General features: G+C 36.2%; 12 protein-coding genes and 1 long non-coding RNA gene across 16 annotated transcripts; 7 read left to right on the forward strand and 6 right to left on the reverse strand.

Moving 5' to 3' along the window:
• Nucleotides 1–5193: 5193 nt before the first annotated feature.
• LOC117339575 (fumarylacetoacetate hydrolase domain-containing protein 2-like) lies at nt 5194–12516 on the forward strand. The gene is given in 8 exon segments (XM_033901259.1): nt 5194–5458; nt 6727–6925; nt 6927–6944; nt 7586–7645; nt 8345–8513; nt 10030–10138; nt 10610–10697; nt 11140–12516. Coding segments are annotated over 8 exon segments (939 nt in total). The 5' UTR covers nt 5194–5225; the 3' UTR covers nt 11203–12516.
• A 1016-nt stretch (nt 12517–13532) lies between these two features.
• On the forward strand, nt 13533–19145 carry LOC117339787. Its single transcript, XM_033901497.1, has 6 exons — nt 13533–13794; nt 14516–14601; nt 15629–15688; nt 15938–16042; nt 16779–16846; nt 17493–19145. The coding sequence occupies exons 2-6, from the start codon at nt 14517–14519 to the stop codon at nt 17592–17594; spliced, it is 420 nt and encodes a 139-aa protein (XP_033757388.1). The 5' UTR covers nt 13533–13794; nt 14516; the 3' UTR covers nt 17595–19145.
• Nucleotides 19146–40030: 20885 nt separating this feature from the next.
• Nucleotides 40031–45344, reverse strand: LOC117338865 (neuroblast differentiation-associated protein AHNAK-like). The gene is made up of 10 exons (XM_033900228.1): nt 45278–45344; nt 44774–45046; nt 44270–44434; nt 43737–43930; nt 43094–43304; nt 41876–42652; nt 41091–41728; nt 40826–41036; nt 40377–40510; nt 40031–40090 (listed from the first exon to the last, which is right to left on the reverse strand). Exons 1-10 carry the CDS (start codon nt 45342–45344, stop codon nt 40031–40033), a joined length of 2730 nt encoding a protein of 909 aa, XP_033756119.1.
• A 40-nt stretch (nt 45345–45384) lies between these two features.
• On the forward strand, nt 45385–46669 carry LOC117338866 (uncharacterized protein PB18E9.04c-like). The gene is made up of 2 exons (XM_033900230.1): nt 45385–46258; nt 46638–46669. Exons 1-2 carry the CDS (start codon nt 45385–45387, stop codon nt 46667–46669), a joined length of 906 nt encoding a protein of 301 aa, XP_033756121.1.
• A 6798-nt stretch (nt 46670–53467) lies between these two features.
• On the reverse strand, nt 53468–63341 carry LOC117340009 (protease-associated domain-containing protein 1-like). 2 transcript variants are annotated; one of them, XR_004535351.1, is made up of 6 exons: nt 63236–63341; nt 62656–62798; nt 61487–61596; nt 59881–60048; nt 55092–59564; nt 53468–55013 (listed from the first exon to the last, which is right to left on the reverse strand). XR_004535351.1 is itself a non-coding variant. In XM_033901753.1 (5 exons), the coding sequence occupies exons 1-5, from the start codon at nt 63300–63302 to the stop codon at nt 59444–59446; spliced, it is 609 nt and encodes a 202-aa protein (XP_033757644.1). In that variant the 5' UTR covers nt 63303–63341; the 3' UTR covers nt 53468–59443. The 2 variants fall into 2 exon arrangements, 1 of the variants encoding a protein (XP_033757644.1); XM_033901753.1 differs by having other exon boundaries at nt 53468–59564.
• Nucleotides 63342–63378: 37 nt separating this feature from the next.
• LOC117340008 (protein O-mannose kinase-like) lies at nt 63379–66031 on the forward strand. Of its 2 annotated transcripts, none has more exons than XM_033901752.1 (3): nt 63379–63604; nt 64778–65063; nt 65216–66031. In XM_033901752.1, exons 2-3 carry the CDS (start codon nt 64803–64805, stop codon nt 65954–65956), a joined length of 1002 nt encoding a protein of 333 aa, XP_033757643.1. In that variant the 5' UTR covers nt 63379–63604; nt 64778–64802; the 3' UTR covers nt 65957–66031. The 2 variants fall into 2 exon arrangements, with proteins under 2 accessions (XP_033757643.1, XP_033757642.1); XM_033901751.1 differs by having other exon boundaries at nt 63420–63630.
• A 242-nt stretch (nt 66032–66273) lies between these two features.
• Nucleotides 66274–150435, reverse strand: LOC117338867 (VPS10 domain-containing receptor SorCS1-like). Its single transcript, XM_033900231.1, has 27 exons — nt 150109–150435; nt 133593–133657; nt 127553–127646; nt 118090–118245; nt 112647–112717; nt 106687–106748; nt 94091–94215; nt 93866–93955; nt 93278–93448; nt 92733–92885; nt 92324–92500; nt 91675–91772; nt 91178–91285; nt 90052–90169; nt 88871–89010; nt 88307–88420; nt 87513–87684; nt 85122–85308; nt 84499–84638; nt 83461–83599; nt 82965–83077; nt 82486–82596; nt 81930–82032; nt 81538–81718; nt 79169–79326; nt 67343–73327; nt 66274–67008 (listed from the first exon to the last, which is right to left on the reverse strand). The coding sequence occupies exons 1-26, from the start codon at nt 150433–150435 to the stop codon at nt 73266–73268; spliced, it is 3435 nt and encodes a 1144-aa protein (XP_033756122.1). The 3' UTR covers nt 66274–67008; nt 67343–73265.
• A 24379-nt stretch (nt 150436–174814) lies between these two features.
• On the forward strand, nt 174815–178806 carry LOC117339728 (apolipoprotein D-like). Its single transcript, XM_033901444.1, has 5 exons — nt 174815–175151; nt 175441–175571; nt 176317–176399; nt 177684–177779; nt 178520–178806. The coding sequence occupies exons 1-5, from the start codon at nt 175050–175052 to the stop codon at nt 178654–178656; spliced, it is 549 nt and encodes a 182-aa protein (XP_033757335.1). The 5' UTR covers nt 174815–175049; the 3' UTR covers nt 178657–178806.
• Nucleotides 178807–181163: 2357 nt separating this feature from the next.
• On the forward strand, nt 181164–185426 carry LOC117338868 (cell surface glycoprotein 1-like). The gene is made up of 2 exons (XM_033900232.1): nt 181164–181249; nt 183662–185426. The coding sequence occupies exons 1-2, from the start codon at nt 181164–181166 to the stop codon at nt 185424–185426; spliced, it is 1851 nt and encodes a 616-aa protein (XP_033756123.1).
• Nucleotides 185427–202103: 16677 nt separating this feature from the next.
• On the reverse strand, nt 202104–206311 carry LOC117339729. Its single transcript, XR_004535300.1, has 3 exons — nt 205695–206311; nt 204158–204307; nt 202104–202739 (listed from the first exon to the last, which is right to left on the reverse strand). It is a non-coding gene; the product is annotated as an uncharacterized LOC117339729 (long non-coding RNA).
• A 17456-nt stretch (nt 206312–223767) lies between these two features.
• On the reverse strand, nt 223768–227804 carry LOC117339428 (protein-lysine methyltransferase METTL21D-like). Of its 2 annotated transcripts, XM_033900999.1 has the most exons (4): nt 227455–227719; nt 226280–226457; nt 225095–225214; nt 223768–224000 (listed from the first exon to the last, which is right to left on the reverse strand). In XM_033900999.1, exons 1-4 carry the CDS (start codon nt 227691–227693, stop codon nt 223881–223883), a joined length of 657 nt encoding a protein of 218 aa, XP_033756890.1. In that variant the 5' UTR covers nt 227694–227719; the 3' UTR covers nt 223768–223880. The 2 variants fall into 2 exon arrangements, with proteins under 2 accessions (XP_033756890.1, XP_033756891.1); XM_033901000.1 differs by lacking the exon at nt 225095–225214 and having other exon boundaries at nt 227455–227804.
• A 30-nt stretch (nt 227805–227834) lies between these two features.
• Nucleotides 227835–237803, forward strand: LOC117339427 (RAD52 motif-containing protein 1-like). Its single transcript, XM_033900998.1, has 6 exons — nt 227835–228080; nt 228503–228775; nt 229250–229366; nt 230079–230214; nt 234101–234288; nt 235415–237803. Exons 1-6 carry the CDS (start codon nt 227976–227978, stop codon nt 235517–235519), a joined length of 924 nt encoding a protein of 307 aa, XP_033756889.1. The 5' UTR covers nt 227835–227975; the 3' UTR covers nt 235520–237803.
• A 3555-nt stretch (nt 237804–241358) lies between these two features.
• On the reverse strand, nt 241359–253172 carry LOC117339172 (chitinase domain-containing protein 1-like). Its single transcript, XM_033900611.1, has 12 exons — nt 253100–253172; nt 251275–251402; nt 250731–250889; nt 250023–250155; nt 248902–248943; nt 247343–247449; nt 246833–246894; nt 245324–245416; nt 244713–244811; nt 244065–244229; nt 242905–242982; nt 241359–242122 (listed from the first exon to the last, which is right to left on the reverse strand). Exons 2-12 carry the CDS (start codon nt 251377–251379, stop codon nt 241981–241983), a joined length of 1185 nt encoding a protein of 394 aa, XP_033756502.1. The 5' UTR covers nt 251380–251402; nt 253100–253172; the 3' UTR covers nt 241359–241980.
• Between the last annotated feature and the right edge of the window lie 881 nt (nt 253173–254053).

Raw genomic sequence — 254053 nt, forward strand, 5'->3', positions numbered from 1 at the left:
AATGTTACCACATGTTTCTACACGTATGGCATTTATTAAGTACAGGAAATACCACAATGTACAAATCAAAGCGTGGAACGTAATTTCTGTGGAATTCAATTTAATAATGTGCTACTCAGTGGCACCAAACTACGAAAACAATTTGAGGCGATGCATCAACTCCCTCTAGACAGACGAAAACGACTGAAATATTTTAAAAATCTACAACGTCCATCATGACTGGAGTCGTATTCTTTGGAAGCGAACTTCTCGGTTCCCCGTTGAATGTCCAAAAACTCTCATTTTGCCTTTGACGCTGTGTTACGCCACTTTGTTTTTCGACAATTCATATGTCCTTTCGCACTTTGTCACTGCCCTAATATCTTCAATATGTTTCCACGCATTTTTCTTGTACTTGTTAGATTTTGTGTTGGTTAATTTTAATTACCTCCCTTTCCTGCCCACACAACTGCTGGTGTTCTGTGTTCAGCCATCTTGATTAAGAATGAATTGTGGGATCGGGAATGCCTGGGAATCCCTCATGTAATCGAATTGTAATTTAAGGTCCATATTTGTTTACCTTTAATGAAACGTTTTAACAAATTTAATGGATATTTGAACAACCGGCGCGTGGTTGTGATAATTCCAGACGCCAGCTTTCCCTTTCTGGGTGATGGTCCATGTAACCCAGCTGCTTTCTCTTCTGACAATGACAATGTAACTTTACAGTTACAGATTCAATTTCAAATACATGTATCACGCTTCCGTGAAACAGTTCGGTGTAAACTCTGTGTGTTGCCGATAAAAGCATTACAAAGTTTTAAGTTGTTAAAGGGAAAATAAATTTTGTATAAAAGACATTTTTTTTAATTTTATTTTAGAAAATTGGTGTTTTACGATATAATACATATCTGTTACATTAAGTCTTAAGATTGTCCCAAACTTCATGATATATTCGTGACAATGCAGTTTATGGTACCTCGCAGTACCGTAACAATTTAACGGAAATATGTCTGCTATTTGTTAAGGGGGTGAGAGTCCCTTAACTAATGATGCTTAACACAAATGAATTCTTTGTACACTAATAGTATACCGCTAACAAAATCACGTCATCTGGACGGCGAGTCTGTTGATGGAAGTAACTTCACGTTAATTCCAAATGTGTCCTTATCATATCTGCAATGTTGGTTTAAGATTCATTTCGTTCGCTTAAATAGTTTACCTTTCACAATATGTATGATAAAGTACGGAGACAGGTACAGAGACAAACGACGCACGTTTATATAGATTGTGCCCCTTATCCTAATATGTCAAAGATAGATCACATTGAAGTAGCGTTAAAGGAAAATGTCAATGGCGATTAAAATGTATACATAGATACAATGGAATGTAGAAGAATTGAAACCTATATATAATGATTTGTGTTTCATTTATAAAGATCTGGCTTGTTTGCATCCTTTTGTAGTTGTACCGTTGTTTAAATTTCCTTCAAAACTATGTTGTTGTTTGTTGGCATGTTATTTTTGTCTCTTTCGTCAAAAAAAATCATATATTAACCAATCAAATAATCTACATACGAGAATCAACACATGAGAAACTCCAAGCACGTGTGTTAAAAGCATAAGACACCACACGTGTGTCAAAATCATGGCATACACCACACACGTGTGTCAAAGCATGACATTCACCACACACGTGTGTCAAAAGCATGACATACACCACGTACATGTACGTGTAAATAGCATGACATACACCACATACAGTACGTGTGTCACACCACGTACATGTACGTGTTAATAGAATGACATACACCACGTACGTGTGTAAATAGCATGACATACACCACACGTGTGTCAAAATCATGACATACACCGCACACGTGTGTCAAAAGCATGACATACACCACACACGTGTCAGAATCATGACATTCACCACACACGTGTGTCAAAAGCATGACATTCACCACACACGTGTCAAAAGCATGACATACACCACACGTGTCTATAGAATGACATACAGTTAGTGTAAGCTAATATAACCTTTACATCCTTCGTAGTGCACTACATTTAAGGCTACAGGTAAACTAGTAGTGCACTACGTCCAGTCAGATTTGACCACAAATCCCCCTATACAGGTAATGGACAGTGCCACTGGACACCTGTGTTAGATACCTGTAGTTGTAAATTGACTGCCTTATATCTGTCATCCTGACTTTACCAGGTATATTTAAATGTCGATAAAATTTTATCTAATATTAATTCAAAATACAATTGGCTACGGTTCTTATATTGCACAAGAGGAATTAAAACTCTATCAATTGGATTTGTAGTGGGTTTTTTATCATTTTTTTTTAAATTTCATTATAGTGTAAAATTAAGGTTCATCTTCCTGATTTCAAAATTTTGATGCTTTTCATTTATTTTTTAGATGTAATTAATATACATTTCATATTAATGATTAATTCTACCTTAGGCCCTGGTGACTGTTTGTAGAATTTTTTTCTCAAGTACACTGTATATGTACATATATTTTGATATTTATTATTTTATCAGACAAAAATATTTATAAATTCAATGTATTTTTACTTCACTATAATGTCTGATAATTCAACCTTGAAATCATTTCATAGTACATAATCAAGAATCAAAAATCAGAAGTTCCGTATATTCTTATTTATGTTCTGTAAGAGACATATAATATCTACACAACAAGTTATGTACCTGTACCTGTATGTATAATTGGTACTCTCAGGACATGCCTGTTGTCATGGCCACCTGGGCCCCAGGGCCCAAACCCTACCTTACCACCACCTTATGGACCTATATATACATGTATGTATCAGATGAGGATCAGTCTTAAGGTGTGCCTATTTTAACACCTGGTTATAGTTTTGTCAAGTCCCCAATTACCCCCCAGGGGTCCATTTATAGCATGCTGTGCCAGGCTCCTCTGCCTTACCTACCTGTAATTTGCATCTAACACTGCCCATATATAATAAATACATGTGGATAATTTTCAAAAATTTATAGGTTTTTTTTTTGCGAATCATCAAAATATAATTAATTTTTATACGCATTTTTCTTCACAATAAAGATATTCAATACATATAGTTTATATACAGATTTTCTTTAATTACAAGAAGAGGTAAAATCCCCAACCGTTATACATTTTAAGGTAAAGAATAATGAATCATTTTCTTAATGCAATAGGGAAACACTTAAATGCTTATCAAAATTTATCCCAAAATTTTGTTTTTAAACAATATTGCAAAAAACATGTTAGCGTAAACTGTAAAAAAAACTTTGGCTTAAGGTCCGCATGTTCCAAAAGTGTATGTAATATATTTGTTAGCATGTAACATTATAGAAGAAAATTATGAAATTACAAATACAAGCGTTATATAATTCAAGTGTTGTATGGCAAGTACAGCTCCAGATACATGAACATGTACATGCATGTGTTTTATATAAGCTTAAAACTGTTGCTCTCCCCCTCCCCACGTTTGCCAGTATATGTATTTCATAACAAAATTGACATCAATTGTTCCCTCAGGCCATTATCTCATTCTGTGTTACCTGTAACTGATACATGTACCTGGAATCAGATCCAATATGTTAGATCTTCAAAGTATTAGATACCTGTACACGGGTTCATTCACAGAAAATCCAACTATTTCAGTAGAGAAGATGGAAGGTGAATTACAAGTAACATATACCTTTTATCAACTTAAAAATTTGAAATGTAGAACTGTTATGATCAATTGATTACCAGTACATGCAAAGAATCTCTTTCTTTACTGTTAAATCAATGTTTAATTGATTTCTTTATATGTTCAGGTTTCTGACTTTAAGCATTGGATGTATACACATAGAATCTGCAAAATATATTATGGGTTGAATTAGGTTTTAATAAGCATAATATCACATCAAAAATGAAATTATGAATATGCTGCTTAATTCAATATGAAATTAAACTCCAATATAAATTAAATGTATCAAATTGAAAATGTTCAAGTAACGATAATTGCTTTCAAATGTTTTATTATATACTTTCATGTGATGAAAACAAAATTACTGGAATTAAACATGTGAAATATATAACTGATCAATCAATATTTAAAATATAAAGTATCAAAAGATAAATGAAACATGGCTTGAACAACTTAACTTAGTTAAAGGATTTATAAAGTAAATTTGTCTTAACTTCGTTACAGTGTATAATTAACAAGAATAGAAAGGTTGAAGTATAACATCAAACTAAACTTCCAAACCCATTTTAATAACTCTTTGAATATAACTGGTTGGTTACAGCAGAGACCTATATATCAATACCTCCTCCTGAACATTGGATATATTTGATGATATTCCAATAGAACACTGTTATGTTAATGTATGAAAATCAGTGAAGCATGTCTTGTTATCTGGAATACCTCATCTTAGAATATTAAATATAGTATATAGGTCTCTGGTTACAGGTTTAACGTCTCTTTCCACTGCGTGAGCTTTGTTCAGGCGACATGAGGGGGCCGGTGGTCGGTGGTCGAGTACATGTACCTCCGGTGCCTGTGTCATCCTCAGGTGAGTCTTGTCCTATCCATCCGGTACGTCCACAGGGCCAGACATCTCCCTGGGAAGGACATGGACGCAGCTAGGTGGTCCTTCTCAGTCCTATGTCGAACTCCATGCGTATACAGTACAGGTAAAAATCACAGGTAGCCTTGGGTACTGCCCATTACCTGTATGGGGGTTTTGCTGTTCATCACCTCTTAGGGTGTAGTGCACTACTAGTTTACCTGTAGTTTAAATGTAGTGCACTACTAGTTTAAACCTAGTGCACTAGATGTAAAGGTTAATTAGCTTACATTAAACTGTACAGATGTACGTATTAATAGCATGACATACACCACGTACGTGTGCAAATAGAATGACATACAATGTACACCACACGTGTGTTTATAGAATGACATATCATGGTACGCGTGTTCAGTAATAGCATGAGCGACACCGCGCGTGTCATTAGCATGACATAAATTTATACACTAAGCACGTCTATCGATAGAATGACATACACCACGCACGTCTGTACAGTTCGGGTGGTAGATAAATATATGTGTGTGTATGGTATGGTACATTCCCACGTTGTTCGGTATCAAAATGAAAGTAGCAATCACATGACACATTTCATTCGGGAGTACTTTAGAGTCTTTCATCAATCATTATAAACAGCCCAGAAATGTTCCGAGAGAGATGATCTGTAGAGGTGTGAGGGCTGGGGTCAAAGTCTTGAATCGTTGTTACTGCACCAAAAATACTCCAGCGATGAGGTTGTTACAATTTATGCGTGGTGACAAATCCTCCGTTGGGGTGGAGACCGCTCCTGGTGGCGACATTGTCGACCTGTCACAGGTAAAACCACCCTTGCCTACCGACATGAGAAGCTTTATTGAAGGCGGACAAGCGAGCATTCAGGCAGCCAAAAGGTGAGAGAATTACCTCCCTTTAACCACTAATGCCAAAACACATTGTTTGAGATGTAGATAAAAGATACAAAAAGAATTAGACTATATTTATGGTGATGCAGTTGCTAATAAAATTGCATGTTTTGAAAGAAAACAGATAATAGCATAGCCCACAAGAAAATTACAGTCACTTTTCAAATAATGATAGGATTTTGGTGGGATCAGATAGCCATTTTTTGGGGTATAGAGACAGTAACCCAGGGGTATTATATATAGAGACTATATAGATAATTCCTTAGATTTCAATTATCGTTGAACTTGGTAAGTTTTAAGGTTAAGATAAGGATGTATTGATAAGTATCTTTATCAATCAGGGTGTATTTTAAGATATCTTTGTGGAAAGGAAGAAATGTACTTTTCTAAAGAAAAGTGAAAATTTGAACATGCAATTAAACTTATTCCTCATAGAAATTTAAATAAATTTAGCAAGTATAAAAGTTTATGTATATATACATGTGTTACAAATTGTGGAGACCCAGTGCAAAGCATTTTGTTTGCCTTTGGCTCAATTAATAGATTGACAGACTTGAGCTTCCAAGTTGGCGGTCATGGGCTCGATCCCTGATGGAAACATATAATTTGAAGTTATCTTCATATTTTGTGTCACCAGAGCTTGAGACGTACGTATGTACATGTGTATCACATATGTGATATATATGTCTCGTGTCACTGACCCTTTTTTTAGATTTAAATCTTTATTGCTATATAAGATGGTATATATATATGCTAGAACTGAAATAATTTTTTATTTCAATTGCATGATAGATATTGTAACTATGTTGAAGTGATGGTTGGATAGGGATTACATCTTTGATCCTAATGTCAGTACAAATGTAATAGGAGAGGAAAAATTCATGGCTAGACTAGGGGTCGAACCTGGGACCTCTGAACTCCAGACAGATGCTCTACCAATGGAGAGTGTCCTGTTCTGCTACATTACTCCCTCCTTCAACAAAGTCTTCGACTCCAAAGACTCGCAGGAGACCCTATACCACCTCTGTGGTATTTAGTTTGGGCCATATGTAATAGGAGAGGGAAAATGCACGGCCAGAACGGGATTTGAACCCAAGACCTCCAAACACTATCCAGATGCTCTACCAAATGAGCTACCTCCAGCGTTCATCCCAGCTAGTTCAGTTCCGCTTCACAAATATACTATATATTCTTTATTTGCCTATAATTACAAATGAGCAAAAAGGTTAATATAAAATATGTCTCTATGATTACAGTGCTGTAGACAGTGGTCAGTACAAAGTGCCAAGGTCAGAGGTCAAGGTCATTGCCCCGATCTACAACCCCGACAAAGTGTTATGTATCGGGATGAATTATAAAGATCATTGTGAGGAGCAGGGTGCACCAGTACCTGAGGTGCCAGTCATCTTCAACAAATTCCCGAGTTGTATCATCGGTCCAACAGACGACTTACACTTTCCCTGAGGAGACACAGGTAAATATAGCACAGTGTTATGCCTGTCAACCTTCCCTATCTTGAGAAAATCTCCTTTTTCTTCGTCATAACATTTGACATAATAAATAAGGAAGGTAAAGCCAATGTCAGTTCAGGTGGGTGGGTCCTTCAGCGGGGTGCTTCACTTGAACTTGGATACACAAGGTATGCAGGGCGATTAACAGAGTATATAAATATAAAGAGGGGGGGAGGTTAACCGCAACAAGGACAAGTGTCACCAGGTAAGTGGGTTACTTATAATTTATTTGTCGACTAGTTTCGCCTCTATATATGCGAGGCTTCATCAGGACCTGATGAAGCCTCGCATATATAGAGGCGAAACTAGTCGACAAATAAATTATAAGTAACCCACTTACCTGGTGACACTTGTCCTTGTTGCTGTTAACCTCCCCCCCTCTTTAACATTTGACATAAGTAACAAGTAAGTTTATGATCCAGATTTTTGTACAAGCATAACTTATATATGTTATAGCATATTTTTTAGGTATAATACAATACATGTACAACAAAGTTTGACTGTAAATCAATCAGATATACATTGTGAGATACTTAAATCTAAACAAGATTGTCAGTCGACATTGCTAATAACAATGTAATAATGTGTAATTTTCTCTCCACAGAAACTAGATTGGGAGGTTGAACTGACCATTGTCATCGGAAAGGAGGCAAAGAGAGTTCCTGTAAGTCATATGTACTAATTACATGAATAATTCAAGGTCACATCAGATTTTAGGTTAAAACATGGTGCAAGGTCACAACAGGGGGTCAAGGTCACAGAAAGTTTCTAGGTGATAATTGATATAGGTAAAAAGTCAACTTGGTAATGCAGGGTCAATTTGCCTGGGTCAAGGTCACAACAGGGGTCAAGGCCACAACTTGGTCATGGACACAACTTGTCAAGATCACAACTGGTCGGGTCAAGCTCACAAAATGGTGCAAGGTCACAACTAGAGTCAAGGTCATAATAGGTCTTTAAGTGAAGGCCGTGGTCAAGTTCAATACAAAAGACATTTCATAAACATTATGCATAGAATAATGTCACAACACTTTCTTGTAAAATGTTTCAGGTTGTTTCAGGCATTCAAAAGATATGTCTTATAAATCGAGATTTAAAAAAAAACAAAAAACCTCTACTAGTTGTATATGTTTACCTGTGAATATATGAATAGAGATATGTAAAACATTATTTGGACCCATAGAGACAACATTTATAATTACAGATATACCTAGAGGGTAAAAAGAATTTTAAGCAAAAGGGGATTAGGCAATCTTGTGTCTAAATATCCACAAGGAAATGATCGATGACCAGGGGAGAATGGTGTGTAGTTGAAATTATAAAAACTTCAATTAATCACCAGCTTTGGATATGTGTTTTACAGGAGTCTGAAGGCATGGACTACATATATGGATATACAGTGGCTCACGATGTCAGCGCTCGGGACTGGCAGCTAGAGGCAGGATGCAATGGTGGTCAGTGGGTTATCGGGAAGGCAATGGATGACTTTTGTCCCCTCGGACCAGTCATTGTGACAAAAGAGGCCATCAAAGGTGAGTAATAAAGGAATTATCACGAAAAAAGCCAAATTGGCTTCTCTGAGATTATGTCAGATCAGGCTTATGAGAATATATATGAGATACATTTTTGAATACATGTGCCAGCTGTTATCCACATACATGGAAGTGTTATAATTTACACCTGTACATTTGTGCCACAGGTAGACTATTGTCACTTTTTCCACATTTCAACTCTCCTCAAAATTTGCATCTTTTATGAGAACTTGGTTTACCACTAGGTGGTTCAACACTCCCTACCCTGTTGGTTTGTGTTTCTCAGGAAGCTGAGGGAGAAACCGGTCTGTGCTGTTATGGTTGTATCCATGGGCAAGACACTTTACCCTAATTGCTCAGGATGGCATGTGACTGGCCTCTTGTATGTTGTTCAGTGATGTAGTCACCAACTACTACAAGGAGAGCCTGCCTCAAAATGACCCTTGCTGTTCACAGGCTGATAAATCCAGCAAACAAACAAAAACCACTAGGTATCCTCCTGAAATCTAGTAGAAGAACATATATATATATATTGATGTATTGGATGAGAGTTGCCTCAGATGGCAGGGGAGTGGACGCTGACAGATTTAAGCTTCATAGCTTGGATATTCTCCTGACTTGGAACTTAATCTATACCTGATCAAAACATTAAAAATGATCATATTGTTTTCTAATCCATCTGAATTATTTGTCTGTACTGAAATAGCTAACGAAGTGAGTTTATAAGTCTTGAAATTTTAGGAGAGAAATTGGAAACCATGAAGAAAAAATATTTCTTTGGAATTATCTTAGTTATAATTCTCGTTTAATGTCCCATCATTTTCAGCCATTAAAACTGACAGCATCATGTTGCCACTGCTGTTGGCCTTAAATGCTAATTGCCAGAGGCTCAGTGTTATAGAGAGTCTGTTGCTGAACTGTACATAATAATACTATGTAGTTAACATTCATCATGATCTTGAGGCCATGTACAATTTGTAGATCATCAGACTACTGCGACCTTGGTTGAAGGTCATCCATGGTGTTGTTCGGTCTATACCCTTGTACCTAGGGTGGTTTGTGTTTTTCAAGAAGCTTAGATCAGTGATCATCATGTGCTGACATGGATGTGTCATTTGGCAAAACACTATCTCCAACCGCTCTGTATAGTATGCAACTGGCCTCCTGTATAATGTTCAGTGAGGTAGCCACCAGCTACTACATTGATACCCCACCTCAAAATCACCCTGGCTATATAAATCTTGTACCTGAACTACAATCTCAAACTGCTCTGTATATCATGCAACTGGCCGCTGGTATAACGTTCCTTGAGGTAGCCACCATCAACTACTTCAAGGGGACAACCACCTCAAAATGACACTGGCTTTAAGCAAGGCAATAAACCCAGCAAAAAAAAAAAATTGATCCAGATCTCTGAATCTAATTGCAGTTAACATGAAAACCTGTGTTCTGTAGGTATACTATCATGATATTTAGCTGTTGGCTAAATTGTAATTTCTATGTTTGTGTATTTCAGATCCTCACAACCTGGCCCTGAGATGTTTGGTCAATGGTGTGGTCAAACAGGATAGTAATACAAACCAGCTTGTCCATAGATCTGCTGCAATGGTGTCCTTTATTTCAAGGTTAGAAGTGTTATGTGGTCTAGTTCATTGTACCATTGAAAGGAAAAAATGGAAACCCACGTAGGACAGTTGCCTGGTACTGATTGTAGGCTGATGGGTTTTCTCCGGGTACTCCAAATTTCCTCCTACTCCAAAATAAGGAATGTCCTTAAATGACCTGTGCTATTAATAGAATTTTAACAAAATAAATTAAACCCATAAACCATCTTGTAGCTACCATTGCTTAACCTAAAATACATCTTATATGTACATTACATAAACATTTGTGGCTTCCATTGTTGTTAGAAACTTAATGTACATGTACTTCAGGCTGCTGTTTGTTTTCTATTGTCATTCACCATTTTACCAAGAAAATATCTTAAATTACTTCGATCTACAAAAGAGAATGTGGACCACCTAACATAGCAGTCTGTATTTACCCATCAATTCTCTGGCTTTGTTTATATTCCTATCTACATATACTTTATACAGGTTCATGACCTTAAAACCAGGAGACCTCATCCTGACTGGGACGCCCCCTGGTGTTGGAGTATTTAGAAAGCCACCAGAATTTCTTAAGGTATAATATGCTTTACTCTAAAGATGTTACTACATATACAATGTACATGGATTGTGTAAACTTGCTGAATTTTATTGTTAAGCTGACATAACATGTATATCTGTGATAAGAATAGCTCTCATGGACTGGAGAAATTGATTCAATTACAACTATACTATATTTTACCAAGAATAAGTCCATGCTGAGCCCATCCCCTATTTTTCACATTTTACTGCATATATAGGTCCATATTCAGAATACAGAAGCCAACCCTACTTTTGAATGTCTAATCTACCCAGGGGAAAAAAAAGACAAATTACATTGATTACAAAATAATAAAGAAAGATCAGTGATCAAATGGGGAAAAAAAATATGAAAAGAGAGATATTGTTTGCAGTTGTCTAATATAAAAGAAAAGTGCTTAATTTTGCATTGATTTCAACAATGGATATTTGTTTTTCAGAGAGGTGATGTTGTAGAATGTGAAATTGAGGGAATTGGAAGTGTCATCAACAAGGTTGTTTAGCTGATGTAGGAACTGTATAGCCAACATCATCAACTCTTCCCCAGCATGATGGCTCCATCAGGAAATCCTTCATACTTGTTATTATTTTGATGTGATACTCTGATTATTTTATGTAGTATGGTGATTATTCCAGTATATTTTGATAACTTCTTGATGTCAGCTTTTATTTCATACATACATGTACAATATACGATTATCACTGTATGGTAAATTAAAGCTGTTATTTATGTATGTAAGGGTTAAATTGTCTTTCTGGTGGTTTTATCAAAAGATAAAGCTTTGCAGTCCATTCCCTTGTAAGACACTTGCGTTGGTTATTAATGAACTGTACATGGTACATTGTATATTAGCATATAATCTGAATTAATAGGCTGAACTCTTAACGGATTTCTTTTTCTGATATCTGCAGTCCAAAAAATTGTATAGCTTGAAAGCCACATGAAAGCATACTGAACTCTTTAATATTTTCAACATGAAGTACTGTAGCTTGTAGCTAGCATCTTAACATTGGTGGTTTCCTGATGGCTTTCATATATTTAAAGTATTAAAAGCATTTTAAATTTTGATGGTCATTTCGTTACAAGTGGCTGTGAGTACTTTCCTGTTTAGAACAATATAAATCAAATATTTAGGAAATGATTTGTTAATTATACAACACAACAATGGAGGGGGTTTCTAAATTTATCAAACTTACATCATGGTTGAGAAAGAGTTGATGTCATTTAATCCACTGTCAGACTGATAATGCATTTACAATGTTGAATGATAGAGATATTATTACATATCCAAGATGCAATATTTTTACATAATATCCAAGATTTAAATTTATTTTATTTTAATCATAAACTAATCATTAATGATCCATAAAATCACTGGTTATGATATTCTATATATGTTTATTGTTATAAAATTAGTTATGTACATGTATGTGAATGTCTGTATATTTGCAGTACATATTTTTGTGTGGATGTAAATTTAAAGTAAAGGATGAAGAATTTGAATCATGTTATGAGTTTACATAGATATAGATTGTAATTTCCGTATGTTTGAGGTATGGGTGTAAAGTAGAGAATGGAAATTTGAAACTTTTTATGAGTTTACATGCATAGATTGTAATTTCTGAAGAGACTTACTGATGTAAGCAGATACTTGTATATCAGATATACACGTCTCTGATGTAAGTAACTTGCTCTTGTTTTGAATCCTGTATTTTAATTGATGCATTGAATGACCACTGCCATAATTTGATGTCAATTAGATCAAGCTTCAACCAGAATTGAAATTTTCAGTTTATGAATAAATGAATTGTTAATATTTTAAAAACATGGTTTATTTATTAATATTAAAAATGTCTCTTTTTTCCACAACGACTTGCCATAAACGTTATGTATAGGGAATTATCAAAGTTGGGGATTTTTTTTTCGGGATTACACAATTTAGACCAGCATGCTGTATGTGTGTCTCTGGTAACCTAAGACCTTGAATCAAGTAAGCAAGCATACTATTCTGGAGGATACACTTGTTACATAGAGGACAATAGGTTTTACTTAGAATTATCGCAAGAAGCTGTCATTTGCATATGTGTGATAATGCACATTTTAAGTTTCTTGATGGAAGTTGTGCCTTTAACAATACACATACAGTAAGTGTTATCTTAGTCTGTGCTTCATCGTTAGTTACACATTTGAATGAAACCATGTATATAATGTAGCATTCATTGTCTAAGTTTTTGGAGACAGAATACCATGGACGGTCGATCACATCAAACCGAGAAAAACTATATAATGGATTAGTATTTAATGCCTTGATATGGCAAGTCAATTCAACAGTTATGCAAAAAGATTGTCAACCCTGTTTTTTTCTTTAATTTAAATGAGTTATCCTTGTATATAAACCTCGGGGATTGAAATAATCACCAGCAGTATATATACCATCTGCAATCTCCAAGTACATGTACATGTATTGTACAAAGGACACTCAAGCTAAATTTTAGCACGTTTCAAAACAATTTGAGGGTTAGATAAATTCGAGCAGGTGTAAAAATAGATATAAATTTGTAGATGGGTTCTCAAAAATGTGACATTGGACAAACGGCTAATGTCGACTTGTGGGGTGCACCCCGCAAATCAATCAGAATTTCAAAATTTTTTCTTATTTCCGTTCATTTCCTCGCCAAAAAGCACATCCGCAGTGAGATTTAATTAATTCTGAATTATGGGGCGACGAAAATACTTTAAAATCCGACAAGGGTAACACTACATGTACATTTGTACATATGCGCACATTACATAGCGGTTGCATATAACCAATAAGCTGTTTAACACCAAACAGACGCTTGAAGTTACACGGACAGGAGCGTTTCATCCTTCTAAGCAGGGGTTTACTTGATTTAACATTGAAATTTACAATCAACTGGATTATGACGTCATATCATAGTTATTGTGTTATCACGTGCTCTTTGGCATTATGACGTCATCGTTGATATGCCTCACGACCATTCTAGATCTGTGTAGCCGTGTCTACAGGTGAATTGTCAAGCTTAAGTTTCTACAGGACATCAGAAAAACAAACACCGTTTTACAAGTTAATCAGGTAAGTATCTTATCCATACAAAATTCTTTTATTATCAAAATTACTGCCATCACAGGTAAATTAAATGTATTCTACTGTAGCGGGACTGGACTGGGTCGATCATCGGTGACCAGGTAGCTCAATTGCTAGAGCATCCGGCTAGTGTTCGGAGGTCCCGGGTTCGAACCCCGGTCTGGCCGCTACATTTTCTCCTCTCCTGTTACACTACGATCTGCTGGCTATCATTTTAGCCTGGGCTCAATTCTTCAAACGTTGCTTAGTAAAATTCCATTTCCCCTTTACTTCAAAACCTGTGATTGTGTATTCCTTTAAATAGGACGGTAGCAAGACACAGACGAGTGTCTCCCTGTAGTTTCATAAACTTTTGTCAAATAAGTTTTACCAGAAAAGTTTTCATCGATGTTTTATAATTGTTGTTAAATTGCGATTATCCTAATCACCTTTTGAACACAAGGGCCATATGGAGTCTTTATTTCTTGAACTGTTAATTTCTTCGGTAACAACGAAATTACCACAACGTATGTTCCGTGTCTGATGTATATGATGTAGACAATCTTTTGTTTACTTTGTACCTACTTATCCATTTGGTTTTGCCATTGTCTATACACAGTTGTCAGTTTTTCATAGAGCAAAAGCAAGATGCGGGCTCCATTAAAAAATCCCTCCCGCTGAACCGTCTGACATTCATCAACAACCCCATATATGTTCTTCTTTTATTCAGCATGGATCAATTGTCGGAGAAATGGAAAGAAACACAAGATATTTTGGATAAAGCAGCAGAATCGTTGGAAACAATGATGAATGTCGGTAAGTTGGACGACTCTCGACATTTGTAATCTGAAAATGGTTCCATCTATCTTGTTTGATTTGGTTTATATTTACCTGTGGCAGTTTTGTCACTTTTTTATTATCTTTATTTTCCTTCACTTTTTGTGATCTTGTTTTTAGCCTATTCTCTCGATTGCATTTTCCAAAACGTTTTCTAAACGAAAGTTGGCAGTATATATTACATGTATGTCATTGAACGATGTTTTTAATCGAGTGTTTCTTCATAAACTTAACCATAACGGTTGGATGTGGTCAGATTATTTTATGTACCTGGCTTGTCTATGTCATGATAATTACGAAAATGTTTGTACTGTTCCCTTTATGCTTGTTTTGCATTTGGATGAAATAAAAACTATAAATCCCGCAAATGTTTTGCCGAGCGACATAGCGACAAAGCGACAAATATACGTAGAAAGTCAAAACGAGAAACCCCATAACTAACGACAAAAATCGCACCGCTGTGAGAATGTTTTTGACAGCAAACGACTGTTACCTTTTTTTCACTCTTCTAGAATGCTTTGTTTTTTGGGTGTGTGTTTTTTTTTACTATTGTTATAGACTAATTGCTTTTAATAATTTGTGATAAGTTTCTGATTTTTAATTACTTGTGTGTGATAAATTAAGCTTCCTGGTTGTTGTAAATACATGCCTGTTGCTATTATTTTTGCATGTTATTGTTGTTTATGTCACAGCGTGTATATTTAACTGTCTTTTTGTCGCAATAATATCTCTAACGTTACAGACCTAACGTTTATTGGCTTATCTTTATAAAATGCGACATCGCTCCACGGCAGTCCGAGTTTCCTCTGACCCTCCGCCGCCTGATAATGGTAAATCTTAAACGTCCAAAAGTCAATAGCGATAATAAGATTATGAGAATCATTCGGACGGTGGCTACAGAGGATCAGTATTCGAGTCCACACCAGATCAGATTAATTAAGATGGTTCATGTATCGATATTCACATATTGATATGTTTGTTTAGATATCTATGTTTAAATTTGTAGCTGAATGTCTTCAGAGAGCCGGAGAAGAGTGCGTTAGACGCAATGAACTCATAGCAACTGGTAATTACAAAATTAACTACACTTATATATTGAACAATGGAGATTCATTATTATGCTATAACAATAGAAATGCTATTCAGATATACATGTACATGTAGATTATATTATGACTTAGATAAGACAAGGCAGCAACAAAAGATTATAACTTATGTATAACTACCAGCTTATATATTTATCAATGTATGGAATCTTAATCAGTCGGAATAGATAAAAAGTTTTCATTCTATTTTATATAACATTATCTCGCAGCACTGATCGGACCAGCCTCCAGGGAATGTCAGGAAAGGGATATCAAGTCTGAAAAATGGAGAAAATTTCTCTTCGAGAGGAATTATCCGGTAGAGTTTGTAACTGGTGAGTAAATCACACTTTTTTGGTGTAGACGGTTGTTTAAAGTCACATTTAACGTTACATATTTAGAAATTATTATATGAAAATGAGTTTGATTGTTAGGCAATACACTTGTAAACAGTAACTTATATGTTAAAAAAATGATTTTGTAGCGATATTTTCTTCATCTCTGACAAGAAGTATCATTATGCCATATTATATACAGAGTTACGACCCATTAATCTTTTCGAGATAGCATGTCTCTCAGAAGATACTTTTTTTACCTTTTTTATTTATTTATTTTATCAGGGACATACAATATATACGTCCCTGATTTTACAACAACTTTGAAACAAGTTATATATTAACTTATATTAATCACGCTTATTGCCTGGATGGAAGAGCGCGAGGAGTCTTGGGCCTTTCTATGGGAAGAAACCGATATATACCCATGATGGTGTTCTGGCCCAGAGAATGGGGAGGGGGGGGGGGGAGCTTTACAGGATAAATACTGTTATAAAAACCTATATAATTAGTGATACAACAAAAGTTCCAAAGATCTTGAAGTTTGTGCGTTTTTAACCTATCGTGAGAAAAATATAAATCTTGTGACAGTTAAGGCACTGGACTTTTGTTAATTACTTGTTTCCATTAACAGTTGTTTCGTTTGCTGTATCGAAGTAAAACTCTTCAGAACTTATGTTAATTGCTCAACGAATTAACGACATTAATTAATAGATCATTTTCATTATCATTCCAGAGCCCCGCTGGTACCAGATTTTAAAGAGCTATAGGCCCAGCAGGTCCATGTACGACGGACTGGGAATGGTAACGTTTTCTTTATTAACTTTACTCCTAGGGAGGAATATATTATTTTGGACAATGTTTATGTCATTTTTTTTTATTTGCAACAACATTTACTCATTTTAACAAAAATCATCCAACTCCAAGGTAAGATATTTAAACAAAAAAATATATCAAGAACTGTTTTGCTTAAACCAAATGCGATTTAAAATAATAATAATAATTTGGAGTTTATTATACCCCTATATATAAGTTTTAAAAAACTTATTTCCGGGTCCTATTCCTGTATACTTTGTCTGTAACAGTTGTAATCATTTGTAATATACATATTGGAATGAAATAAAGTTTAAATTAACATTACCGTCTCTGTGCGGTGCGCAAACAATATAATATATGCAATCTAAGGCACAGGGCTTGGTACAAAATTCCAATCAACAGTCCATACGTATATTTGTGTGTATTGGTTTGACTCAAATTACTTATCCCACGGCTATATATGGTATTGGATTGAAGGCGAAGGTACATGTACCGTGCCTGAAATCACGGGGACTTGGCACAACCTACGAGCAATGTACATGTATATGTACAAATTGGATAGACCGTGGGTTAGAAATTGTATCACGCCCCTGTGCATGGAATCGTCATCAAGAGATTTACTTCCTTTTTTCAGCACACACGTCAGAAAATCACAATGGTAGATGTAGCTGTACAGACCGATTCCACTTCTGTCAACATGTTTTGGTGTGGGGAAGTTGGCGCCTGTCAAAAATGAGAAAAAGTCGGCTACAAGGGCCTGGAAAATGTGCTGCTGCGGACGGCAGTAGGAACTATTGATACCATGTGTGACATTTATGTATTGGTCGATAACTATATACCTAAAACATATATATGGAATACTCAATATGTAACTTGAGTAGATGATATTTAGATGTAAAATTTCATCATATGAATAAAAAAAAAAACAGAATAATAGTTAGTAGATAAAATATCATAACAGTAAACAAATGTATAAACAAATAGTAAATAATAATCAATATTTAATATAGAATAACAGTAATAAACAAACAGGATAACAATGAATAAAATACATAAACAATGACTTGTACACCAGAATGTGTAAACAACATTTTTGTTTTGTTAACAACATTTATGCATCTTGGTGGACTTTTGTGTCAGCAAGACTAGAAATTAAATAGGAAATATTGATCGTTCAAAGATTTTTTCTAAACTTATATAAACGTTTGGGGCAGATTGTAAAAATAGACAAACAATGTGGTTAGTTTCATTATTAATATCATTTAGGGTTGAATGAATGAAATGTTTCAGATTGTTTGAATTTATATTAAGAATTCCAGTCGGGATAATCATAGCAATGAGTATTAGATGGTATCAGGCAGAGCTGAGACCGAGTAAGATGCGTTACACGTATTAAACGAGATCAAATTTATTTATTATTTTTATGAGAAATTATTTTCGGCAGGTCCAACAAAAACATAGCACCTATTTCATCTTGTGCTTTTCGGCATTAGTGAAAGTTATGGCTGAAGTTGCGACAGAGCTCGGAGGTTGTAACTTTCGGTGGAACTGCGTCGGTTACTGGAACGGGGAGCGACAGAGCACTACCCCCGGGAAGGTAGCTGATAGGTTTCGCCTAGGGATAATGATAAACGTATTTAGTTTTTATTGGCTTTAGGTTGTTAATTAAATATTATGATTAAGAACACGTCAATTTAATTGTCCTAGTCATATGTGATAAATTCGTGTTCGATGTTAAATTACCAAAATTGATGAAATGATCTCGTTCACTACTGTAGATCTTGTTTGTAGGGAGATATGTTTGGCGCTCTGACTTACTGTTTATCGTAAATATTTGGTTGAGATTCAGTTATGTGTAAAACAATGTTTGAAAACCACATTTGAGTCATTTTTATTTTCTGTTTTATCGTTTTGATTGATTCCCTTTGGTTATAAAATAAAATATCTTTTTAACATTTCGAATTTTCTGGTTGTTCTAGCGAATTCTGTTGTATAAACATTTCTTCTTATTGCTGGTAATATCTGTATACACCTACTGGTATATTTTTGTGACCAACTATACACATTTTATTTAGAATTTTCGATGTCAAGTTATATCGTTTTGTATCAAACATATTGAATATCAATTATATTATACTAATGTACATTTATGAACTGTATTTTGATATAGGTGCATACTGATGTTTTTATATTATATCTCGATATACTAGTATCTGACTATCCTTTGCAGTGTTCTATTGTACAATCTACAATTTACAATTATAATTCTTTATTTTAAATGCCATATCTGCATACTGATATATTTATTTTACTCGATGATATAACTGCCTTTTCTGTTTCGATTCTTATTCTCACAAATATTTAAATGAAGTGTAAATTAAACTTCATATTGTTTCCAGTCAATGATATTGTGTTATCTTTATCCAAACGATATCTTCTACAGTTTTCATCCACATTGCGGACACTGAACACAGGCACACGTTACGATGTATAGAATTGTCTTGGGTGGAACATTCCATCATTTTATGGGAGTTATGCCCCCTATCGTATCTTTGAGGACAAAATGTTGTCCGGAAAAATCTTAAGTTTTGAGCCAAACAATACGACACCTCGGTGGACGTCACACAGGGACTTGGCACGGATTTTTAACACATTGCCCATATTAACAGTGTACATTACAGATACTATAAAACATAATATATAGATCGTGGGTTGGGAATTCGAGCCGAGTCCCTGTGACTCATCATAACAATTTCCATTCACACATCTTTATGGCAGTAATGTTCCTTTACCTATTTCTAACGAAAAGAATCTTGCTAATAAATAAGTGGGAGTGGCAGATTGAAAACCAAGGTGTGTACTGTGAAGCGGATACCACCACAAAATACTGCCATAACAATAGAGTGAATATAAACACTACAATAACCTCTCTATAAAGAACGCTCTACAATACTGTACCTACAACTAGCCTCTCTATAAAGGACACTCTACAATACCTACAACTAACCTCTCTATAAAGGACGCTCTACAATACCTACAACTAACCTCTCCATAAAGGACGCTCTACAATATGTACAACTAACCTCTCCATAAAGTACGCTCTACAATAACTACAACTAACCTCTCTATAAAGGACACTCTACAATACCTACAACTAACCTCTCTATAAAGGACGCTCTACAATACCTACAACTAACCTCTCTATAAAGGACGCTCTACAATACCTACAACTAACCTCTCTATAAAGGACACTCTACAATGCATACAACTAACCTCTCCATAAAGGACGCTCTACAATGCCTACAACTAACCCCTCCATAAAGGACACTCTACAATACATACAACTAACCTCTCTATAAAGGACGCTCTACAATACCTACAACTAACCTCTCTATAAAGGACACTCTACAATACATACAACTAACCACTCCATAAAGGGCACTCTACAATACATACAACTAACCTCTCTATAAAGGACACTCTACAATACCTACAACTAACCTCTCTATAAAGGACACTCTACAATACATACAACTAACCTCTCCATAAAGGACGCTCTACAATACATACAACTAACCTCTCCATAAAGGACGCTTTACAATACCTACAACTAACCTCTCTATAAACGACGCTCTACAATATGTACAACTAACCTCTCTATAAAGGACACTCTACAATACTTACAACTAACCTCTCTATAAAGGACACTCTACAATACCTACAACTAACCTCTCTATAAAGGACACTCTACAATACATACAACTAACCTCTCCATAAAGGACGCTCTACAATACATACAACTAACCTCTCCATAAAGGACGCTTTACAATACCTACAACTAACCTCTCTATAAAGGACACTCTACAATATGTACAACTAACCTCTCTATAAAGGACGCTCTACAATACCTACAACTAACCTCTCTATAAAGGACACTCTACAATACCTACAACTAACCTCTCTATAAAGGACGCTCTACAGTACCTACAACTGACCTCTCTATAAAGGACGCTCTACAATGCCAACAACTTACCTCTCCATAAAGGACACTCTACAATGCCTACAACTAACCTCTCCATAAAGGACACTCTACAATACCTACAACTAACCTCTCTATAAAGGACACTCTACAATATGTACAACTAACCTCTCCATAGAGACACTCTATACTTCCTACAACTAACCTCTCCATAAAGGACACTCTACAATGCATACAACTAACCTCTCCATAAAGGACACTCTACAATATGTCAACTAACCTCTCTATAAAGGACGCTCTACAATATGTACAACTAACCTCTCTATAAAGGACGCTCTACAATATGTACAACTAACCTCTCTATAAAGGACGCTCTACAGTACCTACAACTAACCTCTCTATAAAGGACGCTCTACAATACCTACAACTAACCTCTCTATAAAGGACGCTCTACAATATGTACAACTAACCTCTCTATAAAGGACGCTCTACAATACCTACAACTAACCTCTCTATAAAGGACGCTCTACAATATGTACAACTAACCTCTCTATAAAGGACGCCCTACAATATGTACAACTATCCTCTCTATAAAGGACACTCTACAATACCTACAACTAACCTCTCTATAAAGGACACTCTACAATATGTACAACTAACCTCTCTATAAAGGACGCTCTGCAATATGTACAACTAACCTCTCTATAAAGGACGCTCTACAATATGGACAACTATCCTCTCTATAAAGGACACTCTACAATACCTACAACTAACCTCTCTATAAGGACACTCTACAATATGTACAACTAACCTCTCTATAAAGGACGCTCTACAATATGTACAACTAACCTCTCTATAAAGGACGCTCTACAATACCTACAACTAACCTCTCTATAAAGGACGCTCTACAATATGTACAACTATCCTCTCTATAAAGGACACTCTACAATACCTACAACTAACCTCTCTATAAAGGACACTCTACAATATGTACAACTAACCTCTCTATAAAGGACGCTCTACAATATGTACAACTAACCTCTCTATAAAGGACACTCTACAATACATACAACTAACCTCTCTATAAAGGACACTCTACGATACCTACAACTAACCTCTCCACAAAGGACACTCTACAATACCTACAACTAACCTCTCTATAAAGGACACTCTACAATACATACAACTAACCTCTCTATAAAGGACACTCTACAATACCTACAACTAACCTCTCTATTAAGGACACTCTACAATACCTACAACTAACCTCTCTATAAAGGACGCTCTACACTACCTACAACAAACCTCTCCATAAAGGACACTCTACAATATGTACAACTAACCTCTCTATAAAGGACGGTTGGTGCAATGGTCATACACTAGCTTTATACATAGCCGACCAGGGTTTTATTCCCGATCTTAAAGGAAAAATTACGAATTGCTAATAACTAATGAAATAAACCTAAATGGAACACACTTTTCCAGTGTATGTAACATAGATGGCGACAGTTTAAGGTTTAATAGTCGATAAAGGCTAGTCATACATGTTTTTCAGGAGTTTGTAAGCTCCAAATATCTCCTGCGGATGCTTTCTCCCTCCGACAACATGTTCGAAAATCATGGTGAAATTAACAACCAGCGAAATAAATTCTGTTAAACAAATAAATGAATCAATTTGATCAACAAATCGCAGTGAGGTGGAAGCTCTAGCATTTGACTTCACGACGGTCTAAACCCAGCTCGCAGTCCCTGTCAGGGTTGAAACAAACCTTTGGAATGTAACAACTTTAAAGGGACTATATCTTGAGATCCAACACGTAGGTAGAGTACATAAACATGCATGGCTTAATCATATAGACAACCTGTAACTCTGCAGTCGAGCTGGAACTGTGATGGTTATGGACAATTTCTGTGGCATGTACTGAAGTTAGACAACGTTGAGCAGGGTCAGTACTTCGATGGTCGGCCGCTCATTTGTACCCCCGATGTATATTACAGATCCACTTTCAGTTTCCCGTATTTCGCCAAATCAAACCGACTTCCGGGTTTCTACCATCATTTCACTTTCTTGTAGTCAACTATCTTCCTTTTCTGTGTATCTTCCCGTGACTGGTGACATTGGCGATAGTTTGAATCTGCCGCCCCTATCGTAACAGTTTCGATCTTCATTTCGTCCTCATCTTTCTTCCCTCTCTGTCCTATCTTCGTGTAATTTATTTTCTTCTATAGATGTCTCCTTGTCCCCCATCCTCATATGACCCTGACTGTTGGTGTCTCCTTGACACCCGTCCTCATATGACCCTGTCTGTTGGTGTCTCCTTGACACCCGTCCTCATATGACCCTGTATGTTGGTGTCTCCTTGACACCCGTCCTCATATGACCCTGGATTTTGGTGTCTCCTTGACCTCCATCCTCATATGACACTGGCTGTTGGCGTATCCTTGACACCCGTCCTCATATGACCCTGACTGTTGGTGTCTCCTTGACATCCGTCCTCATATGACCCTGGATGTTGGTGTCTCCTTGACCTCCATCCTCATATGACACTGGCTGTTGGCGTATCCTTGACACCCGTCCTCATATGACACTGGCTGTTGGCGTATCCTTGACACCCGTCCTCATATGACACTGGCTGTTGGTGTATCCTTGACACCCGTCCTCATATGACACTGGCTGTTGGTGTATCCTTCACACCCGTCCTCATATGACACTGGATGTTGGTGTCTCCTTGACACCCGTCCTCATATGACACTGGCTGTTGGTGTCTCCTTCACACCCGTCCCCGTATGATCCTAACAGTTGTTTTTTCTCCTTCACACCCTCCCAATATGACCCTGCCTTTGGGTGTCTCCTTCAAACCCTCCCAATATGACCCTGCCTGTTGGTGTCTCCTTCAAACCCTCCCCATATGACCCTGCCTGTTGGTGTCTCCTTGTCACCCTCCCCATATGACCCTGCCTGTTGGTATCTCCTTGTCACGTTCCCAATATGACCCTGCCTTTTGGTGTCTCCTTCACACCCTCCCCATATAACCCTGCCTGTTGGTGTTTTCTTGTCACCCTTCCAATATGACCCTGCCTGTTGTTGTCTCCTTGACACCCGTCCCCATATGACCCTGCCTTTGGTGTCTCATTGTCACCCTCCCAATATGACCCTGGCTGTTGGTGTCTCCTTGTCACCCTCCCAATACGACCCTGTCTTTTGGTGTGTCCTTCAAACCCTCCCCATATGACCCTGCCTGTTGGTGTCTCCTTCAAACCCTCCCAATATGACCCTGCCTGTTGGTGTCTCCTTGTCACCCTCCCCATATGACCCTGCCTGTTGGTGTCTCCTTGTCACCCTCCCAATATGACCCTGCCTTTTGGTGTCTCATTGTCACCCTCCCAATATGACCCTGCCTGTTGGTGTTTCCTTGTCACCCTCCCAATATGACCCTGCCTTTTGGTGTCTCATTGTCACCCTCCCAATATGACCCTGCCTGTTGGTGTCTCATTGTCACCCTCCCAATATGACCCTGGCTGTTATAAGGACGTAAACCCCCTAACAAATATACATAGGGTAAGGCACACAATTGTGCGCTATATAGGCAAGTGGTAGGTAATGGTTAACAAAGATTTGTCACAAAAATCAATACACATCATTTAAATTTACACTAATCTGATTCGTTTATATGTACAAAAAGTTGGGTCCAATGTCATGCTGATTTTTAATGTATATTGATCGAATTACTTTTCAATATGGTTGATAGTCATCTGATTCTCAAAGCCTTTTAATCAATCACCACGGGTCGAAACACTACATGCCATTAAAGGGCTGTGGAACATACTGACCCTTCCCTGGTCCTTCACAATGTATGACAGAATTAATCAGGCTGTGCTGTATTAAAGGAATCATTCAGTTAACTGGTTTACAGAGGTGTTAGTTGACATTTGTGTCATGGTAACAACTATATTTTACTAACCGTGACGTCATACCGTAAAGAATGCTGGTCAAACCATCAACCGCCAATGGGCGGCTGTCCTGTTTAAACAAAACACCTTCCGCGTAGAACTGGTTACGATTTTATAACATACCATTGTCAGCTTGAGGGAATATTCCACGCGAATACATTTTGCGTTTCTTTTAACAGATTATCGATTAATATGAGGTTTCATTGTTAACGGAAGGTCTCCGCGTCCGTGCTGGCCACGTATTGAACGCAGGTGCATGTTACTGTACAATGGTATTTTCTCGGTGTGATACAAATGTGACCAGTCGCTGTGATATTCTGTCGCTCACCTGGAGTGTCACGTCATTTTCCACACCAATGTATTGTTATGGTATACACATATTTAACAAGTTGTTCAAATGTTATTGAAGATTTTTCTACATTAAGTTTTCAATATTTTGTTTGGAAATGATACAGAACGATTCGCTGTAGGAACAACTGCTGCTAGTATGGCTGTCGGGCTTACAGTTTCTGTATACGGATATCAGGCTTACATTTTCTGTATACGGATATCGGGCCTACATTTTCTGTATACGAATATCGGGTCTTCAGGTTCTGTAAACGGATATAAGGCCTACAGTTTCTGTATCCGGATATTGGGGCTACATTTTCTGTATCCGGATATCGGGCTTACAGTTTCTGTATCCGGATATCGGGCTTACAGTTTCTGTATATGGATATTGGGCCTACAGTTTCTGTATCCGGATATTGGGCCTATAGTTTCTGTATCCGGATATTAGGCCTACAGTTTCTGTATACGGATATCGGGCTTACAGTTTCTGTATCCGGATATCGGGCTTATAGTTTCTGTATCCGGATATCGGGCTTATAGTTTCTGTATCCGGATATCGGGCTTACAGTTTCTGTATCCGGATATCGGGCTTACAGTTTCTGCATCCGGATATCGGGCTTACAGTTTCTGTATCCGGATATCGGGCTAACAGTTTCTGTATCCGGATATCGGGCCTTCAGATTCTGTATCCGGATATTGGGCCTACCGTTTCTGTATCCGAATATTCTATATTCTGCTCCTCTTAGTAAATTGAAATATATTAAATTAAATTGGTGCAAATCATTCACACAGAAGAAGAAGGATTTCAAAGACCTTGCTTTCCTTCCCCTACTGAGCCATGTCCCTTAGGCCGCTGGGGAAATGAGCGCCTTCAGTTTACTTATACAAAATTTCGCTTACCACAAGGATGCCTCAGATCAAATTTGGTCCAAATCCTCTTACAATACATGTAGCTGCATATTGGGAATTTTCCATACTAAAAGCAGTCGGCCTTTCCATGTCGCTTAACTGTCACTCAACAGGATTAGTTGTGAGATTGGTCGGATCGGGAAAATGCCATATGCATTATGGGGTATCATTTTATAAATTTATATATTTGGTATTAGCACAAAGCTCATAACTTAGGCAATCCATGATTTTTTTTTAATTGCATATTATGCCCGTGACTGGCACGTAAGACCCAACCTGTCTCTATCTCTGACAACGGCCCTTGCTGATGCCCAATCACTCCACCTCAGCTCTGACCGTTTCTGCTCGGCAGTCCTCCTCCATTTTGTTTTGGCAGGCCTACATTTGTATGTTCTGTTCCTTCTGGGCGCCATGTCAGTACGGTGGTACAGATCCTGGTTGTATCCATTCTTAGAACATAGTCAATCCCTTCCATTTCCTATGGGATACAGCTTCCCTAACCCTTGGTATTCCTGTTCTACGATAAAGCTCTTCATTAGATAGCTTACTCTCTTTGTCTCAGGTTTCCGTTCTAGAAGAAGTAGGTGCCAAGCCTTTTGTCTCGTTCCGACAAGACCAAGGTGTTGAACAATTTCATTTTAGTTTGGATAGGAGTAGAAGAAGTCCAGAGTTTTTCTGAGCCTCATGAATTGAGTTTTTGCTTTTCCTAATATACAATATGTTGTAACGTCCTCATTACAGCCTCTCTCTGAGGTAAAAACATCTCCAAAGTATATACATGTAGATGTTTATATGTCTTCTATATCTCATCTTACTGGCACTCTAATGTCGGAGTTGAACCTCGTCACTTTGGTTTTCTTGGTGTTTATTCTGACACTAAATTGACCTGCATTCTCATATAATATTTGTATCTTGTTTGGATTGACTTATAACCAACACGAGAACGTTTCTGTAAAAGTGTTACAAGTCTAAAACTTCTTTTCAAAACTGTTAAAATTTACAAAAAGAATCATATTATTGGTTCATACTATTGTACATTAATTAAAAAAAAAACATATGTTTGAAGAAACGTATTTTAATTTGGTCGTATCATAACTGAATAAGGCGTTGATAATAAAGAGTAAATACATTATTTACAGTCTCTGGAGTTCATTTCAGAAATTATTTTTTAAAAGCATCTAAATGTTTGATGCAAGGCTAAATTTTGAGGCGGTGTGCAAAGCGTTGACGTAACGCTGGCGCACAAAATGCCATTACATAATGATGTAGAATATATTTTTAACCTGTGAATAATCTACATGAATAGATAAAATGGGGTATTTGGTGTGGTTTTGCATTTTTTAACGTCCTATCATCAGCTTGGTTAAAGACGGTAAAATTGGGGCCGCAACGCAGAATGTAAATATGTCGTAAATTACACAGACATGGTAAACTGACTCCGAAATTCGGACCACTGTGCCTTTAATAGTGTCCCGTTAGCTAGTATTGATGATGGTGATGTTTAGCTATATGGTCGCTATTTGATTTTCAGACCAAAATTAAATGTCTGTATTATAATCAATAAGAAATGTAATCATCTCTGAATACAGGGCCAGAGTATTTAATTGTACGTTACTAATCGACTTACTGACCCACTTTTACACTTATAACTGATTTATAACAATGTAAAATGATGATTTACCAAGTTATAGAGATAATAACCTAAACGAAAAGTTGTTCTCGTTATAGAGACCGTTATTCAGTTATAACGATGATCTATACCCCCTGACAACCCCTAACAACCCCTACACCAACCCAAACACACACACACACACACACACACACACACCCTCACACACACCATCCCCAACCAAGAATCCCCTACAACATAATTAGATTAATTGCTTAATTAATGTATGAATAGAAACTTTGGATACCACAGATTTTTATATCACATGACAGAATACCGACTTCCCATTGGCTACACAGATGGGTACATATACATGTAGTTCCCTATGCTCATCCGGGCACTACTAAATTTAAATTTTGCGCGAGATTAAACGTGAATCTATTGTGACGTCACAATTACTGTTACGGCAGTGGCTGACGCAGGCGGCGAAAATGGCTCACGCTGACAGACACACCGATGTTGAAATATTCAGTTCAATATTGAAATAAGCAAAGCAAATGAAAGAGTGACGTACTTAAAAAAAATATTGCTGTCTTTTGGGATCACGGTGGTCTGATAGTGTTGTCTCGATATGGAATAGTGCCCTCGTCGATAATGTATTAATGTTAGATATCCAAGTACAAACTTATTAAATGTCATAATTAAATTATGGAAAGTTACTCAGGAAATTAATGATTCATTTATCTAATTAAGTATTTATTTATTTTATTCTAAATCATTTTGTGTCTGTTATATTATTTAAAACTCTTAAGCATCTTTTTTTATAATTGGTACATTTTTATAACACATGCCCACTATAACTTAACAATTATTTTATATTTAGATTTTAATTGCCCATTCATACAAACGCATGTGTGTTACAAGAATCTAATGCACTCTTTAGAGTTTTTTCAAATCTTTAACATACTTACTAACATTTGAGAGCACACGAACAATACATAGAGAAACTTAACCTTTCATTTTTGTCATATTCGGATATGGTTAGGCTATGTACCAAAAATAGTTTGAAATGTATAGATTTATAATTTAGCATACTTATTCATAATTACAAACATATAAATAATGATACTCTTCATCAACACCATTAGAACACAAAAAACAAATTCGATCATTACGAGGTACACCAGCCCATCGACCCGTTTCTATGGACAAATGTAAATTTGATGTACGGAATTTTACATCTTTTTATTCTCTTACATTCAATTTAGTTTAATAATCTTCAACCTGAAATTTAGACTTAAACATGGAGTACATCTGTCCTCTACATGACACATCCACATCATTAAACAATTTCTGAATAAATTGTTCATGAAGTCTCTGCTTTAGAATAAACTTTAAATTATCTTTAGTTAATGTACAAGTTTCCTGTAAATTCCATACAAAGTTTTAAAAAAAAAAATATATATATAGTTTTCACATAATTTATCCATTTAAAACTCGTATTTCCATTTCAGGTAAGTGGTACATTTATCTAGAAATATTGCTACAGACAAGGAAAAGGATAATCATATATAGCCTTTGAACTATAAAATTGATTTAAGATATATAACTATAATTTCAACACAGATTATATTGGCTTGGCCTTATAATGACTCTACCGCTGTACCTAATCGCGGACACAGGTGATGTGGTTATATAGCCATTAATTGTACTGGCGCTTAACGCCAGATAAGGCGCTAACTGGTTAATTGAAGATGTTTCATTCTCGTTGTCTGTTGTGGCTATTACTTTCACTTGGTAAGTATATATATATATATTATGTTTATTTGATTGATTGGTTGATAAATCATTTCAGTAAAAAAAAAAAACTTGATGAACGTTTTAATTTTCTTATTTTACCGGTTATGGAGTTTAAGTGGAAGCATTTATGTTTATTGAGAATTAATACAATTCTTGAGAACCTTTCCGATTTAGTTTAAACATGTTTTATGTCCTCAAAATCAAGCAAGAGGATTGGGCACAAGTTTTATACTTACGGCAGCTTATAGACGCCCTCTCCTCCACAATTTAATTCAGCAATGTGACAGCAACAATATACATACATATGTACAATTTATACAATAAAACGAATTTGGAATTCTGGAAAGTGAAAGAAGAAAAAGATTAAAAGTACAGGGAAATGGTAAAATCATAAAACAATTCTAATAATTCACAACAATATATGGTTTGATAGTGTATGATATTGTAATAATGTATAACATTGTATAAAAAATGTGATAATGTATGATATTATATAATAATGTATAACATTGTAATATAATATCATATAATAATGTATAATAGTATATAATAATGTATAGTATTGTATAATAATTTTTAATATTGTATAAAAATTTATGATAATGTCTGAAATTATAATATTGTATAATAATGTATTTTATTTATAATAATGTATTATATTGTATCATATTGTATCATGCTTTATAAAATTGTATCATAGTGCTCCTCCTAGATATCGTTTTATTATGCCGGACAGAAAAGAATACACATTCTATCTAGTATATATGGCTTGTGACACGATGTTTCAGAGAAGGTAGTTAGTCAAGGAATAAGAGGATAGTATATATGATAATCTCACCCGCTCTTAAAGACCATATTTAACTTTACAGATAAATCATACTTTAGTTTAAACTGTGTTTTATTTGTCAATTTCCATATAACATTATGTATACAATATATGAATTATACAAAAAGGAATCAGAAACAAATGTCAAGTCACCTATATAAATCTGACACCTATATATATAGAGTGACGTTACATAACAGTATAGACATGATAAAATACAACATCGTATCATACTGACAGTAGAGTCTAATGTGAAAATATCTGATTAAATTTGATCAAATAATTAAATATATTGTAGTTAATATAAACGGAGAGAAAAGTCATAGTGGGGTTTGTTGCTTCCATCTGGTTGTAGATAACTTATGGCAAAACATATTTACCGAAAATGTTTTGTGTTTTTTAATGAGTATGATTTAAAACAATTTTACTAAATCTGTAGTCCGATAATCTATATGGTGTTTTGATACAGACGTCTTTTTTAACATTGACGATGTACAGTATGTGTGTACTAAAACAAAAGTTTGAAATGTAGACGAAGAAACACAAAAATATCGTGAAATCTCATTAGCAAGTTGAACTCCATTTGGCCGATGATTTTGTAAACAGGACGAAAATATTGTTATTAGACATCTATAACAAATCAATTAATGGCTGCTACATTATATATCAGCTTTGTATTTCAACGAATTTGAAATGATTCACTTAGAACTGGGAAAACGATCAAGACCTTATAATTCACTTGACACCTGGAGATTGATGTACATGATATGTGTGTTAATACTGAAATATTAATGACACATATACGGAATGATTCGGTCACGCATATATCGCTAATTTCACAGAGACTTTGCACGAATTTCCAACCTCCGTTCTATATATACAATACATTGCGATCCAGGTATTCATTTCATCTAATAGACGACTTCTACTATGATCATGTCAGGGTATCGGGCCAACTATCACTGCGCCATTGAAACGTTCTTTTTTAAGAACGCCGATGTCGGCGTAGCGGTATAAGATTCGGGTATTTCTGGCTAGGCGATTGGTTGCCGTAGATCGTGAGTACGAGGCCCGGTCAGGGCACGAGTCATAGATTTGTCTTCCTTCGTCAATTGTGTCACTATGTAATATATATATATATTATACTGTATAAATAGAACGTTTTCTGGGAATTCGTGTCCAGTCCCATTGCCTCATTTGTGGCTACCATAGAACGCGCAGACGGCAGGTGATGATGTCTGTTTGGTTATCTGTTTCCCCAACAACAGTACGTGGGTTTTTCTCCAATATTCAAAACAATATGTTTTCTCTTTTCGGAGTCGTCATAAAAACTCTAAAGTGCTTAAAGTCTGTTTGTTGAACTTGAAAACGACGATAGGTGTATCATCGTTGGATACCCACGGCTATCCACGATTACCCACGGTTATCCACGATTACCCACGGTTATCCACGGGTACCCACGGTTATCCACGATTACCCACAGTTATCAACGGGTACCTACGGTTATCAACGGGTACCTACGGTTATCCACGGCTATCCACGGTTATCCACGGGTACCTACGGTTATCCACGATTACCCACAGTTATCAACGGGTACCTACTGTTATCCACGGGTACCCACGGTTATCCACGGGTACCCACGGTTATCCACGATTACCCACGGTTATCCACGCGTACCCACGGTTATCCACGGTACCCACGGTTATCCACGGGTACCCACGGTTATCCACGGTTATCCACGGGTACCCATGGTTACCCACGGTTATCCACGGTTATCCACGGTTATCCACGGTTACCCACTGCTACCCACGGGTACCCACGGTTATCCAAGGTTATCCACGGTTATCCACGGGTACTCACGGTTATCCACGGTTATCCACGGGTACCCACGGTTATCCACGGGTACCCACGGTTATCCACGGTTACTCATCGTTACCAACGGTTACCCATGTTATCCACGATTATCCATGGTTATCCACGGTTACCCACGGTTAACCACGGTAAGGGCATTGTTGGTATTCAACGATGGTTGAGCACTTTCAGTTTCATAACTGTTAAATATCAATCATCATTATTATCAATACTGGCAATATCTGACTCATTTTTAAATTGCTAAACTGTTCCGAATAAAACAATGTAACTGTCGTTTATGTGAACTATATAAGATTCACGGAATAAGGAGTGGCCAGAGCCTAATACATTTGAGTTAATCTGAAATTGTTTGATTCAGACTAACAAATATATTTTACTCTTCGATATGTGTGCACACAGCGGATGTTCTAAATGTAGGCAAAGTGGAATGTAAATATGTCATTAACAGTGGAAACACAGGCATTTATTGAATCGCGTCAATCGATTTCAATTTCAAGCTCGAGCGCTACCGGACACTTAGCACGTGCCACGAATGATAGAGGTAAAACAGTATGTACATAACTAAAAAGTCCGCGTAATTCAGGAAAACAAAACATAAAAAAAAAATTTCAATGTTTCAGACTGATCTTCACGATGATCGATACCAATACATGAAGATATAACATTGTATAAAAAGTAATCCATTTGATTATTGTTGATATTATTTTAATGTTTATGCCAAATTACACGTATATCCACCTCCTACAGTAAATACCCAATACACACAAAAATAGATCCATATACGCCTGCGCTGTAAGAAATGTTCAGGCCCCTATGATTAAGATACTGTAAACGTACGTATTTTAGCGGTAGTTTAATTTTAGCGCTTTTCGCTTTTTTAATTTTGAATTTAAAACTGAATATTTACACAAGTGTACTTAGGTATAACGGTAGTCAATGCAAGTAGTTCCAAATACACATACACTGTAAGAAATTCTCGTGTCCCTGTGACTAGCATAGTTCCAAATACGCCTACACCGCAAGCAATTCCCAGGTCCCTGTGACTAGTAAACAAAAATCTTAGGTTATGTGACTTGGATTGTACTTAAGCGAGGGTGGGGAGGGGGTAGTATACAATTTATATCGTAACTTGAGGGGTATCATGTGTGGAAGGGGAGGGGGTGGTATACAATGCATATCGTAACTTGATTAAAAACATCAAGTTAAAAGATTTATTTTTCTTTTTCAGGATGCACTTTTTATATCGCAAGTTCTTCAACGATGTAAGTAATATCTAATACAATGTAATATCGATATTTCATGGTACGCCAGAATTACATTATAATGGATTAGTTCCACACAATGAATGAATTCCGCATACATTCTTCTCTTAACAGCGAAAAACAAAGTATTACCTTCATTCATAATTGCATGTACCATGGTTTGCTGGTATACATTTGGGTTATCAGAATTTTCTATTATCTTATTTAACACTATTTAAATGGTAAATGACCTGTAGTGACATTACAGGTGTAAAACTGCAATTTTCTTATGAAACATTTCTCGAACGCAGGTTTTTCATACAATGTAGATTTCGGCGTTAAACTTATCAACTTACACACAAGACGGCACTGATCGGACTGCCTTCCGCGAAATTTTGCTTAAAAATCTATTTTGTCGCAACAGAACCTCTGCAGACTACGTACTCTCTGTAAAGTTTTCATTGTGTATGTAAATGTGTGTTCGTGGCGATTATACATAATTGTATTCTAGGTAAATACACTAATATAACATTTTGTCTAGTTTAATTTCTTTATGTCAGACCATTGTCCTGTAAATTATCACATTAATCGTTCATTTCAAATCAAAACCTAAATCGAGTTTACACTTCAGTGAAGACATTGTTTGTACTTCTTTTCCACACAGACACCCAACAACTACATCTGAAGCTCATACGACAACTGTTTCAAGTACAGAAACATCTCAGACGATAACCGCAGAACTCAGCGCAACAACATTACAAACTATATCTTCTGAACCAAGTTCTGGTCTCAATGTATCTAGCTTAGCAACACCTCTAGGGACGAACTTAACTACAACTGAAATACACGTCACCACCGCAGGAACATCTATAACAGCTGGTGACGTCACTACAGAAGGAACATCAAAAACAACTGGTGACGTCACTACAGAAGGAACATCAATATCAACTGGTGACGTCACTAAAGAAGGAACATCTATACCAACTGGAAACGTCACTACAGCTGGATCATCTACAACAAATAGTGACGTCACAACAGCTGGATCATCTACAACAAGTAGTGACGTCACTACAGCTGGACCATCTATAACGACTTATCACGTTAATACTGGTGAATCATCAATAATGACTATGGCGGGATCATCTATGTCCACAACAGGAACACCCATAACAACTAATGGTTCATCCATGTCAACATCAGGAACGCCAATTACAACTACTGGTTCAGCCATGTCGGCATCAGGAACTCCTATAACAACTACTGGTTCATCCATGTCGACAACGGGAACACCCATAACAACTACTGGTTCATCCATGTCGACAACGGAAACACTAATTACAAGTACTGGTATATCCATGTCGACAACAGAAACACTAATAACAACTACGGGTTCATCCATGTCGACAACGGGAACACCCATAACAACTAGTGGTTTATCCATGTCGACAACAGGAACACCAATAACAACTAGTGGTTCATCCATGTCGACAACAGGAACACCTATAACAAATACTGGTTCATCCATGTCGACAACGGGAACACCCATAACAACTACTGGTTCATCCATGTCGACAACGGGAACACCCATAACAACTACTGGTTCATCCATGTCGACAACGGAAACACTAATTACAAGTACTGGTTCATCCATGTCGACAACGGGAACACCACCAATAACAACTATGGGTTCATCCATGTCGACAACGGGACCACCCATAACAACTACGGGTTCATCTGTGTCGACAACGGGAACACCAATAACAAATACTGGTTCATCTATGTCGACAACGGGAACACCCTTAACAAATACTGGTTCATCCATGTCGACAACAGGAACACCCATAACAACTACTGGTTCATCTATGTCGACAACGGGAACACCAATAACAAATACTGGTTCATTTATGTCGACAACGGGAACACCCTTAACAACCACTGGCTCATTTATTTCCACAACAGGAACACCCATCACAATTACGGGTTCATCTGTGTCGACAACGGGAACACCTATAACAACTACTGGTTCATTCATATCGACAACGGGCACACCATTGACAACTTCAGGATCATCTATGTCCACAACAGGAACACCCTTAACAACTACTGGTTCATCCATGTCGACAACAGGAACGCACATAACAACTACTGGTTCATCTATGTCGACAACAGGAACACCGATAACAAATACTGGTTCATCTATGTCGACAACAGGAACACCCTTAACAACTACTGGTTCATCCATGTCGACAACAGGAACACCGATAACAACTACTGCTTCATCCATGTCGACAACGGGAACACCAATTACAACTACTGGTTCATCCATGTCAACAACGGGAACACCTATAACAACTACTGGTTCATCTATGTCGACAACAGGAACACCTATAACAACTACTGCTTCATCCATGTCGACAACGGGAACACCAATTACAACTACTGGTTCACCCATGTCAACAACGGGAACACCTATAACAACTACTGGTTCATCCATGTCGACAACGGGAACACTCTTAACAAATACTGGTTCATCCATGTCGACAACGGGACCACCCATAACAACTACTGGTTCATCTATGTCGACAACAGGAACACCCTTAACAACTACTGGTTCATCCATGTCGACAACAGGAACGCCCATAACAACTACGGGCTCATCCATGTCGACAACGGGATCACCAATTACAACTACTGGTTCATCTATGTCGAGAACGGGAACACCCATAACAACTTCTGGTTCATCTATGTCGAGAACGGGAACACCTATAACAACTTCTGGTTCATCTATGTCGACAACGGGAACACCCTTAACAAATACTGGTCCATCCATGTCGTCAACAGGACCACCAATAACAACAACTAGTTCATCCATGTCGACAACGGGAACACCTAAAGCAACTACTGGTTCATCCATGTCGACAACGGGAACACCAATTGCAACAACTGGTTCATCCATATCGACAACGGGCACACAATTGACAACTTCAGGATCATCTATGTCCACAACAGGAACACCCATAACAATTACGGGTTCATCTGTGTCGACAACGGGAACACATATAACAACTACTGGTTCATCCATATCGACAACGGGCACACCATTGACAACTTCAGGATCATCTATGTCCACAACAGGAACACCCATAACAACTTCTGGTTCATCCATGTCGACAACAGGAACGCCCATACCAACTACGGGCTCATCCATGTCGACTACGGGAACACCCATAACAACTACTGGTTCATCTATGTCGACAACAGGAACACCTATAACAACTACTGGTTCATCCATGTCGACAACAGGACCACCGATAACAAATACTGGTTCATCTATGTCGACAACAGGAACACCCCTTAACAACTACTGGTTCATCCATGTCGACAACAGGAACGCCCATAACAACTACGGGCTCATCCATGTCGACAACGGGATCACCAATTACAACTACTGGTTCATCTATGTCGAGAACGGGAACACCCATAACAACTTCTGGTTCATCTATGTCGACAACAGGAACACCTATAACAACTTCTGGTTCATCCATGTCGACAACGGGAACACCCTTAACAACTACTGGTTCATCCATGTCGACATCAGGAACATCCATAGCAACTACTGGTCCATCCATGTCGACAACGGAAACACCAATTACAACTACTGGTTCATCCATGTCGACAACGGGAACACCAATTACAACTACTGGTTCATCTATGTCGACAACAGGAACACCAATAACAAGTACTGGTTCATCTATGTCGACAACGGGAACACCAATAACAACTACTGGTTCATCTATGTCGACAACAGGAACACCAATAACAAGTACTGGTTCATCTATGTCGACAACAGGAACACCCATAACAACTAGAGGTTCATCCATGTCGACAACAGGAACACCAATAACAACTACTGGTTCATCTATGTCGACAACAGGAACACCTCTAACAACTACTGGTTCATCTATGTCGACAGCAGGAACACTTATAACAACTACTGGTTCATTTATGTCGACAACAGGAACACCCATAACAACTAGTGGTTCATCCATGTCGACAACAGGAACACCCATAACAACAACGGGGTCATCTATGTCGACAACAGGAACACCATAACAACTACTGGTTCATTCATGTCGACAACAGGAACACCCATAACAACTACGGTCATCCATGTCGACACGGACACTATACAATACTGTTTCATGTCGACAACGGAACACCATAACAATACTTGGTTCATCATGTCGACAACGGAACCCCCTAACAACTACTGGTTCATCCTATGTCGACAACAGGAACACCAATTACAACTACTGGTTCATCCATGTCGACAACGGGAACACCATAACAACTACTGGTTCATCCATGTCGACAACGGAAACACCAATTACAACTACTGGTTCATCCATGTCGACAACGGGAACACCAATTACAACTACTGGTTCATCCATGTCGACAATAGAAACACCCATAACAAATACTGGTTCATCCATGTCGACAACAGGAACACCGATAACAACTACGGGGTCATCTGTGTCGACAACAGGAACACCTCTAACAACTACAGAATCATCCATGTCGACAACAGGAACACCAATAACAACTTCGGGCTCATCTATGTCGACAACAGGAACACCCATAGCAACTACAGAATCATCCATGTCGACAACAGGAACACCGATAACAACTACGGGCTCATCCATGTCGACAACGGGAACACCCATAACAACTTCTGGACCATCTATGTCGACAACGGGAACACCAATTACAACTACTGGTTCATCCATGTCTCCAACGGGAACATCCATTACAACTACAGAATCATCCATGTCGACAACAGGAATACCCATAGCAATGACTGGTTCATCTATGTCGACAACAGGAACACCAATAACAACTACTGGTTCATCCATGTTGACAACAGGTACACCCATAACAATTACGGGTTCATCCATGTCGACAACGGGCACACCATTGACAACTTTAGCATCATCTATGTCGACAACAGGAACACCAATAACAATTACTGGTTCATCCATGTCGACAACAGGAACACCCATAACAATTACGGGTTCATCAGTGTCGACAACGGGAACACCAATTACAACTTCGGGCTCATCCATGTCGACATCAGGAACACCCTTAACAACTACTGGTTCATCCATGTCGACAACAGGAACACCCATAACAACTACTGGTTCATCCATGTCAACAACAGGAACACCCATAACAAATACTGGTTCATCCATGTCGACAACGGGCACACCATTGACAACTTCAGGATTATCTATGTCGACAACAGGAACACCTATAACAACTACGGGTTCATCCATGTCGACAACAGGATCACCTATAACAACTACTAGTTCATCCATGTCAACAACGGGAACTACAATTACAACTAATGGTTCGTCTATGTCGACAACAGGAACACCCTTAACAACTACTGGTTCATCCATGTCGACAACGGGAACACCAATTACAACTACGGGGTCATCTATGTCGACATCAGAAACACCTATAACAACTACTGGTTCATCCATGTCGACAACAGGAACACCCATAACAACTACTGGTTCATCCATGTCGACAACAGGAACACCCATAACAACTACTGGTTCATCCATGTCGACAACAGGAACACCCATAACAACTACTGGTTCATCCATGTCGACAACAGGAACACCCATAACAACTACTGGTTCATCCATGTCGACAACGGGAACACCCACAACAACTTCTGGATCATCCATGTCGACAACAGGAACACCTATAACAACTACTAGTTCATCCATGTCGACAACAGGAACACCGATAACAACTACGGGTTCATCCATGTCGACAACAGGATCACCTATAACAACTACTGGTTCATCCATGTCAACAACGGGAACTACAATTACAACTAATGGTTCGTCTATGTCGACAACAGGAACACCCTTAACAACTACTGGTTCATCCATGTCGATAACGGGAACACCAATTACAACTACGGGGTCATCTATGTCGACATCAGAAACACCTATAACAACTACTGGTTCATCCATGTCGACAACAGGAACACCCATAACAACTACTGGTTCATCCATGTCGACAACAGGAACACCCATAACAACTACTGGTTCATCCATGTCGACAACAGGAACACCCATAACAACTACTGGTTCATCCATGTCGACAACGGGAACACCCACAACAACTTCTGGATCATCCATGTCGACAACAGGAACACCTATAACAACTACTAGTTCATCCATGTCGACAACGGGAACACCAATTACAACAACTGGTTCATCCATGTCGACAACAGGAACTACATTTACAACTTTGGGCTCATCCATGTCGACAACAGGAACACCCTTAACAACTACTGGTTCATCCATGTCGACAACAGGAACGCCCATACCAACTACGGGTTCATCCATGTCGACAACGGGAACACCAATTACAACAAGTGGTTCATCCATGTCGACAACGGGAACACCCATAACAACTACTGGTTCATCCATGTCGACAACAGGAACACCGATAACAACTTCTGGTTCATCCATGTCGACAACAGGACCACCCATAACAACTACTGGTTCATCCATGTCGACAACAGGAACACCGATAACAACTACGGGCTCATCCATGTCGACAACGGGGACACCAATTACAACAACTGGTTCATCCATGTCGACAACAGGAACACCAATAACAAATACTGGTTCATCTATGTCGACAACAGGAATACTCTTAACAAATACTGGTTCATCCATGTCGACAACAGGAACACCCATAACAACTACTGGTTCATCCATGTCAACAACAGGAGCACCCATAACAAATACTGGTTCATCCATGTCGACAACGGGCACACCATTGACAACTTCAGGATCATCTATGTCGACAACAGGAACACCTATAACAACTACTGGTTCATCTATGTCGACAACAGGAACACCCAAAACAACTAGTGGTTCATCCATGTCGACAACAGGATCACCTATAACAACTACTGGTTCATCCATGTCGACAACAGGAACACCGATAACAACTACGGGCTCATCCATGTCGACAACGGGGACACCAATTACAACAACTGGTTCATCCATGTCGACAACAGGAACACCAATAACAAATACTGGTTCATCTATGTCGACAACAGGAACACCCATAACAATGACTGGTTCATCCATGTCGACAACAGGAACACCCATAACAACTACTGGTTCATCCATGTCGACAACAGAAACACCAATTACAACAACTGGTTCATCCATGTCGACAACAGGAACACCCATAACAACTACTGGTTCATCAATGTCGACAACAGGAACACCGATAACAACTTCTGGTTCATCCATGTCGACAACAGGAACACCTATAACAACTACGGGCTCATCCATGTCGACAACGGGAACACCCATAACAACTACTGGTTCATCCATGTCGACAACAGGAACACCGATAACAACTTCTGGTTCATCCATGTCGACAACAGGAACACCTATAACAACTACTAGTTCATCCATGTCGACAACAGGAACACCGATAACAACTACGGGCTCATCCATGTCGACAACGGGAACACCAATTACAACAACTGGTTCATCCATGTCGACAACAGGAACATCAATAACAATTACTGGTTCATCTATGTCGACAACAGGAACACTCTTAACAAATACTGGTTCATCCATGTCGACAACAGGAACACCCATAACAACTACTGGTTCATCCATGTCAACAACAGGAGAACCCATAACAATGACTGGTTCATCCATGTCGACAACGGGCACACCCTTGACAACTTCAGGATCATCTATGTCGACAACAGGAACACCTATAACAACTACGGGCTCATCCATGTCGACAACGGGATCACCAATTACAACTACTGGTTCATCTATGTCGAGAACGGGAACACCCATAACAACTTCTGGTTCATCTATGTCGACAACGGGAACACCCATAACAACTAGTGGTCCATCCATGTCGTCAACAGGACCACCAATAACAACAACTAGTTCATCCATGTCGACAACGGGAACACCTAAAGCAACTACTGGTTCATCCATATCGACAACGGGCACACAATTGACAACTTCAGGATCATCTATGTCCACAACAGGAACACCCATAACAATTACGGGTTCATCTGTGTCGACAACGGGAACACATATAACAACTACTGGTTCATCCATATCGACAACGGGCACACCATTGACAACTTCAGGATCATCTATGTCCAAAACAGGAACACCCATAACAACTTCTGGTTCATCCATGTCGACAACAGGAACGTCCATACCAACTACGGGGTCATCCATGTCGACTACGGGAACACCCATAACAACTACTGGTTCATCTATGTCGACAACAGGAACACCTATAACAACTACTAGTTCATCCATGTCGACAACAGGAACACCGATAACAACTACTGGTTCATCTATGTCGACAACAGGAACACCCTTAACAACTACTGGTTCATCCATGTCGACAACAGGACCACCGATAACAACTACTGGTTCATCCATGTCGACAACAGGAACGCCCATAACAACTACGGGCTCATCCATGTCGACAACGGGATCACCAATTACAACTACTGGTTCATCTATGTCGAGAACGGGAACACCCATAACAACTTCTGGTTCATCTATGTCGACAACGGGAACACCCTTAACAAATACTGGTCCATCCATGTCGTCAACAGGACCACCAATAACAACAACTAGTTCATCCATGTCGACAACGGGAACACCTAAAGCAACTACTGGTTCATCCATGTCGACAACGGGAACACCAATTGCAACAACTGGTTCATCCATATCGACAACGGGCACACAATTGACAACTTCAGGATCATCTATGTCCACAACAGGAACACCCATAACAATTACGGGTTCATCTGTGTCGACAACGGGAACACATATAACAACTACTGGTTCATCCATATCGACAACGGGCACACCATTGACAACTTCAGGATCATCTATATCCACAACAGGAACACCCATAACAACTTCTGGTTCATCTATGTCGACAACAGGAACGCCCATACCAACTACGGGCTCATCCATGTCGACAACGGGAACACCAATTACAACTACTGGTTCATCCATGTCGACAACAGGAACACCTATAACAACTACTACTTCATCCATGTCGACAACAGGAACACCGATAACAACTACGGGCTCATCAATGTCGACAACGGGAACACCAATTACAACAACTGTTTCATCCATATCGACAACAGGAACACCCTTAACAATTACGGGTTCATCTGTGTCGACAACGGGAACACCTGTAACAACTACTGGTTCATCCATGTCGACAACAGGAACGCCCATAACAACTACTGGTTCATCCATGTCGACAACAGGAACACCTATAACAAATACTGGTTCATCTATGTCGACAACAGGAACACCCATAACAATGACTGGTTCATCCATGTCGACAACAGGAATACCCATAACAACTACTGGTTCATCCATGTCGACAACAGAAACACCAATTACAACAACTGGTTCATCCATGTCGACAACAGGAACACCCATAACAACTACTGGTTCATCAATGTCGACAACAGGAACACCGATAACAACTTCTGGTTCATCCATGTCGACAACAGGAACACCTATAACAACTACGGGCTCATCCATGTCGACAACGGGAACACCCATAACAACTACTGGTTCATCCATGTCGACAACAGGAACACCGATAACAACTTCTGGTTCATCCATGTCGACAACAGGAACACCTATAACAACTACTAGTTCATCCATGTCGACAACAGGAACACCGATAACAACTACGGGCTCATCTATGTCGACAACGGGAACACCCATAACAACTACTGGTTCATCCATGTCGACAACAGGAACATCAATAACAATTACTGGTTCATCTATGTCGACAACAGGAACACTCTTAACAAATACTGGTTCATCCATGTCGACAACAGGAACACCCATAACAACTACTGGTTCATCCATGTCAACAACAGGAGCACCCATAACAATGACTGGTTCATCCATGTCGACAACGGGCACACCCTTGACAACTTCAGGATCATTTATGTCGACAACAGGAACACCTATAACAACTACTGGTTCATCTATGTCGACAACAGGAACCCCCATAACAACTAGTGGTTCATCCATGTCGACAACAGGAACGCCCATAACAACTACGGACTCATCCATGTCGACAACGGGAACACCAATAACAAATACTGGTTCATCTATGTCGACAACAGGAACACCCTTAACAACTACTGCTTCATCTATGTCGACAACAGAAACACCCATAACAAATACTGGTTCATCCATGTCGACAACAGGAACACCCATAACAACTACTGGTTCATCCATGTCAACAACAGGAACACCCATAACAAATACTGGTTCATCCATGTCGACAACGGGCACACCATTGACAACTTCAGGATTATCTATGTCGACAACAGGAACACCTATAACAACTACGGGTTCATCCATGTCGACAACAGGATCACCTATAACAACCACTGGTTCATCCATGTCAACAACGGGAACTACAATTACAACTAATGGTTCGTCTATGTCGACAACAGGAACACCCTTAACAACTACTGGTTCATCCATGTCGACAACGGGAACACCAATTACAACTACGGGGTCATCTATGTCGACATCAGAAACACCTATAACAACTACTGGTTCATCCATGTCGACAACAGGAACACCCATAACAACTACTGGTTCATCCATGTCGACAACAGGAACACCCATAACAACTACTGGTTCATCCATGTCGACAACAGGAACACCCATAACAACTACTGGTTCATCCATGTCGACAACAGGAACACCCATAACAACTACTGGTTCATCCATGTCGACAACGGGAACACCCATAACAACTTCTGGATCATCCATGTCGACAACAGGAACACCTATAACAACTACTAGTTCATCCATGTCGACAACAGGAACACCGATAACAACTACGGGCTCATCCATGTCCACAACGGGAACACCAATTACAACAACTGGTTCATCCATGTCGACAACAGGAACTACATTTACAACTATGGGTTCATCCATGTCGACAACAGGAACACCCTTAACAACTACTGGTTCATCCATGTCGACAACAGGAACGCCGATAACAACTTCTGGTTCATCCATGTCGACAACAGGAACACCAATTAAAACAAGTGGTTCATCCATGTCGACAACGGGAACACCCATAACAACTACTGGTTCATCCATGTCGACAACAGGAACACCCATAACAACTTCTGGTTCATCCATGTCGACAACAGGACCACCCATAACAACTAGTGGTTCATCCATGTCGACAACAGGAACACCCATAACAACTACTGGTTCATCCATGTCGACAACAGGAACACCGATAACAACTACGGGCTCATCCATGTCGACAACGGGGACACCAATTACAACAACTGGTTCATCCATGTCGACAACAGGAACACCAATAACAAATACTGGTTCATCTATGTCGACAACAGGAATACTCTTAACAAATACTGGTTCATCCATGTCGACAACAGGAACACCCATAACAACTACAGGTTCATCCATGTCAACAACAGGAGCACCCATAACAAATACTGGATCATCCATGTCGACAACGGGCACACCATTGACAACTTCAGGATCATCTATGTCGACAACAGGAACACTTATAACAACTACTGGTTCATCTATGTCGACAACAGGAACACCCATAACAATGACTGGTTCATCCATGTCGACAACAGGAATACCCATAACAACTACTGGTTCATCCATGTCGACAACAGAAACACCAATTACAACAACTGGTTCATCCATGTCGACAACAGGAACACCCATAACAACTACTGGTTCATCAATGTCGACAACAGGAACACCGATAACAACTTCTGGTTCATCCATGTCGACAACAGGAACACCTATAACAACTACGGGCTCATCCATGTCGACAACGGGAACACCCATAACAACTACTGGTTCATCCATGTCGACAACAGGAACACCGATAACAACTTCTGGTTCATCCATGTCGACAACAGGAACACCTATAACAACTACTAGTTCATCCATGTCGACAACAGGAACACCGATAACAACTACGGGCTCATCTATGTCGACAACGGGAACACCAATTACAACAACTGGTTCATCCATGTCGACAACAGGAACATCAATAACAATTACTGGTTCATCTATGTCGACAACAGGAACACTCTTAACAAATACTGGTTCATCCATGTCGACAACAGGAACACCCATAACAACTACTGGTTCATCCATGTCAACAACAGGAGCACCCATAACAATGACTGGTTCATCCATGTCGACAACGGGCACACCCTTGACAACTTCAGGATCATCTATGTCGACAACAGGAACACCTATAACAACTACTGGTTCATCTATGTCGACAACAGGAACCCCCATAACAACTAGTGGTTCATCCATGTCGACAACAGGAACGCCCATAACAACTACGGACTCATCCATGTCGACAACGGGAACACCAATAACAAATACTGGTTCATCTATGTCGACAACAGGAACACCCTTAACAACTACTGCTTCATCTATGTCGACAACAGAAACACCCATAACAAATACTGGTTCATCCATGTCGACAACAGGAACACCCATAACAACTACTGGTTCATCCATGTCAACAACAGGAACACCCATAACAAATACTGGTTCATCCATGTCGACAACGGGCACACCATTGACAACTTCAGGATTATCTATGTCGACAAGAGGAACACCTATAACAACTACGGGTTCATCCATGTCGACAACAGGATCACCTATAACATCTACTGGTTCATCCATGTCAACAACGGGAACTACAATTACAACTAATGGTTCGTCTATGTCGACAACAGGAACACCCTTAACAACTACTGGTTCATCCATGTCGACAACGGGAACACCAATTACAACTACGGGGTCATCTATGTCGACATCAGAAACACCTATAACAACTACTGGTTCATCCATGTCGACAACAGGAACACCCATAACAACTACTGGTTCATCCATGTCGACAACAGGAACACCCATAACAACTACTGGTTCATCCATGTCGACAACAGGAACACCCATAACAACTACTGGTTCATCCATGTCGACAACAGGAACACCCATAACAACTACTGGTTCATCCATGTCGACAACGGGAACACCCATAACAACTTCTGGATCATCCATGTCGACAACAGGAACACCTATAACAACTACTAGTTCATCCATGTCGACAACAGGAACACCGATAACAACTACGGGCTCATCCATGTCCACAACGGGAACACCAATTTCAACAACTGGTTCATCCATGTCGACAACAGGAACTACATTTACAACTATGGGTTCATCCATGTCGACAACAGGAACACCCTTAACAACTACTGGTTCATCCATGTCGACAACAGGAACGCCCATACCAACTACGGGTTCATCCATGTCGACAACGGGAACACCAATTACAACAAGTGGTTCATCCATGTCGACAACGGGAACACCCATAACAACTACTGGTTCATCCATGTCGACAACAGGAACACCCATAACAACTTCTGGTTCATCCATGTCGACAACAGGAACACCCATAACAACTAGTGGTTCATCCATGTCGACAACAGGAACACCCATAACAACTACTGGTTCATCCATGTCGACAACAGGAACACCGATAACAACTACGGGCTCATCCATGTCGACAACGGGGACACCAATTACAACAACTGGTTCATCCATGTCGACAACAGGAACACCAATAACAAATACTGGTTCATCTATGTCGACAACAGGAATACTCTTAACAAATACTGGTTCATCCATGTCGACAACAGGAACACCCATAACAACTACTGGTTCATCCATGTCAACAACAGGAGCACCCATAACAAATACTGGTTCATCCATGTCGACAACGGGCACACCATTGACAACTTCAGGATCATCTATGTCGACAACAGGAACACTTATAACAACTACTGGTTCATCTATGTCGACAACAGGAACACCCAAAACAACTAGTGGTTCATCCATGTCGACAACAGGATCACCTATAACAACTACTGGTTCATCCATGTCGACAACAGGAACACCGATAACAACTACGGGCTCATCCATGTCGACAACGGGGACACCAATTACAACAACTGGTTCATCCATGTCGACAACAGGAACACCAATAACAAATACTGGTTCATCTATGTCGACAACAGGAACACCCATAACAATGACTGGTTCATCCATGTCGACAACAGGAACACCCATAACAACTACTGGTTCATCCATGTCGACAACAGAAACACCAATTACAACAACTGGTTCATCCATGTCGACAACAGGAACACCCATAACAACTACTGGTTCATCAATATCGACAACAGGAACACCGATAACAACTTCTGGTTCATCCATGTCGACAACAGGAACACCTATAACAACTACGGGCTCATCCATGTCGACAACGGGAACACCCATAACAACTACTGGTTCATCCATGTCGACAACAGGAACACCCATAACAACTTCTGGTTCATCCATGTCGACAACAGGAACACCTATAACAACTACTAGTTCATCCATGTCGACAACAGGAACACCGATAACAACTACGGGCTCATCCATGTCGACAACGGGAACACCAATTACAACAACTGGTTCATCCATGTCGACAACAGGAACATCAATAACAATTACTGGTTCATCTATGTCGACAACAGGAACACTCTTAACAAATACTGGTTCATCCATGTCGACAACAGGAACACCCATAACAACTACTGGTTCATCCATGTCAACAACAGGAGCACCCATAACAATGACTGGTTCATCCATGTCGACAACGGGCACACCCTTGACAACTTCAGGATCATCTATGTCGACAACAGGAACACCTATAACAACTACTGGTTCATCTATGTCGACAACAGGAACACCCATAACAACTAGTGGTTCATCCATGTCGACAACAGGATTACCTATAACAACTACTGGTTCATCCATGTCGACAACAGGAACGCCCATAACAACTACGGACTCATCCATGTCGACAACGGGAACACCAATAACAAATACTGGTTCATCTATGTCAACAACAGGAACACCCTTAACAACTACTGCTTCATCTATGTCGACAACAGAAACACCCATAACAAATACTGGTTCATCCATGTCGACAACAGGAACACCCATAACAACTACTGGTTCATCCATGTCAACAACAGGAACACCCATAACAAATACTGGTTCATCCATGTCGACAACGGGCACACCATTGACAACTTCAGGATTATCTATGTCGACAACAGGAACACCTATAACAACTACGGGTTCATCCATGTCGACAACAGGAACACCAATAACAAATACTGGTTCATCTATGTCAACAACAGGAACACCCTTAACAACTACTGGTTCATCTATGTCGACAACAGAAACACCCATAACAAATACTGGTTCATCCATGTCGACAACAGGAACACCCATAACAACTACTGGTTCATCCATGTCAACAACAGGAACACCCATAACAAATACTGGTTCATCCATGTCGACAACGGGCACACCATTGACAACTTCAGGATTATCTATGTCGACAACAGGAACACCTATAACAACTACGGGTTCATCCATGTCGACAACAGGAACACCCTTAACAACTACTGGTTCATCCATGTCGACAACGGGAACACCAATTACAACTACGGGGTCATCTATGTCGACATCAGAAACACCTATAACAACTACTGGTTCATCCATGTCGACAACAGGAACACCTATAACAACTACTGGTTCATCCATGTCGACAACAGGAACACCCATAACAACTACGGGTCAATCCATGTCGACAACGGGAACACCAATTACAACAAATGGTTCATCCATGTCGACAACAGGAACACCCATAACAACTACTGGTTCATCCATGTCGACAACAGGAACACCCATAACAACTACTGGTTCATCCATGTCGACAACAGGAACACCCATAACAAATACTGGTTCATCCATGTCGACAACGGGCACACCATTGACAACTTCAGGATCATCTATGTCGACAACAGGAACACCCGTAGGAACTACAGGGTTATCTTTGTCGACAAGCACACAAACATCTGTGACGTCAGATGGAGCACAAATCACAATCGAGCAAACATCTGTAACGTCTCTGGGTACGCCTACTTCTGAATCTAGTAATCCCAAGCTACTTACGGTCAATTTTGACAGTGGCGTGACGTCACTACACAGACAGACGCACGTGTACGTTTTTTCTATAAGTCTTTGGATGCTCTTGTTATACCGAAATGTATTTGTAATTATTATTTAAGCATTGATGTCATTTTTTTTAGCTTCATCGGGGTATGAAACAAATTTTGTTTGCAAACTGTATGAATCCGCGTAGCGGATTCTTACAGAAGTTTGCAAACAATATTTGTTTCATACCCCGATGAAACTAAAAAAAAATTGACATCAACGCTTATAATTAATTTTTGAAAATTATTTTCTAATTTAAAACATGTTTTATGTACAATTTTACTGGTTTTAAATGGGATTCTTTTTCTCAAATCAGTACGCAACGTCAATTGTCGTATTGTGACGTCACATTTTTCGCGCCATTCTCGGAATTTCTTTCATAGAAGAATGAAAAGAATTTTTCGACCAATCACATTTGAGTATTTACCATGAAAACAAAGAAAAATTAATTATATAAATAACTTGATTATATATTGTATATAATGATGATAATAAAAACACAAACCAAAAAATCAAACGCGCTTTCACTTGCTTTCAGAGATAGCTCTTCAGGTGAAAAATCTGTGATAATGTTATGATCTATAAACTGATATTTTATTGTAAATTATCCTTAATCATTGTGTTTGTGTTATCCGATTATGTTAATGAGATCTCGCTTGGCCTGATTATATAGTCCGGATTTATAATAGCGATATCCCCATAGTCCGGTTCATTTTAATCTAGGATAACCTCAATCAGTGGATTTAGTGGCCGATCAGGGTCATTTGATGAGGCGCCATTTTTGGTAACAGAACATTGTTTTGATATGAAGAAATCGATTTTCTGATATCATGAAATGATTTTTTTAATATCTAGATTTTCTGGTGAATTTTCTGTTATCAGAAAATTGTAGGACGCATGCCTTTATTTCACAAGTGCCTGTCCATTTTTTTTATATCAATTATTCGATTTCTTGATATCAGAAAATATTTTTGATAGAAACAGTAAAACGGCGTCTCGTTAAGATTTCTTACATCAAGTGAAATATCGAGTAAAAATATGCTTGAAATTTTGATGTCAGAATTTTTGTTATATTAAAAAATAAGATTTTTTTTTATTGAAGAAAATACTGAATGATAGTAAAACGGCGCCACACATGCTTTTGTCTTTTTAAACATTTGGCTTTTTCACGGCAACAAAGCGAAAATGTGCCTTTTTATATTTTCAAATAACGCCTTGTTGCAGTGAAGACGAAAATGGTACACTTTTGTTTGAAAAAATCATTATAAATTATATTATTTAAAAAAAAAATACATTGACATTCGGAAACATTTTCTCATCTCTCTAAAGAGCTTCGTGATTGTTAAGGAGTATTTGGTGAATATTACAGAATATATTTTGATTATATTAATGTGTTTAATGATGTAAAAAGGGGGTTTGTAGAGCAGTATGGGTTTTCGGCAAACACTCGGAAAAGCAATCGAAACATCCATCGGCAAATTACGTCAAGCCATTGACTGAATAGGTCGAGATGTTTAATGGGGGGTGGGGACAATTCACTAGAAACCAGGTGCAGGTCACTACTACATTTTTGTACTTGAAATAAGAAATCGAACCACCAAATACTTCCGTGTTATTTTCTAAACACTGCCGCACTTATAAAGTGTAATACGCTGTGGAGAAAATGTGTGTTTTTCTTTGTTTGTTTTGTTGTTTTTAAAGGGTTTCTTTATAACAAACCCGACTACGTCTGGCTCCGACACCAGACAGTCCGCTATATGTTACATCATCGTTATTTATAATTAGTTATTTACCTAAACAATAAGGTATTGTGTATAGGTGTTATTGTTTCGCTTAGAAAATATAATATTTCTGAATTTATATACATATGTACTTTTCCGAGCACATAGGTGCTTCGTAATGACCAACCTGATTGTACAATATACGATACAATACACTAAGCGAATAATGTATTGTGCTGGAAACAATAATTCTGATACATTATTATACCTTTGCTATTTTTATATATATTTGATAAATAAAAATATTTCAAATGAACGTAAATGCTAATCTTGTTTTTTCTATCACAATAAGCAGGAACGTGTTACGAGTCTAGTGGTTCTCCAGCATTTCAACTCAATCGGGAACCGTCGGCACTTTCCGTAAACGAGAAAGTGCCGAAGGTTCCCGCTGTGGCAAAGGTTATCCCCGAGCAGCAGCAGGATCCTGGCGCCCATCCTTGCATGATATTTATTGATTCTGAATATTTCTCCCTTCCTTTTAATCATTATCTGATCTATAGACACCTTGCATTAAAAATATGACTACTTTTCTTCTGATCAGCCCGGAAATTGAGCATGTGTAATAAGACAAACTAAGAGAATACTGTGAACAAGTAAAATTCAATTATTTTTAAGATCCAAAGAGAAATTGCATTAATAATTTTCAACAAGTACTTGTTCTCTAGAAATTGTTATATTATTTACGATCGACATATGGACGAACGCAATGACGATAGGACGTGGATGATGGACGATGGACGATTCTGATGATGATGATGATGATTGACCCAAATAGCCTACATGTCTACGTGTATGGAAATATCATGTATTAGCTAAATTCAATTCAATTCAATTCAATTTCCGAAAAAAAAAATACGAAATTCGTTGACGCCTGGTTCATGCAAATTACAGTAAAGGGAATGAAAACCTGGTTTAGCGGTCAAGAACCTCTAAACAACAAGAGGCCCAAGGGCCTTAACAGTCATCTGACTCCAAATTAAAGACCCGTATGCATTCTCTGTAGCGAATATAGTGGCAGTGTTTGTCATGGTGGCCATCTTGGAATTTAGACCAACCCGAAAAATAACAACACTTGATCACGACTATCTCGGGATCATTCCTGGTAAGTAAGAGCTGAATCCCACAGGTAGAATTTGAGAAGTTGTTAAGGAAAACCATGATTGCGCAATCATGTTACAAAATGGCCGCCATGGCTGTCATGTCAAAGTTTTTACGAGGCCGAAAAATAACACTTTGTTGGCTCTCCTTCCTTAACATCCTCACCAATTTCCAGCTCAATGGCACCTGTGGAACTGGAGAAGAAGCTTTAAATGTGTCTTTCAAGATGGCTGCCATGGCGGCCATCTTGGATTTCTGACCGACCTGAAAAGTAATAACACTTGGTCAGGACCTTCTCAGGATCATTTGTGGTAAGTTAGAGCTGAATCCAAGTGGTGGAATTTGAGAAGAAGTTTGAAATAGGTGTTGTTCAGGAAAACCATGATTGTGCAATCATGTTTCAAAATGGCCACCATTGCTGCCATGTCAAAGTTTTTAAAAGGCCGAAAAAATAACAACACTTTGTTGGCTCTCCTTCCTTAACATCCTCACCAATTTCCAGCTCAATGGCACATGTGGAACTGGAGAAGAAGTTTAAAATGTGTTTTTTCAAGATGGTTGCCATGGCGGCCATCTTGGATTTCTGACCAACCTGAAAAATAACAACACTTCCTCAAGATCATCCCAGGATCATTTCAGGCAAGTTTCAGCTCAATCTCACCAGTGGAACTTGAGAAGTTTCAAATGTGTTTTCAAAATGGCGGCTGTGGCGGCAATCATGGATTTCAGACTGAACCGAAAAATAACAACACTTGGTCAGGACCATCCCAGCATCATTTCAGGCCAGTTTCAGCTTAATCCCACTATTGTAATTTGAGAAGTTTAAAATGTGAAAAGTTTACGCACGACGCAAGGCGCACGGAGCACGACGACGGACGAAGCATGATGACTATAGGGTCAGATGACCTAAAAAGCAAACAGAAAACATTTAACAGTTTCTGTAATGATTTTAATTCAACAAGATCAGACTTTCCGTCCAGGTGCATAGATAAATTTCAACAAGAACTTGTAATCATCGGACACAAACTTTCTGGATAAAATCAAACATTCTCAAAAACATGCAAATGATGACACACAGGTACTGTCAATCAATGTCTCTTTTTTTTACGGATGATTTCACGAAATTACAAAAACATTGTTTTTAAATAAAGATTGACAGAAGTAAATTGATCAACGCATCAACAAATATGTAGTACTTGTACATTTGTATTTGAGTTATATATTTATATGAGACTGCTTTAATTGTTAATCTTAATCAAATCCAAAACCTGTCAATTTGCCAGGGATGTATAAAGTATTGCCATACATCCCTTGAATTAGAAATAGGAAAACAGAATTTATAAATTTTAAGACTGCACCATGCGAAAAGCAAACCAATTTTATGGCTACAAATTAAAAGCATGGCTGTCGGCATCTTTTTATCTGAAGGAAAAAAATCTTAAGTCTTGATACAGTATTGGAATCAGCCATAGATTTTAAAATCATAATCATAAATATTCAATTTATTTTTTGTATTTAAACATGTTTAAATGGGACATCATCGATTTGGCAAAAAAACATTCCTATCTTAGTTTATGTTATTCTGTGTTATGACCTGGAAAGAAACGCGCAGGAAAAATCCAGATAATTCCGAAAAGAAAATTCTCTACATTTTATTATTTGGGAATTCAAACCTTGCATAGCCATCTTGATCACAGATGATAGCATTAACCATTGTCAAGGAGTCAAACAACTTTTTTTTTTTTTTTTTGGCTTGATGAGTTTCAAGAATTTATGAAGTTCATTATGGTAACTTTTTAAAACATTCAGTAATCTCAGGATGATAAGATATAATACACAAATCTATAGCCTTCATCAGTGGTTATATTACTCACATCTACAAATTACAATTTAAATTTTTAATACAATTTTTTTTTAATTCTCATGAAAACTGTTTTACAGTAATATACACGTAAGAACCATGATCACATGTTGGAGGTATTCTGGCATTGTAGCATTTTGCTATTTTGGAGTACTGTAAAAAATGCTGTAATACAGGAAAACATGAAATATCAAAATAACCAAAGGAAGACAATGGTCACTGGCGTGGCACACTTTCATCTAGGTACAATTTATATCCAGGTAATATAATTTCAAAATTAATTAAAACAATACATATATTTTTTCCCCAAACCGATAAAAAATCTATACTACATTTCCCTGATACTCAGTAAACACCAGTGCTGTCAGACATGTAATGGATCTACAAATGGATTTCATTTTTAAGCAACAATCATACATAATGCTTTACAAGTTAAAGATTTGGTGGTCACTGATGGAAAAAAAATAAGGAACTTCTTCCACACCCAGACTAACACAATACATATGGACTCTTGGTTGGGAATTTTAGTCAGGTCCCTCCCTGTGCTTTGACTTATCAAAGCAATGCTAACCGTGCTTTGACTTATCAAAGCAATGCTAACCAGTCACCTACCTACTGTCCACCACAAAACTGACCAAGGTGAAGAGTAGTCGTGGACAGTCTAAATTCTCTTATGTCACCTACTGGTACCTACTGTCCACCACAAAACTGACCAAGGTGGAGAGTAGTCATGGACAGTCTAAATTCTCTTGTAAAGTTGAGCAATCTAAATTTCACCACCATAATAAATCTACAAAAAACATATAAATTCACAAATTCTAAACTAACATAAATGTTTGATATCTATGATATTAGTATTTGCACTACCACAGCCATTGTTGGAAACCCACGAATCTTTGCATTCATTTGAAGCAAACAAATGGAAAGAGCAGTCTCGTGGGTTTCCGACAATGTAGAAGTGTTACATTATTGCAAGTTTTCTTGTCCTTCACTAGCTTATGTGGAGTGAAAGCAAACCTTTATGTAATAATATAACATTTCTTTTCCTGATCCTACATTTGTACTTTGCTACTCTATAAACTTTTTCTATATATTTGTGTTAATAATTTAAGAATCTCATTACGTGTTATTTATCCAAATATCAATCTACGTCAAATTGGTATAAAATTGTATATGAATATATTGCATAAACTTTTAACTGGCGTGACATTTATAAGAACTTGACTAGTTACTGTAGGCCTCATGGGAACAGGTCTAGCTTGATGAATTGTTGTAAATATCGGTAAATTTTCTTGGGACTATATAATATGATTTATTCAAAGTATAAGCTGTATTACCGGTAATCGGAAATGTTTGATTGAACAAGAATTAATCATTTGTGATGTCATATTTAAATGGTGATTTTTAAGTTAATATAATTGTTTTCATATACAGTCAAACTTGTCTATAAAGGCCACTTTAGGGTCAGGGATCAACACTAACAGTAGCCCGGCAGTCCTGGGCTGCCTGGAATCTGGTCGGGCTGCGAGAATATCCAGATCAGCCCTGTGGTCTGCCAACATTTTCTGCCAAATGTAAAATATTCAGTTTAAATTGTCTTCATTTACAGTGACAATAATTTTAGCTTCCAAAACTTATTTAGAAGTCCCTTGAAAGCCCCATGGAGTAATAGTTCATGCTCAGAATGCACCAGAAGGCAGGAAACTGTAGACATGCAGAATTTCCCCCAGGGTTGAGGTTTGGGGTTTGAGGGAGCACCCCCCCCCTTCCACCCCCCAACCCCTGTTTTAAGGAGCAAAAAACAAAAGGCCATTATTTGCAGGTGACCTTATATACAGGTTCATTCACAGTGACTTGTGTTACATTGGGAACCAAACCATTAATGCAGGTTTGACTGTACATGAATCTAACCTCCTCTGAGATTTTCACTTTGACATATTCTAAAACGTATCTATAATCATTACCATATGTATCACATAGTAAGCCCTTGCCTGGTAATAAACCAATCCAAGTTAAGTTTAATAAAAATCCAAATCAATGCTATTTATTTGATTGTCCATCAATGCTATTTGATTGTCCAGTGACAATCTCACCTGATAATTTGAATCAAAGTTGATATTTGGCCCGTGGACTTATTACAGTATAAAAATGGCAAATTCATAGTCTCCAGTCATTTTACAACAAGGGCAAATACACAATGATGATTAAGTATGAATTGATAAAAACCAATAAATAATGATTACTTTACAGAGGCGAGATAGACAATATACTAGGTCACATCATTATTTGATACAAGTTTAGGTCATTATTCACCCATTTTTCCTACCACAAATAGGAAATTGATACTACACAATTATGGCACTTTATTTCTATCTATATGATGATTAATGGAAGGAAGTTAACAAATATCGACCAAGGCTGGAGGCCAAGATTGATATTGGTTATCTGAGCTCCATAAGTCATCATATCGGTTGAGCTCCATAGGTCATCATAACGGTTGAGCTCCATAGGTCATCTTATCGGTTGAGCTCCATAGGTCATCTTATCGGTTGAGCTCCATAGGTCATCTTATCGGTTGAGCTCCATAGGTCATCATATCAGTTGAGCTCAATAGGTCATCTTATCGGTTGAGCTCCATAGGTCATCATATCAGTTGAGCTCCATAGGTCATCATATCGGTTGAGCTCCATAGGTCATCATATCGGTTGAGCTCAATAGGTCATCATATCGGTTGAGCTCCATAGGTCATCATATCGGTTGAGCTCAATAGGTCATCATATCGGTTGAGCTCCATAGGTCATCATATCGGTTGAGCTCCATAGGTCATCATATCGGTAGAAACAAAGTGTCATAACTGTTTTATTACATTTTGGTATAAAAGACAGAGTACAGAGTAATAAAGGTATGATCCCAGGCCATTTAAACTACATCTTATTCTATAATATTCGCCACAACATCATAAATACTGCCAATATATTGATAAAACATCATATTGCAGTCTCGCACAACTCAACAGAATGTACATGTCTGATAAAATCCGATTGGCTGAAATTATGTGACATAACAGGACACTAGCACGAGCTCGCAATACTACCGGTATGTTTTATCACTGTCGCAGAGCATAATTCAATATTCAATGGAATAACATGTGATCAGATGTAAACCAATCAGCAGCGGCTACAATACTGATAATGTAATAATAAAAAATAACATTCCAAATGTAGTTTCATTACTTAGAAATGTAAAATCATATTGCATTTCAATAATTTTGACAATTGTGCTACAAATGAGTCAGGTAGATATTGATGTTAAAAGTTTTCGTCATCAAAGTCAATGCAGATATATAATGTATTGTATTCTATCCCTTGGATTGATAAAGTACAATCCATGAACTTATCATTTAGAGTAGAGCTATTGTATGATAATATCCGCATCAAAATTGATAATGAAACTGGCAAAACAGTACTACGACATAGTTAATTCAATGGCCAATTGTAGAGAGAACATTTTAATATAATTAAAATGAAATTGATATTCTGTTTCTCTGAGAAAATAAAGCACATTTATCATAAAATTACTCATTTGAATATATTATTTAGCTATACACCATGTCCAATAGCCTCAGCAACATTTTATCTATCAAGGTAATTAATATAATCTGTCATCTGTGGAAAATGTAAATAACTGTTCAGCGCCATTATAAAATAAAAAATTTTAACTTTTATATACAACACATACCACTATGATACCAGTATTTGTTAAATCTCAACAGATTTTAGTAATAAGAGTTCAAACTCAATCACATAAAATCAAACTAAATTATATATAATATCATATATGAAATAAAAAATAACTTCAAAATGAATATGTTGATATCCAAAAAGGTCTCGGAATATCAACAGATTTATTTTGATTTTTTTTTTTTTTATTCTTAAGCTCCTTCACAAAGACTTTCCAACTTTTTTTTTATGTATGTATTAATAATATTTCACCATTAGATTTTGACAAAGATGTTCCATGCACATGTGAAGACACATCCACTGCTCATATTTAGGAAGTAAAATTACATTTAATGTAATATATGAAAAAAAAAATATCATAAAAAATAATATATTACAGAACCATATTATAAAAAATATTATATTACAGAACCATATCCACAAAAGAAAAAAACACTTCTACATTAAAATGGCTCAAATCAAATAAAACTGCCACCGTCACTTCATATTCTAATTGACTTCAACATCTTGTGTGAAAGCTAACACAAATCTTACATGTATATAAGAAATGATCAAAAAATCACATTTTGCACTTTTTTAAGACATCTTAAATCGATATGATTAGAAATATAGCAGAGATGCTTGATTAATATATTTTTCAATGGTTGCTGGGACTCAGTATATGGGAGTCCTGGGCTTGTGTTTTCCCTGTGGGACTCATGAAAATTACAATATCCACTACTATGTTTATCTGTTAGTATTGGGATTTATCAAAATTTTGGAAATGGAGTTCTGGACTCGTCTGAAAATTTTCTACAAAATATAGTGCTTTTAAGCAAACTTATATTTGAAATAACACATTTGATCATTTTTTGCTAAGTTTTTCAACATCTGGCAATTATTTATGAAAAATAACAAGTTACTTCATATAATAGTGAAAATTTTAAATTTTAGCATAAGAACTTAGGTAGAAATGTATATTAGGTACATTTTAACAAACAGTTAATCAATTTGACTTTTTTTAGTTCCAATACCAAGCCTCTTTCTAGAACTTGATTCAGAGTGAAAATATGTTTTACAAATGGTACAATACCGGTTATAAAAATCACATAAAAATCATTTCATTTCAACTGTTAATTAAACAAATATATATATGCCTTTTCATCAATTTCAACTATTGCTACTTAGAGAAAGAATTACTTCCCTCACCATTATTTGATGATATACCGGGTAACATGCATAGCTTCCAATTCAATACCTTATTGAAATCTTACACAACCAGCACTTTTATATTGATAACATTGGACATCCACATACAAATTATCACCATAACGTCCATGGGGGCTTGTTAACTGTATTGATTGGGACTCCTGTCAAGTTTACAGGAATATTAATGATGGCTCCCATAACGCTGTATCTCTCTATGGACCGCTGTATCATGTACCTGTACCAACATCACAAAATGACAATTACATTGTAAACAACAACAATGACATCAACAACACCACAACAGGAAAACAACAATGCATCAATACCCTACACATATAGTCAAACCAGTCTGATGACTTTCCAAGGGACAGATAAAAATAAGTCACATATGAATGTAAACCTTTGTCCTTCAAAATCTAATCAGCTTCTGATTTATCTGGATATTAATGGATCAAAGGCATCTGCTCCTAGTTAGTATTTATAGAAAAAAATAGTAGCCCTACTTCTACTATATAGTAAAGAAATAATCTTCAATAAAGTTGGAAACTTACCCATCTTTTCCAAGTAGAAACAAAGCTGGTATATCAATTTCTCGGTCGGTTTCATCTTTTATCATATCTATCGTACTATCGTCATTATTTTTATCACTATCTGTAATAATCGTGGCTACAGCACCGGCATTTTGAGCATTAAAAGTTTTGGTGACAAATGAGCATTCTCTGCAACAAAACAAAAACAAATAAAAAAACTTAAGCAAACAATGAGAATTGTTTACAGATTCTTGGGGCCAATATCATCAAAATTCCTTAACTTAAAAGTTCCCATAACAAAGCATTACAGATTTTAAGGGAGGTTCCTGAATTAAGACATTTTTATCATTTTGTAACCATTGATAATTCCATAAATCAATTAGCTATGGAAAAAAATAAGCTAAAGATTTCCCTTAAGCTAAGGAACATTGATGAAATCTCGCCTAGATATGTTCAAACTTTCAGTAAAATAGATACTGTATACCTGGTATTTTTCGCCCCAGGTTACTTTCGCCCTTGAGCAACACAAAAGATATTCGCCCCTTTTTAATTTCGCCCTAAACGACTTTTAAGAAATGTCTTTTCCTCGTTTACAATCGAAAAATTTTGTTCGGAATTCTCGATACAATTGCACTCGGAACACTCGGGATTTATCAAGTTCCCCCATTTTCTTTTCTTTGAATATCCAGCTGAAGTGTGAAATATACAACGTTTACCTGTGTTCAGATTTACTTTTGGCCTCTATTGAATCAAATAGTATCAGGCATGCATGGTCAATTTTAAGCAAACACGATGAGTGGTGAGTTCATCGTGCCATGACTAATTACTGACCAGTGTTTTCTCTTGTTCATTTGTCATTGATGGAAGCCACAAGCGACGCAGAACTCATAAAATCAGTCTTCACAATGGCAAGAATTTGATACTATTTTGTGTGCATCATTTTAAAAAATGACTGGATTTTGAAAGGTACTTAGCATTTATAGCTTGTTTTTAATCAAATATACTAAACCTAGTACGCTGTCTTAGCCCATATACTCGATTTAACTCACCGTGATATTGCAAATTTGCTAGGCCTAGATTTAGATCTAGTTTTTTATTTCACATGCGTAGATTGGAATAAAACAATAAATTATTTTATAAATTTAGTGTAAATATATAACACGTGCTGCTTGTAATCGTAAAGAATAAAACACACTTGGATCCGACTACAATTAGCCTATGTACGATAACTTGTAAATCCTGCAATTGAGCTTGAAATTTTCGCCGCCATTTTAAATTTGCCCTATCATCAAAGGGCGAAAATTAAACTGGGGTTAAAATTACCAGGTATACAGTAGTCCCACTGGTTAAACTAAGGGGACATAACTACGAGTTAAGTCCCAATAAACATATTTAATATGACATAATGTGTATGTTAGACCTTAATTGATCCTGTCTAATTGGTGACGGAAGAGGTAGATCTTCCAGAAACAGAAGAGCTACAAATCGAGTGACCGGAAGATATATTCTAGAAGAAGAAGAGTGCAAATCGAGTGGGGGCTCAGGGTTAATAACTAGGGGAGATAACTTTATTCTCATTTGTCACACTAAGGGGACATAATTTGTAGAATGTGAGTAGGATACCTACCCTCTTTGAAGCATCACAATTCTATCCTTCACAATCTCATAATTTTGTAATGGACTACATCCACTGTATGGATTTCCTAATATCAAAGGCATCCTTGTGTACTTTCTTTCCTGTAAAAAAAAAAATCAAAATCAAAATTAAATGCAACGACCAGACAGGAACTCGAACCTGGGACCTCCGAACACACGATGGGCACTCTAACCATTTGAGCTACCTGGCCATCAGTGTTTAGCCTTAGTTCTCCTACATTCCTCCCTCCTACAGCAAAGTCTTCGATCCTGATGACACACAAGAGTCATTATGACACCTCTGTGGGCATTAAGTCAGGCACCAAATGAAACAAGAAGACAAATGCAAACAAGAGATCCAGCCTCGAACCCAGGACCTCCTAACTCTAGACAGTCACTCTAACCATTTGAGCTTGGTGGCCACCGGCAAACAGTCCATTCTAGTTCCGCTACACAAATAAACCTTGTTTCTCCTCATTTTTTGTTTATCAGTATATCGATTCTTTGGTCATCTTCATTGGTTGAGATCTCCATAACAACCAGTCTCAGTGATCAAATCACACAGAAACATTGCGACAAAATGGAAACAAGTTTCTCCTTTCCATACGATTCAAATAGATTAGGACAATGAGGTGACAGATCTAGAATGATTTATATATATTTAGGTGAAGTGACCTGAATGTTGACTCCCAAAAAGACAAATAACCTGACCAATCACTGGGTTCACTTCAATATTAGAATAAGAAACCTCTAATAATTATCCTGAATTAATTTATCTTGGGCCTAATTATAAATGGATCCAAATATAAAGTGCACAATATATGCAGGTTGATGAATCAAACACTCTGGTCCAACAAAATATATTGATCAATCTATATTGCTAATTTACACCTTGTTGTAATAACCCTATATACATATAAATATGTAATTTACTTTCAATGATTTCGGATACAGGTAGATTGATACACAGCCATTACTTTTATTTTAGATCATTTAAATAAAGCTACACTTACAAACAATTCAATCTATACCTGAAGATGAGCATTAGATTACACTAGCCCATATATATTGAAGAAATCAACCTGACATATATATTTTTAATTAATTTTATTAATATATCTTAATATTTTTAAAATATTTTGTTTACCTATATATACTTACAAAAACACCTCCAAAATTTTTGGCAGGTCTTATTTTGAATAAAAATCTTATGTCTTCTGGTTCTAAAACTTCCATGAAAAGTGAATTTCCAAATATAAGATTGGTGTCAGAAGTTGTTGCTACACGTATCTGTTCATCAGCATCTGCAACATAAAACGGTAATATATGGTTTCTTGATGAAAGCACTTTAGATTTTCTCCTGTCATATAAAACAGCACAGTGTATGTTAATCCGAAGGGTTCTGATGTTAATAACGAATTAAAATCGTCAGAACATCATGTATGTAGTCTCCTCTGTTTCCTCTGGCCCGACACGATTACACCTCGTCAGTGCTAGATGTACTCATACGTATATGAGGTCGTATTCCACGTGATTACATTGGTGGGTTACATGAGTCTGTCAAAAGATTACTGTCGCGTTAACCTCTAATATATTGGAGTAGGCTAGAGGAAACTCGGGCTACGTCGACGTCTGTCAGTGACTGTCAGTGTCATATCATGTTTTCATTTCATCTTTTACGATCTAGTAGACTAGTTCAATCTTATGTAATTTTCCAGAATCAGTTAGATACAATACCTACCTGTCAAATTTAAAACGGCGACAACAACAACAGTAAGCAGATGATACACCTTCTCTTTACAAGACATGTTTGAATCAGACACATGTACATCACCCCAGTCAATCCTCTATTGATGAACAGAGTTATCTTCCCCTATTTGCCGGAACTTTCTATGGCCAACTTTCTATATGTCGGTTCAAATATATACCCCCAATATAATGGACCCTAAACCGGAAATGTAACTCACTTTTCGAATGAAGCGAAATTGTTGTCTTCGTGTGATCAGTGAGACTATTGCAAGCTCAGTAATTGTGAAGGATGTGACATTAACAGTAGTATATAGCAAGCAGATGTATGATCTGTAATAACCTTTTGAAGAGTCATAACACGGTATTTACGAGGCGCATTTTCGTCCTGTAAGCATTGTCAGCTTAAGCAGCATGCATTGCTCCTTTTAGCCTATAATTATGATTTATCGTACTTTGGGTATATGTATGGGTAAACATCCGTACACAAGTTATACTTTAATCGTATATTTTTCATAAATGCTTTAAAGGTTACATCGATACTTTGCAAAAAATAGTGTATAAATCAAAAAATAGTCAGCTTACATTGACCAGAGACCTACATTGTATATACAATGTAGGTCTCTGCATTGACATTTCACTGTCTCCAAATTTCCCTCTTTATATATATGAAGGTCTTTTGAGTCTTATTACATGAAGTAAGAGGAAAGGCCTACATTGTTTACAATTCTGTATATTAATCTTGTGCCAGCAAATGACAAAATATATAAATTTGTACATTATACATTCCTAAATTCTTATAGGGAATATTGTCAGATTCCAGAACCACAGCACATTATGCATGTTTTGATATAGTACATATGGATAATGGGGTGAAAATGTGTACATATATGATCAGACTGTCAATATTAAATTGATAGTAGTTTTCTATTTTATCATCGAATATACTGTATATGCAGGTCTTGAGTCACATTTCATACAGAGTTATAGCCCTTTGCTTATAGACATGCTGATTTGTTGGAGACACTATATTGTCATTCTACATAGAAATGCTATTTTCTTATATGAGCTGTACCCTGATCTGTGACTGGCAGTCTAGACAAGCCACCAGACCCTAAGTTATTTCTATTATTAAGAATTGCCAAGCTAAATTCTAATACTAGATTATCTGCCCCTAGTTCTAGAATCAGACATACATACATATCTAGGGACCAAAATCATGAAACTCAATTTTATTTATAATTTTGATATTCTTGAGACAGGGCGCCAGTCTACTGGCATTCAAGTGCGATGTGTACTTGTATTACTGTTGGGCTTCATCCCGATTGCCATTATGTTTATATACAGAGCTACATCCCTTGTGTGTCAATTTAGAATGTCTTTAAAAATTGAATCATGAATTCACATATTTTTAATGATTATACAAATTAACTTGTGTTTTAATTCAACATCATTAGGTTCATAACAAATAATGATGCATCCTTGATTTTTCAGTATAGATTCCACAAGTTTAATTTTCTTTTTTTTTAAACCACAGGTTTTCTGATAATTTCTGGAATGGAATGTGGTTGAAGGTCCTTGTTTGTGTGGCAATCCCTTCCATCATAGCATGGGTAACAACAGTCTCTTGGCCTAGAATTTGGAATGTGGAACCAGGTCAATTATTTTGTGACAAATATGGAAAATCATGTCATCGCATCTGTCCAGCAGGCTTTTTCCATTTACCATCAATGTCCAATCAGTGTCATCCATTGCTCACATGCCATGACCTTCAGAATGGCATTGTAAAGGTCAATGTCATTGGAGCTGGAGCAGTTAAACAGGTAAACTAAATATTTCAATAAATCATATCTGAAGATATATCAAAAATGAAAGTTTTGACAGCTAGGTTTCTGAATAATTCTATATCTCTTTAAAAGTAAATATCGAAACTAGATTATTTCCTCACCTTTGTTTTTAATTCTCTCACAAACAGGTGTCCTTAGCATCATGGAAAGGTCACATGATAGCAATGAATGAACCAATCACAGAACTGTATTTAAAAGATTACAGATATGGACTGGATATGCTCCAACATCTTCAAGGTCATCCAGAGGTCATCCAGTTTCTTGGATCGTGTAATGATGTTTACTTCACACAATACCACAAATTTGGTTCAGCTGACCAGCTGGAAAATATTCTCAGTGACCTTGACTCTGGACATCCAGATACCATGGCAACAAGATTTAATCTTTGTCTGAATTACATAAAGATTCTCAACTTCCTACATACAAATAAACTCGGGACCTTGGTCATGTGCGATTCCAGTGACCTTGACAAAACCTTAAAACAGTATCTTATTACTGATGACCTGGCATTGGTACTCAATGATGTAGATTCCTTGGCAATGGTCCATCACTCAGCAGGTCAACTAATTAAATGTGGTCATCGTCAACTTGGAGGAGAATTTGTAGCTCCAGAACAATTATGGCCCCATGATACAGAGTTCAGAGATGAGGCGATGCAGCCATATGATGAGAAATCAGACATCTGGAAAATTCCTGATGTCTGTAACAATTTTATCGATAGAGGCAGTGATGCTGTGAAAGTTAAACTGGATTTGTTTAGTATTCATTCTGCTTGCAAGGAAGAACAAGCATCATTTAGGCCCACTACAGCTGATGTTTTACAGGAATATGAAAGAGTATGGAATAGTATAGATAAATCTAATGTCTGACTCTATTCAGCTGTTTAGCCCATAATCATCACCTTTCATCTGATGATCATATTTAATAAAGGTTTAAAAATGGAATTTCCTTGACATTTTTTTCCATTTCACTGCATGTTTACATGCATTTCAGAATGAGCTTTTCCTGTGCATGTACCTAAAACATCACAGAAATATTCAGGTCTATTCACTCTATATAGATAGTCACTTGTTAGGATATATGTGGTTGTTATGATGAAATTTCCTTGTTTTGAGAAGTATTCATGTTACTTTATCTGAGAAATGATGTTCAAATAATTACAATAATACAAACAAAACAAAGAATATGCAATTGCAGAGTTATTTATTGAGATTCTAGGTTGTACAAAGCTGCCAATGTTTTGTCTACATTAACACAGGGCAGTGCACACAACAGACACACAACCATCACACTTAGTATACAATAATATATTCTGTCCTCGTAACACATACACACACGCACCCACCCACACATGAATTTAGTCCTGCACATCTGAGAAAAATGCTGTAAGGACCAGGCTGGGACTCGAACCTGGGACCTCCGAAGTTTAGACTGACACCATTTCAGTTTGTATACCTCCATGGCCAAAGGCATTCACCCTAGTCCAGTTCCACTATTTATCAAATAAACCATTTCACGTATGTATTCTTCCCTTTGTCAATCTGTCCTTATATCAGTATCTTATCATCAATGTAACCTCACTTAACCTATTTGTCCGTCTGTCAATCTGTCTATCCTATCATCAGTGTAACATAACATGACCTATTTGTCCGTCTATCTATCAATCTGTCTATCCTATCAGTGTAACATAACATGACCTATTTGTCCGTCTGTCAATCTGTCTATCCTATCAGTGTAACATAACATGACCTATTTGTCCGTCTATCTATCAATCTGTCTATCCTATCATCAGTGTAACACAACATGACCTATTTGTCCGTCTATCTATCAATCTGTCTATCCTATCATCAGTGTAACATAACATGACCTATTTGTCCGTCTGTCTATCAATCTGTCTATCCTATCATCAGTGTAACATAACCTATTTGTCCGTCTATCTATCAATCTGTCTATCCTATCATCAGTGTAACATAACATGACCTATTTGTCCAACTGTCTATCAATCTGTCTATCCTATCATCAGTGTAACATAACATGACCTATTTGTCCGTCTATCAATCTGTCTATCCTATCATCAGTGTAACATAACATGACCTATTTGTCCGTCTATCAATCTGTCTATCCTATCATCAGTGTAACACAACATGACCTATTTGTCCGTCTATCTATCAATCTGTCTATCCTATCAGTGTAACATAACATGACCTATTTGTCCGTCTATCAATCCATCTATCCTATCATCTGTGTAACACAACATGACCTATTTGTCTGTCTATCAATCAGTCTATCCTATCATCAGTGTAACATAACATGACCTATTTGTCCGTCTATCTATCTATCAATCTGTCTATCCTATCATCAGTGTAACACAACATGACCTATTTGTCCGTCTATCTATCTATCAATCTGTCTATCCTATCATCAGTGTACCACAACATGACCTATTTGTCCGTCTATCAATCTCTATCCTATCATCAGTGTAACATAACATGACCTATTTGTCCGTCTATCAATCTGTCTATCCTATCATCAGTGTAACATAACCTATTTGTCCGTCTATCAATCTGTCTATCCTACCATCAGTGTAACACAACATGACCTATTTGTCCGTCTATCAATCTATCAATCTGTCTATCCTATCATCAGTGTAACATAACATGACCTATTTGTCCGTCTATCAATCTGTCTATCCTATCATCTGTGTAACACAACATGACCTATTTGTCCGTCTATCAATCTGTCTATCCTATCATCAGTGTAACACAACATGACCTATTTGTCCGTCTATCAATCTGTCTATCCTATCATCTGTGTAACACAACATGACCTATTTGTCCGTCTATCAATCTGTCTATCCTATCATCAGTGTAACAGAACATGACCTATTTGTCTATCTATCAATCTGTCTATCCTATCATCAGTGTAACATAACATGACCTATTTGTCCGTCTATCAATCTGTCTATCCTATCATCAGTGTAACATATAACAAGACCTATTTCTCCGTCTGTCTGCCAATATGTCTATCCTATCATCAGTGTAACATAACATGACCTATTTGTCTGTCAATACCTCACTAGATCTATTTGTCAATCTGTCATTTCATCAGTACCTCATTTAATTCATTGTCTCTTCTAATATTTGTACCTTACTAGATATATTTGTCCATTTGTCTGTCAGTCTTCCAACTGAGATTACATTGGCCTAAATTTTCAGAGTATCACAATCACTGTCCATGCAAATGTGTTTTTTTCGCAACAAAATCTTTTTAACTTTAAGTATTTTTCAGATCATTTTCCCCAACCAATGTTAAAATGTCATTTAAATAAGATTTCTGTTACAACATGTTCTGAAAGTCTACAACAACTAGGTAGGACAATGAAACTAAATTAAAATGACAGCAAAGTTTTCTAAAATGTATGAGGCTTTAATATATGGCCAAAAATTACAATTATCTGTAAAATCTGTTAAAACTAAACATTTATAACAAGATTTTATAAATCTGAAGTGCTGAACTATGAACGTTTGCCATGCTGATGCAATAGTCAGCACCACCATTTTAAAGGCATGTTTTATATCTTTGACCTGCCAGAAACTATTGAGCAAATATAACAACATCACACTTTCTTTTACCTCTGTCATTATGACTGAATCCAAACTTCATTCTACATGTAATTCTAAAACATTTTCAGGGAAACAACATCAGATTTAAATGAACCTACACTCTGGGAAATCCTACATATTTTAGCTTAATACTACACATAAAATTACCTTCGTAATTATCATTGATTTTTGTTATTCATAATTTCCAAACTCCCAATTAGTCCTACAGTTATAACAGCTTACACTATGTCCTTTTAGGGTGCAAGTTTGTCTCAAAGTATTTTTCTGGGGCTTTAAATATTAACTTACCAAATATCCCCTATAGGAATTCCTCCAAAAAAATGGCAACTATGAGACTCAATCTAGGGATTGAAAAAAATGAACTGATGAAATTACATGAATTATTTCTGATCCTTGTAACAAGAATTATGTTGTTGATCATTAATAAAGAACGAAAGTGATAATAACTAACATGTACACACATTTTAACAAAACAAGCCTATAATATAAAGCTACTACAGAGAGAACTGAATGCACAGCTGACTGTACAAACAAACATAACAGTAACTTATCAAACTTAACAAGAAAAAGCTCACAAGCATTTAGGTATGTCTTGACATACAGCACTATGTATCTATACCATTCAAACCCCCAGAACCGTTTAATAATAAAATCAACAATGAATTCAAACTGACATTGCAATTGCCGGTAATAAAGTAAGCCGACAAGAGCCATAATTTGGATTTCATTAGAGTTACACTCGAAAATTGTCCTTACAGTATACGGACAGTAATTTGGTCCTACAATTCTGTGAAAGTGGCAAGCAACATTTGCGAGATAGGAATTTAAATTGCTCCAAGATAGCGCTTAAAACCAGATTAAGACCAGAAATCACATTAAATGACGTGATTCAGAGACCAAACTACTGTATTAGTTTGTGGGATATGGGGGAGTACATGTACAGTTACCTTAAACATTTTCCATTTCGCAGTTTGAATTTTCCAAATCTTGTCAAGAATTTGAATCAAAATGTACATGCTATTGCATTTATCAAAGAAATTATAAAATCTCTACCATTATTTTTTTAAGGTACAAGTGTGTATACTATTTTTCTGATTTATTTCCCCATGCTGGCCGGGGTTCAATTCCAAGATCAGATATGACCATCAGGGTTTTCACTGGATATTCTGGATTCCTTCTACAGTAAGACCCCACACTTCTATCCCGCCCAACAAGAGTGATGAAACTTGTTTCACAATTGTTGTAGAATAAACATAGTTTCTATTTTGATATAAGAACTAAAGATCATTAAATCTATTACTGAATGCAGTGCACAATGTAACCCATGCTCAATAGGATTAGTTATAATCTTAATGACAACACAAGTTAAAAATTCTGAATCATAACCCTAAAAGAAATTGATTTATTTTGCTGTTTTGAGAAATTTTAATGAAAGGTAATATGGACATTTTCAGTAACAACAGAGCCAATATATTATCTAAGCTACATATATCTTTCCTCATTATCACAGTCCCTGTGATACGAACCTAAAAAAATGTGTAGACCTGTTTTAAATCAAATTAACATTTTTATGTTCTCCTCTCACAAACATGCATACTTTCATTTGCATAGAACCAAAAGCTATATATATACCATAATCAGAACAATAAAGCACATACAATGTTATTGTTTGGTCACTCTCAAGATTAATCAATTTATAAACAAAAACAATCTCCATGATATGATGAACAACAGAGTTTAACTCCAAGGTGTGAAACAAGCAAATGTATGGAGCTGAACATTTATAACAACAACAGCCACCAATATTTAAAATGATAAAAAAATGAGAAATAATTTGTGTATTTTATTAACACAACTTTAACTGTATATAAAATCACTGTTGGAAAATAATTCTTTTAAGAATATTTAATATATTTCACTTTTTACAAAAATCAAAAGTGTCTGCAACCATGGTTTGTAAATACTGGTAAATTGGCGCGAAACAATAAAATTACAATTTGGTAGGTCCTACAAGAAATGTTACCACTCGTAAACAGAATGCTGCATGGTCTCATCACTTGGACCAATAAAACTCCATTCGGCTTTGTCCATGTAGTATTGTTTTAACATTTATGTATTTATAGAACATTTTCTTACAGTATAGGCTCAGGTGTCGCTACCGACGCTATTTCCTAGAGCCTTAGAGCCTTTTAATGAGCATGAAATCTATAAGTTACTTTGAATTCAGATTCAATTGCAATATCAATTATTAGCTTTGAACATTCAAAGATACCAATTCTTGCATCAAATGAATGAACTTTTTAAATTTAATGAATATATAAAGTTTATTGTAATATTTTCCTTCTCCATAGAATTTGGACAATCTGTAATAAATTCCATTCTATATAATGACAAAATTATACTTTAAATTATAAACAATCCTTTTTACTGATGAACATTGATCTTATTGTGTTAGAATTTTTTTTCTGAAACATTAAAGCAACTTAAAATATGTTGCTGAATAAAATCAATTGAACAATTTAATATTAATAATACAATTAAATAAAATCTTATTCTCTACATAAAATTCACTTTTACACTAAAAATGAGATTCAATTTCAAAATGCCCACTTTCAAATGTGAAATTATTATCATGGAAAAAATATTTCCAAAATGCCCATATGTTGGGGGAAAAACTAGCCTTTTTAAAAGGAATTAATATAATGAAAGATTAAATCAACAATTTATATTTTATTCTACAATGCCACTGATATAAAAATAGTTTGGTAGTTCACAAAAAAAATCAATATGGTCACCAGTTTTTGATGTTAACTGACAAAATTTCTATGCAAACTTACTGTAAATCACTTAGATTTTGCGAATGATTTATTTCACGATCTTACCTCTTCAGACATTCGAGAATACATGACTTTGCAAATTCTGATCTAGAACTTAAGTTAAATTAATGATAAACTATTAGAGTAATTGTCTCTGCAAGGCTCCTATATCGTTAACTGATAGCTTGGTTGCCATCCATAGGTGAAATTTCTGCACAAATAATCACAAAGGATTTGAATTTGTAATAAACACTCTTTTATGTGAAAATAAATTTCACACAAAATATAAGTGATTTACAGTAAACATTCTTGATAATATAACATTAACAAACATTATTTGATATTGAAATTTATTTACTTTTCATTACTGCCTACTTTTCATTATTTTTCATTGTCTTTTAAGACTAATGGCATTTATCCACTAATTACCTCCCTTTTCAAAGCAGAATGTCCTATTTTTTTCAGTATAATGAAACATACAATGTAGACAGATACAAAACTGTCATGCATTGTTCAAGAATTAAGACAAATCTTATCATCATATGGTGACATACAACAGTGTTAATCATAAAAGAATATCATTCTTTTAATACAATTGTAGCAACAAAATATTCATACAATGTTGAATACAAACATTCGTAAAAAAAAAACCATACATATATACAATGTTTTTATTGTATACTTTTCTTATAAAAGATATACATGTATATACATTTAAAACCCAAATCCTTTCTAGAAAGACCAGTATAGCTACACCCTGTCTATAAAGACTGCAATTATCACAGTTTGAATCACAAACTTTTCGTCTTAACATCTGTACAAGATGTTGGAAAACCAGGTGGTCAGACAAATCAGTTTCTGCGAAATAATTACCCTTCTGTCCTTTCACATGAAAATAAATAACAAGTACTTCATATAAAGCTGACCACTTACAATTCAACTTGGATGTAAATATCAGAATTTAAAATCCTTAAACATAGTGTTCCAAGCATCTTTTGGACTTAGTTCTTGAATTCAAAATTTGTTCAAATTATTTTTTTAGCCACGTTAATTTGATGGCATGGATTTGAATCGTTCAAGAACATAAGTTTAAATTGAACAGCATGTACACACTTTGATGTACAGTAATAACAATATAGATACAGGCATGAGAAAATAAATATCCATGAATATAAGTTGATGTACAGTAACTGTACTCAAAGCTTCTTAAAGATCATGATCAGGATGGGAATGAAAGAACAAAACTTGAAATTTATCAAATATCATAATAAAGAAATTGACATAAATATATCCAAAAAATACACAGGGAATAAGTTTAGAAATAATCAAATTAAATTTATTTAAATGAATTTGGTTCAAATAAATAATTAATCCAGTTGACTACTGATAACTAAAATAGGTATCAGTTTAAATTAAAAAGAAAAAAATACTTTGATAAAATTAAAACTGCAAAAACTACATTTATTGAGTATGGAGTAAAACACTATGAACACAAGCAAAATCTCTTACTGAATAATATGTCCCAGTTATCTCCCCTAGCAGAAATAACCCTAACAATTTTGTACATTTCAATCTCGGATTTGTTTTATAAACATGTTTTACTGTACAAGTGTCACATATATGGATGGATGTATGGAAGGAATTTTTTTTGTCGCACCAACTAAAAACAATGGAAGGATATAGAGGTTTTTATTGCATAGGCAAGCTAATACATTATCATACACTAAAGTAAGCTAGCATCAACAGTTGACTGTGTTGGAAGGCTGTGATGGCGTCATCATCACCAATGTGGGATTGTGCACTGCAACAGATAAAGCATGATCACATGTATTACATAAGATGTACTGAGTACTCTAAAGCCAGATTAACCATCAAACTTAACAAGATATTTAAGGTGGCCATTGCCACTGTAAACAAAAATATGGTGAAAATATCATTTTTCACACAGATACAATTTGCATTCAGATGTCCTTTCCTTAAATCTTTCATTGACTTGATTGGACATTTTGGTGTTCAGCTTGACCAGGAAAATACCTTTGAATATATCATTTTAGGCATGAAGTGTCTAGCGATAGGTGTAATTATCTTAGTTTGGTTAGCTACCAGGACACGAGGATATTATGGATTCATTAAGGAATAAATGTACAATCAATTATTATCATTATCAGGTGCTAAGGGGATATGGACTCCGGCAAAATTTTGCTTGTTGTGTTGTGCTTTGATTGGTTGGTTGAAAGCTTAAGGTCATCTGAACTTGACCCCTTAGATCTTCATACCGTAGCATATACTGATGATCCGTATTTTAATCCTGATTGAAGGAGGAGTAGTAAATTCTGAATTATAGTCTGTATTTTCAATAATAGGAGACAGCTCACAAATCTAATACAAAATATCATAATGGGTTATGTATATTCTTATATACAACTGAAGAAAGCTACAAGCAGAAATTCAATTTAAAAGCTGTATAAAAAATTCATGTATGATATTAAATTACAAAGTGCACATGTAATAGGCCAGTTTCACAATCGCAAAATGTAAAGAGTTATTTCCCCTGAATTTCGCGAAAACGAGGCTCAGCCTGCTGACAAGTTGACAGTCACAAGTCTCAAGGGGTGTGCCTAATGAGTGTGCTGTGAGGGTTTCTGCACGCCTCGCAATTCGTTAAGTGATATTTTTAAATAAATTATTTTTCTGTATCATACAGATGAATATCTAACCTATGAATAAGTCTAATTTGACCTCGATATAACGAGTGCATATTATACAAATGTACTGGCGAACACGAAGTTACGGTGCCATAAACATACGAGTGTCCTGTGAGGAATTAGTGTCCTGTGATTGTTTTTGCATGCCCCGCAACTCATTAAATAATATTTTAAAATTATTTTTTGCTGTATCATACAGATAAACATTGAGCCTGTTACCATGCAAAAGTTGACTTTGATTGCACGAGTGCATATTATTTAAATGTACTGTCGAAGTTACATTGCAGGGTGTCCCGCGAGGTGTTCGCACGCCCCGTGATTTTGTTTACCTTTCGATTACAGTGTGTACTGTACTAACTAGTGAGTGTCCTGTGGTGCCGTGCCAACCTCGGGTACTTTGCCACAGGCATGGTCACTGGTGATCGAACTGCTCAAACTTTAAAACTGTGTCCATTATATAAGAATTACAAATACACGTAACATACGTATTTTCTCCCAAAGTCCGTTTATAAGAATTATACAAGAAATAACTTTATTACGCCTGAAATATACGTATTTTCTCCCTAAGTCCGTATATTAAAATTATACAAGAAATAACTTGTGATATGCATTACCTTCCCATGTATAGAAAATAGTGTTGTTATTACTATATGACCAACACACACATCTGTACATTTATGCACATGTATATAAAACATACATATGATATATAGGATATCTGTGATACTTATTAGAGTATACACTGTATATATATATACACCTCTTTCATTTAATCACTCGAAAATATGCATCACATAAAATAAAAAGCAAACAGAAAATTAATAAAAGGTTTAATAATTGTCCTGTTACACTTGCATTCGTTACTGGCTTTTGTTGCGATAATAATGTCCATGACCCGTACATTGACATCGACACAGCATGGGGCTGAATTGAATAGTCGCGAAACAAAACTGGTCATTGACAAGTCATCAATCACTTCACATAATTGAGGCAAAAATTTACAGTGAGTTAGTAGTTGGCATCACTAATCAATTCATATACTGTTAATCACCTTTTGAAAAAGGAACGATGTCTACAAATAACAAGGCATCGCAAACGATACAAATCCCCTCGCGTGCTAACACATGAACTCTGACGCAAAATGGGGGGTGGGGTTATTGCAGGACATTGAAATAACATCAGTTGTCATTTGCACTGAACTGCAATAGACATGACCTTAACTTTGACCTTGGCACCCTGAAACACGAACTCGTTCGAGGTATTCCCATGCTGGACCAATATATGAAGTTTGGTCAGGATCCGTTCAAAAATGAAGTCGCAAGAGCGCTGACAAAGATTTTCTATAAATAGTAACGCTGACCTTGACCTTGACCTTGGCACCCTGAAACAAGAACTCGTTCAAGGTATTCCCATGCTGGACCCATATATGAAGTTTGGTCAGGATTCGTTCAGAAATGAAGTTGTAAGAGTGCTGACAAAGATTTTCTATAAATAGTAACAGTGACCTTGACCTTGACCTTGGCACCCTGAAACACGAACTCGTTCGAGGTATTCCCATGCTGAACCCATATATGAAGTTTGGTCAGGATCCCTTCAAAAATGAAGTCGCAAGAGCACTGACAAAGATTTTCTATAAATAGTAATGCTGACCTTGACCTTGACCTTGGCACCCTGAAACACGAACTCGTTCAAGGTATTCCCATGCTGGACCCATATATGAAGTTTGGTCAGGATTCGTTCAGAAATTAAGTTGTAAGAGTGCTGACAAAGATTTTCTATAAATAGTAATGGTGACCTTGACCTTGGCACCCTGAAACACAAACTCGTTCGAGGTATTCCCATGCTGGACCAATATATGAAGTTTGGTCAGGATCTGTTCAAAAATGAAGTTGCAAGAGTGCTGACAAAGATTTTCTATAAATAGTAACAGTGACCTTGACCTTGACCTTGGCACCCTGAAACACGAACTCGTTCGAGGTATTCCCATGCTGGACCCATATACATTGTATGAAGTTTGGTCAGGATCCGTTCAGAAATGAAGTCGCAAGAGCGCTGACAAAGATTTTCTATAAATAGTAACAGTGACCTTGACCTTGACCTTGGCACCCTGAAACACGAACTCGTTCGAGGTATTCCCATGCTGGACCCATATATGAAGTTTGGTCAGGATCAGTTCAGAAATGAAGTCGCAAGAGCGCTGACAAAGATTTTCTATAAATAGTAACAGTGACCTTCACCTTGATCTTGGCACCCTGAAACACGAACTCGTTCGAGGTATTCCCATGCTGGACCCATATATGAAGTTTGGTCAGAATCCGTTCAAAAATGAAGTCGCAAGAGCGCTGACAAAAAGTGAACATACGTACGTACGTACGTACGTACTTACGTACTTACGTACGTACGAACGGAACGCTATATCCCCTCCCCGACTTTCGTCGCGAGGGGATAATTATGGTTAATAAAATATAATGAAAAGTAAAATCCTTCAATATTTAACTAACGCTCACGATCAACATGTACACCAAGAAAATGCACAGTTTTAACTTTTAATGTAATTTCTTATTACACGTATTTATTAAAAGTGCAAATACACTGTCTACATAGTTAACGCACTTATAAAGTTTAAATACATTTAAATTTATAATTGACGGCAGTACTGCTTTTTCGTACATTACCGATAACAGTTGTTTTTAACATTTAATTAATGGCCTTTATTTCGTAAAGTAGCGCAAAAATCTTAACCTATTTACCCTTTACTCAGCAATGACTTCAACGTAAGTTATACTATAAGTTAATATTCATTTCTATTACACGCCTATCAATTTAACAAAACGTGCAAAAAACAGACAGGACACTCATCTTACACTTACTGTAAATTCGTCGTAGCATTTCCTAAAATGTACTTGTTCTATCAAAGTCAAATTTTGCACATGTACGAATTGTGGGGTGTGCAAATACCGCACAGGACACTGCACCGAAAATGAATGAATTATTATGCTTTCTTCGCATCAAACTCGAATGTCCATTTTTGCATGTTAATAGGTTCGATGTTCATCCGTATGATGCAGAAGGAATTAACAGAAAATACTATTTAACGAATTGCGGAGCAAAAACTCTCACAGGACACTCATTCCTCACAGGTCACTCATTCCTCACAGGACCCTCGCATATATATTGCACTGTAATTTCGCCAGTACATTTGCATATTATGCACTAGTCCAATCAGAGTCAAATTTTCCATATTAATAGATTAGATGTCCATCTATATGATACAGCAACTATAATTTTGAAATATCATTTAATGAATTACGGGGCGTGAAAAAACCGCTCAGGACACGCATTCACTTTAACAAATTTTATTGACGAACCATGACGTTATTCACCTGTCAACCTGTTTGTACAGGACAAGTTTTCAGAAATTGACAATTTTTATGTATTAATTACATATTACCAGCACGCTAGCTTATATATAATGTATACGTTACTTTACCCTATTAATCATTGCTATATATTGTTCAATTATATATTAAAACCTCTAATTCAAGTATCTTATAGCAATTCATTGATTTATCATAAATGTGTCAATTACATGTAAAAGGAGCAGCACAAACCGGCTATTTTCGGAGTCAAACATCAATGAAAAAAGTGTTATAAAGCACTTTAAAAAAAAAAGGTTTCAGTAGTTTAATTAATTACCAGTGATCCATGCCTACGAGATAATTATGGAGTTGGTGAAAATTAAATTCGACCATTTTCCTCAAGTCTCCACTCCATATGCGATCTTGTGCTGACATTTGCAATTGCTCATAGGAAATTTCTTTCTCTACTTCAAGCGCCTTAAATAGGTCAATCCCGGCGGTAGAGTCCGATACATCACTGGCATCTATATTATCCGCGGCATTTAACTTGATTTTAAGAGAAATACGTCTCGCTATTAGAGCAGATTTGTTTCCTGTTACATTCTCATTGCTGTATTTTTAAAATCTCTTTCAACTCAGCAACCTTCAGTTTGTTTAAATCTTCCGTATTGTTCAACTTAAAATTCAAAGCCGACATTGTTGACATTGGAGCCAACACGTAAGTGTCTCTCAGCAGGCTGAGCCTCGTTTTCAGAAATATTCAAGGGAAATAACTCTAAATTGTAGTCGATTGCGGGGATTGTGAAAGGGGTCTATTACAAATAAGAATGAAAACAAAGATGCAACTCATATTTCCCTTTTGAAAGCATCAAAGGATATGTAATTTTTCTTAATGAAAAAATCTGCTGATCTTTTTCTTTGTCAATTTTAAACAGAGTAAAATTGCAATTTTTTCCTGGGCAGGTGAAGACGTCCCACCTTGCATGTCCAAAAGTATTCTTTATTAAATACGGTTAGTACATACTGTTGCATTCAAAATGGGAGATAAAGAGTCACCAGGTGGTTCTAGCTAGACCTAACAGGTTAGCTCTATATAAACCCAACCATTTATTACTTACCATGATGATAATAAGGGACTACCGGATTACCTCCCCCTTACCAATAAGCTGCCCACTGGTTTTCACTTGGAAGGTCTAGTAGTATAATAATTTGATAAAATACATTAAAAACAGGGGTTTTTCTGTAAGATTTAAGGTATAGCAAAAACCAATTTAATACCAATAAACATCTCAAGTTAATAAAATTGAAAGAAATTATCATAACTCTACAAGTTAAAATATTAGATAATTTAATTCTTATTCTTTTAGTTCATGCTTGGTTTGGATCAATTTTTATAATTTTTGGGTTCATCATTTATATCTCTGTGCCTGAACCTGCAAAAGTCTATGTGAACTTTTATTCACACAGAACATAAAAACCACATGTAAATTGTATAGATAGGGTTTTTAGTGTACTTAATTGTCTATATATACTGTCAAGGGAGGTAATCCAGCAGTATTACCTTGTAAACTCACATACCTGAACTTATCATGATATTATTGTCCCCATCAGGGCTTTCAAATATATTTTCTCCACCACCCATGAAATCTTCATCATCATCATCGTCAACCTCCAATACTGTTGCTCCTTGCTGACGATTCATGATCAGAGAGTAGCGAGCATCCTGTTTGTGTTTTCTGGAAATATCAAAATATTGTATGATTGCTTATAGTTATATAATTATCAAAGTTTAGCCATTTCAAAATTCATCCTGCAATAAGTCCATGCAGGAGCCAACCCACCTTAATCTCTTACTATGAGCCAGATTGGGTTATTGCAAGACAAATAAAATCACATTTGCTGGTGGTAATACATTGCCCGTCACCAAGGCGATTTCCTCTCGCAATAAAATCTTTCATTACAAGTGCTTTTATCCAGATATGGGTGGGCTTATCACTAGGCATGCTCTTATAGCAGAGATTCACCTCTTATTTTAAAACTTAAAATCCTTGGGACTGCCAGCCAAGAATTTTGAGGGTCCATGAAGAAATAAGAGGCCCATAGGGCCAGTATCGTTCACCTGGTTGGATTTGACCAAACATCAAAATAATGTTCATGTTCTATTTGTTAATACCTATATATGTTGATGTCAATCAATGGTATATATGGTTATAGGGTAGGGAAAGACCCCAGGGCCTATTTTTAAATCACGATTGTGTTTATCTCTTTATGCCCAACAATGCTATACATGGTTGTAGGGTGGGGATATCAATGGTTTCAAAGATATATCAAAGAAACTAAGTCCCTAGGGGTGGGGAAAGACCCCAGGGCCTATATCTATAACAGGATTGTGTTTATCTCTTGATGTCCAGCAATGCTACATATGGTTATGGTGTGGGGATCTCAAGAGTTTAAACTAGTAGCAATTTAAAAGATTCACTTCAATTTCCCCTATTGGGCCCCATACCCTCCGGCCCCAGGGGAGCCACATCCTTCATTTATACAACATTTGATCCCCTTTGCCCAATAATGCTCCAGACTAAATTTCATCAAAATCAATTCAAGCGTTCAGGACTAGTAGGGATTTAAAGGAGTTAACTCAATTTCCCCTATTGGGCCCAGCCCCTCCAGCCCCAGGGGAACCACACCCTCCGTTTATACAACATTTGATCCCCTTCGCCCAATAATGCTCCAGACCAAACTTCATCAAAATCCATAGGCGTTCAGCACTAGTAGGTTATTTAAAGCAAATGTTGACGGATGTCGGATGTCGGACGCCGGACGCTGCACCATGGCATAAGCTCACTGGCCCTTCGGTCCAGGTGAGCTAACAAGAGGCCCAGGGGCCTTAACGGTCATCTGACTCTAAATTAAAAACCTTATATTATTGTAGTATGTATTCTCTGTAGCAAGTATATAGTGGCACTGTTGGCCATGGTGGCCATCTTGGATTTCTGACCGACCCAATAAATAACAACACTTGGTAAGGACCATCTCAGGATCATTTCTGGTAAGTTAGAGCTGAATCCCACTGGTGGAATTTGAGAAGAAGTTTAAAATAGGCATTGTTCAGGAAAACCATGATTGCACAATCATGTTACAAAATGGCCACCATGGCTGCCAAGTCAATGATTTTACGAGGCCGAAAAAATAACAACACTATGTTGGCTCGCCCTCCTTGACATCCTCACCCATTTCCAGCTCAATGGCACCAATGGAACTGGAGAAGAAGTTTAAAATGTGTTTTTCAAGATTGCTGTCATGGCGGCCATCTTGGATTTCAGACCAACCCGAAAAATAACAACACTTGGTCGGGATCATATCAGGATCATTTCAGGCAAGTTTCAGCTCAATACCACTGGTGGAACTTGAGAACAAGTTTAAAATGTGTTTTTCAAGATGGCGGTTATGGCGGCCATCTTGGATTTCGGACCGACCCGAAAAATAACAACACTTGGTCAGGACCATCTCAGGATCATTTCTGGCAAGTTTCAGCTCAATCCCACTGGTGGAACATGAGAAGAAGTTTAAAATGTGTTTTCAAAATGGCGGCTATGGCGGCCATCTTTCTTGGATTTCGGACCGACCCGAAAAATAACAACACTTGGTCAGGACCATCTCAGGATCATTTCAGGCAAGTTTCAGCTCAATCCCACTGGTGGAACTTGAGAAGAATATTGAAATGTGAAAAGTTTACGCATGGCGAACGGCGCACGGCGCACGACGACGAACGAAGCATGATGACTATCTGGGAGTCCATATTTAATATTGCAGTTTTTGCTAATATCTCTGCTTATTATAGGACAGCTTTTGGCATAACAAATCTGTTCATGTATTTATTTCTATGAATGAAATAAAGTTTATAATAATTAATAATTTCCTAATATTTGTTTAAATAAAGTGCTTACCTTTTCACATACACAATGAGGACAGCCACCAAGGCCCCAACGGCAATCACTATAAGAGGTACAATTATATACACGGAAACTGGAACCGAGGCTGGGGATGTAACATCTGTGGAATGTACATGTGACAAAGTGGAAACTGGAACTGTTGGTAACGATGCAGGAACCCACGATGTTACATTACCTGTTCAGGTGAGAGAAAGAAAAGTTAAGTCACCAGGGATATACAATGTATGTATGTAGACTTCCTGGTCTCCAGTGAACAAAGAATTCATGTATTTGAAGCAGCATTATAAACTTTACAAAGCAGACCTTGTTCATCTTAATACACAGGGATAGCATAATATTCTGACAAACTGGATATAATAGAGATATGTAAATTCAACTTTCCATACCTTTTATAATTTCCACATTTTTAATGCCAATAGCATCATCTGCTGTAATTAATTGGAATCGGATCTGGCTTAGACTAACTTTCTGCTGAAGTTCTTTCACAACCTGAAACATATAAATATCAATCAACATTCAAGTTGATATATTATGTGAATAAAATTGAAGGTATAGTCTGAGAGAGGTGTTGTGAAAATGCAGGGTCCTGATTCGATAGCAAATTCAGACAATTTTCTCCCTGTTGATCTACTTTTTAACAGTTCAAAAATATCAAACAGTTAGCCTACCTTTTATGAGTAAGACCTACCTGATCTACAGTATATTCAGTTAGCCTTCATTTTGTAGGTAAGACCTACCTGTTCTATTGTAGAATCAGTTAGCCTACTTTTTGTGAGTAAGACCTACCTATTCTACAGAATATTCAGATAGCCTTCTTTTTGTAATTAAGACCTACAAAAGTGTACATACCTATTCTACAGAATATTCAGTTAGCTTGCTTTTTGTAGACAAGACCTATCTATTCTACAGTATAATTAGCCTAATTTTGCAGGTAAGACCTACCTGTTCGACAGAGAGACCACCATGTTGGTTAGGTAAAATGGTGAGATCTGCAATTGTAGGTCGAATCTGAGGGATGGAAACCATCAGCCTATTGGATTGTACATACAGAAGCTAAATTAAAAGAAAAAAAAAGTGATTATTACATTATCAAGTTTATGTACAGTGTATTGTACCTAGTTTGCCTTGGATACATAATATTTATCAAAAGTACATGCTATGTTCTATGAAATTTCAATTTTCATAATTTAAAAGTTTTTTTTTCTTCAACGTTAACACTTCATTAAAACATGAGGCATTTTCCACATGTCTTTAAATATCTCAGATGACTGCAGTGACCACTAAACTTCATCAGTTATCAAAATCCCTGACCCTCTTTCCACCCATATACAGTACAGAGTATTGATCTAATTCATGTACATAGAAAATAACAAGACATGGGCTTAATCTCAGTGTAATGAAAACGTGTATAAATTGAATACCTCGGACAGCTTGAGACAGATGAGCTGTGATGTGGTATACCGCCAGTCAAAGCTCCCAGCACTGAAGTGGTCAATGTTTGGGGTAAAATGGAGACGGACTATCGTAATGTTGTCTGCAAGGAAAAAACAGTGGTAGCTTTTATATTGTTTGGTATATGCAGGTAACGTTTATAGACAGGTGTTTGATATATGCAGGTGACCTTTAGACAGGTGCTTGATAAATGCAGGTGACCTTTATAGACAGGTGTTTGATATATGAAGGTGACCTTTATAGACAGGTCTTTGTTATATAGAAGATCAACCTTTATAGACAGATGTTTGGTATATAGAAGTGACCCTTTAGACAGGTATTTGTGATCTTTACAGACAGGTTTTTTGTGATATAGAGTTGGCTTTTATAGACAAGTTTATGTTAAATATATAGGTGGCCTTTAGTACAGGTTAACTGTACCTACTGTATAATATATAATATTGATAATATATTAAGTGTACTTACTGTAGACGTTGATAGGGTAGGTTGTTAGTACAGAACTGACCGAGTTGACCGCCTGGACTGTAACATTGTACTGGCCAGTCTTGTTGAACCGATGACTGACCGTGGTACCCCAGGTTAGATAAGGATGGGCTCCTTCAGGCTGTAACATAACAATCATTCATATCACATTAAATATGTGATATTTCAAATACTAAATCTTAAAATTTAATATCATAATATCAAATATTTTGATGATTTTGATTGACTTATAATTTGTTCTTGGTATTATATCTAAAATACATAGTTATGTTCAAATTTTTTTATCTATATATTGTTGTTTGATGATATGATGACAAGGACACTTATTTAGTAGAATGAGCACTGAACTTACATTGGGACTTTACACCATTACACATAAAATAAACTAAAACTAGAAAATGTCTGTATTAGATAAATGCCCCCGTTGCCACTTGACACAGTTTGGTGAGTATCACATCATCAGTTCCTGAGATTAGCTAGTTACATTGCATCAGGACAGGACAGGATGGGACAGGACAGGACAGGATGGGACAGGACGAACATGGGTATCACTATTTGCCCCCAATTTCATGGCAGGGGCATAACAACACAGGATATTTCTGAAGATCTCCCCAAAACAATTGAATGGAAAATACAGTGACAAGTCACTGTTGGAAATAAGGAGAACACAACTAACTTGGTTGGTAATTAAATTAAACCTCTATCTAGTTAGGGAGTCCAGAAGAAGGATGGAGATATTGACAGAACACACCCAAGTTGCCTCTTATAATCATATTTCGGGACATAGATGGTCAAGTATGTTCTGATGCTGACGTCTTTGACTTTACAGCTACAATATCGGATGTGAAACCTGTGCACCATGATATTGTTGTTTTATTTCCTTCTACAAATTTTTTTTATAAAAAAATAATGTTTCCCTGGCAAAAAGTTGTCTTAAAAACATCAAATTATTCTTAGGCCCCCTAGGAGTCATTTTAAACATATTTTTTTTTTTTTTTTTTTTTTTCATGCTGTACTGACTTCGTCTCCATATCGCCACACAAAATGTGTAGGTCCAAAGTCTGTCTGGTTCCCACTACAACACAGTGTCACATTGAACTGGGTCAACCTTCCAACCTCGGCTCCCCAGGGAGCTAAGGCCAGCACAGCTGTTATATTTGCTGCAAAAAAATACATTAACAGATATATTGAAAATTCCATAATCTGGATTTTTGATATTTCCAAAAGAAATTTCTGTTATATGCATATTACACAAAGAATAAAATTCCTGTGTAAGGAAGAATGAATACTGATTAAGAAATCCCTTTAAATATTTACCATACTTATCCTGTAATAAGCCCAGGGGGCCCCACATATAAATGTATCACTTGTTAACATATTATAACTATATATATATATATATATGCTTAGTAAGATATGGGCGTACTGCCAGACATGAGCTTATTGCCAGCTAAATACTGTATTATAATAAAAATATTTCTAAGTTCTTATTAAAATCATTGTCAGATACAAAGGTTATGAGTGTATTAAAATTTTCTACACAATACACTGTATACTTTCTGAATTTTCTAATATTATTAATAAACAGCATGAAATATCTATTGATAGATCTTACTGGACCATGCAGATATAACAAGCCTTACCTTCTACGGAAATTAAAACTCGACAAACAGCACTACCGTTGCTGTTCATGGCGATCACAGTCACATTGAAATCTCCAGCCTTGTTGAAGCGATGATACTTTCTTGTAGCATTTGCTAGTCCAGTATTTACCTCATGACGTCCATTATTACTAAATGACCAAGTATAAGTTGTTCCTAACTTTGATCCCTGGAAATCAAATGTAACCATATATAAACTTCAATATAAGCAATAATAGAAAATGCCCCTTATTTTTTTTTTTTTTTTGTGTTGGGTATTCAATTCAAAACTTTAACTGTGAGAATTTGTGGATCAATGGCATGAAGCACAATAACTGTGTTGAATATCAACAACGAATTCAATAAAGTCCTGTATGATGAAGCCCAATGTCCAGGCACACCTGGTAAGTCCTTAGGTCCTGTATGATGAAGCTAAAATCCTTACATTCTGTATGGTGAAGCTAAAATCCTTACATCCTGTATGATGAAGCTAAAATCCTTAGGTCCTGTATGATGAAGCTAAAATCCTTAGGTCCTGTATGATGAAGCTAAAATCCTTAGGTTCTGTATGATGAAGCTAAAATCCTTACATTCTGTATGGTGAAGCTAAAATCCTTACGTCCTGTATGATGAAGCTAAAATCCTTAAGGCCTGTATGATGAAGCTAAAATCCTTACATCCTGTATGAAGAAGCTAAGATCCTTACGTCCTGTATGATGAAGCTAAAATCCTTAGGTTCTGTATGATGAAGCTAAAATTCTTACATCCTGTATGATGATGCTAAAATCCTTAGGTCCTGTATGATGAAGCTAAAATCCTTAGGTCCTGTATGATGAAGCTAAAATCCTTAGGTCCTGTATGATGAAGCTAAAATCCCTATATCCTGTATGATGAAGCTAAAATATTTACATCATGTATGATGAAGCTAAAATCCTTAGGTTCTGTATGATGAAGCTAAAATTCTTACATCCTGTATGATGATGCTAAAATCCTTAGGTCCTGTATGATGAAGCTAAAATCCTTAGGTCCTGTATGATGAAGCTAAAATCCCTATATCCTGTATGATGAAGCTAAAATATTTACATTATGTATGATGAAGCTAAAATCCTTAGGTCCTGTATGATGAAGCTACAATCCATACGTCCTGTATGAAGCTAAAATCCTTATGTCCTGTATGATGAAGCTAAAATCCTTACATTCTGTATGATGAAGCTAAAATCCTTATGTCCTGTATGATGAAGCTAAAATCCTTAGGTCCTGTATGATGAAGCTAAAATCCTGAGGTCCTGTATGATGAAGCTAAAATCCTTACGTCATGTATGATGAAGCTAAAATCCTTACATCCTATATGATGAAGCTAAAATCCTTAGGTCCTGTATGATGAAGCTAAAATCCTTAGGTTCTGTATGATGAAGCTAAAATCCTTAGGTCCTGTATGATGAAGCTAAAATCCTTAGGTCCTGTATGATGAAGCTAAAATCCTTAGGTTCTGTATGATGAAGCTAAAATCCTTAGGTTCTGTATGATGAAGCTAAAATCCTTAGGTCTTGTATGATGAAGCTAAAATCCCTATATCCTGTATGATGAAGCTAAAATCCTTAGGTCCTGTATGATGAAGCTAAAATCCTAACATCCTGTATGATGAAGCTAAAATCCTTACATCCTGTATGATGAAGCTAAAATCCTTACATCCTGTATGATGAAGCTAAGATCCTTAGGTCCTGTATGATGGAGCTAAAATCCTTAGGTTCTGTATGATGAAGCTAAAATTCTTACATCCTGTATGATGATGCTAAAATCCTTAGGTCCTGTATGATGAAGCTAAAATCCTTAGGTCCTGTATGATGAAGCTAAAATCCTTAGGTCCTGTATGATGAAGCTAAAATCCCTATATCCTGTATGATGAAGCTAAAATATTTACATCATGTATGATGAAGCTAAAATCCTTAGGTCCTGTATGATGAAGCTAAAATCCTTAGGTCCTGTATGATGAAGCTAAAATCCTTAGGTCCTGTATGATGAAGCTAAAATCCTTAAGTCCTGTATGATGAAGCTAAAATCCTTATGTCCTGTATGATGAAGCTAAAATCCTTATGTCCTGTATGATGAAGCTAAAATCCTTATGTCCTGTATGATGAAGCCCAATGTCCGGGCAAACTTTGTAGACCGCACCAATAAGGTCAAGTCCCTAGTTTGTTGTAATTGATAAACTACTTTAATAGATCAGAATTCGAGATTCAACACCCACCCCCTTCCCTCTCATTCTTTTAAGTTAACTCAAAAGTGTTACAATACAAACTATGGTGGACAATAATCTTTTCTGATCAACTTTCAGAAAATATTTATCTCACAACAAAATAGTAGTTCGCAGTAACATGAAGAATAATTCCTTACTGATTTCTGAGTGAGGGTGAAGGTTGCTGTGGTTCCCAAGGCGACAGTAGTTTTTGGTGTGGAGAGCATTAGGCCCCTGGGTGCCGCGACTGGACACGGGGTAGGGATCGGCTGGTACATACTGGATGTGGACAGGCCTCCAGTACACTTGTCAGACGCAATCAACCGGTACCTGGAGATACAAATCATAAACTGTTAAACAACATAATGTTGTGTCAATTAAAGCTGAACTGTAAAACCTAGTGGACCTCTGAATTTAGAATGTTGTGGTTTTATTGTTTATTATATATACCATTTCAACCATTTGATTTCAATGTACATTATGTATACCCTCTGGTTTTATTGTACAGTATACACACCCTCTGGTTTTATTGTACATTATACACACCCTCTGGTTTTATTGTACAATATACACACCCTCTGGTTTTATTGTACAATATACACACCCTCTGGTTTTATTGTACAGTATACACACCCTCTAGTTTTATTGTACAATATACACACCCTCTGGTTTTATTGTACAATATACACACCCTCTGGTTTTATTTCACAGTATACAAACCCTCTGGTTTTATTGTACAATATACACACCCTCTGGTTTTATTGTACAATATACAAACCCTCTGGTTTTATTGTACAATATACACACCCTCTGGTTTTATTGTACAGTATACACACCCTCTAGTTTTATTGTACAATATACACACCCTCTGGTTTTATTTTACAGTATACAAACCCTCTGGATTTATTGTACAATATACACACCCTCTAGTTTTATTTTACAGTATACACACCCTCTGGTTTTGTTGTACATCTCTCCCTCATGACAGTGCCAGTGTATATTGGAATGGTCGTACCAGTTTGTCGGGGAACAGCCACCAGTGATAGTCTTCTCATAACCATAGTCACTGTAAAACAAGTGTCAATGATTTTCTGATAAATTATACAAGTTTTCATCCGAGTCCAACAGAGTATAATAGTTTACACACAGATCTACATACAACCAAATACAAATACTGTTTAGTGCAGATTATACAAGGTTTATTGCCCAAAATCTGTTTCAAAATGGGTTTTAATCTTCTAGTTTCTTGTAATAAGCAGTTCCTAATGGTTACATGTGCCTGTCGATACAGCAATACAGTTTTCTGTAGCTGATGACAGTGATGGTGTGGTAGTGGTGTCAGAGGTAGTCCCTTTGGGGACAGGTACATATGTATCTCTGTATGTGATATTCAACATAATTCAATTTAGAATTCTAACAAACCAATAATAAATCAGCTACTTTTTAAATTCCATTAATGTACACAATAAGGTCATGAATATGTTTAAAAAAAACTTTAAAATACTTCAGAATTTACCATTCAAAGTCAGACGGTCTACAGAGACAAATGGACGCTGGTTTCTTTCTGATATAGTCTGGGCCATTGTAACATCTTGAGAATTGATTCCGTCTTTCATATGTTACTGCCTGCCCCAGGATGCAATTGTCCTGAGAAATCTGTAAACTCAACATTCAGATTTGAGGGTAAAATGCCAGCTTTCGTATTACATTATATTGTAACTCCAACAGATGTATACAAACTCTTTCAAATGGTAATGTAATCATCCACAAAATGATTACTTTAAATGACAATAGCACCATCCACAAAATGTGTTAATTCCATACTTCTCTCACACTTTCTAAATCAGCCTAAGTGTTGGTTAATTCATACAAAATAATTACCTGACCACTGATTTAAATATGTTTGCCCGAGTAATGATTAATCACATCTTAGTAAGACAAGCTGGAATTTTTTTTTCACAAAAGCCACTTTAATGTATACCGTAATACACAGGTTTTATCTCTATTTCCTCATTTTGGTGGTCGCAGGTGAAGGTCAAAATATTGCTAAATGATCCCACGAATCCCAAAATCAGTTCATCATCCTTTTGATCGAAAAGAAATCTTAAACAAGCAATCCTAATAAGGAACCAGTATGTGAAGTATGAGTTTGATTTGGCCACTTGAGCTAGAGTTATTGTCTGAAAATCAATTTTCTTCTTGGTGACCTTGACCTTTGATCTAGCACTCATGATGAAAGCAGTGTGTGTAGTTTGAGATAGATAGGTCCACTTGAACTGGTCAGGGTAAATGATATTGTATGGAAAACACATTTCTATTTATAGTAAGTGACCTTGACCTTTGACAAAAAAGGAAAGCAGTCTTGATGAGGAAGCACGATTGTGCAAACCTGTCTAGATCCACTATAACTTCACTCATTGTCTGGAAACCAAATTTCTTTTTAAAATGACAAAGACCTTGACCTTTGACCTTTTCACACACACAAAAATTACCCCCAGATCAAGTTTGACCTTGACTGATCCATTTGAACATGAGCTATTTCTGGAAATGGTGATGTGTATGAACAACAGCCTACAATATCACCTTCCCATCTCAGATCAGGGGAGGATAAGATTACTTTTTTACCCAAATACTGTAGACTTATCACTAAAAGGGACTGTAAATTAATACTGCAGTCTATACAAATTGACAACATACATTTGATCCAGGGCTCCAGTCTAGGTAGTCCATCTGAGTACACTGCCTGGTCAAAACCTGGGAGAAGTCCAGCTTGACCATGAGTCGTCCCTTCTCGTCTCCCAATCTTCCAAACACGCTGTATAACACAATATTTGTTCATTTAAATGTACATTAACCTGTATAATTAATTTGTCAAGATATTACACATTATAAGGAATGATTCCCAATGATGAGAGTTTCTGTTGGCTACTTTACATTAAGGAAGACAAAGCCCAGGGCCACTAGATTTGGTCTTTGGACAAGTAAATATTTATGACAGTTTGTCCTGCAAAAGGCAAGTGCAAATTTTCTTTTAATCTTTATACATGTTCCTTTGAATAATTAAATATGCTACAAATTAAGTTAAATTGGACTCTGTTTGATCTCAGGGCTAATCATTTCAAAGACCAAAAGACAAGTGGTGCTGAAATCTTCATTGTTCTCCTGGAAATAATAACACACTAGGAAAGCTGAATATGTGTATGGGTGGCAACATTATCTGACCAAGTCACAATGGTAAGTGATGCTGGGATAACAAATCCTTAATATCACTCAAAGGAATGTGAAGAATCAGTACAGTCAATGGACAGAACACTGGTCATGCAGACAGTGTGTCTTATAATCACAGACTTCATTTATTTTAAAATTAGATGTGAAACAAAACTTAAATCATTATGAAATATTTATTTACTCTTGTTGGTACAACTTGAAACTGACCAGGTGGAGGTGGGGTCTTAATAATTCCATTGTACATTCTCATAATTTTCTTAATCAAGGAGTACTTGGTATTGCTAAAGTAATACATGTCCACTACCAGCCCCACTAAAAATAGTAAGTGACCTTGACCTTGACCAAAAAACCCTAAAACTCGAATATGATCTGTCAATACTCATACTGAAGTTACATACCAACTTTCACCAACATTCCTGGAAGCATGACTGAGAAAAGTGTGGAAAACTGAGTGGAAGGACTGAGTGGAAGGACTGACAGACGGACGGACAGCGGAGGGGAGGCAACCTATTAGTTCACCAGTAGGGGACTAATAAAGTCTAGAACAACACCTTTTTTAAGTTGACAAATTTCCAGGATGAGAAATTTTGTGTACCTTACAACCAGTGTTGTGATGTCCGGACTGTTGAGAATACCATCAACGTAAATTTCTTTGTCTGCAAACTGATGTTTCTGCCAGCTATCCCCTTCATCACTTGAGAAACTATAAAAACACATAAAACCTAGAAATGTTAGACACTGGTATACCTTTATATGTACCTTATATTTGAGGCTCACCAAATTTATTGTTTTCCATCCTTTACATGATTATGTACTATCTATTTCAGTTTTTACCTGTTTTTAATTGATACATTAACCCAATGCCAATGATATTCTCAAATGTAAGCAAATTTTCCAACAATAAAAATCCAACTTTGTAGAGATTATTTTCTATAATTTATCTAACATACCGGGTATGTGTTCCATTTTACGTGTTTCAGTGTTCAATTAAAATTAATTTATCATTAAACTGGCGAAGCCTCGTACAACATGGATCCCACACAGTAATTAATGAACGAAGAATACCGGACTGAAGTAGTAGAACACACTCACTGTATAACGTTGGTCAGTTCCTTGTTACTGTACTGGATAGCTGTGATGGCCCCACCATGGTCAATGATGTTAACCCTGTACTGACCGTCCAGTGATGGCTACAAAAACCAAGTATAGAACCATCAGAGTCTAATCCTTAATTCAGAGATTTTTTTTCTATTATTATCCTATAATCTAACACCATAACACTCCCTTTTTTTCCTCAATACCAAAATTATCATTTGTCTTCGGTATGGTAGCTCAAACTCATAAAATCTGATTTTTTAATTGTTTGCTTATTTTTTCAAAAAACAATACTACCATATCTAATAAGAAATAAGCTTATGTCTAACATAATAAGCCCAACCATTCATTATTGCAATTTGATCTTTAAAAATAGAAAAAACAAAAAAACAAAAAAAACAAAAAAAAAAACAATTTGACTGATCTGTGATAAACTCTCTCTCTCTTACTTTGAGTTGGTATACTGGTATGGTTGTGATAAATTGTTGGCTATCTAAAAGAGTGGGGGGGTATGTATAACTAGAGTTTTTTCTAAACAGATTTTATACTTTGACAAACACTTTAATTTCATAACTTTCCTATCTCTGTTAATTCATTTAATGCCAAATGCCATGTATGTTAACTGTGTCCTATAACATGTGATTACCTTGGACCAGGTGAGGCCAGCATCCCTGCTGACATACAGCTCGGCCTGGTCTGGTTTGAGGCTGTTTCCGATCGAGCCATGAGCAAAGATTAGCCAGGGGGCGCCCTCCTCAGTCTCAATCTCTGGTGTCAGGTAGTATTCATGACTGTACGCAAGATGGATGTGCAGACTGCAGAACTGTTGTGAGAATCAGTACAGAAATGGACCTATTATATTTAAATGGTATCTTATCTTCTAAGAGCTCATACAATCAATTAAAATGTGTATAAACAATTTGCAATTCAGTTTTTGTGTGCTAAACGAAAATGATGGCATCAACATTGTAACTCTTAAAATATCGAAAAATACGAATACCAGGTATTTATTGGTGTGGATTACTCCTGATAAAGTGAGTACTATCACCACTTACATTTGGGTCGACACATTTGGATTTCTGATCCTTTGAAACTTCAATTGGTACCCACTTTCCTCCTTTGTCATAGGAAATAAACGTCTTCATGACTGTGGAATTTCCTATGGTCCCGTATTGGTTTGCTATGTATCGACCTTTGATTCCTTTAACCTGAGAAGCATAATTTTTTTTTTTTAAATGATTTTCTTTTCAATTCCATGTTACAGCATGAGTCAATAATGTCATTGATACAATCAGGCTTAACACCAGGAAAATACAAAGGTAGAGTCAATCTATATTACTACATTATAATCTGAAAAGTACATTATCACCTCTTACAAGAGGCCCAGAGGGCCTGTATCGCACACCTGGTTATCTCCTCTAAAAACTTGCTATTAATTATGATATCTAATGATTCATAAACATTTATATCGAAGTCATAAATAGACAACCATCTGCAATCTTTGAATATACATTTACTAAGGAAAGCAAAAAAAATCTTAATACAAAATGTATGTCTGGATTAATTTTTCATTATCTTTTTAAGTTCAAATAGTCATTACCTTATAAATATCCACTTCAAGGTACCCAGGCTCAACATCAGCTACCACCCGCTCAAGGGACGGTACATAAAACTGGCCGGTGACATCCGAGAGGTACAAGGTCACCATGTTTTCTTTGTGATCGGCAGCTATAAATACCTGGTTTTCCGATGTCTCAATAATGTCAAAATCCTGTCAGCAAAAATATTACCATTACCAGATTTCAAAGAATGTCAAAGAGATTATTCTACGATGACAGAAAGTGGCTGCTAGTTTGTCTATCTACTGTTCCTTGAAGATCAAAACATTTTACATTATCATAAAATGATATTATTCACTAATTCTGATTGGCTGAATTAAAGTCACTTGGCTTCTGTGTTAGGAAAAGATAATTGACTGGGTGTTTCCAAAAATAAAATTTATTTTTCCCTGTGATCGGGGGAAGGGGCAGATTTCTGAAAAAAGAATCTGCATCATGTATGGAGTTTGTCTTCATGAAATTAGATATTGCTGAGAATAACACTCCTAACAAACCAAAAATCTTCTAATACGAAGCTATAATGTGATCATATTCTTTTGTTTGATTAATATCGGCCATAGTTTAATTACCTTTGGATGTACATTTAATGGAAAGTAAGCTTTCCGGAATGGTCCTCTCTTATAGGAGACATACAGGTCGTGACTGGTATAACTGGATTTCTGAAAATATACCACACACATACATGTATTACTCATTAAAATTTGATAGAGATGCAGCATTTGATTGGTCAATGAAAATAAATTGCAAAAGAAAAACTTACAGGACTTCTGTACACATTTATACACACAACTCACCTGTACAAATATATACTCATTGAGTACTCGGAGGGAATTGAAGTTGATTTTTCCCACACTTTTGTCCGGAGTATTATCAATACATGTTGGGGCAATGCAGGACAAGTATTCGGAGTTCATGTCCTCTGAAAATAAAATTAGCAAAGATATTATACATTGATTCTATTCAAAATACATGTATCTTTATATTTTTCAAGCAATCAGACTTGTCAGATTTATTTTCATTTTAATTTAAGAACAAATGAACTATGACCCCGGCATCACTCACCTATCATTCTTATTTTATAGCCATAATCAGCAAAGACCTATATTTAAATCAGCTTAATTTCTAGCTAGCTAATACTACAGATAAAATATACGATAACTTCTTCACAACAGATTGATTCCTGTTTCAAGTTTTTTTTTTTTTAATTTTCTACAGATTTAACCAAGAACTCTATGGAATCAATTTTGATCCCAGGTGTGACATAATTTGACTATAGATAACTTTGTTTTGCTTTTTTATTCAGCAGCTATATAACACACCATTACACATTTCAGAGAGTATAACATCCCATCACACATTTCAGTGAGTATAGTACCCCATTACACATTTCAGTAAGTATAGCACCCCATTACACATTTCAGTGAGTATAACACCCCATTACACATTTCAGTGAGTATAACACCCCATTACACATTTCAGTGAGTATAACACCCCATTACACATTTCAGTGAGTATAACACCCCATTACACATTTCAGTAAGTATAACACCCCATTACACATTTCAGTGAGTATAACACCCCATTACACATTTCAGTAAGTATAACATCCCATTACACATTTCAGTGAGTATAACACTCCATTACACATTTCAGTAAGTATAGCACTCCATTACACATTTCAGTAAGTATAACATCCCATTACACATTTCAGTAAGTATAACACCCCAATACACATTTCAGTAAGTATAGCACCCCATTACACATTTCAGTAAGTATAACACCCCATTACACATTTCAGTATAGCACCCCATTACACATTTCAGTAAGTATAACATCCCATTACACATTTCAGTAAGTATAACACCCCATTACACATTTCAGTAAGTATAACACCCCATTACACATTTCAGTATAGCACCCCATTACACATTTCAGTAAGTATAACACCCCATTACACATTTCAGTGAGTATAACACTCCATTACACATTTCAGTAAGTATAACACCCCATTACACATTTCAGTATAGCACCCCAATACACATTTCAGTGAGTATAACATCCCATTACACATTTCAGTGAGTATAACATCCCATTACACATTTCAGTGAGTATAACACCCCATTACACATTTCAGTAAGTATAGCACTCCATTACACATTTCAGTAAGTATAGCACCCCATTACACATTTCAGTCAGTATAACACCCCATTACACATTTCAGTGAGTATAACATCCCATTACACATTTCAGTCAGTATAGCACCCCATTACACATTTCAGTAAGTATAACACCCCATTACACATTTCAGTCAGTATAACACCCCATTACACATTTCAGTATATAACCCCATTACACATTTCAGTAAGTATAACACCCCATTACACATTTCAGTGAGTATAACACTCCATTACACATTTCAGTAAGTATAACACTCCATTACACATTTCAGTAAGTATAACACCCCATTACACATTTCAGTAAGTATAACACCCCAATACACATTTCAGTAAGTATAGTACCCCATTACACATTTCAGTGAGTATAGCACCCCATTACACATTTCAGTAAGTATAACACCCCATTACACATTTCAGTAAGTATAGTACCCCATTACACATTTCAGTGAGTATAACATCCCATTACACATTTCAGTGAGTATAGCACCCCATTACACATTTCAGTAAGTATAACACCCCAATACACATTTCAGTAAGTATAACACCCCATTACACATTTCAGTAAGTATAGCACTCCAATACACATTTCAGTAAGTATAACACCCCATTACACATTTCAGTAAGTATAACACCCCATTACACATTTCAGTAAGTATAGCACTCCAATACACATTTCAGTAAGTATAGCATCTCATTACACATTTCAGTACGTATAGCACCCCATTACACATTTCAGTAAGTATAGCACCCCAATACACATTTCAGTCAGTATAGCACCCCATTACACATTTCAGTAAGTATAACACCCCAATACACATTTCAGTAAGTATAACACCCCATTACACATTTCAGTGAGTATAACACCCCAATACACATTTCAGTGAGTATAACACCCCATTACACATTTCAGTAAGTATAACAGCCCATTACACATTTCAGTGAGTATAACACCCCATTACACATTTCAGTGAGTATAACACCCCATTACACATTTCAGTGAGTATAACACCCCATTACACATTTCAGTAAGTATAACATCTCATTACACATTTCAGTAAGTATAACACCCCATTACACATTTTAGTAAGTATAGCACCCCATTACACATTTCAGTAAGTATAACACCCCATTACACATTTCAGTAAGTATAACATCCCATTACACATTTCAGTAAGTATAACACCCCATTACACATTTCAGTGAGTATAACACCCCATTACATATTTCAGTGAGTATAGCACCCCATTACACATTTCAGTGAGTATAACATCCCATTACACATTTCAGTCAGTATAGCACCCCATTACACATTTCAGTAAGTATAGCACCCCATTACACATTTCAGTGAGTATAGCACCCCATTACACATTTCAGTAAGTATAGCACCCCATTACACATTTCAGTAAGTATAACACCCCATTACACATTTCAGTAAGTATAACATCCAATTACACATTTCAGTGAGTATAACACCCCATTACACATTTCAGTGAGTATAACACCCCATTACACATTTCAGTGAGTATAACACCCCATTACACATTTCAGTGAGTATAACACCCCATTACACATTTCAATGAGTATAACATCCCATTACACATTTCAGTGAGTATAGCACCCCATTACACATTTCAGTGAGTATAACATCCCATTACACATTTCAGTCAGTATAGCACCCCATTACACATTTCAGTAAGTATAGCACCCCATTACACATTTCAGTAAGTATATCACCCCATTACACATTTCAGAGAGTATAGCACCCCATTACACATTACAGTAAGTATAGCACCCCATTACACATTTCAGTAAGTATATCACCCCATTACACATTTCAGAGAGTATAACACCCCATTACACATTTCAGTAAGTATAACACCCCATTACACATTTCAGTAAGTATAGCACCCCATTACACATTTCAGTGAGTATAACATCCCATTACACATTTCAGTAAGTATAGCACCCCATTACACATTTCAGTGAGTATAACATCCCATTACACATTTCAGTAAGTATAGCACCCCATTACACATTTCCGTGAGTATAACATCCCATTACACATTTCAGTGAGTATAACATCCCATTACACATTTCAGAGAGTATAACACCCCATTACACATTTCAGTAAGTATAACACCCCATTACACATTTCAGTAAGTATATCACCCCATTACACATTTCAGTCAGTATAGCACCCCATTACACATTTCAGTGAGTATAACACCCCATTACACATTTCAGTAAGTATAGCACCCCTTTACACATTTCAGTAAGTATAGCACCCCATTACACATTTCAGTAAGTATAACATCCCATTACACATTTCAGTCAGTATAGCACCCCATTACACATTTCAGTGAGTATAGCACCCCATTACACATTTCAGTGAGTATAACATCCCATTACACATTTCAGTGAGTATAACATCCCATTACACATTTCAGTGAGTATAACACCCCATTACACATTTCAGTAAGTATAACACCCCATTACACATTTCAGTAAGTATAACATCCAATTACACATTTCAGTGAGTATAGCACCGCATTACACATTTCAGTAAGTATATCACCCCATTACACATTTCAGTGAGTATAGCACCCCATTACACATTTCAGTCAGTATAGCACCCCATTACACATTTCAGTAAGTATAACACCCCATTACACATTTCAGTAAGTATATCACCCCATTACACATTTCAGTAAGTGTAACATCCCATTACACATTTCAGTAAGTATAACACCCCATTACACATTTCAGTCAGTATAACATCCCATTACACATTTCAGTCAGTATAGCACCCCATTACACATTTCAGTAAGTATAACATCCCATTACACATTTCAGTAAGTATAACACCCCATTACACATTTCAGTGAGTATAACATCCCCATTACACATTTCAGTAAGTATAACACCCCATTACACATTTCAGTGAGTATAACATCCCCATTACACATTTCAGTAAGTAACACATCCCATTACACATTTCAGTAAGTATAACATCCCATTACACATTTCAGTAAGTATAGTACCCCATTACACATTTCAGTAAGTATAACACCCCAATACACATTTCAGTCAGTATAGCACTCCATTACACATTTCAGTAAGTATAACATCCCATTACACATTTCAGTAAGTATAGCACTCCATTACACATTTCAGTCAGTATAACATCCCATTACACATTTCAGTGAGTATAACATCCCATTACAAATTCAGTCAGTATAGCACCCCATTACACATTTCAGTAAGTATAACACCCCATTACACATTTCAGTAAGTATAGCACTCCATTACACATTTCAGTCAGTATAGCACCCCATTACACATTTCAGTCAGTATAGCACTCCATTACACATTTCAGTCAGTATAACATCCCATTACACATTTCAGTAAGTATAACATCCCATTACAAATTTCAGTAAGTATAGCACTCCATTACACATTTCAGTCAGTATAGCACCCCATTACACATTTCAGTCAGTATAGCACTCCATTACACATTTCAGTCAGTATAACATCCCATTACACATTTCAGTAAGTATAACACCCCATTACACATTTCAGTCAGTATAACATCCCATTACACATTTCAGTCAGTATAGCACCCCATTACACATTTCAGTAAGTATAACATCCCATTACACATTTCAGTAAGTATAACACCCCATTACACATTTCAGTGAGTATAACATCCCCATTACACATTTCAGTAAGTATAACACCCCATTACACATTTCAGTGAGTATAACATCCCCATTACACATTTCAGTAAGTAACACATCCCATTACACATTTCAGTAAGTAACACACCCCATTACACATTTTAGTGAGTATAGCACCCCATTACACATTTCAGTAAGTATAACATCCCCATTACACATTTCAGTAAGTATAACATCCCATTACACAGTTCAGTAAGTATAACATCCCATTACACATTTCAGTAAGTATAACACCCCATTACACATTTCAGTAAGTATAACATCCCATTACACAGTTCAGTGAGTATAACACCCCATTACACATTTCAGTAAGTATAACATCCCATTACACATTTCAGTAAGTATAGCACTCCATTACACATTTCAGTCAGTATAGCACCCCATTACACATTTCAGTCAGTATAGCACTCCATTACACATTTCAGTCAGTATAACATCCCATTACACATTTCAGTCAGTATATCACCCCATTACACATTTCAGTAAGTATAGTACCCCATTACACATTTCAGTCAGTATAACACCCCATTACACATTTCAGTAAGTATAACATCCCATTACACATTTCAGTCAGTATAACACCCCATTACACATTTCAGTAAGTATAACACCCCATTACACATTTCAGTCAGTATAACATCCCATTACACATTTCAGTGAGTATAACATCCCATTACAAATTCAGTCAGTATAGCACCCCATTACACATTTCAGTAAGTATAACATCCCATTACACATTTCAGTAAGTATAGCACCCCATTACACATTTCAGTAAGTACAGCACCCCATTACACATTTCAGTAAGTATAACATCCCATTGCACATTTCAGTCAGTATATCACCCCATTACACATTTCAGTAAGTATAGTACCCCATTACACATTTCAGTCAGTATAACACCCCATTACACATTTCAGTGAGTATAACACTTCAGTGAGTATAACATCCCATAACACATTTCAGTGAGTATAACATCCCATAACACATTTCAGTAAGTATAACATCCCATTACACATTTCAGTAAGTATAGCACCCCATTACACATTTCAGTAAGTACAGCACCCCATTACACATTTCAGTAAGTATAGCACCCCATTACACATTTCAGTGAGTATAGCATCCCATTACACATTTCAGTAAGTATAACATCCCATTACACATTTCAGTAAGTATAACATCCCATTACACATTTCCTTAAGTATAGCACCCCATTACACATTTCAGTAAGTATAACATCCCATTACACATTTCAGTAAGTATAGCACCCCATTACATATTTCAGTAAGTATAACATCCCATTACACATTTCAGTAAGTATAGCACCCCATTACACATTTCAGTGACTATAGTACCCCATTACACATTTCAGTGAGTATAGCACCCCATTACACATTTCAGTAAGTATAACATCCCATTACACATTTCAGTAAGTATAACACCCCATTACACATTTCAGTAAGTATAGCACCCCATTACACATTTCAGTAAGTATAACATCCCATTACACATTTCAGTAAGTATAACATCCCATTACACATTTCAGTCAGTATAGCACCCCATTACACATTTCAGTCAGTATAGCACCCCATTACATATTTCAGTCAGTATAGCACCCCATTACATATTTCAGTCAGTATAGCACCCCATTACACATTTCAGTCAGTATAACACCCCATTACACATTTCAGTAAGTATAACATCCTATTACACATTTCAGTCAGTATAACACCCCATTACACATTTCAGTAAGTATAACACCCCATTACACATTTCAGTGAGTATAGCACCCCATTACACATTTCAGTGAGTATAACATCCCATTACACATTTCAGTGAGTATAGCACCCCATTACACATTTCAGTGAGTATAACACCCCATTACACATTTCAGTCAGTATAGCACCCCATTACACATTTCAGTAAGTATAGCACCCCATTACACATTTCAGTGAGTATATCACCCCACTAACATTTCAGTGAGTATAACATCCCATTACACATTTCAGTGAGTATAATACCCCATTACACATTTCAGTAAGTATAACATCCCATTACACATTTCAGTAAGTATATCACCCCATTACACATTTCAGTGAGTATAACATCCCATTACACATTTCAGTGAGTATAGCACCCCATTACACATTTCAGTAAGTATATCACCCCATTAAACATTTCAGTAAGTATAACATCCCATTACACATTTCAGTAAGTATATCACCCCATTACACATTTCAGTGAGTATAACACCCCATTACACATTTCAGTAAGTATAGTACCCCATTACACATTTCAGTAAGTATAGCACCCCATTACACATTTCAGTAAGTATAGCACCCCATTACACATTTCAGTGAGTATAGTACCCCATTACACATTTCAGTAAGTATAACATCCCATTACACATTTCAGTCAGTATAACACCCCATTACACATTTCAGTAAGTATAGCACCCCATTACACATTTCAGTGAGTATAGTACCCCATTACACATTTCAGTAAGTATAGCACCCCATTACACATTTCAGTAAGTATAGCACCCCATTACACATTTCAGTAAGTATAACATCCCATTACACATTTCAGTGAGTATAGTACCCCATTACACATTTCAGTAAGTATAGCACCCCATTACACATTTCAGTAAGTATAACATCCCATTACACATTTCAGTGAGTATAACATCCCATTACACATTTCAGTAAGTATAACATCCCATTACACATTTCAGTAAGTATAGCACCCCATTACACATTTCAGTGAGTATAACATCCCATTACACATTTCAGTGAGTATAGTACCCCATTACACATTTCAGTAAGTATAGCACCCCATTACACATTTCAGTGAGTATAGTACATGTACCCCATTACACATTTCAGTGAGTATAACATCCCATTACACATTTCAGTAAGTATAACACCCCATTACACATTTCAGTAAGTATAACACCCCATTACACATTTCAGTAAGTATAACATCCCATTACACATTTCAGTAAGTATAACATCCCATTACACATTTCAGTGAGTATAGTACCCCATTACACATTTCAGAAAGTATAGCACCCCATTACACATTTCAGTGAGTATAGTACATGTACCCCATTACACATTTCAGTGAGTATAACATCCCATTACACATTTCAGTAAGTATAACATCCCATTACACATTTCAGTAAGTATAGCACTCCATTACACATTTCAGTAAGTATAACATCCCATTACACATTTCAGTGAGTATAGCACCCCATTACACATTTCAGTGAGTATAGTACATGTACCCCATTACACATTTCAGTAAGTATAGCACCCCATTACACATTTCAGTCAGTATAGCACCCCATTACACATTTCAGTCAGTATAGCACCCCATTACACATTTCAGTGAGTATAACATCCCATTACACATTTCAGTAAGTATAGCACCCCATTACACATTTCAGTGAGTATAGCACCCCATTACACATTTCAGTCAGTATAGCACCCCATTACACATTTCAGTGAGTATAGCACCCCATTACACATTTCAGTGAGTATAGCACCCCATTACACATTTCAGTAAGTATAGCACCCCATTACACATTTCAGTAAGTATAACACCCCATTACACATTTCAGTAAGTATAACACCCCATTACACATTTCAGTAAGTATAACACCCCATTACACATTTTAGTAAGTATAGCACCCCATTACACATTTCAGTAAGTATAACACCCCATTACACATTTCAGTAAGTATAACACCCCATTACACATTTCAGTAAGTATAACACCCCATTACACATTTCAGTAAGTATAACACCCCCTTACACATTTTAGTAAGTATAACACCCCCTTACACATTTCAGTAAGTATAGCACCCCATTACACATTTCAGTAAGTATAGCACCCCATTACACATTTTAGTAAGTATAGCACCCCATTACACATTTCAGTAAGTATAGCACCCCCTTACACATTTTAGTAAGTATAACACCCCCTTACACATTTCAGTAAGTATAGCACCCCATTACACATTTCAGTAAGTATAGCACCCCATTACACATGTCTGTAAGTATAACATCCCATTACACATTTCAGTGAGTATAACATCCCATTACACATTTCAGTGAGTATAACATCCCATTACACATTTCAGTGAGTATAGTACCCCATTACACATTTCAGTAAGTATAGCACCCCATTACACATTTCAGTGAGTATAGTACATGTACCCCATTACACATTTCAGTGAGTATAACATCCCATTACACATTTCAGTAAGTATAACACCCCATTACACATTTCAGTAAGTATAACACCCCATTACACATTTCAGTAAGTATAACATCCCATTACACATTTCAGTAAGTATAACATCCCATTACACATTTCAGTGAGTATAGTACCCCATTACACATTTCAGTAAGTATAGCACCCCATTACACATTTCAGTGAGTATAGTACATGTACCCCATTACACATTTCAGTGAGTATAACATCCCATTACACATTTCAGTAAGTATAACATCCCATTACACATTTCAGTAAGTATAGCACTCCATTACACATTTCAGTAAGTATAACATCCCATTACACATTTCAGTGAGTATAGCACCCCATTACACATTTCAGTGAGTATAGTACATGTACCCCATTACACATTTCAGTAAGTATAGCACCCCATTACACATTTCAGTCAGTATAGCACCCCATTACACATTTCAGTCAGTATAGCACCCCATTACACATTTCAGTGAGTATAACATCCCATTACACATTTCAGTAAGTATAGCACCCCATTACACATTTCAGTGAGTATAGCACCCCATTACACATTTCAGTCAGTATAGCACCCCATTACACATTTCAGTGAGTATAGCACCCCATTACACATTTCAGTGAGTATAGTACCCCATTACACATTTCAGTAAGTATAGCACCCCATTACACATTTCAGTAAGTATAACACCCCATTACACATTTCAGTAAGTATAACACCCCATTACACATTTCAGTAAGTATAACACCCCATTACACATTTCAGTAAGTATAGCACCCCATTACACATTTCAGTAAGTATAACACCCCATTACACATTTCAGTAAGTATAACACCCCATTACACATTTCAGTAAGTATAACACCCCATTACACATTTCAGTAAGTATAACACCCCCTTACACATTTTAGTAAGTATAACACCCCCTTACACATTTCAGTAAGTATAGCACCCCATTACACATTTCAGTAAGTATAGCACCCCATTACACATTTTAGTAAGTATAGCACCCCATTACACATTTCAGTAAGTATAGCACCCCCTTACACATTTTAGTAAGTATAACACCCCCTTACACATTTCAGTAAGTATAGCACCCCATTACACATTTCAGTAAGTATAGCACCCCATTACACATGTCTGTAAGTATAACATCCCATTACACATTTCAGTGAGTATAACATCCCATTACACATTTCAGTAAGTATAACATCCCATTACACATTTCAGTAAGTATAGCACCCCATTACACATTTCAGTAAGTATAACATCCCATTACACATTTCAGTGAGTATAGCACCCCATTACACATTTCAGTGAGTATAGTACATGTACCCCATTACACATTTCAGTAAGTATAGCACCCCATTACACATTTTAGTAAGTATAGCACCCCATTACACATTTCAGTAAGTATAGCACCCCATTACACATTTCAGTAAGTATAGCACCCCATTACACATTTCAGTAAGTATAACACCCCCTTACACATTTTAGTAAGTATAACACCCCCTTACACATTTCAGTAAGTATAGCACCCCATTACACATTTCAGTAAGTATAGCACCCCATTACACATGTCTGTAAGTATAACATCCCATTACACATTTCAGTGGGTATAGCACCCCATTACACATGTCTGTAAGTATAACATCCCATTACACATTTCAGTAAGTATAGCACCCCATTACACATGTCTGTAAGTATAACACCCCATTACACATTTCAGTGAGTATAGCACCCCATTACACATTTCAGTGAGTATAACATCCCATTACACATTTCAGTAAGTATAACATCCCATTACACATTTCAGTAAGTATAGCACCCCATTACACATTTCAGTAAGTATAACATCCCATTACACATTTCAGTGAGTATAGCACCCCATTACACATTTCAGTGAGTATAGTACATGTACCCCATTACACATTTCAGTAAGTATAGCACCCCATTACACATTTCAGTCAGTATAGCACCCCATTACACATTTCAGTCAGTATAGCACCCCATTACACATTTCAGTGAGTATAACATCCCATTACACATTTCAGTAAGTATAGCACCCCATTACACATTTCAGTGAGTATAGCACCCCATTACACATTTCAGTCAGTATAGCACCCCATTACACATTTCAGTCAGTATAGCACCCCATTACACATTTCAGTGAGTATAGTACCCCATTACACATTTCAGTAAGTATAGCACCCCATTACACATTTCAGTAAGTATAACACCCCATTACACATTTCAGTAAGTATAACACCCCATTACACATTTCAGTAAGTATAACACCCCATTAAACATTTTAGTAAGTATAGCACCCCATTACACATTTCAGTAAGTATAACACCCCATTACACATTTCAGTAAGTATAACACCCCATTACACATTTCAGTAAGTATAACACCCCATTACACATTTCAGTAAGTATAACACCCCATTACACATTTTAGTAAGTATAACACCCCCTTACACATTTCAGTAAGTATAGCACCCCATTACACATTTCAGTAAGTATAGCACCCCATTACACATGTCTGTAAGTATAGCACCCCATTACACATTTCAGTCAGTATTGCACCCCAATACATTATCAAAACTACTTTGACCATTTTGATATTGATAATGGCCAATAATTTTACCTATGTTGTTGCTTTTAACAAACCTTATACATAGCATTTGATACCAGCAAGCTACTGCTTATACTAGTATGGATAATATGAATCAATATCTGTTCTAAAGCTACCATCAAATATCACTTTGGGTCTTTTAGTTTATCAGACAAATTTTACCACTCTGTACTAATGAAGCTACTGCAGGCTAAGTACATTAATTATGCTAATTCATAAAGAAAGTTGTTAAAATGTTTTAGCAAATTTGACCCTTTGTCCTCCAATAAAGGTTGATTGCAAAGTCAGTTCTTTTCCATACACTAAATAGCAGCAGATTCTAAAAATATTATCGGACTTACATTTAGAGTACTGTATAGCCCTTTTGTAATCTTCCAATGCCAGATATACCAGATATAAGGTTCTGTCTATTTGGTCAGATTTTCATACTAAGAGCTTTAAAACTTTCCTAACATATTCCAAAGATTTAGAAAAGACAGGTATTATTAGTAGAAACTTTGGATTTTGAAGATGCCCCTCCGTCCCATCTCTTGCCCCTTCCTGAGTTGATATCCCACAGGTGTACCCAGGACTCACCCATAAGGTTCTGATACTCTACGTGTACTGTTAACGGGTTGTCATCCTCTCCTTCCACTGCCCTTCAAATACACACAAACACCATCACTTTTCTACATCATTATGTAAATCATAAAATTTTGTTGTAATAACAAATACCATATATGACCTATTTAGCAAACCTGTACATATAAGAAATAATGTTTCACACGTTTGAATGAAATGAATTAGTGTGAAATTACTTTCTCCCGTGGGTAGTCCGCTAGGTGGCAGTGTGCAATCAAGTACGTGTACCCGAGTATAGTCGGGTGCACGTGCTGTATGATCAGTTCAGGCAGCGCACCGGGCGAGGACAGACTTTATACCATGTTCGGACCGTTCTGGGCTTATATATACACATGGCAATGAGCGTGAGTGAGGAGGAAAACGTTTCACGTACGACAGAACCTAAGACGGTTTCAGAACCGTCTATGTTAGAACTGTTTGAAGCTATTAATAGTAGCCAGAAGGTATTTGAGAACCAAATTGCTAATTTACACACAGAAATTTCGGCCAAGAGTACCATAAAAGATATAGAATTTAAGAGACTTAAAGAAGGTACAGAATTGGACTGGAAGAGGAACGGCAATAAGGACCAATTCAAGTTTAATTCTGATGTGGTGGATACTCTCAAACAGGCTGTGTGGGGGCTACAAAACGAAAAGTTTGAATATTGTGAGGAGTTATTATCCAAGGTTATAGCAGATATAGAGGAGCGCAGTAGACATATTAGACTGGCTGACCGCTCAGAGTTTGGGTGGGATACCGTTAAGCACTATATTGCTGACCCTATTGCTAAGGACGCAGATGATTTAAAGAAGATTTACAAAGCAGAATCCGACACAAAAAAGGAGAAAAACAAAAAAGAACTCTTGTCTAAACGTCAGCAGCGTCGTTCCGGAGATGTTAGACCGGTGCCCTATCCGAGTTTTGCTGTGGGGGCTCCTACTTCCGGTGGTGGTCACCTCGGTGTTCACGGAGGAGGAAATCAGCTTTTTCGTGGGCAAAGGAAAACATGGGCATACGGGACATGTTACGGATGTGGACAACCGGGGCATTTCAGGAGGGATTGTCCGGTCCTTGTTGGAACAGACGGAAAAATCAACCCACAACCGAAGTAGCTGTGACGCAGTATCTTCGACGAATCTTGGTACTACCGCTGGGAAACAGGACAAGGCACAGAATTTGATGCTAGATAAGTATCTCAATTTAAACATAGAAAGTAGAAATGACAATTTGTTGGGTGATCATGAAATAGAGTTCACTGATGATTATTTTGAGTATGAGCAAGGGGAAAAGGAGATTATTGTGAAAGGGAGGTTGAGAAAGTGAATAGATTTTTGGAGAACGTTTTGTAGTAACGAGTTTGTGTTGGATGTTATCAAGAATGGTTACAAAATTCCATTTTTCTCGACTCCATGTAAGTCTGTATTGCCAAATAACAAATCTGCGTTATGTCATTCTGAGTTTGTGATAGAGGCTATAACTCAGCTATTGAGTAAGGGGTTAGTTGTGGTATGTGATGAGGCTCCCCTGGTTGTCAATCCTCTCACAGTGTCTGTTCAGTCTAATGGTAAGAAAAGGTTGATATTAGATTTAAGAGCAGTCAATGTACATCTTTGGAAAGAGAAGGTCAAATTTGATGATATTAGAACCGCTTTGAATTATATTTCTAATGGGGTATGGATGTACAAGTTTGATATTCACTCAGCCTATCACCACATCGATATCTTCCCAGATCATACCAAGTTTTTAGGGTTCTCATGGGTTATTGAAGGAAAGGTTAGGTATTTCAAAATTTTGGTTCTTCCTTTTGGAATCCGTACAGCACCTTATCTATTCACAAAGATTACTAGGGCTTTGATAGGTAAGTGGAGAGGAGACGGGCTGAAGATTTTGATGTATTTAGATGATGGTCTAGGGGCTCATAGTGATAGACAAGAATGTATCGTGCAGAGTGAACAGGTTAAATCAGATTTAATTTTGTCCGGATTTGTTCCTAAGGCAGAAAAATCATTGTGGATGCCAGTTCAGTGTCTTATTTTTTTGGGGAACAAGATTGATACTGAGGAGGGTTCATTATCTATTCCAGATCATAGGATTGTTAGGGCTAAGTCTTGTATAGCAGATTTAATTAAGGTTTCGGAGCAAGGTCGTTCAGTACATGTGAAGAAAGTGGCAAAATGTGTAGGTCATCTTATTTCGATATCCCTTGTATTTGGGAGTATAACACAGTTAATGACTCGGAGTATGAACATGCAGATAGCGAGTACATTTTCATAGAATGACCAGGTGCTTGTCAATGAACAATCTAAGGAAGAGATTAAGTTTTGGGACAAAAACATTTGTGTTCGAAATAGTTGTCCATTAAAAGTTGAGTCTAAATGTCATCGACTTGTTTATTCAGATGCAAGTTCAACAGGATATGGTGGTTATTGTGTTGAGTCTTCAGCAGTTGTATCCCAAGGTTTATGGAGGGAATGTGATATGAGTTGTAGCTCTACATGGAGGGAGCTAACAGCTGTTTCCCAAGTGTTGAAATCACTCGTTCAGTTTTTGGAAGGGAAGTGAGTAAAATGGTTTTCAGATAATCAAGGTGTTGTTTCTATTGTTGAAAAGGGCAGTATGAAGCCAGAGTTACAGTCTATAGCACTTGGTATATTTGAAGTATGTTGTACTAATAATATTAGGTTAGAGATGGCATGGGTACCTCGTTTAGAAAATGAACGAGCTGATTATTTGAGTAGAATTGATGATCCGGATGATAGGGCGATCAGCTCCCAAGATATTCAATCAGCTTGATAAGCTTTGGGGTCCTTTCGAAGTTGATTGGTTTGCATCTTATTATAACTAGAAGCATGAGGTTTTTTACTCCAGGTTTTGGAATCCAGGATCAGCAGGTATGGATGCTTTTGCAGTGGATTGGGCCGGTAGGAATGGGTGGTTTGTACCACCTGTGTATTTGATTACCAGAGTACTGTTTTATATGGAACAATGTCAGGCTTATGGTACTTTGATTGTTCCTGATTGGAAATCAGGGAGGTTTTGGCCGATTTTGTGCCCAAAGGGAGATGGTTTTGTGTCAGCAGTGAAGGATGCAAGGTTTTTGCCTCAAACAGAAAATGTTTGTTTACGTGGAAGGGGAAGTAACTCTGTGTTTAGTGAGAGAAAGCTTCCTTTTCGGTTGTTAGCTCTGTATATAGATTTTCGTTAGTTGGAGAAAACTTTACTGTTTTTTGTAATTGTAATAATAGAATTACAAGCATACATGGAATTTGTTCAGTGACATTATGGTGCTTTCCACGACGATGGAAGTGAATAGAGTCTGTATGACTAGTGCAATATTATTATTGGTTGAGTTTGTATAACTCATGATCATGAAGCCTTTCTGCTTGATTGGTTTGTATAACCATGTTGCTAGCTGTATGCTAGTTTGGAGATTACTGTCAAAGTGATATTTGATAATTTTGCGTTGTTTGACAACGTTGGATTTACGATTATATATACATTTATGAGTTAGATTATTATTATTATTTTTTTTTTTTAAGTACTGTGTTTACGAATGAAGCATTTGTGCTTGATTGGTTTGTATAACCACATATTGCTAGCTGGAGGCTAGTTTGGACTCCTTTGTTTTGGTTATCAATTATTTTATATTATTTTGATTAAAGTTAAAACCTGGATATTTATTGGTTTTTTTTTTTATTATAAATTTATTTTTTCAGAATAATCAAAAAGAGATTATACAACTGCCACCATGTTTGAGAAGTTTGGCGAAAGGATTACCAGAACTGTTATTAAATGCAAAAGCGGACAAAACTGTGCAAAAATATTATTATGGTTTTCAAAAATGGAGTAATCGGGCTAAAGCTAATAATTTAGTTGTGTTTCCTGTGAAGCCACTACAACTTTGTTTGTTTTGTAAATTTTTGGTTTTGAATGGTACTAAGCAAAGTGTATTGACAGAAATTTTTTACAGTGTTCGATGGGCACATCAGTCAGTTGGTGTGGGTTCTCCCACGGATAACAGTCTTGTAAAAAATGTTTTTGAAGGAGCGAAAAGGAAGGTTGCAAGACCGATTGTTAAAAAAGATGTTATCACTGTGGAAATTCTGGAGAAGTTGTATAACAAATATTTTGATCCCAATGATTTGTTGTCGCAGAGAATTATTACAATCTCTTTATTATGTTATTCAGGGTTTTTGAGGAGTGCAGAAGTGCTATTTCTGATGAGGTGCGATGTGAAGCTGTCCTCCACCCACATGGAAATTTTCATAGAGAAATCCAAAACCGATATTTATCGTGATGGAGCTTGGGTAGTTATAGCTAGGACAGGAACTAAATTGTGTCCTGTGAGCAACCTGGAATTATATTTCAAGCTGGCCATGTTGGATGAGGGTAAACCTGAATTTATTTTTAGGAATGTGACTAAGTGCCAAGACAAATATGTGTTGAGAGATGGCAATAAACCTATTCTTTATAATAGGCTCCGTGAACAATTTATTGAATTTTATCAGCCTATTGTGCCAGATATTTCCAGATATGGATTGCACAGTTTCAGAGCAGGGGGAGCAACTGCTGCAGCTTGTAATGGTGTTCCCGACAGACTTTTCAAAAGGCATGGTCGTTGGCGGTCTGAGACTGCTAAAGACGGTTATGTGAAAGATAGTTTATCGGAAAAGGCTCACAGTATCATAAAGATTAAGTTTATAATTGACATTAACTCATTGTTTTGGTGAAGTTCGGTTAATTTGATAAAGATTTAGTTGCTTAGTGGGTGGAGGATAGTGGTAGTATGTACAATTTGTACAAATTGTTTAAGCTGTTTTTTTCCCGTTCTTTTAGTTAATCGTACGGTGCATTGTGGACAGTCTGTCTGTGTTTGTTGTTCATTGCCACCTGGACGTTGGCCTACGGGAGAAATAATGTTTCACACGTTTGAATGAAATGAATTAGTGTGAAATTACTTTCTCCCGTGGGTAGTCCGCTAGGTGGCAGTGTGCAATCAAGTACGTGTACCCGAGTATAGTCGGGTGCACGTGCTGTATGATCAGTTCAGGCAGCGCACCGGGCGAGGACAGACGTTAATTTTGTCTTGTTTAATTTTTTGTGTAATTGAAATGTAAGAATCTATAAGGTTAGGTTAGGCTATCAGTTACCATTTCATATATAATTGAATAGCTTGGGGTTGCGATTTGGTACATGGATAATTTGATTACACAATTGTAAATTGTATTTGTAAATATCATGTGATTATTATTTAGTATTAATGAATTGTTCATTAAATTCATCGCACGGTGCGTTGTGGACAGTCTGTCTGTGTTTGTTGTTCATTGCCACCTGGACGGTGGCCTACGGGAGAAATAACAATCTCCCATCCATCATGACTGTTAATTGAGTCATTCCCTATTTCAAAGTTGCTTGCCTGCTTACTTATTTATCAAGAAAAAATTCTCTATTTTTAAGAAAGTTTACAATCAACTTAAATTTCCATGTTTTCTGATGTCATGACAGTGTTGTTCTTCTTCTTCTCAAATTTGGACATAGAATATCTTCCCCAAATTTCTTTAATAGATTCCTCTTTCATACAATTTTAATGTTATATATAGAACAAAAACTACTATTTCCAAACAGTTACAAGGTGTTTACCAATCATCTACACTTTATATGACAAAAGTAAACTGTACCTACTCTTTATAATTTGAATAATGAAGCACTCCCATAGAAAAAAAACAGATCAATTAAATTGTGCATAAAAATAAACTTCAAAACTAAATTTTTCAGTCAAATATATTGCAATTATTTAAATCCTGTTCACAGGTAAATCTAATAGCTGATTCACACAACAACAATTCCTTGGGCTAAATACACAAATGTGGTTTTTTGGCATAATTGATAACACTATAAACTTAACTATAACTGTAAAAATCTTAATATATTACCAGTAAATTTGCATTGCCACATCTTCCTTCAAAAGTGTCCATGTTTTTCCAAAGTCTGATGAAACGTATAGCTATAAATCAAAACAGAATGAAATCTTATGCATATCAATTGAAAGAAATGTGGTTTAAGAAGAACAAAAAATATTTGATTGATATGTTTGAATGTTTGAAATGTAAGAGGATTTTAAGATGGTTACAAACTAGGTGATGGTTTGCCACCAAAGTTGGGTACTGTTTATGAACAATAACTTAACTACATTGATCAAAAAGTTCTATGACCTGAGTTAAATGAGTGTGGATTTAAACATGATTATTTTGTAACATGAGTTTACATCAGTTATCTCCCCTATTCAGTTTTTCTAGTGATATGAGTTATCTCCCTTATTTATTTCCTTTCTGGTGATATGAGTTATCTCCCATAATTTTTTTTCTAGTGATTTGAGTTATCTCCCCTAATTATTTTTTTCTAGTGATATGAGTTATCTCCCATAATTATTTTTTTCTAGTGATATGAGTTATCTCCCTTATTTATTTCCTTTCTGGTGATATGAGTTATCTCCCCTAAATTTTTTTCTGATGATTTGAGTTATCTCCCCAAATTTTTTTCTAGTGATATGAGTTATCTCCCCTAATTATTTTTTTCTAGTGATATGAGTTATCTCCCTTCTCTATTTCCTTTCTGGTGATATGAGTTATCTTCCCTAATTTGTTTCTGATGATATGAGTTATCTCCCTATTTTTTTTTATTTTTTTTTGTGATATGAGTTATCTCTCATTTTATTTTTGCTGGTAATATGAGTTGTCACTCCTAATTATTACACATTATTTTATGGTGATATCAGCCATGTTCCTTATTTATTTTTGTTCTTCCTTGAAGATCAGGATATTGACTAGTTATATAATCAACAAGAGTTTTTTATTTACAGTTAATAATAATGGTTTGCAGAACTGATTATATGCCAATGATAAGGAAATTGAAAGAGAATATAATTTATTTCAAAACTAATTCTATTAACACAAGTTAGAAATTCTATACAAAATCCTACTTTGAAAGAACAAAAAACTTCATAAAAGCAATTATGGGTAATATCTGTTGTCCTAAGATTTTTAAATGTCAGATTTCAACATTATAAAGATATCATATCATCATTAAATAATGATATGTTGCAAGATATTGTTTTACCAGTAATAACTGACAGATGACTGATGTATGTACATAATAACACACACACCTACATTACAAATCAATCCTTATGAATTAATGTCATTATTCTGTCTAGAGAGCCGTCATTACACTCAGTCATTAAAGCATTGTAACTATTGCAACCTCGGGTGATATTTTAGGTCTGTCTTAATACCTGGTGCCTCAGGTGCATTTTACATATCTCTTGAAGCTGAGGTTTGGGACTATCTATTTTACATATCTCTTGAAGCTGAGGTTTGGGACTATCTATTTTACATATCTCTTGAAGCTGAGGTTTGGGACTATCTATTTTACATATCTCTTGAAGCTGAGGTTTGGGACTATCTATTTTACATATCTCTTGAAGCTGAGATCTGAGACTATCTATTTTACATATCTCTTGAAGCTGAGGTTTGGGACTATCTATTTTACATATCTCTTGAAGCTGAGATCTGAGACTATCTATTTTACATATCTCTTGAAGCTGAGATCTGAGACTATCTATTTTACATATCTCTTGAAGCTGAGATCTGGGACTGTCTATTCTACATATCTCTTGAAGCTGAGGTTTGGGACTATCTATTTTACATATCTCTTGAAGCTGAGGTTTGGGACTATCTATTTTACATATCTCTTGAAGCTGAGATCTGGGACTGTTTATTTCATGTATCTCTTGAAGCTGAGATCTTAAACTATCTTGTTTTGCCATGGTTGCATCTGGGACTATATTCCAAATGCTCTGGATATCATTCCACTGGCCTGCAGTATTTTGTGCTAGCTGTTTAGTTAGGTAGCCACTTGCTACTTCAAGGAGATCAACCTTGCCTCAAAATGACCCTGGCTGTGGATAGGGCAATAAACCAAGTAAACAAATGGTAGTTAATAAGTAGATTATCTTTAACTACTAAAGAGAGGATAAAACTTATATAAGATCATTTTATACTTTTTTAGCCATTCTTCTATCTTGTTCACCTGTCCTTCTGAAACCTATAGATTAATGCAAATTAAGAACTGTCATTTTCAGATAAAACTTTGCAAAACAATGTAGTTTCTGGCTCTACTGAGATATTTGAACTGACAACTTTTTTTCCCATCTGTTGACTTTGAATTAAACTTTTGTTGTTACAATTATAATTCCATTACTTTGGGATAAACTTTTGTTGTTATGGTTATAAATATAGCTTGTTTTTTTCAATTGTCCTTCACCTTTTTATAATCTTTTCTTACCTACCCTGTAAGTCATGATTGTGTACCCAAGGACCCAGTTTTCCAGAGTGGGATGCATGTACAATTTTTCCGGTTCAAATCCGATTTGTGATGTGATCCAAGTCTTCCCTTCATCCTCTGAGATGTATAGGCACGGATTAATCTGGTCTGTTAATATAATCTGAAATGAGCAAAACATCAGAGATTAATTCTTAATACTTTCTAAAAAATATATTACAGTGCAGTTATTGCCATCACTAAATGATGATATACATAAGACTATTTTAGATTATGGTACAGATACTGTGTCCTTCTATTCATTTTCATCCAAGGTTTAAATATATATATATTTAATCTTTTAATTGAAATCTTTCAATACACATACATCTGAACAGTAACCATTTGAAACCCAAAATTTGAAAAATAAAAAAATAGAATATTTATCTAAATAGGCTTCACGTAATTTTTAAAATTATCAGGGGACCAAATTATAATGCTGAAATACCAAACTATCATCTGACTATATAAATCATTTCTAGAATTTTCAAAAAAAAAGTTCATGTAACCTACCAGAACACACATAATATTATAGCCTATCAATAATCGTGTACATCAACAGATATCTACACAACTCCCCCAGCTAAAGAATACTACAACCGACATTTAATAATTAAGATGGCTGATGGGTTCACTGAGTGCATGCCCTGCTAATCCCTTCTCATCAGATCAGGTGATCGTGCATAAAGTTACTGAACAGGTGATCGAAAGATTATCACGTGAACATCATATTGGTAAAATGTCAACACAACAAAATGTCAATCCAATTTGTCATTAAACCCTGGTACCTGGTAGTTTATCTAGGGTTTAAAATTCGATAAAATCTCAATTCTGTACTTTTTCTGAAACATTATTTACAGCTAGCATCTGTATCATCCATGCTCTATTGATCAACATTGATTGATAAGAAAGGTATGCCTCTATTGAGATATTTGAACTGAAAAATAATGTTTCCCATCTGTTGCCTTTAAACAGTATAAGCCGCATGCACAACCTAGTACAGGTGTGCATGTATACTTACAAAGAATCTGACAAAACAACACCACAGACTCAGATGTTCAAATCATTATCTTTCAGAGTTTTCCTTAAACCTAAATGTCTTCTAACAACTGAAATTTTCTAAAATAATAAGGAATGTTTAAATTTCTTATTTCCAAATAAAGTATTTATCCTGTAATAAGACTTGGGGTCCAGCACATGACCTAATTAAAGTCAATGGGTGGACTTATTACATCACTTGACCTAATTAAAGGATAGGGAAAGGCCTATTACATCACATGGTCTAATCAAAGTCTAAGATAGGCTTATTACATCACATATGACCTAATTAAAGTCAACAGGTGGACTTATTACATCACATGACCTAATTAAAGTCAACAGGTGGACTTATTACATCACATGACCTAGTTGAAGTCAACACATGACCTAATCAAAGTCTATGGGAAGGGAAGGCTTGTTTCCCCCATATATGACCTAGTTAAAGTCAAAAGATGGACTTATTATAGGACAACAACGTCACATAGCAGGCATGTTGGTAAGTATTAGCCATGTTCCTTATTTATTTTTGTTCTTCCTTGAAGATCAGGATATTGACTATTTATATAATCAACAAGAGTTTTTTTATTTACAGTTAATAATAATGGTTTGCAGAACTGATTATATGCCAATGATAAGGAAATTGAAAGAGAATATAATTTATTTCAAAACTAATTCTATTAACACAAGTTAGAAATTCTATACAAAATCCTACTTTGAAAGAACAAAAAACTTCATAAAAGCAATTATGGGAAATATCTGTTGTCCTAAGATTTTTAAATGTCAGATTTCATTATTATAAAGAGATCATATCATCATTAAATAATGATATGTTGCAGGATATTGTTTTACCAGTAATAACTGACAGATGACTGATGTATGTACATAATAGCACACACACCTACATTACAAATCAATCCTGATGAATTAATGTCATTATTCTGTCTAGAGAGCCGTCATTACACTCAGTCATTAAAGCATTGTAACTATTGCAACCTCAGGTGATATTTTAGGTCTGTCTTAATACCTGGTGCCTCAGGTGCATTTTACATATTTCTTGAAGCTGAGATCTGGGACTGTCTATTTTACATATCTCTTGAAGCTGAGGTTTGGGACTATCTATTTTACATATCTCTTGAAGCTGAGGTTTGGGACTATCTATTTTACATATCTCTTGAAGCTGAGATCTGGGACTGTCTATTTTACATATCTCTTGAAGCTGAGATCTGGGACTGTCTATTTTACATATCTCTTGAAGCTGAGGTTTGGGACTATCTATTTTACATATCTCTTGAAGCTGAGGTTTGGGACTATCTATTTTACATATCTCTTGAAGCTGAGGTTTGGGACGATTTTACATATCTCTTTAAGCCGAGATCTGGGACTGTTTATTTCATGTATCTCTTGAAGCTGAGATCTTAAACTATCTTGTTTTGCCATGGTTGCATCTGGGACTATATTCCAAATGCTCTGGATATCATTCCACTGGCCTGCAGTATTTTGTGCTAGCTGTTTAGTTAGGTAGCCACTTGCTACTTCAAGGAGATCAACCTTGCCTCAAAATGACCCTGGCTGTGGATAGGGCAATAAACCAAGTAAACAAATGGTAGTTAATAAGTAGATTATCTTTAACTACTAAAGAGAGGATAAAACTTATATAAGATCATTTTATACTTTTTTAGCCATTCTTCTATCTTGTTCACCTGTCCTTCTGAAACCTATAGATTAATGCAAATTAAGAACTGTCATTTTCAGATAAAACTTTGCAAAACAATGTAGTTTCTGGCTCTACTGAGATATTTGAACTGACAACTTTTTTTCCCATCTGTTGACTTTGAATTAAACTTTTGTTGTTACAATTATAATTCCATTACTTTGGGATAAACTTTTGTTGTTATGGTTATAAATATAGCTTGTTTTTTTCAATTGTCCTTCACCTTTTTATAATCTTTTCTTACCTACCCTGTAAGTCATGATTGTGTACCCAAGGACCCAGTTTTCCAGAGTGGGATGCATGTACAATTTTTCCGGTTCAAATCCGATTTGTGATGTGATCCAAGTCTTCCCTTCATCCTCTGAGATGTATAGGCACGGATTAATCTGGTCTGTTAATATAATCTGAAATGAGCAAAACATCAGAGATTAATTCTTAATACTTTCTAAAAAATATATTACAGTGCAGTTATTGCCATCACTAAACGATGATATACATAAGACTATTTTAGATTATGGTACAGATACTGTGTCCTTCTATTCATTTTCATCCAAGGTTTAAATATATATATATTTAATCTTTTAATTGAAATCTTTCAATACACATACATCTGAACAGTAACCATTTGAAACCCAAAATTTGAAAAATAAAAAAATAGAATATTTATCTAAATAGGCTTCACGTAATTTTTAAAATTATCAGGGGACCAAATTATAATGCTGAAATACCAAACTATCATCTGACTATATAAATTATTTCTAGAATTTTCAAAAAAAAAGTTCATGTAACCTACCAGAACACACATAATATTATAGCCTATCAATAATCGTGTACATCAACAGATATCTACACAACTCCCCCAGCTAAAGAATACTACAACCGACATTTAATAATTAAGATGGCTGATGGGTTCACTGAGTGCATGCCCTGCTAATCCCTTCTCATCAGATCAGGTGATCGTGCATAAAGTTACTGAACAGGTGATCGAAAGATTATCACGTGAACATCATATTGGTAAAATGTCAACACAACAAAATGTCAATCCAATTTGTCATTAAACCCTGGTACCTGGTAGTTTATCTAGGGTTTAAAATTCGATAAAATCTCAATTCTGTACTTTTTCTGAAACATTATTTACAGCTAGCATCTGTATCATCCATGCTCTATTGATCAACATTGATTGATAAGAAAGGTATGCCTCTATTGAGATATTTGAACTGAAAAATAATGTTTCCCATCTGTTGCCTTTAAACAGTATAAGCCGCATGCACAACCTAGTACAGGTGTGCATGTATACTTACAAAGAATCTGACAAAACAACACCACAGACTCAGATGTTCAAATCATTATCTTTCAGAGTTTTCCTTAAACCTAAATGTCTTCTAACAACTGAAATTTTCTAAAATAATAAGGAATGTTTAAATTTCTTATTTCCAAATAAAGTATTTATCCTGTAATAAGACTTGGGGTCCAGCACATGACCTAATTAAAGTCAATGGGTGGACTTATTACATCACTTGACCTAATTAAAGGATAGGGAAAGGCCTATTACATCACATGGTCTAATCAAAGTCTAAGATAGGCTTATTACATCACATATGACCTAATTAAAGTCAACAGGTGGACTTATTACATCACATGACCTAATTAAAGTCAACAGGTGGACTTATTACATCACATGACCTAGTTGAAGTCAACACATGACCTAATCAAAGTCTATGGGAAGGCTTGTTTCCCCCATATATGACCTAGTTAAAGTCAAAAGATGGACTTATTATAGGACAACAACGTCACATAGCAGGCATGTTGGTAAGTCCCCAGGTAGCACACCACAGTAAGACAGCCTGGCCATGGGCAATTTTTTTGTTAAGCAAATAACTCCTGTATTATGATATGTATAAAAAATGAAAAAATAAATGTACACTATAATTGGTATATCCAGTATGAAGTAGTACATACAGGCTTCACATTTATTAAAACAAAAATCAATAAATTGGTTCCGGATTTTAAATATCCGGATTTTCCGAACGTGTGTTTACACAGGAAATTTAGTTTGGCCTACAGCGCAAAATGGAAGCCCACAGAAAAGGTAAGATAGCGGAAAAACTTAATTTACAACATATGTCCAAACAAGATTAATTCTGTCTTTGGGATAGAGATATTTAATTTTAAATAGGTTTCAGAAAAAAAATTGTGTAGAGAATTGTGCCATTTTGGGTCAAATATCATAATATTTTGCAATTTTTGAGAATTTTTTAAGCTGTTACCATGGTATTCACAGCTCTAAAAATCACAGAAAATATCAGTTTACTTATCCTTCAGAGCTCTATTAAAATTGCAAATGTTGTACAGATTTCAAATATATATACTTTATTAGAGGTTATATGTAAGGTTAACTGGCAATGTTTACATATCTAAAGCATGTGCCATATTTTTCAGAATTTGGCATTTTTACTGTACACTGCTACCTTATAAGGGCTGAAAAATGTTATTTTTTGGAAATTGTGCTTAATTATGCTTGATTAAGCTTCATTTTAGTTCATTATTGCTCAAAAATGCATAAAAACAATTTAAAACTTGTTTATTATCAGGCTTGTCATATTAGAGGAATCAAGGGAGGTAACTCGCATATTTACCCATTTTAAGGGTGGGTTAATTAAGCATAATGTTAATGAGTCAGTGTAAATTGAAAAGATATTCTATGTTTTATAACAAACCCAAAATAACTTATTGGGTATCTAACAAACCATATAGACTGAATTCTGGTTTGTTTTACCTGATTTATTACCCCGTATCCATGGAAACTATTACAGTAAGTGTTATTTTTTGAAATATTTGGTGAAACCATTATTTTCAATTTATTTATACATTGGTAAGCATGTAATTTCAATTGATGGAGTGTACGGTTGATACAATATTGTCAATTATTGTCACTTCCTTCGGTAAAGCAGAAAAAATAGCATTTTCCGCATAAAATGGGATCAGCGGACACTTTCATATGATCATTGGTACATATCTGAATTACCGGGGTGGAAACAGATGACTGTGATGTCATAGGCATGACATTTTGAAATCTTGGATGTCATGTCATGATTTATCAGTTAGAATATTGCATGTGTTGCTAAGCTGAGGTTTGGAAAGGAATTTGGTTATTTATTATGACACATTGAGTATTTATGACGTCATAGATACCATCTGATGACGTCATAGTTACTGATGACGTCATGGTAACTATGACGTCATATTACAAGGCTAAATTTGATAGTTGTATAGTATTTTTTGCTTGATTACATGCACAGAGACTCAAAGTACCACATTCAACTCAAAACACAACTTTATTCAAGAGATATACAGAATTATGGGAGTTTTCATCTTTAAAATTACCTCCCCTTATTACTGGATTGGGAGAAAAAGTTGTCAAAATACACCTCTCAGGGAAATCAGCAATACTCGGTGACTATTAAAGATACACAGTAACCCGATATGTCATTTTGTTCGTCGGAACATATTCTAGACATTCATGGGGTTTTTAGTAAAATTAGAATTAACAAAAGTGATGTATAAGGTAGCACACCACAGTAAGACAGCCTGGCCATGGGCAATTTTTTGTTAAGCAAATAACTCCTGTATTATGATATGTATAAAAAATGAAAAAATAAATGTACACTATAATTGGTATATCCAGTATGAAGTAGTACATACAGGCTTCACATTTATTAAAACAAAAATCAATAAATTGGTTCCGGATTTTAAATATCCGGATTTTCCGAACGTGTGTTTACACAGGAAATTTAGTTTGGCCTACAGCGCAAAATGGAAGCCCACAGAAAAGGTAAGATAGCGGAAAAACTTAATTTACAACATATGTCCAAACAAGATTAATTCTGTCTTTGGGATAGAGATATTTAATTTTAAATAGGTTTCAGAAAAAAAATTGTGTAGAGAATTGTGCCATTTTGGGTCAAATATCATAATATTTTGCAATTTTTGAGAATTTTTTAAGCTGTTACCATGGTATTCACAGCTCTAAAAATCACAGAAAATATCAGTTTACTTATCCTTCAGAGCTCTATTAAAATTGCAAATGTTGTACAGATTTCAAATATATATACTTTATTAGAGGTTATATGTAAGGTTAACTGGCAATGTTTACATATCTAAAGCATGTGCCATATTTTTCAGAATTTGGCATTTTTACTGTACACTGCTACCCCAGAACAGCTATATATAAATAGGTCACCTTATTACTACAGGTATGGACTTATCACTAAATCAGATTACCATATATCTATATATATCAGGTACCCATGCACATGCACAAATGGTTTTTATCAGATATCAAAGTTTTCAGCTGAGTTTGCTGTGCTTGGAAAAGTTTATATGTTATTTAACTAATTGCCTTGACCTACAATTATATAAGTATTTACTAGAAGTTACATAGGATATCATCCACCACCTCGGGCATGTTCAGCTTTTTGGGGCAGAAAGGTAATTCAATGACAAGACAAATATGACAGCTCAGTTTTTACTTCAGCATCGTCAGTTTAGATTAAAGTTGTACCTCTATGTTAATGACTTGGGAGGTGTTAGTCAAGCCCTAAGGTGACAAGGTCAATAACTAGCCCAAGTAAACAAATTGTTTGCCTACTTATTATTACACCATCTTTCCTAAAAGTATATACATGTTTGTACCTACATGTTCTAGGTGCATGATGTAACAATCTAATTTTCTGGGAACACAACCTTATACTTTACAGTTTAATAACTGATCTGATATCAGGTATCATAAAGTCATTAGGATCTGTAATATTCATATGACAAATGGTTACTTATATATATTAGGGCAGCTACAATGCAGGGCGCTATAATAGAAGGTATCCAGCAAATGCCTCAACAAGAGGCCCATGGGCCTTAACGGTCACCTGAGTTATGATATATTTTAGTATATTTGGCCACTGTGACCTTCAAATGAAGGTCAAGGTCATCCATTTGAACAAACTTGGTAGCCCTTCATCCCCAGCATGCTACAGACCTAATATTGCGTCTCTGGGCCTTCTGGTCAACAAGAAGAAGTCATTTAAAGATTTAAGCATATTTGACCCCTGTGACCTTGAATGAAGCTCAAGGTCATCCATTTGAACAAAATTGGTAGCCCTTCATCCAAGCATGCTACAGACCTATAAAAATGTAATATTGGTTCTCTGGGCCTTCAGGTAATCAAGAAGAAGTCGTTTAAAGATTTAAGCATATTTGACCCCTGTGACCTTGAATGAAGGTCAAGGTCATAAATTTTAACAAACTTGTAGCCCTTCATCCCAACATTGTACAAGTCAAATATTGGGTCTCTTGGCCTTTTGGTTATCAAGAAGAAGTCATTTAAAGATTTAAGCATATTTGAAGTTATCAAGAAGAAGTCATTTAAAGATTTAAGCATATTTGAACCCTGTGACCTTGAATGAAGGTCAAGGTCATCCATTTGCACAAACTTTGTAGCCCTTCATCCAAGCATGGTACAGGTCAAATATTGGGTCTCTGGGCCTTTTGGTTATCAAGAAGAAGTCATTGAAAGATTTAAGTATATTTGACCCCTGAAGGAAGGTCAAGGTTATCCATTCGAACAAATTTGGTAGTCATTCATCATAGCATGCTACAGACCTAATATTGGGTATCTGGGCCTTTTGGTTAACAAAAAGAAGTTGTTTAAAGATTTAAGCATATTTTACCCCTGTAACCTTGAATGGAGGTCAAGGTAATCCATTTCAACAAACTTGGTAGCCCTTAGGCCCAGCATGCAACAGACCCAATATTGAGTCTCTTGGCCTTTTGTTTATAAGGAAGAAGCCGTTTAATGATTTTAGCATATTTGGCCCCTGTGACCTCAAATGAAGGTCAAGGTCATCCACTTAAACAAACTTTGTAGCACTATGTCCCAGCATGCCACTGACCTAATATTGGGTTTCTGGGCCTTTTGGTTAACAAAAAGAAGTTGTTTAAAGATTTTAGCATATTTGACCCCTGTGACCTTGAATGAAAGTAAAGGTCATCCACTTAAACAAACTTTGTAGCCCTTTGTCCCAGCATGCGACTGACCCAATATTGGGTTTCTTGGCCTTATGGTTATCAAGAAGAAGTTGTTTTAAGATTTTAGCATATTTGACCCCTGTGACCTTGAATGAAGGTCATCCATTTGAACAAACTTTGTAGCCCTTCATCCCAGCATGCTACACGTCAAATATTAGGTCTCTGGACTTGTTGGTTATTGAGAAGAAGTTGAAAATGTAAATTGTTTACGACGTACGACGCACAATGGACGACGCCGGACAAAAGGCGATCGCAATAGGTCAACTGAGACAAAGTCTCATGTGACCTAAAAACAGATGCATGGACGGACAGACAAACTCAGATTCAACTTCAACCTCCTTCAACTTCCTCTAAGGCTGTTGCAGGATTATGACAAAATTTTCTGAATATCATAAATAGGTAAAACAAATATTACTTTGACTTAATGCATGACATGCACTGTTTTCCCCTAGATCTGCCAACAGAGGGGAAGCCATCTGCCATAATGAAAGTCAGTTTCAACAGAATCTGATGTGCGAAAGTAATTACACAAGTATATAAGCATGTCATGTTTTGATTTATAGTAAAGATGACACATACACAACAAATGCAGCTGTTACAATTGAAATAGGTTTTTTTAAATAAGCATCCACGAAAACACAGCTACTGGCCCCTATGAACATGTACTTATTTTATGACTAATATCAAAAATTTGATCACACTTAACACTTATTAAAGCTAATTAGCTAGATATGGCAAATTATCACGCAGGTGTCTTATATCTTCCGAAAGTTTAATTTCATCCATCAATGCAGAATGCTTTTTTCATGATTTACATGATATGACAAGTGATTTATACTTTGAAAGGCATTTTGTCAACATGATTTGAAATGCCTGTTTTTGCATGTTCTTCTTGTACCTGTCCCTTAATACTTAGGTCAGCATAGAAATATCTTGCAGGGATTACTCTGGGGCAAGATTCAGGGACTTTCTTTTACAGTTTGCTGAAAATCTCAATGAAATTCGCAAAATATCCTATATATCATTCATGTATAGGAAAATCCTAGCTACATTCTCCGTCCCTCCGTAAAATGTTTGACCCAGAATTATACCTATAATCCCATTATCAAAACATAACTACAGTTTGTAATTATTGGAAAATTTCAAGATGTGGCAAACTACTAAATATTTCACCATACATACATCTTTTTTTTTAATAGTCATTTTTCTGAGATATATATCATGTGTAACAGGCCTACATCAGTTCATCTATACAATATACCATATTTGACTAAATACAAATTCCCTATCCCTTATATGTTTATCAGTGTGTCTTTCTGGTTGGAATGCAAACACTTTCTCTTATATATGGTCTGGTTTTGTATTGTTAACATCTAATTAACACAATATGATCATTTAATGAAATTATGACGAGACCAAAGCCATTAGTGACTTTTTTGTTTGTTGAGTTTATCGCCCGTGAACATTTTGAGATGCAGTCTCCTTGTAGTAGTTGGTGACTACCTCACTGAGAAACATACAGGAGACCAACACATGCCATCCAGAACAATAGAGATAAAGTGTCGTACCCAAGGAAACAACCACAACACCACAGAATGGCATGTTTCTCACAGAAACACAACCACAACACCACAGAATGGCACGTTTCGCAGAGAAACACAACCACAATACCACAGAATGGCACGTTTCTTAGAGAAACACAACCACAACACCACAGAATGGCACGTTTCTCAGCTTCAGAGAAACACAAACCAACACAGGTAGGGAGTGTAAAATATGCATCTCAGATCTTCATCTGAGATTACATGGCTGGCACTCCAACAGACTGAGCTATCGCTGTCTCGAAAAGTGACAGACATTTTATAGTGCCATCACAACGTAATGCCACACCCCGAAACAGTACACTGTAGTGTGAGACCTATCAAGTCCAGCAACTTTCTCTCTACCAGGGGACAGAACAGGTAACTTTAATTGGTTTCTCTCCTCCAGGGGACAGAACTGGTAACTTTGGTTTCTCTCCACCAGGGGACAGAACAGGTAACTTTGGTTTCTCTCTACCAGGGGACAGAACAGGTAACTTTGGTTTCTCTCTACCAGGGGACAGAACAGGTAATTTTGGTTTCTCTCTACCAGGGGACAGAACAGGTAACTTTGGTTTCTCTCTACCAGGGGACAGAACAGGTAACTTTGGTTTCTCTCTACCTGGGGACAGAACAGGTAACTTTGGTTTCTCTCTACCAGGGGACAGAACAGGTAACTTTGGTTTCTCTCTACCTGGGGACAGAACAGGTAACTTTGGTTTCTCTCCACCTGGGGACAGAACAGGTAACTTTGGTTTTCTCTCCGCCAGGGGACAGAACAGGTAACTTTAGTTTCTCTCCACCAGGGAACAGAACAGGTAACTTTCCTCACAGGAGCAACCACTCAACTAAAGGCCAAAAGCGAGGCAGTGTCAGGAGAGACATTAGGAAGAAGGAAATTCTACTTTAACTAAAAATCACCATTATCTTAAGCATTTGAAGCTTTTCTGACCATTCTCTCATTTCCAAATTTCTCAGGAATTAAATACACATTGTGGCTGGGCGATTATTAGGTTAGATTAAAAATCTGTGAACAATTAATTCAGAAACGTGTGTCATATATCTGCAGGTAAAGCAATAAATTGATAATTTACATATATACTTCATAAATTACCATGACTAATACTGCATAGAATAAAAGTGCACCTTGCAAATTAAAGAATTTAACTGAAATAGAGACTTCTACGTCTTAATGTTAAAACCCTTCAGCACTATACAGGTATACAGATTTGACAAAATCAGTCTCTATAAGGTTGTAGCCAAATTCACATTTCCTTGACACTTTTTGTTCAATCCTGAGACTAGTATCCCAAAACCACAGACAAATTATTTTGGAGAAAGAAATATCACATCTCTCGACTACTACATTTGGGAAACAAAAAACCCAACTGATTTGTATAAATTCTCATCTATACATTAAACTGATCAAAGCAAGGTACTCTCATGGAGAGGATCAATACCATTTTGATGTGGTGACTACGGAACTTAAGGGTTACAGGTACAGGATTACAAACCTTTCCTGATAGCAGGATATTGTTTGTCTCTGCATGTCCAGCAATTGTATTTATAAATGTTATTGTGTAAGAGAAGAATTGTGGTATGTTAACACCCCGTAAGAATTAATTATATTCAAAAGTAGAGACTGTGGTATATATATATTAACTGATCTGTTTCTTTCAAAAGTGAAGAATTCATCTAAGATACTACTGCAGCTGGCAGAAACAAACCAATGTACGTTCATTGATACTCAAATTTTAGCACAAGACCAAATTAAAAAGATTAGCTGAATAATATATTAGAGCATCAACAATGATTGCCAAAAAAATCAATGAAGATAAAACTACAATTAGCGCAGTCACAATTAGGGGAAAGCTTCCAGCGTGAAAATCCGCTAAAATAAGGTTACCACTAAAATATGTATGTTTACAGTATGTATAGTGATATTGGCACAATGTCAATCATGAATCTCTAGGAAGTAATTATATCTTATATAGCATTACCAACAACTTATGTGAGTACTAAAATTCTGTTAAATGAATATAGTCCTTACCTTATCTTTATTTACTGGAGATTTGTAAATAAATTGAACAACAGCATTTGATGAAAAGTTTATACGGGTGAAACTTGTTCCATAATCTTCTGACCTGTAAATGGCAAAAGTAGTCAGGGTTTAATAACAATAGTGCAGAGGTGTACAAACACCCCCATCCCATATATATTTTAATTGATTCGTGATGTAAGGCTGCATTTGATTGGTCAATTGAATTGAATTTGCATAGCATAAACATGACATAAAGCTTGCAATTTCCGTATTCCTATATCAATCATTTAAGTCAATTGTTTATGACCTCAATGACCCAAATTCACCATGAAATGAAAAGACAATGACATCAGGAACAATAGCCTAACCTAAAAGTTCAATTAAACTTATATAACTAGCATCAGAAATCCTGGACAGCTTCAAAGTAAAGAGTTCTGAACACATTCAGAAATAGTCATAAATAATCATGTTTTTGGTTGTAAAAAGCTTAAATAAATCAAAACAATACAGTACTGTGTTTTGAAATTACAGCAGTTTATTGTCATTTCAAACAGTGAAACTGCCAAAAAAACACAGTAGGGTTATGATTACCAATTTTCTGTATGATATATAAAAAAGATTGGAATATTAATTGATAGGTTATCGGAGAAATTTTAACAAATTGAATGCATCAAAAGTGTTAATACCATGCTCGTTACAAATTTACAATCAATTATGACATATGATGCATTTAAATGACTGATTGATAATTAACAAGAATGCTAAACATGTTTGGCTACATCAAAGGGTCATGTATTTCCTGTAATTGGAAAAAAGGAAATAACCCCTGAAATTGATGTTGGATATATCAGAGCTAATATACAAACATTATTAAATTATCTATCATTAGTAGATGATAAATTACTTAAATTATAAAGTGGATATTGTGATTCAAGGGGCCTCAATAAAATACAATGTATTTAGTAGGTAAGGTATACAAGATTGGGCATATTTGTCCAAATTTTCAAAATTAGACATAATTAGCACTGTTTGTATTAATCCTAAAGGGCCATAACTTATTACAATAATGGTAGTAAAATAATTGCAATGAGCTTACTCTTGCAGTTGTTACTAATATAATATACTTTAATTCTGATAAAGACTGAAGTTACTCTTATCAATAATTTATCCAGATATTAAAAAGACACTGAAGCCAGATCTAACAAGGGCCATAACTCCAACAATGAAACATAATTATATGGTGATAATATCCAATCATACGATATATATTTCTGGGATTTTGTTTTGGTGTTATGAACTTATTTATAAAGTTTGATAGCATATCTTTCTATTGAATTACTTGAGATCATTAACAGACACTGCAACCAATTTTATTAAAGGATATAACTCTAAAACTGAAGATCAGATAAAAATGGCTATTGCACTTTTATGAGCTGTCAAGGTAATTAAGCATATTACAAAGTTACTTTCACTAATTATTCAACACTAAGGGCACTGTAAAACTAAAGGCAATATATAAGAGGCAGTAACTCTAAAAATGATGGTTACTGAATTTGTCCAATCTGAACTCTAAAAATGATGGTTACTGAATTTGTCCAATCTGCCATGGTTAAACAGTTTTCCATTAAAGGTGTGACTATCTTGTGAATTACTATCTAGTTATCAAAGGGACATTTTCAGACAGACAGCCAGACAACCAAACCAACAGCACGCATGAAAATAATTCCCAGGCAGATAAATACTTAAGTTATGATTTGAGTAACAAACTTCTATAACGTACAAGATAAACTCTATAGTCCAACATTACAACTGTCATCAAGCTCTTCAGGTTAGGCTTCTCTGAGCCATGTGCTTATAAAGATACCAATTATGATTCCAGATAATTTTTTGACAAAACCATGAATTTAATTCTTGGTTGTACATTTCAAACTTCAAATATCTTATATTTATACACTTATATTATCCAACTCATCATTTTCTCCTGAACATAGTGCAATAATTGAACAATATAATAACTGCTATATTTTGACATATAATACTTAATTTGTGTTTAACTATGTAATTTCTGTATGCATACACATTTATGCATATGATTTGATAGAGCTCTATAATTCCTTTGTAAACCACCCCCTCCCTTCCCCAAACAACTGTTCATGTCTGCAATGTAATCTAAAACACTATATCAGATTCTTGTACAATCATCATAGAAGTCACCACCCTACTGATTTGACATGCATTTCAACAAGAAACAGGAATTTTAACATCCATTTTACAACGTCAGTCCATTTTCATAATCTACAGAGTAACATGTTACGATTACACTATCTGATAAATCTACCGCACTGATACCACACACATGTACAAATAACCATAAAATAACTGTGAAGGTTTTTCCTTAAGCATGTGCAATTTCGAAATTTTTTACATGCATAAATTCTTTTCATTGCAGTGTTATAGACTCTGCAAGTTGCTTTGAGCAGTCATAGTAATTGTGTACTGTTTGTATATGTAATTTCAATAATTTTACAATAATAGGATACTTTCAGCATACTTATTGTATAGCCAATTTCAACAAGAGGCCCATGGGCCTTAAAGGTCAACTGAGTTTTGAAGTATTTAAGTTAATTTAATGGACCCTTTTTGGCCCTGCCCATCAGTCCCTGGGGGTCAGTCAGGGCAAACATGTGCATATGCTACAACCAAATTGTCATCCCATGCTAATAAATAATATTAACCAAGTTAGAATGAATTCCAATACAAATCCAACAAATCATACTCAAAAATTATTATTTCTCTATATGAACTATAGTAAAGTTTACCCCCTCCCCAGGGGCAAATATCCCCCAGGGACATGAAATTCACAATTTTGGTGAAGCACAAGTTTTAGTCAATTTGACCCTTTTTGGCCCCACCACTCAGGCCCTTTGGGGTGGCAACTATGAGACTTTGTCTCAGGTAACTTAAAAATTTTGTAAATTGTTTTTGTATTTGTTTGCAGATATTAAAAATCATTGGTGTAGATCTTATATGATTTTTTTTTTTTTTTTTGCAAACATGAATTGCAAATTCGCAGATCAATAAAGAAATTGTATGGGTTTTTTTTCTTTTCTTTCCAGGCAGTACAATTGTTTTTCTTTTCATTATTTTATTCTGTTAGACACTACAAATGATAACAAGAGGCCCATGGGGCCTGTATCGCTAACCTGGTTGGATTTGACCAAATGTCAAAATAGTGTTCATGTTGAATTTGCTTTATTTGTCAACCTCAAACAATGCTTTATATGCTTAAAGTATGGGGATCCCAACTGCTTTAAAGAAATAAGGAAGTTCAGACTCTCTAAGTTTACAACATGCAATCATAACTCTATCACTAGTAGCGATTTAAAGGGATTACCTTTTCCCCTATGGGGCCCCACAACTTTGGCAAAAGTCATCATTAAATGCAAAATCTGTTTCATTTTCTCCAAGGATGTTTCTGACCACATTGGGTTCAAATCCATTCATAACTTTCATAACTTCCCCTATTGGGCCCCACTCTTTTGGCCCCTCTGGAGTCAGAGTCACCATTTATGCAAAATCTGTTCCCCTTCCCCAAGGATGTTTCCGACTAAATTGGGTTCAAATCCATTCATAACTGAAGACTATAGTAGCGATTTAAAGGCATTATCTCTATTTCCCCTATTTGGCCCCGCCCCTTTGGCCCCTCAAGGGTCAGAATCACCATTTATGCAATATCTGTTCCCCTTCTCCATGGATGTTCCTGACTAAAATTGGGTTCAAATCCATTCATAACTTTATGACAAGTAGCAATTTAAAGGAATTACCTCTATTTCCCTTATTGGGCCCCGCCCCTTTTGGCCCCATGGGGGTCAGAGTCACCATTTATGCAAAATCTGTTCCCCTTCTCCCAAGGATGTTTCTGACCAAATCGGGATCAAATCAATTCATAACTTTATGACTAGTAGCGATTTTAAGGCATTACCTCTATTTCCCCTATTGGGCCCGCCCCATTGGCCCCTCGGGGGTCAGAGTCACCATTTATGCAAAATCTGTTCCCCTTCCCCCAAGGATGTTCCTGACTAAATTGGGTTCAAATCCATTCATAACTTTATGACAAGTAGCGATTTAAAGGAATTGCCTCAATTTCCCCTATTTGGCCACGCCCCTCCGGCCCCTTAGGGGTCAGAGTCACCATTAATGCAAAATCTGATCCCCTTCTGCCAAGGATGTTTCTGGCCAAATTTGGTCAAAATCCAATTAGAACTTTTGACTAGTAGCGATTTGAAGCAAATGTTGACGGACGACAGACGGACGGACGGACGGACGAAGGACGACGGACGAAGGACGACGGACGGACGGACGGACGACAGACACTGCGCCATGACATAAGCTCATCGGTCCAGGTGAGCTAAAAATACTAAATAAATGATTGCTTACAGACTCTAATCAAAGGTAAACACTTCTGTCTGTACTGAAACCAACCTACAGGTCATAACCAGTACAAATCCTGTATCTATATTTAGTCCAAAATGACATTACATGTCATAGGACAGACAGGATAATCGGTTTACTGTATTTATAGACCTAAACACTCACAAATAGCTTCTTCATGTGTATTATCATAAGTATAGTGACCTTGTGTTATTAATGGATTGGATAGAGAGGGTTGGCAAGTACTTATCACTATATAAATGAATAATAGCCAGATTATTTGAAAACTAATAAGAAACTCTTCCTCAACCATTTTTCTTTAAGTGAAGGAAATCCACTTATAGTTAATGGGGCATTAAAAATCTTTATATTTACTGTTTTCTTGCATGTCATCAACCCTAATGTATGTAAATTACATTGTAATTATATTAATCCTCTATGTTTCCTATATTTGGCGCCGCAGTCTTCCATTAGCCCAATGTTAATCTTGGCTGCATTTATGAGCACAAAGATGCAGTCTAGATCACATGTCGTAATTGTTGAACGTCATTTCTTAACTAACTTGATCAATGGCACGGCAAGGCTTTGTACTGTGTGTCAGCTAGATTGCTTGCAAATCAATCACAGAAATGAATTTGATTTAAAGATGTCGTTCTTTCATACTTTCCATGAACATACAGGGAAATTGGTGAAAATAAAGCATGTATATGTATTTATAAACAGAGTTAAACATAAGTAAATGTAAATATAACAATTAAATGCTTGTAAGATAATGTAATTTCATAGTCAATATAATTTAATGCAATCTTGGTGATATAGATATTCATTGCTCCCTAAATAAATACAATCTTATATACAGGACATCTATTTATACAATAGGAAATACAGTACAAATATGTTTAACTCCTATCAACTGACAGTAGGTATACATAAACTGTACACATCAGGAATCATAATAAGGACTGGCTTTATTTTACTTCAAATCCTAGATGAGATCTATTTTTAGATCTAATCTTGGGGTCATTAGAACAGTAGAGTACACCATTGGAAGAGCTCCCCTATGTAGGTCACTAGGCTAAATCATTAACATTATAATTCAAACACCACTAGAGGAGATTTACTATCAGGCTACATGTATATGGGTTTCCAAGTCCTCTATAGCCTATCTTAGTACTAAGGTACTGAAATTTGGATCTTAGTTTCCAAGTTCTCTGTAGCCTTTATTAGTACTAAGGTACTGAAATTAATGGATCTTGGTTTTCAAGTTCTCTGTAGCCTTTATTAGTACTAAGGTACTGAAATTAATGGATCTTGGTTTTCAAGTCCTCTGTAGCCTTTTTTGTACTAAGGTACTGAAATCTATAGGTCTTTTTAGTACTAAGGTGCTGTAATTTTGATCTCTAAATCTACGTAAGTGTTATTATGTTCACTTAATCAATCAGTATGTACATACAGTATCTATTTGAATAGATTTGAGTCTTGTCCAAAAACGGAGATCTATGAGCCTAAAAGACCTATACAGTCATGGGACATACAGGGAAATTTCATGTTCATATAGCGTTATCCAGCAATTATATAAAATTTTGAAAACAAAAAACAAAAAAATATTAACTCTTACCTCCAAAGTGTTGAGTTTTCCACAAAACCATACAGGTGTGTGTCTCTTGTCAGTAAAAACACAACCTGTAAAAAAAAAAATTAAAATCTGTCAGTGAACTAGGAAATGGTTATCGCAACAGGTCTTCAATTTTATGGAAATTTAAGACTCAACATGCAATAACATGTAAAACTGTTAAATATATATATGCACATGTAGGTAATGTTACACAGCAGTACAGTGCTGGTTGAATACAAGAAGCTAGGTTCAAACCATGAAGGTCGCTATTAGTAAATTAACTGTTACAATTTTAAACATGATACTAACATGATAACAAAACAATTTGGCAGATTACAGTGTCCCTCCCAATGTAGGTCAAAGGTCTAAATGTAGGTCAAAGTGACCTATTTTTGGTACCTGACATACTGCCTCACCTAGCTGAACTCATACCCGAAGTATGGAATTCCAGTAAAAGTAGTTAAGGAGATAGAGCCCAAACAAGCTTTTTCTTTGGTGCTTGTAAAAGGTCAAAAAGTAGGTCAGAGTGACTTACTTTTGGTACATGACATACCACCTCACCTAGATGAACTAATGTCCCAAGTATGGAGTTCCAATGATAGAGATAGGGCACAGACAATAGATTTCTTTGATTTAGGTCAAAGGTCAAAATGTAGGACAGTGGCTTTTTCTATGATGAAGGTCAGAGGTCAAAAATTAGGTCAAAGTGACTTACTTTTGGTACATGACACACCATGGCCACCTCACTAAGTTGAACTTGTGCCCCCAGCATGAAGTTTCAGTGACAAATAGTGTATGGAAAAGCTGCCCTAACAAACTATAGTGCTATTGTGTACATCTTTTGATGACATGGTGTGCACCTTTTGATGACATGGTGTGCACATTTTGATGACATGGTGTACATATTTTGATGACATGCTGTGCACCTTTTGATGACATGGTGTACACCTTTTGATGATATGGTGTACACCTTGTTGATGACATGCTGTGCACCTTTTGATGACATGCTGTGCACCTTTTACAGGAATGAGAGCAGCTGAATGTAAAAATAGTCGGAGATCCCAATTTGTAGTGTATTTTCTATGATGAAATATTATAATCAACATTACAACCAACATGAGAAAAAAGTCTGAAATCAGATTTTTATCTGAAAATTCTCATGCCTGCTTTTAATGACATGGTGTACACCTTTTGATGATATGGTGTACACCTTTTGATGACATGGTGTACACCTTTTGATGACATGGTGTACACCTTTTGATGACATGGTGTACACCTTTTGATGACATGGTGTACACCTTTTGATGACATGGTGTACACCTTTTGATGATATGGTGTACACCTTTTGATGACATGGTGTACACCTTTTGATGATATGGTGTACATATTTTGAGGACATGGTGTACAACTTTAATTACTACACATTTTTATGACTTTGTGTACATGCAATATAGTGACTAAACGACGTCTTGTCCTGATTAGATACAGCAGCTTGAAACTGTGTCCCTGTGTGTACATGTACATGTGAAGCGACTGCACTACTAGTCTCCAACAGAATATATAGCAGAATAATCATGTTAACATACCATGTACAGGTGTACATCATATTATGATAATAGGTACTTTTTAACATTTGTACTACACTAGTACATATGTTGGCTTAAATTAACAAAAATAGCCAATGTTTCTCAAATAGCATATGCATGTAATTGTCACTCCATATATATATATAGAGACAAATGTATATTACACAATGGTATATATATAAACATACAGTGCACCTGTTTACATGACGGATACCATATTTGACTTCTTGTATGTATTCTTGCCACACATGAAATTTTATCTCAAAATGACTAAAGGACAATTTAATTAGAATTCCCTAACAGCCCAAAGGAAACACCTGAGTGTGCCCTTTTCAAGTTTATGACTCACTTGACGTATTACGGGATTAATACGGTAATCAAAAAGTCAGTAATAGTGGTGGGATATAGAATGGCTGTAACAGGAAACATGACAGGGCTACTTAATAAGTTAAATATGACACATACCATTGTTTCATAAACATGTTTGTTCCTATGTTTATATGACAAAGGTCACGACCTTCGTGTTCCCAGGTCAAACTTCAGCCTTATTTCAGAAGCAATATTTTTTCTATCCATAGCCAGCTGTACACACAAAAAAGAGGGTAAACTTTGAGGTCCTGATGCCTATACCATATTTTACCCCACAACTTCATATATGTAGGCTATAAGATGTCAATATGTAAGTTAAGAACTTGGCTAGAGCCATCAATAATAGCGATAAAGTGTATGTTAGTGAATTAATTATATAGCAAGGATCACACCAAGACAAATACTTTCTAAAAATACATTGTATTTGAATTTTCATGCATATCTTCAAAGAACCCTTTTATATTATTGTTTTGAGATAGTGGCAGTAACACAATTAACAAAAGACAATCTTGCATGCTCACTCATTCTAAAATCTACTAAGTTGTCAACATCAACACTAGTGAGAACCACAGGGGCCGCGGTTACCGAGTGGTTAAGGTGTTCCTGACACTTTAACACTAGCCCTCCACCTCTGGGTGGCGAGTTCGAAACCTACGCGGGGCAGTTGCCAGGTACTGACTGTAGGCCGGTGGTTTTTCTCTGGGTACTCCGACTTTCCTCCACCTCCAAAATCTGGCACGTCCTTAAATGACCCTGGCTGTTAATAGGACGTTAAACAAAAACAAACCAAACAAACCAAACCACAGGGGCTTGACACATTCCTAATGACCCAAAATCAATGATTAACCCATATATAACCAATTATGTAGGAGAGATAGCTACAGAAGAGAATTATAAGCAGATATTTGTGACATTAGTTTCAAGACCATTAGTATAATATCAACACTTATGATCATGAATCAGCACAGGCTCTGGTGTTAAATAGGTGAGGATGGTGGAAGAGAGGCTCGCGGATCAGGTATATCAAACACAGGTAGAGGTGAGGATGGTGGGAAAGAGGCTCAGGTATATCAAACACAGGTAGAGGTGATGATGGTGGAAGAGAGGCTCAGGTATATCAAACACAGGCAGAGGTTAGGATGGTGGAAGAGAGGCTCAGATATATCAAACATAGGTAAAGGTGAGGATGGTGGAAGAGAGGCTCAGGTATATCAAACACAGGTAGAGGTTAGGATGGTGGAAGAGAGGTTCAGGTATATATCAAACATAGGTAAAGGTGAGGATGGTGGAAGAGAGGCTCAGGTATATCAAACACAGGTAGAGGTGAGGATGGTGGAAGAGAGGCTCAGGTATATCAAACACAGGTAGAGGTGAGGATGGTGGAAGAGAGGCTCAGGTATATCAAACACAGGTAGAGGTGAGGATGGTGGAAGAGAGGCTCAGGTATATCAAACACAGGTAGAGGTGAGGATGGTGGAAGAGAGGCTCAGGTATATCAAACATAGGTAGAGGTGAGGATGGTGGAAGAGAGGCTCAGGTATATCAAACACAGGTAGAGGTGAGGATGGTGGAAGAGAGGCTCAGGTATATCAAACATAGGTAAAGGTGAGGATGGTGGAAGAGAGGCTCAGGTATATCAAACACAGGTAGAGGTGAGGATGGTGGAAGAGAGGCTCAGGTATATCAAACATAGGTTAGAGGTGAGGATGGTGGAAGAGAGCTAGGTGTGAATTTTTAATTTGTTTGATAAGACAGGAGTATGTGTAGTGTGAAAAGTACTTCCCACATTACACATACCCCTGCCTAATTATCAACAAAAATTAAAGCTCACTTTTTCTATGCAAATGAGAACAAGAGCCTGTGAGATTTCATTTCAAGCAATTGCCGCTCTCGATTGTTTTTTTCCACACAAACAATCATTAAACCTAGCCTGTCTATAACCTCAATATGGTCAGTACATATTTTTGTCACTCCCCCTCCCCTGCCTTACTGACCGAATTATTACTCACTACCGTTAGAACTCCCCCCTCCCCGGCCTTACTGACCGAATTATTACTCAATACCAATTGTCTAACACAAACATCAGACTACTACATGCATAAACATGGTTTATTTATGGAAATGTACACAGTATTTGTACTGGAGGATTTCTATCAATGTGACTTCATATACTGTAACACATGGAATATTGTGTGTACATTCTTTTGTGGTTTGGTGCTTTCAGATGTTTTCATGGATACAAACTTTCATGGCTGGCTCATGCGATGTTAATATAACACATACAATAATATTTGGTTTAAACATAGTTTTGATTTCATTTCTGTGTCAACATGAAACACAAGGACAAGGATTCAGAAAAATAAAGTACAAAAAATGTATTAAATACTTATATAAATCTCTCTTCACAATAGTATTTGCTGTATTTATATTCAACAGTTGCATAGCAACAACGAAAACAACAAAAGTTTATACACAACGAGCATTTCATGTTATGCAATAACTAGGTACATTATGTGTGTAAACTATTTATTTTTTTAAATTTTCACAATTACCAACCCCATGATCTTTGTCACAAAGAGGTCATATCCGGCACACTTATAATGTCATAGAGTTTATTTTTCATGTAAAATTTTTTCACATATATATATACTGAAAAACAAATTTGAGTAACCAGATATGTCTTTTTAACTTAAGTGAATAGTTGAATTGTTGCTCTGAAAATGCTCGCTGTATTAGAATAAATTGTACACATGTACCAATGTAGTATGTGTGAATCGAAGCAACTGTGTTATGCATCTCTGTGACATAGTTTGCTTTGTTTTTGATATATATAAACAAGATATAATCCAATCTTTTTATGTTTCAATGATTGTTCTGCATATCATTAGATATTTCATGAATTTATAGAACTGAAATTAAAATTCAAAAGAATTATTTCATGAATATATACATTACAAACTGTACTATGATGTGTGCAAAACCCATGCATATTTATCATTTCCAAATGTTAATGTAAAATTAATTAAATCTTAATTAAATGAGCTGTCACTCAGGGCATCATGAAAACAAGTGTAATGCAGGAATCGTACTATATTAACCCATTAGATGTTAAATACGTTTGCAAAATTCAACATTTTACAATGAAATAATGCTAATTTTGAATCTTCATAATGCATTCTTGTTTAAGAGTGTATGAAAATAATGTGAAAAGAAGAAATTATGTATAAAAAGCAATCTATGAAGTTGAACTTGACTTCAGGAATGATTTATATTGAATGTGGTTTACATGTAAACTTTATTAATTTTGAACAATTGCAAAGCAAATCAATACCAGGGTTGGAGACACAACGTCGCAGAACGTAGAGAATTGTAGCAATCCAGACAAATCTGCCGTGGATACAGGTGTACACACAAGGTCTCACCAAAAATCCAGGTAATGTGTGTGTAAAAACGGTGAGCCCAACATGGAGATACATTCTATGGTCCAATTTGTTGGAGATGACGGGGACAGGGGCCGCCATGGCAGAGTGGTGAAGGTGTCCCGACACTTATCACTAGCCCTCCACCTCTGGGTTGCGAGTCGAAACCTACGTGGGGCAGTTGCCAGGTACTGACTGTAGGCCGGTGGTTTTTATCCGGGTTCTCCGGCTTTTCTCCACCTCCAAAACCTGGCACGTTCTTAAATGACCCTGGCTGTTAATAGGACGTTAAACAAAAACAAACCAAACCAAATGGAGATGACGGCTACCCTATAGTCGAAACATGTAACAAATGACCATTGATCGAAGGAATCTCCATGTTGGGCTCACCGTTTTTATGCATAAATTGAAAAGCAAGTTATAATAGCTTTTGTAACATAATGCATTTGATTCTCCCAAGCTACATCTATAAACATAAGGTATATTTAGAACTATTGCACAGCTAAAATGACTATTGCATGGTCACTTGCGAACTATTGATTACCTGTGACGCTTTGGAATTTGGTCACGTGCAAACTATTGAACACGTCCTGTGACGTTTCGAAATGTCGTCCTACCCTTTCAAGCGTCTAAGTCACTCAGATGTCAACACTGCTGTCAACAGTCATGGTGACTTCTAGACGATTCTAAGTGTGTTTTAATGATTATGTAATAAAACAAGTATATCATGGGTGCCTGTGCAATAGTCCAGAATATTTGACACAAGGTACTGGTAATCAACCAATGTTCTATTGCATGAGGCCGAAGGCCAAGCAGTACCTCGTGTCAAATATTCTGGATTATTATACCTTTCCTTATTATATACTATATAAAAAGTAGACAATAGAAATGCTATTTGAACCACATACTCCAAAAATGCTATTAACCAGGTTAATAGTCAAAAGTGCTATTTACCCATAATGTGCGCATTCATATTTTCGCAGTTTTTTTTGCTTCGTTCATTCTGATTGGACAATGCATACGCCTTTTTGACACCAAGACGAAGCACAGTAATCGTTCAAGGGAATGCTACAGGAAAATTTCGGAAAATGGCTTCATCTACAAGTTTCGATAATCTGGATGACGAAATGCTAGAGAGGATTTTTTCTGAAAATGACAGTGCTAACTCACCATAAAAATGCTATTTCCCTTACACCCATACAATAACTGTATACTATTGCACAGACTCCCATGATATATTAGTAAAATATAGTGTGCAAGGGGTCATACTGTTGGGAGCAAACCAGAGCACCCCGAGAAAACCTACATAACCAGGCACTGGTGACCCCATATTATCTCACGTCCAATTGGGGTTAAACTGCGACCACCTAGGGGGCTTAATAGTGTGATCATTGTTCCACCCAACCACCTATGTGTAATTTACTTCCATAACTGAAGGGATACATTGTCATACAAATAAATGATTTATTTGTTCAAAACATTATTCATAAAAGACTACCTTATAAAGAATCAAGTTTCCCTTTTGTAGCCCAGCGAGATCATAAGTATTCATGACTTCATGAATATTCTTCATGAAAAAATTAATTTCCAAAGTTCCTGAACATACAAAATTAAAAGTTCTTCTAAGCTTCAGCACATGTTATAGGACACTATGTCATTGCAGCTAAATGAAAATATTAACAAAGGATATTTCATTGTTCTGTATAGGACTTTCCATACTTTAAGTAAAAATTTAGGTGTTATGGACCATGGGCTTCTAATAGGATAAAATTATATGGTAAGTTTATTCAGGAAAACTGAACATTTTATTAACAATTGTTCAAGTTTAACATACAAACATGCATACATATTGTCTCTTAGCACATGCATGCTGTATGGTTTATTATAAGTAGAGCGAGTCTATATACACACATTGATACATATATCTAAGACAATACACAAAAGTCTATTGTGTGCTGGTTTTTCATTATTATATTTTACCTATTCCTTGACCTACTGAAAATCTAGTAGACTGAATCTTCAATTGAAATATTTTTAAAGTGTGGAGTTTTGCCAATTAACTCCAGAGGAATTTCTTATAAACATCCATGTAAACTTGATTAAATCAATTAGCTGTCACAGGGACAATATTTTTGTGTTTCCGTCAACATTCAGCCACAAGGCCTTTCTCTGATTTATTAGTTGTCCGTTTTATAAGTGTGGGGGGTCGTCAAACAATGACATGGAGAGGTGAACAGAGGTTAACCTCACTGTATAAATCAAATGTATCTCAGCTTCTTAAAAACAAATTTCTTGTTAATCACACTATCATGTCATGCAACGTATGATAACAGGGAGTTTATCGGCCACTGTGTTACCAGATCAGTCACATTCTGTTCATTTTCAGTGGAATAGAAATTAAATAACTGTCTTTACTGAAAATATTATTATCATGTCAGTCCTTTAAAAGCTTTTCTTGAAATTGTGTAAATAGATAATGGGACTGTTGCACAAAAAAGTCCATACACTAGTGTAGAAAACAGATGGACAATACTAGTTTAAATGTGATGTTTGCTATTGTTAACATATTAGCAAAAGTCTTTTTTAATTCGCCCATGTGTTTAGTCACTTATTCATCAAAGATTGATTATGACTGACATAAGATGTACATTGTACATCTTGAACAATCTTTGATGAATGAGCCTGTTAAACACCTTTAGTATTACAGTAGAATCAGTTATATGTGTCGGATTCTATAATTAAGAATTCTAAAATTTATTCATAAAACTGTTTCGAAAATGCCTCAAATTTTTCCCAGCAGGCCCGAGGGGAAAAGACTATACCAAACAGAAATGTTTCATAGTGGATAGTGTAAACACTGGCCTCAATATTTTCTGTGTACATGTTTACATCATGGGTGGAAGAATTAAGAATTAATACTGAATTTGTGTAATCTGTAAAATCATTCTGAATTAATTAGTATTCATACTTTTCCCCATACATGATACTGTATGCCTTATTGCATCAATGTGTCACAATCAAATTCAAATTACACTTGTAATTTCAACTCTGCTGATACTTCATAATGCACTGCAATACGTTGTAGAGTATTGTAGAAGTCAGAAATTATAAGTCTGATTTAAATAAGATCGCAATGTGTCATTACACCATAACAAATAATGCTAATATGTTAATTGTTTTCAATAAGAAAATTCAGAACACCTCCAGAGACTGTCAGATTTTTTTTTTGCGATAATCAGTCATACCTTTATGAATGACAGAACTAAGTCTGACACTGAACTAAAGTGTGTTTAGGTGTGTGTTGGACAAATTCCAGAATCACACATAATGCTATTAATTGAATAATTATATAACACAAAACAAATTATTGTGGCTGACTGAAATATTTTATTTACATATTTTTTTCTTCTGTATAATACTATGTGGAATGTATTTACCGGTATACAGTAGAAATATTTTGGTTAGATATTGGGAACACATGTATCACATACACTGTACAAATTTAAACAAGGGGGACTGTAACAACACCGATTCGTAATTGGGAAAATCAGATACCAACTCAACAGAGGGCCGGGCTGAATCCTACCAATTCAACATATTGGGCCAAAAATATAGGGGGGCCACCATTTCTAGATAATGGGGCAGTAGGGCCTGCATACTAATTCAACATACTACAGTAGGGCTTCCATACCAATTCAACATACTACAGTAGGGATTCCATACTAATTCAACATACTACAGTAGGGCTTCCATACAAATTCAACATACTACAGTAGGGCCTGCATACCAATTCAACATACTACAGTAGGGATTCCATACTAATTCAACATACTACAGTAGGACTTCCATACTAATTCAACATACTACAGTAGGGATTCCATACCAATTCAACATACTACAGTAGGGCTTCCATACCAATTCAACATACTACAGTAGGGATTCCATACATCCATACCAATTCAACATACTACAGTAGGGATTCCATACCAATTCAACATACTACAGTAGGGATTCCATACCAATTCAACATACTACAGTAGGGATTCCATACCAATTCAACATACTACAGTAGGGCTTCCATACAAATTCAACATACTACAGTAGGGCTTCCATACTAATTCAACATACTACAGTAGGGCCTGCATACTAATTCAACATACTACAGTAGGGCTTCCATACAACTTCAACTTACTACAGTAGGGCTTCCATACAAATTCAACATACTACAGTAGGGCCTGCATACTAATTCAACATACTACAGTAGGGCTTCCATACTAATTGAACATACTACAGTAGGCCTTCCATACTAATTCAACATACTACAGTAGGGCTTCCATACAAATTAAACATACTACAGTAGGGCTTCCATACCAATTCAACATACTACTAATTTGAACCATACTACAGTAGGGATTCCATACAAATTCAACATACTACAGTAGGGATTCCATACTAATTCAACATACTACAGTAGGGATTCCATACTAATTCAACATACTACAGTAGGGCTTCCATACAAATTAAACATACTACATTAGCGCTTCCATACCAATTCAACATACTACAGTAGGGCCTGCATACTAATTCAACATACTACAGTAGGGCTTCCATACAAATTCAACTTACTACAGTAGGGCTTCCATACAAATTCAACATACTACAGTAGGGCCTGCATACTAATTCAACATACTACAGTAGGGCTTCCATACAAATTCAACATACTACAGTAGGGATTCCATACCAATTCAACATACTACAGTAGGGCTTCCATACAAATTCAACATACTACAGTAGGGCTTCCATACTAATTAAAAATATTGAGCAATCTAATTAAAATCTAGATGGTCATTCTAACTATGTTACATGAACATCTAATGACATTGCATAAGAGGTCACATCAGGATGACCTTTTGGATTAACCAATCAAATTAGTACTAACAGAATCTTGGAAGTGAATTTCCTATGTGCAAAATAGCAAGAATGAGTGCATAGCTTGCATAATCTGTCAATCTGTTTCTAGTCATTTCGTCCAACGAAGCATATAGCTTTATACATGCTGTACCAAAATGGTTAGCTTCAGATGCATGATGTGACGAATAGGTGTAGATCGATGCCATCGAAAAATTGACAATTCACCCTGAAAGTGAAGCATTGTGATAGCAAAGGTCACCAGAATGTGACCCCTTCTGTGATGTTGTTAGATGTTCATGTAATATAATGTAGTGACAATCAGCATCTATATTTTGATTAGATTGCATATTGATAGACATCACATATTTGCTTATAATACAAATATTAATTCAACAAATTCAAAATACAATAACAGTTGAACAGTCAAAACAGGATCAAGAAACAAAATAAATTAAACACAGTATTTCATCAGGATATACATTATATAGCATTCGAAACCTTTTACTTCAAAACATGTTTAACGTTGTGGTGAGAAAGAGCTGACCTTCGGATTCTATCAAATTATTTTTCTAACTGTGTTATGATGAAGTTACTTTGTTATGTTTAAAGTCTTACCAATCTCTGTAAGCGTGGGATGATAAATATCACCAGAGTTAACTAGCCGTCTTGTGTGAGTGTCCGTGAAACAAAAATAATCACAGTCCTACTATTTCTGCAGCTGTTGAGTAGGGATTAGTTCAAGGCTAAAGGTGTCAATCAAAGTCAGTCCATGTTAGATTCTGAGTTTTGTTTGTTTCTTACTGGGTTTATCCCTGTAAAACAGCCATTTTGAGGGAATTTCTCCCTGCAGTATTCATTCGGTGGTCAAGTGACACATACAGTAGTAACACAATCACCATTCACCAAGGTGACCGGCTTCGATTTTCCCAATCAACATGAAAAGGTGTGACAGTCACCTGTCTGACCAAGAGGGTCTCCCCACCCCCACCCAGAGTACTCTGGTTTCTTCCCACAGTAAGACCCCCAAGCTCTTCCACCCAGAGTGATTAAACACTTGTAAGTTGTTTAGCAAAATAAATAAAGTTTCTAATTATGTAAGAAGTGGGTGGTTACTTCACTTCAGAGCTAGTGGGAGGTAAATTGTCTTGCCCAAGGACACAACCACAGCAATACAGGAAAATCTGTGATCTCACCTTTCTGAGACTTAGGAAAATGTCTGTAACAGCTCCTATAAAACAATGTGTCCCTTGCAGAAGGAGTAAAAGATAACCTTTGACCTTCTAGCCTTGACCAATGACTACTAGAATAGATACATCACTGATCAGGCATGGGACAGGGCTCAACAGATGGACATCAATATAGCACTCTATCCCCCTCCATAAAAACACAAACCATCATGAGTAGGGACTGAACCAAAAACCAAGATCATGACCTTCACCTAAGTTTACATAAGTACAATGCTCTACCAGCTCAGCTACATACGTATGGCAGCCCCATATTGACTTTCTGAACAGTGACACTGCAATGATAGCCCAGATCTTTATGAAAATGAAATTTTCTAAAAAAGTTGTTTTCTGTCAAAGTTGCACAATTCTATTGTGGATTTTTTTTTCATAATCCAATCCATGTATCAAATTTTAACGACCAAACCAAATGTTTATATATATTTCAGTTTTTCTGCTGAAATGATGGATTATAATTGTTATAAATCTTGTTCCAAATTATGTACTCCAAGGGAACATAAATGTAGGCTGATGGATAGATAATTGATAAAAAAACAACAGTATTTAACTTTCAGCTATTACTTGGAATAAATTATGTTGTATATGTTAATAACATATATGATGTCATATTTTTAACCAAGAACAACAAAGAGTTTCCCCAAGTAGTAACTGCTTAAAATTCTGTCCCATATATCCACAACACAGTTAATTATGCTAAATTATTTTTATTGATTGGCTATAAGATAAAATTCTACAAGAAAATTGATCACACTAATTATATTTTCTGTCAAGGAATTAGCAAATTTAGAGTGTAGATCTATTAAACTAAATTATGGACCTTTAGAGTGTTGATCTTTTAAACTAAATTATGGACCTTCAAACTGATAAATGCTTATCACTATATCCAAGTGATTCTGTTTTAAAAGTTCAATTATCAAAAGTTAGCATTAGTACATGCTATCAGAACCATACATTTTGTTGCTTTTTAACTTCAAACTATTCTTATTGAATATGAGGCAATGAGGCAACATTGCTAAAAATAGACAATAATTTTTCTCTGTTCATAATTCCATTTAATATCTAATAAAACTTTCCTATTTATTAATAGTGTAAAATCAATTGTGTATGTACATTATATTTATGTTCTATTTTTAGATGTTAAATTTGTAAGAAGATCCTAAACAGTAATACTTTATCCCAGTAATACACACACACCCCTTAAACGTCTGTTTTTATCGTTACCACTTGCTACCATAACAGTAGCCAATATGATTTAACTCCACCCTGGTGACCCGCTGGTTCACAAATGACAGATGAGGCTGGGAAAGGTACATTTGCGAACAGCTGGCCAGCACATGTACAAATCTCTCTTGTGTCATTGCACTGGGTACCGTAGGTATCATAATAAGTAACCTCCTAACTAGTCACTGTATCAGATGTTCAACAGTCTCAGAACTTCATCAATATACCATGTACGCCTCAGTAAGGTCAACAGTCTCCAACATTCATCATTAGTACTGTATACTCCTCAATAAGACCAACAGTCTCCGAACTTCATCAATATACTGTATACTCGTCACAGACCGACAGTCTCCAAACTTCATCAATATACTGTATACGCCTCAATAAGACCAACAGTCTCCAAACTTCATCAATATACTGTATACTCGTCAATAAGACCAACAGTCTCCAAACTTCATCAATATACTGTATACGCCTCAATAAGACCAACAGTCTCCAAACTTCATCAATATACTGTATACTCGTCAATAAGACAAACAGTCTCCAAACTTCATCAATATACTGTATACTCCTCAATAAGACCAACAGTCTCCAAACTTCATCAATATACTGTATACGCCTCAATAAGACCAACAGTCTCCAAACTTCATCAATATTATACTGTATACTCCTCAATAAGACAGACAGTCTCCAAACTTCACCAATATACTGTTTACTCCTCAATAAGACCAACAGTCTCCAAACTTCATCAATATACTGTATACTCCTCAATAAGACCAACAGTCTCCAAACTTCATCAATATACTGTATACTCCTCAATAAGACCAACAGTCTCCAAACTTCATCAATATTATACTGTATACTCCTCAATAAGACAAACAGTCCCAAACTTCATCAATATACTGTTTACTCCTCAATAAGACCAACAGTCTCCAAACTTCATCAATATTATACTGTATACTCCTCAATAAGACAAACAGTCCCAAACTTCATCAATATACTGTATACTCCTCAATAAGACCAACAGTCTCCAAACTTCATCAATATTATACTGTATACTCCTCAATAAGACAAACAGTCTCCAAACTTCATCAATATACTGTGTACTCGTCACTGAGACCGACAGTCTCCAAACTTCATCAATATACTGTATACTCCTCAATAAGACAAACAGTCTCCAAACTTCATCAATATACTGTATACTCCTCAATAAGACCAACAGTCTCCAAACTTCATCAATATACTGTATACTCGTCAATAAGACCAACAGTCTCCAAACTTCATCAATATACTGTATACTCGTCAATAAGACCAACAGTCTTCAAACTTCATCAATATACTGTATACTACTCAATAAGACAAACAGTCTCCAAACTTCATCAATATACTGTATACGCCTCAATAAGACCAACAGTCTCCAAACTTCATCAATATACTGTATACTCGTCAATAAGACCAACAGTCTCCAAACTTCATCAATATACTGTATACTCCTCAATAAGACAAACAGTCTCCAAACTTCATCAATACACTGTATATGCCTCAATGAGACAAACAGTCTCCAAACTTAATCAATACACTGTATACTCCTTAATAAAACCAATAGTTTTCAAACCTGCATTTTCACTGCACCAGGATACTGATTACTGAACTAACAATCATGACCACTTTCATTCAGCACTCTTTATACATTAACAAAAGTTCCAATGATAATTCATTATCATAATAACTCAGCTTCACTTACTGCTTTGTGAAAATGAGGGAAAAACGAAAAACAGCAACAAATTAACTTGTCATTTATCTTAAATTTCTTTTCCAAAAGTTATTTATTTCTTCAGTGGGACTTACCGCAATCTCTAGATATCAACTTAATGGCCTATAACCCAACTGTTTTGGTTCAAGTTTCTTATTGTAGACACACTCGTAATATCATGATGATGATTCAAAGATAGTTGTCTCCCCTTCACTGGAAACTTTTGGCTGATTACACCACATCTACATTTTAAATATCTACACTATGATGTTAATTTCTCAATGTCTATTATTTTGGACAATAGGTCCAGGGATGGTCATTCAATTTTTACATATTTTCATCCCAATGAGCAAATTCAAAGTGTGCCATCAGTAATTTAGTTGAACAAGGCAAGAAATATTGGAAAAGACAACATTTTGATAGAATAAGAGTAACCCAGCATAAAGATTTGGTTAAATTCTGCTCAGTAGTTTTAGAGGAGATGCCATATTGGCAAAAGACATGCTGTGCGTAATATTAATGCTGTTAACAGTTAAATTGCAATACCTGCACATAAGTTCATTCTCCTACTGTTTTTTAATTTTCAAAATATGCACATATATGGAAATAATTATACATGTAGGTTCCTATATAAAGCTATTCAACATCTGTGAAAGAACACCACACCATGATTTATTGCCTTCATCAGTAGACAACAATAATATCTACTACTGCCTATCCCACATGGCTCCTTTGTTATGCATTGTTAGTTTCACAAGATGGCAAAAGATGTATTTATATTCAGTGGTAAATTGTAACAAGTTATTATATATATATATATATATATATATATTACGTATGGTGATTACCATAGATTGTGTTTAAACCACCTATCCCATGTTAATTCAGCTGATTTTATCAACTAAACTTGTTTTAGTCTTAGTTTAGAATGCCTGCCATGTTTTAAAACTGCTTTCTATGATAATAAAGCATTGTTAGCTTTGAATTCAGATAGATATCTTTGACATTAGTAAACTGACATTGAGCCCATTTTCTTCTTTTACATTACTATATTACAAAATTGTACTTTTTCGTTTTTTTCATGTTAATTAAAATAAATAAAAATAATGTTCTTAATTCATTTTATTATAAAAATCCTAAAACTAAGAGTGCTTTAAATTAATTATATCAAACCCAAAACTAGTGGATTTGATTTATATTATTACATAAAAACCTAAAACAAAGATTTTTTTTTAATTTCAAAATATGAATAGATTCTATATCAATCAACAACAAAAATTCCTTACTTTTGAATATCCATTGTGCTTTAATGTAAATTTCAATAATTTATGAAATTTAAAAAAGACTTACATTTTGGTGAAATAATAAAAAAATGTCTTGATTGTAAATATCTGTCTTGGATGTTTTATTAGATCTGGGTGCGTTTTTTATTTTTTTCTTTAAATCAACTTGTGAAAAAAAATCGTATACTAGCTACAATTCAAATAGCATACACAATGTACAACACAAATCCCTATTTAAGGCTTATGTGTAGATCTTTAATCGGAGTATAAACTGGTTACATACGGACGGAAACAAACAAAAACATTTATATTAAAGTAGCTTCAGGCTTTGGGGGTGAATTATGTGTGTTTAGGGACAACCCCATTCTACCGTGCATACATTCCTGTCTGACGTAGACAGCTCTGGTACTTTTCCATGCGGCATGCGTGAACTTTAATAACACACGAGAACTGACTATAAGGCGATAATCCAAAACATACCACATGTGGATAAAAAAAATCTGAACTCATGGGAAAATGAACATTTGAATTACGTATGAAGGATTCGCAATTTTAAAACACACATTTGGAATAAATTAACACCTGTATAGTACAGAAATATTGCTCCGTGCGTAATCAATGTTTACATAAAACTCATACAATGTACTACAAATAGTAACAAAGTAGGTAGCATGTTTTGTGAATTATTTTGTCAACAGGGCATTGACAATAACTACAAATGACGTCTACTTACACTACTGTTTCTTCCTGACCACGACACAACAGCTTGGGAATGAGTTTCATCCGGAATGTAAAATGTTGACGAAATTAGTGTATTGGACTCGTCGCCAGTTGATCTCCCGTTACGTGTGTCACTCCGCCGATGTCTATTCGCAATGTTGATGTTTCGTTTAAATCTGCCAAGATTCAAATCGGAGATCGGTTTCCAATCCAAAACTGTAAAGTATTCATCTTTATCTTGTAATTTGTGTAAACTTATTTTCGCATGTACAATATTATTAACACATTCACCTAAAACAAGGAGCAAAGCCACAAACACGAGTGTGTTTTGGTCGTCCATATCTGGAATAGTACTCTGTTTCGCGGCAAAGACCGAGAGTCCTCACGATTGGTTACATTTGATATGCAAAAATTTGGATTCACGTCATGTGATCGAAATTGCATCATACGTCTCCATTCATAACTTCTAGATTTTTTTCCCTACGTCCCATTAAGGCAACTTGCTAATGATTGGAACTCAACTACAATTTCTCTGTAAGGCTCATCCGTAGAAGATTATTATTTTACATTATCCAAGCAGTACGTTTGGTTTTATTTCGTATTTAAGCGATTAAAATTCATTTCAGTTACCCCTTTTTCGGCCTCACAAACTGCTAGGTCAGTGGGCCGAACTGCCAGCCAAAATATTTCGTCATCATTGTATGTATACAAGTATTGTTATATGAAAGAAAACGTCAAGGACATGATAGCGCATTAACATAGTCACACGTGTATGGACTTTAATGTTTATATGTACATGTAGATTAGTATATATAATATATTTTACATTTTATGTACAGCTAGGTTTCTGTACATGTAACATATATAGGGTCACGCTTAGCTTACGTATATTGGGGGAATGTATAACGAATTTGCTATTTTAAACCCGATATTCATAAAATATATATTTGTATTAAATATATATGTTACCACCGATGACTTTGGGACGTCTTAATCTATATAAGGCGCGATCGAGCGGTTCCATGTTTTATTGGATTTGGATCAAACACGTTGATTAAATGTACGTTCATATTGGTTTAGGTCATATACGATTTAAAAAGATAGACAAACGAATAATTTACAAGCAGTAACTTAAAAAAAATAAACAAACAAACAAAACCACACAGTTGGGTCCACAATTTTGAAGAGGCGAAAAAAAACCTCAATATTTTCTTTCAATAAAACGTTTCATTTTCCGCTTTTTAAAGCGCGCGCTCTTAATTAAAATATATAACGTAGGGATTTTTTTTTCTAATATGCATATTAATATACCCGAGGAATCAACCGATATTTACATACGTATTCTAAATACAAAATGCCTATCAATTTAGAAACATTATCAACAATTCACAATATATAATTACTGACAAGAATATAATATCTGTTTCATTATTAGAGTAGAATATTTGTTCCACTTTTGCTACCGAATTATTCTCGTAAATTTGTCATCTTCGTTATAAACATACGTTTTGCCGACCTGGTTCCTCACACTAAGTTGTAATAATAATACACGACTCGGGAACGAAATGCAGGACGATCCCGAACGATCCCTTCCTAAGCCCCGATATATGGGAGTATTGCGAAGATAATGGTTGATACACAATTAAGTTAGCAGGTGGGCCAGGGTCAGATTGTAGACGATAAGGGGAGGCAATCGTCTACAGCCTGTCTGTACCATGGAAAACAAATCACCGGCATTTCGCGTGTAGCAGTTTGCCGTGTGCGTTACATGTGCATGGTATATGTTTTCAAAAACACACCAGATGTAAACAAACCCGAATTAGAAGAGAGTTGTGGGCGAGCCAGGTGCGTGTTTTGTTATATTTCTTTCGTCATCATATGCAAACCAGACATATTTGCACTGCGTGGTATTTGACAAGCATAGAAGAATGGAATCAGAAATGTATTCTGGATGATTGGCATGCACAACACCGAGATTGATGTATAATAGAGAGTGGGTAGATGGAAGAATGAATGGCTTTATTACATATTTCATACGTCAGAGAAGAATACCATCAAAAGCATACTCATTTATAACTCACATTTGCATTGAAGTGTGGTAGGGGGTTTATTTTCTTTATAAACTTTTACTTATTGATTAAAACCTGTAATATTATGTTCAATACGAACCAACTCGGTCTTAAAACTCGCAAAGTCATTATAAATATTATGTATTTCGTAATACAAGTGCACTATAATATGCGTTCTGCTTCCTGAACTTGTTGGAATGTCCAGAAATAGGCACGTGTCCAAGACATCGACTCTTGCCAAACTCGAACGGCAAGACATTGAGGGAATACCACAGCAAATGTATTTCATGTGTTTGTTTTTGCATTGTTTTATTAATAGAAGGCTCAGACTATTAACAGTCAAATGTACTCTGTCTATTGAATGAAGAGAAGACTTAAAAATATCACGGTGCTGCTCAACCGCTGGAATGTGAAGGTCGATGACGAACTATAAAATTTACATTCATTCGTATGAATTTTAATGTTGATTAAGCTAAGAAATAGTTTTTCCTCAATATCACTGATTTATATTAAATAAATCTTTATTTCATGTAGCCTATTTGGCAGTGATTATACCTTAATGTATATCACATTTCCAGATAAACGGAATTCCATTCATATATAGCTATGAGTACAATTGATCATTGTCAGTTCTAGCGCTTCTTCTCTTTCACAGAATATAAGAAGATCATCGTAAGGACCAAGCGTTTATATGACATTAGAACATTCTAAAAATATAAAATTGTTTTTCCTGGCGTATGACGCTTTACATTTATCGTGACGACATCATTTAGAATATGACTATCTAGCGTTATAATGTGACGTTGAATGGAAAACATAAAATCTAGTCTCGTTAAACGAAGTTGTCATCTTCTAAACATAACATCAAGTTCCTATGTTTTGTAATTTATCTATTTTACAACACTTGAGAAATAATTAAGTTATAACAACTTATATCTATCATGTTTATTCGCCGGGATTGAAGCGAGCGTGGAAGGAAGCCGGAAAACCCGAGTAAAATCCACGTGGTCGGACAGGTGACCTTTTCACGTCCGATCGGGGAATCGAACCCCGACTGCCTAAGTTAAAGGCAAGTGTGACCACGTTTATACTGAACTCTGATGTCGAGTCCCTATGACAACCGACAAATCTTTTACTGTATACTCCACATTATAATGAGTCCAATTTCCTCTCCGGAAAATGTAAATAAGGGAAGTTGGTTTATAGGATTTACAATTGTCCGTGAACTAGACACACATTGTTTCTATCTGTTTAAGTATATATTGCCATTGCGTGCCTCTTCTTTGATGCGTGGAGATTTATAAAAAGTTTAAGACATGTAGAGATTGTCTGTGGCGTCACGAGGTTATGACATCACAATTGAAACACTGGGGACCTACATCTGGTAACAGCACCACTAGGTGTTCCTGTGTGTTGTTATAAACACAAATTTAATTCTGACGAAAAGACTACTTTAGGTTGTATGTTGCATTTTTACCTCATACAAGATCCTTATCTTAAGTTTTCAAATTTGTCGATTATTTTATTCATTTTCGTCTTGTTATTTGGAGCCATCTCACGGAATTTAGACACTTTTACTTTGAAGGTGTACCTTGAAGTCTGATTTTTGTAGAATGAAAAAACACAAGGACAGCCACTCCCCTCCGTTCTGAAAATGGTGAGGTACATCAACAGATCCTCTACTTGTAGACTAAGGGTACTGGAACATCAGTTGTTAGAATAACAGTGCTGAAAATTCACTAACGGCACTGAAATCTCTGTACTTTGCTGGAATATTAAATCAGATAATCTCCAAACTTAGACTAATTAAACTGAAACTTCCGTACTTAGACTAACGGTACTGAAAGCTCCACCGAACGGAGCTTGTTTTCGTACTTTGACTTACAGTACTGAAATCTCCAAACATATACTAATGGAGCTGAAATTTCCGTACTTTGACTTGCAGTACTGAAATCTCCAAACAGATACTAACGGAGCTGAAATCACCGTACTTTGACTTGCAGTACTGAAATCTCCAAACAGATACTAACGGAGCTGAAATCACCGTACTTTGACTTGCAGTACTGAAATCTCCAAACAGATACTAAAGGAACTGACATTTCCGTACTTTGACTTCCAATACTGAAATATCCATGTACATGTTTACTAAAGGAGCTGAAATTTCCGTTCTTTTACTAACGGTACTGAGAGCTCCAAACTTACACTAACGGAGCTGCTGGACTGAGACTAACGGTTCTGTGGTTACGTATTGAAGTGTGGAGTACTTGTAAAATAAGGTAAATAACAAGCGTCCGAGTGAACACAAAACCCAGATAAAGCTTAAGGTTTAATCCTCATACAGTACATTGTATATAGAAGTGTTGATACTCGCCGGGTCAATAGGGCACCAAGTATCGACGTGGGTGTTTTGAGTTTAAGACTATCTGAGGATTGGTACCTCGACGCTGAAAGACACGGGGCTCAGGAACAGAATTATATGTTTTGACCGAAGTACGTCTGGGATATCCAGGTCGCTAAGGAGAACGATATAATAGAACAGGGAGTTTAAATAGACTACTACATTGTAGTGGTTTTGTAAAGAATTTTCTGAGATCAGTTGGGTGGGTGGGGGCCTTTCAAATGTCCTGGGGTTTTCCAGACAGGAAAATCACGACACCTTTATAAAGGAAACTGATAGGCCCCGATGAAGGGCTCTAGAAGCAGAAGTCAAGAAACCTTTAACAGATCCTAATAGAAGAGCTATTACTAAAATTTCGAAGATTTTGCATAAATGAAATGACTCCTTGAAACCCAGAGATTCTGAAAAAATACCCAGCTGCATTCTACAAGATAAGAGGGACTAATGACTATTATGTAGGCCTAGTACCCTACAGAATCCCAGAACAGGGATTGGGGGAAGAGGTAAGGACAGCAGAAGTTAGACCCAAAACCTATAGCTGTTAAGATACGTATCTATGCAAATTTAATTGTGCTAGTTTTCTGGTGATGTTTAAGTGCCCTGGTAACTCGCTGATTCATAGACATGTAAATTAAGCGATGTTTATTTTTGTGATACCGGTGGAGGACAACATATCGCTTTGACATGGATATTCAATCATTATAACATGATCGACTTTTTATGTTGATTTATCTCGTAACCGACATGTTTTCCCATGGCATATGCCCATGTAATAAATATCGTATAGGACACGTTTAATTTCATTATTGTAACGTCATACTTAGATGACGTCACCCGATTGTCTCTGACGTTCCATCTGATTCGAAATTGTCCTGCTTGTTTTGATATAGATATTTGTGTTGTACTCATAGAAATCGATCACAATGGTATCAGTCCCCAGCTTCGTAAATCAACTTAGTATGTCCATCATAATCATCCAATCACTGAACTCGTTCTAAAGATAGACACTGCATGGTGTAAAATCCTCTTTGCTTCATATTCTCACAAATCAATGTGTAACATGGAAACTTTAAAGTCTAAAAAAATAAAATATTTAACACAAATGCGTCACATTATTCTACTTTGATAAATGATAAACAGGATCTAAATAAATCTAAAATCCGCATCCGGTTTACGTACTTTCATGTGTGATGATTGGCTTAAAATACCTGTAATAAACCGTGCATTTATATTTGCTTTGTCATGTCTCCTGAAACTTATTTGATTTTTTTCTTCGCAGAAACGTTGTTTACAATGCAAAGAAGACTTTGGAAGCTACAAAAATGAATCAAACGATGCATAATAAGTAAATAACATCTTAACATGTATCGTATAAGAAGCAATATTGTATCGTGACGTGATATGTATTGTATTGTGACGTGTTATGTATTGTATTGTGACGTGAAATGTATTGTATTATGAGGTGATATGTATTGTATCGTGACGTGATATGTATTGTATCGTGACGTGATATGTATTGTATCGTGACGTGATATGTACTGTATCGTGACGTGATGTGTATTGTATCGTGACGTGATATGTATTGTATCGTAACGTGATATGTATTGTATCGTGACGTGATATGTATTGTATCATGACGTGATGTGTATTGTCTCGTGAAGTGATATGTATTGTATCGTGACGTGATATGTATTGTATCGTGACGTAATATGTATTGTATCGTAACGTGATATTTATTGTATCGTGACGTGATATGTATTTATTGTGACGTGATATGTATTGTATCGTGACGTGATATGTATTGTATCGTGACGTGATATTTATTGTATCGTGACGTGATATGTATTGTATCGTGACGTGATATGTATTGTATCATGACGTGATGTGTATTGTCTCGTGAAGTGATGTGTATTGTATCATGACGTGATATGTATTGTATTGTGATGTGATATATGTACTGTATCGTGACGTGACGTGTATTGTATCGTGACGTGATATGTATTGTATCGTGACGTGTATTGTATCGTGACGTGATATGTATTGTATCGTGACGTGATATGTATTGTATCGTAACGTGATATGTATTGTATCGTGACGTGATATTTATTGTATCGTGACGTGATATGTAAGATCGTGACGTGATATGTATTGTATCATGACGTGATATGTATTGTATCATGACGTGATGTGTATTGTCTCGTGAAGTGATATGTATTGTATCGTGATGTGATATATGTACTGTATCGTGACGTGACGTGTATTGTATCGTGACGTGACGTGTATTGTATCGTGACGTGATGTGTATTGTATTGTGACGTGATATGTATTGTATCGTGACGTGTATTGTATTGTGACGTGATATGTATAAGTATCATGACGTGATGTGTATTGTATAGTGACGTGATATGTATTGTATCGTGACGTGATGTGTATTGTATCGTGACGTGATATTTATTGTATCGTGACGTGATATGTATTGTATCGTGACGTGATATGTATTGTATCGTGACGTGATATGTATTGTATCGTAACGTGATATGTATTGTATCGTGACGTGTGTGTATTGTATCGTGACGTGATATGTATTATATCGTGACGTGATATGTATTTTATCGTGACGTGATATGTATTGTATCGTGACGTGATATGTATTGTATCGTGACGTGATATGTATTGTATCGGGACGTGATATGTATTGTATCGGTACATAATATGTATTGTATCGTGACGTGATGTGTATTGTATCGTGACGTGATATTTATTGTATCGTGACGTGATATGTATTGTATTGTGACGTGCTAGTATTGTATCGTGACGTGATATGTATTGTATTGTGACGTGATATGTATAAGTATCATGACGTGATGTGTATTGTATAGTGACGTGATATGTATTGTATCGTGACGTGATGTGTATTGTATCGTGACGTGATATTTATTGTATCGTGACGTGATATGTATTGTATCGTGACGTGATATGTATTGTATCGTAACGTGATATGTATTGTATCGTAACGTGATATGTATTGTATCGTGACGTGATATTTATTGTATCGTGACGTGATATGTAAGATCGTGACGTGATATGTATTGTATCATGACGTGATATGTATTGTATCATGACGTGATGTGTATTGTCTCGTGAAGTGATATGTATTGTATCGTGATGTGATATATGTACTGTATCATGACGTGACGTGTATTGTATCGTGACGTGACGTGTATTGTATCGTGACGTGATGTGTATTGTATAGTGACGTGTATTGTATTGTGACGTGATATGTATTGTATCGTGACGTGTATTGTATTGTGACGTGATATGTATTGTATCATGACGTGATATGTATTGTATTGTGACGTGATATGTATTGTATCGTGACGTGATGTGTATTGTATCGTGACGTGATATTTATTGTATCGTGACGTGATATGTATTGTATCGTGACGTGATATGTATTGTATCGTAACGTGATATGTATTGTATCGTAACGTGATATGTATTGTATCGTGACGTGATATTTATTGTATCGTGACGTGATATGTAAGATCGTGACGTGATATGTATTGTATCATGACGTGATATGTATTGTATCATGACGTGATGTGTATTGTCTCGTGAAGTGATATGTATTGTATCGTGATGTGATATATGTACTGTATCATGACGTGACGTGTATTGTATCGTGACGTGACGTGTATTGTATCGTGACGTGATGTGTATTGTATAGTGACGTGTATTGTATTGTGACGTGATATGTATTGTATCGTGACGTGTATTGTATTGTGACGTGATATGTATTGTATCATGACGTGATATGTATTGTATTGTGACGTGATATGTATTGTATCGTGACGTGATATGTATTGTATCGTGACGTGATATGTATTGTATCGTGACGTGATATGTATTGTATCGTGACGTGATATGTATTGTATCCTGACGTGATATGTATCGTATCGTGACGTGATATGTATTGTATCCTGATGTGATATGTATCGTATCGTGACGTGATATGTATTGTATCGGGACATGATATGTATTGTATCGTGACGTGATATGTATTGTATCGTGACGTGATATTTATTGTATCGTGACGTGATGTGTATTGTATCGTGACGTGATATTTATTGTATCGTGACGTGATATGTATTGTATTGTGACGTGATATGTATTGTATCGTGACGTGATATGTATTATATCGTGACGTGATATGTATCGTATCGTGACGTGATATGTATTGTATCGTGACGTGATATGTATTGTATCGTGACGTGATATGTATTGTATCGTGACGTGATATGTATTGTATCGGGACGTGATATGTATTGTATCGGGACATAATATGTATTGTATCGTGACGTGATGTGTATTGTATCGTGACGTGATATTTATTGTATCGTGACGTGATATGTATTGTATTGTGACGTGCTAGTATTGTATCGTGACGTGATATGTATTGTATCGTGACGTGATATGTATTGTATCGTGACGTGATGTGTATTGTATCGTGACGTGATATGTATTGTATCGTGACGTGTGTGTATTGTATCGTGACGTGATATGTATTATATCGTGACGTGATATGTATTTTATCGTGACGTGATATGTATTGTATCGTGACGTGATATGTATTGTATCGTGACGTGATATGTATTGTATCGGGACGTGATATGTATTGTATCGGTACATAATATGTATTGTATCGTGACGTGATGTGTATTGTATCGTGACGTGATATTTATTGTATCGTGACGTGATATGTATTGTATTGTGACGTGCTAGTATTGTATCGTGACGTGATATGTATTGTATCGTGACGTGATATGTATTGTATCGTGACGTGATGTGTATTGTATCGTGACGTGATATGTATTGTATCGTGACGTGTGTGTATTGTATCGTGACGTGATATGTATTATATCGTGACGTGATATGTATTGTATCGTGACGTGATATGTATTGTATCGTGACGTGATATATATTTTATCGTGATTATTTTATCATGACGTAAATTTGAATGAAAATACACACAACCACGGTATGTGTGGAGGAAACATATCAGTGTGTAAATAGTGTATATTTTACAACCATAATAATGGATTTGCATAGAGTTCATTAGCTAATTGTTCCGAGTGAAGTCTGTAGTTAATTGTTTTCAATCATAAAGGATGACTAGTGTTAGACTCAAAGGTAATACATGAGATTCTAAATTCACTACCACTATTTCCCATTTTTTATTACTTCCCCTCCAAATATTCTCCTATAAAGTAATAACCTATGATCGTCCTAACCAAACTACCATTATAATTTCACAAAGTGCGAATCCTGAACAGCTATCTGAATACAATATTCTACAATTTTCACGCATAGACCAACAGTTTAATAGATCTGTTTTGTAATATTTTATCTTTTATTTGTGATAAATATAGTCGTCGTCGATGTCGTTGTTGTTTGACAATCGTAGATTTACCTGCTTGTATCACGACCTAAGCTGCTGGGGTTGCATCATCATCACCGGTATTGTGTCATCATACAGCAGGCGAGTTCAGTAGCGTTTAACTCGATCACAGATGTTCGGAAATTTCTGATGCGAAAAATCCTTTTGAATCCCATTATGTGGATTTCAAAAGAGTTTATCTCTGGGAGTGAGTGGCATTGTGTTGGTCTGTCGTTAGCCATTGTACATTGTCGATACGAGTATGAATTGTGTGTAGCCACAGCTAAAATACTCAATGAGCATATTTTTGGCCAGATTGTGTCGTTATCGGAACATAATTTTCTAGTCATTAAACGACTTACGGTCGCTTGGTTTGACTGTCTTTCTTCAGCTTCTGGCACCTGTCAAATAGTAGTTCAGCTTGATGAAGCGGTGATGTCCCACAAATACAGCGTAATTGGTCTTGAACTACGAGAGTTCAGGGTTCGATCCATGGTTTGGCCCGTTTATACAATGATATATAATGTATCTGCTTACATTTCTTTTCTAATAAGCAATGTTGCTTAAAGGATGAAAATATACAAAGCCCGATGTCATCACAATCTTAATCTTCAATCAGGTATTTGTCAAATCGAAATATCGAATCATCCAGCAATCATGGTGACAAACCCTGCACGAGATGTATGTGATTTTATGTTTATCACGGATATTGTATGGAAGTCGTGTCAGTGAGTATGTGCCTCTACCACATGACCTTGGCACGTTCTTGTGACCAATAATGTAAAATAGCCCCAGGGTCCGCCCCCTAGACCACTATTTGAAATATTAACCCAGGGTCCGATTCCTTTACCACTTTTAACAGTCAGTGATCTAGGGGTCAGACCTGGTCAAATGTTCATTCTGGCCTCTACTAGCATTTCCGCTATGAGTGAACGCTTAGATACCCTGAGTAGCATTGATTTGAGTTTGATGTAAAGGAGACACTTTTTCAATTCAATTCTTTATTAGTCTTGAGAGTATACATCTCATCAACATCATACAATTACAAAAATATAATTCAAGTCAGCTCGGGTAGAGCAATGTACTGGCACATGACAGTATAGCATGCATATACGCATATAAATATGATTCAATAAGTTGAATGAACAGTATGGAACAAACTACAATCGGAAGCCATCAGAGCAGAACGTAGTAAAGATGGTTGGAATAAAAACTCGCCCAGATTACTTAATTCTTTAACATTACCAGTAGATAGTAAATTGAATAACTTATAAACAGTGATTAGCCCTATAGTGAGGCTTTACATATTTTATTCTGAGACCGTTAAAGTAGGGACATTTTAAAATGAAGTGGTTTTCATCTTCTACGTCATTCTTGTCCAGTTATGATTTCAGCCCAGTGTTCCCGCGCTCGATATCCAGGTGAATTACATCCCCGAGGTGTGGTAGGTAGCCTAGCAAGTTAAATTTAATCTTACGATATTTTATTCAAAATTCATTTAGGGGATAGTAAGTTGTTTTGAGTGGCTATACTGGCGATTAGAACATGAAATTTGGTTTGAACTCGAGACCGATAGGTCGAGAGTTTAAACCAAATTTCATGTTCTAATCGCCAGTATAGCCACGAAAAACAACGTACTATCCCCATTCTAACACGTTTACTATCGCATATATTTAGAAACATTGTTTTACAGTGTTATAAGTACGCTGCTAAGTACTCTGTGACCTCCGTTAGTGACGTGTCATACTGTGGCGGATTGACCAATCAGAGAGAAGCTATCAAAGTCGGTCAATTAGCCACGCCCATACTGGCGAGAGCTCGGTCTGTATGTTAACGAAGCGGGGTATTTGGATTGTTGTGAAAATCCTGTTTCCGAAGATTTGAAGACATATTTGGATTTACGCAGTATGCTTAACGACATGTGCATTTTAGCAAAGTCAGGGTTGATGTGTTTCTACAGACTCAATTAACCGTTATGTGAAGCTGTGTGCACTTGTTCCATTTCATTTCGGATTTTACTTGACCTTAGATGCTTACACACGGACGAAATGAGCGTTTCAATCAATAGATGACGGTAAGAATGATGTTAACGATTTTTGTTAAATTTCTTAAGTTAATTCATTCTATTCGATTTCTTAACTTTAGATTCCAATATCACGGGTCATCAATCATAAATGGTGCAGAGTGTTGAATTTCGCTACGATTCGAACTTGACGCCATATTGTTTTGATTAGAAACGGGGCGTGGCTTAACACGATATGTCATGGTTCTATCGCAGATTAGAAGTCGGTCCGCAACCAATCAAAACACGCGTTGCAAACGAATCGTGTTAGAATCAAATATACATACCTTTTTATAATTTGGGATAGGAAAACAACGTTAAAGCTTATATTAAATCACTTCCTAAGTACACACAAAAGCAAATGAATCCTCGTATCTGGAAACACTTTGTTTGCATTATAGGATGAATAATAACAAGTAAATAACTATCATATACATGTGGTGAACAGATAAAATTGTAATATATCTAATTATGACGCCTTGGATAATGATTACATATCATCAAGTACGTGTTACATGTACAGAACAATATATTAATGTGATATGATAACAAATACATGTAGTTAGTTTGGTTTGGTTTATTTTGTTTAACGTCCTATTAACAGCTAAGGTCATTTAAGGACGGCCTCCCGTGCGTGCGACATGCATGCGTGTGGCGAAGTGCGTATGTGTGTTTTGGGAGGCTGCGGTATGTTCGTGTTACGTCTCCTTGTGATAGGCCGGAACTTTTACCGATTTATAGTGCGACCTCACTGAAGCATACTGCCGAAGATACCCAGCAGGACACCCCACCCAGTCACATTATACTGACAACAGGCGAACCAGTCGTCCCACTCCTAATATGCTGAGCGCTAAGCAGGAGCAGCAACTACCATTTTTAAAGACTCTGGTATGTCTCGGCTAGGGGACATGTAATTAGCTAAAACGCTTACTTGGTTTGATATCATTTTGGACAGCTAAAAATATTTCTTCAATTATCTGTTGAGAGTTATCACCATTTCCCCAGAGAAGAGTGGTTTCATTGATATTTATATCTACAGACAAAATTATAAAGAACCTATAGTTTAAAATAATTTCATTGCCAAGATATAAGGGGTTTGGCGCAAGCTGAATCGATATGCACAATACTATAATTGGCTTATGAAACGGAGAGAATGCATAAGGATGATTTTATAAGTAAAGTGAGGACGTCCCTTGGGATAAGAACACGTCTTCAATATAGCGGAAGTGATACAGTTATTGTGTGTCTACACCACGAGATAAGTTTTACAATACGTTGTAACGAGATGTTGTTTTATGGGTTTAACACGTGTTGTTTGTTCAATAGTTTATTGGCTATTAGCCTTTCGGTTAATCGGCAAAAACATGATATAATACAAACTGAGTAGTTAATACAGACATATAATGGAGGATAACGGGATAGCATTGTAATGGGGATAAATATTCATTCGCGTGTTTGTCACAATGCATGTTACTAGTATCAGAATTATCACAAGTTTATAATGACACTGTTTTATTCTATAGATGGGGAGTGTTTTTCACACTTTATATAAATTAATATATGATCATTTGTTTTATTGTCGCAAAACTTTCTATATACACCAAGTCTTTCATTTGGGTTGATACCAGAATTCATCAACCCAAGAAACAACCATATTTAACGATGACGTAGTTTTTGAAGGATAACCAGGATTGTATCTTAATATTTTACCAGCATTTGATCCCAGTGTTCTCGACTTTCAGTCATAGAAGAAGTGAATTTTATTGAAATGGCGTCTCGTATTGAAGGTCAAATGCTACCTTATAACAAAGAGGAATGATTACCATTTTACAGTAACAAGATAACAGTGATTGGCTGAAGCTGAAGGACGCTGGCATATTTCCTATGTTTTGCGGTTCGTGATGACGCACGGCTTCAATCACGTGATAACATTTTCTTTAGTTGAAATGCCATCATATTTGTTAAGGTATTTATGCGTGAAGATCTTTTGAAAAGAGCTTTGCTGATATCTGCAGTTTCACGACATGAATTCCTCAACATCGCGATAGATTAGATTTTACGGGAGTATGGATTACACTGCGCAATAGAAAGTCAATGGATTTTACAGAAAGACATGAAAACGGTTATATAAAACGGAGTTTGTGTTGTTATGTTTGAGAAATGATATTGCGAATCCCAACATCACTATAATTTACTGCGATACTGTCTAAATGAGGTGCAATCGGTATATGTGTAAGGAAAGGTAATTTTGGGTCATAATGTTATGAGAAATTTTCGGGTTTGTAAATAAATTGTTGATATGAGATTCCTGTTTCATGTACATGCAGTACATCGTGAGAAGCCATATGAGTTTGTTTGTTTACTGGGTTGTATCGGCCTGTCAACATTCATGGTCATTTTGAGACTATCCGGGTCTCCTCCCTTGACAATGCCTCACTTTTGGCCTTTAGTTGAGCGTTCGCCCCTGTGAGGAAGGCTTTCGGTTCTGTCCCCTGGCCGAGACATACCAGAGTCTTTAAAAATGGTAGTTGCTTCTCCTGCTTAGCGCTCAGCATATAAGGAGTGGGACGACTGGTTCACCCGTTGTCAGTATAATGTGACCTAGGTGGGGTGTGCTGCTGGGTGTCTTCGGCAGTATGCTTCAGTGAGGTCGCACTATAAATCGGCAAAAGTTCCGGCCTATCACAAGGAGACTTAACACGAACATACCGCAGCCTCCCAAAACACACATACGCACTCACCACACACATGCATGTCGCACGCACGGGAGGCCGTCCTTAAATGACCTCAGCTGTTAATAGGACGTTAAACAAAATAAACCAAACCAAACCAAACTCCTTGTAGTAAATGGTAACTAACTCATCGATTGCCATACGACATGACTGTGTGATGCCATCCAGAGCAATTAAGGTAAAGTGTCTTGCCCAAGGACACAACCACGACATCACAGACCGGTCCTTTTTTCAGGTTCCAGAGAAAGAAATTCCCGATACGGTTATAGAGTGTCAACCCAAGCACCTGGGATCTTCACCCAAAGTTACTTGGCCGGCGCTCTGACTGAGCTATGCCATTTCAAATCTAGCAATGGGCGGTAAACCAGCAACTTACTAAAAGTATCGGTAAGGGGTAAAATCCTCAAAATACATCCCGTACATAATCTCATGCAGATAGTATCTTGCAGTTTCAATTTCATAATAATCGTCACAAGTTTTATGAATCTCGGAAGAAACGAATAATCGCGATTTTATTTTTTCAATTTGCGAAAAACCATGATAACAGCCCTTCTCAAAGACTGTTTGACATGAAAGACGAAACAGCGATATTTGTACCCCATATTTATTGTGTGGCATTTTAAAATATGTATTGAAAGGTAAAGCGTGTATATTTGCCTATGCAATAAGTTAACAATATATTCTGACCTTTAGCAAAGGCTTTGTACCAAGCTGAGGATTCCCAGTGGTAAAACCATGAGTTTACATGCACTCTGTGACGATCAATGATTTTATCTCGACATGTAAATGCCATTCTTTATGGATACATTTTATCACAGGGACTTGGCACACACGTCCTATCCCACGGTCCGTGTATGTGTATGTATAGACAGTTGGTTGGCGGATTTGTGCCAAGTCCCAGTGCATTTTACTGTTTTTATGTAGTGGGTAAAGAACCTGCGCTGTCATAAACATTGTACTTTACCTTTCTCAAATGTACTCTAACGAAACTAGTGAACTTAGTAACCCGGTAGTTTTGGATACAGGCTTCATGTTCGACGTCCGTACAACAGTCTGACGTATACCGGTGGTCAGGACCCCCCCCCCTTTTTTTTTTTTTTTTTTTTTTTACGAATATCCTGGATCCGCGCCTGGTTTGTAATAGTTGATTATAACAATTTTCGTGATAGTGCTTTAGAGTAACAGTCTAAAGACGATTTCGTAGCCGTTTGCCACAGCGGTAACTGACAATGACAACTGTTTATTCTTGTAAACAGTACAGTGCAGGGAATATGAATATTACATATGGATAACAATAATACAAGGTAAAACAAGATGGACAGGAATAGAACACGGTATTACTTGCTTGTGGAGGGATTAGTAGTGGTACTGGGGAGGGATGAACTGTACTTAGTCTACCCGAGGAGAGAAACCAAGTGTTACCTCCTACATACTTACCTGGGGATAAATTATAATTTGATGTATTGTCCTGCTTTACTTGGAACTTCTAAAAGAAAATTAATATGCAAATGTTTATAATACTTTAAAACATTTTAATCAAATTTGTTAAACATGAAACATTTGCAGTGATACATAAATCAGTGTTGAAAATATCTACACCTGGAAAAATCAATTGTATTTGGTACAAAATGACATTTTTTGCACATAAGAAATGCGTTTTGATCTTCAAACACATGTGCAAATATGTACTGCTGTGTAAACAAAGCTCCTCTAAGCCCCAATTGGCCTACTTCCGAATGCTTATTTAAATAATTTGAAGAGAGAAAGACCCTTTATTTCTATCACAGACGTTCATATCCCTGTGGCCTCGATACAACAAGGGCATTTATAACGGGCGTCTCCACAACAAATGGGATTATTCGTTTTCGATGTCATGTATTGCATGAGATTTAATACAACAGATAATGAGGACTATAATGAGAGACCAATATTTTCAAGCGGCAGGTGAATGACGCTGTCTGTAGGAGCCGGTTCTAAACCGAGACGAGGGGACCCATATACTCTCGCATATATATATTAAGGTGTAGACAAAACGTAACCGAATAGACTTACATTCATAGTATACGAGAGTCTAGTCGATTCAATTTCGTATATTTAACACCAGTACACAGGGTTCATACGCTATTCGTCTGATGAAAGTGAAAATATTCACCACAGTCTATTCACATATAGAGAAAACTTCATGGTTTTAGACAGTGGTATAATCCTTTTTTATTTATTCTATATTTATTCATTTTTTGTATTGCTTTAGATGACACGTGACACGTCCGGAACATCTTGTGTTGTTTTCATTTCCAATTGTCTCGTTATAAATAATTGTTTTTGTGCATATTTTGACCCATTTTTTTAATTCAACACATATAGTCTAGGTATTCGTCTTTAATTCATTCGAATTATAGATACCAAGATTGATTACATTATGAAGCAATGATGACTAGTTCTAAACGTCTTAACAACTTAAACGAGTGTGACGTAACATTTGATATCTACATAGACGACACTATCACTCAGAAATATAATAAGTTTTAGGTAAGCCTCTAATGAGTTGAAAATGACTTTATAATTCGTACGTATATGACCCTTTTCGTGAGTACGACTGAATCATCTGAAGATCTGACAGTGGCTATTGATAGGACGTGAAGCGGTACAAACCGATGCGTGTACACGACATTTCAGTTTTGTTTCAATCTCTTCAAGATTACTGGCCCAATCTTTATGATTCTGTATGCTCGATGTATCATTTTATCCGTTTCACTTATAGGCGCAGCATATTGCTTCATCAGTCCAGGTGCTGACTAATGTTAGATCATGTTTATGGGACCGTACGTCAATTACTGAACGAATTCACAGAGTGACGTCATATCATATCGTTTTGCGCATTTCGCCTTCCACCCAATTTCCTCACACCAGGCACTAGGGATGTCTATATCTGGTGATGGAGTTCGCGGGGCCGACTTGAAGGACGTTTTTGTCAGTGTCTTAATCTGATATAACGTTGACAAAGAATATACCTCTAAATAGTGTGTTTTTCTGTATTGTTTATTTGAGGACGGAGTGAACAACTGTTAGAAGGGGAATTCAGATTTTGTTTCTCATATTTTTTGTTTCAAGTAAGACCTACTGATTATTACAAGTGCAGTGGTGCATGACCAACTGTGTGACAGTTCAGAGAACATTGGTCTGAATTTGTAATATCCCCAGAGTGTATTACGGTCCTTTATACAGAAAAGGAGATTACAAAATTTTCGGTACATGTTCTCAGCAATGAAAATTACGTATAAATTACCCATGTGTAAAATGATGACAACTACATGTTTTAATCACTGTTTTCAAAAATGAGAATGGTTCAACGGCAGACTATGGTATCCTAAAACGGGATGACTAATCTCGTTCGGTCATTTGGCGGGAACCTTGACCCATATAGGACAGTAGGGCCCAATAGGTTACGTTTGTTCCTGGTACAGTTTGTACTTGAACCCTAATTGGCCATGGTACAAGGTTGTAACATTGAATGTTTTTACAAGAATTTAGCAGTGAAGTGTTATCGAATATATCAAAATAATTGTGATTTTGAAAATTAATTAGAATGATTAAACGACAGCGAGTGAAGGCTATTGTGTAAAGTTAGAACTTGTAATCGTAGAAACTGGGAGATGGCAAAATATTGAATATAAAAATAGAATTTGTCATTATTGCAATGCAAGTGAAATCGGAGATGAATTCCACTATTTATTGAAATGTCCTTATTTGAATACAGAAAGAAAGATATATCTAGGTAAGTATGTATACGAATAGCCAAATATTATTCAGAAATAATGAACACAAAAAATAACAAAAAGTTAAGAAATTTATGTAGATTTATTGAAATTATGTTTCAAAAAGTCTCATGATCTGTCCTCCACATGATCTGTCCTCCACATGATCTGTCCTCTACATGATCTGTCCTCCACATGATCTGTCCTCCACATGATCTGCCCTCCACATGATCTGTCCTCCACATGATCTGTCCTCCACATGATCCGTCCTCTACATGATCTGTCCTCCACATGACCTGTCCTCCACATGATCTGTCCTCCACATGATCCGTCCTCCACATGATCCGTCCTCTACATGATCTGTCCTCTACATGATATGTCCTCCACATGATCTGTCCTCCACATGATCTGTCCTCCACATGATCTGTCCTCCACATGATCTGTCCTCCACATGATCCGTCCTCCACATGATCCGTCCTCCGCATGATCTATCCTTCACATGATCTGTCCTCCACATGATCTATCCTCCACATGATCTGTTCTACACATGATCTGTCCTCTACATGATCTGTCCTCCACATGATCTGTCCTCCACATGATCTGTCATCCACATGATCCGTCCTCCACATGATCTGTCCTCCACATGATATGTCCTCCACATGATCTGCCCTCCACATGATCTGTCCTCCACATGATCTGTCCTCCACATGATCCGTCCTCTACATGATCTGTCCTCCACATGACCTGTCCTCCACATGATCCGTCCTCCACATGATCCGTCCTCCACATGATCTGTCCTCCACATGATCCGTCCTCCACATGATCTGTCCTCCACATGATCTGTCCTCCACATGATCTGTCCTCCACATGATCCGTCCTCCACATGATCTGTCCTCCACATGATCCGTCCTCCACACGATCCGTCCTCCACATGATCTGTCCTCCACATGATCTGTCCTCCACATGATCTGATCCACATGATCTGTCCTCCACATGATCCGTCCTCCACATGATCTGTCCTCTACATGATCTGTCCTCTACATGATCTGTCCTCCACATGATCTGTCCTCCACATGATCTGTCCTCCACATGATCCGTCCTCAACATGATCTGTCCTCAACATGATCTGTCCTCCACATGATCTGTCCTCCACACGACCTGTCCTCCACATGATCTGTCCTCCACATGATCTGTCCTCTACATCATCTGTCCTCTACATGACCTGTCCTCCACATGATCTGTCCTCCACATGATCTGTCCTCCACATGATCCGTCCTCTACATGATCTGTCCTAGACATGATCCGTCCTCCACATGATCTGTCCTCTACATGATCTGTCCTCCACATGATCTGTCCTCCACACGATCTGTCCTCCACATGATCTGTCCTCCACATGATCCGTCCTCCACATGATATGTCCTCTACATGATCCGTCCTCCACATGTCTGTCCTCTACATGATCTGTCCTCAACATGATCCTTCCTCTACATGATCTGTCCTCCACATGCATCAGATTCGTTTTCTTTGTATATTGCTGTAACTATGTTTTTCTCTGTACATCTAATTTTGTGAAGAGAAATGAAATAAAGTTTGAAAGTTTGAAATGTAGGTTGACCGTTTTGTTTTATAAACTGTCCCTCGTAAACACGATAAAAGTAATTTCCTTTATTTGAATAATTATTATAACCTAGTTTTGTATTGAACATTCATGTCCTTCACTTAATCCAAACAAATTTAGCATCCCGAAAAACTGCATGCTGAGTTTCTGAATGGTCATCCTCTCAATAAAATTTAATAGAATCTACGACTCCTTACATTTAAAAAAAAAAGTTATATAGTTTTAGCTCGTCTGTTCGAAGCTTATGTTGTTACCCCGGCGTCGGCGTCGGCGTCGCGTCGGCGTTGGATTTTCAAATGTTAAGTTTTTGGTGCAAGTGTTGAAAAGCATAGTAATTTATCGTAATATGGTCCCTGTGAGGGTTAAACTATCCCTTGCCAGAGTCAAACTAAAATATTTTTTGGGAAAAAAAACCCATATTATTTTTGAAATTTTTTGGACTTTTTTGCGTTAAGTTTTTGGTGCAAGTGTTGAAAGATATTAATACATCACTTTATTATTGCACCAGGGTGCTGATATTTGGCAATAGAGTCTCTCTGGTGTAAGACTATGCCTTCCTGGATTTATTTTTTTTTTAATCTGTTTTTTTTTTTTTTTTACTTTGCATTAAGTTTCTGTTGCGAGTGTTGAAAGGCATATTAATACATGGTATTAGGGTCCCTGTGGGGGTTAAACTATCCCTTGCCGGAGTTAAACTGAAATATTTAAACATTTTTGTGTAAGTGTTGAAAGCTTTTAACACGTTACTTTATAATTATACTAGGGTGCTGATATTTGGTAAAAGAGCCCCTCTAATGTTACACTATCCCCTATTGGAGTGAAACTGAACAAAAAAACAATGTGAAAATGCTTACGTTAAGGTGTCCCGACACTTTAACACTAGCCCTCCACCTCTGGGTTCGAAACCTACGTGGGGCAGTTGCCAGGTACTGACCGTAGGCCGGTGGTTTTTCTCCGGGTACTCCGGCTTTCCTCCACCTCCAAAACCTGGCACGTCCTTAAATGACCCTGGCTGTTAATAGGACGTTAAACAAAAACAAACCAAACCAAACGACCAGTAGCACGACCAATTTGCGACTACTTGGCCCGCGATCATGCACGACTGGTCCTGCGTTCATGTGCGACTGGTGGTACGACCGTTCTGCGACCACTTGCGATTTAGAATCGCAGGTCAGAAGTTTTGAACATGACCATCGACCTTGCTGCGACTGACTTTGCGCGTGCGATCACCCACGACCACTGCGACTAGTCGTGCGCTCATGCTACGATTTCCCTGCGATTCCGATTTTCTTCGGTCGCAACTAGGTCGTAACCTGGTCGTAGGTCCGGTGTGACTGGGGCTTAAAGCTATAGTCACACCAGATCGTACGATTTCTGAGTCGTGCGATTGGGGGCGATTTGGCCGAGCTACGACCGATCGGCAATGTTTGTTGCGATGTCTATTCGCGATCGCATACTGCGATTGGTCCTACGACTGGTGGTAGGTCATCGCACGATTGGTGGTGCGCTTGGTCGCGCAATGACTTACGGATTGGAGAAGATTGATCGCAAGATCAATCGTAGGCAATCGAAGGCAATCGTAGGCAATCGTGCGATGAGTGGTGCGATCAGTGACCAATCGCACGATCAGTCGTGGCAACCTGCGACTGCTCGCACGATCAGTCGTGGCAACCTGCGACTGCTCGCACGATCAGTCGTGGCAACCTATGACTGCTCACACGATCACCCATTACCTAGTACTGTCGCCTTCTCGCTCGTCGTTGGTTTCGACGCCGTAGAAGTGCTGCGGCAGCCACTGCACCCAGTTGTTGTTGCTGATGCTGCAGTAACAACATTGCTTGTATATCCGCCATTTTGTTACCTGTACCCAGGAAAGTGGTTTGCGAGGTAAAGACTGGTGGTGCGACCGATCGTAAGGTCGTGCAAACACTCGGGACAGGTCGTGACTGATCGTACGACCAATTGTGAGGTCGTACGATCGGTGGTACCACCAATCGTAGAGTGGCACGACCAGTAGCAGGGGCCGCGGTGGCCGAGTGGTTAAGACAATTGATACTGTTCCTCTTTTTTCAAGGGAGACAACTCTCATTAAAATAAGTTTTTATTTAACATATTTATTCAATTTACAACAGCATAGCTTGTCTCTCGAGTGTTTGTTAATAAATAATTTACACATATATATAAATTGGTACGATTTTGACAATTGCATGAATACACAAAACACAATCTGATCAAGTAAACACTGTTATTACTGCAAATTTGCGAAATCATACCAATTAATATATTTCAATTATTTATTGACAAACATTTGCAAGACGAGCTATGCTGTTCTCCAACAGCTCTTGTAACATGGACGTGCCAATTTGTCGGGACTATAACTAATTGAGGGGCCACGATAGCTCAGGCGGTTAGAGCGCCTGTCACGAAATCTCAGGCGAAGGTCCGATATGCGTGGTTCGACGCTGCCTACCCTAGTCGGTATGTGTTTCTCGGGACGGACCTGTGTTGTCGTGGTTGTGTCCTTGGGCAAGACACTTTACGATAATTGCTCTGAATTGTAAGTGTCGCGGTTCCCGTATGTTGTTCAGTGAGGTAGTCACCAACTACTACAAGGAAACCTCACCACACAATGACCCTGGTTTTTCACAGAGCGATAAACCAAGCAAACAAATATTAACCATTAATGTTAACCATTGTTAACCCATTGTCCATAATAAACATGTACAACCAGGTAAACTCTCACGATATCCAGGGGGCCGCGGTGGCCGAGTGGTTAAGGTGTCCCGACACTTTAACACTAGCCCTCCACCACTGGGTTGCGAGGTCAAAACCTACGTGGGGCAGTTGCCAGGTACTGACCGTAGGCCGGTGGTTTTTCTTCGGGTACTCCGGCTTTCCTCCACCTCCAAAACCTGGCACGTCCTTAAATGACCCTGGCTGTTAATAGGACGTTAAACAAAAACAAACCAAAACAAACCAAATCACCATATCCATATACAAATCACCATATCCACATACTCTACTGAATAGCGAGTGGATGTTTGTCCCAAGTCCTTGTGCCATATGCCGGGTTTAATTTACGTTTCAACGCATGTATAGAAAAGTAACAAATATTAATCATTGATACTAAATACTTAAAAAGAAAGATCCTTATTTTAAACGTTATAAATTACTACAATGTGTTGTCGTGGAATTTTATCCCGCTCCTTGCTTACATTTGGCCATGGAGGGGGATGCTGATCAGTTTCATACAAGTACACATAACGTTACACCTGTTTGTTTACATTGTTACCAGCGATAAGTTATCTGTTAACCTCTCTAGTGGAGTCCGGAGGTAAAGTCCAGGTTTCAGTTATATCATGACCGGGACGTAACGATGATCTAATTTATACATCTATTAACTCAAACCAATTATTAAATTACAGTCTAATTACGTTTTTATCAGCAATGGTGAAGAAGAAGAAGAAGAAGAACTGTAATCCATCGTTGATAAGTTAATAATAAGGATTTCCTATGCGCAAACGGTCATATAACTCTAACAAATAAAAGAGATTAATATAGGGTTCAAAGATTATGTGTAATCTGTTATGATAAATTGCACATCCAATTAGGCAAGCGGTAGCGAATATAATGCGGAAAACTTTGGATGATGATAATTTCCCATGTGCAAAGGGCCATAACTCCAGCTCCAAGAGTACAAAATACGCCCGTCAAATTCCATAATATAGTGTTATACTCTCTTTATACTCTCTTGTATTGAAATATGATTTGAATCGCCTTTGAGTGGTTAAGTGGTATCCCTCTTCCTTCACTACACTATCAATGTCTGATTTTCCAAATGTCTGAAGAATACAAGTAATCAGGAGCCAGTCTCCAACTCATTAAACATAATTTGATATCTCAATTATAAAGCCTACCAATTTTCAAAGAAATCAGAAGAAAACCAGGAAGAGATCTCCAGACAAGATATAAGTACTAGAAATATCCAAAGGGCAATAACGTTTGCAAAAACAGTCAAGTTAAAATGCCTATCAGGGAAACACAACTATATACAATTGACGAAGGATGAGTCACCGACAACTTTAAATCATATCATGATTGTGACGCATACCAAGATTTGGGAAAAAATCGGTCGAAAACTGTACGAGACATCCGGACAAGAATATCCAATAATGGAATAGAAAGGGACAATAACGTTTGCAAAGAATCAAATTCTTTTCGTAGGAACACAACTACATGGCATGATTATAATGCATACCAAGTTTTAAACAAACGTTAAAATCCGGACGAACGATGACATGCCATAATTTACCGTATTTGACGGGAAAACGAATATGGAATGATATGGCACGGGTACAACTAGTTAATTAAGATTACTACCTATGTACAAAGGGCCATAACTCCAGCTCAGCAATAATTGGAATATTGACACATGGTTCTAACTTGACATGCAATATATTCAGATATTAATTAAGGCACATACTGAGTTCCAAAATGAAAAACTGGGAAATGATATCGAAAAAAAAACCCGTCAGGAAACTAAAGAATGACAACGACGACTACGCCGACACTAGCTGCGATAACGTAGCTCTGGATGACGGACGGACAATTTCTGACAGATGGTCGTCCTGCCGGAGAGCAGTGTAGGCAGGGTATGGATATTCGTTCTACGCCGACGCGTGACGACGGACAAAAATAAGTGATCCCGAGTGACAGCCATATTTCGAGGGAACACAATCAAAATATCATCATTCAACGTAAAGTCAATGAACAACTACTTTGTTATCAGACACTTTATCTAGCCAGCCTTGATTGACAGATAACTTTACATACGTAGGATGTATCCGCGCGTTGTATAAGATATTTGTAACGAGACAACCAACATGACAGGTTCTCTCCAATTATTGCTTATTCTCGGGGCGGTTTCACTCCTCCAAGCAACATGTCCGACTATTCCAGTAGTAGCCGACTTCGACACTGAAAGGGTAAGTAATTTAGATAATTAAATATATAATAAGTTCGTCAATGAATAAGAAAGTAATATTCACCTATTAGTCCATAGCTAACGATGTCCGGGATATGGAATCGGCTCTTGCCATTTTTACCAAACTCAACAGAAGTGTTAAATCTGTAAGTCGTTTTTATTTGTGAACCCAGAGGTTTTGGTCACGTGTAAGAGACAGTTGTTCAACAACAATCACATGAAACACCTTTTCTATGATTTAATATATTAGTATACACCTTTATAAGTAAAAGTGTGTTTTGTTTCGACAGTATACAGGCACGTGGTACGAGACGGAGAGATTTGACAACCCATTAGAGTGGTACACGAGATGCGTGTCGGACACGTACATTTCACGTGGAGATGGTAGCTACACTGTCCTGTACAACAGGATCGGGACGTGGTAAGTGTAAACGAGTGGGGCACGCTGAACAGCAGAGAGAGAGAGAGGGGGGGGGGGGGAATAAGGTGGATTGATGACGTCATTCCCAACATTTTGAACTTGTGTTAGAATAAGAAATAAAGATTTATTAAGATCTAGAAAAGTAGAAATATTTACGTGTTTCTTTACAAAATTTCTTCGAGAGGTAGAAAAACAACAACAACAACAACAACAACAACAACAAAAATACAAAACAAAAACAAACAAAAAACAAGAAATATCTCTAAAAAAGATAAACGGCATAGTTTTAATGCTGGTGGTTATAATGTAAAACTGCTGGTGAAATAAATTAACAAACTAATTATATAATGCGTTTCAGCACGGATAACAAAATTATATCAGTTTGAATTATTTTTGGTGATAACAAGACTGCATTTGAATCAGGAATATAACTTTATTTATGTGTTATTTGAATAGATACATCTACTTATTCAGCTTGTATTCAATCTTAACTTGGTTTCGTTTTTAACTGCATATCTGCATTTTGCATTTACCGCTACATTGACCAATCACATACTTCATCTTGACCAGTAACGCCATCTATCGTGTCATATCCGGGGCCAAAAGAATATTATACGGCTATGCCAAAAAAGTCGGATTACTTTTAAAAGTACCTGTAAGTTCACATAAAATGATAGCAAGATATGTAATAAAGACTGAAAAAAAGTGTTTTTATGAGAATGACTAAACTGCATTTAAACTATAGGACGGGAACGAACAGAACAACAGAAGGTGCTCTGGATCTTGTCGATGGGCACCCCGGTCATTTCAGAGCCTCGTTTGCGGGATGTAAGTCACTTTTGTTGTACATTTTGAACCATTTTACATACGACAGTACAGTCGTTATATAAATATATTACATATAGAAGGCAAGTAAACGAAAGAACAAATTCACTAAATATCGTGTACATATGTGTTCAAATCTGAACACGGGACCGACGACAGTTTCTGCTTCTTATTACATTGTAATTAAACTGTATCACATGACACATATAGGATTGACCCTAAACAGGTTTTATAACAATATTTAACCCACCGCAGCAAACAAAGGATAATCTGTATAGTTTTATAACACTATTTCACCTACCGCGACAGACAAAGGTTACTGTTCATAGTTTTATAACAGGTATTCATCTATAACAGGTATTCCCCTACCGTGACAGACAAAGGTTACTGTTCATAGTTTTATAACAGGTATTCCCCTACCGTGACAGACAAAGGTTACTGTTCATAGTTTTATAACAGTTATTACCCTACCGCGACAGACAAAGGTTACTGTTCATAGTTTTATAACAGGTATTCACCTACCGTGACAGACAAAGGTTACTGTTCATAGTTTTATAACAGGTATTCACCTACCGTGACAGACAAAGGTTACTGTTCATAGTTTTATAACAGGTATTCACCTACCGTGACAGACAAAGGTTACTGTTCATAGTTTTATAACTCTATTTCACCTACCGTGACAGACAAAGGTTACTGTCCATAGTTTTATAACACTTTCTCTTACCGCGACAGGCAAAGGTGAACTTCCATATCAACACATGTGTTTATCACTGGATGGACACGCGACCGAAAGAGTCCGGATTTATATAACCTCAAGTCAAGGCCATTGATATACACGTATAGCTTAGACTTTCTGCCAAGGTATCATATAATGCGATATCGGACTATTAATAGATATATCCAATTACCCTGTATATAAGATTTCATTTAGGATGATTGGAATCTAATTCATACATTCAGATTGAAAGAATGAATTAATATACCATATAGAATACTGTATTGTTGAAAACCTTCGCGAGATATTTTATTTAACTATATTCGCGGTTATTAAATATAGCGCGAAAATAATTACCCGGCGATCATCAATACGTACAAACAAATCCCTGTCCAACTGAGAAACACGAAGTATTCGGCCCTTAAAATTCAAAAACTAGACATGTACCTCAAGTTCTAAATGATTTACCGATCTACAAAATGTAGCTGCTTTTGAGGAGTGTACCTAACCTAATCACCTGTGTATGATAACACAATATTCGTGATATAATGATAAAATTTGCTTGTTACCAGGGCTACCATCTGGAAACTACTACATTATAGATACAGACTACAGTGACTATTCCATCGTGTACTCGTGCTCCGACATGTACGGGATCACAAACATAGGTACGTAACCAGACAAGTCATATTTAAGATAATAAGAATAAGTGAGGTTTTTTTCTGTTTATTTATGTTTCCAGTTCATTATAAAACGAAAGCACCAGTGGGCCTAAATTTGCTCACCTGTTCCTCAGCTCACAAAAAAAGTATATTTTGTTGGAACCATGTTATACTTCCAATAGGTAGCGATTTTTGGTAATTTAAGAGAAATATGTAGTTTAAGATATATTAGCACATACATTGTACGTCTATTACCTTGAATTTGTGTAATGAGCAAGGACCCCTAATTAGTTAATGGAAGAAATTAAAGTATGTGAAACTATCAAGACTTATGGCCTCTTTATTATTGAGGATCCATGTTTAGTACATTTGACCCTCGTGCACTTGAAAGTGTTGTGTTGTAGACCAATATTATTATTTTGCACTTGACCTTTTTGTTATTGAGAAATAGTCGTTTAAAGATGTTAAATCTACCTGATATCTGTGATCTAAATTTCAATAAAATTGAACTGTATTTTACTGTATTGATATCTTCTGTACCGTAATGATGATTTTAATTCACTTAATTAATCAATATAAGAAATGTTGCATCTTTATTAAAACAAAAAGAATTCAGCTTGGATAAAATAAATTCACAGACCACTACTTCTTTGGAAACTATGACTGCTGACAAACCACAAACTATATATGTATAAACTGTCATCCCTCGTTTCTTGATCCTATCTCAGTAAAGTTTATTGTTTCAGAACTGGCATGGATCATGTCCCGAGACAGAAGTAGTTTATCAAGCAAGCAGAGATCCAAGTTATACAGGCGATTGACGACACTGGGTATCGACACCTCGCAGTTCATCGTGTCCGATCAAAACGGATGCGAGGCATAAACGTATATCCCAGAGAAAATTGCGGACTACAGGTGTACATGGCACATGGGAGAAATTGGTACATATCAACTATGACGAACAGTACACATTTTGAAATTATACCAAATTTTAATTAACCAAAGGTAAAATAAATCTTCCTCTTATGCTACATTTGGTGTTATTTCGTGATAATATACACATTGAAACAATGCTCACACATAAATTTAGACGGACGTATCAAACCTATGTCCGTCCGTTCGTCAACAATTGGTTCAAGTTTATTCTTGTGGGGTCTAACTAGGATTTCATCAATTCTATATGTGTTTTTTTTTTAAATTCACCTGACCGAACGGCATTCTTTCGTCCGTCAACTTTTCCTAGAAACGGATACAAGTAAAACACGACTCGGTGGACTTTCATCAGAATTGACCTGAAGCAGCCTTGGGGCAAGAAGAGGAACTTGAGGGGCGGAGTCGAATAGAGGAAAAAAGTAAATTCTTTAGAATGCTTCTTACTCTGTGGTAATATATATTTGGCCTGAAGCATCCGTGGGTGATGAGAAGCCATTTTTTCGGTGGATCTGATCCCCAGAGACCTGAGGGGTGGTCCAGTAGGTTAAATATAGCTAATTCTTCAAAATTATTCGTTTGTAGCAATGAACGTCTGGGGGATCCTTGGACGAAGTGGAACCAATTTTGTATAAGCCCTTGGTTGGAAGTAAAAAAAAAAGCAGACTGCTCAAAATTCAAAGTCAAAGGTCATGGTCAGGGTCAAATTTTGTATCTTTTAACATGTGAACATTTTGTTATGAGATTATGAAATGGTTGGAATCAAATAAAAAGTCAACCGACCAAAGGTCACGGTCACTAAAACAAAGGTCAAGGTAAACATTTATCTTTTCACTATTGAACATTTTGTTATGACAGTATGTAACAAAGTTTGTAAGAATTAAACTTACAGGGAACTGACTACAGGTCAAGGTAACTGCGTCTAAAGAGCTTAGGTATAATTTTGTACATTTCCACTGATGAACATTTTGTTATGACATTTTGCAACAAAGTTGACCAAAATTAAACAAACGGTCATCTGACCAAAAGTCAAGGTCACTGGATCAACGATTAATGTCATTGATGAACAATTTTTATGACACGATGAAACAAAGTTGGGTGAGAATCTAACATCGAATCAGCTGACCACAGGTCAAGATCACCGGGGCTGGGATCAATGTCAAATTCTGTATCTTTTCAGTGGGGAACATTTTGTTATGACAAAGAGTAATTTTACGAAAAATCATCATCACTAAGTCCAAGGTTTTTTCACTGATGAACATTTTGTAGTGACGTCCTTAGAACAAGTTGGTTGGGATTAAACAAGATGTCAGCTGACAAACAATCAAGGTCACTTGGTCAAAGTTAATGCTATCTGAGTCCTAGGGTCAAGGACATTTATATATCTGAGAATAGCCCTGGATAAGAGAATAATAATTGTACGGAAGTGAATATGTCGCCTGCGCAGCAAGTTGCGTGATTAGGAAGATTTTTGTTTTACTTCAAAAATTAATGTTAAAAGTAAGCAAGACCAGAATCACTCAGATATTATCGTAATTCGGCAATAAAGAGCAGGAACTTTCGGTGAATGAGCACCTCAAGAAGTTTGAGCATGTGTTTTTGCACGGAAACAGATTTCATAATGTAAAAAAAAATGTTCAAAAGTCAATCCCATGCAAGCACTTATGGTAAGGAAAAACTGCATGAAAATTGAGTTTGATGGGCCCAACCGAACTTATCACAGGCAAACATGACCTTCGACCTTCGGATATGAAAAGCAATCCCAAGCAAGCACTTTTGGTAAGGTAAGGAAGATCTGCAAGGAGCTTGATATTACCTGCGGCGTATGAAAAGGTAATAGTGAGTCCTATACAATTAAACATTAACATAAAAACCTATCAAATATTTCAAATAGCAATTCATCAGATTACGAGGTTGATAGTTTATCACTTGCTGATGAATTTTGTCGGAATGTTCTACACAAATTGCTCAATAAGAATGAAACACTACACTAAATGACAACTTTACTATTAAAAATTACACCTAAAACTACAATTTTCCAATCATGGAGTAGTGTAACAAACGTACAACGAGAAACTATTTCTATTTGACAAAAAAAAGGAACTAGAAGAAGTATTGTAGTTTAACAACCTTGGAATAATCCAATGTCCCAATTTGAGATTTACGTTAGCTGCTAAAGAGCTTTGTACTAAACTACTGTCCCTAGAACCTCGGATACCAGTCTAGGAAGTGTAGTGTATTTTAATGATTTCATTATCTATTCCACAAAGTTATCGACTCTCGATGATGCCAAATATTAATAATTCAAAGGCATGGTAGTCCTTATTTTATAAAACCATGACCTAAAATGTATCTGTGTTTGTTTGGTTTAGGGGCTTAACGTCCCCACAACACGTGTCCCGTTAGGGCCAAATTTCCAATATCGCTCCTTCGCCCTAAACGCGAAGGAGCGAAAACAATATGGCGAAGGAGAGAAAATACGATGACGAAGGTACAAGGAGCGATTTTGGAAATTCGGCCCTAACGGAACACCATACAACACCAAGGTTTATTTGAGGACGGGTGTTAAGGGACACCAACAGTCATGATCAGTGAAGACGGGTGTTAAGGGGACACCAACAGTCATGGTCAGTGAAGACGGGTGTTAAGGGGACACCAACTAGTCATGGTCATTGATGACGGGTGTTAAGGGTAACACCAATAGTCATGGTCAGTGAAGACGGGTGTTAAGGGGACACCAACAGTCATGGTTATTGATGACGGGTGTTAAGGTAACACCAATAGTCATGGTCATTGAAGACGGGTGTTAAGGGGACACCATCAGTCATGGTCAGTGAAGACGGGTGTTAAGGGGACAGCAATAGTCATGGTCATTGAAGACGGGTGTTAAGGGGACAGCAATAGTCATGGTCAGTGAAGACGGGTGTTAAGGGGACAGCAATAGTCATGGTCAGTGAAGACGGGTGTTAAGGGAACACCAATAGTCATGGTCATTGAAGACGGGTGTTAAGGGGACAGCAATAGTCATGGTCATTGAAGACGGGTGTCAATGATACACCATCAGTCATGGTCAGTGAAGACGGGTGTTAAGGGGACAGCAATAGTCATGGTCATTGAAGACGGGTGTTAAGGGGACACCAACAGTCATGATTATTGATGACGGGTATTAAGGGGACACCAACAGTCATGGTCATTGAAGACGGGTGTCAATGATACACCATCAGTCATGGTCAGTGAAGACGGGTGTTAAGGGGACACCAACAGTCATGGTCATTGAAGACGGGTGTTAAGGGGACACCAACAGTCATGGTCATTGAAGACGGGTGTTAAGGGGACACCAATAGTCATGGTCATGATGGGTTTTTTTTTTTATCCGTGAAGCATTATCTTTCCTGCTTAACTACTGTCTATATAAATGATACGCCCCGGGCCGGATGCGACTGTAGTTGTGTAAAACTTTGTACATTGTTGTTAGCATGTTTATCTCGGTACATCTACATTGTAAAGATCCCAGAGGGATCTTGGCACCCACCATTGAATGATCTTTATAGGTTCCATGTCAGATTGATCTTCTCTCTATTTTCCCCTTCCTATTACTTATCTGTGGAAATTAAGAAACATCCCTCCAGTACTTTTCAAACAAGGGGATACTATATATGAAATTTGAGATTTAGCGATAACAAACTTCAATTGTCAAAATCCAAGATGGCTGCCTGTCGGCCATGTTGTTTTTCGATAGGTCTCAAAATGCAATATGCATAACTAGGCACCAAGGTAAACCTTCATATGAAATTTGAGAAAGATCCCTTCAGCACTTTCTGAGAAATAGCGATAACAAGAATTGTTTACGGAGGGACGGAGGGACGGACCATGGACCACGGACACAGGACGATTTGAATAGCCCCAAATCTGATGACGGTGGGTTAATAAAGTTTGAAAGTTGAAAGATTACGTGTTATGAATTCAGAGTGTCCATGTTGGGATAGAAAGGACAGGGATCTGATAATTTGTTACAGTCTGAGTATAGTTAGACCTATACATATAGGGTGTATCACAGGGACCTGGGAACTTGTCACAGTCTGAGTAGTTAGACCTATACATAAAGGGTGTATCACAGGGACATGAGATGTTACAGTCTGAGTATAGTTAGACCTACATGTATACATATAGGGTGTATCACAGGGATCTGATAATTTGTTACAGTCTGAGTATAGTTAGACCTATACATATAGGGTGTATCACAGGGACCTGAGAACTTGTTACAGTCCGAGTAAAGTTAGACCTATACATATAGGGTGTATCACAGGGACCTGAGAACTTGTCACAGTCTGAGTAGTTAGAACTATACATATAGGGTCACAGGGACCTGAGAACTTGTCACAGTCTGAGTAGTTAGACCTATACATAAAGGGTGTATCACAGGGACATGAGATGTTACAGTCTGAGTATAGTTAGACCTACATGTATACATATAGGGTGTATCACAGGGACCTGAGAACTTGTCACAGTCTGAGTATAGTTAGACCTATACATATAGGGTGTATCACAGGGACCTGAGAACTTGTCACAGTCTGAGTATAGTTAGACCTATACATATAGGGTGTATCACAGGGACCTGAGAACTTGTTACAGTCCGAGTATAGTTAGACCTTCTTTTACATGTTGTAGTGTTGAACCGATATTTGTAAAATCACGCAATTCAACAAATTCACAACAGTCGGAAACTACGGCTATGATCTTTCCAATCAATAGAAACTACTAGCAGGATGTGTGTTTCAGAAGAGATGTCGACGCTGGTTCAGGTATGGACTGTAAGCTATGCCGTGTTGATAGTATACAAGTACTGATATCCTGCACACGACACCTCTATCATTAACATACGCTATCCGAACATCGCCCCTGAGAACTTCACAGCCCTTATATTACCCACACATTAGGTGATCCCGCACAACTCACAGTCGATATATTCGACATCTACGTGTAAGACCTCACACGTCCCATATACCCACACTCCTCGAGTACCCGACAGCCCCGGCCAGAGCCCGGAAACACCGTCCCCGAGGAGACCCCACACCGCTGGAGGCAACCCCCCAGGCCGCCCCGGAGAGACCCACACCGCCCGGAGAGACACACCGCCCCGAGGACCCCACCCGCGTAGAGCCAACGAGACACGCCCACAAGACCAACCGCCGGAACCACCACTCCGATGACCACCCCCGGAGACTCCACAGCCCCGAGATACCCCATCCCGCTCCGGAGATAGACCCCCACACACCGGAGACCACAACCCCCGGCCCCGCTGGAAGACCACACACGACCGAGATCCCCACACCGCCACCGGAGAGACCCCACACACCGCCCCGGAGAGACCACCACACCGCCCCGGAGAGACCCACAACCGCCCGAGAGGACCACACACGACCGGAGAGACCACACACCGCCCCGGAGAGACCACCACACCGCCCCGGAGAGACCCCCCACCCCAACGGAGAGACCCACACCGCCCCGGAGAGACCACACACCGCCCGGAGAGACCACACACCGCCCCGGAGAGACCCCACACCAGCCCGGAGAGACACCACAACCGCACCGGAGAGACCCCACACCGCCCCGAGAGACCACCACACCGCCCCGGAGAGACCACACACCGCCCCGGAGAGACCCCACACCGCCCGGAGAGACCCACACCGCCCCGGAGAGACCCCACACCGCCCGGAGAGACCCCCACACAGCCCCGGAGAGCCCCAACACCGCCCCGGAGAGACCCCCACACCGCCCCGGAGAGACCCACCACCGCCCCGGAGAGACCCCCACACCGCCCCGGAGAGACCCCACAACACACCCCGGAGAGACCCCACACGCCCGGAGAGACCCCACACAGGCCCGGAGAGACCCCACAACGCCCCGGAGAGACCGCACACCGCCCCGGAGAGACCCCCACACCGCCCCGGAGAGACCCCCACACCGCCCCGGAGAGACCCACACCGCCCCGGAGAGACCCCACAGCGCCCCGGAGAACCCACACCCCCGGAGAGACCCACACGCCCGGAGAGACCCCACAACGCCCGAGCAGACCACACACGCCCCGGAGAGACCCCACACACGCCCCGGAGAGACCCCAACAGGCCCGGAGAGACCCCAAACGGCCCCGGAGAGACCCCACACCGCCCGGAGAGACCCCAACACACCCCGGAGAGACCCCACACCGCCCCGGAGAGACCCACACACGCCCCGGAGAGACCCCAAACGCCAGAGAAAAAACCCACCACACCGCCCCGGAGAGACCCCACACGGCCCCGGAGAGACCCCACACCGCCCCGGAGAGACCCCCACACACCCCGGAGAGACCCCACACGCCCCGGAGAGACCCCACACCGCCCCGGAGAGACCACACACGGCCCGGAGAGACCCACACCCCCCGGAGAGACCCCCACACCCCCGGAGAGACCCCAACGCCCCGGAGAGACCCCCACACCGCCCCGGAGAGACCCCCACACACCCCGGAGAGACCCCACCACAGGCCCCACGGAGAGACCCCACACGCCCCGGAGAGACCCCCACACGCCCCGGAGAGACCCCCACACACCGCCCCGGAGAGACCCCCACACAACCCCGGAGAGACCCCACACACCGCCCCGGAGAGACCCCACACGGCCCCGGAGAACCCCCACACGCCCCGGAGAGACCCCAACACCCCCCGGAGAGACCCCACACACGCCGTGAGAGACCCCACACCGCCCGGAGAGACCCCACACACCGCCCGGAGAGACCCCCACACCGCCACGGAGAGACCCACACACGCACCCGTGAGAGACCCCCACAAACCGCCCTGAGAGACCCCACAACCGCCCCTGAGATACCCCACACCGCCCGGATAGACCCCACACCGCCCCGTAGAGACCCCCACAGCGCCCCTTGATGAGACCCCCACACCCCCTTAGATGATCCCAAACCTCCCCTTGAATACCCACACCCCCTTAGAAGACCCCCATACAAACCTTATATACCCCCACACCTCCCCTTATATACCCCACACCTCCCCTTATATACCCCACACCTCCCCTTATATACCCCCACATCTCCCCTTGATAAAAACAAGGTTTTTTTATTGATCAATACCATGTTTTATTTGTTTATTTATTAGTTATCTATTTTCTATTTTGGAATGTTTTGTGATTTGATGTATGTTTGCGACACAATGTTTGCATCTATTCAAATGAAAATACAGACCAATTAAACTTTCTTCAACAGACTATCCATAATCTTCCTTTTTCTCTCACTGTTCTATTTTCTGAGCAAGCTTTGTAGGTAGGGGGGCTCAATCACTGGTTTGCTCAGAATTCTCTCCCTCTTGTATAACTTTTTCTTCATAACATATTCTATTTATTATGTATAAACATAGTCTGTCATTTTTAAAAGCAAACCTCTCACGTGTCAAATCTTCAACTGGTTGAAGGTGGCCACTATATGGTAGAAGTATTTTATCGTTCATTTTCTTTCTCGTGGGCTTCTTGTAGGCTCTTGTCGGTAAATCTAGTTTCTTGTCGGTAATTAATGAGACCCTCCTTAGATCGGAAACGACACACCACTCGTCACATCTCGGCCGATTCCGTACCTAGTTTGATGAAGGGTACCGGAATCGGCCGAGGTTAGCCGAATGCGACATTACTAATACTGTATACTAATATATACCTCGATCAGGGACGGCGGGGCTGGGCTTGGTGGTCGGTTTGGCAGAGTTAACTTGAATTCATCACCAGGTAAAAGCCAGATAAATTGAATTCATCACCAGGTAAAAGCCAGATAATGTAATTTTTCATTGAAGTATTTGATGGAATGAAGCATGATTAGTTTAGTAAATGTTTTTTCTCGGTGCCAATTAATGTTTAGACACTCGATCATTCATTCTTAAAAATTCTTTAATTTTATTTGTTATTATCACAAATTGATATTGTATACAATATTGTAAGATTGTATAACTGTACGCCATGTATCATTGCTATTATGTATATGTGACCTCTTGTTATCAATAAAACCTTGAAACTTTGACACAAAGTGATTTCGGTTTATCAGAAACGAAAGTAACTGACAACTCAGTAGCCTAAAATCAGAAAATTGGATACTTTTTACTGAAAATCGTATCATTTCTACTAAGTTAATGTAGTGCCAATTACTTTCTGCAAAGAACATTATATCCATTTCAACTTTCATTTTGTGTACTTTTCTTTCGTATTAGGAATTACGTGTTTCTATTTATAGACTTGCAGTAAACCTTATAAGGCTTATTCATGGGTCGCATTTTTTGGGCAAAGTTTGTCCTTTCGCCAACGATTTGAAGATTTGAACTTTCCTAGTACGTAAAGAGAACAATTCGCGGCTTGAAATTTTACTCAAATATACTCAAATACACTCAATATACTCAAATACACAAAAGTATACTCATTAATACAAATGTATTTCTCACATATAACCTCATTTTGTGTGTAACATGGAACTTGCGAACTATGATACCCGGATAGGTTGGGATATTTAGGCTTTACCGAAATTGACTTGGAAATATCGAAACGGAGGGGAAATGGGGCTCAAATAAGCATTATTTTCAGAGAATGGACCCAAATATATATGTTCTGAAATGCCACTGTATCTTATGCAAAATGTGGGTTTATTTGACGAGAACTTATTTAATCATTCGTGATTCACGGCCCCGAATATCTTCAGAGTTGAATAATACCGAAATGGCCGATAATGGACCAGAAAATGATATTTTTACAATAGAATGGACTCAATATAGTATTATTTGGTGTGTATAGATGTCATATGTAAAATGTCTTAGATTAATTTTCACTAGAAGTATTCTAAAATACAATATATGTAATTGTCAAAATATCCGATTCACGACCCTCATTGCCGCCAAAATGGTCGATAACGGACCCGGTATCAATATTTTTACGAGATAGGCCTATTGGACCCTAAATAGTATTCTTTGGTATACATGTATAGAGGTTAGATGTAAAATATTTTTGATTTATTTTCTCAAGAAGTATCTTAAAATAATTATCAAAATACCCGATTCACAACCCTCGTTTACGCATTGATTAAAAAAAAAACAGCCGGAAAACGGAAATCCGGACTATCTACACACAAATGCAAAAATACTCATAAATAGTTATAATTTATATTTATTATGAGAGTTTCTTGTTAATTATAGTTTTATAACTATAGAAATAATGTGTTTGATTTTATATATAAAATTGTTGTGGAATTTTGTAAAACAATTCATTTTAACAATTATTTGAAAATATTGAATTTTTATTCTCACAAATCCATATTTCAATCTTTGAGTAATTAATTCATTGGAAATTGAAGTCAAGGCAATGAATTAATATTTTCCGTAATAATTTTTTCGATAAACTGCAAAAAAGTTGCCAAATGACTTTTTGTGCCATACTGTCACAAAATTTCCATTACATGTATAATTTTAAAATTAAATTAGTATGTTGATATGATAGCCTAGTTGTCAATATCCACAAAGCTAGTGAAGTATACTGTAATCCCAAACAAGTCAGTGGATGGCGGTACATATGAATATTACTGTAAAATACCCGTAGTATGAACAGATCTTTTTTTTTTATAAAACTTTAGAATGAATGAGTTTAGATTATTTCTCAAGAGCAATAGGTGAATTATTTGAATTGACTTCTCAATGAAATCAACATGTCAGTGTAACCTCAGCAAGACTTCATCATTGTTTAAAATCAGACTCATCAAGTAATATCCATTCTAAAAAAAAATCATCAGAAATAATAATAATTCATCAGCTGTTACATTACAACAGATCCCAGAGGGATCTTGGCTCCACCATTGAGATTGATCTCTTTTCTACTTTTCCCTTCTTTCCCCTATTACTTATTATTCATTTGATTATATTGGAAGCCTACATATGAAGTCTAAGATAGATCTTAAGAAAAACTTTAGGAAATGTATCATAACAGATTTAATTGTCGAAACCTATGGTGGGCAGGCTGCATTAGAGCCATTTTGTTTTCCTGATCAGACTAAAGATAAATAAGAATTAACAGGAATTGTTGATGTACTTCCATCTGATGATGGTGACCCAGTAAAAAATCTTTATTCCATAGATTTTCTTTTTTGTATAAATGAATACTTAAACATTCCATCTTTCTTAAGTTTTAGGAAATACTACTGGTAACTAAGAGTTTTCAGATCCAGATCCTTTAATCACTTCGTTCAGTAACTGAGCATCATTCACGTGTCCTGGGAAGAAACAACTATAATTGATTTGTGCTAGTGACTGTATTATGAATATTTTGTATTTTTTGTACAATCCTATATCATGTTGTAAAGATCTTCAATATTTACTTGTCATTTTCAGAAAGGTGTTTTACCCTGTAGGATCATGCAGATATTGTTAGAAACATTTGAAAACTGTAGTCCCCAAACACGTTACTTTAATGATTTCCTTATATTACATGTATACTGCATTGCTTTCCATTTATCACATGCAGAAAGTACATGTGTATATGAAAACTTCTGGAACTTTTTCTTCATGGTGATTATAAAATGATAGAAGTGATATCACACAAACTAATATTATATTTAATTAAGAGTGTTAAAGTCATATTGGTTGTGTTGTATAACTTCTTTCATCAATGCAAATCTATATTAAACAATGGGAAGATATAAGTGTATATTGAAGGAATATAACTACAATATTGTTCACCAAACTTTCACTATACATGTACATGTATTTGAAATAATACACACATTAAACCATAAAACTCGGTAATCAACAGAAACGTTGCTGAATTGAAATTATTTAACCTTTTAGAAATCTTATTATTTTTCTGTTGCAGAATAACTTTTTTTCACACATTTATAAAATGCCTTATACTAAGTTATAGTTACCATTTTGATGTTTTATAATTCCAACATTCTCATTACAATAAGCCAATTCCACATGAAATTGTTAAATGCAAAAATAAGAATCCAAATCATTATATTATCCATGGTTATACCTATGACCTAATATGCAAGAAATAACGAGTACGGGACAAAGTAATATGATTATTTCCATTTTTATGACATCATTGATAATGAAAATGTGACCCCATTACCAATTTATATTATTACCTGAACTTGGTGATGAGTAAGTAGATTATGAGCTTTTAATGGTTGACTACTTAATCAGTTTCTGTGTGATATATTTGTTTATTTTACTTACTCGACAATATTAATTTGCGACAATTAAATTCTATAAATTACTCCACCCCACCCTTATTGCCACTCAACACTTTCACAAATATTGATGTTATTTCTACAATATTTCTTGATCAATTTTTCACACCTGGGGAGATGATTGACATGCCTGTGTAACTTACACTAATTGACCAGTGTATTGAAAGATTCCCTAAGGCTATAACTGAACCGCCCAGGTAATGAAAGGGTGTCACACCTGTGTTAGCAGGTGGAGTGAGGAGTGAGGAGGGGTTCCTATAAAAACAAAATCCAATTTTTACATGTGAGACATACTGAAGATTTAATTTCCTAAGACCCAATTAAACCAGATATAAAATAAACTTAAACTGGTCAATTAACATCAGTAAAAAAACTAAAGTTAAAAAGATTGGTATGAATTAAAAATATATCGGGGACTCGGTTTGTTACTCTTCTTTTGCACCTTGTGAAATTAATATTAAGTACATCAAATATTCCATAATTACATTAAAATGTTACATAAGCAATATTAAGAACATATGCTATCTACAATTATATCAAAAACAGAAATACAACAAAATTGTACATTAATATATATGCATACATATATATATTTAGATGGATTTTTTCCGTGTGAAGAAGGCATGTCATCTAAAAACAAACTAAAAGCAACAAATAAAAAACAAAAAACAAAAAAAACACAAATCTTATTCAATTTTATTTGAGACGTTGCATTTTGCCTGAATATACAACTGTACTTATAATATGTATACATGTATTTATACGTGACTACTGACATGACAAGCTTGTTGACCAAACAACTAAAACCATCGATTGAATTGAAATTGGCCGTTTATTTATTAAACGACAATTGAAATAAACTTGCAATACAAGTTGATATTCATAAAATCAACTATATGAATCAAACTTTGGTCCAAGGTGGGGATACAAAACCGCCACAATGGTATCTGATTCTAATCCTAATGATGTATACAAGTATATATATTTGCAATTCCAGATTTTATAAATACATGTTCATAAAGTTGTTAAATCATCTTTTTATTACTTTACCAAATCCTGATGATATATTCATAAAGAAACTGAATACAGAAATTTATCATTTCTTATGGAACTGCTAGTTCATCAGACAAGATAAAAAGATATCCTTAAAAAATAGTTACCGTATAATTAAATATATTTGGAGAAGAGTCAGGCCTTAAAAAAACATTAAAGAAAACCAGACTGGTGTTTTCCTTAGGTATATGTATAGGTTGTATAGGAAAAGCAGTTACCTCCCTTGCAAAGTGGTTGGTTTGGTTTTGTTTTTTGTCAGGCCTTATGTTATAATATTTACACATTAATGATCACATTACATACAAACTGATGTTATAGAAGTGAATTTTATTCGTATTTGAGTATATTTTTGTGTATTTGAGTATATTTGAGGGTACTTGAGTGTATTTGAATAAAAAGTCACGCCCAACAATTCGATAGAACGATTTACCCAAAAATACCCCCAAACTACCCCAAAACATCTGACAACATCAACACATTACATGGAAACACCATAAGAAATTGATATGTATATATATGAACATATCAAATACAGCTATTCATACCTTCTTTTGTTGACTTATCAGGCAGTAGGGTTTTGACGGCGAGGGAGATAACTCTTACAAGCAAAGTCATATGAAAAACTGGCAGGACAATTTACTGAATACTTCTTTTGCATACTTACAGTCCCATGGTAATAGATACATGTTCAAATCTTTCAACGACTTCAGAAAATATCACTGTTACAACTGATGAAGATTGGTCAATGGTCTACATCAAGATCCATCTGGGATGTGTTTAGCTGTTAGAGTATTTATAATAGATACAACATCAATTTCAATATTTAGTTTGTACAATGATATATGTTTGTATTAATGTAGGGAAAGACAGCTGAAATGGTAGGAAATGATATTGTGATATGAGAGTATTTTGCTGTGATTACTGAAATATACAGGTGAGAGATGCAGGCCCTCTGCACCTCTTGTAATAAATACAGGATACTTGATGTTTTACTACATTAATTTCAATATTAAGTCTGTACAATGACATATGTTTGTATTTACAGTAGAAGTCATTGACGTGAAAGACAGACAAGACACAATAACAAAAGATGTGGATACCTTAAAGGGTAAGATATGTTTGATGTAGATACAAAATTATATAAATGGAGGGTCCATCAAGTCCAGTAATTTGGAAAAGATATATTTGCTTGATGGTCATGAAAAGATGAATGCAAAAGATGTTATTTTGTTAAACCTTTAAATTATATTATTTAATTATCTATTTATTTATTTATTTATCTACTTTTACCATCTGTACACCACCAGAGACGTGATGTTTCTTCCTAATTAATCATGATAGATTAATTAGGCGGGGGAGGTGGGGTGTGGGTGGGGTATATGAAATTTGAGAAAGATTCCTTCAGATAAACTTCAATTGTCAAAATCCAAGATGGTCGCCTGTCGGCCGTATTGTTTTCCGATTGGTCCCAAAATGCAATATGCATAACTAGGGACCAAGGGAAACCTACATATGAAATTTCAGAAAGATCTCTTCAGTACTTTCTGGGAAATAGTGATAACAAGAATTGTTTACGGACGGACGGATGCAAGGCGATTTGAAAAGCCCACCATCTGATGATGGTGGGCTAAAAGAGAGAGGATTGACCAACTTATTCAGGGATAGTTACATGTGAAACAAATTGAAACATCGATATTTACAAGACGACACAAAATAATTAAAGGTTTTGTATATAAAATTAATCATGAATGTAATCATCTATCAAAGGTCAAGGTCAGGTATTGCTTGATCTTTATTATGGTTGATTATGCAGTAACTAGATACATATAAAGTATTGATGACAGAGAAACCTGTATTTCCTGTCAAATCAGAGAGATAAAGAAGGTATATAGATCATCTCCATCTCTCAGTCTGTAACTCTTATCTCAGTGCTTCGGATAGATTTTCCAGCCACAATGTTAAAGGTCTAGATCACTGTTACTACATGTAGAAAATTAGACTATCTTGAGTACCTAATGCCATTTACAATGTTACACCCAGGTTAAGCTCGGGTTTAGAAGAACACATGAAGTGGATATAAAAATGTCTATGAATGACAAAGCTGCTGCACACACACAACATGCTCTCGCTACAGACCTACCCTCATTTACACAAATGGATCAAACAGATCAAATCAAAATACCAAATATAGACATATTTCCAGTAAAAATAAATATTGTGCGTTAATGCAGGTACACTGTTACATCACCTTGAATAGAACAGAATATCAAAATTTATAATATATTCAACAAATTATTAAAACACAATAATCATAATTTTATCTTTAAATCATACTTACCAACCACACAGGGATTTTTTTTTTTTAAATACATTAATTGAAATTTTTAAAAATTGACCTAATTAAGAGGGTGGACAAATGACATGTCTTCTACAAAGGTCAATCAAAAATTGTCTGAATCAAAGAAACATATTCTAAATACATACGAAAGCAACCTTTAACATCAAAGTCTGTAATTGTAGGTGACCACTACTTACACATTTATATGTACACACATACATGTACATCACACAGACAAAGGAACGTGCATGCTGATCAATTAATTGTGTGCATAGGTAAAATGGAGTACAATAGTTTTACTCTATTATAATACCATGGACAAGTAACACATAGTTCAATAGTTTAACTAATTTATTATACAAACAAGAGGCCCATGGGCCTTAACGGTCACCTGATTTTTAAAAATATTTCAGTAAATTTGATAAACACTTTTTGGCCTGACCCATCAGTCTAAGGGATCACCCATGCTGATAATGTTAACAAATTTAGAATATATTTCAAAACAAATAAAACAAATGATAGTCAAAAATGTGATTTCCCTATAACTATAGTAAAGTTTATCTCCTCCCATGGGGCAAATGTGAGACCCCAGGGCTAGGAAATTCACAATTATGGTAAAGCACCTTAAGACCCTTCCATCTATGAAGAGTATTTAATTCTACCTTAGTTAGGTTGTAAGAAGAGGATTTTTAAAATTTCAGTTAATTTGACCCTTTTTGGCCCCGCCCATCAGCCCCAGAGGGTCAGCCAGGGCCAACATGTACATACCATCAAACTGACCATCAAACTGTCATCCCAAGCTGATAATGTTAACCAAGTTAGAATGAATTCCAATAAAAATTCAACAAATAATAGTCAAAAATGTGATTCCCCTATATAAACTATAGTAAAAATCTAACCCCTCCCCAGGGGCAAACATGAGACCCCAGGGTAATGAAATTCACAATTTTGGTTAAGCACCTTAAGACCCATCCATCTATGAAGAGTATTTGATTCTACCATATCTGAGAGTAGAAAAGAAGATTTTTGAAATTTCAGTCAATTTGACCCTTTTTGGCCCCGCCCATCAGCCCCTGGGGTCAACCAGGGCCAAAATGTACATTCCATCAAAATGGCATCCCATGCTGATAATTTAAACCAAGTAAGAATGAATTCCAATACAAATCCAACAAATAATAGTCAACAAGAGCTGTTGGAGAACAGCATAGCTCGTCTCACATATGTTTGTCAATAAATAATTAAAATATATTAATTGGAATGGTTTCGCAAATTGCATTAATAATATTTATATTGTTTACTTGATCAGATTGTGTTTTGTGAATTCATGCAATTTTCAAAACCATACCAATTTATATATATATAAACTATTTATTGACAAACATTCGGGAGACCAGCTATGCTGATGTAGATTAAATGAGAATATATATTAAATACAAATGTAATTGCTTTTAGACATATTTCTCCAATTCTTTTTTAAAATATTATCCTTATGAGAGCTGTCTCCCTTGAAAAATGTGGACTGGTATAAATTGTCTAATGTGAGCTTTTCACATTGTTTCATTTTCAGTTTCACCCCAAGAAGGGATAGTGTGACTCCATAGGGACTCTTTTACCAAATATCAGCACCCTAGTACAATCATAAAGTGATGTGTTAATAGCTTTCAACACTTGCATCAAAAACTCCAAAGTCCCAAAAATCTGGGGGTCTTTTTTCAAAATAATCTTGAAGTTTAACTCCGGCAAGGGATAGTTTAACTCCAGAGAGACTCTACTGCCAATTATCAGCACCCTAGTACAATTATAAAGTGATGTATTAATTAGACCTTTCAACACTTGCATCAAAAACTTAACACAGAAATATTGTAAGTCCAAAAATTTGAAAATTCTGGTTTTTCCCCCAAAAAAGAACTTTTAGTTTTAACTTTGGCAGGGGATAGTTTAACTCCGGAGGGACTCTATTGCCAATTATCAGCACCCTAGTACAATTATAAAGTGATGTATTAATACTTTTCAACACTTGCACCAAAAACTTAATGCAAACATTTTCTAAGTCCAAACATTTTCAAAAATCTGTTTTTTTTCCTCCAAAAAAATCTTTTAGTTTTACCCCCTCAGGGACCATATTACCATAAATTACTATGCCTTTCAACACTTGCACCAAAAATTAACATTTGAAAAACCGACGCCAACTTCTTCGAAGAGACCAGGTAAAAATGTGATTTCCCTATATAAACTATAGTAAAGTTTACCCCCTCCCCAGAAGCAAACGTGAGACCCCAGGGTCATGAAATTCACAATTTTGGTAAAACACCTTAAGACGCTTCCATCTATGAAGAGTGTTTGATTCCACCTTATCTGTGAGTAGAGAAGATTTTTGAAGTTTTAGTCAATTTGACCCTTTTTGGCCCCGCCCCTCAGGCCCCTGGGGGATGGGGATCATATAATTCACAATAGTTGACCTATAGCCATAGAAGCTCCCTGCCAAATTTCATTGAATTTGGTTCAGTGGTTTTGGAGAAGAAGTTGAAAATGTAAATTGTTTACGGACAGACGACGGACGACGACAGACAAAAGGCGATTAGAATAGGTCACTTGAGACTTTTCTCAGGTGACCTAAAAATGTACCATGGACACAGCACATACCATACAATGATTATTGAAACTATTTGCTACATACAAATGTACATATTAATTACATATAATTCATAACGCACACATTGTGAGAACCTTTCTGACATATCATACCGCTACCTAATCTTGTTTTTACAAAATTTACTGGTCCCCACAGGGTAATCGCAATTGTTGGCTATTTGATAGAAAGGTTTAATCTTAGTGTTCATAACATTTTTCCTTGTAGAAACAACAAGAGCTAACATACAGAGAGAAAGACAAAGTTACTGGTTTATTGCTACCAAAAGACTCCATGATGCTCACAAAAAACATCTGAATAACAAGAATGTTATAATCAAGGGAAACACAGGAGATTGGAAATCGTCTATTGCCATTGAACTTCTCCATTTGCTTTGCTGTGGAGGGCCAACAGAAACGATGTCTTCAGCTACACGACATAAAAGACTTAGATTCGGTGGCACCAAAGCCTGGATTAGTTATTTATTTAGATGATATTTTTTGGAAAGAATGTTGTGCGTGGAGGAGATATGGAAGAATTATTTATTTAGATGACATCTTTGGAAAGAATGTTGTGCGTGGAGGAGATATGGAAGAATTATTTATTTAGATGACATCTTTGGAAAGAATGTTGTGCGTGGAGGAGATATGGAAGAATTATTTATTTAGATGACATCTTTGGAAAGAATGTTGTGCGAGGAGGAGATATCGATGAATTATTTATTCAGATGATATTTTTGGAAAGAATGTTGTGCGTGGAGGAGATATGGAAGAATTATTTATTTAGATGACATCTTTGGAAAGAATGTTGTGCGTGGAGGAGATATGGAAGAATTATTTATTTAGATGATATTTTTGGAAAGAATGTTGTGCATGGAGGAGATATGGAAGAATTATTTATTTAGATGACATCTTTGGAAAGAATGTTGTGCGTGGAGGAGATATGGAAGAATTATTTATTTAGATGACATCTTTGGAAAGAATGTTGTGCGTGGAGGAGATATGGAAGAATTATTTATTTAGATGATATTTTTGGAAAGAATGTTGTGCATGGAGATGTGGAAGAATTGGAGAAACGAGAAGAATCTGTTCTTACAAAACTATGTGAAAGTGAGCACACTGAGGGCAATATCCTTGTCATAACCATTTACAGTGAAATTTTAAATTTTTTAGGTAGTTCTTGTTCGAAAAAAATATTTACTGAACAGAATATTGTTGATTTCAGTGAATACAAAGATGAAGAAGAAGAACAGGAATTATTAAGGTTGTATGAACCAGAAGATAAATTTGATAAATGGACAGATATTGAAGAGTAATAGAATCTTTCACCCCCTTTGGGGTCAGATAGGGAGATCTCAACCTAAGGGGAGAGATTGTAAAATTCCAAAACACAAGCTTGCTGAGTGTTTGGGAACATCTATGAAGAGTGTTTGATTCCACCTTATCTGTGAGTAGAGAAGATTTTTGAAGTTTTAGTCAATTTGACCCTTTTTGGCCCCGCCCCTCAGGCCCCTGGGGGATGGGGATCATATAATTCACAATAGTTGACCTATAGCCATAGAAGCTCCCTGCCAAATTTCATTGAATTTGGTTCAGTGGTTTTGGAGAAGAAGTTGAAAATGTAAATTGTTTACAGACAGACGACGGACGAAGACAGACAAAAGGCGATTAGAATAGGTCACTTGAGACTTTTCTCAGGTGACCTAAAAATGTACCATGGACACAGCACATACCATACAATGATTATTGAAACTATTTGCTACATACAAATGTACATATTAATTACATATAATTCATAACGCACACATTGTGAGAACCTTTCTGACATATCATACCGCTACCTAATCTTGTTTTTACAAAATTTCCTGGTCCCCACAGGGTAATCGCAATTGTTGGCTATTTGATAGAAAGGTTTAATCTTAGTGTTCATAACATTTTTCCTTGTAGAAACAACAAGAGCTAACATACAGAGAGAAAGACAAAGTTACTGGTTTATTGCTACCAAAAGACTCCATGATGCTCACAAAAAACATCTGAATAACAAGAATGTTATAATCAAGGGAAACACAGGAGATTGGAAATCATCTATTGCCATTGAACTTCTCCATTTGCTTTGCTGTGGAGGGCCAACAGAAACGATGTCTTCAGCTACACGACATAAAAGACTTAGATTCGGTGGCACCAAAGCCTGGATTAGTTATTTATTTAGATGATATTTTTGGAAAGAATGTTGTGCGTGGAGGAGATATGGAAGAATTATTTATTTAGATGACATCTTTGGAAAGAATGTTGTGCGTGGAGGAGATATGGAAGAATTATTTATTTAGATGACATTTTTGGAAAGAATGTTGTGCGTGGAGGAGATATGGAAGAATTATTTATTTAGATGACATCTTTGGAAAGAATGTTGTGCGTGGAGGAGATATGGAAGAATTATTTATTTAGATGACATCTATGGAAAGAATGTTGTGCGTGGAGGAGATATGGAAGAATTATTTATTTAGATAATATTTTTGGAAAGAATGTTGTGCGTGGAGGAGATATGGAAGAATTATTTATTTAGATGACATCTTTGGAAAGAATGTTGTGCGTGGAGGAGATATGGAAGAATTATTTATTTAGATGATATTTTTGGAAAGAATGTTGTGCGTGGAGGAGATATGGAAGAATTATTTATTTAGATGACATCTTTGGAAAGAATGTTGTGCGTGGAGGAGATATGGAAGAATTATTTATTTAGATGACATCTTTGGAAAGAATGTTGTGCGTGGAGGAGATATGGAAGAATTATTTATTTAGATGACATCTTTGGAAAGAATGTTGTGCGTGGAGGAGATATGGAAGAATTATTTATTTAGATGACATCTATGGAAAGAATGTTGTGCGTGGAGGAGATATGGAAGAATTATTTATTTAGATAATATTTTTGGAAAGAATGTTGTGCGTGGAGGAGATATGGAAGAATTATTTATTTAGATGACATCTTTGGAAAGAATGTTGTGCGTGGAGGAGATATGGAAGAATTATTTATTTAGATGACATCTTTGGAAAGAATGTTGTGCGTGGAGGAGATATGGAAGAATTATTTATTTAGATGACATCTTTGGAAAGAATGTTGTGCGTGGAGGAGATATGGAAGAATTATTTATTTAGATAATATTTTTGGAAAGAATGTTGTGCGTGGAGGAGATATGGAAGAATTATTTATTTAGATGACATCTTTGGAAAGAATGTTGTGCGTGGAGGAGATATGGAAGAATTATTTATTTAGATGACATCTTTGGAAAGAATGTTGTGCGTGGAGGAGATATGGAAGAATTATTTATTTAGATGACATCTTTGGAAAGAATGTTGTGCGTGGAGAAGATATGGAAGAATTATTTATTTAGATGACATCTTTGGAAAGAATGTTGTGCGTGGAGGAGATATGGAAGAATTATTTATTTAGATGACATTTTTGGAAAGAATGTTGTGCGTGGAGGAGATATGGAAGAATTATTCATTTAGAAGACATCTTTGGAAAGAATGTTGTGCGTGGAGGAGATATGGAAGAATTATTTATTTAGATGACATTTTTGGAAAGAATGTTGTGCGTGGAGGAGATATGGAAGAATTATTTATTTAGAAGACATCTTTGGAAAGAATGTTGTGCGTGGAGATGTGGAAGAATTGGAGAAAAGAGAAGAATCTGTTCTTACAAAACTATGTGAAAGTGAGCACACTGAGGGCAATATCCTTGTCATAACCATTTACAGTGAAATTTTAAATTTTTTAGGTAGTTCTTGTTCGAAAAAAATATTTACTGAACAGAATATTGTTGATTTCAGTGAATACAAAGATGAAGAAGAACAACAGGAATTATTAAGGTTGTATGAACCAGAAGATAAATTTGATAAATGGACAGATATTGAAGAGTAATAGAATCTTTCACCCCCTTTGGGGTCAGATAGGGAGATCTCAACCTAAGGGGAGAGATTGTAAAATTCCAAAACACAAGCTTGCTGAGTGTTTGGGAACTTATCCCCCCCCCCCCCCCCCCCCCCCCAACCCACATTTTGGGGATCAAAAGAATTAGATAAACACTTGAGAACAATGGCACTCGGATTATACTAGGTATATAGTCTGTTCTGGGAATTATCACTATATAGATCCCAATATATCTGTTTATTATATTAAAGGCGGCTGTAAATGTTACGGTATTATGTATATTTTTTATTTGATTTTTTATTGATTTTTATTATTTGTTTTTTTTTTTTTTTTTTTTTAAATAATGATATTTTCCAGATTCCACTAACCAAGTTCAATTTCAGAGCATAAAACATAATGTACTTATCCACATTTGGTACATGATACTGATAAAGACAGACGAAGAACTCCCTAGCTGTCTTGTGACACGGACAGGAAACTGACAGACAGTAGAGAGAACAGTACTTAAATCCTTGTGTGGAGATAAAGGACAAGATAAGTGTGAGTCAGTAGATGGTCGTGTGGTACATAGGAGTTGTGTGTGTGTGTGGACAGTACATGTCACAGTTACTGGACAACATACGGAGTACAGTATTACATTATAGTTGTGGGGAGGGACACAGGGAGCTTAGTTTATACCTGGACAAGACTACCCAGCACTAACTACAGCTGTAGATAATAGTGGGTATCATTGTCTGCATAACATAGCCAAGGGGACAACAGATGTAGACATGTTCACTGATTGTGAACTTCACGTTAAACAGTACGTAGAGACAACAGGAGGTAAGTATGACATCACGGCCATACTTACTAAACACGGGAAATCTGTTTTAGACATGGCAAAGTGGTGGACAGGGTTGTTAAGGTTAGATAAGAACCCTTTGTATGACCATCGTGTTCCATTATTTGCTAAATTAAATTAAATATTCCAACTAATTTCTGTTTACTAAATTGTATAACATGGTGTAGAACCAAACAAAGGGAAAGTTTAGGAAAACTTTTTATCGTCGCTGTTAAAAAAATAGCGTCTTACTTTAAAATATAGTGTCACAGTGACAGTTAAACAATTTCAGTTAGAATTATAATTGGATGAACACTTGAAATGTTGAACAAAAACAAAATTTTCTAAAGAAAAAAGATACACATTATATAGATGTGATGATATGTGCTGTTATTGCCGAGGAATTGTAGCTCGTACAGAAAATGTAGGAATGTTGTCAGAATGAATCTGTTTACAAAGGTCAGCAGTTTTCATCATCATTGTTTGCTAAATAAAGTACTAAATATTCACACTCACTTTTGTACATTAACTAGTGCGGCATGATGTAGAACCAAACAGAAAAAATTGAAGAGAAGTTTTTACTCCTATCACAGCCTACAAAATGTAAAACAAAAGTCGGCAGTTGTAGAAGTTTTCCGGCAGCACGATTTACCAAAACAAGAGGCCCATGGGCCTTAACGGTCACCTGAGATTTGAAAAATTTCAGTTAATTTAATTGACACTTTTTGACCCCACCCATCAGCCCCTAGGGGTCAGTCAAGGCCAACATGTGTATACCATTAAGCTGTCATCCAATGCTGAATTTGGTTTAGGGGTTTTGGAGAAGTCGGACATGTATATTGTTTACGGATGCACAACGAACGACGGACAAAAGGCGATTAGAATAGGTAACCTGAGACTAACCCAAAATACCCCCAAAAAGCCAAATAGACCCCCCAAAAAACTTCCAAAAGGCCGAAAGAGGCCGCCATACACCCAAAAACATTTAATTTTAGCCATAATAGCTGACATTCACTTACGAATACAAAATGTTTTGTGTTGTTATTCCCCTTAGATCTTCTTGTGCACACCATTACTATACGTACGTACTCTATTATGTTTTCACCTTTGAGACATCGAAAGAATGTATATGAATATTCTAGAAAATAAATTGATTACATTTCTCACAATACGCCTTGTCAGTACATGTATTATTTATTCTACACACGAGAATCAGGGGAGGTAACGCTTATAAAATTATCTCATAACGCCTGTTCGGGAGAAACAAATCATTCTCGATTTTATATGTGTAAAATAATGAACAGTCTATAATAATTTATATATCTTAATTATTTCATATTAGTAATTCATTGTTTAAAGTTCTATTCTTAGCTTTTTGGGGTTTTTTTTTGGAGTAGCCTAATTCGTGCCGCCCGAAGTTTTCTTCACCGATAGGGGTGTCCTCAGATAGGTCAGAGTGAAATGAGGGCCAGCAGAACTAGATACCTTGGGCGAACCTGATTCCATCTACGCTAGGCTCCATTTCACCCTTGGCTTCGTTCATTAGCTTAACGTAGAGTAACCCTTGGTAAGTGAAGATGACTTGATTCTAGCTTGCCATTTGCCGGTTTCGAGTTTGTTGCCGGCACCTATATAGCTACATTCAAGCAAAGCGGCTCAGTTGCAATATGGCCAACATAGACCAAAACATATTTATTTATTTATTTAATTTATTTATTTATTTATTTATTTATTTATTTATTTATTTATTTATTCTAATCTAATCTTTTGGTTGAGCACATCGCCATCTTGTTTGCTGGTGCTTCCAAACCAGCAGGAATTAACGCCGATCGGCATCTGCCGAAATTGCGACCACATATTCGGGACATTATCAAGTTCGCCCCTTGTACTCTGGAAAGAAAATAATTTCCCGTAACAGGATTGATGCCAGACATCCTCTTTTCTTCGTTACCGTAAGCATGCGCTTGCTTTGTATTTGGCTATAACCATGGTCTGCATCAGTTTAGTTGGAACTCTGCAATAAAACACATTAAATATTTGTCATGTCTGCATTGATTATATTAAATACATCAAAAAAGTACCTGCTGCAAATGAAACTTATATATCTGATCTAATTAATGAATGAGAGACTCAAAACTGTTAAGAAGTAATTTAGTAAACCGATCCAGTTCATTAACAAGAGGCCCATGGGCCTTAACGATCATCTGACAAACACTTACAGCAGGAACACACCCCTCAATCCAGCATCATTACCATAAATTATCTATACGCAGCCAGTTATGTTTCAGTTCAAATTTGGTTTTTATCCATTTCGGCTTAAAGGAAGAACAGCATCTTAAAGCAAAATTTTAGCCAAGTTCCCATTTTTGGGGCATGCCCCTCTGTCCCAATGGGTCGGACATGTACAGGCCTCATTTATATCAATTAGGAATGCCCTTCACCAATGATGATTCATACTAAATATGGTTGTAATCAATTAAGGCATTAAGAAGTAGCATTTTTAAGAAATGTTTAACCTAAGTGCTCCTTTTGCCCCATCCTTCTTTCTCCAGGTGTCAGACCTGTCTCATTTATATAAAATATGATTGCCGTCCCCTTATGATGTTTCACATCAAATTTAGTTGTAATCTACCCAAAGGTTAAGGAGGAGTAAGATTTTATAGCAAAAATTGACCAAAGTTCCCATTTTGGGCCCTGCCCCTTTGGCCCTAGGGGTCAGTCCAGCCTCATTTATATAAAATATGATTGTCCTGCCCCAATGATGTTTCACACCAAATTTGGTAATAATCCACTTCAGGGTATAGGAGGAGTAGGATTTTAAAGCAAAATTTCATCAAAGTTCCCCTTTTGGGGCCCCGCCCCTCTGGCCCTAGGGCTCAGACCAGTTTCATTTATATAAAATATGATTGCCCTCCCCTAATGATGTTTCACAGCAAATTTGGTTGTAATCCACTCAAAGGTTAAGAAGGAGAAGGATTTTATAACAAAAAATCAGCAAAGTTCCCCTTTTGGGGCCCTGTCCCTCAGGCCCCAGGGGTCACACTAGCTTCATTTATATAAAATATGACTGCCCTTCCCCAAGGATGTTTCACACCATATTTGGTTGTAATCCACCCAAGGGTTAGGGCGGAGTAGGATTTTATAGCAAACATTCACTATAGTTCCCCTTTTGGGGCCCTGTCCCTCAGGCCCTAAGGGACAGACAAGCCTCATTTATATAAAATATGACTGTCCTCCCCCAATGATGTTTCACACCAAATTTGGTAATAATCCACTTTGGGATTATAATTAAGGCGGAGTAGTGTTTTGAAATAATAAGTCTTACACAAGGCGCACGACGACGGACAGAACATGATGGCTATGAAAAGGGAGCAAACAACATCTTTATATAGGACATGAAAATATTAAGTTTTTACAGAAAATTAATTTTACCTTGGCTGACTTTCTATGTGATGGTCCTTGATGACTATTCAAATAATTTCAGGCCAACATTCATTAATGGAATCCCATCAGGAGAAAGTCTTCTGGCGTGAATGAGTTTGTTGTCATCAGTAAACCTGATAAAATGATCTTCTTTATGATCTGTAATGTACAAATCTTTGTATACTTGATATTCTAGAATAAAATATTAAACAATTAAAAAATCAACTTTGCACTGTCACATATATTCCTAGTGAAGCAGGGGATGTTATCGTATATGTACCGACAGGTTAAGCCGACGATAACTATATGTCATGTCTATATGTTGTGTCTGTACTATGTGTACCTGTGTCACCTTGACCTTTGTTAGTCCCCCGTTCACGTGTTCTGTCTTTGCATTTGATGTTTTTGTCTTGCATTGTTTGTAGTCGCTTGCTTTTTCATCAGTGTCTGTTGTGCCTGTGTGCTCCTGTGAATCATCTGTTGTGATTGGTCCTTATAGATTTGTATTGTTAAATGCGAGATAAATTCAGGGTGGTGTATCGTATACTGGGCAGTCTGATGGATAAGTTTCCCTGTGTGCTGTCACGTCTTCCTCACCAGTACTAATTATATAATGTAGTGTTAGGGTATGTAGGGTCTTGGGTGGGCAGTATTAGTCAGGATGTTGGGTTTAGTAAGGTCGTAGGTATGGGGGGTTAGTTTTAAGTTAGGATATTTATCATATAGTTAGGCCTATGCTGTTGTCCGTTTCTATGTAATTTCATGTTGTAAATGTTTATGTCATCATAATTAATAAATGGTTAAGTGTAGTTCAAGACGTTTGTTCTCTCTCTATTCGACAGATACAAGTTACCCATCAAACCTGGGTTGTTGGTCAACAAGGGCGAGGGAGATAACTCTGTATTGTGATCTTAACCGATATCTACATTTAGGTCTCTGTACGTCATACTATAATAATTTTGAGTATTTTTTATGTCATTCCCACTGTAACTATATTTGTACCAATTCATTGGCAATTCACCTATGTCATAATTGTAGTGGCATATTATGTACTGAATAAACATGATATCAACTGGATACGTATAGTTCTTTCTCATCTTTCCACGTAGTCGGTTTTATCGGATGATCTCCCTCGCTGTCAATATCCAACTCGCCGATAAGTCAACAAAAGAAGGTATCAATAGCTGTATTTGATATGTTAATATATACATATCAATTTCTAACGGTGTTTCCATGTAATGTGTTGATGTTGTCAGATGTTTTGGGGTAGTTTTGGGGTAAATCGTTCGACCCCAGTTTATCACTTGAATTACAATGTATAGTCGAACATTTTACCAAATCGCAACCATGCTGAACCAGTTTTAAGCTTACATTTATGAATTGGAGAAAATGAGGCAGTTTTACCAATCATTGGAGCATCATCAATAATGTCAATGATAACTCTGTATTATTATGACTTACAAGTTTGTCAATTATTCAAATAAAGTAGGCCTAGTTGTGAAAGCTAAATTACAAGTATTTTCTCAACAATGAAAGTGTTACTTACCAGCCCCTGGATTGAATAAACCAAAATTCTTTGTGCATTTTGTCAATGCATATGATGAAGATGTGGCATAAGAAAACTCTCTTATTGCATCTATTGTGACGTCTATCTCATACACCTTCGAAATACCTGTGCTGTAGCCTAGGTCTGCCATGGATATTCATCGGCCATTGTTATACACCACTTACAGTCATTGATCATGAGATAACAGTAAAGTTACTATAAGTTGTATATGTAATTGTGCACAATTACAAGTAAAAAACAGTTCCAAATCAATTGATTAGTCAACATAGTAACAACATAGTGCCTATATATTAAATATGCACAGAACAGTTCAGTCCTACTCAGTAGAATGTACTAGAACTACTGTACAGTAGACCTATAACGTAATTATGTAGCTGGTGACGAGTCACAAGTCCTGGTATCTCATCTTGTGAACGGCAAAGCCAAAACAATCGATTTCGAAAACAAGATGACCTTGAATTTTAGCATTATAAGACCAACAACATCCTTCGGAGAAGGAAACCGGCAAGTCTAGAAAACGCAGACGACAGCTGTATGTAAGGAATTTATGCCCATGCGTAGTGAAAACGTGCGTTGTCATTTTCCCCGAGGGTAGTAATACTAATAACCGCCTGGTGGAGCTCAACACCATTGAGCGGCGATAATAATTACAGCCCGGTGCTGCCCGGTACTGCCCGCGGATTATATATTGACCGCCCGGGCTTTTTTTATATTCAGACACTATTAAAACTATAATATATGGTAGCTAAATCAATATTATGACCAAAAAGTGGTGAAAATATATCAATATTTGACAGAGCTATGGCTATGTGAAATTAGCGATCTCGCAACCTAGTGCTCGGGATGAGCCATAATATTGTTATTTGCACTTATACGACCGCCCGGGCTTTAATTTATATCCAGACACTATTAAAACTATAATGTATGGATAGATAGTAGCTTAATCCATAATATGGTGAAAAAGTGGGAGAAAAATATCAATATTTGACCAGGGACATATATACATATATACGTCCCTGATTTGACAGAGCTATGGCTACGTGAAATAAGCTATCTCGCACCCAAGCGCTCGGCGTTAGCCATAATCTTGTTATTTGCATTTATACGACCACCCGGGAATTTATTGATATCCAGACACTATCAAAACTATAATATATGGATAGATAGTAGCTGTATCAATAATATGATAAAAAAAATGGTGAAAAAATAACAATATTTGACAGCGAGTTATTGCTACGATCTCGCAACCTAGTACTCGGGATGAGCCACAATCTTTTTGTTTGCATTTATACCACCGCCCGGGCTTTTATTTCTATCTATTCACCTTTCAAACTATTATTTATGGATAAATAGTAGCTTAATTCATCAAATGATCAATAAGTGGTTAAAAATAATCTATATTTGACGGAGTTATGTCTACGATCTCGCAACATTAAAACGACATCTCGCACTATTAAAACGACATCTCGCACTATTAAAACGACATCTTGCACTATTAAAACAACATCTCGCACTATTAAAACGACATCTCGTTCTATTAAAACGACATTTCGCACTATTAAAACGACATCTCGCACTATTAAAACGACATCTCGCACTATTAAAACGATCGGGAACAGTGATCACCGTCCGAGCATTTATTTTCACTCATACATAATTAAAACTATAATATTAGAAGATGTGTTGATTTAATTAGTAGACTTCGTGATCTGTCCGCCGATGGGGATATATAACCACGCATGAAAGCCCGGGCAGTAAGATGTACGGCCGGGCGGTAGCAAAATACCAATTATAAAAAGCCGGATTTTCTAAATCGCCGTAACTCAAACAATTTTACAGATGTTTTCATAATTCTTTTTGATTTCACTTTCTTGACTTATAGATTTTCAGATTTTCAGATTTATTTATTTACACTCAGACACATGACAATGTGTTACATGAGGTACATTTATAACGACATTCTTTGACATGACAGGATGGACAGATATAATATATAAATTATTACACTTTTATAGTTACAAATAGCAGTGAAATGCTGCAGAAACTTATATTGCAATACACATGAGGTACATTTATAACGAAATTCTTTGACATGACAGGATGGACAGATATAATATATAAATTATTACGCTTTTATAGTTACAAATAGCAGTGAAATGCTGCAGAAACTTATATTGCAATACACATGATGTATATGTTTCCTTAATTACCAGTAACAACTTATTAATATGATAGAGAGGACACATATAATATACATGTAGTATAAATCTTTCATAGTCCAAGTCAACACTTTACGATAGTTACATATATTACAGCAAAATAATACAATCATTTATACACATACGGTTTGTTAAAGCTTCATAATAAAAGAGATATTTTTTTAAGAAAAATGGACCACAGTGTGAATGGACAATCCGTTTAGAGCTCGTTTGTTACATACTGACAATAGGCCTTTCATTTTCATCTCATTTGGATTTGTACGAAAATAATTTGGAATATATTTATTTTGCAAATTTTTAACTAGCTCATTTTTACAAGAAAACAGATAGTGATATTCATCTCCAATACTTTCTAAACATAGGTTACATATTCTTTCTTCTTTCGGGATTCTTTGCCATCTACCCGTTTCAATAGGGAATTTAAAATTGCATGTACGTATTTTAGTTATATATAGTCTATTATTTTCTGACAATGCTGTCAAATATTTTTCAAGACCAAATTGAGATTTACATATTGAGTAAAAATCGCCTCTTGAAGAGTTATCTATTTCTGAGAACCACTTTTGGATAAATTGATCTTGGAGTCTCTGTTTCAGTTGATTTTTAAAGAACAATTTATTCATGCTATATCTATTTTCAAAAATAAATGAAAAACCAGATTCATCATATATGTTTTTAACTTTGTTGATCCATTTAAAAGAAAGAGTTCCGGCGTCATGCAGTTTAATTGCTAATTTAAGTAGAATACTACTAAGTTTATTTTCATTACAAAGAAGACTGTTCCAAAAACGAGCCATTCTAAGTTTAATATTCAGTTCTAGTGGGAAACGACCCAGTTCACCATATACCATAAATGATGGAGTACTTGATCTCACTTTTAGCACTCTTTTGCAAAATTTGAGATGGATTTGTTCCAATGCACGCAAGTTTTCAAATCCCCATACTTCGGATCCGTATAACAAGATTGGTTCAATTACAGTGTCAAAAATATGGAGTTGTATATCAATAGGAATAGCATGATTACGAATTTTTTTATACAATGCATACAATGACTTTTGTGCTTGTTCAAGTAATTTATCCATTGCTTTTGCAAAATTTCCATTATAATTAACAACTACACCAAGATATGAAAAACTATCTACAATTTCAAGTGTTGCATCCTTCAGACGAAATTCAAGGTTTTGGTTACATTTGCGTTTACTGAAAATCATGACTTTTGTTTTGTCAACATTTGCTTTCAGTTTCCAAATTTCACAATATCTCTGGAAAATATCCAGTGCTTTTTGTAGCCCTTCTGGAGTTTCTGCAAAGATTATGGTATCATCAGCGTATAGGAGTACAAAAATTTCAACAAAAAGATGTAATTCATTTGAAATTTCATCTGCGATTTTGTGTAACGGATCACTTTTCATAGATTTAAAAAACATTTCTAAATCATTTATAAACATAGAAAATAATATGGGGGAAAGATTTTCCCCTTGTCGTACCCCAATTAAACAAGGGAAATATTCTGATATTTTTCCATTGTATTTAACACAAGACTTGATATTTTGATACATATTTTTTATAACTTTAAGGCATTTACCTTTAATATGACATTTTTGCAATTTCGTCCATAGCCCAGCTCGCCAAATAGTGTCAAACGCTTTTCTGAGATCAATAAAAGCACAGTAGAGTTTCTTACCACTATTCAGGTATAATGTAATCAACATATGTAAAATAAAAATATTGTCAATTGTTGAATGATTTTTCCGGAATCCAGCTTGGCTAATTGAGAGTACATGATTATGCTTAACAAAATTATTTAACCGATTATTTATAATAGATGTAAATAGTTTCCCTAAAGAACTTATAAGGGTAATTGCTCTATAGTTATCGGGATCTTTTGGATTCCCCTTTTTTTTGTAAATTGGTTTGATTATACCAATAGTCCAGTTTTCTGGGATAATTCCCGTATCCATGACAATATTAAAAAGTTTACAATATATAGAAATCAACTCTGGGGATGAGTGTTTCAAGTATTCATTTAATATATTATCTATTCCTGGCGCTTTACCATTTTTCAGTTGTTTAATTGTTTTTCTAACTTCATCTTCTGTAATTACGCTATTTAATAAATCATCATCATCATCATCATCATCATTATTTAAATCATCATCATCATCATCATCATCATCATCATCATCATCATCATCATCATCATTCAGAGCCTTGAAATACTGGTACAGTGAATCTAATGGTATATCAACCGTCTTATTCTTCACTGATGAGAATTTGTTAATAGTTTTCCAAAATTCTTTCGAGTTGTTTTTTGACAAAGAACGAAGTTTCTTACAACACTTTTCTTGGAATTTCCTATAGCTTATTCGAAGCTGTTTTCTGTACTCGCTACCTTTTTTATTCATATCAGTTTTATTAATGGCTGACTTGTTAGTCTTATATTTATTCCTACTTTTGTTAAAAGTAGTTCGTGTCAATCCACATTCTTTATCAAACCAGGGTTTACTCCTGTTTGTTTTTGGTTTATGTCTTATCGTCTGAGACAGAAATACTTTATTGGCCGCCCCTGTCAGAACTTGACAAATACCGGTGACCACATCATTGATTTGGTCAATATCAACCTCATCATTGATAACCAACTGGTCTATAGAATTTTGAACTGCACGCAAATTTACATTTTCATTCAAATTTAAGGCTTCTACAAATTCGTCTTTTTTAGATATATCAAATTTTACATTTTTAACTGTGTAATACATATCAGTATCATTTACTATCGCATTGGCTAAGCACGACATATTCAGAATACAATGGATTTGGTTATGTACATCTGAAAATAAAGGATTAAAGTCACATATTTCAAATTGAGAGACTAGTCTGAAGGCCTGACTACTTAATAGGAGATAATCAACTACACTTATGTCCTTACATGTCACTCGGCCTACGTGTTTATCTTTACCTATTCGACCATTGGCAATATAAAGAGACGATCTTTTACAGAGTTCAATTAAGAGATTACCATATCTATTTGGTCTGGCCTTGTCTTCACTATATCTTTGTAAGGAAATATTTTGCTCAATCAATTCGTGTGCAGAGTACAAATTATCTACATCATCGTTTCTCTTCATTACATTTAAAATATCAAATAATCCTTCATCAGGTAATATATAATCAGGTATTGTAGAAGTTCTACCATTAAAATCTCCAAACAACATCACATTGTTTTTACCATTCCCATAATTAAGAAGCTCTTCTTCTATTTCTGTAAAGGCAGTTTCTGATGAATAAACAGTATTTTCCGGTGGAATATACATACAACCGATTAAAATATTTGAGCTAGCATTTGCTATCTGTTGAGTTATTTCACACCATTGAACAAATTCAGAATCAGATTGATAAAATTGTAAAATATTTGACAAGCTGGATTTATATATTATAACAATACCACCGGACTTTTTCTTACATTTCTGTCTGTGTTTAGCTTGGAACATATAACCATCTGGTAAGTTAATATCATCAAATACATCAGTTTTGGATTCAACACATAATATTAAATCATATTCAGAAATTAAGTTGTGAAAATCTGGATTAAGTAATTTAGATTTTAAACCACACACATTTAAGAAGCATAAACTTAATTGTTTATCATTAATTGGTTCCTTAAGCACAGTGCCTGAGTGACTGTCCTATTCACGATTTACTGGCGGTCGAGGGTCGTGGTATGGTCGAGGCGCGTAGTGGGGGACATTGTTTATATATAGCGTATCGTAGATCAGTTTTGCTTTTTCACCCCTACGTTTAGCTTCCCTTAGCTGTGGAGTCAACGCAGATCTTCTCACTACGTGTTCTGTCCGTCGATGGGGATATATAACCACGCATGAAAGCCCGGGCAGTAAAATGTACGGCCGGGCAGTAGCCAAATACCAATTATATCAATTATAAAAAGCCGGATTTTCTAAATAGCCGTAACTCAAATAAATAGCCATAGCTCTGTCATATATTGATATATTTTCACCACTTTTTGGCCATATTATGGATTAAGCTACCATATATCCATATATTATAGTTTTAATAGTGTCTGAATAGAAATAAAATCCCGGGCGGTCAATATATATTCCCCGGGCAGTGCCGGGCAGTACCGGGCAGAGCTGGGCAACACCGGGCTGTAATTAATATCACCAACACAGACTGGAAGGCAGGGTGGGATCCAGGGAACCACTCGGGCATTTCCGTGCATTCCAGGCCATACATAGTATTGTGTATCTGCTAACTCATGTCAGTACGTAAATACACAGGTACTTGGGGTAAGAAATAATATATTGTATATAGCCTCGTATTTTTATATAATTTTTTTATATGTTCTAGATCAGAGACGTACAAGTCTGTCTAGATCTAGTATTGAGGCTATATATAGGAGACTATATACAATATATAATTTCTTAATCCAAGTACCTGTGAATATTTATTATTTGAAAGGAAAAAAAGATATATAGTCTATTATCTTGAGAAGAAAACTGAAAAAAAAAATGATAATAATAAAATATCTCTGTTACCAATTATTTTACCTGTAAACCCAGGGCTTCTTACGAAGCGACTACGGTAATCACACCTGGCTGTATATGCCCAGGGCTATGGAGCCAGCACTCTCATTGAATCACAAAGCCTAGCCTCGTCTGTCAATACATCCAATCAGAGACGTCTCTGATCAATATATGATTATAGATTGGATGTATTGACAGACCAGGCTAGGACCTGTGATTCAAGTTCAAGTTCTTTAGCCGTAAGGCTCATCGGTTCAACAAATATATACATGTACAGAAATGATACAATACAAAACCACACACTCGCATACACACACACAACCGGACTAACACATACATTGTACAACAGGTAGAGTGTAGAAGGACATTTGTTTATACTAATAAAAAATCTGTTCTTTGTTTATTACTGTATTTTAATTTTTCTAAATTTGAAAGATCTTTTTTGTTAACTGTTTCTAGAAGTTGAATAAATTTGTACATACTAGGTTTATAATATTATAATAATATTTCTTAATAAACTGTTTTCTTAGGTCTAAATGAAATTCACATTTAATAATAAAATGAAATTCATCTTCAATGTCTCCACTGTTACAATAGGAACAAATGCTTTGATTTCTTTCTAAGTTATTAAATCTACCAATTTCAATATTTAATTTATGTGATGACAATCTAATTCTAGCTAGTTCTTTTAAATTAGCAGTACCTATTGGTTTTGATAAATATGGCTGTAAGTAGAACTTTTCACTAATAAACTTGTACAGTGAACACTTGGAAGATGAATTGATTTTTTCTTTACATTCTTGTATAAATATATCACATAGTCTACATTTAACAATATTCATAATATAATCAGCTGTATAAATATCCCCATTTTGCCATATATACCCAACACCCATTCTATACAGTTCTTTTTTAACTTCATTCAACCATTCATTCCCGTTTTCTAACATATCTTGATAACAAGCATTTAACACACAGTTATCGGTTTGTTTTAATTTCAACCAATATTTAAAAATTCTAAATTTTCTCACTATTACAAAAGGTAATCTCCCTAATTCTTGGTAAATCATACAATTAGAAGTACTTTTCTTAACCCCCAATAATCTTTTTAAAAACTGTAAGTGGATTTTCTCTATATCCGGTGCTTTATGAAAACCCCAAATTTCAGCCCCATAGTTAAATATACTACCGACGTATGTATCAAAAACATGTAGTTGGGTTTCAACGTTAAAAAAAAATTCTTTGATACTCCAGAAATCGAAAATAATGCTTTTCTTCCTTGTTCAGCAATTTTTTGTTGAGTTTTCTTAAATTTACCATTAAAATTCATTTGTATCCCCAGATAATTAAATTCATCTACGGTTTCTAATACACCTCCGTCATATAACCACTTTTCTTCTTTTCTTAATTTACCACCGTTTCGGAAAACCATTACTTTAGTTTTGGTAGTGTTTACAGTAAGGTTCCATTTCTTTGTGTAAAGTAATAAAGTATCTAACATTTTTTGCAGTCCCTCGGGAGTTTCTGCCAGTAAAACCATATCATCAGCATACATAATTAAAAACAAGTTTATAGTATATAACTCAATAGATGGACATCCTGTTAGGAAATTCATTTGACAGTCGTTGACATACATGGAAAACAATAATGGTGACATTATTTCACCTTGGAATAACCAATTTTGACATTTAAAAAAATCGGACATATTATTATTATATTTGACACAACATTTCACATTTTTATAAAGTGCTCTTATAATATTCAACATTCTCCCTTCAACACCTTCTTTAATAAGTTTGTACCACAAATTTTGTCTATTTATAAAATCAAAAGCTTTCTTGTAATCAATAAAACAGCAATATAGTCTTTTCCTATTTTTTTTTAAATTTTACCACTTATTAAGGTTTGTAAAACAAAAATGGCGTCTACAGTAGATAAGTTTTTCTTAAAGCCAAACTGAGCGTCACTTAATTTAGAATAATCACTATCAAATTTCATTAGGCGCTCATTTAAGATTGATGTAAAAATTTTACCTAAACAACTAACTAGTGTGATGCCCCTGTAATTATTGGTATCATTTTTATCACCTTTCTTGAAGATAGGTATAATATTGCCTAATGACCATGATGAAGGATAAAAGCCAGATTTAAAGATATTATTGAACAATTTGACTAAGCAAGGCAAAAGTACCTCTTTTCCTTTAATAAAATTCTCATTTAATAGTACGTCTGGCCCACAAGCCTTAGAATTATTCAAGTTTCTGATAGCTTTAATTCGTGAAACATATTATTTGGTACATTTATGTCATAATCATGCATTTAAAAAATCATTGACCATTGGATTATCCACAGGTTCTGTTGTTGATAATTCACTAAAATAATTGTAAAAATCTTGTTCGTTAAGATTACCATGAACAATATTTTTATTTTTCCTGAATTTACTGTAAAAAGCTTAAGGATTACTTTTTCTCAGAAAATCCATCATATTTCCCTGTTGAGCTACATATTCACGTTTTAATTTAGCTTCGAGTTTTTTATAAATACGCTTTTTAGATGTAAAAATGTTTCTATTTTCTTCTGACTTATCAGAATTGAAAATAAATAAAGCGTTTTTGAAATCAGTATATCTTTTCTTACAAAGTTCATTAAACCATGGCTTGTCCTCTATTCGAGTTTTTCTAGCCCGTCTTGGTGTACCTGTAATAGTATTTAAAGACAATAACAATTCATTTAACATATTTGTAAACTGAATCCTACTGTAACACTGTCATGCTTGACCGCAGACACCTTACTGGCTTCCTAACAGGTTTTGCTGGTGAGGTACTGCATTGGGTATTTAAGGTACATGTCCACATTTCTGACATAAAATCTCCGTTCAAATTTATTTTACCTGTAAACACAGGGCTTCTTACGAAGCGACTACGGTAATCACACCTGGTCGTATATGCCCAGGGCTATTGAGACTCCACTTTCATTGAATCCTATTGTAACACAGTCATGCTTGACCGCTGACACCTTTCCGACTTCCAAACAGGTTTTGCTGGTGAGGTACTGCATTGGGTATTTAACGAAACTGAAACACGATGTTATGTCAGATTCCATTGAAAATGTATACTGTTCCCGCCATGGACCCCAGGTTACCTTGCACATTTACAATCCAAGGACGTACTATCTGTGTATTTCACCTATACATTGCCCAATATTAGCAAATCCAATGGCAAAAATTATTGCCTTTCAAAAAAATCCAGAGCCATTTCTGGAACTAGCATCATTATAAAAATAAAACAAGTTGTTTATCTATTTATGTGAAAGGTACTGCTATCAATATTTTACCTGGGTATTGATTATAAATACCAAAAAATCATTGACACATATACCTACCCCTCTGAAGTGGTCTGTTGATACATAGGGTATGTGAGTTTACAACACTGAAAGTCAAAATCTAAGATGTATTTTTAGAATTCAAGCATAGGAGTACCTTTGTAAATGCCATATGGTTATCAATAGAAAAGTATAATTTCGTACCTGTTACCTGTTTTGAGATAGATTTTTTTGAAGTTTCTACTTATTCTCGCAATAAACGAACCAGCCATTTGGTTTATTAGGAAGAGTTGGTAGGTATTTGTGAATACAAGAGTGTTTCATTTTCAAAAGAAACACAGGTAAAACCATAGCTAATCTCGCAAACACCCTGGTGTTTGTACAAATTATTTCAATAGCAAATAATATTTACTGGAGGTCTGGTCAAAAACCTAACGAAACTGAAACACGTTGTTATCAGAGACGTATATATCCTGATATACAAGTCTCTGTTGTTATGTAAGATTCCATTGAAAATCAATACTGTGACCAGTACATATACTGTAATTAGGATTTATATAACATCAATACTGTGACCGGTACATGTACTGTAATTAGGATATATAACATCAATACTGTGACCGGTACATGTACTGTAATTAGGATTTATATAACATCAATACTGTGACCGGTACATGTGCTGTAATTAGGATATATAACATCAATACTGTGACCGGTACATGTACTGTAATTAGGGTTTGTAACATAAATACTGTTACCGGTACATGTGCTGTAATTAGGATATATAACATCAATACTGTGACCGGTACATGTGCTGTAATTAGGGTTTGTAACATCAATACTGTGACCGGTACATGTACTGTAATTAGGGTTTGTAACATCAATACTGTGACCGGTACATGTACTGTAATTAGGGTTTGTAACATCAATACTGTTACCGGTACATGTGCTGTAATTAGGATATATAACATCAATACTGTGACCGGTACATGTGCTGTAATTAGGATATATAACATCAATACTGTTACCGGTACATGTGCTGTAATTAGGGTTTGTAACATCAATACTGTGACCGGTACATGTACTGTAATTAGGATATATAACATCAATACTGTTACCGGTACATGTGCTGTAATTAGGGTTTGTAACATCAATACTGTGACCGGTACATGTACTGTAATTAGGATTTGTAACATCAATAATGTGACCGGTACATGTACTGTAATTAGGGTTTATATAACAGCAATACTGTGACCGGTACATGTACTGTAATTAGGATATATAACATCAATACTGTGACCGGTACATGTACTGTAATTAGGATTTATGACATCAATACTGTGACCGGTACATCTACTGTAATTAGGGTTTGTAACAGCAATACTGTGACCGGTACATGTACTGTAATTAGGATTTATATACCATCAATACTGTGACCGGTACATGTACTGTAATTAGGATTTATAACATCAATACTGTGACCGGTACATGTACTGTAATTAGGATTTATATAACATCAATACTGTTACTGATACATGTACTGTAATTAGGGTTTATAACATCAATACTGTGACCGGTACATGTACTGTAATTAGGGTTTATAACATCAATACTGTGACCGGTACTGTAATTAGGATATACAAATGTATAACATCAATACTGTGACTGGTACATGTGCTGTAATTAGGATTTATATAACATCAATACTGTGACCGGTACATGAACTGTAATTAGGGTTTATATAACATCAATACTGTTACCGGTACATGTGCTGTAATTAGGGTTTGTAACATCAATACTGTGACCGGTACATGCCCTATAATTAGGGTTTGTAACATCAATACTGTGACCGGTACATGTACTGTAATTAGGGTTTATATACCATCAATACTGTGACCGGTACATGAACTGTAATTAGGGTTTAAACCATCAATACTGTGACCGGTACATGTACTGTAATTAGGGTTTAAACCATCAATACTGTGACCGGTACATGTAATGTTATTAGGATTTATACCATCAATACTGTGACCGGTACATGTACTGTAATTAGGATTTATAACATCAATACTGTGACCGGTACATGTACTGTAATTAGGATTTATAACATCAATACTGTGACCGGTACATGTACTTGTAATTAGGATTTGTAACATCAATACTGTGACCGGTACATGTACTGTAATTAGGATTTATAACATCAATACTGTGACCGGTACACGTGCTGTAATTAGGGTTTGTAACATCAATACTGTGACCGGTACATGTACTGTAATTAGGGTTTAAACCATCAATACTGTGACCGGTACATGTGCTGTAATTAGGGTTTGTAACATCAATACTGTGACCGGTACATGTACTGTGATTAGGATTTATAACATCAATACTGTGACCGGTACATGTACTGTAATTAGGGTTTAAACCATCAATACTGTGACCGGTACATGTACTGTAATTAGGGTTTATAACATCAATACTGTGACCGGTACATGTGCTGTAATTAGGGTTTGTAACATCAATACTGTGACCGGTACATGTACTGTAATTAGGATTTATAACATCAATACTGTGACCGGTACATGTACTGTAATTAGGATATATAACATCAATACTGTGACCGGTACATGAACTGTAATTAGGATATATAACATCAATACTGTGACCGGTACATGAACTGTAATTAGGGTCTATAACATCAATACTGTGAGCAGTACTGTAATTAGGATATACAAATGTATAACATCAATACTGTGACTGGTACATATACTGTAATTAGGATTTATAACATCAATACTGTGACCGGTACATGTGCTGTAATTAGGGTTTGTAACATCAATACTGTGACCGGTACATCTACTGTAATTAGGGTTTGTAACAGCAATACTGTGACCGGTACATGTACTGTAATTAGGATTTATATACCATCAATACTGTGACCGGTACATGTACTGTAATTAGTGTTTATAACATCAATACTGTGACCGGTACATGTACTGTAATTAGGATTTATATACCATCAATACTGTGACCGGTACATGTACTGTAATTAGGATTTATAACATCAATACTGTGACCGGTACATGTACTGTAATTAGGGTTTATAACATCAATACTGTGACCGGTACATGTACTGTAATTAGGATTTATAACATCAATACTGTGACCGGTACATGTACTGTAATTAGGGTTTATAACAATTAATACTGTGACCGGTAAATGTACTGTAATTAGATTTGTAACATCAATACTGTGACCGGTACTGTAATTAGGATATATAACATCAATACTGTGACCGGTACATGTACTGTAATTAGGGTTTGTAACAGCAATACTGTGACCGGTACTGTAATTAGGATATATAACATCAATACTGTGACCGGTACATGTGCTGTAATTAGGGTTTGTAACATCAATACTGTGACCGGTACATCTACTGTAATTAGGGTTTGTAACAGCAATACTGTGACCGGTACATGTCCTGTAATTAGGATTTATATACCATCAATACTGTGACCGGTACATGTACTGTAATTAGTGTTTATAACATCAATACTGTGACCGGTACATGTACTGTAATTAGGATTTATATACCATCAATACTGTGACCGGTACATGTACTGTAATTAGGATTTATAACATCAATACTGTGACCGGTACATGTACTGTAATTAGGGTTTATAACATCAATACTGTGACCGTTACATGTACTGTAATTAGGATTTATATAAAATCAATACTGTGACCGGTACTGTAATTAGGATATATAACATCAATACTGTGACCGGTACATGTACTGTAATTAGGGTTTATAACATCAATACTGTGACCGGTACATTACTGTAATTAGGGTTTGTAACATCAATACTGTGACCGGTACATGTAATGTTATTAGGATTTATACCATCAATACTGTGACCGGTACATGTACTGTAATTAGGATTTATAACATCAATACTGTGACCGGTACATGTACTGTAATTAGGATTTATAACATCAATACTGTGACCGGTACATGTACTGTAATTAGGGTTTATAACATCAATAATGTGACCGGTACATGTACTGTAATTAGGGTTTATAATATCAATACTGTGACCGGTACATGTACTGTAATTAGGGTTTATAACATCAATACTGTGACCGGTACATGTACTTTAATTAGGATTTATAACATCAATACTGTGACCGGTACATGTACTGTAATTAGGGTTTGTAACATCAATACTGTGACCGGTACATGTACTGTAATTAGGGTTTATAACATCAATACTGTGACCGGTACATGTGCTGTAATTAGGATTTATACCATCAATACTGTGACCGGTACATGTACTGTTATTAGGATTTATATAACATCAATACTGTGACCGGTACATGTACTGTGATTAGGATTTATATAACATCAATACTGTGACCGGTACATGTACTGTGATTAGGATTTATAACATCAATACTGTGACCGGTACATGTACTGTAATTAGGGTTTATAACATCAATACTGTGACCGGTACATGTACTGTAATTAGGGTTTATAACATCAATACTGTGACCGGTACATGTACTGTAATTAGGATTTATATAACATCAATACTGTGACCGGTACATGTGCTGTAATTAGGGTTTATAACATCAATACTGTGACCGGTACATGTACTGTAATTAGGATTTATAACATCAATACTGTGACCGGTACATATACTGTAATTAGGATTTGTAACATCAATACTGTGACCGGTACATGTACTGTAATTAGGATTGATAACATCAATACTGTGACCGGTACATGTACTGTTATTAGGATTTATATAACATCAATACTGTGACCGGTACATGTACTGTGATTAGGATTTATAACATCAATACTGTGACCGGTACATGTACTGTAATTAGGGTTTATAACATCAATACTGTGACCGGTACATGTACTGTAATTAGGGTTTATAACATCAATACAGGTACTGTGAACAGTGGAGGAAACAGAGTTTTTACGGGAGTGTGATGATTGACAGAAAACAAATATTTATTGATATGTAAATTTTGTTTGTTGTATTTGTGTAAATATTGTTTGACTTCTGTTTGTGTAAATAGTATATAGACTAGTTAAACAATACAATTGTCGAAGAGTGACAGTGACTACATGTATATAATATGGGGTTTTAACATTATAGATATTACAAATACTGTAAAAGTGGATATTTTCGCGTGTGGAAATTTTCGCTTAGCCAGCTTCCAAAGTGTTCGCGGTGTGGATATTTTCGCGCCGTCAAGATATTTTTGCGCTAATTGTATCTTTTATATTTAGTATTTTTATGTGTTAATATATTCGCGTGTGGAAATTTTCGCGGAGATTTACTGATAGCGAAATAAGCGAAAATTTCCACACCGCGAATATTTCCACTTTTACAGTAGATTCCTTAAGATTTACAAACATTTGCACCGATATGTTGTATTTTGTTATCAATACAACATGTAAACAACTGTTTATGCTGTATGAGTATGAATGTACACAACTTTGTATAAAACCATTATAATGATCGAATATGTTCATAATGTGATGCACACGGTCATATATAGCCATGTATAGCTGTGGTAAAAATGTTATTAAATATTTACACCATGTTATAATATTGGTCCATTGTATAAATATGTCATTATATAATTCGTTTATATAAATCATGTATGTGGTTTAACTACGTAAAAATCTGTGGTATAAGACATTTATATACATATATATGTACATTGTACATGGTATTACCATGTTAAAGTCTGTGGTACAAAACATTTATATACATCTATATGTATGTGGTATTACCATGTTAAAGTCTGTGGTATTACCATGTAAGGAATTGCTATTTAATACTCCAGTGTTAACATAAGGAGTTGATATTTAATACTCCACAGTGTTAACATAAGGAGTTGATATTTAATACTCCACAGTGTTAACATAAGGAATTGCTATTTAATACTCCACAGTGTTAACATAAGGAGTTGATATTTAATACTCCACAGTGTTAACATAAGGAGTTGATATTTAATACTCCACAGTGTTAAAATAAGGAGTTGATATTTAATACTCCACAGTGTAAACAAAAGGAGTTGCTATTTGAAAAAAGAGAGAATACAGTTTTAGTCATCAGCTCCTTTTGTACATTTAATTTGTTACGTTACACAGTAATACTGCTCAGATATTTCAACTTGTTGACCTCTGTTAAACATGTCTAGATATTAAAAGACCGTCCACATAATGAAAACTCAGAGTGAACTCTATAAACAAGTGCTGTTAACATAAGTCGGAAGTGAATTGGTTTCTAATTGAAGGTTCTGTTAACATAACTGGGAAGTGTATAATATAAGTTGGTTCATCTTCTGTATATGTGTTTATTAGTCCAATACATGTATAAACACCATGTACAAAATATGACATCCTAAAGTAGTGGTCAGCATTTCGGCCAGCGGCCGGCTTGAGTGCCAAACCCAAGACTCCCTTTCAGCTATCTGTACAGGAATTGAATACCGATTGCCAATTTCCTATATCAGACAGTTGCCTAATACCTATACATGGAACCCGTAGGCCATTAATCTCTTACATAACATGTCTGGTAAATTGTATGGCAGGTGACCAGCCTTAACACATGATTAAGTATGTGTACTTAGTAGCTGACACAGTCTGTCTGATAACGGGACTAACATATTTAACTAAATAATATTTTTGAAATTATAAATAAAACTATTTTTCGGTACAAGTGAATTGGTGTCTAAATACAAGTTCTGTCAACATAACTGGGAGGTTAAGTGGTCTCTCAATAAAGATTCTGTCAATATATCTGAAAGAGGATGCTACAATGTCATAATTTTGTGGAGTCTTTTATAAGAACATACAGATGTAACCCTGGAGTTTCCGGGATGACCACATCATGACATGGACATTAGAACACTGCCCTGGAGTATTAAGGATGACCACATCATGACTTGGACATAAGAACATTACCCTGGAGTATCGAGGATGACCACATCATGACTTGGACATTAGAACATAACCCTGGAGTTTCCGGGATGACCACATCATGACATGGACATTAGAACACTGCCCTGGAGTATTAAGGATGACCACATTATGACTTGGACATAAGAACATTACCCTGGAGTATCGAGGATGACCACATTATGACTTGGACATAAGAACATTACCCTGGAGTATTGAGGATGACCACATCATGACTTGGATATTAAAACACTAACCTGGAGTTTTGGGGATGACCACATCATGACTTTGACATTAGGAAATAACCCTGGAGTATCGAGGATGACCACATCATGACTTGGACATTAGACACTACTCTGGAGTATCGAGGATGACCACATCATGACTTTGACATTAGGACATAACCCTGGAGTATCGAGGATGACCACATCATGACTTGGACATAGGAACATAACCCTGGAGTATCCAGGATGACCACATCATGACTTTGACATTAGAACACTACTCTGGAGTATCGAGGATGACCACAGCATGACTTAGACATTAGAACACTACTCTGGAGTATCGAGGATGACCACATCATGACTTGGACATTAGACACTACTCTGGAGTATCGAGGATGACCACATCATGACTTAGACATTAGACACTACTCTGGAGTATTTAACATGCCTTGGCTTTGACATAAGACAAAGAAATTCATATCATACTTAACAAGTTTATTAAATAGATTTTATTATAAATATGATTAACATTTAGAGAGAAGCATTTATCAGGAGAATAACATTTAATAGTAGTGAGTAGTTTTACATTTAAGCATTGCTTATATTTACCATCTGCGATTTTTTATTTGTCGTGCAATTTTTTTTTATGAAATTTTCAAATTCAAATTTCAGTTGGCAGTTCATAAGCTGGTGAACTCGCAACTGAATTGGTGGGGTTATATAGTGGCAGTGCCATACAATGGTAAATATTATAACATGAAAACATTGGTGCGATACATTATATGTTTTGATAAAATATTTTATTGTTTAAACATAACATTAAATAACAATTTATACAGTCACTCATCAAAAACAATCAATTAAAATTAAACACATAGGTATTCATCCAACTTCTGTAAAAGTCTTTTTCCAAAACCGTTTTATAAGGATGTCCTCACTTCGGAAAAGGGAATCCTGTCTCTCTAAAGGAATATCTTCAACATCAAATTTTTCCAGCATCAGCTGAAAAAAAAATCCCGACATGATTTGTAAAAACCAGTTCATTGCTTGATAGAGTATACAATGTCCTGTTAGACATTACAGCCAGAAAGTTAGATACATGTACCGATATATTGATTATAGTCTTGTCTTATATAATAACAAGACACTTTGACAAATTACAGTCCCCCACCTAATGTAGAATTATATTGCAAAAATGCATAGATGATAGATCTGTGTAGAAACTAATTCTTGACACTGAATGAATAGCACAAATTTTAGTAGGTGATGTCAGAAGTTCAATGCAAACAAATTCATGCCCTGTGGAAGATATTCAGTCAATTTTACCTTCTTTTGAAACATTACACACTGCCTCCACCTTGGGAAACAAATGCCCCAAGTAAGAAGATCAAGTCAGGAGGTTGACCCAAGAAAAAACTTTCTCTTTGATGAACGTCAAAATGAAGGTCAGAGTGACCTACTTTTAGGACATGACATTATACCTCACCTAAGAGAACCCATGCCCCAAGTATGTCAATTAAGTGTATGGGGATAGAGGCTGGATATGATTAAAAGCGGAAGAAGGAAGGAACACAAAACTACCCTACCCCCCCCCCCCCCCCCCTCACCAACCCCGATTGGATCTCAGCAGGGGACTAATAAGCTTACATTTATGAAGGATTTGTAATATTCCAGTATTGAGTGATATCCTTTAGCACTTTACAAGCTAATAAGAAAAAGTCAGATTTGGTAAGTTTACCAAAACCTGAAAAAAATGAACCTCTCACACCTCTGATATTTGTACATTGATGTAAATGTACATGCACAAAAAGTCTATTCAATACTTTTGGTTCAGAGTTGTGTATGCAAATGAGGTACACAGCTACCCATAGGAAATTCTGATTTCATAATACAATAAAAAAATATATGTATGTTACAAAATACAATTTGTGTTCCCTTAAATCAAACTAAAATTTATTTGGGTCTGTGAGGTGGTATTCAGAGAATGTCTTGGTATTAAAGCCAGTTTCAACCTTTTTTTCAGTGTGCATGTACTTAATTTCCTCATATATTGTCTCAGAGATGTGGTTGCTGTAATCAAATGATTGCATATATACCTCTAAGAACTTTCGTTCCAATTCGGGTTTATTTCCTGTGGTTCTTTGCTCATAACAGCAAAACACAGTTGTTTTATCTGAACACAGAGAACAGACTGTTTCCACCAATGGACCAAGGGACTGAAAACAAAGAGCACAAATATCAATATTTTTTTCTGTTATTGATATAGCCCAAATTTCCTCTGGTCCCGACACAATGGACCTGGGCAGTCTGACAGTAAGATGTCTGGTGTAGACTTCTACAGCCATCGTAATGCCCATGTCAGGTTTAAGGGCCAAAAGAAACTTAGAGTACTACTGTAATGACCATTATTTTTTCTTTAGTTTCAATTCATTTTTCAAGGCATTTCCTTGTACTTTCTGAATAGTGCCTGTTAGAAATAACAACCTTAGCAGAGAGTAACTGTAGAAGAAATTTTCTAATTACATTTAATTAAAACATCTTTTTGGAATTTTAATAGCAGGGTTCATAACTTCAACTTATTTTGTTGGGCTTGTAACAACACTTCTCTACCTTCCCAATAGCAGCCCCAGTCTCCTCTGGTACCAACACCAGAGGTAATTGCTGTTTTTGAGATTTTAACATAATATATAAGGTATACTTTACATCTGTCAGTCACACTCTGTCTGGAATTGGGGTTAAAGGAAACTTGAGAGCTATCCTAAAGGGTATTCACTAAAGACAACTGTACAATTGTAGGTGACAGTTTGCAAAACAGTTAACACAGAGTCACACACAGTGAACCATGGACGATAACTGCATAATATTAGTCAGGTAGCTAGGTGTGAGGATTTAGTAGGCTGTATCCAAAAATGTATTTGCATGGAGTATTTTAAGTTGTAGCTGTAAGAGTATGGTGAATTGGTGACATCTGCAGACTTGAATATGAACGGATTTCAAACCTTTAATTGCCTTTATTCTGGTAATACCAGTGGGAGACTATTTATTAGTATTTCACCATACAAGGGGAAAAGAATTACTTGGTTCTCAATCCTTCCCTCATCAGCAATTAAGTAAATAAAAAAGTCTATCATCTCATATTTTTACCTGACTGAGAAGAATGTGTGGAAAAAAGCTTCTCCTGTGATATCCAATATATTATGTTCATTAATGTGATACAAAGACCATGCTAAATTCTATCCTCAAAACGAACACTATCAATTTTATGAAGAATAAGATCATACTTTGTCATAGTAGATACAGTCTGCCATGAGAACACAGTCGACGGTCCTTCCCAGTGATTCTTCCCCCCACTTTAAGGATTCTGCTACAGCTGTCCCTGTTATGTGATGCCGGTTGGTATCAATATTCAGATTCATCAGCGGCAGGAACTCTGGTAAATCTGTTACTGTAACATTAGCTCTGTGAATAAAAACAAACTTTTTGGCATTATATTGTAACAGAAGGGGAAATACAATGACCAGACCATGACTCAAATCTGATAACTCTATAGATGGATGCTCTAGTCATTTGAGCTACCTGGCCACTGGCATTCATCTTTGTCCAGTTCTACTACATTCCTCAATCTTTCAACCCAAAGTCACTGACTCACACACAAGGTCCTATGCCACCTTTTGTGGTATCCTAGTTGGGAGCCAAATATAACAGGGGAGGAAAAAATGCAATTACTAGACTATAGTATATCCAGAGACCTATATACTATTATATAGGTCTCTGGTATATCTAACCACCAACATTCAGCCAAGTCCAGTTCCACTTCAAATTATGATACATTCACTCTCAAATTACAATAATTAAAATCACCCATATAAAATGTGCAACTTGATTCATATTAGAAAAGCTGTAATAAGATATATGTTAAACAACAAAAATATTGAATTTATCATAAAACAAGAGGCCCATTGGGTCTGTGTCGCTCACCTGGTTCAGCAACTTTGAAGTTGATTTAGGTCATTTCTGCAGTTACCATGCTGATTACCACTTTATTCAAATATCAGAGAAGGCTTAGTTTATTCATGTAAATAAATTTCTCATCCTTCATTCCGGCATATTATTGGCCTACTAGTCTCGGAGTCTCTTGACTATCAAAAAAGCATTGTTTAAAGATTTAAGCCTTGAATGCAGGTCAATGTCATTCATTTGAACAAACTTGGTAGCCCTTCACCCCAAGATGCCACATGACCAATACTAGGTCTCTGCCAGTCTTTGCCTATAGGTATTTGAGAAGTTTTAGGGAAAAGTTGACGCTGGACGGCATTACCGGACGACGGACGCCGCATCACAGCATTAGCTCACTTGCCTTTATGGCAGGTGAGCTAAAAAAATAACAATATTCAATCAAGTAAACATCCCTCTATGATATACACAACACCATAATCTGCTGTCAGTGTGTACATACCCGTAAGCAGCAGCATACACACCAAGTACGCCTGTACCGGCTCCCACTTCTACAACATCTAACCCCCGCCATGAATTCCCACCGTCGAAGTCGCCAGTCTCAATGTATCTACACATCACTAGGGCTGCGTCCCATACCACACAACCAACATCACCTACTTCTAACTGATGGATTTTAATTTGTTCACCATTTTTCATTTCTAAATCACGAATAAATGTGTTATCTATGGGCGCAGACATGTTGGAAATGGTAACTTCCGGTTATATATAGTCTGTATCATATAATCGAACAAAATGGGGGTTTTTTATGGAAAATTTGAATAAAACGTGTCATAGTAGTATATCTCCTATCGATTAAATTTGTTTTCATAGTATAAGTTAAATAAGTTCCCATCTGTGTGTTTTCTTGTAGATTTGCCGATTTCTTTGACGTACAGAGAAATACAGATAACAGGACATACAATTCCTGATATAGACTTTATTTCAAAATGTGAAGAGGGAAATATAAAGTTTGCGTTGACCATGTCAGGAGTGGAACTTGAAATTTTAGAGTTTATTCGCCCTGAAAAAAATAGCAAGAACTTATATATAACTGGTATACCATGGATGCAGGAAGCTGAAATAATAGTAAGATGTTTAGACCCTTAAAACCGTATTGTCACAACAGTATCATCGAGTTTCAGTTTCACTTTTGCCTAGCTGGACAATGCTCTCAAATTTTGAAGTAATTAATTCTAATAGACTGAACAAATGGTTTGGGGATGTTATATACATTCTGTATGATCAAGATTGATCACGATAAGGAAGGTTATTATATCTATAAATACATATAGGCCCTCCTATCCTACTCTAGTTCATTGTACGCTACTAGTAGAGCTACTGACATTATATTATTTGATATGTAACAAAACATAGAAAGAATCTAAATTTATTGAATTTTTAGAACTTATCAATCAACATCAGTTATGAGTTGATGATACCGTACATGTAAGTTAAATGATCAAACTATATGCAAAACTCTCTTGGTATTCTGGAATTTTATTTCACAGGATAAATTCTATCAACTATTCACAGTCTATGGTCCAGTTTATGGTATACGTCTGTGTCCGGCTAGTATAAAAATCTCTCGACCAGTCTCTGAGCCTGACACACCTCCTTTCAACAGGACCGCTGACACCAACATAGACAAGTCAACTCCCCCTGTTGATCAAAACGAGCCAAATGGGTACTACGCCTTCGTGACATTTTATCTGGCAATGAGTGCTAAACGAGCCAAGGAAAATTTAAAATGTCGACTTGTAATCCGAGGGAATGAGTGTAAAGTAAGGTTTGATATCAAAGAAAATACATGTATATGTATGCATAACGTAAGAGTAAGACAATTTTTCAAATTATATTTTGCAAAGAAACATACCGTATATTTATTCGACAATAAGCCCATGTCAAATGGTGTACTCATGTAATTGAAGTCCTGCCATGCATATCTCGTATAATTACTGTGCTATAATTATTGTTCAGTCAAAATGCAAGCAAGTGTTATTTTATTTGTTGTATATATATATTGCCAAACTGGAATTATTTGCAGGATAAATACAGTACATATTGATATAAAGTATACAAATTCAAATTAACTGAAACTAGAAGGTTTTGATTATTAAACACAAAAAGAATATCATGTTAACCTTAGCACATAGAAATTAATTTATATACATGTATATGATTTAATAAATTTATAAAAAGAACATATAATAAATTTTTTTAAATTTAGAAGAAATTCCTGTATTGTGGTATTCCAGATTTCAACTGCTAAGAGAAAGAAGGAGATTACTAGAGCCGCTCTACACTTTACGAAATGTCAGGAATTGGCAAACCAGTATATAGGTTTCAATGGCTGGTCCACGACTATCAAACTGGTAATTAACAAACCATTTGTACAAGAATTTCACTTTCTTAAAATCTTAAACACAACATGCTTGGCTGTCAAACATTTCTGATATTTAATCCTGGCCTTAATCAAGAAATATTGAGGGAAAAAAAGTTACAATTTTATTGCATCAAGTAGTATAACTTATAAAGATAGCATAATATTATTTCTTGGCATGTATTGAGAAGTCTCCAATAGTAAAACTGTCTGACTATTTATCCAGTTGATCATCCTTGGCCCCAGGTGAACATCTGCTAATGCTGAAGATAATCGATAATGCGATTTTCATCAGGGAAGTAGTTTGTTGAAGTTCACCCATGTTTGGAAATATTTCCATCATTATGCTGCGAGTTGAGATTTAAACTGGTGAAAAAATGGAACATATTGTTTTGATTCCATTGAAGGAAAAATTCATTGTGCTTAAAGATGCTTCATCCCAAACAGTATCATACCATACATATCTTAAGTCAGTGTCACAAAAATAACGGAAGTCCAAACTTTTGGTGGGTGATGGTAATACCACAACTTATATTCCACCATCTACCACAAAAAAGATGGTGGGGCGATCTTAGAACAGCAAACCCGATGATGATCCACCAACACAAAAAAAGCCTTTAGATTAGAGCCAAAACATGGTTGATATACATGTATTCAATTTACATGTAATACCAGCATTACAATTTTCCAATTGTCTGTTGCAGTTAGACTGTGACTCAGAGGAACAGGAAGGTGATGTAAAGAAGTTGCGGTTTGTGTGTGTTGTCGAACTAGACCTAACTGTCCATGGCTTAAGCACTGCTGGTCTTGGAGCTTGGGAGGAAGCTTGTCTCACCAAAGGTAAGCTTGGATTATGAAATGGATATCAAAGTGACTGTACTAGAAGAAACTTATATTGCCAAAACCTTAATTTAAAAAAGCTTAGTAATTTAACGTGCAAACACTATCTATTTTCAATATCAAATCATCAATGTGATATGGCAAAGACTTGTTCTAATAGCAAAGCTTGGAGAAAATTGTTTACTAGTTAAGAGTTACCTCCCATTAACATATATTGGCCTCCCTATAGAGATGCACTTAGTAAAGATAATTTGATTAAAGCAATGCTAGAACTGTGGAGAGTGTGTATACCAGAGTTATCTCCCTTTAACTCAATATGTTATTTGAAATGCCTCTAATTACTCTCCAGATCAATTCAGTAAAGCTTACAAAGACATTATGTAAGACCAAAGAACAGTCCATTTGGAGAGTTGTAGAGGGTAGTAGTGTACTCATGTACCAAGGTAGTCTCCCCTTTACTTTTATACTGTCATTATCATTCGAAGGCATACAATCTGTCGATCTATCTACCAGGACTCTGCTAGCGAGCTGTACATTGTTGTTAAGTTTACCAGAGTTAACTGGCCCCCATACATGTATCCATTATCTCCTCTGTCTTTCCTCATTAAAAATTGACAAAAACAGCCAACAAACTCTCCTGTTATAAAGCTGTGGAGAGCAGTACTAATACACTTGTAATACCAATATTTTATCATAGTTACCTCATTTGTACATTTTAAACATGGTCCACATATGATATAGCAAAGTTTTTTGTATTTTTCATATGCTTTTATTCTTCAGTGTACTGGCCTATACTGGGCGATAGCCTAGGACAGAGTGTCCAGGAGTTACTCTGGTGGTCCACTCCCATATCTCAGTATAATTTCAGGTTCTTAAAATACTTTTGGACAATTTACTACAGATGGATAATTTACTACACATGAACCATTACATCAGACAGTTACCTAATACCTATACATGGCATACTCTGTTTACATCGGCTTAGATGAGATTGCTAATTAATACTTCATATATATTATTTAATGATCCCATAGGCCACTAATCTTACATAACATGTCTGGTAAATTGTATGGCAGGTGACCAGCCTTTATACATGATTAAGTCATCTAGCTTAGTAGCTGACACAGCTCATAACTTGGCTATCATATTTAACCGAACATGAATATTTTTTGAAATTATAAATAAAACCATTTCTCGGCACATGCATCCCTCTGTAATAATTATTGGTAAATTAAAGTATAATTTTTGGCATCATGATGATAAATGATATGGCACATTATCCCCCCAAACTGGACCGGGTTGATCATGGGCGATCAGGTAGCTCAACCAGTAGAGCATCCAGCTAGTGTTCGGAGGTCCCGGGTTTGAACCTCGGTCTGGCCATGCATTTTTCCACTCCTACTATATATCCACACAAGCAGATCTAGGTCAATCTTTTAGGCTCCCCTTGACATATCTGTATTTATTCAAACCATTTGAGCTGCTGGACCAGAGTTCAGTTCATTCATGAAATATTACGAATTTAGTAATTTTTTATGCTTTCAGACAAGCCTTTCGATAATGACAGATTTCAATGCCTGTATTAACAACTGGAAATATTGACAAACTGGTTTGTCTGCATAATCCAGCAGGCTCCTAGACTACACAAGCATAGCCAGGAAAATATGTAAAGCTAAAAAATCTGGCAAAGGTTACAACTTACCTCCCCTTAATGTTCAGTATTAGCATACCTGTAGTTAGGACAATCAAAGAGCTGTATTACAATGTAATTGTTTTCAAAAAATTATCTCCCCTTAATGATTTGATTTCTCTGTTATGTCTCTATAGATCCCATAAACAGATTCAGTGTACTGTAATCCATCATGCTTAGAAACTGCCCTAACAACAGGCTGTGGATTGTATTAATTACCGTATTGTTTTCCAAAGTTATGTCCCCTTGATATTTTGTAAAAATATAAACTTTGTTTATTTTACAAAAATTGCAAACAAGTTACATTAACTTATATTAATCATGCTTATTGTCCTAGATAGAAGTACACAAGGTGCACATGTCTTAGTGTGGGGGATTACCGGATTACTCGGAGAAAAAAAAAAACTATGTCGCGCAGGTCAATCTTATGAAAGCCGGTTGGGACCATTTTTGTAGAAGAAAATAAAAAAAAATTTGCGTTATTACGCGAAACTAACGCGTTATATCGCGAAACTTTCGCGTTATTACGCGAAACTAACGCGTTATATCGCGAAACTTTCGCGTTATTTCGCGAAACTTACGCGTTATTACGCGAAGCTAACGCGTTATTACGCGAAACTTTCGCGTTATTTCGCGAAACTTACGCGTTATTACGCGAAACTAACGCGTTATATCACGAATATATATTGATAGTTATAAGAAGTATCGGCTACTTTTGAAGAGTATTGACATGAGGCACGACAGTTTAGTGAGTTTTTATTTTGAGCTTAGCCTCCTATCCCAAGCTGAAATTTTGAGTTTTTTTAACAATAGTGGATAGTGCTGTTTTAAGCAATTCAACACGTAAACGAACTTTGAAACGATAGTGTTTAACAATAAGGAAATTAGTTCTCGGATATATACGATGTTGCATTATTCATTCTCAAAGAATTACAAAATTCTGGACAGAAAAAAAAATCTTGGTTCTCGCCCTCCATCTTTACAGTCAGTATCTGATACTCTGAAACCATTTCATCGTCTGATATAACCTGCTGCGCATTATAACGCAAAAGTTTCGTGATATTATACAATTATCGACCTGTTTTCAGGTAAATATGATGATTTATAAACAACACGAGAAAATGATATTTCCCGAGGCCGAAGGTCATCGTATTCACCTGAAAACAGGTTGATAACTGCTTTATTATATGACAAAACTGCAACATTTTCATATTACAGAATGATTATCATTACCTGTCATAGGATTGAAAAAATAATAGTGATCGACTGGAGAAAGGTTCAAAATGACATTTAAAAAGTCAAAGTCAACAATGAATTTAAACTTCATTATTTATTATTGCTTAAAGTTCAACAAAATGTAAATGCTAAAACATCTAAAAATTCAGTCTATTAAACTCTGTCCGGGAGTACATACCTACACGTACATGTAAGCATGCATTTTTGACGACACGGATAGTTGGACATTCCCTTGTTACTATATTTGGGTGTGTAATCGAGTTGTTGGATTGTTATGTCACCCTGGATTTGACGTCACCGATTGCGGGAGAGTCCCTGTTATTATATTTGGGTGCGTATTCGAGTTATTGAGTGGTTGTATCACTCTGTAGCGAGAGAGGGTACGGACAAAAGCCCCCCCCCCCCCCCTAGACATTAGCCCCTAGGACAAAAGCCCCTTCATACTAATCAAAAAGTGGACAGGGGGTGGGGGTAAGGGACGGGGGTGTTTTGTCCTACACTGAGGCACGGATTCGGGGTTGATGATAATATTTGATCAAAGGGATAATGTTTAGAATTGCCCAATCTGGAAAGGGGGGAAATCACAGTCATATAATAATATTTCGCGTAATTACGCGTTAGTTTCGCGTAATAACGCGTAAGTTTCGCGATATTACGCGTTAGTTTAGCGTAATAACGTGTTAGTTTCGCGTAATAACGCGTAAGTTTCGCGATATTACGCGTTAGTTTCGAAAATGGTCCCAACCGGCTTTCGTACAATCTGAATGGGGAGTCAAGCCCAGACTTCTTAGGTGAAAAGCAAGTGTGTTACCACTGTGCTACCCATTAGATTATTTTGTTTCTTCCTTTCCTTTATTGCTTTCAAAAGTTATCTCCCCTTAATGACAGCAGAGTTGTGGAGTGTACAAGTGTACCAAAGTGAATTCCTTTTACATTTAATTGATTCTGTCACTTCCCTAGATCCCACAAGCAGAGCCAAGGCCATTTGTAAGGCTAAGAAGCTGTCCTACCAGAGAGCTGTAGAAGATGCTTTCTCAAGAGTCCTCCTCATTGTTCTCAGCAACGGCAAAGTTTCTGTGGAGATAGACACAACTAGACCAGACGCCTTACTGGCACAAAAACAAGCTAGCACAGAACCTGTTCTAAAGGTATGGTTCTGAATTGTGGTCATTCCTAAAACTCACTTTTTTAAAATAAGCTTTTGAATGCAGGGTTGTAAAAGTCTCTGTCCCCCTGCGAACACTTTGTCTTGGGTTTCTTTAGTTCCTCATTTATAAAACATGGAGCAAATGATAGTTACCTTGATAAAGTGGTTGTGCTCTGATGATTTTTTTTCAGCTTATGACAAGAAATGATTTCTTTACAATTTTTATACATGATTACATCTTTTGGTATAACATTTGCAGATTTGGTGACCTTGACCATGACCTTTAACCTACTTATGCTTGGCCACAGTATGTTAAACTTCCAAGATAGAGCTTGCTAATTTGACATGTATGTTGCTTATGACAAGACCTTTCCATTGGTTTTACATTTGCAGACCAGACCTTGACTGTGACCTTTGACCAACTTAAAAAACTGAAACTGAATTTCAACCCACATGATAAGCTATGTTGTCTTTTATTGTTTTAGTTTCTCTGAAACGGAAAGTAAGATATTGTTCTGCCTTTGTCTACTTTCATTATTCTTGCGAGTCATTATATTAATATGATTTTATCCATTACCAGGTCACCATTTTCGTCAAAAAATGTGTTCTCAACTCTTATATTGGTTTTCATTCTTTTAATATAAAAGAAATACATGTGTAGTAACATTATTTTTACAATCTGTCTTACTTTATTATCTACATTGTCTTGTTCCATACTCTTTGAGATGATTGAATTCTTCAATTCCGTGATATGTTCCTCATATTGTTCTCTTTTCACCTCTTTATCTTCCTGTCTCCATACTCTTATGTAACAACATGTAGCATGAACTACAAACCACATTAGATCTCTGGTTTCAAAATCCATGTTGAAAAATTAGCTTTATTTGTATAGTTACAAAATTTACAAATTTCATATGAGAACCATAACACCATTATATCAATGAACAATAACTTTATGTTCTACTTCAATCACTTCAGGTAGAATTTGGTGTGTTTAGCTCCATTTCAATCTTTACAAATATTCCCTAGTTCTGATTTTAGATATCAGATGCAGAAGAATAATATTGATAAGTTATAATGTTGAAAGTTGCTATATCTTGTAAATGTACATGTTAATTATTGCACAGATTAATGAATTAGACAAAGAGCCACAGGAGGAGCAGGAGGATGCATCTCTCGAGATGGACGACATCAATCTTCACATCCTTCACCAATTGGAAGAGGAGATGTAAAACTGATCAAGGTCATCCTAATGTTTGAATTACTCCTCCACATCCTTTAATTGGAAAATTAGATGTAAATCTATCAAGGTCATCAAGATGTTTGCCTTACTCCTCCACATCCTTTAATTGGAAGAGGAGATGTAAATCTGATCAAGGTCATCATGATGCTTGCCTTACTCCTCCACATGCTTCATCAATCGGAATATTAGATGCAAAATTTATCAAGGATTTTCTTAATGTCTGCCTTACTAAGCAAGAGGTTGGCAGTAATTCAACAAACGTTTTATGTGGCTCAAGGAAAGTTAATACATGTAGTGACCATCAGCAAAGGTCAACAGCCAAAGGTCAACAGTAACCATGTTAAAAGTGAACCTTGAACAGCAAAAATGTATTGTTACATACTTAATGCCAATGGTATTGATTAAACAACCTTGAAGCATGGTCAGTTGGAAACTTCTGACTATAAAGTAAAACATTGACATTCAAAAAGTACAAGTGACCCCCAACTGGAGTCAAATGTCACTAATACTGGCCAATAATGATCATCTTGCAAGAACCTAGTTATTATGATAAATATATATGTACATGTACTTCATATATATTCTTCAACTTTGATGGTCAATTTTTTGTAAGTTTAATCAGGGACATATATCTTATTATACGTCCCTGGTTTAATCTAAAATCTTCATGCAAATATTTTTCTGTAAGATTGCAAGTCAAAATAGTTTTAGACTACAAACAGGAAAAAGTGGAAAATATAATATCATTTCTACATTGTGACAACTTACCCATATTAGTAAACTGTTCATTGTTATTTAATATTTTTATTTTTGTTGAATTTTTGTCCAGGGAAATTGTTATCAATATATGTTTTTCATAATTCAATAAATATTCTACACCTGTTGATGAAGTTCAATTTTTTCATTGCGATATATACAGCTTTCATATATTCATCTTATTTGTTACACAAACTCAAAATTAAGCCTTGCTTTCTTAATTTCACATAAATATCATTCACTGGTAATATATGTCAATCAATTTAAAATTATACTTCAAACTATCTTTTTAAGACACTTTACCGGGTATTGTGCAGGATGTCTTGAAAGGCGATAGATATCAATGAATTTAAGGAAGTCCTGGTTAGATAATGAAGCTTGATGAAGGATTATCATAGCCCTTCATCAACTCTGGCAGCTAATGTGGCTATTGTTGTAAAAAGCAACAAATAATACAATGATGTTTGTAACAAAAATAAAATTTTAATGAGCACTTCAATTTTATAATGAATCTCACACACCAATCTCTACCATACACTTGTTAATTTTGGGAGAGATTGACAGGCACACATCAAATATTTCATTCTCAAATTATCCCGCATATTAGTATAATTTCAAACTAGCACTGCAATGACCTTCAAACAAAACTTTATTAGGCAGGAAATATGGTTCATGCAAAAAATGTTGTCTATCAAGAAAAGATTGAAATTTAGTATGTATGCAAAATTAAAGACATCAAAATGAATATTTCTGACATGCAAAAAATATGACTTGCGCATGATTTATTAAAAAGAATTTGAATATGAACTAAGATAATTTGTTTATATAACTACAACATTGATAAAATTCGGCAGAGATAATATATAATTTGGACTGATTGAGAAGTGAATTATCTTTTTCACATTTCATGGTCACATTTAACAAATAGTTGATGATATCAATATAACGAGCCATTACAGATTTGGCCTATATTGATATGTACCAGGTATTCTCACCTGGAGTTGCTTCCTATAAAACAGTATTTATACAGGCATAAAGTCTTCTAGAAATAGCACTATCACGGTATTTATACAGACATAAACCCTAGAAATAGCACTACATTGTATAACAGTATTTATACGGACATAAACCCTAGAAACAGCACTATCATGGTATTCATACAGTTATAAACCCTAGAAATAGCACTATCACAGTATTTATACGGACATAAACCCTAGAAATAGCACTATCACAGTATTTATACAGGTATAAACCCTAGAAATAGCACTATCACGGTATTTATACAGACATAAACCCTAGAAATAGCACTATCACAGTATTTATACGGACATAAACCCTAGAAATAGCACTATCACAGTATTTATACAGGTATAAACCCTAGAAATAGCACTATCACGGTATTTATACAGACATAAACCCTAGAAATAGCACTATAACAGTATTTATACGGACATAAACCCTAGAAATAGCACTATCATGGTTTATAGTTATAAACCCTAGAAATAGCACTATCACAGTATTTATACGGACATAAACCCTAGAAAGCATATCACAGTATCCAGTATAAAACCCTAGAATAGCACTATCACAGTATTTATACGGACATAAACCCTAGAAATAGCACTATCACAGTATTTATACAGGACATAAACCCTAGAAATAGCACTATCACGGTATTTATACGGACATAAACCCTAGAAATAGCACTATCACAGTATTTATACAGGCATAAACTCTAGAAATAGCACTATAACAGTATTTATACGGACATAAACCCTAGAAATAGCACTATCATGGTATTCATAGTTATAAACCCTAGAAATAGCACTATCACAGTATTTATACGGACATAAACCCTAGAAATAGCACTATCACAGTATTTATACAGGTATAAACCCTAGAAATAGCACTATCACAGTATTTATACAGGCATAAACTCTAGAAATAGCACTATCACAGTATTTATACAGGTATAAACCCTAGAAATAGCACTATCACGGTATTTATACGGACATAAACCCTAGAAATAGCACTATCACAGTATTTATACAGGCATAAACTCTAGAAACAGCACTATCATGGTATTCATACAGTTATAAACCCTAGAAATAGCACTATCACAGTATTTATACGGACATAAACCCTAGAAATAGCACTATCACAGTATTTATACGGACATAAACCCTAGAAATAGCACTATCACAGTATTTATACGGACATAAACCCTAGAAATAGCACTATCACAGTATTTATACAGGTATAAACCCTAGAAATAGCACTATCACGGTATTTATACAGACATAAACCCTAGAAATAGCACTATAACAGTATTTATACGGACATAAACCCTAGAAATAGCACTATCATGGTATTCATAGTTATAAACCCTAGAAATAGCACTATCACAGTATTTATACGGACATAAACCCTCACGGTATTTATACGGACATAAACCCTAGAAATAGCACTATCACAGTATTTATACAGGCATAAACTCTAGAAATAGCACTATCATGGTATTCATACAGGCATTAAGCCTAGAAATAGCACTATCAAAGCATTCCTGATCACAGTCATTAAAGGAATCAAATTCCAGACATGGCACAAGTAGATCTTGTTATACAATTCTTACATGTACAAGTGTCTCAGGCAACATGTTGGTGTATGATAATTTAACTAATTATTTATAATGACATAAAAAATGTGTTGATCCCAATCACACATAGACATTTATAAACATACATTACAGTTATCTTAAACATGCTACATCTTCAACAAATCATATTTATGATGGATTGAAAAAGAATAGGTTGATGACGGATGTTTGTATAAAACCAAAAAGTACATCCTTAATTTTATCATTTTCCAAAAGTGAGCTGATCAATAAATGATTAACTGCATCCTGAAAACAAGAGGCCCAGAGGGCCTGTATCGCTCACTTGGATTTCATGAGATATGAAACAAGAATGATGATTAAGTATATTTGTCACTGGTATTGCTATGTCAATATATCATTTTAGGCATTTTATATGGGTATGTGACGTTTTTATGCTAAAAAATGCATTAATCCATGAAATTAAATTGACTTTTGGCGCAACCCCAAAGGGATGCTCACAGTTAAATATGAGCATTATCTATTGCTTGGTTTCAGAGGAGAAGTTGTTCATATCAATATAGCCAAATTGACCCCTCTTGGCCCCGCCCCTCAGGCCCCAGAGGGATCAGCCTCACAATTTGTACAATTTTGAATCCCCACCCGATAGTGATGCTACCAGACAAATATGAGCAATATCCTTTGCTTGGTTTCAGAGAAGAAGTCGTTTATATTAATAGAGCCAAATTGACCCCTTTTGGCCCCGCCCCTCAGACCCCTGGGGGTCAGCCCCACCATTTGTACAATTTTGAGTCCCCACCCCATAGGGATGCTTCTGACCAAATTTGGTCAAATTCTGATCTGTGGTTTTGAAGAAGTCAATTGTTGACGGACGGACGGACAGCAGAGGACGACATACTCTACGGTATGACATAAGCTCACCTTGGTCCTTCGGACCAGGTGAGCTAATAATCATATCAAACTATTTTTGCACTTTGTCTCTATATTTTGTATGTAACTTTCAGTCTTACTGGTAAAAGCAATCATTTTCAGACACTATTTTTTTTTTCACTTGCAGGTATTGAATATACTTTCTATACATTGCATTTTATGACAGTATATACATTGTTATGAGGTGTAGTATCTTTAATTGATCCACTTTTAGATATTAATAATCAAATATTATGTCCTCCATTCGCTTTCAACATGTCTTACACGTTAGTACAAAATCATTCTTTCACCAAATAAAATAATTAAGTTATAAATAAATGACACAAGTCAAAATATAAAAACCCCACAAAATAAAAATACAGTATAACAACATTAATAGAGCTCATAAACTACTTAATAGTCTGCACTAATTACAGTAAACATATTTAATTTGGCATACACATCTTTATATGTGTATGCATATATTTTCAGAGGTTACCTTTTTTGCTGTAATTAGCACCCAGGGTGCTTTAAATATTGGTTACATAAGGGTTAATTAAGTTAATTAAATCTATCAAAAAATTGGTAACCATATATGTAACATTTAGCAAGAGTCTAGCTATAATTACCAAACTTAAGTCTCTACATATGAAATGTAAGCAATGACTTATTTAGAAGTTGTTTCAAAATTAGGAGGTGTGTATATATAATTTCAATTTCTCTGCCATTAAAGGGAGGGGCACTTATAGGGAACAGGTGCTAATTGCTAATTATGTGTTATATAGAAACAGTATAAACTGATCTACGCAATCAAAATTTACTGCAAAAACAAGATTTCTGCAAAAATATGTACATTTACAGTATCTTTAAAAAAAACATGGATATTCATGATGTTAAAGACCCTTACTCTGCTTGTGGATTACACTATATCTTACTCTAAGTTAAATGAGCTAAAGACCAGGCTGAACAGGTCTGTGGTCGTCTAATACAGGTTATGTAGCCATAAAGTGGTACACTGCAACACCTTGTCTGTCTTAACATGTCACTAACATTCAACCAGTCCCAAGTTATGATATCTCAAAGAACTTTAGTAACCTTTAACCTCAATGCGACCTTAACCTTTGGGATATAAAATGTAGTCCCAAAACTGTGTCACACAGTCACAAAGCATTGCCATCTGAAACACAACCATACAATTTCACTGGCCTACTTTAAGTCAGCAAGAAGTTACTGCTTGAAAAATGAAGATCAGTTTGACCTCAATGTGACCTTGATATTATAGGTTTACAGATTCATAAGTAAAGCATGACACTACTGCCTTGTATTTGTAGATTTACCTGTAAAACATCAGTGACCTAATTTTGAGGAGTCAGATATAAACAATGAATTTTGTTTTAAACCTTGACGTTAGGTTTACAGATCTAAATGTGGTATGAAGCACACTTCTCTATTGATATACATGTATAATGTATTTACTGTGGACATAAAATTTCATTGACGAGCTTCCAGTCAGAAACCACTTGCATAGCCCAATAATAATCATGACCAGTTCTGGTGATATGCTGATGTTTATAAACAAAACATATATTTATACTGTAAAACCTCTCCATGGACAGTGTTAAACTGGTTTTCTCGTGAGAAAAAAAAATCCTCAGTGTACAAAATGAGATAAATCCCACAATTGTAATAGAATTAATAATGACAAGTTTTAATACACACCCTTTACCCCATATTTTCTTTTTGTGTATTACCTGAATTACATACATTGTCGAAGTCCTTGTGATATTCTGTATTATTATTAAGGGTAAACATTTTGAATCTTAAAACTTGCACATTATTTTAAATGATAAATATATGGAAAATAAAAGTCATTAAAGCTCTAAAAGAATCATAAATTAAATGCAACTAAGTCCCAGTCACAGTGATAATTAAATTACAGCAGACAAATCCTCCTTTGGGATATTCAATTTATACATAATTAAGGTTATCAAAAGAATAAGCCATATATTATTTAAAGAGATGGAAAACACAAACCATTGTTTTGTTTTGTCAATCACTGTTTGGAATATTCAAGGACTGTATTAAAAAAAGAAGAGAAGATGGTAAACCAAATTTACAGAGTTTGAAAAATTACATGTCCATGTAAGCCATCCTTTGTCAATGTTTTTGGTCTATAGGAGGTCGTAGAAATAATCCAAGCCTTGTCCAATTTCCCAGATGGAGATTCCGGTACCCATTGATTTGGCTAGGTCTAGTCGAACTTGTATAGAGTGAAGAGTCGGGAAATGTACATTGTGTATCTCTCCCATAGATCTGGAAAAGTATGATCGTGACCATGTTCTTTATATCAATGTACATATGTACATGTATATCAAGGATTCTTATAGATTACCGGTACTATAAAATGTTATATGTTTGAAAATCTTCCCTGAGTTTATATTTTCACCTTTTCAACTTCTGTGCCAACTGAAATTAATATGTAGCCTGTTATATTCAGGCAATAAATATGAGTAAAACAGTACAGGAAAGCATGTGACAAAAAAGTCTATGTTTATAATACATGGCTATTGTATGGGTAGTATGTAAAATCCTTGTACTGAACAGGAATATATATTGATCAAGGTAAAATTAATCTACATTCAACTTTGCATTGATATTATTTGTGAAGTGTACATGTAAAATTTATAGAATAATGTCAATCACAGTAGGCTATGGTAATTATGAGTTACAATGTTATGTATCCATAACATCACAATGTTTACAAACAACTGTAACCATCTTGAGCTACTAAATTGTACTCCTGAGCATATGAAATTTACAAAAGTCATCCTGATGACGGCCACCTATAAGCAGTCAAAACATTTTGACGACTTCTAGACAAAAATTAAGATAACTTTTCTTGGATGTACTTGTATATGTTCACCACACGCAAGGGTCTCTTCTGAATACTGATAGGTATCCATCCTAGAAGATTACCACTATTTAAAATGATAAAAGTGTTGGCTTTCTTCCTATCTGTAGTTATTCCTCATGTACAGATTAGGTTAAATTTCATAAGAGAGTTTTAATGGTACTGACTGACAAATGATACTCACTTGTACTCGCCCACATGTTCTGCGGTCTCCTCCACCCACTGTAGCTTTGGCTTAAACTTCTTCAGTATATCTATGTATCTAAATCAGAACATAGAAACTCTTAACATTTATTGTGACAGATGATTATATAAGTTTATAGTGAATAAACCTATACACTATACATCATCAATATTTCACACAAACCAAGATATTTGTATGATCGTAATTTACAAAATATACAGTATACATGTACATGTACATTAAATCATACATGTATATTTTATTAATACCTTGTGCAAAACATTGGTCAATAATTAACCTTTTCGTATACAATCTATATAGAATTCTATTCAAATATTTCAATACACTTGTATAAAACACTATGGCCATGTATTCACTAAGTGACTCGATGTCAGAGAGCCAAGCCAAATGGTTTTAAAATAATTGAAGACACTGTCCCAGGTTTTCAACACATTTGATCCCTGTGACTGAGAAAGAAGGCCACCAACATTTATTCTAACAATTGCACTGTACTCTTTATCTTAACAAGCAACAAACGTAATATTATTGCTGAAGATTTTCAAGTACAGTAGAAAATCTGAGAATTTTTAAACATAATTGATCTATATGACACTGATATGTTCACCTTCAATACAGGAATATATCCAAAATGTAGTCATTCAAGACCTTATAAATCTTTGGAATAAATAACTTGGAAGTTTTAAAATATTTTACCTTTCTGAATTCAGAAATGGATCAATACAAGGCCAATGTCATTCATTGAAACAAACAGGTTATCACTCCACAAAAACACAGAAAAACTATATTTAGGTAAACTATCAACATATTAACTATATCCAGTGTGCTACTCAATATTTTGATCAGATCATCTGAGGTAGAATTCCCTGTAAGAAACTGTGCAATTAAACCTAGTCAAAGCTTATCATGGGGTACTGGCATGAGGCCATGATAGGAGCTCATCAGTATATATCTTGCTGTCTACCAGTATATCGTTGTAGGATATTGGCTACATCATGAGGCCAGGATAGGAACTTATCACTAACTATCTGGATGTCTACCATTATATCTATATAGGATATTGGCTACATCGTGAGGCCTTGATAGGAGCTGATAAGTAAATATAAAACTATTTACCATAATAATAGATTATAAATACTTACTGGTTACCAACGATCGCTCCTCCATTGCCTCCTTTGACCATGGTAAAGTCGTTTCCGTAGAAGTTGAGCCCTAGTAAGATTTTAGACCTTGATGTTCGATCTTCCTCTGGCACCAGTGTTTCTATACAATCCTTGACCCAGGTGATAGGACTGTTGGCTCCTGGTCTGTAAGAACATTATGTTACATCAACTAATCATTTCCATACTATATTATATAGTTATGATATCATCTATGTCCTTATAGGTTTTAAAATATGATTGTGAAAATAGGACACTTAAACTCATTGTCTAATATTGAAATTTTCCTAAACTATTACCTAACTCACAGTGTGGTAAGGGGATACTACTTTTGTAATCCCTTTGTGTCAAATATAAGAATATTCAAGGTAAGAAGCAGTCACAGGGTGAGTAATTATTATATAAAACATACATTTTAATTGGCATTTCATATGACATCATAATTGCAACAATATAGTGTTGACAATGACACGGAAGGATTTAGAATGAAATGAAAATGCAAAAAGTATATTTAGAACACATATAGGCCAATTACAGGTACATTTTAGTATAATGATTGAACATCTGATGTAAGATTTGATGGTGACAATATCAATAAACAGATCAATACTTTCGTATATCTTCACTTACTTCCTCTGACTGGAGAAGTCGTACGTCATCAAACTAAAACCGTCAACATTATTTTCCAGGGCCTCAAAGTCCTCCCTGGTAAACATGCCTATCACCCCACTGTAATAAATAAACATTTCAATTAGTAAAATATAAGTAATACAAGATATATATACAAGGCATCAAAATAGACCCCTTATATATAGAAATTCCAGTCACAATTGTCTAGAAATTTGAAGGGTCAAATCATAGGTCAGAGAGATCTGTCCCTTTGATCAAAAGAGTCAAATCTCACTTTGGGGAGTCAAAAACATACTCCCCACAGTCAATCTCTGTATAAGTAGAATGATGAAATTATAACAGTTTAACATACAGCAATGTATCTAGTATATGTAATATACATATGTACATTCACAATAAATGTTACATAAATGAAATGGAATAGATACAGATTTTGTTTGAACCAGTAGCTCCCATCCTTCATATCTTATCTTCAAACACATCCACTGTTTCATAGTGTGGTTGTGCCTATACACAGGGGAGGGGGTGTTTTGGGGGGAGGGGGTGTTTTTGATAGATATAACGATGTGACTACAGAGTTAATCAGATAATAGAACACCAGAAAAACTTACCCAGGATACACAGGCGGGGGGATTACTAGTATAAACAGTTTCTTTGCTTTGTGGAATGTTTCTCCTAAATGATTCAGGAAGTGGCGCAGCTCCCTGTGGAACAAGAAACAAGACAACATAAACATGATGTTCTATAAGTCTCTACTTAATTGAGTTATGCAGTTTCCCTTCAAACCTTTCTTTGAAAATTTTTACAATTAATCTCAAATAGAACAAGAGGCCCAGAGGGCCTGTAACGCTCACCTGGTTTCATGTGACATGAAACAAGAGAACTATGCTTAAGTATATTTGTCACTGGTATTGCTATGTCAATATATCATAAGCATTTTACATGGACGTACATGAACATTGGTTTTATTGTAATTCTAAAAATGTCAATATAGCCAAATTGATCCCTTTTGGCCCTGGGGGTTGAGGGGTTGGCCAGAAGGTGTCAATTTGCCTAAATTGATATAAACAACTTCTTCTCTGAAACTAAGCAATGGATATCGCTCATATTCACCTGGTAGTATCCCCTTGGGGTAGAGATTCAAAATTGTACAATTGGTGGGGCTGACCCCCCGGGGGGCTGAGGGCGCAATTTGTACAATTTTGAATCCTTACCCCAAGGGGGTGCTACCAGGAAAATATGAGCAATATCCATTGCTTGGTTTCAGAGGAGAAGTCGTTTATATCAATCTAGCCAAACGGGCCCTGTTTGGCCCCGCCCCTCAGCCCCCCGGGGGGTCAGCCCCACCATTTGTACAATTTTGAATTCCTACCCCAAGTAGGTGCTACCAGGCTAATATGAGCGATATCCATTGCTAGGTTTCAGAGAAGAAGTCGTTTATATCAATTTAGCCAAATTGACCCTGTTTGGCCCCGCCCCTCAGCCCCCCGGTGGGTCAGCCTCACCATTTGTACAATTTTGAATTCCTACCCCAAGTAGGTGCTACCAGGCTAATATGAGCGATATCCATAGCTCGGTTTCAGAGAAGAAATCGTTTATATCAATATAGCCCGATTGACCTCATTTGGCCCCGCCCCAGAGGTCCCCAGGGGGTCAGCCCCATCATTTGTACAACTTTGAATCCCCACCCTATAGTGATGCTACCAAGCAAATATGAGCGATATCCATTGCTCGGTTTCAGAGAAGAAGTCGTTTATATCAATATAGCTAAATTGACCACTTTTGGCCCCGCCCCAGAGGCCCCCAGGGGGACAGCCCCATCATTTGTACAATTTTGAGTCCCCTACCCATAGGGATGCTTCTGACCAAATTTGGTGAAATTCCGATCAGCGGTTATGAAGAAGAAGTCAAATAAGTCAATTGTTGACGGATGGGCGGAGAGACGGACGACAGACGCCACGGTATGGCATAAGGTCACCTTGGTCCTTCGGACCAGGTGAGCTAATAAAGGAATGATGACTATGAACACCCACAATATGCCCAACAGAAAACGATACCGGGAAACCACATTTCTTTACAAAATGCTTTAAGTGCAAAACAGACTTATTGCTAAACCATACTTGCTGGCCTGTCCCCCAAGCTGTGACCAGATCTCTACCACCACTCCAGCAAACTTGTTTTGCTGTAAAAAAAGCACAAATATATACAAATTTAGTTTCAATTTAAGCAAGTTGTGACAATAACAGTGATCACTATAAATGCTAAATCACAGTTTTTAGATTTTTCTAAAAGGCCATCTAGGATTTGATAAACTGAACTAAACAGCCCATTATGGTTATGCAAGACTGTTAACGAAATGTCTCTACTTGTGAAAAAAAAAGATGAAGGTCAAAGGTCAAAATATTGGTTCACCTGTTGGAACACATGTCCCAAGTATGAAGTTCAAATTTAGAGTAACTTGTGTATGAGTTAATGATTATAACCTATACAAGCTTGAGTATGGAAGGAAGGAAGGACAGAAAAACCAACAGATACAACACAATCCTATAGTCCCCCTACAATCAGGACTAACTAGTTTATATAAGGTTACTTACTGTAGGTATATCATGATACAAATACAATGTATATACCTTAATGAAGTCCATAATAACTTGTATACAGTCTTCCATGGTATCTTCACTGCTGAAGAGGGCGCCGTAGTCTTTTCCATTCCAGCCATCAAAAAACATACGAGGCACTGTTGAAAAAGATGAAATTTGGCCAAAACTTACATCCACATGGTAATCACTTTGGAATTAAGTTACAAAAATACATGGGAACTAAAGTTAACATTGAATATCATATTGATTAGAGACACCAGCATGTAATAGTAAATTGTATAAGTATATAGAGGATATCTAACAGTGTCTTCAGTAATACCAAATATATTTCACGAGTGTGGCTAATATTTTGATATTTTTCACGAGTGCGCAGCACGAGTGAAAAATATCAAAATACGTATTAGCCACACGAATGAAATATATTTGGTATTACTGAAGACACTGTTAGATATTCTGTTTATTACATTTTTTATCAACAAAAAACCTACCCCGTATGCTAACAAGGCCTACAGCGATAATTTGTAAACAAAAACAGTAGTTCCCCCTGTCCAGGTGCTGACATATATGTCGGGCTTTCTGATTGGTCAATTATTTTGGTATTTTGTAATCATTAATTTGATTGGTCAAATCAGAAAAAGTGATATTTTTCACTAGTGAAAAATATCACTTTTATAGAATGAATAATTTTTGATATTTCACTGGTAAAAATGTAATAAATATTATTATATATTATGTCCTCAGGAATTTATACAGTGGACCAACATGTACATGTACTATTGTAATCTATATTCTCAAAATCTCATCATTTTAATGCAAAATGCACAAAACATTTATTGATAACAGTTTTAGATAAACACAAGGCACATGGGTCTTTACAGTCAACAGAGTTCTGAAATATACGTGTACATGTACATACCAGGTACTGATATTTGATGTTTTGCTTTTAAGTTAGGAATTTAACATGTTTGACCAGTGTGACCTAGAAGGTAGGTCAAGGTCATTCAATTGAACAAAATTTTCAGACTGTTATAAAAACATGTTTATGTCCCAATATTATGACTCTGGGCCCGTTTGTTACTGAGAAATTCTTTAAAACTTTTAGCACATCAACGTCATTCATTTGAACACATTTGGTAGCCCTCCATCCCAGCATGAGACTGACACAATATCATAACGATAAGCCTCTTGAATATTAAGAAGAAGTTGTTAAAAGATTATAACATATCTGACTCATACGATTTGAAGTACAGGTGTATGTCAAGGTCATTCATCTGAAACTTTGTTGGCCTTCACACCTTCGTCCTAGGAAGCTATTGGCCAAAGATCATGACCTTGGGTCTCTAAGCTATTGAGAAGCCAAAAATGTAAATTGTTTAGGATGCACAACACCAGACAAAAGGCGATCACAATAGGTCACTTGATACTTCATCTCCAGTGACCTACAAATGTAAAAAGTAGACAGGAGAAAAAATATAATAATCTACCATAAAAGGGCATTCATTAGTACTTAGAACTGAAATTGTGCCCAATCCATTTGCACTGTTTACTTTTGATACTTTTTGAGATATTATTGAAGCATTGGTACTCACACATTTTGGCATGTTTCCCTGCAGTCACTTCATCCACCCAACCTGTACAGAATATAGAGGATCAGTTTTAATAGAAACATACAAAATGTTTGGATTAGAAATTTAGCTAAACTGCAGTAACATCATTACAAATCACTAAGAAATACAAAGGCCATACATGTAATACAAAACAGACTGGGAAAAAGACACTGACATGCCATACATGTAATACAAAACAGACTGGGAAAAAGACACTGACGTGCCATACATGTAATACAAAACAGACTGGGAAAAAGACACTGACGTGCCATACATGTAATACAAAACAGACTGGGAAAAAGACACTGACGTGCCATACATGTAATAGCCTTTATATTTCTTTCTTTCTTTTATAATTCTCATTTGAGGACAATGGACAATGGGGATGTTCTATTGAAATAATATGCAGCATATATCTTAAGCAGGTTGCTAAAAAAGGATAAAATTGCAAAAATGGGTCCATGGAACCAAAATTACAGTTAAAGTATTATATGCTATATAAGTCCCATTTAATATTCCTGGAAAAACTACATCCTACTGCATCAAACATTTGATAAAAAATAATAGCTTGAACTACCAGATAATGAAAACAATTGAGAAAACCTTCTTAGTATACAAATGTATATAAATACCACACTGAAGAAGCACAAATTCCCCACTCGTGGTCCATATGACTGGTATATGTATTATAGTATATAATGGACCATGGGTTGGAAATTTGGGCCAAGTCCCTGTGATCAATAGTAAAGAATTAGGTGTCCATAGAGGCACTGTAAACTCTGTTTAAAAGCACCAAAGCACCAATAAAATTCAAATTATACTGTTTCGTCCTGACTAACATTCAAAATGAGACAAAATATCTTTATGACAAATTAGAGGTGTATGATATATAAGCTATGTCAAATGACATTCATAACATGATGAATGTCATGTGATCTCTCAATGACATCCACAATAATGTGACGGGCACAGTCTTTGCATGTTATACAATCCCTAAATGACATGCTTTCTCACTTGAGACATCATGTCACATGACACACCACATGACAATCTTACTGTAATCAACATCATATGACATCAATGACATCAATGACACATCTTACCATGATCCACATCATGTGTGCCCTGTATAACAAAGGCACCTCCTGGTTTCCGCTTTATTTGAAGCCACACTGGAGACACATAGGAAAACTTTTGTGAAAACTTCTTGGCAATGGTGTAACCATGGTTATTCCACTGAAAGTCAGTATAAAAAAAATAGAATTTTATGTCTATTGACATTACGTTTTTTCTTCCATCTCTGATATTGTATACTTCAATACATGTAGTACAAAACTCCCTTAGAATATATTGCAAATACACTTTTCACTGGTCTTAACTAACACTGGAAATTAAAATATGCATCGTACATTTAGTTTTTTTGTGAATATTCCATTGGTAAAAGAATATTTAATTTCTATTTGATGAAAATATCACACATATACTGTAATCAGAAACCTAAGATAGTTTCAGGTATATAGGTCTCTGCTGTAATTAACATGGAGTGATGTTTTCTAAATTTGAAAATTTATAAATGTGCTATCATGTAACTCCTTAATTCTGTTGCCATATATAAGTTGGCCGTTACATCATAGCAGATTTACTTTGCTAGAACTCCAAACAAAACACAATTTCTGAGAGTTCAACTAATATCATACTGGTACAGTATGAAGGGAATGCTATATCCCATATCATAAATCTATCTATCAAAATATCTAATGCTTGCCCTGCTAATTGGGTCAGAAGAAACTCATACTGTGCTTTATACTCACAGGGGTGACATAAGCCAGCGTTTTACCCGGAAACCTCTTGATATCTTTTTCCACATCACAGTAGGCCTTGTGTTCTTGTAGAATATCCTTAATTTTGATATTTTCTGTTACGAGGTCTCTGTCAAAAACATTCTGGCTGCTATATTCTGTTGTTTGGGCCTTCAAGAATGAATCAAAACAGAATTCTGCTGGTCATAACTGCATAAACATAACTTTCAAATAAGATGCTTAACATTTCTTCTTTTGTGAAGGATACATATAGATATTTCAAACAAAAATTGTTTTAGAATTCAAAATCTGAAACACAATCTAATTGCTTCAGCCCATCTTTACTGTTTCCTTTTGTCCCTTGAACATTAAGCATCAGGAAATTATTACAATAAACACACTACTTATCTGGTGACGCCTTGATCACTTTTTTAATCTATCCCTTGGAGAGTTAGCAAATGTTATAATCTTGTGCATAGAATTAGAAAATACATTGAAAACCCTGAAACACACTACATTTGTACTTCTTTGTATTATTTATATTGAAAGTAATTACCTTTTTCTTCTTTTGTCCCTTAGAGAGAGTAGCATCAGTGACAACCAAAAGATGGCTAATTAAGACCAGAGAGAGAACGGTTTGACACACACAAACAAAATCCATGTCTGGTTTGTCTCCCTTGTCACCTAGACAGTAAATATCAAATGCAGCTGATGTATCAGAATTATAAGTGTTAATGAGTGATGACACAAAATAAAGAAAAGTTTCTTAATATGCATTATAATATAAGTGGTTCATAAATGTTTTTAAAGTTGAAAGTTATAATTGCCTCTTTCATATCTATCTTAATTTCATCATTTTATGGCCTATTTGGGGAGATGGATACGTGTAAATAGACCTGGACCTCAAGGAATTACAATTAGACTGACCTCTATATATACTACAGGTCTTTGTCCTCCTGATTGTATTGTTTAATCTAGTTACAAAGCCAAACATTTCTGGAAGTGTTGAAGCTATAATTCTGTCTTATACAAAGCACTTGTGCGACCACATCTTGAATACGGGGCTTATGTATGGAATCCCTATCTCCAAAAAGACATAAATGAAACAGAAAACGTGCAAAGGAGAGCAACGAAGCAGATACCGGGGATGAAAGATCTAAGTTACGAAAACAGATCGAGGATCCTTAATTTACCAACACTAAGGCGTAGAAGACTGAGAGGAGATATGATCCAAGTATACAAACTAACAAATGGAGGATACGATAAAGCTGTCACTGCGGGTTTGTTAATTCCAAACAATAACAAGATAACAAGAGGACATAGTCTGCCACTACTAAAAAGAAGAAGTAGACTAAATTTGAGAAAATATTCTTTCAGTGAGCGGGTCGTTAATCATTGGAACTCTCTTCCTAATGCTGTCATTACGTCACCAATGATCAAAACATTTGAATCCCGAATGGATATAAGCATTGGGGGCAAACTGAATGTTTTTATAATCATGAGATAGACAATAACGAACTGATCCATATTTCGGGAAAAAACTCATTATAACTTCGATCTGGATATATAGGCTAATATTGCCTGCGTCCAGTAATATTATTATTATTATTATTATTATAACAATGTTGGATTAAGTCAGACTGGTTTGAGATTTTGAACGTTTGATTACAATAGGCCTACATGTATATGGTAACTTTGACTTGTGGAGCACACTTGACCCGAGGAATAAAAACTATATATGAAATATTTTTAATAGATACTTTTCACAATGTAATCATTGGATTAGTAATTAGCTGAATACAGTTTATATCTAAAAAATGTCCTTGTTATTGGTTCGATATATAGCATCCTTTCACTCACCAAGCATACTTCCTACCACTATTGCCTTTTTCTTTCCGCCCTTAAAGCAGGGCTAAAGGTCGGTTGGCGTCAAAACCAATAAATAGCCAAAGACCTTCAGCTACAAATGTATGTAGCTGAATTATATAGGTTTCAGGGCTAGGAAACTAAGGCTAAATATATCTATAGGAGCTAGCCACAGGGACATGTCTAGTCTTATATTATATATATTGGCAGATCTGGTAATTTGTTATCATATAGCTACAAGACATGCCAATATATATGAGTATTTCTAGCTAATTGTATGGCATATAAGACACGGCATATACTATACTATAGCTACATCATACATGTATATTGTACACAATAACTACACATGCTGAAGAGCTCTGGCATTGGCAGTATGGAACGTCAAGCCAAATGATATTAAGGTCATTAACATCTCCATGCATTGAAAAAAGTCAAATAGCACTCAGTGATAGTTAGAGAACGTTGGTAGGCTGTTCAGACAATGCGTTAAAATTACATATGCCAATAACCACCTGTTAGATCTGTATCAGAATCCCACTGACTAGAAGCTACACGTTGTTTACACCATAACCTTTATCAACCTCCGTGTTAAAAGAGTTCCACATCTTAATACAATGTACATAAGGCTGGAAAATATGAAAAATGTTTTCTGCAGATCAAATTATGTTTTTTTTCTTCACATATGGTAGAGTATCGTATTGAACACCATTGGCTAGCGGAGTTGAAGACCTACCTACCTAGCTGTTCCACTACAAGGATTTTTTACGGGACTACTCTGATATTTCCTCCCCAAATAAGACCCAAGGAATTTTTACAGGACTACTCCGAAATTTCCTCCCAATAAGACCCCTCTAATGGACACAACATCTAACTCCTGTTATAAATCTATATCACTGCCTCCACTAGGGATCGAACCCGGGACCTCTGGCTTACTAGTCTTACGCACAGGTACTTGGGGTAAGAAATTATATTTGTATATATACACTAGACTCTATATAGCCTCGTATATCTCTATTTTATATAGTAATACGAGGCTATATATATAGTATATATATACAAATATAATTTCTTACCACAAGTACCTGTGGTCTTACGCTCAACCGATCGAGCTAAAGAGAATATCTCTCTAGCCGAGCGGTATATATTGCGGCTAGTATTTACCAGGGTTACATATATGCATTAACTTTCGAAAAGAGAAATTAAATAAATTCTGATTTTTACCGATCACATACCGACATAGACTTATATATAGTCTCCACGGAGATGTTTAAAATACTATGGCGCGAGAAGGATGTCATAATTAAATAGTTTTGCCTAGGCAGAAATCGAATTTTGCCTAACTGTTAGGCAAAAACAGAGCCTACAAGTCTCAAAAATAAGGCAAACATATTTCTGCCTAAGCAAAAATAATTTTGCCTGGGCATAATTCGATTTCTGCAGCTGCCTAGGCAATGATCGAAACAAAA

The sequence above is a fragment of the Pecten maximus genome, chromosome 12 (assembly GCF_902652985.1).
Source record: "Pecten maximus chromosome 12, xPecMax1.1, whole genome shotgun sequence".
Lineage (NCBI taxonomy): Eukaryota > Metazoa > Mollusca > Bivalvia > Pectinida > Pectinidae > Pecten > Pecten maximus.

Excerpts from the sequence above, each read along its gene's own strand:
- LOC117339787 (XM_033901497.1), top strand. The coding sequence starts at position 14,517 with ATGGATCAATTGTCGGAGAAATGGAAAGAAACACAAGATATTTTGGAT. Across the intron at positions 15,689-15,937 it reads CAATGAACTCATAGCAACTG|CACTGATCGGACCAGCCTCC; the intron begins GTAATTACAAAA and ends ATTATCTCGCAG. Across the intron at positions 16,847-17,492 it reads TGTACGACGGACTGGGAATG|CACACACGTCAGAAAATCAC; the intron begins GTAACGTTTTCT and ends TCCTTTTTTCAG.
- LOC117338865 (XM_033900228.1), bottom strand. The coding sequence starts at position 45,344 with ATGGATGAGCCCGTAGTTGTTATAGGTGTTCCTGTTGTCGACATGGAT. Across the intron at positions 43,931-44,269 it reads TGATCCAGAAGTTGTTATGG|TTCCCGTTGTTGACATGGAT; the intron begins GTGTTCCCGTTG and ends TTGTAATTGTAG. Across the intron at positions 40,511-40,825 it reads TGAACCAGAAGTTGTTATCG|ATGAACCAGTATTTGTTATT; the intron begins GTGTTCCTGTTG and ends TTGTCGACATAG.
- LOC117338866 (XM_033900230.1), top strand. The coding sequence starts at position 45,385 with ATGTCGACAACAGGAACACCGATAACAACTTCTGGTTCATCCATGTCG. Across the intron at positions 46,259-46,637 it reads AACTACAATTACAACTAATG|TTCATCCATGTCGACAACAG; the intron begins GTTCGTCTATGT and ends AACAACTACTAG.
- LOC117340009 (XM_033901753.1), bottom strand. The coding sequence starts at position 63,302 with ATGTCTTGTAAAGAGAAGGTGTATCATCTGCTTACTGTTGTTGTTGTC. Across the intron at positions 62,799-63,235 it reads CGCCGTTTTAAATTTGACAG|ATGCTGATGAACAGATACGT; the intron begins GTAGGTATTGTA and ends TTTATGTTGCAG. Across the intron at positions 61,597-62,655 it reads AAAATTTTGGAGGTGTTTTT|GAAAGAAAGTACACAAGGAT; the intron begins GTAAGTATATAT and ends TTTTTTTTACAG.
- LOC117340008 (XM_033901751.1), top strand. The coding sequence starts at position 63,569 with ATGATCTGTAATAACCTTTTGAAGAGTCATAACACGGTATTTACGAGG. Across the intron at positions 63,631-64,777 it reads ACGAGGCGCATTTTCGTCCT|GTTTTCTGATAATTTCTGGA; the intron begins GTAAGCATTGTC and ends TTTAAACCACAG. Across the intron at positions 65,064-65,215 it reads GAGCTGGAGCAGTTAAACAG|GTGTCCTTAGCATCATGGAA; the intron begins GTAAACTAAATA and ends TCTCACAAACAG.
- LOC117338867 (XM_033900231.1), bottom strand. The coding sequence starts at position 150,435 with ATGGACGACCAAAACACACTCGTGTTTGTGGCTTTGCTCCTTGTTTTA. Across the intron at positions 94,216-106,686 it reads AGAGTATCAGAACCTTATGG|AGGACATGAACTCCGAATAC; the intron begins GTGAGTCCTGGG and ends TTTTATTTTCAG. Across the intron at positions 92,886-93,277 it reads TTGAAGTGGATATTTATAAG|GTTAAAGGAATCAAAGGTCG; the intron begins GTAATGACTATT and ends TATGCTTCTCAG.
- LOC117339728 (XM_033901444.1), top strand. The coding sequence starts at position 175,050 with ATGACAGGTTCTCTCCAATTATTGCTTATTCTCGGGGCGGTTTCACTC. Across the intron at positions 175,152-175,440 it reads CCGACTTCGACACTGAAAGG|TATACAGGCACGTGGTACGA; the intron begins GTAAGTAATTTA and ends TTGTTTCGACAG. Across the intron at positions 175,572-176,316 it reads TACAACAGGATCGGGACGTG|GACGGGAACGAACAGAACAA; the intron begins GTAAGTGTAAAC and ends TTTAAACTATAG.
- LOC117338868 (XM_033900232.1), top strand. The coding sequence starts at position 181,164 with ATGGCGAAGGAGAGAAAATACGATGACGAAGGTACAAGGAGCGATTTT. Across the intron at positions 181,250-183,661 it reads GAACACCATACAACACCAAG|TCGATATATTCGACATCTAC; the intron begins GTTTATTTGAGG and ends CACAACTCACAG.
- LOC117339428 (XM_033900999.1), bottom strand. The coding sequence starts at position 227,693 with ATGTCTGCGCCCATAGATAACACATTTATTCGTGATTTAGAAATGAAA. Across the intron at positions 226,458-227,454 it reads GTGTATGCTGCTGCTTACGG|AGCTAATGTTACAGTAACAG; the intron begins GTATGTACACAC and ends TTTTATTCACAG. Across the intron at positions 224,001-225,094 it reads TGGAACGAAAGTTCTTAGAG|CTGATGCTGGAAAAATTTGA; the intron begins GTATATATGCAA and ends TTTTTTTTTCAG.
- LOC117339427 (XM_033900998.1), top strand. The coding sequence starts at position 227,976 with ATGTCAGGAGTGGAACTTGAAATTTTAGAGTTTATTCGCCCTGAAAAA. Across the intron at positions 228,081-228,502 it reads TGCAGGAAGCTGAAATAATA|GATAAATTCTATCAACTATT; the intron begins GTAAGATGTTTA and ends TTTATTTCACAG. Across the intron at positions 228,776-229,249 it reads TCCGAGGGAATGAGTGTAAA|ATTTCAACTGCTAAGAGAAA; the intron begins GTAAGGTTTGAT and ends GTGGTATTCCAG.
- LOC117339172 (XM_033900611.1), bottom strand. The coding sequence starts at position 251,379 with ATGGATTTTGTTTGTGTGTGTCAAACCGTTCTCTCTCTGGTCTTAATT. Across the intron at positions 245,417-246,832 it reads CTTGGGGGACAGGCCAGCAA|GGAGCTGCGCCACTTCCTGA; the intron begins GTATGGTTTAGC and ends CTTGTTCCACAG. Across the intron at positions 242,983-244,064 it reads GGAGCGATCGTTGGTAACCA|ATACATAGATATACTGAAGA; the intron begins GTAAGTATTTAT and ends GTTCTGATTTAG.